This window comes from Diplotaxodon limnothrissa, linkage group LG6, assembly GCF_057381915.1.
Source record: "Diplotaxodon limnothrissa isolate DT_005_m linkage group LG6, D_limnothrissa_male_GT1.1, whole genome shotgun sequence".
NCBI classification, from domain to species: Eukaryota; Metazoa; Chordata; class Actinopteri; order Cichliformes; family Cichlidae; genus Diplotaxodon; species Diplotaxodon limnothrissa.
In genome coordinates, this window is record NC_140601.1 from 18,270,598 (window position 1) to 18,558,955 (window position 288,358).

The 288,358-nt window shown below is 41.7% G+C and overlaps 5 protein-coding genes across 7 annotated transcripts; 4 read left to right on the forward strand and 1 right to left on the reverse strand.

Moving 5' to 3' along the window:
* Positions 1–47,717: 47,717 nt before the first annotated feature.
* On the forward strand, positions 47,718–59,567 carry LOC146630395 (uncharacterized). The gene is made up of 9 exons (XM_085355808.1): positions 47,718–47,745; positions 48,570–48,779; positions 48,928–49,077; positions 49,664–49,705; positions 50,602–50,681; positions 50,970–51,057; positions 51,172–51,282; positions 56,425–56,667; positions 59,506–59,567. The coding sequence occupies exons 1-9, from the start codon at positions 47,718–47,720 to the stop codon at positions 59,565–59,567; spliced, it is 1,014 nt and encodes a 337-aa protein (XP_085211934.1).
* A 19,225-nt stretch (positions 59,568–78,792) lies between these two features.
* frem3 (Fras1 related extracellular matrix 3) lies at positions 78,793–110,039 on the forward strand. The gene is made up of 24 exons (XM_085356892.1): positions 78,793–83,948; positions 84,786–84,875; positions 95,766–95,912; positions 97,381–97,611; positions 97,687–97,812; positions 98,054–98,305; positions 100,688–100,837; positions 100,924–101,133; positions 101,529–101,726; positions 101,840–102,004; positions 102,379–102,561; positions 102,654–102,784; positions 104,647–104,805; positions 104,935–105,238; positions 105,319–105,450; positions 105,549–105,880; positions 106,488–106,680; positions 106,771–106,875; positions 107,187–107,314; positions 107,405–107,539; positions 107,634–107,760; positions 107,855–108,042; positions 108,141–108,287; positions 109,029–110,039. Exons 1-24 carry the CDS (start codon positions 78,932–78,934, stop codon positions 109,584–109,586), a joined length of 9,408 nt encoding a protein of 3,135 aa, XP_085213018.1. The 5' UTR covers positions 78,793–78,931; the 3' UTR covers positions 109,587–110,039.
* A 715-nt stretch (positions 110,040–110,754) lies between these two features.
* smarca5 (SNF2 related chromatin remodeling ATPase 5) lies at positions 110,755–121,018 on the reverse strand. The gene is made up of 24 exons (XM_085356893.1): positions 120,785–121,018; positions 119,679–119,807; positions 119,426–119,592; positions 119,225–119,325; positions 117,183–117,283; positions 116,883–117,062; positions 116,227–116,382; positions 115,994–116,125; positions 115,806–115,874; positions 115,607–115,716; positions 115,261–115,487; positions 114,985–115,106; positions 114,723–114,875; positions 114,478–114,610; positions 114,181–114,329; positions 113,968–114,090; positions 113,760–113,867; positions 112,632–112,745; positions 112,420–112,542; positions 112,176–112,308; positions 111,966–112,084; positions 111,406–111,618; positions 111,171–111,281; positions 110,755–111,062 (listed from the first exon to the last, which is right to left on the reverse strand). The coding sequence occupies exons 1-24, from the start codon at positions 120,854–120,856 to the stop codon at positions 110,997–110,999; spliced, it is 3,111 nt and encodes a 1,036-aa protein (XP_085213019.1). The 5' UTR covers positions 120,857–121,018; the 3' UTR covers positions 110,755–110,996.
* Positions 121,019–123,150: 2,132 nt separating this feature from the next.
* usp38 (ubiquitin specific peptidase 38) lies at positions 123,151–132,205 on the forward strand. Its single transcript, XM_085355809.1, has 11 exons — positions 123,151–123,292; positions 124,473–125,163; positions 127,337–127,472; positions 127,833–127,962; positions 128,100–128,201; positions 128,604–128,762; positions 128,954–129,144; positions 129,233–129,326; positions 129,430–129,536; positions 129,734–131,066; positions 131,680–132,205. Exons 2-11 carry the CDS (start codon positions 124,482–124,484, stop codon positions 131,842–131,844), a joined length of 3,099 nt encoding a protein of 1,032 aa, XP_085211935.1. The 5' UTR covers positions 123,151–123,292; positions 124,473–124,481; the 3' UTR covers positions 131,845–132,205.
* Positions 132,206–140,219: 8,014 nt separating this feature from the next.
* On the forward strand, positions 140,220–196,594 carry gab1 (GRB2-associated binding protein 1). 3 transcript variants are annotated; one of them, XM_085356894.1, is made up of 14 exons: positions 140,220–140,706; positions 140,841–140,996; positions 178,213–178,341; positions 178,769–178,934; positions 183,683–183,884; positions 184,063–184,155; positions 184,599–185,281; positions 186,561–186,655; positions 186,746–187,046; positions 189,181–189,264; positions 192,440–192,533; positions 193,067–193,193; positions 194,626–194,754; positions 194,850–196,594. In XM_085356894.1, exons 2-14 carry the CDS (start codon positions 140,925–140,927, stop codon positions 195,006–195,008), a joined length of 2,334 nt encoding a protein of 777 aa, XP_085213020.1. In that variant the 5' UTR covers positions 140,220–140,706; positions 140,841–140,924; the 3' UTR covers positions 195,009–196,594. The 3 variants fall into 3 exon arrangements, with proteins under 3 accessions (XP_085213020.1, XP_085213021.1, XP_085213022.1); XM_085356895.1 differs by lacking the exon at positions 193,067–193,193 and adding an exon at positions 194,023–194,098; XM_085356896.1 differs by lacking the exon at positions 184,063–184,155.
* The last annotated feature ends 91,764 nt before the right edge of the window (positions 196,595–288,358 follow it).

Here is a 288,358-nt window from a genome sequence, read left to right on the forward strand (position 1 = left end):
CTCCAAAAAGCACCACAACAACAAACACAATTAAGAATTAAAGTTCAGCAACTCAAAAAAGTGATGCCAAACAAACTACTAGTGGTCAAGATCACACCCTGTCACACAATAATGTCAGCAATATTTGCTTGAGGTGATTACTGGAGAAACTGCAGTTTTTGGTGTTTGAGCACTAGCTTCATTTTCATTTTCTACAAAGTTTTAAGTAGCTGGGCTATCAAATCCACTGTCCAAATAAACTTATTTGGGTGTTTCAGTGTCATTTTGGTTTAAGGTCACGCTTGATATACTGGTAAATTTACCAGTATATCAATGTCTGCCCCTCACTTTCCACTTTTGCCAAGTGCTTGCCCATAAGAAGTCATCTGATTGTTGTTTTTTTTTGGATGGCGCTAATGCGTTAATAAGCTAACCACGCTAACGCATTGATGCCGTGCAGCTCCACGCACGGGGCAATATGCGTTAACTCACTAATGGAGATTTGCTGCGTTAATGCAGTTATGGCGTTAACATCATTTTAACGAGATTGCTGACAGCACTAATATCTATATCTATATATATAGATATAGATATAAATATATATATATTAGGGGTGCAACGATACACAAAATTCACGGTTTGGTTCGGTTCAATACTTCGGTGTCACGGTTTGATATTTTTTCGATACACAAAATGTTCATGCCTTTTTAATTTAATTTAAAATTATAAATATATATTTTAACTCAAAAGTAGTTTTTAAATTTAATGTTGCTAAAACAACAAAATAATTAAAAAAAATAAATCTATCTGATTGAGAAATCGCTCATCTTTTGAAAAGAGAGTTTATTACAGAGAAATGGCTCTTTCCAAAATAAAAGCTATACTATACCCTTCTTCTGGGCTATATTCTCAGCAGCATATTAAACATATCAGGTCCCCATAAGGAGAATCATGTGCTAATGGCTGTCTAAATGACTCGGGTAAAGTTTGTAGCATGCGTGCTTGTTGTTTTTGTCTGCTTCCACTTGTCTTTGCACTAGGATGATGTTGGCGTAAATGTGGAGTCATATTCATTGTGTTCCCACTAGTGCTGTCAGCGTTAATCTCGTTAAAATGACATTAACGCCATAACGCGGCAAATCTCTGTTAATGAGTTACCACGGATCACAAGCTAACTGCGCTAACACACTAGTTCCCACCAGTTGAGCATTGCGTGGCACATCCGACATACTGTTTTACTTTTGTCCATGACACGCTTACCATCAGGGTCATGCTTCACATGAAAACCAAGATAGTTCCAAAGGCCAGATCTGAATGAGGGTGGGGGAGGTTCAATTTGCCATGTTGCAACGAGCTTAGCTTCTGTCTTGCTAGCTTGCGCCGCACTCAGTGGTTCTGCGCTCGACAGTGCAGCCTAGGCGGAGTAGTCGAACGCAGATCCGCTGAGCGCTCAACACAGACAGCATCGTCGGAAGAAAAGTTGATAAAATAGATAAAAAAAATTGTATTGTTCGATACATATGCATACCGAACCGAAAGAACTGTATTGAACGGTTCAATATCGATACAAGTATTGTTGCACCCCTAATATATATATATATATATATATATATATATATATATATATATATATATATATATATATATATATATATATATATATATATATATATATATATATATAAACACATTACTACTGAATTATAGATACAGAAGATTTAATACCCAACAGGTTGTTTCATAGTATCTCATGACATGATGATAGTCACCCAAACTTTAGCTTCTTATTCCTGCACTGTTGTCATCTGCTCTACGCTGCTATTTTCTTTCTGCTATTTTCTTGAAAGCATTTTTATAGTAACTTATTTTGATAACTTGATCAATAATCAGTGGCACTGTGAAGATTCAAAATTACTGACTGTAGCATAAAGAAAGGCATGATCTGTTATTGTTGGTGTTGATCCTACATCATCATAATAATGTCGGTACAGGACCCTAGCAACTAACCAGTCAACTTGACTGAGTATTCAGCTAACATTAGCCAAGAAATTAGCTAATACTAAAACTATCAGTAGCAAACCAACAGGAGTAACCTAAATTTGGCTAAAAGCAAATCTAACTCGATATTTGTTTGTTATTCATCAAACATGCACATGGTGAACACAGTCGTAAGGACACCAGTGCTCAACTGAACGGTCAAATGTACAAATATATATGATTGATTTGATATATATGATATATGATTGTGGGATTTGTATAAAAATAAAATCTTTGTTGGGACTCCTGCTGTTTCGCTAAGCTTTCACTTAATCTTTCAGCTGGGTGAGGAAAGCAAAATCGGAATTTATTTAACATAATGCGGCAATCGGCTAATGGCTCTGTCATGAACGTGCATGTTAACGCGCTGAGTGTGATTGAGCAGTTGTGACCCCGGCCTTAGACTTCTCTCAGCGGGGTTCATTCAGACGAATGGGGTCAGCGCCCTGTCTGCCACTGTATGCACCCTCCCATTCCTCAAAGCTTCACACTAACACAATGTAAAGGTTTGAGGTAGGCTCACATGGTCTGTCAGACAGGCTCATATGCTCTGAAACACATTGAGGTCCTCCAATCAGCACGAGAACATAAAATACTCAAACAGTCGCACTCCTTATACCACTAAGCACTCAAAAACATAAACACTGCTTCATTATCCCCATGCTCCCCTCACAGCCATTTAGAAGCGGACAACAAATTAACAAAAGTCAGTGACCATAAACACACGCAACATGTGTGTAGTTTCTTGTGGGAATGATCATTTTGTAAATAATTTGGGAAACAAAGTATAAATCAGGACAGTGTAAAAACCCGAGTTTATCTTCAGCTAATTGCAAAGATACAGAGCTGAACTTTCTGGGTGCAGTCCCCACCGTGCTACATTCCACTTGCTGATAGCAGCATTGGACCACCAAGGATTTTAAGTATACTTACATGACTTGATATGTACAAAGACTCTGATAAAATGCTTCCCTCTGCTGCTTATCCATCCTCTCCTTGTCAGAGAAGCAGAGTTGTGCCAGTAAGACGCCATCTCCTAGATGACTAGTCTTAAAGAAGAGCTTTAAATTCTGTGCATTGCTGGGTCTCAAAGACAGTTTTCAGCTGTTTCTATTCATGTGCCCCAAGATACATTTCAGTTACGTTTTCATTAATTATGGATTAAAAATGAGTGCCAGTTTGCAAAAAGCCCCACCAAATTATCCAAAAACTAAATAACACTACGGCAAAGTACGATTCCTCTGTCTAATTTTGGCAAACCAACCCTTGATAAAGTATATTTGGCACAGGTGTTGTACATAATTGTGCACAGCAGTATTATTTCGCAGATTATGTTCAGCACAAGCAGGTGTTTAGCGCCAGTGCTCGCAGATGAACCATTTGTGGTATAATGTTGTAAATGGCTTTATTTTTACTCACTTTTTGGCAGTGGAATGTAAAAAGAGTAAATGGGGTGACTTGCCAACCTCAGGCCACAACTGGAATCAGTATTCCTTATACACAATGTCTTTGATTATAAGGTTGTTATGAGTCTACAGTCCAAGTCATAGAAACCATGTGGCCTGTTTTTTATTAACATGCTAAATGAACTGAGCATTTATGTTCTTGTGGTGCGCTCGGCCCACCAAAAGAGAAGGAACTCGCCGATGCTGTTGAGATAAACCAGCCAGCCAATTAGGGGATGGATTGATCATAAAACATTCAAACAAATTTCAACACTTGTCTTTTTCTTGGGAATGTGATTTTTTTTTTCTTCCAGTCTTTCACAACCTGTGGCTTGCACGCCGTTTAAGAGACAGAGGCTGCCAAGTATCACCGCGTGCTCCAAATATTTGTGTGGTCATCTGGATAGTACTGTGGAGTCGGATCACATCAGTAATGTTCAAACAACTTGAACCCACTTCATGTTTTACACTGTGCTGTCCAAGTGTTATTGCCTCAGGAGATAAAATGGGAGCAATAATGTAATTAATTTTAATTCAGTTTTATTTATATAGCACCAAATCACAACAACAGTTGCCTGAGGGTGCTTTATTTTGTAAGGTAAAAGCCCTACAGTAATACGGAGAAAACCCAACAATCAGACAACACTCTTCAAGCAAGCACTTGGCGTCAGTGGGAGGGAAAAACTCTCTTTTAACAGGAAATAACCTCTGGCAGAACCAGGCTCAGGGAGGGGTGTCCATCTACTGTGATCGGTTGGGGGTGAGGGGAAGGAGAGCCAGAGATGAGTAATAACCGATGATTAAATGCATAGTGAGTGAAAAAAAGGTGAGTGAAGAAGACACAATCAGTGCATCATGGGAAGCCCTCAGCAGCCCAGGCCTATTGCAGCATAACTAAGGGAGGGTTCATATTCACCGGATCCATCCATAACCATATAGTTTATCCTTTTAATGGACGTCTTTTTATTATCTATTTTCTTCTATTTTAACAAAACACCATCATTCAGTCAATTTGAGTTCCAACTGAGTATAATTGCTTGACAATGAGAAAGTACAGTTATAGTACGTATGTCTCTGGAAATTATGTACAGGTCAGTTTGTGGATCAATACCAAGAGACTGAAATTTTAAGATGTTAGAAAGTCAGTTGTGAGTTGGTTGTGAGTTCACTTAAACTCTATTTTTTTCCTTTTCCATTGGACTAAATATGATCGATATTTACCTGCTACAATTCATCCTTTGTTTGAAAAAAAGCACCTTATTTTAAGTCTACTGTCTTCTGATAGGATGCCTATCATAAACAAAGAAATGTGAGTGAAAAGAAAAGTGTTCTTTTGGCATGTCAGCTATAGCTGACATGCCAAAAGAACACTAGTAAAAAGACTGCTAGTAAAAAGACTGCTAGTAAAACGTACTAGTAAATAATATATAGTAAATAATACTAGTTAATAGTATTAGTAAATAATACATAGTAATAATTTTACTAGTAAATAATACTAGTAAAAAGACTGCAATATATTGCAGTGTTTTTACTGTTGAAACATGGTTTTGTTGTAGCATCTTTATCTTACAATACTGACACTGAAACTACATTCTCTTTTTATTTCTCACAAAAAGCACCATTAGGACAAATTCAGAATACATTTCTGTTTAAGGCACTTTAAACACATTTCAAGCTAATGATTTTACCGTGGTTTGTTGCTTTCATCCCTACTGTTTACTTCTCTTTGTTAGTGTCTAAACCGTTTTTACATTGTGCTTTGGTATGTCCTAGGAAACGATTTTTAGATCCACACACAGAAATATAGATTTTCACCCTTTCTTTTTTCAGCACATGGCCTTTAAATTGTCTCATTTCAGACTTTGTGCTGACAAGCTTCTGCCTATCTAGCCCACCTTGGATCGCTACCACAGCATCATCTGGTGACCAAAATAGTGTCTGGCGGTACTGACATCCGCAGTCATGGTATACAAACATCTGTCGTTTCACAAATAAAGTTATTGTACACTCCTCGTTGAGTCATCACTGCCGAGACCTCCAGTGTAGACGGAAATGTAACTTGAGCGTGTAATACAAACCTGAGCGCATAAAGCACTGAGGAGAATAGCTGCATTTATTGGAAATGGTGTGGTCTCCAAGATCAACTTCTGCACATCCCTAAATCACCATGCCTGCAGCCTCATTAGTAGGCTGCAGAGGAGGGGAAGCCATATTTTAGCAAATGTTTGCATACCCAAGTGTGACAACTTCACCCGTGGCCAAACAGAGAGGTGTCATATGTTTGTAAGTGTCTTTGTTGAATGCTTAGCAACCAGTGGTTCAGACATTTATGACTCTTGTAGATGCATGACGAAATCACTTTCCATCCTAGCACGCAGTCCCAAAATGTACTGGGTCCCCAATGAAGGCCATAAACCAGAATAGCTGTCACAGCAATAAGTTGTTTTATCTAATTAAATACAACATCAGGTACGTACATAAAAAAAATGCATGATTTTATGCTGCAGATATATGCTTAAATCATGGAACGAGTTTCAATTCAAGTCAATTCTGTGGATTTTATGGTCTGTGGATAAAAGTATTCCTAAAACACTGTTGTGATGGCTCTCGGTCAACAGCTTGATAGCCAAAAAAATCAAAAACCATACCTCAATTCAATTTGGCACTTTCAAGGTCATCTCTGAGTGCACATCTGGAATGCTTCCACTGAAATTTAAGGCTTGTTATTTGCTGTCACCTTCTCTGTTTTGCTGACTTGGTGTAATCTACTTTTGAGCCTGACCGTCTCCCTGAGTTCTGTATGCGAAGTTCAAGTTTTTGTTTTGTTTTATGTACTTACTGTACTCTATTGCCATTAAAAGCAAAACACACATCCCCAACCACTGATTTATAGAGTGGACTATAAATACGTGTTTGAAATGCACATTTTCTTGTTCTGTGGTATCAGAATGACAGTTGCTACAATTTGACATCTCAAGCTAACAAAATATCACACAGCGTTTTAAAGCCAAACACTATATCGACACATGGATACATGATGGAGGCAGTTCAGTATACAGATTATGCCAATGATAATTGTTTAGCAGGTTGTTTGGACTGGCTGTGTATCACAGTGTGGAGTCCTAGCTAAATATTTACTGGGTGCCGCGGAGGTTAGAAGGCATACTTGGCCGAGCTCGTGTCTCTGGTTCACGAGCAAACGAGGGTTAAGATCGCCACCAACTAATGTCGTTAGCAAGCCAGTGATGCTCACTCCTGACCCCTTTACCATTTAGGGGGCCCTGGACTGATATGAGTGTTATTGACCCAGAGGCCAAGCGTGGCATGTTTGGGGTCTGCAGAATATATCCCAAGCTTTAACCTATACAACGAAGCCAATTATAGCTGCGAAAGGCCAAACAATACAATCCATCAGTCAGGTTTCTTGGATAAACAGGAGTGGGCGGCCTATGTCGGGGTGTAAACTCCAAATCCCAGAGAAGCTAAGGGTCAGCAGAGTGGATTTGGTTGTCTAATTGGGGGTTGGTTGGACACTGTGTGAGTGTGTGAAAATGAGCAATATAAAGAGAGTGTAAGAGAGTCCATACCATTGTGTGTTTGTATGTCTTACATATGTGTGTGTGTGTGTGTGTGTGTGTGTGTGTGTGTGTGTGTGTGTGTGTGTGTGTGTATGCACCACTGCTCAAACACTATGGGTCCAGAGGCACCAATACACCTAATGAATGTGTGTTTGTTCTTCAGACCCCACACACCTCTGTTTATTTGAACATGGGATAGTGTTCCTGAACTGTTTTATCCTCCTTGTGTTTGCCACTTAACACATGCACCGCAGTGCTGGCCTGTGCGGCTGTGTGCACAACATTTTTTTTTAAAAAGAACAAAAAAAAAAATCAGTCAGTGTGACAATAATGATAGACAAACAAGCATTATCTTGTAGTTTGTGGACACAGAGTTCGTCTTCGTTATTTTTCATCCTTCATTATGCAGCAGGGTTATAATCTAAACAGCTCCAGCGCGCAGACCGTGCCAAAGGCAGCGGGCCAACGGAAGATTGGCGGTCGGTTTAGTGTCAATGATGTGGTGATGTGGGTCAGGGATAGCAGCAGCAGCGGTCATTGCACAGTGGCTAAGAGCCCAGCCAGACCACCGGGGAGGAGGCCTTCACCTCTTTCCTCTGCCATCAATCACTCCCACAGGCATAAGCAAAGATAGATAGGTTTGATTGTCTAATTGGATGTAAGCAAAGATAGATGCAAGCAAACAAAATAAGACACTGATCGTCACATCTCATCATGATTCATTTTTAATTTCACAGAGCCCAGGGAAATACTGTGTAACTAAATGATATATATGCCTCACTCAAGTTCAGCTAGGCAGGGTGAAAAGATGCATAGTGTGGCAAAATGCATATGTCCAATGGACACATTGACAGGAATCATCTGGTAAAGAAAGAAAAGCCCAGCTTAGACCATTTCAGGAAGTTACAAGACCTATAAACATAAGTTTTGTGTATTAACTTTATATTTATGGACAGACTAAACACACTCAAATAAATCCCTGACATATAATTTTACAGTACAAAATTCACATATTGATGTATATTTACCCCTTTTGTTTCACATTACTGTACAGGTGCTCTTTGGACCAAAACTTGCAGCAATGGTGAGTGTGTCTTTGACCTTTGGAGGGTTTTCCAAAGGTGCAAAAACATGAAAAATAAGCATATATGAAAGGTCAATAAATCTTAATTGCTGTGTTCATTTTAATCAGCTTCACACACTCACTCAGTCTCTCTGCACATGTATGGATAATGTTGCACCTCTTTCAGTTCCCACCAGCACTTATTATTCTCTGCTGGTAGTGTTATAGTATTTACTGGGAGCCATTCCTCCTGAGTCTTTCAGTTGCCTGAAACACTCTACTCCAGCGCAAGGCCTTGTTGCCCACCCAAAGAGGTTATAGGGATTCTCGACAGCCCTCTCTCTCCCTAAGTGGGTGGTCCTCTGGGGTATGGCTGAAGCACAGGTGGAGCATTGTAGGGGTACTCACAAAAATAACCCCCCTCACTCCTCACTAACAACCCCTCCCGCCACCTTTTTTTTTTTTTTTGCCACGCCTGCTCTATGGAAAGGTGGACTAAATTTTGCAGAGCCTTTCATTAGATCATTAAGACACTAATGTTGACATATACAAATTTGTGTGTTAGCCATGGTGGGGAAAACTGAGCAAATTAACCGGTTATGTAGATTATAGCAATTTTTCCTCAGCCAGACTTTTTTGATTTCATAATCTGGTGGCTTGGAAAGTCCCATCGTAGCAATGTATATCACTTTCTGATAGAAAAATATGAGCGGTGAACAATGAACTTGTGTGATGTCAATAAATAAATAAAAAAAACAGCCTTCTCTACTAAAATATTCCCATACTCCGGTTTTGTAAATAATTATAGTTCTGCTGAATCTGTTTTATAAAGTTTACATGGTAGGTTCAGTGCACCCTATCTGTTGTTTGAAACCCTGCAAACCACCAGCAAGATGTTGACATATGGCAGCCCTGGTGTAGTGCACCAGGCATGGATTACTTGGGACCATAATAAACAGGAGCATAGGCAAGGCAAGGCAAGTTTATTTGTATAGCACAATTCAACAACAAGGTGATTCAAAGTGCATAAAGAGGGATCTGTGCAGAGGGGGTGCCCTGTGAAGGTTGACTCTCCTCGGACCTCCTTGTCTTCCTATCACTGTGTCTATGTTCAGCCTTTTTGTAATACTTCTACCTACTATGACGGTAGTGAGGTAGGATGTAATCACACTGGCTCTCATCCAATCAACAGGACTGTGTAACTTGGTTGGTAAGAGGCTGCAAGCCACCTGCTCATATTTAATATACATACAGTGCTGTGCAAAAGTCTTGAGCAACCCCTCTTCTTACATTCTTGTAAGTTTTCAAAGTGGTCTTGAACAATGGTTTTCCAGAGTTCCTGAGGGTCTTTCAGAGGTTTTAATTTTTAGTTCAGTCTTTATATCTGACCATTTTATAAGGGTTTTTTTTTGTTGTTTTTTGTTGGTTTTTATTTAACCACCTTACACTGATGTATCAATCATTCGAGCATAAACAAGGCACCTAACTCAAGGGATGAACTAGGAAACAGAAAACTTAGCAAAGAACCAATTTTAAATTATATTTTAAATAGCCTGCCACAAAACACACACTGATTATACTTCTTTTCATCAAATCCATGGGGCTGCATTTAAGCCAGTGGTATTGGAGAGCTTGTCAAAATTGATGGAATTATGAACACAGAAAAATACCATCAGTTTTTAACCCATCGTGTAATACCATGTGGAAGAATGGCAGTAGCTTCATTTTTCAGTGTGACAATGATCCCAAACACACTCCCAATTCAGCAAAATGCAGCATATCACGCAGTTGATACATGAACTTTTATTTGATATATAATAGATATATGTGTGCAGACTTAGAGCAGGTGCTCCCAAAAGCCATACTGCAATGCAAGTGGGCACAAAAAGAGTTGGCTGTGTGCGCCATCCACCTGTACTTTACCATTTATACCGGGTTTAGTAACATACTGATCTGCATGCTCTGTGAACCCCTGCAGAAAGTGTTGTGCAAATAAAAACATAAATGCTTGTTAATGTTTTATTGACCATCTCATTGCGGAAAAGTACTGTAAAGACTGACAACTTTGGCAAAGCATGCAGTAACAGGTATTTCAGACAATGACGGGAATGTTGAAGAATCAGCTAACTCCATGTGAGGCTAAGTATCCATTATCAGAGTTCCTATCCTCTGACGTCTCACATAACTTCCTGGTCAGATCTTTGCGAGGGCCAGATGGTTACATTGGCCACTGGGGATAGCAAGAAGCCCAGAGAGACAGTTTTACAATGTGCAATTACGGGACAGATAAACTGAACGTGCAACAAAGCAAGGCAATTCCAGATCCCTGGCTTCTAGACTTTGATAAGGCAACAAGCTGCATTCCTTGGTCAATTTACTGTCTTCAAAATTGAAATACCAGTACTAATGGACACTCTAACTGTGGCTTGAATGGAAGATTGTTGTCTTAAATGAGACCAGAGCACAGCAGATATACTGTAAAGCATGCTCCACTGATCAAGCACTCAAAGCTTTCTGATTTGTTTTTGGCTTGGTCACATCCCAATTGATGCTAGAGGGGATATAGTTTCTTAACCAATGAGCAGGGCTCCACATATTGCTACACTCTGAGTTCAGCCTGTTTTTTTCCACATTAACATTTCACAGAAAGATCAGGCGCCTGCCCTCTGTGCTTTACCCCGGGGAGTATGAATCCCACACAAACTGACACTGATACAATCTCCAGGTAATGGCTGCCTGACTGCAAGCCAGAGGGAGTCTGAAGATATACTATGTGTGTATGTAAGTGCATGTCTGACATGAGGAGCTACCCAGCACCACTGGTGTGGTCACGAGGCCAAAGTTCACTCAGAAATGTGTGGCCTGGGGTCACGAGGTGCTATGGCCTCCGTTAACGGTGAGGGTAGAGTTTCAACCTCCACCCTCACCCTCACCTCTTTCTCCAGGCTGTTCCAACACTTACATTTCTCACCGTGACACGCATGACGACCCGACCTTTTAGTCAGGTGACAGAAGCTTGATGGAGGTGGATAACAAATCAAGATGACATGGCGTTAGAATACAAAATTACAAGGCAGTAGTTTGGTGGTATAGATTTGTTCATGTGTTTAATTTGCCTTGCAGAAAGTTTTTTTATGTGGTAGGCTGTATGTTGATGTTGCACTGTTGTAAATGTATGGTGCGCATACGCAATGACTAGTGTACATTTGAACAAAAGCCGGTGTTGGCTTCCATACATGTCAGGTTCGACGGTGCCCCGACCGGCGACCTGTGTGTGTGTGTGTGTGTGTGTGTGTGTGTGTGTGTGTGTGTGTGTGTGTGTTTGTTCTCCCGCTCTGTTTTTGTCTCCGTTGTAGTTGTTACGCGGTTGCGTAGCAACGGGAGATGTCCGACCCGGAAGTTCCGCCACTCTGAGTGGTCCCACCTGCAACTGATTCCTCGCCAGCTGCTGCCAATCATCCACCATTGTGACAGAACTATTTAATGGTGTGGCTGAGTGACAGACAGCGCTGGAGTATTCCACCAAGCCGGGTAGTGACTCGAATTCAGCGAGTGTTAGACAAACGTTTGATAGCGGAGGGAGGCTAACCGCATCTGTTTGCCTTTTTTCCAGGCTACGAGTGAGACGGAGATACGAGAGGAGAGACGTCACTGTTTACGAAAGTCGTATGGACACAAGAGGGGAGCACGGAAGGGACTTAGCACTATGGATTACTTTGGATTTGCTTCACTGTAAATAAAGACACTGTTCAATCTTAACGAGCGATCCGCGTCTGGGTTCTCTTACTCATCACTCCCGTAACAGAATACTCCAGCCACTTACATGGACCCAGCGGACGCCGCTCCGGTTCTGCGAGAACTCTCGATTCAAGGTGAGATGTTGGAACGCCATGAAAAAATGATGAAACATGTTGTTGAAGAACAAACTGTGTTACGGCAGCTGGTTGCTGAATTAAAAGGGATTTTGCTAACTCCCCCTGGGGCTGCAGCTGATGCTCCGTCGCCCGGGCCGTCTCTCAGCACAGCCGCGGCTTCTCCTCTGCCTCCTTCCCCTCCCACACTGCAGCGCGAACACCCGCTGCCGGCCCCTGAGAAGTTTAGTGGGGATCTGGATAAGAGCCGCGGGTTCTTAACACAATGTTCGTTCATTTTTAGAGAACAGCCTCGGTCTTATTTCTCAGATGGAGCCAAGGTGGGGTTAATGGTGGAATCAATGACTGGACGCGCTTTACAATGGGCCCAGGCCGTGGTAAGCATGCAACCTGCTATCTCTTATTAAGATTTTTTGTGCAAATTTCGTTGTGTTTTTGACAAAGGCTCCAGCGCCGACAGCGCAGCACATCGCATGTTTTCCCTGAAACAAGGATGGAGGAGTGTAGCGGACTTCTCGATTGACTTCTGGATTTTGGCCGAGGAGACCGGCTGGCAAGAAAATGCACTACGAGGGGCTTTCATAAACGGCCTGAACGAAAATCTAAAACGTGAGTTGGCCTCAAGAGAACTGCCTAAGTCGCTCAGTGCTTTGGTGAATGTGTGCATTCAGTTGGATGAGCATAGGCGTGAGTTTGGACGGCGACCAGCGGGCGGCAGCAAAACCTCGGCAGGGCCCTCTCTCGAGTGGAGACGGGAGTGGGAGGAACAGCCGTTGGAGGAGGAGCAGCCCATGCAGATCGGTCGAGCCAGCTTTAGGTCTGTGGCCCGACGGAGAAGACCTCAGGGGGGTGAGTGTTTCACTTGCGGAAAGAGAGGACACTTTTCTGATAAATGCCCAGAGTCGGGAAAAGACGCTGCTCGTCAGTAGCCGTGGGCATACTGACGGGCGTTACCGCAAACATCTTGCCCCACCTCAGCTGTCCTGCCAAATTGATTTTCCAGTCCTGTATTCACCCATGTAGTGCTTTAATCGATTCGGGGGCCGAACAAAGTTTTATTGACGAAGCCCTGGCCCAGACGTTGGGCATACCTGTTGAACCCTTACCTGAGGTCCTCCAGGTGGCGGCGCTGAATGGTGCCCCCTTGGCCAGTATAACACATCGCACTACTGATTTGACTCTTTCTCTTTCCGGAAACCATGTTGAACAAATCAGCCTGTTTCTGTTCAAGGCTCCTCACACTCCGCTAGTTTTGGGCTACCCCTGGCTCGAACGCCATAACCCGCAGATCGATTGGGAGAACAGCAGGATAACTGGGTGGAGTCCTAAGTGTCATGAACAGTGTTTACGTTCTGCTACAGTTAGCCAGACGTCCACTAGCCCATCTTCACCTGACGCTCCTCCCGATTTGACTGCAGTTCCAGCTGAATATCACGACCTAGCCCAGGTGTTCAGTAAAGAAAAGGCCCAGTCTCTTCCCCCCCATCGTCCGTACGATTGTGGGATAGACTTGCTACCCGGCGCTCCCTTGCCCACAAGCCGTCTATACAGTATTTCGAAATCAGAGCGAGAGGTAATGGAGGGCTACATCACCGACTCGCTGGCGGCCGGGATAATCCGGCAGTCCACCTCTCCTCTCGCGGCAGGTTTCTTCTTCGTTGAGAAGAAAGACAAAACGCTCCGCCCCTGCATTGACTTTCGAGGTCTTAACAAGATAACCATTAAGAACAAATACCCGCTTCCTTTACTCACCTCTGCTTTTGAACTCCTTCAGGGGGCTGCCATCTTTTCTAAACTGGACCTCCGCAGTGCTTATCATCTGGTGAGAATCCGCCAGGGGGATGAGTGGAAGACGGCGTTCAACACGCATCGTGGGCACTTTGAATATTTGGTGATGCCTTTCGGGCTCACGAATGCTCCGGCGGTCTTCCAAGCCATGATAAATGATGTTTTACGGGACTTCATTAATCATTGTGTTTTCGTTTATCTAGACGACATCCTTGTGTTTTCTCGGAACCCAGCTGACCATGTCAAGCACGTGAGAATGGTGTTGCAGCGCCTGTTGGAGAACCGGCTGTTTGTAAAGGCAGAGAAGTGTGAGTTTCACGTGCAGACAGTCTCCTTTTTGGGGTTCATCATCGAGGAGGGACGGCTGCGGGCAGATCCGGCCAAAGTGAGGGCAGTGGTGGAATGGCCTGAACCCAAGAACCGTAAGCAGCTGCAGAAGTTTCTGGGATTTGCCAACTTCTATCGACGGTTTATCCGCAATTTCAGTCAGGTCGCCCTGCCTCTCACCAACCTAACCTCTCCTAAGCAGCCATTCCAGTGGTCTCCCGGCGCTGAACGGGCTTTTGTGAGACTCAAGCACCTCTTTTCCTCAGCTCCGGTGTTGGTACAGGCAGACATCAGTCAACCTTTTTTTGTGGAGGTGGATGCTTCAGACGCAGGTCTGGGGGCAATACTATCCCAACGAGTGAATGCAAAATTACACCCATGTGCCTTTTTCTCACGTCGCTTATCTCCTGCAGAGTGCAATTACGACGTTGGAGACCGGGAGCTCCTCGCCATTAAGTTGGCGCTTGAAGAGTGGCGACATTGGCTCGAAGGCAGCGAGCATCCGGTGGTTATCTGGACAGACCACAAGAACTTGACCTACCTCCAAGCGGCCAAAAGACTGAATGCCCGGCAGGCCAGGTGGGCTCTGTTTTTCACTCGGTTTAACTTGACCATCTCTTACAGACCTGGCTCCCGCAATCTTAAAGCAGATGCTTTATCGCGCCAATTTTCCCCGGATCTCGACCCAGACGAGAAGGAGAGACCCATTCTGCCATCCTCGTGCTTCGTGGGGGCTCTGACCTGGGACATAGAGCGGGTTATTAAGGCTGCCCAGCGGTCGGAACCTGATCCGGGCACTGGGCCCGATGGGAGGATGTTTGTTCCCGCGGCGGTCCGAAGTAAGGTCCTTCACTGGGTCCATACGGCCAAGTTTGCCTGCCACCCGGGTAAAAACCGCACTATCGCCTTTCTGCAACGTTTGTTTTGGTGGCCGACTCTAGGGAAGGACGCTCGGGAGTATGTGGCCGCTTGCCCCGTTTGTGCCCGAAACAAGGTCTCCTGTTCACCCCCTGCTGGCCTCCTTCGTCCATTGCCTGTGCCCAGCCGCCCGTGGTCTCATATTGCACTGGACTTTGTTACCGGTCTTCCCCCCTCCTCGGGTCACACAGTCATCTTGACCGTGATCGATCGCTTCTCAAAGGCTGTTCATTTCGTTGCTCTGCCGAAACTCCCTTCGGCCCTGGATACTGCCAAGATTCTCACGCAGCAGGTGTTCCGTCTCCATGGGGTTCCCCAAGATATCGTGTCCGATCGGGGTCCCCAATTCACGTCGCGAGTGTGGAAGGAGTTTTGTAAGGAACTGGGGGCCCAGGCCAGCTTGTCGTCCGGCTTCCACCCTCAAACCAACGGGCAAGCGGAACGGGCTAATCAAGAGCTCGAAGCGATGCTGCGTTGTGTGGTCTCTTCGAACCAGTCATCATGGAGCGATCAACTGGCGTGGGTCGAATATGCCCATAATGCTAGCACGTCGGCGGCTACTGGGGTTTCCCCGTTTGAGGCCTCCCTGGGGTATCAGCCCCCGCTTCTCTCTGTGTCGGAGGGGGAATTGTCGGTTCCTTCAGTCCAGCACCACCTGCGGCGCTGCCGGCGGGCATGGCGCGCCACCCGGACCGCCCTCTTGAGGACCGCTGAGCAGAACAAGAGACTTGCGGATCGCCGCCGTGCTCCGGCCCCTGCATACCAGGTCGGGCAACAGGTATGGCTGTCTGCGAAATATGTTCCTCTGAGGGTCGAGTCTAGGAAACTGGCTCCACGCTTTATCGGGCCCTTCCCCATCCTGGCCGTGTTGAATCCTGTGACTGTACGTTTGTCTCTTCCCCGTTCCATGAGAATTCACAATGTCTTTCATGTGTCCCAGGTGAGGCCTGTCCGGACCAGCCCTTTGTGCCCGCCCTCCGGGCCCCCGCCACCCGCCCGGATTATCGACGGCTCGCCGGCGTATTCCGTATCGCGGATATTGGATGCCCGGCGCCGCGGTAGGGGCTTTCAGTTTTTGGTGGACTGGGAGGGGTACGGTCCGGAAGAGCGTTCTTGGGTGCCGCGGTCCGCGGTTCTCGATGCTGCTATGGTGAGAGACTTCCGCCGCAGGCACCCTGATAAGTTTGCTGGGTCGCCGGGAGGCTCCCATTAGAGGGGGGGTACTGTCAGGTTCGACGGTGCCCCGACCGGCGACCTGTGTGTGTGTGTGTGTGTGTGTGTGTGTGTGTGTGTGTGTGTGTGTTTGTTCTCCCGCTCTGTTTTTGTCTCCGTTGTAGTTGTTACGCGGTTGCGTAGCAACGGGAGATGTCCGACCCGGAAGTTCCGCCACTCTGAGTGGTCCCACCTGCAACTGATTCCTCGCCAGCTGCTGCCAATCATCCACCATTGTGACAGAACTATTTAATGGTGTGGCTGAGTGACAGACAGCGCTGGAGTATTCCACCAAGCCGGGTAGTGACTCGAATTCAGCGAGTGTTAGACAAACGTTTGATAGCGGAGGGAGGCTAACCGCATCTGTTTGCCTTTTTTCCAGGCTACGAGTGAGACGGAGATACGAGAGGAGAGACGTCACTGTTTACGAAAGTCGTATGGACACAAGAGGGGAGCACGGAAGGGACTTAGCACTATGGATTACTTTGGATTTGCTTCACTGTAAATAAAGACACTGTTCAATCTTAACGAGCGATCCGCGTCTGGGTTCTCTTACTCATCACTCCCGTAACAATACAATTCATAGCCACAGCTGTGTTATGCCTTACCTTTGAGCTCACATTTTTAAATACTTTACATTTGTACTATATTTTTTGGAATCAACTGCAGTTCTCTTAAAATATATATAAAATTGGGTTAAAATAAGTTAAAAATATTACTTACTTGCTAATGCCTCATTATTTATCAGGTATTATCCGTTACGTAATGTTATACTATCGGAAGAATATTACTTTTTATGTTTGGACTAAACTTTCTAAGTAGCATTTTTCTTTCTTTTCCTTGTATAAGATTAAGAATGTGAGACTTTAAATTGTAGAGAAATAACTGTACAATGTATTATACTACTAAAAAACATTTTAAGCACTTGCAAAGTTGCACATTTAACAGTCCTACAAAAATATCATAATTGACTTGAAGTTCTGTTTGTACGTAACTGACAGCTGTAAGACGTACCTGTTTTTTGATCTCATTTTTGGTCTCCACCAACTATATAGGGAAACATCAGGCTCTTTAAGAACTATATGCACTACTATGTTCCCCTGTTAAGTGTGAACCATTAATGTTAACCATTATTTATATACCTACATGATATATAGTCGTGGAAAAGAAAGTACACCCTTATTCCACACAATAAAAAGTTTGCTGGTGTTTGCCAAGTTCTAAAATCCCATAAATACAGCCTCAGATAAACAACAACACATGTTACACCATGTCGTTATTTATTTAACAAAAACTAAGCCAAAACGCATAACCAGTGTGTGGAGGAATTTTGGCCCCTTTTTCTTTACAACATTGCTTCAGTCCATTGAGGTTTGTGGTCATTTGTTTATGCATAGCTCTCATAAGGTCCCACCACAGCATTTCAATCAAGTTGAGGTCTGGACTTTTAATTTTCTGAACCATTGCAACACCTTGATTCCTTTCTTTTCAACCATTCTGTTGTAAAGTTGGGATTAGTGTCCTGTTGCATGAGCCACTTTGGGCCAAGCATTAGTTTTTAGACAGATGAGCTCACATTTCTTTCTTAGTGCGCATGCGCCAACCAGCGTGCAGCCTGTTACAGTCGCTCCTGCTTTTCTCTTAGTTTAGCTTTTTTTTTCTTACGTATTCTTTTTTTTCCTGACTTGTATTTTCCTCCGTTTTCTATCTCTTACTCAATCATGTGGATTGAGAGAGTTTTTGTTCTTCTGGTGGCCGTGGAACTGTTACTTTTATCAAGGAACGGGACCGCGGCACATCTCCTACACGCACGGACTGTTTACTCCAGAGATCAGCTGATCGCCCTGATGCCGGCCGGTTCGCTGGCCAGGCCCGCAGAAGTACCAGCTGAAATTTGGAGGAAAACACATCGGGGATGCAGAGGTCAAGGACAGAAGAGAAGAAAAAAGGTGACGGTGAGACAGCGGAGGCTCGAAGCGAGGAGGAGGTTTAAACCGTGTCTGCCGTCTATCGTGATGGGTAATGTGCGATCGTTGGCAATTAAAATCGACGAGCTCTCAGCACTGGTACGGAGTCAGAGGGAATACCGAGAGTGTAGCCTGATGTGTTTCACCGAATCATGGATGCACCAGGACATTCCCGATGAGAATGCTTCCGTGGAAGGCTTCCACACTGTTCGGGCGGACAGGGACAGCATCGCTAGCGGTAAGCGTAAAGGAGGTGGGCTTGCTGTTTTAGTTAACAACCGGTGGTGTAACCCTGCCAACATAACAATCAAAGAAAGGATTTGTTGCCCGGACACTGAACTGTGTGCTGTTGGACTCAGGCCGTATTATTTACCCAGGGAATTCTCTCACGTCATCTTGGTGGCTGTTTATGTACCCCCCTCTGCTAACCCCACAGCTGCATGTGACACTATCCACTCTGCCATAGCTCGGCTACAGACTCAGCACCCGAGTGCCTTTATTGTGATCTCGGGTGACTTCAACCATGTATCACTGGACAATACACTACCAACATTCAAACAATATGTGGACTGTCCCACCAGGGGAGAGAAAACTTTAGACTTACTGTATGCTAACGTCAAGGATGCATACAGCTCCTCCTCCCTCCCCCCACTTGGTAGGTCAGATCATAACCTGATTCACCTCACCCCCCGCTATGTGCCAATTGTGAGGAGGGAACCTGTGACCACCAGGACTGTCAGGAGGTGGTCAGAGGAGGCCTTAGCAGAACTACAGGGCTGTTTCGAGGTGACCGACTGGGAAACACTCTGTGAGCCTCACGCCGAGGACATCAATGGGCTTACTGAGTGTATCACAGACTACATAACTTTCTGCACCGACTCCATTGTTCCAGCTCAGACTGTTCATTGTTACCCAAATAACAAGCCGTGGGTGACTAAGGACATCAAAGCCCTACTCAACAACAAGAAGAGGGCTTTCAGAGGGGGCAACAAAGAGGAGGTGAGGAAGATCCAGGTGTTACTAAAGGACAAGATCAGAGAGGCTAAGGACAATTACAGGAGGAAGCTGGAGTGGAAACTCCAGCAGAACAGCATGAGAGAGGTGTGGAGGGGCATGAAGACCATCACTGGATTCAGGCCAACCAACAGCAGGGGAGCTGAGGGAGGTGAGAATAGAGCCGACGAGTTGAATCTGTTTTTCAATAGATTCGACACCACAGTGTCTGCTCCCACCCCCACAACCTCACCTGTAGTCAGCCTGGAATCCAGAGCCACACCACTGTGCCAGCCTCTCTCTTCACATGTTGCCTCCTGTGAGATTCCTGACACCCCTCCCCCACCCATCACCTTCACTCAATACCAGGTTGAGATGCAAATGAGGAGACTTCACTCAGGCAAGTCTGCTGGACCAGACGGAGTGAGTCCCCTTGTCCTCAAGACCTGTGCCCCCCAGCTGTGTGGAGTCTTTCATAAACTGTTTATGCTGAGTCTGAGTCTGCAGAGGGTCCCGGTGATGTGGAAGACATCATGCCTCGTCCCTGTACCAAAGACGCCACGTCCCAGTGGCCCCCAGGATTACAGGCCCGTGGCATTGACCTCCCACATCATGAAGACCCTGGAAAGGCTCATCCTGGACCAGCTGCGACCCATAGTAAGACCACACCTGGATCCCCTTCAGTTCGCTTATCAGCCTCGTCTCGGAACTGAGGACGCCATCATCTACCTGCTCAATCGTGTCTACACCCATCTGGACCAGCCGGCGAGCACTGTGAGGGTCATGTTTTTTGACTTTTCCAGTGCTTTCAACACCATCAGGCCGACCCTCCTGGGTGATAAGTTAGCAGCGATGCAGGTGGATGCTTCTCTGGTGTCCTGGATTGTTGATTACCTGACAGGAAGACCACAATATGTACGTCTCCCACAGTGTGTGTCTGACAAGGTGATCAGCAACACAGGGGCACCACAGGGGACTGTCCTCTCCCCCTTCCTCTTCACCCTCTACACCACAGACTTCAGCCACTGCACAGAGACCTGCCATCTTCAGAAGTTTTCTGATGACTCTGCGGTGGTTGGATGCATCAGCAGGGATGATGAGACAGAGTACCGGGCTGTGGTCGACTCCTTTGTCACGTGGTGTGAGCAGAATCATCTGCAGCTCAACGTGGCAAAGACCAAGGAACTGATCGTGGACTTCAGGAAGACCAGGAAACACTTGACCCCTGTTTCAATTCAGGGGGTCAGTGTTGACATTGTGGAGGACTATAAATACCTTGGAGTACACATTGACAATAAACTGGACTGGGCTAAAAACACCACAGCACTTTACAGGAAGGGCCAGAGTCGTCTCTATTTTTTGAGGCGACTGAGGTCCTTCAACATCTGCCAGAAAATGCTGAGGATTTTCTATGAGTCTGTTGTGGCCAGTGCGATCCTCTATGCTGTTGCATGCTGGGGGAGCAGGCTGAGGGTCGCAGATGCCAACAGACTTAATAAACTAATCCGTAAGGCCAGCAATGTTGTGGGGATGGAGCTGGACTCCCTCAAGGTGGTGTCGGAGAGGCGGATGCTGTCCAAGATAAAGACAATGTTGGATAACACCTCCCACCCACTCCATGACATGCTGGTCAGTCACAGGAGCACGTTCAGTGAGAGACTGAGATTACCGAAAAGCACCACTGAACGACACAGGAAATCATTCCTGCCTGTGGCCATCTCCCTGTACAACGCATCCACTTAACACACTGTTTGCTGCTACAACTACACATGTTTCTTTTCCAACTATTTATTTATGAGTGACTTATGTATGTATGTATGTATATATATGTATATATTGTACTATTCTTAGTTAGTGTATTGTCTGTCTTGTCTTAATGTTGGTTTAAAATGGAGCACTGTAACAAAAAATAATTTCCCCCAGGGATCAATAAAGTATTCTGATTCTGATTCTGATTCTGATTTGACTCTAGAATATGTAGGCATAAAGACAAGTTCATGGTTGACTCAGTGACTGGAAGATACGCAAGTCTTTTGGCTGCAAAAAACCCCCAAATCATCACTCCTCCACCACTATGTTTGACAGTTGGTAGTAGGTGCTTTTAGTCATATGTTGTGTTTGATTTTCACCAAACATGGCACTGTGCATTTTGGCCAAACATCTCCACTATGGCATTTTCTTGTCCCTTGGACACTGTTCTCGAAGTCTTTTCATTTGTTCAGATGCAACTTAGCAAACCTAAGCCATGGTGCCAGGTTCTTTGTAAGGCAAGGCAAGGCAAGGCAAGTTTATTTGTATAGCACAATTCAACAACAAGGTGATTCAAAGTGCTTTACAGAGACATTAGAAACAAGAACAAATAAGGGGAGGGAGAAGAAGCGTGGCAATTCTTCAAAATAGGCCATACTTGTTCAGTCTTTTTCTGTTTAATGAATGTTAACATTTGACATGCTAACTGAGACCCGTAGAGTGTGAAATGTAGCTCTTGGGTTTTTTTTTTTGCAGTGGCTGTAAGCATGACACAGTTCTTTGACCTTTTTTCTGGGACTTCCACTCCTGGGAACATTGGCATCTGTCTTGAATGTTTTCCATTTGCTAATAATCTTTCTCTGCAGAATGAAGGAATTCAAATTGTTTGGAAATGACCTTATAAACCTTCTCAAGCTGATGGGTGCCAAAAGCCTCGAAATTACTGCTGATGTCTTCTCTCCTTGGCATTGTTTTAAAACAGTGTTTCATACCCTCCAGCCCAACAAAGTGCAAAAACTTCTGCCTTTACAGAGGTGATCACACTTGCTCATCAAGAGCATTTAATTAACAGCACCAAAGTACTACTTATCCTTTTAATTCCTATGAAAACAGTATTTGTTTTTACTGTAACTGTTTTTTCACAGTGTGTCATGTATTCATCTGAGGTTGTTTACATAATTTTTGAACCTGCTAAGGACTAGATGATGTACTGATACATAAAACCTTGAACTGAAAGAATAGTACTTTCTTTTTCACATTGCTATATAATCATAGAGGCTTTAAATAAATAATATTTCGTCTTTTGTAACTCGAATAAAGACATCCAGCTATGTTTTCTAATGTAAAATTGCAATGGAAATGTAATAGTGAAGTGTCTGCAAACAGAAGCTCCTCTTCCTCTCTGTTTTACTTGCAATTTGTTCTAGTAATTTATGGTATAAATTGGTGCATCCCACAAAAATGCACCCAGACGGTATGTGATCCTCAGACAGGACAGCGTTTCCTCCTTTAGCGGTCACATCTTGTCTGAAGGATCAGTCTGGCAAGCTCATCCATCCCAGACAGACAGGGAGAGAGGATTTCTCTCCTTTATGATGCTCCTGAGCCCAATGCTGAAAAAAGTTTTTCATTTGTATCCTGACTGATGTTGCTAGCAAATGTTGTTGACATCTTTGGCAGTCTGTTTTTCCACCTTGCTGTATTTTACCTTATGCTTTTCTGTTTTACAAGATTTTTCCCCTATTATTTTTTCTGTTAACTTGTACATTCGTTGACATTATTTTTGGTGTAGTGCTCTATCACTTGTTTTTTGTGCCTCTGCTGTATTCGCTCCTCGCCACTTTCTGTCTCGCTTCGTTCTGTCTCTGTTTCACTGCTGGTGTTTTTCAGAAAAATAACAAGGTCTGGGGCTGTGCGTGTGCATGTGTTTTGCACTGGCTGCATAGGCTGGATGCTCTGGCTGCACTGGGCTGGCTTCTTGTGTGGTCCCCCGGCAAACTTTATGATTTATTCAGCTAAAGGCAGAGGAGCACGACCCCCAGTGACCACAGAGAGAGAGCTGCACGTGGGTTTAATGATTTCACCACAAAAATGTCTGCTATGGCTGGGCCTGCATGGAGCTGTGTTAGGGGAGGGGGACTTGGCTGACCGGCCTGAGTCAATACAAATGCTTACCATTACACTTCTGTTTTCAGGGATTACGAGGAAAGGAGAAGACAGACAGAAATCTACATTCAACTGGTATGTTTCGAACTGTTGTCTTACAACAAATGATGGGTTATGTATGCGTGCTGTCGTTCTTTTATCACGCATTCTGCAAGCTTTCTCCATCCCAGCTTCCCCCCCCCCCCATGTCCTGTAGCCAGTGGGAGATTTCACAGGCATTATTGAAATGTGGACACTGAGGATGATGTAACCAAGCTTTCAGGAACAGAGAGAGGGGCAGAAATAATAGATGGGGGTGGGGGGTGGGGGGCAACGTTGGGGTAGGATGGTGGTTGGGGGGAGGTATTTGGCATATTTCTCTTTGCTGGTGTCCAGGTCTGCTGGCTCAAGACACTGACTGCTGAGGGCTTGGATCTGGATGCTACGCTTGGTGCTGCTTCTCTCTGTGTCTGTTTGGCTACAACTCCCCAGAACAAGATGATGTCATTCACAGGGATTTGTGAACATTCTTGATAAAGAGACAAAATCACGGGGGCGAGCCCAACGTTGCCAGAGTGTGAACAGGTCAAAGAACTATACCACTCCTCTTTATGGGTGGGTCGATTTTTATTGCTTATAAACTTCAAATATTATAAATGCGTGAAGCTGGAAAAATAATAATGAGAGCTGAATAAACTACAGTGATGTCTTAATACTATTCGGCTCCTTGAGTTTCATGTCTGTAATGAACACCTGAAGTCCTCAGTGCCCTCAACCATTTTTATGTTCATTAACACTTTTGCTTCTCCATCATATTATTATCCGCAAAAACACTTTGTGATCATTTTTTTTTATCTTCACAGTGTTTCAACTGGATTTCACCAAGGGGAACAAACCATGCACCACAGCTAAGCTGACTCTGATGTTTTCAATCACCAATAGGAGGAGCTCCATCACAAAAGCAATTGCAAGGATCAAACTTGACTGAAATCAGTCAAAATTCAAAGCCAAAAATCAAGGTTTTTGCTGTGAAAAAGATGTTTCTGATCTGGCACAGATCAGCATGAAGATACTGTGGAAAAGTGAGATCAACTGCTTTTTGACATGTGAGGCAAAAACAAGCCAAAAGCAGTTGTGTCAAACCTCTTGTCAAATGTAGTTCCAGTATTCAATTCCCTTTTAGTTTTTCTACCTAGACACTAATTTTTCCTGTCTCGTAGTAAGGAACGCAAAGGTAGCTTGCTCGCTTTTTGGAAAGGTGAGCAATACAATCAAAACCAATTAGCTAAAAGAGGCTAAAAAGGTGAATGACACAAAACATCTGGTGAAAATACCTGTGTTTCTGAAAACACCTATTAGTGCAGTTTTTCAGTTCAATTCACTGAATTTATAGAGCATCAAATAACAGCAGCCTGAAGTCTAAAAATTTAAGGGGGTTCAGACAGCGTACCGTAAAAAAATTCACAGAAACTTGTTCAGTTAGCCCTCAGCAACTCAGCAACCTTCTGATGATCTTCTGGCAACCTCTGATTGCTTAAAAAAATATGTAACCCCCAACCAGTTGAGGAGTGTTTGCTGGAGACTGCTGTATACCTCTTTAGCAGTTTCACATAGCGACATCAAGCAACCACTTGCCAACTGGTTGGGGAATGCATATTTTTCCCAGCTAATCTGTGACTGCCAGGGGTGACTGACTGGTCTCTAGGCCTTTGTGACTCAGCCTTTGGTAATAAGTTTCACAGTGAATGCCTGCAAGCACTTGCCAGCTGGTTGGGAAATGCACATTTTTCCCTAGCAAGCAGAGTACAGTTGCCAGGGCGTCACCAACTGGTCTCCGCACCTATCTGACTGGAGCCTTAGTAGGCTCATTTGGTTGGTTAATAAAAAAAAAAAAGAGAGTGCTTGAATTTATATTTGTAATTGTACTATAAGCTCATAGCGCATTCTGCCACCTGCTGTGTTTCATGGAGTGGTTTATACTTACACAGGTGGCTCAATAAAGGCAGGTGCTGACACACAGCTACAGTGGTTTTTTCTTTGTTTTAAGCTTTCCATGTTGGTGGTGCACCAACGTTAAAGCTTCATTTTAAACCGCTTGACTTTTTTGTTTATACATTCAAACCTCTACTAAGTGCTCCCTGCTATGGACAGAAGCTCTCGCAGGGTAGTATCGCTTACACCACAGCAGGTTCTTGTCTGTGTCTGCAGGACTGTCTCCCAGTTGTCTCTGCGTGAAACAGAGAGTGAAACCATATCAAACTAGTCATCATTACAAGCCCATTCCAAAACCCCAGGAGGGATTACACAACGGTCAGTGCGTAGTGGGTGTGACACAGGCTTCTCCGTCAACCCCAGTGCTCACAGTGAGTAATGAGTCCACCCAGGAGAACCTAAGCACACGCCCAGGGCCCAAGGAAATGTATGTGCTCACCATGTCTGGTATGACAACCCCCCTCCTCGACTAGCCAGGAACAGAAACTCATATCTGCCTCTGTCTTTGATCCCAATAATCCCTCCCACAAAACATATTGTGTGGTTTTTATATGCCGCCCTACATAAGGTAAGAGGCTTATTGCATCTTTTGCCTTTGTGCACATTTGTGCACATAGACAAATGCTTGCTTTGTATGCTTGTCTTCCCTATCTCTCTGTTTTTCTATCGCACACACATTCAGACTATGAGGCCCAGACATAAATCAATATGACTCAAAATGCAAAGAAAACATTGACCCAAAACATACAGCACAGCAATGATGAAGACATTTATTTGCTCAGCGGGGTCTGTGCTGATATGTGAACGAACCATTTTGTTTGCAGAGAAAATGGAGGTGAATCAATTGATGTGCGAGGGGTGTAATTTAATGCCCAGGGGTCTAGTGAGCCAATTATAGTTGAGTGTGGATTTTTTGTGGTATAGCTCCTGGGTTAGCTGCTGAATAGACCTCCATTACTACATGCTGTGGAGAGAACATTTATGGAAGATAGAGAGAAGAGGAGGGAGTTGAACTTTTAATTCACTTCAGTTATAATTGGAAAATCCAGGGGGAAAATGCGGTGCAGATGGCCATCCGGCAATGAGACAGCTCTTGTTCGTCTCGTCTTTTTTTTTCTTCTCTCTGGCTCACCTCTTGTCATCCTGGTTTCCTCCTCCCTCCTTCTTGCTTCCTCCTGCTCCGTGGAAGGATTTGGTAATACCAGTTGGTTCCAAGTGTGACACATCCTCTCGTTCCTCGCTCCTTCTCTCCCTTCTAAACCCCCACCTCGGCTGCCCTGCAACCCTGCCCCTCTTTAAGGAGCGTTTGTTTTGGGCCTTGTCACCGCCATGGTCTGTGTGATTCCAGCCACGATGGTGGCGAACCGTCTCTTGCTAATTACCACACTCCAGATGAGTCACAGAGGGAGAGAAACAGAGAAAAGAGCTATTCCGCTATTTTTGGCCCTTGACATCGGCTCCATAAGAGACTTCCCCCCTCTCTCTGCCCCTCTGATCTCTGGACCTCCTCAACAGATGAAACAAGCACATTGAGGAGGGCCTCAGTCACTGGGCCCGCTCCTCTTCATCGGCCTGGTGTTAACAGCTGCCTGTTTTGGTTTGTGTCATACACACAAACATTCATGCGCAGTGTTTGAGTTTGAAGGCCTCTCTTGGCAGGCCCTCCACGTCCTATGACATATGATAAACGTTATTATGGTCTACTTCACATTATTCTGTACACGCTGCCAGAAGAGATCACTGTGTTTTCTTAGAGCGCGGGTCATTTGGCTATTTAGTGTTTGAACAGCTGTAATGAGCACTCAACATTAATAATTTAACTCCGGAGAAAGAGGCCGGCTTTAGATGAAGTCTTTATTAATGGAAAAAGAATTGAGATGGTAACATTTGCTTAGTTGATACTACATCATGTGGTTGAGGTGATTTTAACACCACAATTTAATCTCTAGCAGATGTGACTTTGAGGGGGGGGGATGAGGAAACTCCGCTGAATGTTTGTCATGTCTACATTAAGCTATTGTTCATTCATTTATTCTTGTGAAAATATCCACATCCACCGCGAACAGTCTGACTGGTGGGAGTGCTTCGTTTCTTAATGTTTATTGGTCGGGAGTAGAAAAACATCCTTAGGGATGGAATGCTTGCTATTACAGATTTCCATTTGTCACTGATGTAAAATAAGCACATTTGTTTCATTTTCACTATGACACATGGGGAGCAGTAAAAACTGTGCTCACACTGCTTTTAAGCCACCGCAGCATGACCCAAATTAGACTATGTGCCACTGTTGTAATGACTAGCTAAGGCCCCAATTTTACCCTTGACAAGACTTAAATAAGGACCCATTTGCTCTGGCATCAGTGGTGTAGGTAGTAAAGCAACAGGTCGGCTGGCCAGACATGTGCTTTCTGCCAGAGCAATCTATCATTACCAGTGTAATAAGGGGAACTGACTTTTTTCTTGTCTTGCAATTGAGAGCAAAATGAATGCTTCCACACAAAGTGATAATCATGAAGGCTTGCCAAAGGGGAGGCTGCCAGAAATTCACCACTGCTTTCTTTTTCTGTGTTTCATCCCAGCGGCTTAGGAGGCCTCATTGTTGGCTGATTGCTGTCTAATTTAGTGCAAACGTCAACATCTGCAAAGTCTTCCGAGGTCACATATTTGCTACTATAGATTTTGATGAGAAGAATAAGATTGTAATTAAAAATTGGTCAACACGACTGTTCTCCGGGGGATTGGGTGGACGGATGGATGGATGAGCTCACCCTGCGAGATAAGGTAAGAAGCTTGCCTCATTGTTAGGAGGTTCAGAGTTCAGTTCTTCCACACATGTTGGTCTGCCTGTTGACCTGTGAATGGACCCAAAATGGAAGGGAAAGGACATATATGAGGTGCAGTGAAAAAGCTCTGCAACTCCACCCATAAAAATCAGAGTCCCTACTTTGGTTTAAGTTTGGCCAACCTCCTCTTGGAAGTGGACTCCTTGGGCACATCTGGACCTCTGAAAATGCTGGTGCTATTTTTTACAAATTTAGTTCAGATGACGTGCAGTTGTGCATCTACACAGGTCTACACAAGCGCAATGGATGTCTTCTACTCTATCTCAATGAAGACCTTACAAACTGAATTTTATTTTGAGGAAGATCAAAGGAAACCTAATCTGATGGAGACAGTCTGCACTGAATGAAGATTGTGTTTGGGTGGTTGAAAAACATTATATTTCAGTGAGTTGTGTTGTGGCCTACAATAGCACAATGACATGGAGCACATTTAATGTTCATCCCCACCCATCTGCCCTTTGTCCAGGTCCAGGTTACAGGGGCAGCAGTCTAAGCAGAAAAGCAGACAAGCTACCTATCTGGCTGAACTCGACTCAACTTGAGTCCACTCTCCTCAGTTTTATGTTGTTTTTCCATTACAATTGAGTACCAACCTTGATGTGTGTGGTGGTTGTTATAGCTACGCGTCCAAAAGTCTTGGATGTCCTTTGTATCCAACACAAACACACCAAAACAATGGAGGACATGGAGACGATGGTATACCTGGTGCTCGGTCCACAGCTTTTTGTGAGACAGGGTTTTTTTGTGTGTTGTGTTTTGTGCAGCCATTTCCCTCATTGCCAGGTTATAAAAATTGCGGTCTTGGTTGTTGTGAAGAAGTTGCTCGCGTGACTCATCAAGTGACGTAATTAACTGCCTAATCGGTGGCATGCAGTGTGTTGACACCACATTTTTGGGTCGACTCAGTTGGCTTGGTTCCCCGACCGAGCAGGTACTAAAATAGTACCTGGTACCAAGTACTACCACCAAATGGAAAACCTTCCAAATTGAATCAAGTCGAGTCGAGCTGAGCCAAGTAGGTACTAGTGGAAAAGAGGCTTAACTGATCACCACCAGAGGTGTTCCCAAGTCAGCCGAGAGAGATAATATCTCTCCACTGTGTCCTTGATTTGCCCCGGGGCCTCGCTCCTGAAGGACATGCCTGGAGTCATCTCGGACACGTCCTTGTCAGATTCACCAAAACGGTATCAGGGGTCTGCAACCTTTCACATCCAAAGAGCCAATTGGACCCGGTTTCCACGCAAACGAAAACACTGGGAGCCGCAAATACTTTTTGACATTTAAAATGAAGATAACACTGTATATATTGTTTTTTACCTTTATGCTTTGTGTGAACAACTAAGGTGTGTTGCTTATGAAATCCTTGAAGTGCTAATGAGAAAATTACATTTTATTTATGTAATTAACACATTTTGAACTCTTAAAGAAATATAACCAAAGGAAAGACACCCAGCTGAACTAAAATGATCCAGCAAACAACAACTGTTGTGAGCCGCCACCCTTATATCGCCTTTGGGCTTTTGGAGCCTTGACCTGACTTTAAAAAATAATTGGAAAAAAAGCACTATGCTGCTAAAAGATGAAAAATAGATATTTGCAAAATTCTGCCTAAATATGTATTTTACCTGTTTAATGTGTGTGGCGGGGTGTGGTCTGCAGCACCGCTGCAGGGGAGGCAATGCACCTGAGCAGCACCCGCAATCAGGCCTCGCCGCCTTTACGTCTGTGCTCTCTATGCTGTTGTGTTGGTATGTGTCGGCTGTATGCGTACAGCAACTGTGTGTGAAAAGTGGTCTATAAAGAGATGCTGAAAAGCGTGTTCATGGAAACATCGTCGGGTCTGCCGTGGTATGTTTACAATGGGACTTCTGCTCCTGAACCTCTGCGCACATCATCTGCAAATTGGGGCTGTACAAAGTCTCTTTCATCTTTACGCAGGACTGTAAGCTGTCAGCTGTGAGGCGTGAGCGGTGTTTGTTTTTAACATAGTTCACAGTGGAGAATAGCTGCTGACATAATGTGGATCCAAAGGTCCATAATTGGCCTACCTGGGGTCGAAAGTCTCGATACATGCATGGCGTTTCGGCGGGTATATCGGCTTCCGCGAGTCTGACGCTTATTTTGAGCGATGAAAAAAATAATAGAATATAATTGTATTTTTGTATTTCAATATGACAATAATCTTCCAATTTAGACATACAAGTTAAAAAAGAACTAACATAAATAAATTACACTTCAGCTAAATACTTCTAATTTATTTTCCCAAACCACGCGGAGCCGCACTATAAGAGCTGCTCCGGAGCCGCAGGTTGCCGACCCCTGCTTTAGGTGTAGATGAGTACCAGCTCTGCTCTGAGTCACCCCCAGATGATGAACTCTGTATCTTATCACTAAGGGAGAGATCAGCCACTCTTCACCTTCTTAAAACTATACAAGCAAATACATTTAATGTCATGTGTGCTTAATATTGCTATTTTTTTTTTTTTTGTATTGTCACCAGTTACATACTCCTCATGATTCCCTCAGCTTGAGCTAGAAAACATTGCGCATTCAAAAGTGCAAGGCCATTTTAAACTTTTTTTTTATTCTTGGAAAAAGCTAGACTACCTTTTCTTTTTTTCTTCTCTTTGTTGTTTAATGTCCTCACCTGCCATTCAAGAGAAAGAAAGCTATTACACTGAGCAGCACTGAATTTGGTTGGCGTTATTCTGGTATGTTTTTCACTTTGAATCTGGGTTTTGGATAGCCGCTGTGTTGAAAATCACTCATTGTTGTGTGGTCTCTCTCTCATTTTCCATTGTGTGGTCAAGAGAATTGAGAGCGCCTCGTATAGTGCTACATCCTGCCCTGTCAACAGAACAGGGGGGCCTCTAACAGTAACCAACAGTCATTCGAAGATGAGGTTTGTGGCTAGTTTCCACCCACAACGCCAAGCTGTCTCTGATTAGACCTGGGATCTAATTTGAGAAGGGGGCTAAGAGTAAGGTTCGGGCGTGGGGGTTTGTGTGGCGTGGCCATCATCTCCAGGAGGACCTCAGCTCGAGGGCTCGTGTGCTTGACTTTCTCTCAAGAAATACACCCTGATGGCATAAAAGATCTCCATCCTCAGTCTGCTCTTTTTTTGAAACCTCCCAGATATGATATTGAGGGCAATACCCTCCACCCAAAACACCCACCCAGCCACACACACACATCACCACATACAAATGCAGGCTCACTTCGACCCTCTGACCCAAGTGCTGTATTTCTGTGCACTGTGTCACCTCCCCAAGTGTGTGTTCTGGCTCCAGTCTGGGTCATGCATTGTCAGGAATGTTGATGAAAAATGACAGACCATTATTACCACACCAAGACTGTCCCCTCCTCTCTACCCCCTCGCCTCACCACTGATAGAGGAATACAGATGATGAAGGTTCATTTTGTCGAATATAGATTAAGTTTTGCATCTTTTTTCTGTTCAGCAGCCATTTCCTCCTGTCTCCTTCATCCTACTCCATTAGGTTTTTATGGACTCGAGTTTCTCTGTAGAGGTCATTGTAGTGTTAATGTTTTGCAGGGAGGGGAACAAAGGGCCGAGCGTGTAAAAGAAGCCCGGGTTCCTGAGGGAGGAGACCAAGCAGCTGCAGGCAGGGGGTGTGAAGGTTTGGGTTACCTGCTTACTGTCTGAATGCACTGACTCTTCTCCTCATGACTCGGGACCACCTGGGTAGCCCGTGCTGCTTCTGGAGAAATCAGATAGCATGCACACAAGCAAAGAGAGAGATAAAAGGGCTCGCACACACAAAAGATAAATGCCGGTCATACACTCTTTGAGTGATGAGTCCATGTATCTCAAGTCTCCACTGACCCATATGCGCTCATCACAACTCCCAGGGTCTCGGGTGGATGTCAAGAGGTGTGGTGGTTGTCAGAAGTGGTTGACCCTGCACCGATTCTCTGATATCTCCCGTCACACGTCGCTGCCCAGGAAGTGCTTTTCTTTCTCTTCAGCCTCCACACACTTCATCATGCTGTTTGACTACAACAAGCCTCTAACCACAGACCTCTGACCAGTGTGTGTGTGTGTGTGTGTGTGTGTGTGTGTGTGTGTGTGTGTGTGTGTGTGTGTGTGTGTGTGCACATTCTCGTGGGCAAACCAGCACTTGGGTGAAATGTAAACTTTAATTTGCACCAGAAATAAGTATATTTCTGCTCATCTGACAGCAGCGTGTTTTAGGTTTTATGCTTACAGTAAGTGAAACAGTGGGTAAAAAAACCACTTATACATAAAACTTACAAATAATAAACACAAAAAAAGCCAAACAGTCCAGACAATCATAGAAGGGAAGAGCCCATAAGGAAGCACACATTTTATTTCATGCCAAACTAATCCATTCATTTTCCATTAAAGTCTCCACTCGTCTTTTAGCATCTGTTATTTAAAGTAGGTAAAACTATATTAAAGGTTAATCAAAGGACAATATGAAGACAATATAATAATGTGGAAGAAGTTATGGGTTGGATGCTGGGATTTTTCAGCTGAATTTGACATTACAGTGATTTCAGCTCCTCGTTATTATATTTTATTATGTTGCTTTTGCAGCTGCGTTTTGTGGAAAAACCCTTCAAAGATAACTGTACAGTACCCTCTCAGAACCATGCAACAGAATGGGGAGAGAAGCAAACAGCTGATGAGCACTGAGCCTCTAAAGACCAAGACCCGAGCACTTGGTGCAGACCAAAACCAGTTAAACAACAGCAACAATAATTAAATATTAAATGAGAAATTTGCCAAGAAATCCACTCTACAGGGCTTATTTAGCATGTTAAAATTCATGACAGTAAAATACAAAACATTGCATTATTAAACAAGTATGCCTCGCTAGGAAGGGTTTCCGGTAGAAAGCCTCTGTTTTTCTTAAAAGGACATGGCAGCACAGCTTAGGTTTGCAAAGTTGAACAAACCACAAGACTTCCAACAAGACCAAGTCGCAATGTTTGGCCTTGGCAAAGCTCCTCAATTGGAGAAAACCAAACACTGCGCTAGCACAAACAGCTCACACCAACTGTGAAGCACGGTGGGGTGATGGAGGGGTGATGATTTGGATTTGTTTTTGCACTCACAGGGTCTGGGCACCTTGCAGTAAGTGAGCTGACCGTAAACTCCACTGTACACCAGAGTCAAATGTGAGGTCATCTGTCTGAAACTGGGTCATGCAGCAGGTCATTGGTCACTGACCTGCTGGGGGGTATTTGCGTATAACTGCATCCCTCCAAACCTCAATAAACTGAAGCACTGCTTTGAAGTAAAATGGAACAAAATTCCTCCACAACAATGTGAGAGACTGATAAAGTCACACAGGAAACAATTACTCCAAGTTACTGTTGCTAAAAGTGGTTGTACAGGCTATTGGATCATTGTTGCTAAACAATAACAGAGTGTAACATGTGTTTAAGAACCTGGTAAGAACTAAACGATTCTTTATTACTCCATTATATCCCGATGTGTAAAACCTTAAACTCTTTTTTTAAAATGTGCATACTATGCAATTGTTTATTAGGAGCCTGCATATTGGTGGTAACCAGGAAAAGTATAGAAATATAAATGGGTTGGAGTGCCACAAAGATGGTATCTATCTATCTATCTATCTATCTATCTATCTATCTATCTATCTATCTATCTATCTATCTATCTATCTATCTATCTATCTATCTATCTATCTATCTATCCTGTAGTGCATTTATAGCACACGTGTACATACGAATTACTTTATTTCAGTCGGCCATAATTTCCAGCCATTAAAAAGAACAAGTAAGCTGAGAATAGGTCCTGTCTTAATATCTGGAAGCATTTAAATATTGTTTTAGCTCAGCAAACACTTCAAAGTGGAAAGAGTGCTGTGGTTGACCACAGGGGAATAAATATGGTTTGTGATCAACTCACTAATTACCTTCTGCAGAGTAAATATGAGTTAGAAAAAAGAAAAAAAAAAGACTTTGCAAGCCACCCTGGTGTAAATGGTAGCTGTTACAGATGAATGTGGTCTTCAGATGCTTTATAGTCTGAAGTGCGTGAGCACTGTTTGTGGATGACTACACTCTAGCGTTCATAATGCAATATCATCACAGCTCTGGCCTCCTCTCCTTGTTGACTAATGTCTCGCTGGACACACTTACATCGATGCAGCTTTTTTTGGTGTTTTACGCCATATCTGCAACCGAGGATCATCACAGCCTCTGTGCATGTGCTGATCTGCACTGACCTTACAAACCTTTGTCCCTCCCACACACTTTAGTCCCATCTGCTGTTAAAGAGCTTCATTTCATGCTATATGACCTGCAAATGCTGTGCTACAGAAAGGAGGTGGTGACATTATGACAGGTTTTGTGGTGGTGCTACGCACACACACACACACACACACACACACACACACACACACACACACACACACACACACACACACACACTGCTGTGCCTGTCTGCCTGCTGTAGACAGTCACAATCTTGAAGTTTCCTGCCAAACCTCTGTTAATGTTTCCCTTGACCACAGTCCAGTTTGGAACATGTGGACTGTGGCTTGACATCCACTTGCGCACAGGATCATGGGTCAGGATCATGATGTGCCTTTCATGCACCTTCCTCTCTCTGCAATGTAATGTAAACAACTTCAAGTGTAGTACAGTGGGCTGCTTCCTGCTGCTATGTGTGTGGCATGCTGCGTACGTCAGCTGATGGGACATAAAGTGAGTCTGTTTGCGCAGTTATAAATACATGGACTGTGGATGGAAGCAGCCAAATTACCAAGTAATTTGGCCTGTTTTGATTTAGCTGTCGAAGTGTGGCGTGGAAACTTTTGCAGAAATTGATTATGACACGAAGCTGACAGTGAATTTTTCTTTGAAAATGGAAGCCAGGACTCAATGTGTGTTGCAACATGTTTTGCCTGCAGATTGATGAAATCAACAAAGCACAAGAGCTATGAGAGGAAAAAAAGCTCGTGTTTTCAGATACAGACGGACTTTAGGCATTCATAGTATGTCATGCTTGCTTGTTTTCTATATTTTATTGCACACAAAACATGCAAAAGACCATTTTAAAAAATCCCAAAACAAACAAACCTCAGTGAGAACGTTTACCTGCCTCTCATTGTTACGCCTTATGTTTCAGACATCAAACCATCAAACACACAACCCTATAATGCTTCACAGGCTGAATACCAAGCTGCAGTGTTTATGAGGGTTTGAACCAAGCAGCCAATGCACAGTCATGGTAAAAAGAAAGCACCCCCCTCTGTCAGTTCTAATGTTTTATACGTCCTTTACCAGGTCTTTGGTGAATGGAACCTGCATTAAGCCAGAATGCAGAGAAAAACTAAGTACACCCTATGATTCAACAGCTTGTAGAGCCACTTTTAACAACAATAACTTGAAGTAATCATCATCATGTATGACTTTATCAGTCTCTCATATCATTGCAGAAGAATTTGTGCCCACTCTTCTGTATCGATACCATACAACAGCTGGGATAAGCTGGAGCCCCCCCACAACGCTGAAGTGGAAGGAAATGGTTGGTTTCACAACATTCCTTCATTTCATTGAGGTTTGTGATCATTTGTTTTTGCACAGTCTGGACTCATTACAACACCTTGATTCTTTTTTTTTTCAGTGATTCTGCTCTAGATTTGCTGCTGTGCTTTTGATCACTTTGCCAAACTTTAGCTGTTGGACACGCGCTGTCTTCTCTGCATCTTTCCCCTTTTCCTTTGGTGGAGTCGGACTCATCCAGAGGAAACATTCCTGTTTACCCTCAACTTTCTCAAGATGTTTGCACATTCCATTCGATTATTTTAGGATACAGAGGTCCTTGTGACTGCAAAACAAACCCAAATCAACACTCCACCATCACTTCTTGATAAATGGTATGAGGTACTTGCATTTGGTTTTCACCAAATGTGGCCAAACATCCCAACTTTGGTATCATCTGTCCAAAGCACATTGTCCCAGAGGTCTTTTGGTTTGTTCAGATGCAGCTTTGCAAACCTATGTTGTCATGAACTGTAACTTGTAACTTGGTGAGACCAAATTCACCTTGGGGTGAATTTGGAAAGATCTTGGCAAGATCGCAGCGTTGTGTTAATGCACACCTGGATGCTTCAGACCAGCAACCTGCTAAAACTTACCCTCTTAATTCCTACGGAAGCAGGGTGTACTTACTTTTTTTCCCCAAAGACAGTTTAATTTCTTACTTGGGTAAGAACGCTGGAAAAAGCCAAACTGTGGGTCACAAAAGACAAACATAAAAAAACCCAATATACATTTTACCTCAATCTTCACTGAGCATGTGCAGTACACATAAGTGTTGTGTCACACTTGCAGCAACGTGCTCTGAAATCTGAGGTTATTTACAGGTTTGATGCAATCCAGGTAAGTAAACATTTTCAGACTAGTGGCCTATGTAAGTAGTCTAGCTGCTGGACTGAGAGCGGCAAAATAAATGCAGATGCTTCAGTCATTTCCTGCATCCCTGTAATTTTAAGAGATACGGGGGAAAAATATGGAAACCTACTCATCCAGTTACCTGCTGCGCTCACAATTTGAGCAGCCAGCATCACTGATTATAGTTTATGCGCAGTGCCGAGACGTCTGCTCCATGAACGCTCTGCGTATGTTTCATGCTCAGTGTAGCCACAGCCTTACAAAGCCGAAGGCGATCTTCTTCCATCTGCATTGAATCCACATTTTTTGCTGCTAAGTCACAGTCATCATAGTGTCATCAGTCTCTCTCATCTATGGTGCAGGATTAGGGACAAAATTAAGCTAAAATTAACCCAGCTGACTAATGTCATTTTTGATGTTGTTTTTAAAGATCTCCTAAAATCTCCTCCATCTGTGAATGTAACATCAAGACAACCTGAAACTGTGTCTGCATTTAGTCTACATTGTTTTTATTTCACTCTCAGCTGTCACTTTCCATGTGAGCAACCTTGTGCAACAACAGGAATTCCCCCTTCCAGAAGAGACTGTCTAATATTCTCTGTATTTAATAAACTCATTGCAGTTTAACTGAAATTACTGTATTCAATTCAAACAGCGAAGCTCAGAGAGGTGTGATGATCAGCAGCATCTCTGATTTGGAGTCAGCAAAGCCTTAAAACTCGCTGAAGTGTATCTGTGGCCAGACAAAGCCAAAGCAAAGAGAGAAAGTGGCAGAGAGCACGGAGCCATGACCCGGAGGTCATTGGCAGTAGATAATCTGGTATGAGAACAACTGATAGCCTGTCAGTAATGATGGGGCCTAATACTGGAGAACAAAAAGGGAGGGGAGCCGCAGAAGAAAGAAAGAAACCTACTGAGAACTCCCCTACGTTTTTTGTCATCTGTGTGCCAAATTAGAGGGAGAGGGAAGAGTGGGGGGGCAAGGAGAGCGAAAGAGAGAGTGCAGATGGACCACACCGACTGACTGGTCGGACTAATGTGGACGTTTTCTCTCCAGGGTCAGATATATACTCTTAATTAGCCAGAGGAATGCGACGCATGAGAGCGGAACAAATACGTTACCGTTTTGGCCGGAATTTCCTTTCTTTCTGCGGCATGTGCTGCTTTAACCTGATTAGGTATGGCACTTATCAGCAGGAGATGAAAGCACACAGAACATCGGTGATGCATTGCTGGACACTCTGCTCTGCTTCCACTTCACCCCCATTTCCAACCCGACCCTCCCCGAGGTCATTACTGGCTGCGCCGTGTGTCATGGAATGAGGGAAACTGGGTCGGTCATTTACTGTAAGGCTGACACCGCGCCCTCGTTGCAGGCTCTTGTTTTGGGAACGGATCAAAAGGAAGTTTCGAGGGTGCGATAAACAAGCGGGGACACTTTCAATAAAAAATCATTTTTACTGAAAGAACTCAAAATCAGATAAACAAGTTTCACAAGGCGGTGACAGGGCCGCGCTTTTGTAAGGAAGCGAGACGATTTCCAGTTCGCTCGTATGCGGGAGATTACAGTTTACTGAACCTGGCAGCAGCGAGTCAGAGCAGATTTCGTGGTTGCACTCCAGCGCACAGAAAAGCTTGTGGCAAGGTTAGGCCTGGCTTCCTGCTAATGATGGATTAGAAGGCTTTAAATGGCAGATGAAGCTAGTTGGTATTGGCAGGCTTGGTGTGGTATAGCTTTAATCTGCCACATTTGTGGTTTTCTTAGGAAACAGGGCAATCCCAAGTTTAGCTGAAGCCAGGGGTATTTTTCCTGCATTCATCATCTTTGAGACCATTTGGCCTGAATTCACTCAGAGCTGTTTGTTGGTGGAATATAAGGGGGGTGGGGGGAGACTCACGCTCCGTGGTGTTAGGTATCTACTCGGAAAGATGGCATCACTTTGATGGCATCAATCTTGCTCCTCGCAAGATTAAAAAAATACATAAACGCAGCACTTTATATTTTTATGCACTTTCTATCACAAAGAAGAAAAGTCCCACCCAACATATTTTTGAGTTGTTGCTTTGTGTAAAAGGATCTCAGCTTATTATGCAACAACGCGCTGAAGAACATGTATCTGTGTTTAAACTGTGTGAATGAATAGTTTCTGCATGAATCTAAAATTTCTGTTTTGTTAACCAAATGTGGTTTTAATCTGCAAACAATTTTCCAACTGACCCTAACAACAACACGAAAAGGTTTTTTTTACTAGTTAATCAGAATTCTTTAAAAAACAAAAAAACAACCCTTATTTAAACAGAACGTTAAGCTTTTGAGCTCTCGCATCACTAGCAGGACGTTGGTGGATGCCGTCACTTGCTCGCTTCTACTTACTTTCTGCACTCTTGGCAGCGTCCCACTTGTGGATAGTTGTCCAACAACTCTGGCAACCACGAGCTGACAGATCAGGTGGTCCTTGTCTTTCGCTCGCTTCCCTCTTTTTATTCAAATTAACGTCAAACCTCAGCTTTTTTTTTTTTGCTTTAGCAGCCAGGTTTCTCTCTTACAACAACAACATTATCGTCTCAACAATTCACTTTGAGGTAAATGTAGTCCTTTTAAAGATAAATGGGAACGTGGCACGAAGGAAAAAGCGGGCACACAGGTTAGAATAAGTTTGACTTAATCTTATTTGATTTTGTTATTTGATTGGTTATAATGTCTAACAACACTGCTTTGTGTTTTGTGGTTTAGAAATTGAAATTATTTTTAGTGCAGACATTAACAGAAAGGGTTACTTTAGTGATAGCATAGGAAACCCACTGACTATCCAAGATGTGCAGAGAACAGGTAATATAATAATGATATAGTGCAAGAATTTTTGATTCTGCATGTTCACATTCAGATATCTGTTTACAAAAACTGCTTCCAGTGTACTCTGCACATATCAGAATAACACAACAAAGATGGCTAATATAAAAAAACTTTTACCGATATGGCATTTTGATAACACCTGACTCAAAGCATGACTTCATTCAAATGAAGCTTCAGATTCTCTTTAATGCTACAGTCACATTTGGAAAAACAGTGGCTGGAGACCCCAGCATGAGTAAAATTATTTGGACCTTGTGCGGTGAACTCACGATTTCGTTATTAGGCCTGTCCGCACTCGCAATCAGCTGCTGTCTTAAAAGTAACTTTGCATCAAGATGGCTATAAAATGGCAATAACATATAGTGAGTCTGCTAGGAGTTTGTAAATGAATGGGATTAGGTTGACAATTACGTACAATCAGTTTGTAATATTCATACAGCGACATGTGATTGGTGTCCAGCAAGTCTAGCAAGAACATCACTGATCTGGTAAAAGAATCATAAACAATGATGTTGTTTCTGCAGGAGGGCAATTCAACTACAACTTGACATAGGTGCTCATCAACCGGTATATAACCAGAACACAGCAAGTTGAGTCGAGTCCACTATTCTAAAGAGACTTGTTTCACTAATTGGTGCTTGATTGCAACATCTTGTCAACCTGAAACACAAGACAATTATTATTAGATCTTCCCCGATCTGTCTGAGAGTGATAACAGGCTCTACTTCTATAGTTTGGAGACCAGCAGTTGGCTTGCAATCGAGAGCGGTAGCTCAGAGTTTCAGGATGTTGCACGCTCCTCTGGGCGATCAGTTGGTCACCGCAGCTACTTGCAAATGTGGAAAATTTCTTCTCTTTCTGTTTTCCTGTTTTTTTCTCCAGTGTGACTTAAACATAAAGGAAGTACTCGAGCTATTTTGTTTATGCGAACATGAGCAAACATGAAAACGTTATTTGCACATTATTAAAACATGGGCACGCCAAGAATGAGAGTTTTTGAATTGTGCGTGTGTGTGTGTGTGTGTGTGTGTGTGTGTGTGTGTGTGGGACACAATTGTGTTAATCTTCATGTTGAGGAAGGAGACGATGGTCTTCCAATTGATGGGCTCCTGAATTCAGGCTAAACATGTATTTTTCAGAAAAACCTCAACACAAACAAAATCAGTCACCAGCTGTCACACAAACCGGCAGCGAAGTGGAACGCCGTGATTATACGTTTTCCTTATCAGAGAGTACGCTTTCTTAACGTTCATGAATATTCCTTTCGTGCTAAATAGGTTTGCAGTCTGTCTCCCTTCTCCTTTTGTATATATCAGAATGTGAATGATGTCAGATTTTACTATTGCTGCCGTGTGCCATATGCGAGCTATCACTTCAGAATGCGAGACCAGCCTTTGCTTGTGGCCAGCAGCACATCTGCTCACCTTCTGTTGTGGGCTTCACTAAAGTGTGTGTGTGTTTGTGTGAAGCACATAATATACACACAAACACACGCGTGCACATGACACAGTCACAGGTGGAGCCTCAGTGTGAGTGCGACAGCGAACATATCTTTACATCTTCCATGAACAAACTCTATCCGAAGTATATTCCCAGCTACTGATCTCCTGTACCACACATCTTGTACCTAAAAGTATAAGCATTACAAGCGCCTCAGAGCTGATGGTTGCACTAATGACCTGGATGGATAATGTGTGTTACGGTAAATGAAAATGAGGTCATACCCCCTCATTTTGATTTCGTACCCCACACAGAGCAAGTTCCCAGCTCCTCCTTGTACTACTACTACTAATGCGATTCTTTATCTTTCTCACACATGCTAACACTAACACACAGGAACACACACATCCTTATGATCTGTATTTGCTCAGGAGTTACTGGAACAGGCCACACTGAAGTCTGGAAACAGAAGGACATCCAGCCTCCAGGTCTCACGGTTCCACTGATTGACCTGATGAAGACCAAAGGCTTCCAATCACAGAGTCAATGTGTGCTGCGTGTCTGTATGAGTAGAGTATGTGTGTGGGCAGGCCCGTCATTGTATGTGTGTGTGTGTCGCCTCCTGACCACACACACGGTTTGGATGAACCATTATCATTTGCACATTAAACTCTTGGAAAACACTCCAGGAATTGGTCCTGGTCCTTCAGCTGGCGTCTTTCTTTAATCTCGCACATGAAGGCCAAAATCAGAAGCGCGTCACGTGTGTTTGTACGTGTGTTTGTATGTGTTTGTACGTGTGTTTGTACGTGTGTTTGTACGTGTGTTTGTATGTGTTTGTACGTGTGTTTGTACGTGTGTTTGTACGTGTGTTTGTACGTGTGTATCAGTGGTGATTTGCGCTTGTTCAAACTCTCTCCCTAGTGTCTAAGACACACAACACGGCCTCAATCTTTCGATCATCACACCAACAAGAGGGAATTAAACCTCCTTTTCACATGGGCTCAACAAACTCACAGAGACCCATCAACAGATCACGCGTCCTGCAGTTGTGCACGTGTGTAAATGCACGCATGCACAAACAAGACCAAAAAAATGAAAGAAATGCAGTCAAAATGCATAAATCAGAAGACCATTTATCTACATATGCAGTACATAAGATATCCTTACGTGAGTCAGTGGGTGAGTAAGAAAAAAATGATGCATGAAGCAATTAATATTCATAAACACCACTTTTTCAACATGAGTAGAAGGGGCCTCTCTAGGAAAGTCTGAGAGAAAGATGACAGAGGAGTAAATGATGGGGCACAAGTGGGGAACAGATCTACGCAATTAAGGCTTAGGCTCTGCAGGAAAACATATTTTTCGAGAATATTAACATTTTATTGACCTTTCAGGCCACACGTAAGCTGAGAATTATTCTGACATATTTCAGATGTCAGAGGTTAAGGGTAGTACAACGTCTGTAGCTTGAATGGATTCACAGTAAGGAGGGATAACTGTGTAGCTAATGGAGGGGGACGATCATATCTGAATATGTTTCTGACACAACAGCAGCACAACTGCTCCTATTCTCTGTAAGGGTGCTGTTCGAAGAACCATGTCCTTCCTCAAGATAAACAGTCATCAGTAAAGGCCACATGCCTGCCACATGGTTAAAAAGACAAATATCACCAGCTGTTGCCAAGGTTGACAAAAAATTCTTCAGTTGCATTAATTAAAAATGCCAAATCAAAGAGTCTATATGAAGAAGAACTCATCACACCTACCCATGACGTGTTCAGTGTGTATAAGTTTATTATTACAAGTCCTGATGTCTAATGAATAACTCAAAATTTATTTTAGTGCTCTGGGTTTTTCATTTACAATCACTGAATTAGGCACACCAGTTCCACTGCGCTTTAACACAAATATCTAATCCAATATCCAATCACATGGCAGCACCTCATTGCCTTTAGATACGCAGACATGGTCAAGCTGACCTGCTGAAGTTCAAACTGAGCATCAAAATGAGGAAGAAAGTTGATTTAAGCGGCGCTGAACATGACATGGTTGTTGGCACTTGATGGACTGGTCTAGAAAAAGCTGATCGGCTGAGATTTTCCCCACAAAACCATCTCAAGGTTTTACACACAATGGTCCAAAAAAGAGAAACCATCCAGCGAATGGCAATTCTCTGGGGCGGAAATGCCTTACTGATGTCAGAGGTCAGGGGAGAATGGCCAGACTGCTTCGAGCTGATAGGAAGGCAACAGTAACTCAAATAACCACTCATCACCACCAAAGCATGCAGAGGAGTGTCTCTGAAGGCACAACACGTCAAACCTTCAAAATCTGTGAGGAATGCTTCCAGCACCTTGTTGAAGCTGTGCCGCCAAGATTTAAGGCAGTTTTAAATGCAAAACTGGTCCAATCCGGTTCTAGCAAGGTGCAAGTAATAAAATGTCTGTTCACTGTGTGTTTTCAAATATTGAAATCCATCAGAAGTTAGACATAGTGCTGGAATGTAGTTTTAAAAGTGAATGGGAATTACTATGTGAGTAGGCATTAGCCTTATATTACAGTTGTCCCTGAATCTACACCACAAGTTCTTTTCACATTCTCAGATGCACTGGAGGCATTCAAACTTTTAAACCAGATGAAATGAATGAAAAGAAGCTAATACATTCATAAATCACAGCACCATGTCAGATCTAAATATAAGAGAATCTTTCAATTGAATTCAGTTGAATTCAGGTTTATTTATATAGCGCAAAACACAATATCAGTCTCCTCAAGGTGCTTTATATTGTAAGCTACCTCCAATAATAGAGAGAAAAACCCAACAATGAGGGGACTCCCTATGAGTAAGCACTTGGCAACAGTGGAAAGGAAAAACGTACGTTTAACAGGAAGAAACATCCAGCGGAAAATGGCTCAGGGAGGGGCAGCCATCTGCTACAATCAAGTGGGGATAAAGGAGGTAGACAGGACAACAGACACTTAAACACATCATTGGTCAGGTCCAGTAGTTACCTGAACTAACCATGCCCGCTCGCGTATCTGACATTAGGTATGGTTTGTTTCTGCCTCCATTCACTAATAAAGGGTTAACTTTTGGAGAGGAAAGAGAATGGCAGAGTGAGGGAAAGATTTAATTTAAAGTCTTTTTTTCCGTTAGCACCTCACAAGCTCTTATACTTATTTAAAACACACACACACAGTGTGAAAATATTAATCAGCCATGGTGGCATTCATATCCTCTGGCTGGCACCGTTTACCCCTTATCTGTATAATCCTATGATGCTGCTTACTAACTGGAAGCCTGTATTAGACCTGCCTGTACCACACACTAACATTTCCACCTCAGCTCTTTTTTCTTTATTACAATATTGCACTAGAACCTTTTTTGGCAGTTACACTGCAATTGTTGCTGGCAGACAACACCTTTTCCTTTCAAATGCCTAATGCCTATTTATATAGGTGTTTCTGATGTTTCACTTCCCCATCAAACAAGGCAACAATGCCAATACTGTAAGCTGCTTTCATTCATCAGCTGAGTGATAAATCCACCCAATAGTGTGTGGGTGGTATGGGCTATGTTCTCTGGGTGGTCATATTTGGGAAACGTGAAGTCCAATAAAGGTGTATAATTTGGAGGGCATTTTTATCCACCCTCTACCAGATGTAAACAAAATGTCCCGAGGTAAGCAGCTGTTGAAACACTAGATGGATACATTTACAGGCATTGTCTTCATATTCCCGGTTGGCGTGGAAGTCTTACATTTAACGAATTCCTCTGGTAACTCTTCACAAACAGAGCTCAGTGCTCCCTGAAAATTTCCATTTGGCAGAAGATTCACTTTGTGGTGCTCGAGCTCAGGAGGTAGCCGAGCTTTTGCCACGATGAATTTGTCTCACGTCTCGTGTGCTCTTGTTGAAATCGCCATGCCGACGGTTTCCTGAGGGTTTCGGCGCTGGTGTAACTGTATGTAACCGGTTAAACGGCTCAGCGAGACCCTTTGAGTGAGATGACTGACAGAGGGCAGCAGGGAAGAAAGAAAGGAGCGAATGAGTGTTCTGGCTTCTTGACCTCTTAGCATAAGAAGTCTTCTAAGTTCAAACTCCAGCGATTACAAGCTGAGCTGGTATTTAAAGTGGGCCTAACCCCTCCCAAACCTACCCCCACCCCCCTCGCCCTCTCCCTCGCTCCATTCACTTCAGGCTCGTGTGACTTGTGTGTGTGTGAGACAATGTCTGCGACTTCAGTATGAGAGTACATGCCACATGAACCTCAGTGTGTGTGTGTGTATGTGTGTGTGTGTGTGTGTGTGTGTTGTCGTTTAGTAGAGTAGGTGGGCAGGGTCAGGGGTTGCTTAGTGGGGTTCTGGAGCCAGTGGGCCTTCTTCATTGTTCAGGCTGGAGCAGCCAAAGGGGGGCAACGAGTATTGATGCTGAAGGTATTGCCTGCTTACGGTAGGGGGTTAGCAATAAGTGTGTGTGTGTGTGTGTGTGTGTGTGTGTGTGTGTGTGTGTGTGTGTGTGTGTGTGTGTGTGTGTGTGTGTGTGTGTGTGTAGACCTTTTGCTGCAAGAGGAACCCACAAGGGGCGGGAAAGGGAAAGTAATTACAGATGATATAGGACCAAAGAGAGGAAATTGATTAAAGAAAATGGGTGACCAGGAAATAAGCAGGGATCTTTTTTTCCCCTTCAATTAAACTGAAATGTCTCAGTGGTCTCTCTCTTTGAGCTTCACATGGTGGAGCTGGACTGTGGGGAACCCAAGCAGAGTGTGTGTGTGTGTCAGGGGAGGCGGGGTGGACTGTGGGGGGATCTCCGTCAGGGGAGGAGGCCTTGCAGAGGTGATGCTGATGGATGCATGTACTTGCAGCATTTTTTGAGGAGAGCAAATATCCTCCATGCGTTACTTTAGTCACCATATTTATGAGAGGAAATTCTTTAAGTTGTCTTTTTTAATATCTATATTGCACAACAACAGTCACCTCAAGTGTATTACAAGGTAATATTAGATGGAGAACCTCCAGTCACACACAAAGGTATGCTACAACTCATAGACAGAAGCTGCTGTCCTTTTTTTTATGTTGTTGGGGGTTTTTTTTTAAGTAAAATATAATTCCATACAAAAAAGGACATCACGTCCTGCATCAAAAACATATAAGAAAACTGCAAAAAAAAGAAAAAGAAAAAAAGAATTGACTTCATGTCCAACCAAACCTTCGGGCCACCGCTCACGCTCTCTTTCTCGTGTACTGTTACTTCTCTGTAACTTGCTTGGCAAATGCGAGTATACAGTATGAATAGTTTTACAAGGCCAAGGGAGAAATAACAGTGAGGGGAGGTGGTGGTGGTGTGTGTGTGTGGTGGTGGGGGGGGGGGGCAAGAAAGAGAAAACAGGTTGTCAGTGTGGTTGAACAGCAAAATAGCATTTTCTCCCTCGGGCTCAGCCTCCACAGATGTTTCATTCAGGCCCCATGGCAGGGCCACTCTAAAAAGTGCTCCAGTCCGACACAATTCAGCCCCTTTGTGCGCTGAAGGAGAGAAGCTCAGCCCACTGTTTACTGCTCATCCACCCCCCCCTCCTCTAACCCCCGTCCTCATGTTAGCAGGCGGAACAATTGGGGAGGGCCTTGCCCAGAGCTGGGGCGGTGTGGCAGGTCAACAGAATGGGCTGTGAATCCTGTGCCTCTGAATCCTCTGGGTGGGTGGTCCAGCTCTCTCCCCTCTCCGTGTCTCTCACACACACATGCCCTCTCCTCTCCTTCTCTCCTCTCCGCGATTAGCTCATCCACTAGGCCGGGACTGATGCTGTTGCCTGGGCTCTGTGATGTGGCGATAGGTGGCCCAGAGAGGAAGCCAGACATGGGTTTTTCTGCAGGATTAGTGGGTCCAGAAGAGACCCGGTCGACGGGAGGGGGAGGGGGGCGCAGCGGCCCACGTGGAGCCTGCCAGTGACTGGGTGGCAGTTAACGCTAATCCTGCTGCTGATTACCGCTGGCATGGGGGGAAATAAACAGTAATAAATGAACCCACAAGGCTGAGCACACATGCGCCTTCGCAACACAAGGCAAGTCAGGCTCACGCACTTGCACAATAGCGCACACATTCAGAAGCAACCAAAAACATGGTGGCATTACAGAAAGAAAAGATTGCTTTCGGTGATGGTATGGGTTGTCATCTGGTTGTATGACGAATGGCAACAAATACAGTCACGAGCTTCCTGGAGCTCGTGGAGATCGAGGCTCGTGGAGATTCAAACGTTAAGTTTTAAGTCACCAACAGTCCGAAAACCTCAAAGACATTAACATAGGACAATGTTAAAGTGCAAAATCAATCTTTCATCTCTCTTAATCAGCAAATAACCCAATCTTCCACTCTCACTATAATCAAAAACATCACTGTCAGACCACTGGACTCTGCTATTACCACAAACATGCCTTTACCCCCTTGACAAACTGCAGGAAAAACCTAACTTTTTTTTTTTATTCATGCATTTTGTATGCCCTTTTACTACATAATTAAGCTTCCATCAGAAAAGATGCACCTTTTTCCTGCATTATCCCCTTAGTCACAGTGACATCTAGTGAGCATAAGCCAGAAGTGACAATAATGAACAATTGGTGAAAAGGCTTATATTTAGAAACACACAGTTTCCCCAGAATAACACATGCAGGTGTTAACTGCTTGGAGAAAATACACCGAAACATAAGTTCCCAGGTCTAAAGAGGTGAATCTGAAGTGAGATGTTCGCTCACAGTCGGCAACAGGTGTCACTCTGCTTTGTTGTTCACAGCTTTAGGTTTATGGGGAACAAACAGAGGTTTGTGGCAGCAGGTCTGCGAAGAGAGTCGCCTCTGAAGCAACAGAGCAACAACGTTTCTTCTCGTCTACGGCGTTTGAGCAACGCCGCTATCTCAAGTAATGTGGTCAGAGTTTTGGTTGATCCTCTTTTTTCTGTACAGGCATGCAATGCTCTGAAGCATTAAGGAAGAACCGCTGCATATGAAAGCACAACCTTTAGACAGGAGGCATATAAATACGGATACTTTATATTTATTTCTGTTTGGCTTTTCCAGCTGCTGCTGCCATCCAACAGACTTACAATGCCATCAAGTTTCTTCTTTATGCTGGGTAAGACTGTTTATATTATATTATATTATATTATATTATACATACAGATATATATATATATATATATATATATATACATATATATATATATATATAAATGTGTGTGTGTGTGTGTGTGTGTGTGTGTGTGTGTGTGTGTGTGTGTGTGTGTGTGTGTGTGTGTGTGTGAATGAGAATGGGGTGTGTCCCTCAATAGAAATTCTTCCATCTGGGTTCAGATCGTAATTTTTACAATGTGAATTTAATAAAATCACATAATCTGACAGAACATTGTTTTCGCAGATTAAATGTGAGAGTGTTGTACGTTGCACTTAAACCACTGTGTGCATAAAAAGGTTCTCAGGCACGCTGCCTTAACACACAGGAAGATTCAGTTCAATAAGGCTGCGTGCGTTTTATATAATGGGAACTAGGTCTTATATCCTGCTGTAGTGCTTTTGTGCACGATTTCACATATGGCTGTAGAAATGTGTAGAAATGAAAGTTTTTGTAACATCTGGGGAGTAATTTCCCAAGTTGTTAATGCATTGTATTAAAGTTATTTTCTTGCTATATATATGTCGTATTTTTTTAAGATTATGAGCTGAAAGTGGACGTTTTATAGGTGTGTATTGTACTACCTGTGAGTTTCATACTGTGTTAAATGATAAGGCACTCTGAAACAGTGGGTCTAATGCGTGTTGGGTAAAAGGAACTGGGGAAAGACAAGAGGAAATGCATAGAAAGGCCAAAAAAGGTATGCTGAAACTGAATTTAATGATAAGGTAATCAGGTTTGATATATTGTTTTGACCTATTAGAACATTATATTTATTTTTTGTGTAGGTTTGGTTGTGGGGACCGCCATAGCAAACAAAACAATACTTGAGACAGATCTTAACACCTCCATCACCAACACCACCAGCACCTTCATCACCAACACCACCACCTTCATTACCAACACCAGCACAATGAACACGACCATCAATTATGATCAAACTACCATCAAGACAAGCAACTCAAGTACTGAAATGAACGTCAGCACTGAATCTTCTGGTGAGAGCTATTATCTGAACTCCTTTTACAATAAAGCCTATACTGTAAAGCAGTTCTTTCAGATATTTTAACCCTTGTAAATGGTCCAAACTTCACAGTTTCTTATTTTTCTTAACATAAAAAAAATGTTTTGATTGTTTTGTTGTAGGAAACAGCGCAACAAGTGTTGCTACTACAGGTAGAGCAAAGCCCAGCAGTCAGACTGTCACTGAAACTAAAAGGACCACAAAACCTCAAACCACACCTGCACCGGGTGGTCCTGTGGCATCTCAAACCACAAAAGGCACATTCCCGAAGAGTAAGCTGGGACTGATTTCTTACATTACCAAAATCAGCATGATTATTCATAGCTCTCTGCATGCCAATAACTGTGTTGATTGTAATAAACCCTTCATCTGCAGATCAAACAGATGAAACAGTTGTTGCAACAATCCAATTGAAAAGGTTCGCACGATTTTGCAGTTCTCCTCATTTCGACAGGATTAGCTCACAGCCTCGTCATGCAACCGTTTTTAGTGGAAAACCTCAGATAAACCCTGGCGTGCTTGCATCAAGGCACGTTTTGCAGCTAAACATCCAGATATTTTCTGCAGGAATAAAACAAGAATGATGGAGGCAAACATAAGTTCCAGAGGCCAGAATTGGCCTAGCAAAGATACGAATTTGGTCCACTGGACATCTTTGTGGCCCTTGATCTTAAATGAGTTTCCCTGAGCTAGAGGAAAGAGTTGCTTGAAATTGCTTGAAACAAAAGTGCAAATGAATATGAATATCCTTAATGTCAACTGTGGGTGTTTTTCGATTGGATTATGGATAGACTAACGTTTTATGACAACTCATTGGCAGGTTTTTTATTTCATACAAGCGTCTTGTATATCTCACAGGTTCCACGTCCAGTCCAAAGACAGCTGGCTCTGACAAAACTGGTGAGTTAAACATACGTCAGCATGTCTGTGCCTCACAGAGGCTAGAACATTTCTGTCAAATCTAGTGTGTAAATCTACAGTCACATGCCACTTCATTAAGTCCACCTGTTCTTCTGCTCATCGATCAAATATCTGCTCAGCCAATCACATGACAGCAACTCAATGCATTTAGGCATGTGCATGAACAAGAGAGCGTCAGAATGGGAAGAAAGTTTTATTTAAGTGACTTTAAATGTCATGTGATTGTTGGGGCAGGATTGAGTATTTGGGACAACTGCTGATCTGGTGGGATTTTCCCCACACAACCATCTCTAGGGTTTACATAGAATGATCTGAAAAACAGAAAATATCTAGTGAGCGGCAGTACTCTGGGAGAAGGAGAGGATAATAGATTGACTGCAGGGAAAAGCAACTCAAACTATCAGTTTGTGCTCGACACAAGGTGTGCAGAAGAGCGTCTCTGAATGCACAACACATTAAATCTTGAAGCAGAAGGGCAACGGCAGCAGGAGGCCCCATCAGGTGCCACTCCTGTTGTATAAGAACAGGAAAGTGAAGTTACAGTTTGCACAACTCAACAAAACTCGAAAACTGAATTTGAAAAATGCTACCTGATCTGTGGCGTTCTGGTGGTAGGGTCAGCAATATGCTGTAAAAGCATGGATCCATCCTGCTTTGTATAAATGTCAGAATGGACCAGAAACTTCTGAGGAATGTTCTCAGCACCCTGTTGAATCTACGCCTCAGAGAATCAAGGCATCACTGATTGCATAGTGTAACTAATGAAGTGTCCTGTGAGTGTAGGTCTTTACTTGGAGGTCTGTGGGTCACAGTGCATAGCCACAGTGTTGGCAGATGTGCTTCACTCTAAACATGAATTGTATTTCCTCCTTCAGGTATCATCATTCTAGTCATTATCATCCTCGTGGTTGTGGCATTTTTACTTGTCTGTTACGTGACAAAGAAAAGAAGAAGAGTAAGTAAAGAAGCTCTACATTCAATACCCAACAAAGAATGGTTTGACTGGGTTTCATACTGTTTGCTAAACATGTAGGTACAGACAGCGATTTATTCATAAAGACTGGGAGTGTGCGGGGAACTGATATCCTTGTTTGGTCCAAAGATTTTTTCAAAATGTGTGGTATCATGGTCATATAACTGCAGCTTTTGTTGCTCAGTTTAAGCCAGGGATCTGTGTTGCATGTAAAGAAAAACATTTAAATAAAGGCACTAATGCGTTCCCCTGTGTTCTGGATCTCCTCAGCGCTACTCAGTTGATTTTTCCTCCAGACAAGATGAAGTCAACATCCCTCTCAGCACCGTGGAGCCTGTTGATACCGCACCTCAAAATGGTCAGTTATTGGCTGGAGACAATGTGTCGCCTTAAATATAACATCGTTCTGTTTTTTGAACCAGGTTCCTCCATCTGAATAAATAAACATTTTTCCTGTCTGAATATTTTTCAGGTCTGAAAACCTTCGAAAGTACAGAAACTACTGCGAAAGAGCCAGAAGAACTGGAGGCAAAGCCAGGAGGCGCAGATGAAGTTAAACCCGAAGCACAGGAGGAGCAGAAAGGTAAGAACAAACCTGTCTGGATCTTTTTCACAATATTTGACTTGTCACAATAGGAAACCCAGATTTTACTCACAACTTCAACAACGGTTTTTTGATATTGTACCAATAATTCACTTTGAATTTTTCACACCAGCGCCTTTCCTGTTATGATGTGTTAAAGAAAATGGTTTCCGCGTGTGTGAAACTCAGATAAACAGCATGTGTTTGGTGGATTAAAAATGGTGTGAGTGTATAACGGTGTTTGCCACTTCCTCTTTCTTAAGATGTGTTAAGAGAACAAAAAGGAAGTCCTGTTCGTGACACCGCTCCTCACACGTTACCGTAGCAACATCCACGGATGCTGTAAATATTGAAATAGTGAAATCTTTATGTGTACATGACTCAGACGTTGACTTAACGGTTAACACGAAACTTAAAATATGAAATGAAGTCAGTTTGTTTAGAGGGAAAATCTGATGCAATACACACCAGTCTGACTCACACAGTTCTCCAGTATTCTGAAATGTGTGTGTGCACAGCTAACAAAGTTTTCTAGTTTAAAAAAAGCTCCCACAACAGATGCCCTGCAGTACTTTAGCCCACCACTTGATGGAAATGGGAGCTAAGTTAAGAAACAAGGAGTATGGTTAGTTTCCCTTTACCCAAGTAGATGCAAGATCTAATAAATAAATAAATCCTGAGGTTGTGGAAAGCTGTATCCCTAAGCCTTTGTGCAGGGAATCATGGAGATGAGCTTTTGCTCTTCTGTGACTTTTATATACAACATTGTTCCCTTTTTGTCATGCACTTGCTCATTAAAATGTTGTTGCTTTAATATTTTCGTTTCCTTGTAAATGAATAAAGTTTGTCCGATCCTAGTATTCTCCTTGTGTGACATTGTGGCGTGTCTCTCTGCCTTCCCCAACAATGTCTTGTCCCAGTTGTTGTGAAAAGGGTCTGCTTTTTGTTTGTTTCCCCCTCTCGTGTGACAGTAAAAATGAAATTTTGCCATCTGCGCTTGATACTAATGTTGTCTAATCTCTGTGACAAGAATCTGTAGCACCTACTAGAAATGTACACTCACTTGCAGACATTTGGGGAACTGCTACTGTTGGTTTTGTGGGCAAAAGAGGTGTCAAGACAGCAAGTTAGTTTCATTGTTTGTTTAAATTTTTTTTTTTATATCTACTATTTTAGGGCTTGAAAAAAATCATTTTAAATTTGAAGAAGGCAAAGTTGATTTTGGGGGGGGGGGGGCAATAGTTGAATTCGGTGTGAGAGGAAACAAGCATATACGCCCTTTTCAGGCTTTGGAAATTGAAGCCTGCTAAACACATGTCATTTCCATATAGGTAGTTTATGACATAGTACTGTGTAAAAAATCTTGTGCCCGTCGTTGCTTCTTCTGTATTTTACTGGAAACAGGTGCAGCAATTTAATGAAAAATCCACAATCATAAATGGAAATACAGCATATGAGGCAAAAAAAAAGACCTCTTGAAAGCTGCCCCACCATATTTGAATTCAGTGGCCAGGAATGACTCCTCGCTTCTTACTAATGGCATTTTATATTTGCGGCTAAAAACCGGCCACATATGTAGTAAGTTGTGCCTCAAACTTTAAACTCAAGATATTAAGCATAATAACTATGGTTTATCATTAGAGGCGAGGTCTTTTGATCCTTTTCCTCCTCACCTAAAATCTCATCTACTGAATTGAAGTCAGGGCTCTAACACAAATGCTAATTAATTACAGATATTATTGCACGTTCTTATTCTCAGTAGATTAGACATGTAATCTTACTGTCTCCAGACAGCTGACAAGTTTGCTATATAAAAACACCAGCTGGCTATAGGCTAACATTATGTCAGTTAATATTAGGCTTGAGTATCCTAAAAATCTCACCTTTCCTCTGATAAACAGTTACATACTCACGTCATATGAAATTTTATTTAATTAGTGGTGGAGTCCAGCAATTTTAGACCCACTTCAAAGGTTTCACTAATGCTGGCAAACAGCAGGTAACACAAGCTAACAACAGCTAACAGAGGCTAACAGTAGCTAAAACAGTAGCACTTACCAACAGCTCAGAATATCCCCAGCAACAATTCAACTCGGTATGGCTGCCATGGTCAAAAGTGAGCTGATTCACATTGCACTCCTTTCACATAGTTTTAGAGTCCTTTTCCAGAGTGAATAAAGTTTCTCACCCAACATTGACAGCTGAGGTAAACAGTAGACCGACAGCCTTCCACAAGTAGGAAAAAACCAAGTTATAATTTTTTTTGTTTGTTTTGTTTTTATCGGAGAACTGTACATGTGCAGCTTTTTCAATTACAAGGTATTCCTCACTTTATACTATATTTTACTCTTAAGGTAAAGGCTTATGGTGAGCTGTATGTGGGGCTGAACAGAAATGAGAAAAAGGCTTGTAAAGATCGGCTAGGCAGAGCTCAAACTGGAAAGGATGTGCAGCAGATTAGGGTGGTTAAGGATAGACATTGAACTCTTATAAAAAGTGAAGAGAGTATGTTGAGAAAGAGTACTTTGAGGAGCTAATAATTAAGGGAAATGAGAGAAAAAGGACGACGGATGGAGGACAGTGAATCAGGAAGTGCAGAGGACTTGCAGAGGAGTGGAAGAGGCAGCTGGTCCAGATGGACGGTATGAAGATACGTTTAACCAGGATGTTTAACACAGTTCTGGAGGGAGAGATCATGCCTGAGGAATGGAGAATGGATGTGCAGAGCTGCGTCACTACAGAAGATAAAACTGAAGAATCATACCATGAAGCTAGTTGTTGAAGCCAAGGTTAAGAAGAGAGGTGATTATCAGTGAGCAGCAGCATGGTTTCATGTCAAGAACGAGCTCTACAGACGTGATGTTTGCTTTGAGAGTGGTGATGAAGAAGTACTGAGAACGTTAGACCTGTTGTTTGCAAATAGATGTGTTGCCCCCTGGTGGCAGTTGAAAAAAAAGCAAAGAGTTGTATTTAGTATTTAGTATTTATTTATTTATTGTCATTGTCAAGAACAATGAAATTGCGTTTGGGGCTTCCATACAACCCAAAAAAAAGAAGAAAATAATAAATACCCCTTAAAACCCAAGTGTACATATTTAACCCAGTGTGACTCCAATGCAATAAGACAATCCTTAGCAATAATGTTCGTAGAAATTCAGACAAAGACCTGAGAAACATGACAAAATACAACAATGCAACCCATTCAATATTATTGTACTGTGAGATATGATATCAGATATGATAGTTATCTATTTAAGAAAGAGGGGGGGGGGGGGCAGGAGGGGGAAGAGAATAAAGATATGATGCACCAATGCAGACCAGTTCATTGCTATTAAGAAGTTGGATATGGTTATTGTCCGTGAGAGGGGGGCAGAGAGTTCAGGAGCCTCACAGCCTGTGGATACAGGCTGTTGGCCAGTCTGGATGTTCTGGCCTGTATAGACCTGTACCTTCTCCCTGAGGGCAGCAGATGGAAAAGGTGGCGCGCAGGGTGATGTTGGTCCCGCAGGATACTGTGCACCCTCCTCAGACAGCGAGTGGGGAAGATATTACTGATCTCTGGCAGACTTGTTCCAATAATTCTGCCAGCTTCTTTCACCACCCGCTGGAGTGCTTGCTGATCGGCCTTGGTGCAGCTGGGGAACCACACTAGAAATCCATACGTCAGAACGCTGCTGATGGCACAGTTGTAGAAGTTCAACATCAGAGATCTGGGAATGTGTGCGCTCCGCAGTCTCCTCAGGTAGTAGAGGCGCTGTTGGGCCTTCCGTACAACTGAGGTGATATGGTTGCCCCAGGACAGGTCCTCGGTCACAGTTACCCCCAAGAATTTAAAACTGCTCACCCTCTCCACCGCCTCACTGCCAATGAAGAGAGGCAGATGGTTGTTATGACCCCTCTTCCGGAAATCTACAATGATCTCCTTGGTCTTTTTGGTGTTTAAGACCAAGTTATTGTCGTGGCACCATGACTCTAGTTGTTGCACCTCTGTCCTATAGTTTGTCTCATCATTGTTGGATATAAGTCCGAGCACTGTAGTGTCATCTGCAAACTTAACAATGAGATTGGACGCGCAGGAGGAAATACAGTCATGGGTGAAGAGAGTGTATAGCAGAGGGCTCAGAACACACCCCTGAGGGGCACCGGTGTTGACCACAAGGGTGGAAGAGGTGTTCTTACCCACTCTGACACTCTGTCTACGGTTAGTGAGGAAGTCCACAATCCAGTTGCACAGAGAGGAGTTAAGTCCCAGTTGGTGGAGTTTGGGACGGAGTTTGTATGGCCGGATGGTATTAAAAGCCGAGCTGTAGTCTACAAAGAGGAGCCGTGCATAGGTGTTCCTGTGTTCCAAGTGCTTCAGTAATGTGTGCAGCACTGTGGCGATCGCATCCTCGGTTGACCGGTTCTCCCTGTATGCAAACTGGTGCGAGTCCAGGGATGGTGGAAAAGCAGCTCTGATGTGTTGCGCATTGGCTTCATGTTTAAAACCCAAACGAAATAGTAGTTAGAGGCTGATTCATGCCAGGAATCCACCTGTGAAGAATAGTTTAGCAAAGGCTCGAATAACGACTGACCAGCCAGCTTAGTCATTCCACAATTACGTCTTGAAGAACAGCCATCTTCCTCTTTCCCTAATTTCTCCTTTCCCTCTCCCTAAGACTGGGTCAGATAATAATGGGGCCGCCCTACTTTCCCACAGCCTCCAACAGCTGCATGGCTGTGGCTCATTAGGAAGTGATCACTAATCAGCTGCATCATTACCAACATGGTGGCCCCCTCAAATGCTTTTGCCCAAGAAATATCATGCCTGAGGACAAACTACTTCAGGCTGTTTAAGTGGAAATGCTGTGATTATGGGGCACCTAAATAATTCAAACAGCGGTTCTGCAATGTCATCTAGATTTAAAGGAAAAAATGAAGAAATGTTTCAAGAATTTCACACAATTAACTTATTGCAAAAGTTTAACATTCTGTCGAAAAGGTATGACACAAATACAGGGGCATTCCAGTATTTTCAAACTCAGTCCGTGTGTTTATTCTACTTATCCACATTGTTTCAGTTTCCATTTATTTTAATCACTGTTTTTTATCTTGAGAACCACAAAAAACAGCTGTGCTTTCTGCTTTTGTTGTCCTTTACAGCTGAGACTGATAAATCTGTTGCTGATCCCAGCACTGAGTCTGCAACTCCAGCTCCTGCTCCCGCTCCAGACAGCTCTGAGGACAAGCCCAAAGCGGATGTAGCTGAGCCTCCTGCACCTGTGGAGTCCACTGTGGAAGTCAAAACTGATGATGAGGCCGCTGTCTCCAACAAGACTTCAGTGGAGTCCCTGAAGGAGACAAATGAGAACAACAGCAACAACGCTGGCTTCATTCAGACGAGAAGTTGGTATTTAGATCATTTGTTCCCTCTAAACATTCATCACAGGTCCTTCACCTTCGGAAATCCTAAAATACAGTTTACAGAAACGCCCGTATAGTACACTGAGTATGATGCAGGCCTTCAAACACTCAGGTCTCATGGATTTGTCTTAACAAATCCCAAACTCGCTCGCGAACTTACTGTTCTGCTATATGGGGTAAACGTTCAGCTCTTCCGTGTTCATATCCGAGTTACAACAAAATGCAACATTTCAACACACTGCCGTCTAACAGAGAAACAACAAAAGCAGAACTTTCGTGCATATTGTGAATTCCTTCCTCTATTTACCCTGAAAATCTAGATTACTGTGAAACATTGGAAGGTAGATTAAGACTTTTTCTTTCAGCCTGACATGTGTACACAGTTCTTAGTCAGTGTAATTGTGTAAAGGATCTTCTCTAAAATGAGTGTGAAAGAATGCCCCTTCTAGTGGTTGGATAGTGTAAGTAATAGGGAATAACAGCATGTGTAGGTGTGATCTTTGCGATCAGCTGAACTCGAATCAAACTGATCTTCTAAAAATTGTCTTTTTGTGATAAATTTATGTAAGCAAAATCACTTAAAGAGTACTGTGACAGACTAGAGGTGTATCCAGGGTGTACCCCACTTCTTACTCTGTGGCATCTGGGATAGGCTCCCCCACTGTCAAAGTAAACCAGGAAACACAGGACAAGCACGGCGACCGAGAACTAACCACGAGACACGGCTGAGAGGGAAGACAGATGACTAAACATAGAAAGAACAAACCCTACACTAGAGATGTGACACACTAAACATGGAAGGCAAAGGGACAAAACCTAAGAACCAGGAATCCCAAAGACACAGACATGACACTGACTGAGAAGACAGGGAACGTGGAACATGGAGCATTGGAGGCGCACAGAAGCAGACACCAAGAGAAAATCATAAATAATGAAATCAATGACTATAAATAACACAAAACACTCTGTCAACAACCATGACACCATTCAAATTTGGCTTAAGTCCATCAAGGTCTTCAGTGTCAACTTAATTATTAATTTATTGGTTGGAAAATGACAAAAAGCCGTGTGTATAGTCAACTTAAATTACTGGAAAAAGATTAAAAATATCAAGTATGATTGATCGGTAAAGAGATAATAATGCTGTATAGAGCTATTTAAAACTATGTTTTTACTGCCATTGTTTGTATTGGCACCATATGGGCATACGGGCAATGATATGGATATGTGGATTTTTAATATCACGTTACTTCGGACCTCTAACCTGTTCTTCAAGGTCAAATAAGGTCAAACTTTCACAAAATGTCTTTAATATCTTCTGGACATCAGGTCTTGTTTGATCACATAATGGCTTAGTGGGGCAGAGAAATATTTTGTACATAACTGTGGAAGTGGACTCTAACCTCCAACCCATCACTGTCAGGTGATGGGTTGTCAGTTTAAGTATTTTTCAGTTTAAATACTGCAGCATTGTCCTGTTTTCATGTGTCATTAAAAACAAATCAACCCAGTTTCAGTATGGTATTAATGCTACTTTCAGTTCAGTGATGAGCACCACCCCCTTGTTTGTGAGCTCTGACTTTATTTTTCTAAAACCTGGTTGCCTGTTTTCTGTTCAATGTAATGAGAGGACGTCCTTTGTGGTGATTTTGGGTAGTAATGTCCTGTTTTCAAAATATTTGCAACCCAATTCCAGTATGATTGAAACTGAATTGATAAAGACAGAAGACCTACAGTTTAATGCATTTTAGCATAGATATTAATAAATTCATAAATCCACAGGATAAAAGAAGAAATCAAACTCTGAGCTGGTGTGTATTTCCCCCCAAACCTTCAGAGCCCTACATTAAACAGTTCTTATTATTACAGACAGTCGGTGCCAGCTTAGACTCCTCAAAAGCTAATATGTCAACTGAGCACTCACCTTCCTGCTCTGATGTCTGGCCCTCCTCCACCTTCTTCTCTGACAGACTGACTCCCCGTCCTGAGTAAAATCCTTTCTGCCTCATCCTGCCCTCTGCTTCCTCATGGTTAAAAATGTGAGCTATAAGTCCCGCTATCCACTACAAAGGACACTGAATACAAGTTTCACTTTGAATGGGGTGCATTTCTGAACTCTTACTAAAGTTAAGATCCTCAAATTGAAGAAATTTGAGTCTAAGCAATAGAAGTATCACTTAACCTTCCTTGTGGCCATAAAATATGGAAGCCCAGGATGTCATATAGGTTGCATAAAAGGTGCTTGGTGTAGCGGTCTCAGTCTCATATCCCCCAACAGAGGACAAAAATTAATAGCGGGGTTTTACGAGGATATGGGGATTCTAAATATCACATTTTACCTCACTTTTACATTTCACATCTGCCTTACTTTTAAGCTGATCCCCAAATTTGTTACACCTTTAAAGAGAGTGTTGCCAGCCAGTTAGACATATACCGTATTATAATGCTACATATTAAGTTCACGTTATTCGTGTCCACTTATTTACTTAATCAATATCTACTCCTACATAATGTTTGTGTAATCAAAGTAAACATCTGTCACGTCGCTCTTATCTGATTTTTGCTGCACTGCAAACTTCTTAAAGCGCATTTAAACAGAAAGGCGAAAACAAAATGAATATGTACTAAATACAGCGTTATTCCCTTAAAAGTAAATGCTCCCCAGAGAGTGAGTTGCCTCTGCAGAGGTGTGCGCTTCTTGTTTTATCCTTGATTTGACTTCTCCTCTAGTTTTGACCGTCAAGCAAGTGGTTTTAGACATGATAGTGTGCATCCACAATGCACCCACAGCTACACCCTATTTCTGTTTCTTTTGAATAGATTTGATCTTCTGGGAAGTTCCTCTCGACTGTCCGGTGGGAGATATTGTGGCAGCCTGGTAACCGTGCTGTTCCTCAGAAACTTGGTAAGACTACATAACACTACAAGACAAATGCTGTGCTGCAGCTGCTCCACCGCTCAGCCAGCTTAGCTGTTAATAAAAGGACAACTCCCGCCACCAGCTGAAAGTCAACCACATACGACCAGCGGGCGTGCAGTGTTACAGCTTCCTGTCCTGAAGTAACTTATTAAAAATAGAAATACCATAACCATAAAATCTAAATTTGTCTAATGTCCAAGTCCTGAAATTGTAAATCATCTTGACAGCCTGACATCCAGCGGCTTATAAATACTCATCATGGGAAACTGCAACCAAAACCGAGCATAAGTGAAACATGAAGTAGTATTACATACACGAGTTAGTTAAGTTGATTGTTGAATCAAAGTCAATTTTGCAAGCTGCTGACTGGATCGCCATCATTTCCACAATTAGGCAATAACAGAGAGACACACCCAAGCCAAACACTTCTATCAAAATGTGTTTCTGCAAACTCTGAGTCATGCTTGACATCACTCCTTTATTCATCTGACGTCTCCCGCTCTGTTTTTCGCTGATGGATGACATCCTTCTCTCACACGAGTAGTAACACGGATCCTCTCGGTCTAATCATCACATGCTTTGGATGTAAGGCCCACATCTGCACCTGCAGTCCACCCTCTCTTCCTATCAGCTCAACAATGCTCCGGGCTGCAGCCAGAGGCCTGAGGAATTCACACTGCTCTTAACAGCTGATGATAAGCTCACATCTGAGAGGCTAACTGCTCGGGAGCTCGGCGTTTTCAGTCACGGATCATTTCCGCTCTCACAGAAACAGCAGCTTCAGAAATGCCGGGAATGTCCATTTCTGCAAAGGCAATCGCTTCTAGTTCTGTCTCTGATACTTGCTCACATGTTTAGTGGGTCTTTAAGATAAGAAAAATGAAGGCAATCAGCATGACTGTGAAATCAGCTATGCATTTACACAATATTACAGTTAACTATTTGATCATTGGCATCCAAACCTCTATTTCAAAACGTTCTTATTGTGCTGTCCGTAGGAAAAGTGCAGGTTTTCCCATTATCAATGATGAATGGGACTGAGACTGCTTTCATTTTGCTAACAGCAGCTGTGATTTTTCTACAGTGTCACGTCAAAGTACATTCTGTGACAAATCTTTTCTTCAGTAGTTGGCAGGCAGCTTTGTTTGTGGATTTAGACTCTGTGGTGGCAATTAGTTTTTCTTTTCCTGTAACTGAAGTTCATTTTTTATATGCCTGGCTATGTTGGACCAATGAAATGCCTCTCTAATTATATTGCTGAAGGCAGGAGTGGGCAATTAATTTTCCTAAGGAGTCACATGAGAAACTGGGACTGTTGTGGAAAGCTGCGTAATAACAATCATAATGTCAATAACAATATTAATAGAAAAATGACATAAAGCATATAACTAGACACATACTAATACTTAATTCAGTTCAATACTGAATTCAGTTCAGCAGTGCAGCCCTCCACAACAGTCCCAGAAAATATACATGCAAGCTCTCTAACTCTGCATAATACACCAAGCATATAAATGCAATCAGTTTGATGCCGTGTGTGTTCATTAGTCTGAGAAGCTTAGCTGGATGTGGTCTAGTGTTCTGAAATCAGCATTATTTTAGGCTTCAGAGTGAGTAATGAGCATGCTTAACAAAGCACTTACTAAAGCGCTTACGGAGTCTAAAACTCACAGAACCACTTTAGCGTGTGCCATCCATAGCACCTTACTTTATTCAAAGTGCAATGGAACAATGTAACTGTCTCTAGAAATATGTAAATTCTGCATAACAGGAAAGCCAAATATGACTATGTTTTATAGACAAAGTTTGCTTTTATAAGTTACCCTGCAGGATTCATTTACAATAAGCATGACATACAACATAAAAACATTGTTTTCTATCTTAGTCATGTCAAGAAGTAATTATTATTCTTTTTAATTCATGGTCCAAATGGATGGCATAGATCAAACAGCTAGCATGTGTTTGTGCAGAGGTGCCAAAGACTGCAGTTCATGGAATGGTCAGTCTTAGAGACACGTTAAAATACCCACCTGTACAGTAGAAGTGTACATGAAAATAATTTTTTAAAAAAACCTTTGGTTACTAATTTTCCCTCTTCTTACTCACCTGTTAAAACTGCCTAATCTGCACACGAGTGACAGGTCGATGTTACCAGCTGCTTGCAAGGCTTGATCTTTAATCCTCTAAGTTTTGAAGTTTGGAGGATTTTTATGCAGTTATGTGCCAAATAATATCACTTGCTGTGTTTTTAGTATCACTAGCAGTCTATATAGTTAGGCACAAAGGTGGCAGACATCAAAAGTTTCTCATCCAGAATGCTCTGTTTTATTTTGTTTTTTCATAAATCCAACAAGTACTCAGCTCTAACCCAGCACGTTTTAAAGGTGTACTTGAAGAGAGATGAAAGGCTTCTAAGAAAGCAACTACATTTTTATACCTAACAAGTTAAGAGTGAGACATGATGCCTCAGATGCCAAAAGACACCCTGTGTGAATCTCTTAGCTGGCCTGGGAATGAGAACAGGCAGTCTGGAGAACCATCAGAAAAAAGAAAAGTGAAGACTGCACTGATCCCCACCTGGTTTGGGAAGTGATGAGCAAGGTGAAGTTTAAAGGCTGGAGGGGAAGATAATAGACATGAGCTGCCAGGTCATAAACTAAACCAGCATAATTAGACCTGAGACTTTGCTGTGTTATTTTCCAGTCAGAGCAAAGCTTTCATGTCTGATGGTTAATGTTGGTGGAAACTGCCGGTACCGCCTGGGAAGAATATTTCACGGTGAGGAAGAGACAGAAGTGAAAGAAGGATAGACTCAGATTTTACTCTTTGAGACAAGCAAAGCTAGTAGTTAGCGGGAAGCAGCAGAGGCACTTACTGGAAAGGTGGTGTAGAAACAGGTCAAAGAGATGAAGAGAGATGAAGATCTGTGGCTGAAGATGGTGGTTTGCCTTTCCTGAGCTTTTGTGTGTGGAACACAAAGTAACACAAACAGTACAAAAGAAAATAAAAATATTAATACAAACTTTTTTCTGTTTTTTTTAGAAGCTGTCTCTATTTTCTTACAATTTTCTTGGGAGACATATAAACATAAATTTGTGGTGGGCTGGATGACAATAGCGCAGTGCTGAACACAGGGTCTTTATCTCAGTAATAACAGTGAAGGAAAGCTTCCTGCTCGTGAGGTTTGATGTGGTTCAATCTGGCAGGTCAGCCGTTACACCTGGGAAGCTTTGCAGAAGGGAGGGACTGCTGGAAAACACCGACAAGCCCTTCACACTGCAGAAACAGTGAAGAAAGAAAGAAACAGCTGGCGGAGGCTGGATCAGCCCCTTTTTCCCTACACGTTGTGCTGCTAAGCACCAAGTTTTTGCTAAAACTTTTCAACTGCAAAGTCACAAGACAGCAATTACACCTGTGTTATTTGCACTGCGTTTGCAGAATGATCCTGTGCATGCAGCTTTGAGAGAATGGTGGAGTGAACGGTTTTACTGCAATGATTTATTATGAGATGAGAGAAGTTTCAGGAGCATTGAGTTTATGCGATTTAAGAAGGCATGTTTAAAGTATCTTGTGGTAAAATACATTCATCGTCTAAATGTCTGTAAGGGTTGATCGTATCTGCATAACATAATGGATTAAAATAGCAGTAAATGAGCATTAGTGGATGGATGGACTGATCACAGAGCAGGGGATTTTCTTTTTGTTTAATTATAGTCTTGCTAAATCATAAGTAAATGGTCATCTATATCAAAGTCTCTCACGATCGCCAAAATATTCTTAAATCAATTACTATATCAGATTTACATTACTGTGCAAAAGTTTTGAATCACTCATTTCTTTATATTTTGCTCGGAAAATGGGAAATAGTCAGAGTGAGTTATTGGAACGTGTGCAAAAATGGATGGAAATACAGTATGTTAAGGCAAAAACAGAGTTTGTACAATTGTAGCAATTTTTATTCTTCAACACAGCCTGAACTCTCTCGGGTGATCTTTCTTCTAATTTCTTTAAGTTGTCTTCAGGAATAGTTCTCCAGGCTTCTTGAAGGACATTCAAAGCTCTTCTTTGGATGTTGGCTGATTTTTGTTCTGTTCTCTGTCGAGATGATCCCACACTCTTTATTCATGTTGAGATGCCGGGTCTGGGGAGGCCAATCCGTGACTGATAAATGTTCCATTGTGTGTTTTTCTATCCAGGTATGCTTTTACTGCATTGGCAGTGTTTGGGATCATTGTCTTGCTGAAAAAGCCACTGCCAGTCAGATGCTTTCAACATGGTATTACATGGTGGATTAAAATCTGATGGCACATTTCTTTGTTCATATTTCCATAAATTTTGAAAGATCCCCAACACCACTGGTTCAAATATAGTCCCAAACAATGGAAGGAGCCAGCATCGTGTTTTACAGATGACTGTAGATACTCACTATTGTACCTCTCTCCTGAGCTCATCCTTACTTACTGAACCAAAAACTTCACATTTGGATTCATCACTCCATCAGATCAGTTGCCACTAATTTTCAGTCTTGTGGGGAGGTTTTTTGGCACAACTCAGCTTTTTCTCCCAGTTCCCCTTCCTTAAGCATTGCTTCCTGACAGCTACCCATCCACTGGGACCATTTGTGATGAGGCTTTAATTAACAATAAATGGATCAACTGAATGATAGCTGTGTCTCTCAGGTCCTGTGTCAGGTCTTTGCTGGATTTTTTTCTTATCTCATAAGTTTGTTCGTTTTGGTCCATGATTTACTAGAATCGCCATTTCTCCTGGAGTATTGCTCAGAATTGAATCAAACTTCCAAACAATGATCACCAACTCACAGTTTTATTTTCAGATCGTCTTCAGAAAATGATAGTTTGCAAGTTAGCGCATCCAATATAGAAACAATCTATAAAATGTGCTTCTAAAGTTAGGAATTGAACTCGTGTTTTTAGGGACATTAAAGGAAATGAGACTGTGCTTTAGTTGAATTCTTTAAAATGCTTGGAAGGAACTGACCTGTAGCAGAGGTCAAGGTCAACAAATCATTGACTAACCATTCCAGGCATACAAGTGACTGACTCTTCCTGATGAAATGTAAAGAGGATAAATCTGTCAGTAGCGTTTGGCCTTTGACCTTTGGAGATGACATTTTCTGTAACACCTTTCAAATCTCTTAGAAAAATGTGCTCTAAACAAAACTGAGTGATGGGACATGTTTTTGTTTAGTGTGCTTGTTTGGAGTGAGCCTCTTTTGAGGTCATAATTTGATTTGGTAAGAAGGCTCAAACACTCGCAGACGAGGTCATCCAGACTTTTTCAACCTGAAATCAGGGCAAAACTTTAAAGCATGACGTTGCAACACTTACAGCAGATTAACACTATGTGCTGTGTTTTTATATGTAGAACTTCATCATCGATCTTTAACAAAACCACAGAGTTTACCCTCTTTCTTTGGCTGCTTGACTTTAGAGGTTCTGGGTTTAAATCCTTCACAAAGGTCATAGGTCACATAGTCCTTATTACAGGGTACACAGTGACTGCAGAAGGATAATGTGGCCTCAGTGTCAGAATGAACTGGCTCACATTCTTTGCCTGTCACTGAACAAGTCTCTGCAGAACTGTGTTCGCAGCAGCCGTTGCGATGAGTCGTCCAACACACATTTAACAATTCGTCTAGTCACTCTACTCTAAGTGGAGCTGTATTTCTCCATCATACACCTATTTTTTACTGCATGATATTAAACTGGAATCCTGCTGAAGAATATACAAAAGCAACAATGAGAGTGAGTGCTCTGTTAAGGTCAGGGCAGCTGCAGACACTACAGCCAAGTAGCTGCTCCTGTTACAGTGGGGCAAAAAAGTATTTAGTCAGCCACCGATTGTGCAAGTTCCCCCACCTAAAATGATGACAGAGGTCAGTAATTTGCACCAGAGGTACACTTCAACTGTGAGAGACAGAATGTGAAAAAAAAATCCATGAATCCACATGGTAGGATTTGTAAAGAATTTATTCGTAAATCAGGGTGGAAAATAAGTATTTGGTCAACAACAAAAATACAACTCAATACTTTGTAACATAACCTTTGTTGGCAATAACAGAGGTCAAACGTTTACTATAGGTCTTTACCAGGTTTGCACACACAGTAGCTGGTATTTTGGCCCATTCCTCCATGCAGATCTTCTCGAGAGCAGTGATGTTTTGGGGCTGTCGCCGAGCAACACGGACTTTCAACTCCCGCCACAGATTTTCTATGGGGTTGAGGTCTGGAGACTGGCTAGGCCACTCCAGGACTTTCAAATGCTTCTTACGGAGCCACTCCTTTGTTGCCCGGGCGGTGTGTTTTGGATCATTGTCATGTTGGAAGACCCAGCCTCGTTTCATCTTCAAAGTTCTCACTGATGGAAGGAGGTTTTGGCTCAAAATCTCACGATACATGGCCCCATTCATTCTGTCCTTAACAAGGATCAGTCGTCCTGTCCCCTTGGCAGAAAAACAGCCCCATAGCATGATGTTTCCACCCCCATGCTTCACAGTAGGTATGGTGTTCTTGGGATGCAACTCAGTATTCTTCTTCCTCCAAACACGACGAGTTGAGTTTATACCAAAACGTTCTACTTTGGTTTCATCTGACCACATGACATTCTCCCAATCCTCTGCTGTATCATCCATGTGCTCTCTGGCAAACTTCAGACGGGCCTGGACATGCACTGGCTTCAGCAGCGGGACACGTCTGGCACTGCGGGATTTGATTCCCTGCCGTTGTAGTGTGTTAATGATGGTGACCTTTGTTACTTTGGTCCCAGCTCTCTGCAGGTCATTCACCAGGTCCCCCCGTGTGGTTCTGGGATCTTTGCTCACCGTTCTCATGATCATTTTGACCCCACGGGATGAGACCTTGCGTGGAGCCCCAGATCGAGGGAGATTATCAGTGGTCTTGTATGTCTTCCATTTTCTGATGATTGCTCCCACAGTTGATTTTTTCACACCAAGCTGCTTGCCTATTGTAGATTCACTCTTCCCAGTCTGGTGCAGGTCTACAATACTTTTCCTGGTGTCCTTCGAAAGCTCTTTGGTCTTGGCCATGGCGGCGTTTGGAGTCTGACTGTTTGAGGCTGTGGACAGGTGTCTTTTATACAGATGATGAGTTCAAACAGGTGCCATTCATACAGGTAACGAGTGGGGGACAGAAAAGCTTCTTACAGAAGACGTTACAGGTCTGTGAGAGCCAGAGATTTTCCATGTTTGAGGTGACCAAATACTTATTTTCCACCCTAATTTACGAATAAATTCTTTACAAATCCTACCATGTGGATTCATGGATTTTTTTTTCACATTCTGTCTCTCACAGTTGAAGTGTACCTCTGGTGCAAATTACTGAGCTCTGTCATCATTTTAGGTGGGGGAACTTGCACAATCGGTGGCTGACTAAATACTTTTTTGCCCCACTGTATACTTTTCCTTGGAGGAGGCATGCATAACTGGTGGGAGTGCAGTCCACAGACAAACAGGCACACAGACGCCAATACAGAGCCTTGCATTGGCCCTTTGACGATGATATTAACATTGCACTGACCCAAGAGAACTTGTGCATACTCCCAGACATAGAAATTAAAAAATACTGGAAACGTCTCATTTGTACTTTACCTTTGGCCTCAATCTTTTTATTTTAAGAGTTGTCAAAGAATGCCTGACCTTGACCTTCGCTATTTACACTTGAAGCATTTTACACAGTGTCACATTTTCTAGATTCTTCTTTTGTGCTTTGAAAGTGGAACCACAAAACATTTAAAGGAACTAATTTAGGAGTTTATGTGTGTACCATGCTGCATTTCACTCAAAGGACAGGACAGTGGGGAAAGCACAGTGAAAACACTTTGTGGAGAAAGCAGAAATAATAGCTTAGAACTACTGTGAATTGACGTATCCTTGGGCAAGATGCTGAACCCTGAGCTGCCTCCAATGCATTCATCAGAGTGGAAGTGAGAGTGTGTATAAGGTAAAAGCGCTGTATGAATGTGTGTGATTGGGTGAATGACACGAGTTACTAGCCCGTCACTAAAAATGTGGTGTCACAGTGGGTCAGTTTTTTGCAGTCTGTATCTGTATTGCCTTTACTCTGCCTGGTTACTAGTTTTTTAGCAATTTGATCAATGGCAGCTGAACGTAGTTCATGAACTTGGCATGATAATTGATTCACAGAATTATTCATGGGAGATTTTGTATATATGTAAAACATATGAGATTGTTAACTTGGATATATATTAAAGAGTTTTGATTCATTTCACACTACTTTCTGTGCTGTATTCAGCTGCTGTACATTACAGCTCAGCCTGCATAGATAAACCCTGTACACTAGTCCCCTGGTATGACCATCCCTGCCCATGTCCTTTTCAATATTAAGGAATGATGAGGATACTATATCACATTGTTCAGCAGTCACTTCTTCAAGCATAGCTGTCATGAATCTTGAATGATGTAAGCATCTTTAGACACAATCAATAGTGTAACTGCTGGGAGGCGGGGACAGTCACACTCAGACATGATACAGTTCAAATTCAGCTAATCTGAAAGTGGCCATGCTAGCCTCTGTCTAAGGCTATAATTAGGTTAAGACCTATATGGTGACTGTTAGCATGTTCACATTGCCGATGTTGACATACCAATGCTCCAAAGGTCACGTTTGCGATATTCATTATCTTAGTTTAGCTTGTTGCCATGGTAACATATATTAACTGATGCAGAAAACAAAGGTGAGGGCATGTATTAAGTTTTCCTGGCATTTACAAACCAAAGCGTTCTACAAATGTTAAACATGACTGATCAAAGTTATTATGGCTAATTTAGACTAGCTGGACTTTCAGGGATTCCAAACCCTGCATTAAATTTCTACAGGTGCAAAGAAGTAGAAGTAGAAACCAACACTGTGAGCCTGTCTGACTGAATGGAGGAAAAATAGAGTGTTATCTGGACCAAATCTGATATCTTCCGATCTGTGGACCAACAAAATTTACTCCAAAACAATGAAGGCAAGAGATGCAACCATTTTCATGTCCAAAACTTAATGTAGCTGACCTACGATTCCCCCAAAAAGCCTACAACATAATGCTTCCTCTCTGGTTGTCCTCTCCGGGCTGGTTTTTAAACATTCCTCTTCGGGCTTAGAGCAGTTGGCAGGGCTGCTGTGATCAGTAGGGCCTGCTGACAGATGGACATTCATCCACCTGCTGGTATCGCCTCCGGCATCAGCTTCACATTCCTCAGGCGGTGTCAAACTGTCAGAAACACACTGTGACTTTATTACATCTCTGTTTCTCATCAGTAACACACGGTTTAAAGTGAACTTGGGTCACATGACAGATCCTAAAAAGTCGAAACTTTGTTTTGCTTTTATGTTGTGAAGTGAGTCAAGCTTTTAGTTCTTCTATATCGAAGCATTCAAATGGAAAAACTAGACTCTTTTAAAATCTGTGCAGACCTGCAGACTATAATCCGCATATTACATTGACAGACACTAATGTTTAATTTATGTTGTTGTGGTTGTGCGCATTTGTGGAGGTATTTGCCTACAGGGAGCCTAAAAAAGGGGCTTTCAACTGCCACAAACATGCTCAGTCTGTAAAAAAACTTACTGCGTGTCGCTTGTGCATCTGTCAAATGCTGACATTTTGAGTGGGCCAGAACAGAAAAGGAAGAAAAGCTGAAAAGAAAACAAAACTCCAACACAGATTAAAAAAATTAAAAAGACAGCATGAAAAGTATGTTATAATCAGTGTTGGGTAAGTTACTTTAAATTAGTAACTTAGTTACATTACTAGTAACTAGTGATCTAGTATCATAAGTAACTCAGTTACTTCAAGTTACTCGTTACTTTCAAAGTAACTAGTTACTAGGGAAAGTAACTTTGGTTTTATTCATAATTTTCTTGTTAATGTGTTGCCTCCATAACTTTGCCAGTCTTTTGACTAGAGACCAGCCCGCCATTATAGGGAAAAATCATAAAGCCTTTGAATGAAAACAAACGCTGTTGTGACAGTGATGTACACTGTTTTGATGGTATACAATCGTTTGTTGTAAGACTCAGATAATTATTTTTTAAAAGCTGGACATTTTAAATGAGAATAAGAGAGAAACGTATTTCCTTGTGCCCCCCTCTCCCTGTTAATGCCCTACCTGGCCCCCTGGCAACACTTTGGTAGACCCGCCCCTGCACAGTTACCAGCTGTCAGCTATGTAAAAAAGGATCCTGGTGTTATTTGTCTCTCAGAAACAGTTCATAACTTCCCTTCAACTCATTCATGTCACCTAAAAGGTAAACCTGTTTCTCCATCACCTGTTCAGCTCTGATGATTCAGTAAGGACATCTCCTGGTTTCATCTTCATGTTTCCCTCTCACCAGATAACCAAACAGATATCATGACCAGCAGCTTTTACAGCTGTGGCTCCTGCAAACATCAGCTGATACTAGAAATTAATATTAAATAAATTCTAACAACAGCTGATCAAGCTTAAACGTGCTGCTGTTGTTTAGCGCGACATCCGCTGTGTTTCTTTTCACCTCAATACGAAACGCGTGATATTTTCTCTGAATACGAGACGATTCCGTTTTTTGGCAACTCTAATAATTAACCTTATGAACAAAATAAAGTTCAACATCATTAACATCATAGCACCCACCCAGCTGTATAGAAACTCCATCATGCTAGCTAGTACGCAGTACGAAAAAGTCAGAATAACGAAAATAAACTCCACCTAAACTTGGGTTATATCTGACACAGATAGACTGCAGGTCATAACTTCTTACCTGAAGTTCAGTTCACACTCGGACCAGCGGCTGCCTCGGGTCTCTCTTCCTTGTGCGTCCCCTTTCTCTCATCCACCTGCTGGCCTCCACCACTTGCTAATGTTACTGAATCTGTGGAAGCTCCGCGATAGCCACCACACGAAGTAACGAGTAACGACCCTATCTAAATCCCAGTAACGACTAACGCGTTCCTGATTTTGGCATAATAACTAGTTACCGTGCTCGTTACCACAATAATAACGTAGTTACTGTAACGCGTTATTAAGTAACGCGTTACAGTCCCAACACTGGTTATAATTCAATCTTCTTCATGACAGGCCACAAGCAAGAGTAGAGACCGGCTATAGTACAGACTTCTGACACCTGCCCCATCTAAGACAGACACTTTCTTTCAACACGCTGCCAACACTCGACTACCACTGAACCATAATTTCACTATAATGGATACACACCACAAACTTGATGTGTAGCGACTACTAGCGGCACTAATTATTGACCAACTGGCAAATATGCTAGCTAGCCAGGAACCCCGCGCCTTTATAGCGCTAGTCAGCAGCAGCTCCTCGTGTCCCCAGGTGTTGTTTAAGTCACTAAAGACGTGTTCAAGAGGGAAAAAAATCATTAAGCTAATCTAAGTAAAACTGTTGGTACCACAACACTAAAAAAGCAAAACATTAACTTCTAGAGGTGAAAAAATGAAGCAAATGCAGTCGTATAGATCCTTAAATGACAACTTGAAACTCAAAAATGAACATGCTTGCAGTCTGGTAAATAAATAAAAATGGTATCTTTGTCTAATTTTTACTGTTTTTATAGCTGAACTTAGGTCACGTTTAAGTTTGGTTTAGGTCACGGGAAGCTTTAAAGGTTGAGGTAGAGTCATTAAGGTTGCACTTGCTTGTTTTTCTGCATGTACATGTGTTTTAAGCATGTATTGTGCTAGCACCCCATCAAATATCACTGAATTACAGCTGCACCCTGCTAATCAAATTAGCTAAAACTGCTAGCCACTTAGCAAACTGTCCAGCTCTACTCTGTCATCCAAAATATGATCATATCTGGCATAAATTCCAAACTGGAGGCTTCAAACCATTGATTCAAAAACCATGTTTGATGTCTGTCTTTTATAAACATATATTTAAATAGTTTCGTAGATGCTAAAAATCTACATTACTAAAAATTTCTGCTGTTTTAAGCTACCTTATGAGAGCAGCTCACCAACTTCAATAGTTCTACCATATGAGATAAATTAGTGTTTCTTATCTTACCGCATCGTATTCCTGTACTGTAGTCATTGAATGTGTGTGTATTCTTCCATGAGTAATGATATTAAGATTACTATTACTTTGACTCGCTGATTATGTTGTCTGGGTGGAGGCACTGCATTAAAAGTAACAGTGTGTTATAAAAGCCACAGAATACACAAAAGATGAAGGTGCTGCAGTTAGTCTGCAAGATGTGAACTGAAACTTTGTCTGAGGCTATTTTTATGAAAGCGTAGTGTAAGTGTCCATAGATCTCTGTGATTATGAACCTCAAAGCCACAGATTGTAATATTTTTTGTCATTATATGAGGTGATGTTGTGATTATTTACAGGTAAACTATAAATCGCCATCATGTTCCTCTGTGAGCACCGTTTCTCTTGGTTCAGGAAAGTTAACCTTAGACTAATCAATCTGTCAGGTCTGAAGCATTTTATCATCCAGGTATTTTTGTGCAAGTCTGTATAAGTCAGTAGTCCTAATAAAAACTTCACAAAAAACACACAACTTAAGGTCATGACACATGGTGTAACCCTTTCAGCTGTTAATTGTGTGGGTGAGGTATCATGAGAGTCAATGAGCAGCAATTATACAAATGGGATTTTGAATGGATGGTTATTATCAGAAGAGAAAAGTAAAGTTGATGTATTTAAATTTGTTTTGTTCGAGTAGTCACGGTTCTTGTTTAAACCAATTTTTTAATTGTTCTTTTGAAGCTTCCGTACATAATTTGAAAATTGATGTATTCAAGTAAAGATTCTGAAAATACCTTTTATAAAAATTAAAAGTCAGCTCATTATTTGGACAAAGATTTGTAAAAACTCTAAAAATGAGCCCTGCAGTGCTGTTGTCACTTGTACCTCCGGGACTTGGTTTGTTTCTGTTTAAACACTTACTAGTTAACCATAAAACAGCAATAGATGTAGAGTTAGCATTATGTCAGTCATCCTTTCCCTCAAACAGATGGTTCTCCATAGGGTTTAAAGGTCATGTCAAAGGCCACATAAACTTGGCCAAAGCAGAAGTTACAAGTGGAAAAAGCAGGTGATTGCAGAACACGTGACTGTGGGAAAGGATGCACTGTTTTCATTGCTCTGTTTCTTTTTTCTCACTCTCTCTCTTTATTTTTTTTGCAGACCAAAGGAAAAAAGAGGCCGTCGGGGAAAAGGATATTTCTATTCAAAGTGTATTCACTGATAACTGTGATACAAGCTTGTTTTTTTTTTTTTTTTTTTGTAGCATATACAGTAATGTGGAAAAGTCTTGAGCCAGCCAATATTTCTTTGTATTTTGCGAGACAAATCGGAAACATTTTTTATTTTTAAACATGTCCAAGTATACGTGGACGTACAATATGTAATCAAATACTGAGTTTGCATAATTCTAGTGAGGTGTGAAGTTAATATTTGGTATGACAACGGAAAGCTTTCTTGTCATTTCTTAAAGTAGCCTTCAGGAATAGTTCTCCAGGCCTCTTGAAGGACATTCAAAGCTCTTCTTTGGATGTTGGCTCGGTACCAAACGACTGCGTTTGGGGACCGCTGGCATAGTGGATAAAAATCTGATGGATGTTTCTCTGAAAATGTCAGGTACTACGACTGGAGTGAAACAACAGCCAATGTCCAAAGAAAAACTTTGAAAGACCTTCAGAAAGCCTGGAGAACTATTGATCAAGACCCTGCTACCAGAACGTCTGGCTTCTTGAAAGCAAAATACTTTTTAAATTGAGGTGTATCTCAAGACTTTTGGACAGTGCTGTAAGCTTTTTCAAAGTTAATTGTTCGCTTTTCGTTGTTTTAGTAATTACTGAACTTGTCTTCTGAATATGTATTGTGGCTTTTATTCATCACTGTTCAGGTCATAACCCCTTCAATAGACTGGCGCTCTGTCCAAGTGTGTACTGCACCTCTTACCCAATGGCTGACAAACACCAATCAAACCATTTTGTTTGGTTTACACTTATTGTTAACCAATCAAAAACAAACAAACAAAAATGTTAATTTAATTTAAAACATTATACATAATCCATTTGAGAGGCACACAAAAGCACTTACTACACGTTTTTGCCATATTGTAAAAAAAAAAAAGTGTTATAAATTTACAAGGTGAGTGTGAAGCAGAGAATATGCATTCAGATTTGCTCACTTAATAAATACACTGGCTGTAAGTGGTAATCATTTCCAAAATGGTTGTTTAAGAATCACCCGTTTCAGGCATTCAGAAATAATGTAAAAGCACTCCTAACTAATGGATCTATTAACTAATCATTTAAGCACAATTTTAAACTAAAACATGCATATTAAGGTTTTCTACATTGGTATTACTGGCCTTGATATAAATAATGTAAATAAATCCATGCATAAGTGTGTGTATATACAATGATTGGCTTGATATGGTCACTGCTACTTCACCAAACAAAGTTATTTGAATCCTGGCTCCAAAACTCTTTACTCATTTTTGGCATGTATTTGTAAAATATGAATAATATGAAAATGACAGAGGCTTGTCAGATCTGATCAAATTGTGCTTTCCTCAGTTTAAGAGGAAGTGCTTTACAGAAGCTCCATTTTGCTGTTTTACGTTCTTCCTATAACAGTGTGAAGCTTCGTGTTGCACCACTTGTTATGACGTGACTTTCGTTTGAATTTCATTTGATTTGTATTAAATAAAAACTTTTTTTCTTTGTCCAGAAGCCTATTTTTCTTCCCCCACCGTTAGCAAATAGTAATTAACATTTGGTGAGGTGTAACACTGTGCTGCACATAGGTTGATACCTGCTTCTCCTTTTAGTGTAGTGAGGTCATGATTAGTACTAATTAAATCTGAACATATTGGCTGAAATGAGAATCATATTTAATGGTGCTGTACAGCAAATTTACATCTACATGAATACGATTACAGACGCGGCCGTGCAATTTAACACACAATAAAGCCTAATTAACTGCCATGTCCATTTTCAGCTCATCGCTAATAGACTGGCCTATATTTATGTTTCCTGTCTAAATTCATGAGGCACATAATATTCTTATAATTTCCATCTACAGCAATGAGCTGCCCAGTGTTTGGGGCCGATCCAGCTGCTATATCCAGCCTGTTTCCATGGGCTTCCGCTCCCCTTTAATGACAAATGACAGCATCAGCCTATATCAATCTGCCCCACAGGATGCTTTAATCCGCCATTAAGCAGATGAAATGTTGCACTGAGCCCGCAGAGCAGCAGTGACGGCAGGAGCGGTTCTAAAATTCGTATGCACGCCCCTCCGGCCTGACCGCAGTCATGGACACCCTGCGTCAAACCACCCAGTGCAGCAAAACACAAACCTCTTCCTCCTCGGAACTGGATCCAAAGGTCTCAGTTATCCCCTATTTATACGCAGTGTATATTTACAACGGGCCGGATGATTAGGATGCTAGCGAGTAGCGCAAGAGCAAAGAGAATGTGGGGGAAATCTTCCTCGGCTATTCTGAGGAGACAAGGGGTTTATCAGGGGTGAGCCACCTCTCTGATGTCAAAGCTTGTTTTCAAAGAATCTGTCAGAGCTCCTTTACCAAGGTGCTTATCACCTCCTGCAGCTGATCCCTAACAGCTTTTTCTTTTATAACTTCTACATAATCAGATAATTTATGTGAGGCTGAGATCTAGACTGCAAAAGACACCAGGGAGAGAGAAAAGAAGAGAGTCGGTTACACTGAATCAGTGCACAAACAGCAAGAGCGTCATTCACAAATCTATGTGTAACCATAGTTTTTAAAACCACCCACGTTGAGATGTTCAGGACTCAACATCCTTGATCTTTCTTTCATCTATGTGAGATGAGAAGGTGGAAGGTTTTCCAACGTCTGTGTTCGTGTGGAGCAGTTAGATCTGCAGCAACAGTGTGATGTGATCAAGTCAGAGTCTGTGCCACGAAGAAATTAGGCAGCTTTGACGGGAAAAGGTGGTTCATGCAGGTAGTAGCTTAATAAAGCCTGGTGAGTGTATGCTTGTATGCCAAGAGATGAGGAGAGAACCACGAGGCACAACCGCAATCTGATTCAGAACTAAATAAAAACCATTGGAGCCAAGAAAACAGCATGCTATGATTTACTCGTGAAAGTGGCTCCTTTGACACTTTCCTCATGTTTAAGTCAGCCATGCTTAATGCTTATAATTATGTTTAGAGGGAAGAACGCAAAAAGGAGACACTTTTAAGTGTAAATCATGGTACGTGACACAAATTTAAAGTCAAGACATGAAAGACAAAATCATTTATTCATATATTTCATGTGAATCCATCCATTACTCCTTTGACTTAAAACCAAAAACGCCCTCCTCACGGTGGTGCTAGAGGGTTAGTCCGCAGAAGAAGATCTATCCTTTTCCCGGGGACCTTGAGCGTCTGCACAAACTTCCAAGGCAATCCTTCCAATAGTTGCTGAAGAGGTGTTTCATTTTGAACCAGCGAGCTAACAATGTGAGCCCTGGAGCGTGACTAAAACGAGGGGGTAAAGTCAACAGTTTGTGCTGAGAGCATGTCAAACTGTGAAACGTGTTTACTAAAGAGCTTTGCATTCCCTGTTCTCTGAACATGATGACGCAGACCAGGAATTGTGGGAAACTGAGGAAAATAATCAGCAAATCCTGGATTTTGCCACCGTTGCTGTTAGGGATAAAAGGACGAGTGCTTTGTTTTCCATTTATCACGATGTCATTAGTGCTGCTGTCATCACAGGCTTCCCCCTGGATGAAGAGATGATCCTGGGCACCAGAGGCTGGCATCACACCAGCTTCATTCTCTGTTTATCTTAGACACTTATTAAAAGCATGTCGTGTCTTTAATGTCTAATTTGGAGAAATGCAAGTTAACCAGTTAACCAGCTCGACAGACACCTTAAGCAGCTGTCATCGGGTGATTTATACACGCCTGTTTCATCAGTCATGCTTCCAGCCCAGCAATCAATATCAGGCTTTTCTAACTATCTGAATGGGAAGTTCTTGTTTTTAAGTCTTCACTTTTTTCCTCACTATGGGAGGAACGTGGAGAGTAACAGAATATAAAAAGCTTACTGTGTTTGTTTCTATAGTTACACCATTTGGTGCATGTCCCATTTTTATTCTTGTCCGGTCAAGCGAGGAGGGCAAGATTTATTTAGAGGATGCAATGAAAAGTGTGATACAGAATGCTGGGATGCTTATGGCATCTCTGCTATTTGACCCACACTTAGAGGAAGGTTGCTGAGTGGTTCACAGCGTTGTCCTAAAAGCTTTACCGCCACCGATAAAGAAGCAGCACTTTCACTGAATAATAATTCTAGCAGCTCTGAAGGTTCATTTTTCACTATATTGAAGCATAAATTGCACTGAAGTGCCCTACCTAGCAACAAATTCTTCCATACAAGCAACTCATTATCAGTCCATAACTGGATAAATTTACTGGTGTGTTAAACTATTTAAAAAGAAGATTTTTCCTAGTACGTAGAAATGTCACAGTCAGCGGTTACAATAAAACGAAACTCAAACATTTCCAGCATTGCAGCTGGAAGGAAAGTGTGAAAATGCTCGAGCGCTGCACATGGATCACTTCGTCAAGTGTCAGGCTCAACTTAAAAGATGACCCATAAAAGGCTACTAGGTATTTTTATCTTAACATGACCTTGTGTAGCATACTGAATACACATTCTCACATTCTCGCTGCATCCAGTGTGAGTGCTCGATGTGTCCACGCTCTGCTTTGTCACTGCAGAAAAAGAACGTCAAATTTTCTTCACCTGCTTATTCTGCTGAAACTTTCTTTTGCGCACTCAGTTTGCCGAACAACAGTGTTCGGTTGCATGAAATATGCAGATGCTGTAATCACAGACGAGGGGACTTTCCCTCATTTGAATCTTATTTAACCTCAAAACACGCAGCCATTGCTTGCAGAGATTCGGTTATTACAAGCGCTTGCTCAGCAACTAAACTTTATGAGAAATGAAGCCAGAGATGTCCCGTGCTATATTTATGCGGCGTATTATATATTTATTTCCATCACAGGTGGCTTAGGTGGCATATTTTCAGCTGTATAATGTTTTTTCTGTGTGTGTGTGTGTGTGTGTGTGTGTGTGTGTGTGTGTGTGTGTGTGTGTGTGTGTGTGTGTGTGTGTGTGTGTGTGAGACCAAACAGTTTCCAACACCTGTTGTGCCAGCTGATGCCAGGTTATTGTCCCCATGTTTGGAACAAATGGCCCCTCCGGAGCCGAAAGTTGCCTGAACTTAGAGGCCCTTAACTCTAGAAGAGAACAGAAATATCTCCACACGTCATCATTCTGCACAGACACGCCTTTGGTTGAGATACTAAACTTTATTCTTCTGATACTCTAAGAATCCTGTTCAGTGTCTGAATCCCTGCTGACTGGCTCATCTTTGATATAATGATAGTTTGTTTGGGCATATTACATTGCCTTCTCTTAGTCCGCCCTCCATGGTAATATAAGGGATTGGTTGATAGGATAGGTTACACCCTTAATAATGAAGTTGCGTGTGATATCACACAGGTCAGTGATCAAACATCAGAAGACACTGTTCATTTTAAAGTAACTAAAAACAAATCGATTAAATAGCTAAAGAATCATTTTATCGCTGGGTAAAGGCTTTATTACTGTTTTTCTACTATTTCTTAGCTTTAACCCTTTTAAAGGGAACATTAACTGGGTTGCATTCTGACACATTTGCATGTTCACACTTGTGTCTAAAAGAAAAAACTTGGAGGAACAAGATATCAAATTATATTCAGTTGATTTTTTAATTAAATGTATTTATAAAATGATGCATCATATGAAAAAACATGGATATCTATCTATAGTACATCACATTTCCTAACCTATACAGTATAGTGTCAGGGGTTTTAACTGTACAGATTCCATATAATCAAATAAGACTTGTTTTTTTGAATAGGATTTTATCCTCCAACCCCCACCCCAACACCCTTTTTTTAGTGAGAGAAGAGGAGAAGGGTAGGTGTTGTTTGGGGCAATCTTGTCCAATGGTCTTTCTTAAATTAGCTTTGGGGGCTGGAGGCTCCCCTCCCTGCACTGACAGAAGGAGGAGCCTGTGCAAGTCACAGACTACTGTTTCATTCACCTGCACAGCCCTGCAGCATTCACCACACTTGGGTCTGTGCAGCCACACAAGAAACACACAGAGGAGATTCCAGCCGGCCCAAAGTTTCTTTTTTTATGCTTTTTTTCTCACTTAAGAAGCATCAGCCTCCTGCTGCTGCTCACTTGTTTTAACTAAATTACAAGGCAACTAGCAGCAGACATGGCTGCTTGTCTGCAAAGTTGCAAACTTTGTAAAAAGAGTTGCCTTCTTTTGGCTTTTTCTCTCAGCTTCTGTTTTGCCTCAGTATGTGCAGGGCCTTTTGATTCAGCTCACCTCTATCACCGCAGGGCCGGACCTAATGAAGATGATATCATTGTTGCTAACAATGGGATCAGAGTGCCTTTTGGGCGGTCCGTGTTTCTGGACCCTGTGAATGACCTGGTAACAGAAGTGCAGCCCGGTGACCGCTGCCAAATCACAGTCCTGGACAATGATCCACTGGCCCAGAAGCCTGGGATGCTAACCCCTAAAAAGTTTCCCTGTTCATTTGGATCTGAAGAAGTGAAATACACGCATTTTGGATCAAGGAGCCCCAGTAAGGATCGTGTGAAGCTGCAGCTTCGTTATGACTCTCACACAGACACAGTCATTGTCCCCTTCATGTTGGAAGTAGAGGTTGTTTTCCAGCAGCTTGAGATCCTCACCAGGAATATGCCCCTTAATGTTGAAAAGCTCAATGGAGAGAGCAATCCTATTGACAAAAAGGGCCTGGAGTTTTCCTATGAGGATGGTGTCACACAGTGTAAGATCAGCACTCTGGTCGGCGCTGGAGGTCTTCCCAGGTATGGCACTCTTTTGAACAACCCTTCCAATGGCCAAATGGTTGACTGTGATGAGTTTGTGAAGCAGGGTATTCGCTACAAGCACACGGCTAAAACCAACTCACCAAACAGAGACTATATTCCAATGATGGTAGAGCTGCAGGATAACGAAGGAAACATGATAATGCAAGAGCATTTCCAAATGATGGTTAGAATCAGAGAAGGTGCAGAGAACACTGCTCCCAAACCCAGCTTTGTAGCTATGATGATGATGGAGGTTGATCAGTTTGTGATGACAGCTATTACAAGTGACATGCTGTCGGCTGAAGATGTCGAATCTCACCCAGATGACTTAATCTTCAACATCACGTCTCCGCTGAACCCTCAGCAGGGTTATATCATCAGCACAGATGATCAGAACCTGCCTATCACCTCCTTCTATCACAGGGACATCAAAGAGCTTAAAATAGCCTATAAGCCACCCTCAGATGACTCAGAACAAGAGAGGATTTTTCAGCTAGAGTTTGAAATTGTAGACACCGATGGTGCAGTGTCAGATCCATTTGCTTTTATGATTGTGGTAAAGCCTATGAATACACTGGCTCCTGTTGCAACCAAAAATACAGGGCAGCTATTGTTTGAAGGGCAATCTCGAGCTCTCTCCAGCTCTCAGAATTTAGAGATTAGCGATGAGGATAACCTGGAAGACGTGAGAATCACAGTCATCGATGGTTTAAAGCACGGAGACCTTACCATGCTCGGCACACGCAGGAAGTTCTTTACACCTGCCGATCTAGACGCTGGCATTGTTGCGTACCAGCATGACGGCAGCGACACCTATAGCGACAACATTATTTTTAGAATGACTGACGGCAGTAATGAAGTGGAATTTTTGTTCCCCATCACCATTGTCCCCACTGATGACGAGCCCCCTATTATTAATGCAAACACTGGCTTGGTGTTGTTCAAGAATGAAATCATGCAGATCTCTCCATTCATCCTAAGTGCAACAGACATCGATTCAGAAGACTCCACTATTAAGTTTGTCATGGAGGCACCATACTCCACCATAGGGCAACTCCTGCTTAGGCAAGCAGAGCTACCGTCTGACCCATCTCTGTGGAAGTTCAGCGAGACAGATGAGATGTTTGAGCAGGTGGTGACTGAGTGGCTTCAGCAGGACATTCTGGATGGAAAGCTGTTCTATCGTCACATCGGGCCCCACAGCACCACCACTGTAACCGATCACTTTGTATTCCGGGTCCAGGACGATAACGATCCTCCCAATCAATCAGGCGAGCACACGTTCACTATCAAAATCCATCCCGTTGATGACCTTGCCCCAGAGCTTTTCCCAGGCACCACCCTTCACATGACAGTGCAGGAATATGAGCTCACATACTTTAGGAAGAAATTCTTGTGTTATACTGATCTTGATTCAGATGACAGAGATTTGAAGTACACCATCACTAAGCCCCCGACTGACACAGATGAGAACAATCCAGCCCTCTTGGGTGAAATTGTACTGACTGACAGCCCTGACACTGTAATTACAGAGTTTACACAAGCCCAGGTTAATCACCACAAAGTAGCTTATAAGCCCCCAGACCAGGAATTGGGCATCACTCCAAAAGTGGCTCAGTTCACATTCACTGTGGAAGACACAGCTGGAAACACAGCAGATGGACTGTTCACCATTTTCCTACAGCCGGTTGACAACAAACCTCCACTTATCACCAACACAGGATTCACTGTTTTGGAAAGAGGTACATATGTCATTACCAGGAAGGAGCTGCACGCCACTGACACGGATACAGATGACGACAATATCATCTTCACGGTGACCCAGATTCCCCAGTATGGGCAGCTGCAGTATTTGGGGATTGATATGTCAAATGGCGAAACATTTGTGCTCGAAGACATCACAACCGGTCGTCTAACTTACATGCACGGAGGAAAAGAATCTCTCACTGATGTCATCAAGCTCTCTGTAAGTGATGGTTTCCATGAGGTACCAATTGCCATCAGGATCACAATCGAGCCAGTTGATGACAAAAGGCCCACGATTATGCTCCCACCCGGCCTGCTCGGAGCCTCCATAGATGTACTGGAGAATGGAGCCACGGAGATTACAAGTAACGTCATTCAGGGCCACGATGAAGATACAGATGACCTCATGCTCACTTTTATTGTTGAAGAACCTCCGAGACTGGGTGAAATCCTGGTTAATGGTGCTCCTGCTGAGAGATTCACTCAGGAGGACATAATTAACGGGGTGGTTGTGTATGCTCACACATCTGGTGAAATAGGGCCGACCAAAGAGCACGACTCCTTCAATCTTACTTTGTCTGACATGTCAGAGCAGTGGGTCGTTGGTGGCAACAAGATCCAAGGTGTGACAGTCCATGTGACAATCCTTCCTGTTGACAGCATCCCACCTGTTGTCAGCGTCGGCGAGCAGTTTATAGTAGTGGAAGGGGAGAAGAACGTCATTACTCTGGAGCAAATTCATGCCGAGGATGTTGACACCAACAGCGAGGATATCTTGTGTACCATCATTGTCCAACCAACTTCTGGTTATGTGGAGAACATCTCACCTGCAGCAGGCTCAGAGAAATCAAGAGCTGGGACGGCCATCACCGCATTCGCCATTAAAGAAATTTCCCTTGGCCACATCTACTATGTCCAAAGCATCCACAAAGGGGTTGAACCTGTGGAAGATCGTTTCACGTTCCGCTGCTCAGATGGTATTAACTTCTCTGAGCGCCACTTCTTCCCCATAGTCATCATTCCAGCCAATGATGAGAAGCCTGAGATTTTTGTCCGTGAGTTTGTGGTAATGGAGGGAATGAGTCTGGTCATTGACACCCCAATTCTGAACGCAGCTGATGCTGACATCCCCAAGAATGAGCTGGACTTTGAGATCATCAAACCACCCAAGCATGGGACAATTGTTCAGCAGCTCAGCACTGGCACCATCCCTGTGGAGAAGTTCAACTTGGAGCAGCTCATAGAGGCATCCAACATTGTCTATGAACATGATGACTCTGAAACCAAGGAAGACAGCTTTGAAATCAGGCTATCTGATGGAAAACACAAAGTGGAAAAAACAGTTCCTATCGTGGTCATTCCTGTTGATGATGAGACACCAAGAATGGCCATTAACGATGGCCTCGATGTGGAGATCGGAGAAACAAAAGTGATTAGCAACAGCGTTTTAAAGGCAACAGATCTTGACTCCGAAGACAAGGAATTAACTTATGTTGTGCGATACGGCCCTGGCCAAGGCTACCTGCAGCGTATCAGCAAATTTGGAGACGTTTTAGGAAATATCACCCTGGGAATGAATTTCACACAAGATGAAATTGACAGACAACTCATTCAGTATGTGCACACAGGCCAGGAAGGAATCCGTGACCTGCTGAAATTTGACGTCACAGATGGTATAAATCCACTTATTGACCGTTACTTTTACATCAGCATTGGAAGCATTGATATGGTTTTTCCAGATGTTGTTAACAAAGGTGTGACTCTCAAAGAAGGTGGAAAAGTAACTCTCACCACTGACCTCCTCAGCACCTCTGACATCAACAGCCCTGATGAATACCTCAGTTTTAGCATCACGAGAGCGCCTAGTAGAGGGCACTTAGAGTGCACTGACCTCCCAGGTGTTCCTATTTCCACCTTCACCCAGTTGCAGCTTGCTGGCAACAAGATCTACTACATCCACACCTCTGATGATGAAATTAAAATGGACAGCTTCGAGTTTGAGGTGACAGACGGCTACAATCCCGTCTTCCGAACCTTCAGAGTGTCCATCACCGATGTGGATAATAAGAAACCTGTCTTAACCATAACGAGGCTACTTGTGGAGGAGGGCGAATCCAAACTCATCACACCTTTTGAACTTACTGCTGAAGACCGGGACACTCCAGACCACCTGCTGCGCTTTATAATCACGCAAGTGCCAGTACACGGTTTGCTGCTTTTCAACAACACCCAGCCAATTACGACTTTTACCAAGCAGGACCTGAACGAGAACCTTATCAGCTATAAGCACGATGGCACTGAGACCAGTGAAGACAGCTTCTCTTTCACTGTCACCGATGGCACTCACACCGACTTTTACGTTTTCCCTAACACTGACTATGAGACACGCAAACCCCAAATGATGACTATTCACATCAATACGGTGGATAACGGTGTCCCCCAGATTTTGGTAAATAAGGCTGCCGCTTCACTGAAAGTCCTCCCAACTGGACACCTGGGCTTTGTGATCACCAGCAAGGTCCTTCGATCAGAGGACCGGGACAGTCCCCAGAAGGTGTTGAAGTACACGGTGTCCGAGGCTCCACTGCACGGCTTCATCATGAATACCGCCGTGGGCAATGACAGCATCAAGACATTCACACAAGGTAAGATGATGTCACATTTTTAAACCTTGTAACAACGTTTTTCAAAGGTAAGATTTACTCATCAGTGTTTTAGAGTTAATATTGGATTAGAGTGGATGTTTTGTGTGGCACAAAGGAAAGAATTGTTCTGAATTCATGATGCCAACAGCTTTGAGTTAGTATAAAGTTGACAGAACACCAGATATTCTCCCAGGATTTATTACAAAGACTTGTTTTTATAGAATTTAATAAGATGCATAGAAGCACAAATCCAAATCCTGAATGTGTAAAACAGAAAGACAGCTTTTTATAACCGGTGAAAAAGCAAAGAATAAAAAATATTCAAATAAATAATATTCAGTTAAAACCAGTTGGCTGCATTCTTATACTAATATAATGATGCTTAACTGGTTACTACAGACCCCATAAAACAATTTTAACCTCCTAGGACCTGGCGTCCACATATGTGGACATCAAATTTTGGGTTGTCTAGACCAAAATACAAAATTTTGCTCTACAAGGGCCTGATTTCCACTTATGAGGACGTTATGCTGCCACTGTTCTGTCAAAATTTTCAAGCTAATGTCCTCATATGTGGATCTCATTTTTCTCAGAAACAAAAATCAGGGAAAAAAGTCACGTAACTCTTTGTTTTTACATTCATCAGGTCCCAATCAGCCCAAATGGTAAAGACAAATTAAAATTGCATGCCCTGAAAGGGTTCAGGTCTTAGGAGATTAAATATATCTCTGTAAACTATATTTTCTGACTTTGTATTTATACAACCTTATAAAAGTGGTTTAGTCGTCACAGTTATCATTTTAGCTAATTGTTTCTCCATATTTTTTATGCAAACAGCTGATATCAATGACATGAAGATCTGTTATGTGCTGTTGGATGGGAGCAACGCCACCAGTGATATCTTCTACTTCATAGTTGAAGACAACGGTAGGACCCCTCTAATATTTAACGTGCAGTGGCTTCAAGCCACTTTGAGTTTGACTTTTAATGGCTGCTTAAAATTTAAACTTCTTGCTCTCTGTCGGTCACCTAAGTGTTTGCATCACAAAGGCTTAAAGCAGTTGGCCATGACTGACACCCAGTACCGAGGCGCCGCCTCTGTTCGCCCCACTGGAAAGGGCAGCAGGTTTAAAGGACAGGGGTCAAAGGGGACTTAAGTCAAACACTGAATGTGGGTTAGTAAAAGTAAAAGACTACCACATGCTCTCAACTGTATTGTTATTGAACAATAGGGTCCTATACTTTGGGGCGCTTCTCTGGGCTTTCAAACGCCACCTTTCATCATCTGCCTGAAGTGACACAGTGAAATGTGCATAGGTATGCTGATATATCTGGTTCCTCTTACAGCAAGTCTCACAAACATCTTCTTTTATCTTTCTAAGTATCCACTATTCAATGACATGACTTGTGAAATAAAATCTGCAGAATATTTTGACATTATGAAGATTTTCAAATTAAAAGATTCTTAAATTTCTTTTTAATAAATAACCAACTTTATCCAAAATATAAGAACTTCATATTTTTTGTTAGCTCAATTTCTTTCTCTCTCTGTTTTTACTCGCTTACTCTGACATAACATTGAAGCACTGAGGCTTTCTGTAACACTGCCTTACTATTAAAACATTATTTATATCCACCCCAAGCATAATGCGACAATCTGACAGCCGACATCGGTTACCCTAAAGAATTCTCTTAAATGAATCGGATATGCATGGTATATGATGGGTCAGGGTATAATAAAATCACTCGTTGCCTTGTCACATTCACCTCTAACAGCATTACATATTTATAGCAAATGCAAAGCGATAAAATGCAGCAGGTGGGTTTTACTATTTTAGCATTGGCTGTAAAATATGAAACAAGATTTAGAAAGGCAATCAATGCTGAAGGGAAAGTTTAGTCTATAATTATGCTGTTTGGAGGGACATGCTCCACCTCCTAACACCACCATCACACCCACTGAGAAAAAGGAGGACGTGAGTTTGTCTGTTTTTAGTTTAGCTTCGCCTTAATGCCTCCGTATTAACTCTTACCCTCAGACTGTGAGTGATATATTTATTTTTAATGAGAATCAGTAGCACTGACATTAATCAACATAGATTAGATAAAAGTGCCTTAATCCTATAATCTTCATTTAGGCCAACATTTTTCCACATGTGGTTTAATAAGATGCCTAAAGCTAAGAATTTCTGTCTTTAAGTGTGGGTTTTACCACAGGAAGGGAACACAAGGGCTTCAATTAGCTCAGCGCTCCCTTTTCTGTTTGCTTACACACTTTATTTAAGCTTCCAGCCAACTCAGCTGAACCAGGTGCAGTGGAGCTTATACTGGGACGTAAAACCAGACTTTGTTTCTACATGACCACGGCTGACACGTGTGGCAGCGCCACATCATCTGTGTGATGAACTGCATCTGTATCACTGCACTTAATGGATACACTTATCAGTAAAATCATCACCATACATATACATAACTACACACACAAATACAAAGACACGTCCAGGAAAAGATCAAAGAGATAATACATGAGAGCGAGTCGAGCCAGCTGGTGGCCCGCTAATGTGAAGTGTTGAAGAGGTGACCCCTGAGGGATGTGGCTTTATCCTGGACATGTAGGGGCATGTGAGTGGAGAGCACAGTGATGGTCAGGCTCTCTGATAACAAATCTCAGTGGATGAGCTGCTTGTGTGAGAATCGATGGTGGGTCAGTAGAGATTAGCACCCAAGATAATCCATTTTTCACTGGCCTCAGGGAACAAGCTTTTGTACTTAAAAAGAAAATCCAAATGCGACTTCATTAACCTAACCTAAGGTTAAATAGAAATCTGTGCTTAAACACCACAAAAACACTATTAAACTTCTTTATAATGAATTCTTATCTAATCAAAGTAGTTCTAGATCCAGACACATCCTTTCAAAATCAGTGGGTTTTAAACCTCCTTTGTAAACTCCAGTAATTCTTAATCCTGAATCGAGTGTAAACATACCACTTCTAAACCTAGTAAGTTTTACACAAATACACACAATCTGAATGTGGCCTCACGCTCCGGAAATACCCCTCAGATGCACTGATATGGGAAGCTCCCTAAGGGTCTTAGCAGCCTTTAAAAGATACCTGCCACTACATGCGCTCCAGTGATGCTTCTTCACGAGCAGGTCAAGAATACACACTCGGATAATTAACATATCCTCATGTGGAACTGAAGCAGTTTGGCATTCCTCTATAAGCCCTGCAGGCTCAAATGTTGCAAGCATACATGTACATATGTAACTGCGAGTCCGTGTATCTGCTGATACAGAAAATTAAGATCTTAATCAAACATAAACCAATGATGTGCAGACCAGTGACATTGTGTGTGTGGGTATGTGTGTGTATGTGTGGCCAGGCAAAGCGGAAGTATGGCTCTTGTAAGAGCACGTGTGTCAGTAAGTTGGGTAAGTTACTTTTAAAAAGTAATTAATTACTAATTACTTAGTCAATATTGTATTTAAACTACTTATCTAATTACTGTGTCAGAAAAGTAACTTAATTACTAAATAAGTAATTTAACTAAATACTTCTTAAAATCCCTATAAACCTTGAGTGGGCAAACAACAGAAATTAAACTTTCTAAATAATAAATACATTTTTTTAAAGACGGAGACTCTACAGTATGCAGCGGTAGCATCTCTTCCACAATGCAGCCTGCAATCACTTTTTTAAGCTCACCTTCAGACGCTTTCTGTGCTGCTGAAGTAAAATCGAGTTTTGCCTGCTTAGCAGGAGCTGCCGCGGTGTTACCCATGGATGATGAACAAGGATCACTCAGAAGTGTTCGTCTATGCTCTCGTGTCAGGCGCTTCAGTAGATTACTCCTGCTATTAACAGCAGCCGATAGTTTTTTCTCCCCAGGACATAGCTTACATATTACTGTAATAATAAGTGATCCGACCAGTTACCATGTAAGTGAAGAGACGGGAATATGTCCATTTCAAAAAACAGCCACTCGCTTCAGCCGAGTCCGACATCTTCCGCTTTAGAATACGACTATAAAGCAAACTGGTGCGAAATGACGTACAGCTGCACTACAGCGATGTTAAAGCGGCAGAGTTTACTTCTACGTTTAGGAGACAAATTATTGAAATTAAATAATGATATTCAGCGAGTTTAATTATTTTACAATGTAACGCAAATACATTGTAAGTAACTGTAATTAAAATACCTAAAAATGAACAGTAATTTGTTACTCTACTTTTTCAGGGGAAAAGTAATTTAATTACAGTAACGCGTTACTTAGTAACGCATTAAACCCAACACTGGTCTTAGTAAGAAGTCAGGAGCAGACACTCGGTTTGATTTCAGGGGTCTCTGTGAGGATCAGTCATTAGCATAGAGTTAGCATAGCAGTCAGTTGTTAGAAAAAAAACCCTCCTCTGTTGCTTAAAGTTTAAATCTACAGTGAAAAACATCTAAATTCTACATTTGATCTGCATTATCCGTACTATATGGTGCATAGTTTGTTTCTTTTTTTAATGTCTTGTGATTCCATTACAGTTTCTGCAGCCTCTGGTTCATTTGAGGTATTCTATACATGTTCATATCTGTATATTCACAAGAAAGCTATTATGTAACATTAAATACTTAAAGGTGTAACGGTTTTTCAAGTCATTGGTTTACTTTTACAGCACCTCACCTTGCTACAAGTTTAACAATAAGAAAGATTTTCTCAAATGCTGATTTGAGCAATAAAAATCTTTTAAAAACACGACAACGTCATCAGTACTGATTGTCCACACCACTGTCCAGCCTCACTGTCACTCTCCTTCTATGCATCTTCTGTGTTGTGGAAAGTTAAATAGGTGCAGAAAGTTGCTTTAAAGTCAGGTGGAGACTGGAGGCATAAAGAAAAATCTTTAATCACAAAATTTTGAATATCTTATAATTATTTGCCAGCAAATCCCGTCTAAAGTAGAAAGAAACCAGTATAATTATCATCTGCTACTGCGGTCATTTTAAAAAACTAATGGCTTCTTACTAAGTACTCAGAATACCAGACTTAACAGATCTGTGATGATGATCTTAGAAACAAACTAGGATTCAACTTGGGCCATCCTCACACCGTTTGCAAGCAGTAACTTGCACTCAAGTGACCAACTCTGGAATTTCTTACAGCCGTTCAAAGAGTGGGATACTGAAGCAGTAAATACCTGCTGTGACACAGCTCACATATATCCCCATCCATCAGGAATGGGTCCAGTGAGCCACGGGCTAAGAAAAGAAACCCTTTTGTGTCAGGCCTGTTAAACCTTGTAAATGTAAAGATTTTGGAGTGTTTTGGAACAATAATTTAAAAACAACAACAACAACAACAACAAAAAAACAAACATTTCATTCTTCTTAATCTTTGGTGCAAGTCAAAGTGCACCCCAAACAGAAGACAAAAACCAAAGACAGAACAAATAGCTTTGCATTAAGATAAGGTTTTTTTTTCTAGTTGCAACAATATAGTCTCCCAGTTCTGCAGGGGGATCATGGGCCCTGGTGAGTTGAGTGTTATGTGATCATTCAGAGCCGGGGAGAGGAATGCACTTCCTATGGGACTCCAGACTCCAGGGCCACAGACAGAGCAGGGCCTAGAAGTGAGGTGGTATCCCAGGCAGACAGGTGTGTACGTGAGAGTGGAGGCTCCAGAGGGATCCCCTTTCAAAGCCTGTGGTCACCCCACTCCCAGCTCTGCAGAAATCTAACCCAATCTCAGATAGCCCGATAACCCACAGATTTCCAGCGTAAGAGTTGCCCGCTCTGGAGGGGGCAGCTCCCCAGAGGGGTGCAATGATATCAAGCCAGAAGAGAAAAGGGGAAACTGAGGAAAAGGAACTTGAAATATTTTTAAAAGGGCAGCATTTTGGTCACATTTCTTCAGTACTGTAAGGGTACCCTGCTGCATGTGGACTGCAGGCTGGCTGACATGGACATGCTAAACCTCTGCTCCCTAACAGTGTTTTGGGATCTTACATGTCACTCGTGTCAACAGTCACCGGGAGATTTACTGGCTAATGGTGCCACTGTCGGGGCCCCCGCGACTTAAAGAAGCTAAGGCCTCTCAGTCCTCCTCCACCGCACCCTGTCCTGTTCTCACTTACCCTCCTTCCCCTTTCCTCTTCTCTAAGAGCCCTTCAGGGTATTACTATTCTTTTTTCTTGTTTCTATCTCACGTTTCCCTCCGGCCCTTTCACTGAGCTCTGCTATTCCCTCACTCTTTGTCTCTATTTCTCTTTTTGTTCTTTATCTTGAGCCTTGATTTATGGCGACTGGTGGACTTCTGGGGTGCAGAGTTATGATGTATAGCTAGAGCGGTTATTCTTATCTGCTCCCACGTGGCAAAGCTGTCACTGAGTTACTCTGTGCCATGTTTTTTTTTTTCAGCCGCACTAGTGACTTTGCTGCAGAGAAGGAAACACTGGTTTGTTGGATTGTTGGTTCACTGTGGTCTGAAGTGAAATGTCTCAACAGCTTTTGAATGGATTAGTTTTGGTACATTCATGACACACCAGGAAGAGTTTGAACTTCCTGGTTTCAGTCGAGGTGCCTCAAAAGATTAATCAGGTGCAGTTTTTCATAATTTTTTGACTCAGTTGTCTTAACCAGAGCCTCCTTATATTTCAGCATTACACCGGTAGCTGATGCTACACCTGATGCTACACCTGATGCTACACCTGATGCTAATTTTTCTGGTGCCTCAAGGGACCATGTATGAACAACAGGGTGGAGGGAAATGATGTTCAATGCAGGGAAGCACTGACTGTATGTGCACGTTGCACCAATACGGGAAGCTGCTGATTAGTGCTAAGCAGCAGACCAATAAAGCGCTAAAAGTGTAGGTCACAAAGCAAGCCACATTATTTATCACATAATTGCGTAAATCAGCTAAATCACTAAAACCCCATATGCAATCAAGGTACGCCGTTCAATGTCATTCAGTCATTGTGATCAGACCGAACAGGCATTTAGTTAAAGAGACTGATTATGTATTAATACAATTTAAGTAGATATGTCCATGTCATCATAATAATGTTGGTCCACGATTAACATTGCAACTGACTAAGTCATGTTGTGTGAGCATTCGGTTAGCATTAGCAAAGAATTTGGTGAATGCTATTAAAAACAATCACTAGCAAACCAAAATGTTAACCAGTGTCCAATTATGGGCACTGAATAAGCCAGTCTACGGGTATTTTTCCGTGCTTTCACACTGGTTTTATTTTTTGTCCCCTGAGGCAGCGTTCCAACATTTTAGCCTGAAATATCCTTCAGTACAGCCTTAATCTAGATTTAGATTGATCAATAGTGTTGTTTTGTTCATTATTTTTGCTTTTGAACTTTTTGCATGATTTGACATCTACATGTCAGTGCTGTCTAAGTTTGCTTGTTTTCGTTTTGTTGTCCCCGCCTACTGGCACACATGGGTCAAAGCTATTTTCAACTTCCTGCAGAGATGTCCTTAATGTCCTGAACAGATGCTGTGATGCAGACACTTCGATTCGTTGATTCATAGCACACACTGAAACTGAACGATTAAAGTCATCATTGCATCTAAGAAACCTAAATTTTAGATGAATCTTACCTGATCTCCTTTTTTGTCTGTTTACCCAGATGTTTGACATCCTCTAGATTTAACAGACCACACTTAAAGCCAGTGATATTAAATGCTGAGCATAGCTGGCAGGAATCTCACCAGTATTCATATGAACTGGATGATTGATGACGAAATGCAATAACGTGACGCTTGTCACTCAATGAGGATATTCTTAGAAGGTTGCTCTTCCTTGCATCATGCTGGTGAGCTTCATATTGACCTTCCTCTCAAGTGATACCTCCAGCCTGACCCACTGTACCACTGCATCTATGTATGGTTCCGGCAGTGCCGCTGTGTAAATATGAGCTGAGGGAGAATGCGCCGTTAAAGGACGCCTTTGCAGAGAAATTGTGAGGCTGCAATGTCCTGTAAATAAGCCATGATGTTGTGCTGAGTCATCCTGTTATTCTGTAACTGCTCTGTGTTTTCTGATGCACATTCTTAGTGCTTGTTAGGAGTTTGTGTCACTCGGCTCGTATAACAGAACACATTTCTTTAGCATTCGTTGCCGTCCAACTGGCATCAATCAAAGTGAAGCTAATTTATTAGATGGCTGCTAACAGGAAGGTTTGGAAATACATGGAGCCTATAAAACATTTCATCCCAGCAGAAATTATAATGATTGTCAGTTTAAAAAGCTAATGGAAATGTGAGCTTAGTGAGTCAGTCGCTGAGTGTATTGGATTTGATAGCCAGACTAATATAGCATGAGCGTCATAACAATTGCAATAAATCAAAAGAATTAATCATAAAGCACAGCAATCTGGCTCCTATGTTTGCAGCTACTTTTTGTGCGGGTCTTTCTATTTTGGGCAAAGCTAAACCATTTTCATTTATTTCTGAAGTGCTATGTGCACGCCTGGCATCCCGACTCTTGGCTTGCTCAGCCTCATGCCAGCGCCGGCCTCAGCGTCTGACAGCACGCACAAAAGAATTCAGAGAAATGTGGAGGCAGGCAGGCAGGGAGGCACGCCATGGCGGCAGATCTGGCCCACCCAGACTGCGGCCTGCTGTCCTTCTCAGTTGTTCATCCCCTTTTTGCGAACAAAGCCGACACAGGGAGGAAGGGGAACACAGAGGGGGAGGAGGTTTGTGGAGTACATCTGTCACTCTGCTACACATAATCTGGGAGTCTGGCGGGAAGGAAGGTTTTGTGAGACAGGGAGGGACAGACTGACAGACTAAGGGAGATCTTCGCTTTGATGTTCTTAGCCAGAAAACAGTAGTGCTGCTTTCTGCTCCTCCTGAGCATATATTATAACAGCAAATCACATTCTTCGTACTGTAGGAGTGAGGTGCAACGGAAAAAGGAAGATGTGAAACAGCCATTTCAAACAGCAGTGACAGCTGTTATTTTGGATAAAAAGATTATTAAAAACAACCGTGGATCACGCTGTGGATAACAAGTAGGCAATGCCAGATGTAACTCTGTGGTGGTGTCTCTTTATGATTGTAAATGCAATCATAAAGAGACACCACTATACGTCCCCAGAGCAGAGCTGTGAAACACACAGCACGACCGTTATTCGGCTGTGTAATGGGGCCTGTTGTTTTAAAAGTACAGGATTTGCATTTATTCACTTCTGCAGGTTATTTACTGTTGGAAAAATGAAAACGTAAAATGTAAAAATGAAGCTAGAATGTTTGTTGCTTATGATGGCAAACACATCATGTCAGCAGCAACATGTGTAGTGTGTTTCAGATAGTAATGTAATAAGATATAAAACATGTTACATTTGTCCCCAGCTTTCCCCATATATGTACAATTATATTTATATCTAGAAACAGTCACAGAGGTGTCGTAAAATGTAACTTTTCAGTGTCATTTGAATACTGTAGAAATATGTCGTTGCAATTTCGATGCTTGTTATTCAACAGCCTGTGAAATATCAGCCCAGCACACTTGGTCTGATTCATAAAAAGCCCTTTGTTTTACTCCTTGTAGTAATGCAGAAACCTAAAGCTGCCTGATTGCTTGGTGCCAAAACAATAGCACTTTTTTGTCTTTGCTGTGTTCATTCAATAAGCCCTGATGAGAGACTCTGAATGAGCTTCTCCTCATATCAGCTCCAAATAGGGCCAACTGCCAGCAAGCACTTTTTTTTCCAGCACAGAAACAATCTGATGATTCAAGTCTTTTTTTCTGTGTGTGACTGTACATCAGGCTGGAATTGGTGCATTTTCCTTCTTGGGTGCTGAGAGCAAATCTGTGTCTTTAAGAGTTTTGCTTGTTTAGCAGGTACTGAGTCGATTCTGCTCAGAACACAACAAAGTCGAATGTTTTCAAAAGCCCGTTATTCTATTAACACTTGAAGAATTTGGGTCAAGCAAAAACAGACATGATACTTGTTTCCTGTATTTTTAGCCATGGCTGCGGGAAACCTGAGCACGAGCCTGGTGCAGAGTGCTCACCAGGCATTGCCGCTCCATTTTCGCAAGAGGATAGCCTGCATTCATGTATCCATCCGTGTACGCTAAACAGAATAAGACTCTTTCTTTAACTTGAACTCAGTTGTCCACACTCTGTTTTCGAGAAAGAAATGAAAAGTGATTATTTATGTTTACTATCCCACATTTTCCAGACATTCATCATTACTCAATCAAACATCAGCTGAATCTGATCATGCTTCTGCCTTTTGGTCCATGTGGATCGTTTCTATTGTGATACAACCTGGCTTGGCTTCAGCGCTGACATGTGGGTTCGAGGAAGCGGCCCCCTTCCCATCCTGAATACCCACACTCAGCTCCCCAGTGTTTTCATTCTCCCCGGTCACATAGCATAAAGACTGCAGCCCCTTTCTTCTTCACTGAAGCAAAAATGAGCTCAATGGTGGTTCAGTGTGAGGACAAGGAGAGGCTCCTTTCTATTGTCCCGTTGTTTGTTTTTGTTCATGCTCCTTTGACTGGTGTAATGTCTAGTTCACATTTGTTTTATTTTTTCTGACACCTGTATCAAACCTTTAAAAAATCTTCCCAAAAACTTCTGCTTCTTCTTATTCAGTCAAGTCCTCTCACTCCTCTAAGCAACTTTTTTACAGAGTTAGGTCAGCGGGGCTGCTCTCAGTGTGACCAGCCGAGCAAAACTAAAGCGAGCCAGTTGTCTCTAACCTCTCTGATCCAGAGAATCCGCTGAGCCTGACCCATTTCAAAAGTCACAGGTCACCAGGCTCGCCTCACTCAAGGATAAAGCATTAAGCTATTTTACCGCCATTGCTAAAAAAAAAAATATTCCAAGTATGCAGCAGAACTTATTCGCTGACATATTTCTGAAGCTGTCTGCATTAAGTCAGTGATAGAAACCAAACTGGCAGTTAGAGGGATTACATGAGTCATGAGATAGTGTGGATTAAAGACGGGATCTATGACTCTGACCTTTTGATATTTCATGTCAAATGTGTTTCACTTTTGGAGGATAGCCTCTTTCACTCAGTATTTACTCAGGCTCATATTGTGCGCATCCACACATTAAATCATCCTTAAAACAGGGGCAAGAAATTAATATTCCCCAAGGGGCCACATGAGAAACTGTTGTGGATGGCCGCACCCATAAGTAGTTCTCCACAACAGTCTCAGTTTCTCATCTGGCCCCTTGGGGAATATTAATTGGCTGCCCCTGGCTTAATGTATGATAAAAAGTCAGAAATTAGTAGAAAGGGGTAATTGTGCTCACTTTTTTTAAAGCCAGAAACATGTAATCATTTGTATATGCTCTTTGAGGTCACTAATAATATCCGACTCATCTCTATGTCCTGGAAATGCCCCACTCCACTTCATTATTTTCACAAGGGAACGCTACAGAGCATGAACAGTGCATGGCAAGTTCAATAAAGATAAAACTCTATGAGTTTTTCAAAAGCAGACAATTTCCATTTTATCTGAGTTCGCAGGCATCCTACTGAGGCCTGAGAATAAGAGAGAGCTGTAGGTAGACGTGGATAAGAATCCATTGAAATAACAAGTAATGCAACTCCTCCTGGTGAAGTGAGCTTTAGAGAAGCCCTGGTATTAAGTTATCATGTTTCCCTTCCTAAATTAAAATATCCCTTTGATTCCTTTTATCCTTGAGCCCAGAGCAGATTGCAGTTTATATGCCTCAGTGAGTCCCGATAGGAACAAACCAGATTATTGTAGTCTCCATCGGAAAGAAGTTTCAAATGAAATGCTAATGCGTTAGGTTCTTTTTCCCCCTGCCTCTCTTTAGGTGGAAATAAACTAAATCCCCAGCCATTCCGACTCAACTGGGCCTGGATCTCTCTGGAGAGGGAATACTATTTGGTGGATGAAGATGCCAAATTCCTGGAGGTGACGCTGAAACGCAGAGGCTACCTGGGAGAAACTTCTTTTGTCAGTAAGTGCTGACAAGTCATTTATTTAGCTTCTAATTAACTGCAGGAAACCTAATTAAATTTGTATGCTTTAGAAATGAGTGAGTTTTTTGTTTGTTTTTACAAACATAATGATTGCTTTTACTATAATCTGCAGACATAAACAGGTTTTTATGTGTTATGCTACTGTCTGCTTCATATTTTGGATGCAAATATTGTATTTTCTACTCCATAACATTTATTTTAAAGCTTCAGTAGCTTATTTTGGAGATACGTTGACTCAAGCTACCAATATATAAGTAATTAATATCAACAGCTGCAATGATCCAATAATATAATGGTAACAATATAATGGTAAATGGACGGGTTAATGCTTTTCTAGTCTGCTTGAGCATTCAAAACACAGCATGTCTCATTCACCCATTCACAAACATAAGAGCGTTTTTGTCTCAGTGCTTTCTATCCAACATTCACGCTCCAACGAACGCATCAGGAGCATGGCTCAGTATCTTGCCCATGGATACTTTGGCATGCAGACTGGAGCAGCCAGAGATCAAACCACCAACCGTCTGAGTAGTAGATGACATGCTCCACCTCCTGACCCACGTCCTCCCCAGTTATATGAAGTGCCATCCTCATAGTTACTTTAGCTTCTTTAAATATACAATAAATACATCATCAGCTACGTAAGCTGGATTATAACTTCCACTTCATTAAAAAGTCCAGATACATTTTTTCCACATGACTAAATTTAAACTCTTTCCTGGAAATGATCCTGAGCATTGTGGGACTCACTCGTTTTTAGAGCCAGCTTCAAGTGGCCCTTCAAGAAAGTGCAGTTTTTGGTACTCCCATAATGGCCTTATTTTTTAGCTCCTAAGGGGCCACTTGCTTGTCACTCATAAAAATATATGATGGATGATGATACCACACGACCCTTTATTAAACTGACATTTTAACAATGAATTATTACCCACTTTTAAAGTCTCTTTAGACTTTCATGTTATTTATGTGTTTTTAAAGGTCAGACCTGCAATAAAGCATGACCATAGCTGCCTTTAGTTAAAATCTCTAAACATTCCTTTTAAGGCTGCAGGGCTTATCCTCAGCTTATCCCTGCAGCCAAACGAAGAAAAACTCCACACTCACGCTGCAGACATGTCCCCAAAGGAGCAAAGCTTTTGTTTTCTTCTTTGACTGCTGCTCCATTTCCTGTCCTGTCTGTGACAGAGGTTCAGTTGAATTCATGTATGACATTTCCTAGTAAGGCTTGCATGCTGGCCACTCACTCGCTGTGCAAAGGAACGTAAAACTCAAACTATCTTTTTCTTATTCTGCGGCGTCAGCAGACAGAATATTCTACCTGTTATTGTTGCATCAGATTGAAATTATCATGTGTACTGTTCAAATATGAAAGCCTGTACTTTGACATAAGCCCCAGGAGGAAGCACTGGGGTAAAATATTGCTGCCACTGGAATGCTTTTCCTCAGGTATTGCCACTAAGGACGGCACAGCAGAGAAGGACAAGGATTTCCGTGGTAAAGCCCAGAAGCAGGTTCAGTTCAACCCAGGCCAGACCACAGCGACCTGGAAAGTGAAAATCTTCACAGACCAGGACTTTGAGACCTCGGAAACATTTGAGATACAGCTGTCAGACCCTGTCATGGCTGTACTGGAGTTTCCTGACGTCGCGACGGTGGAGATTGTGGACCCTGGTGATGGTAAGAATCTGGTTATTTTGAGTTATTTGAACAAAATTGTTGTTCTTGGCCTTCATTTGTTTTCCTTCAAAACAGAATCGACCGTCTACATCCCTCAGTCAGAGTTCAAGATAGAGGAGGATGTTGGAGAGCTGTTGGTGCCAGTGCGACGTTCGGGAGATGCCAGCCAGGAGCTCCTGGTAGTTTGTTACACTCAGCAAGGTGAGATCAATCTGTTTTTATCAAAACACAAATAAATGAAATTTCAGGAGTGGAACCTTTTCTTTCATTACTTTTGACTACTGGTGATATATTAGAGCAAACATTTCTATGTTCATGTGTAGGGCTGATTATTTAATTAGTATTTATTTTGTGTTATTTTTTACTTCCCCCTTTTTAGTCCAATGACTTCCTGCTGTTAGTTTCCCTGCAAACTGATCTTTCTGTTCCCATAATTCCTCAGGAACAGCCACCGGCACCATACCCAGCACAGTCCTTTCCTACTCTGACTACATCACCCGGCCCGAGGACCACACCAGCGTGCTGCGCTTCGATAAGGATGAGCGCGAAAAAGCCTGTCGCGTCATTATCATCGATGACTCCCTTTACGAGGAAGAGGAGAGCTTTAACGTCAGCCTCAGCATGCCCATGGGGGGCCAGGTGGGCGCCAACTTCCCGTCTGCCAAAGTCACCATTTTGGCAGACAGCGATGACGGTGAGTGGGAGCGTTTGATCATTTGAGAAAAATAATGATGAACGTATGCTGAGCTGAGCTCGTTCTTTTTGGACCCGCATCAGACCCGGAGTTGAAGATGAAGAGAGGGATCTCCATCAATCATCTGTTTACAGACAGAAGGAGGGACCTCGTGAAACTATTGCACGTACAGTGTGGAAAATGATTATTTGATCCCCTGCTGAATTTGTAGTTTTACTCAAACACTCACAAATTTTACGCTAGTTTCATTTTAACTCAGAGAGACAGAATATCAAAATCAAAAATCCAGAAGAAAAACACATTACATAAAAGTTATGACCTGATTTGCATGTCATTGAGTGGAATAAGTATTTGACCCTGAGCAAAACACAGCAGTAAGATGCTTCTTGTAGTTGGTCACCAGGTTTGTTGGTGTACGCTGGCATCCTTTGCTGCAGTTAGAGAGCCACAGAGGGCGGCAGGTGTGCTTGATCCTGTTGCTTACAGAGTCTCTTTGCTCTGTGTTTGCATTTGCATGTCTGCTCGCTATTAATCCACCAAAGGTGCGCAGACAGTCTGATCACCACAATCACCAAAGCCTAAAGACCTGGATGCTGCGCCTGCATCAGCGGCTCGACAGTATGGCTGTGTTTATGCTACAGTTATCCACTATACTCAGCCTGTCTGGGCGTCAGATACAAGATAACAGCAGACAGGTGCTGAGTGGGGAAAAGGCGACCTCTGTGAATGTTATGCTACACTGTAGCCCGACAGATCAAAGGACTTTAAATCTCACCGTGCTCCGCGGGCGACCCTCACCGGCATTTAGGAAGGCCCAGGGGGAAACAGAGGGCACCCCTTTGTATGAAGGGACCAAAAGGCAGGTGGTGGAGGGGGGGTGGGGGGAGGCTATTATGCAGGGAATCCAAATGACTGGCATGTTTTCCAGCACTATGTGGTCTGTATCTCTAAGGAGTCTCAACATATTAGCTTGAGAAAGAATCACAACATTCATTAGAGCCTCTTGTACTTTCTTTTCTGAATCATTGATGACAGATTTATTTTCCTTTCTCACATTTACCCCGTCTCTCGCGCCTTTCGCCCGTTTCTCGCACTTGCTTGGAGTTTAATTGATCTTTATATAAATATAACCATTGTGCATTCCCAGACACGTGAAGAGACAAGAGAAGAGTCTTTATTGTAAACTTCTATTGTGATCCTTCTTCTTCTTCTTGGTGGGTCCTGAAGTACCACCGCGCCACAAATCTGCTTCAGTGCCTGTAATGTGTGCGTCTCTGTTAAACAATCAGCCCTGCCTGAGTAAACTTGTGGTTTGGGACCTTGCCAACGACGAGCCTCTATTGTTACTGTTTGTCTGGATCTTCCTCCCACTGATCTTAAGGTTGCCATGTTGGCACTCACTTCACCCTCTCACCCTTATTTTGGTGCTAAATAGAAGCCGGAAGGCGCTGAATGCATCCCAGCAACCATTCCCTCAGCTTCAGTTGTCTCTCGCAGCATACATCGACTTCTAAGTAAACTTTAAGAGCAGATCTGCCGTTTCTCCTCAAGTAGTAATTACTGAGAGGGAAATTATTGAGACATCTGACATTCACTCATAGTGTCCCGAAATGGTTAACAGATACAGTGATAGATTTTTATTGACTTTTGTTACATATCAGCTCTGAAAAGATGAACCTCTATATCTCCACGTCTATCTATAGGTCAGATCTCTAAGAGCGCTGGCCGGACGCAGTGTGTTGAAAACCTGCTTTATACACAAGTGAAGAGAGATGAATGTGTTCCAGCGGTCTGAATTCTTGCCCTCTGTCTTTACAAAGGAGACGGTTGCCTCTCTGTCTCTGCCACCACCCCCCTCCCCTCCTTTACCATGCTTCTTATCAGCTTCTCTGTCATCAGACTCCAGGAACGTCCCTTCGCTTACCCATCATTGCCTGTGCACATACAAGCACACAGCTTATTCATCAGGTGTACCCTCAACCCTTTGGCGTTGAGTTCAGAGAGAGCTGTCGGGATTTAGATAAGTGGGGGAGGAAGGTTGAGGCAGGATAAGATGGATGACAGCTCTCTTCCTGTGCTGAGTAAAAAATGGGGGCATTTTGCTCAGCTATTCACTTCAATCTGTCCCTGAACCTGAACTACAAAACATGTAGTCTAAATATCCTCACAAATTAACTGCCAACATCCAAATGTCTGGGCTTATGCTGTGCCACAAAAAGATCTTTGTTTTAAGAGCCTGTAGAGAAAACACAGATTACTTCCTTCACTTTATGCGGTTTTGGAAACTACTTTGTCAGAATATTTCCATTAAGAAAATACTGACCGCTGATCATGGCTCAATTATTTACTAATTTCCCTTCCTAATATTCCCAACTCTCACAGAGCCTTCACTGTACTTCGGTGAGCCTGAGTATATCGTGGATGAGAGCTCAGGCTATGTCGAGGTAAAGGTTTGGAGGACAGGCACTGACCTGTCCAAAACCGCTACCGTCACCATCCGCTCCAGGAAAAGCGACCCCGTTTCTGCTGAAGGTAAAAATCAGACGTTTGACAGAATCCACAGCACTCAATCGCATTAAATAACACCATCATTTAATGGCTTCTTCTCTGTCTGCCAGCTGGACAGGACTACGTTGGCATTAGCCGCAACCTGGACTTTGCTCCAGGGGTGACAATGCAGACTTTTAGAGTAACCATCCTGGATGACTTGGGCCAGCCGGAACTAGAGGGACCCGAGACCTTTGACCTTGTGTTGCGGATGCCCATGAATGCGGTGCTAGGAGAACCAAGCAAGACGACCATCACCATCAATGATACTGTCACTGACTGTGAGTATCAGGTTTAGAAATCAAACCAAAGTACGGATTTATAAATCTGCACTCATAATCTTTTCAGAAGATATTCTATATTCATATTACTTATAAAAAAGTTCATTATCAGTAAATAAACAATGACTTAATGGCTACTCTGGCGCACTGTTATGTAGCTTTAAGGACAAATAAAGACTTTCTGAATACTTTTCATGTAAGATGTCATATGCTGGCTCTTAACTATTATACATATGTACATTATGAAGCATTTATTAAATGGTTTTACACATAAATTGTAGGACAAAAAATATCAGATCGCTTTAAAAAAATATGGATTCTTCATAGCATGAAACACTATCTTCTTTTAAATTTGTGAAGACTTTCTTGTAATTGATTGCTTGTTGGCTTCTCAGTGCCTAAGGTTCAGTTTAAGGAAGGAAGCTACAAGGTGGATGAGTCTGATGGGGAGGTAACAGCCACAGTGTACCGCAGTGGAGACATCAGCCTCAGATCCACTGCACGCTGTTACACTCGCCAAGGCTCTGCTCAGGTCATGATGGACTATAACGAAAGGCCCAATACTGATGCATCAGTCATCACCTTTCTGCCAGGTGACACCCTCCCTCTGACACCCTCCCACCCAAACTAATCTTTCATGTATCATTTGAGGTGTATTTATACATATATATAATATTTATTCTCTGTACCCTAATTTTCTCCCCAGGTGAGAGTGAAAAGCCATGTGTGGTTACCCTGGTAGACGACTCCATCCATGAGGAGGATGAGGAATTCCGCTTGGTGCTGGGAACTCCTAAGAGCAAGTCTCCTTACGGAGCCTCTATCGGGGAGCAGAAGGAAGCACTGGTCACTATCACAGATGAGAAAGACAGTACGTGTTTTCTGGAACTAAATATATTGCAAATAATAAAACAACATTTGCACAAGTGGGAAAAAATGTATCAAATATCTTGGCTGAGGAAAAAAAAGATACCCCTGGCCCAAGCCAAAGAGTGTGTATTTGTACTAAGTTAGCTAAAACTGATGTAAATAACTACAATAGAATAGCTCAATTATTTTGCTGCGTCTCATAACATCTGCTAACAACAGAACACGAGAATCTCAGTACCTTTGCCTTTTTTAACACTTATTCCCATAAACCACATTGTTATTTGGTAAAATCTGAGTTCAAATCAAAGATGTTCAAAAGAAAAAAAATATGTTCATTTAAATGTTTATAGTACGTGAATACAATTTTTCTTCCAGAGCCGATCATCCGTTTCTCTGAGATCAAGTATAGTGTGCGTGAGCCCCAGGTGAAAGGCGAAGTGGCCACAGTGAAGATTCCTATTCTTCGTTTTGGTGACACTTCAAAGGTTTCAGTAGTGAGGGTGCACACAAAGGATGGGTCTGCAACCTCTGGAGAAGATTATAACCCGATGTCAGAGGGTGAGAACCTGGTTTTAGCAGCTACACAGTGACTAAGTAACTTGCATGCTGCCTCCTGATATGACTGCACACGTCACTGTTTGTGTTTTAAGATGTGGCGTTCAAGGAGGGCGAGAAGGAACACTTTGTGGAGATTGAGGTCCTGTATGACGGTCAGAGAGAGATGAGAGAGGCCTTCACTGTGCACATGAAGCCTGATGACAATATGGTGGCTGAAATACAGGTGAGACGACGGCCACGTGGGATGCACGAGCAGATGCGCATAAACAAATATAAACCCAGAAGAAGGTTGTGTATGTGCGGGGTACAGTACTGCAGATCTACACAGGAGCCCTGTCATGTCAGCCTGTGTTAAAATAAGCAGGCAGCAGCTGGCAATGCTGTCAGCACGCCTGAACCACAGATATATAAAAAGCAGGAATGAGATGCTGAGGGGAATGTCCCAGCAGAGCCAAACAGAAGACAAACCTATAAACAGAATGGCGACATTCTGCCCATATACTCTACAGCAGGCATGTACAGCTCACGTGACAGAAATAGGTGATTACAGTACAATTTGTGTGTTGAAATTACACTGTATCATTTAAAATGACAATGTTTTATTTCGGTGAAATTAAACTAATCTCGAGGGCTGCACGGCAGATATTATAATAGCAATGTTTTGAATTCACAACTAATTTGTTTATCAAGAGTTGATTGATAAACATGTTTAGGAGCAAATCAAAATCCATTGTGGCATAACTATTAATCTCCAGCACCCAGTGTGTTTGCAGTATTACTCAGAGTGTATTTCTTTGTGAACAGTGCATTGAAAAGACAATTTTGTGAAAACAGATGAAAATTTCTTCGGGCTGGCTTCATTCAGATACACTCCTCAGATATTTTAACAAATACACCCGTTCAACTGCTTTCTAACACAAATATCTAATCAGCCAATCACGTGGCAGCAACTCAATGCATTTAGGCATTTAGACATGGTCAAGACAAACTGCTGAAGTTTACACCGACCATCAGAAAAAGGATGAAATTTGATTTAAATGGTTGTTGGTGCCAGATGAGCTGGTCTGAGTATTTCGGAAACTGAAGAGCATCTTAGGTATGCAGAAGACCACACCAGGTGCCACTCCCGTTGGCTAAAAACAGGAAAGTAAGACTACAATTCATATAGACTCTCTTGAATGAGTGTAATGAGGACCCAAATGCAGACACAAAGGCAGACGAAGGGTTAAACAGAAAGCGAGCCCTTCGAGGCGTTGGAACAGATACAAACGAAGATGAAAACCCAAAACATAAACGGGAATCTACACTGGGAATAGCAATAGGGAAACTGGAGCACAGAACAGGGATACACAATGGAGGACATCCAGGGACAGGAATTTAAAAGATACATGATTGGAACATAACAGATGTTCTGACAAGGGAGACTGACACTGTATACACACAGGAGGGTGATTAGTGGTGGAGACACATGGGAACACAGCTGGACTAAATACATCTAATGACAAGGGGAAGTGAAACAGAACTTAATACACACAGGGAAAGACTCACAATAAAACAGAAAACACACACAGAGACACACAAACTTGTACACGAGAGAGAGACATGACAGAGCTGAGAGAGAGGGAGAACGAGAGAGAATGACATGGAGAGGACTTACAGATGAGACCAAGACAACCTAAAAAGGGAACTGACTAAACATGTAACTAATAACTAGAAATACAAATGATTAAACACACATAGGGAAAGTTGCAAAGGACTAGGTGAAGAAGAATCGCAGTATAACTGCATCATTCGATTTGCTAGGTGTACCTAATAAGGTGTCCAGTGACTGTACACCAAATTGTGGTAATGACTAATCACACTGCATTGTTTTGAACCAAAGCATTCAATGAGATAAATATGTTACTTCTAAACTTTTGCCACACTAGATTATGAGTTAGAGTATGTGCTTTTTACACATGCATACACATTAATGATACCCATAATCTAATAGTCTAAATGGCAGCGCTATAGGCTTATTTAAAGTGTTGGGTAGTTGTTTAGGATGACAGCCAGTTGACTCTGCGTTTTCTCTCTGTTTCCCAGATGAACAAGGCCATTGTTTACATTGAGGAGATGGACAGTGTGGCAGATGTTACTTTCCCTGCCATCCCCCAAGTGGTTTCCCTTCTCATGTATGACGACACATCTAAAATGAAAGACAGACCCTACCCACCCAATGGATACCCTGTTGTTTGTGTGACGGTGAGTGAGACGCTGCTTTATTTACTCTAATATAAAATCAAACAAAGCACTTTTTCAGTAGTAATTATTATATAAAACATATTGGTAATGCTGTTTTTAAAAATGTAAGGTTTATCATATTGTTTCTAGGCCTGCAACCCTAAATATCATGACTTTGATAAAACGGGTTCCATCTGTGCCGCGGAGAACATCAACGACACGCTCACTCAGTACCGCTGGCTCATCAGCGCTCCCACCGGATCAGATGGAGTAACCAGCCCCATGAGGGAAGTGGACACTAACACTTTCTTCACCAACACCAAGTCCATCACCTTGGATTCAATCTACTTCCAAGCCGGCTCTAGGGTTCAGTGTGCAGCAAGGGCTTTCAATGCCAACGGAGATGCTGGCCTGGAGCTCGTCAGTTCTATAGTTGTGATCAGCAAAGAGGAGGGTAAGAAGAAGCCAGCAGAGATTTACAGACAAAATACTGGATGTAGAATTATCTGGTTTAGCTGACCCTACCTTTTGCAGGTATGTGTCAGCCTCGTATCCCGGGTACTGTTGGAGCTGAACCTTTCTCTGCAAAGATTCGCTACACGGGTCCAGATGATCCAGACTTTCCCAACCTCATCAAACTGACAGTCCACATGCCTCACATGGACGGTAAGTGGCAAATTTTGTTGCAAATCTCAATATATGCCCTTATATAGCCAATGTGTGTGACAAAAAAAAAAAAAAACAATCTTTTGCCCGTTCATCAGGAATGCTGCCAGTGATCTCCACAAGACCTCTGTCCAACTTTGAGCTTACCCTGAGCCCGGATGGCACACGTGTGGGCAACCATCGCTGCTCCAATTTGCTGGACTTCAATGAGATCCAAACCGGCTACGGCTTCATCACAGACGCAACAAAGAACCCTGAAATAATTGGGGAGACATCGCCCTATCAATACAGCGTTGTCATGCGTTCAGCCAACTCTCTGCGCTTTTACAGGAATCTCAACTTAGAGGCCTGCCTCTGGGAGTTCACCAGCTACTATGACATGTCAGAGCTGCTGAACGACTGTGGAGGATCCATCGGAACCGATGGACAGGTAGGAAAAAAAGTTAAATAAGTGAAGACGGTAAAATGTGTTTTAAAATCACCACATTTTACTCAGTCTGAATATTTTTTTTAAGTTTGTAACATTTACAGGAGGGCCAGGATCCAAGGTTTTCCAGCAGAAAGCTATATAGTAACATTATGAATGAGATATTGTGATTCAACTGGTATTAGCTGAATTGCCTGGTGAGCCTGTCTCTAGCTAGCTTGCTAGCAGTACCCCATAAAGTTGATTGTGTTCATCTGGAGGTCGCGTTATTCATCCAAGTGACCGGCTGACTAGAGGTTTCTCCAACCTTATAAATGATACAGCTGCATGACTGAAGCTCGGGCTGTTAGCTCAGTTTTGTTAGCCAGTGGTGTTAGTTTTGGTCATTATTGCAACTGTAGCATTTGTAAGGTTGGAGAAACCTGCAGCCAGCTGAGATTGAAGAAGTCACTTGGATGAGGGACAAAAAGTGTGTTTCACTGAAAAAGTCCAGATGAGCAGAATCAACTTCCTGGGATTTTCTTACCTGGATGATTAAAGACACTCACTAGCATTAGTTCCCAAAGAAATAGGTATTATTCACGACGGTGCCTTTTCCCTGCCCATTTAGGTGCTGAACCTGGTCCAGTCTTATGTCACCCTGCGTGTTCCTCTCTTTGTGTCTTACGTCTTCCACTCTCCGGTGGCTGTCGGAGGCTGGCAGCACTTTGACCTGCAATCAGAGCTCAAGCTCACCTTTGTGTATGACACAGCTATTCTGTGGCAGGATGGCATTGGCAGCCCACCTGAAGCTGAACTACAAGGTATCTTCATAGCCAACGCTGTTAGTCTTTACTGAGGAAAAATGTAAATTGGTGACGCTCATTGGAAAACGTTCCCCTCTGTACTCGTAGGAGCCATGTACCCCACCAGTATGCGTATAAATGAGGAGGGCCGTCTCGTTGTCAACTTCAAGACCGAGGCACGCTTCAGGGGGCAGTTTGTCATGTCTCATCCAGGTATGCATGTACAGTGTACACACCCTAAACCCATCTTGTGGGGTCATTCTGTACAAGCCGCCTCTGATTACCCTGTGGTCCACATCCTGTCGTTATCTATTTATGGAGTTCCACCTCAGGGGTCTTCCTGTTTGAAAGACCCAGAGGTCATTCAGCAAATGTCAAAATGACCCAACAGCGTTTACTTTTAGGCCGCAAGTAGCACAGGCAGTGTGAAAGGTCACTCTATAAATAAGTAGACACTGTTACTAGCTTAGGTTGGGCAAATTGCATTTGTGAAGATTTATGACTGTATACATGTTTGTTTTCAGGAACCAGCGTGTCATCTATGGTGATATGTGCTGACCACTCTGGGCTGACGTTCACTCTAGCCCTGGTCAGGACTGAGCCTACATACAACCAGCCCATGCAGCAGTGGAGCTTTGTCTCTGATTTTGCTGTGAGTCATTTAACTGTGAAAGCATCCTTCAACTGGTAAAGAAATAGCAAACCAAACAGCCCCATTCCTCAATGTCTGTCCAACCTCTAGGTACGAGACTACTCCGGGACTTATACAGTGAAGCTGGTCCCCTGCATTGCATCACCCAATGGGGAGTTCAGCATCCCTCCTGTCTGCCACCCAAGGGAGCCGCTTACTTTTGATATGGACATTCGCTTCCAGCAGGTTAGAGCTGATCGCTCTTAAAGGCTTTTTCAGTGTGTTGTATTTACACTTTGATGCATTATTTATTGCCTTTTTAATGATCCTTGCTCGGCAGGTGAGTGACCCGGTGGCAGCCGAGTTCAGCCTCAACACACAAATGTTCCTGCTGTCCAAGAAAGAGCTGTGGTTGTCCGATGGCTCCATGGGATTTGGAGAAGGAACCGATGCTGCTTTTTCAGAAGGTACTACACTGCTGCCATCTAGTGGTGTTAAGTAACATCACAGTGGGAAACCATGACCCACAGGGAATGTCACGTCATCTGTACTTCAATTCAGGCTCCATGATTTATGGCCGTGTGATGGTGGATCCAGTCCAGAACCTGGGTGACTCCTTCTCCTGCAGCATTGAGAAAGTCTTCCTCTGCACCGGAATGGATGGTTACGTTCCCAAATACAACCCCACTAACAAAGAGTATGGCTGCCTGGCAGACGCACCCTCTCTACTGCACAGATTCAAGATCCTGGTATGATGCAATAGATCACAAAGTATGATTGGATACTGTGGAAGTGAAAAAAGTAGATGGGGTTTCTGATTTTTCTGTGTGTGTGTGCCGTTCTGCAGGACAAAGCCCAGCCAGAGACTCAAGCTACATCATTTGGTGACGTTTCTTTTAAGGCCACACTGGCGCAGGACACACCAGGAGCTCTGTCTTTGATCAGACAGCCAGGCACTGACGGCTTCACACTGTCTTCCTCTCCACTTTTTCAGGTCTGCATTATTCTCAGATACAATATGTTCATATATGGAGGCCCAAAACTGAAGAAACAAAAAAAACATAAATAAATGAATAATTTAAGTAAATATGGTGAAAAACATAGACATGCTTTTCCATGTTGATCCTTTGAATGACAGCACCCTCATGTTAAAGTAGAAATTGATCAAAATTGATAAAAATCAATAAATACACATAACATAATAATACAAAACTGAATTTTAAGTGGTAATGATAATAAATATGGGAATTAATGCAAAAGCGATGGAATAAACTAGCACGGCCTGCAATATTTTTTCAAATTCTTCTTTTCAAAGTCTTTGTTTCGCATTTATCAAACAAAATTCAATCAAAGACACAAGCTTTGGTTACCATAAAGCTACAAGCAACATATGTTAAATGCGAAGGGTGAAACGAATTTAAATGGAAATATAAATGTTTTTAAAAATATTTTGATATTAATGATCGCTGTATGTGTGACAATGTTTGTGCAAAGTATTGTTGCGACTGGCCCACCCGGTAAGAACGAGGTAGGATACTTACAGACATATGTGCGTACATATGCTACAAATATTATAGTAGGATTAATGGTTGTACATTTAATGATAAAATACTTTATTTATTATTATTATTATTAAATATTTTTTGTTTGTTTTTTAAATTTGGCACTTCTGGTCCTCCGTAGTTGTTTTGCACAGGCCCAGACTTAAAGAGAATTACACATCTTGTGCTTTCAGGTGGCTGCTGGTCGAGAATGGTTCATCCACACCATCTACACTGTCCGCTCCAGAGAAAATGCCAACCGCAACATTGGCAAGCGCAGCGTAGAGTACCTCCATCACAGCATCTTCTCTGTTGAGCAACCCCGCTCCTCCACCCGCCACCGCCGTGCCGCCCCCTCTTTCTCCGCTCCTGCTGTAGCCCAAGACATCGGTATCGAAAATAATCGGGGCACCAACATCCAGCACATCGCCCTGGACCGAAGAGACCGCATTGTGGTCAGCCAGCGCCAGCCTTGGCTCCCTAATCGTGACAGTTTCTTAGAGCGCCCCCTGCTGGAGAGTTCAGGCAGAGAGCCGAGTGATACTTCCACTATACCTTTGCTGGTGGGCGTCGCAGGCCTGATCCTCCTCACCTGCCTCATTGCCACCGTCGTCATTCTCCTGCTCCGGCGCAAGAAGCGTGAAAAGAAGAGCCAGTACCCTCCTTACGCCACCTCCTCTTCTTCAGCCTACAACGGCTACAGTCACAGCCCAGCAGGCATGTGGGGTGGCTCAGACAGCTCAGAGGTGTAAATGTGGGCCCGGCTCCAGTTCAAACATCTGTCCCCTATTAAAGGGACTTTGATAAGTCTCCTCCACCAATGTGCCTTCGATGCCAAACTTGTGTAGCACTGAAAAGAGCCCAGAACAGTCTGTGGACAGCAAAGGATGTCAGTACTCGGGGCCCACAGGCAGTGAATGCACCAGAATAATGAGGCTTGCTGATCTCTGATAATTGTTTGTCTTTAATTTACTGTACGTTCGTGCCTTTATTACAACCTATGCAGGATCATGGATATAAGTAGAAGCCCCTCAAAATATATCTGTTTCATTTAGGTTCCAAGTTGTAAAATATCGCTCTTTATCCAGTGTTTGCAAATGCATGTAATGTAACTCGTGAGTAAATGGCATCCTTGTTTAAATCTCATAAAAGCAAATTATTTTCTATTCAGTCTTTTTTTTTTGTTAATTGCTGTATTTCACCATGTTCATTATGTTTTTTTAGTGGAGAACAAAAAGGACTGAATGTTAGTCAAAACTGAGCTTAATGAATGATGTGATTCTTTTTCCTTCTATAAGAAGCCTGCAATACTACTACTGAGAAGAGTACTACTGTGGTGTCACTGAAAGGGATTGTAAATGTTATTTTAGTCTTTTGAAAATGCAGAAATCCACTTTTTTTTTTACATTTTCTAGATAAATGTGGCTAAAATCAGATGCACACCTATCCGTGTACATATCAATGTAGGACTATGGGTAAAAGGAAAAAAAGTATTACTACACCCTGGTGAAACTTGAAAAAAGAAAAATCTGTCTGGTTTGTTGATCAAGGCCTGAAAACAAGTGCAGTATAAAAACTATACTTTTTCCTTCTACAAGTGACAGCATATTTTAATGTGCCAACTATTAGTAGACTTTTGTGGCTTATTAACTTTGTGAAAATTTTCCAAATACTGGATGTATGTAAACTTAAACTGCCAAACTGAAAAGAAATATTTTATGAACGTGTCATTTATCAGCTTTTTTGTTTGTTTTTTTTAAAAAAAGGGGGGAGATTTATTTGCGATGCTCAAAAAGACATTTTCTACAATATAAGATACAAGAACAGATGTTTTCTTAAAAATAAAAAAGGGTACATATTGTTTGTTTCAAGCAATGGAATGTGGTACAACCAACAGGCATAAATACACATATTTCAATTAAGTACTAGTAAAAAATAAGGACTAGCAAACAAAATCTAACCCAGCACAGCTGCAGTGTTTAGGTAAGTGACAACAAGGCAGGCTTGTAAAGAAACACTTCCTAGAACCTAAAACAACCATATCAGTCCGTCAGGGATTTTACACAGTACATTATCACAGCCTGCAAACAAACACAGACACTAGGACTAATGATAGCTGGCTGCCGTCTTTAATTCTGTTAATGCGGGTTTTTCCAGCAGCTTCACAACTTGAGCTTTTTCCTTCGTCCTCGACCGTCTGGAGTTCCCTCTGACTTTCGTTTCTGCGCCTGGGAGGGAAAAAATGGATTAAAAAAATAATAATAAAAGGATGTTGTCCTTAATAGACAGCTTAAAATAGTTTGAATTGTTTATTATGGGATGAATTTGTAGCTTACCGAGCCGGTCTTTGGGCCCCGTTTCTTCTTTTCCGCCTTCTCCCTCTCCTCCAGCTCCATGTTCTCTCTCTCTATCAGGGTGATCAGGGTGTTGCATCGCCTCTGGAGCTCCTACACGATAAATGGGGGGAGAAAATAAAAATTGCATTTTTAATTATTAAAACAATTTTTAAAAAATGTTTAAATAACAGAAGAAAAAAAACTGAGAAATAAGAGTGAAGTAATCCAAACTCACCATTGCAGTCCTAGATTTGAGGAACCAGTCGAAGCGGAACTGTGGTGAGTTGCGGATGCACTGGCGGAGCTCGTCGTACACGCTCTCCTTATCAAAGCCAAGCTTGTGAAGCATACAGATGAGGAAGCGGTCTTCCTCCTCTGTGTAGTTCTTGCCTTTGTTAGTCCCGTAGGAGATACGGAGCTGATGGAAAGGAGCCTTGTAGCGGCCAATCTAAAGGAGGATTTGAGAAACACATTGAAGGATAAACACAATGCTGAATGAGAAATCTACTCAGCAACTTGCACTACAAAAAGAATCTTTTTTGGGGTTTTTTAGAAAACATACTATATGATACGGGGCCGATGGCGCGATATGGCAGCCTGGCTTCTGTCAGTCTGCCCCAGGGCAGCTGTGGCTACAACTGTAGCTGCCTCCACCACAGTGTGTGTGAATGTGACAGTGAATGAATAGTGGAATGGTAAAGCGCTTTGAGTGTCTAGAAAAGCGCTATATAAATGCAATCCATCATTATTATCATTATTATTATTATTATTATTTCAAAGTTGACTGACTGCTACCTTTGAGTCCAGTGCTTTCTTGATGCTGATCCTCCTCTGAATCCTGGCCTCTCCTCTTTCTATCTGAGCCATGATCTTTTCAATATCCTGCAACTCATTGCAGCGCTCCCAGAATACAGCTGCAGGAAAGGACACGAACATGAAGTCACACAATAAATCAATTTAAATATCTGGGTTTGCTTTCGACAGAAGAAAAAAAAAATCCATTACCAGAATATTCCATGACTTCCTCCGGAGTTTTCCCCTCAACCTCTCTGGCAATGTTCTCAATATCATCTCTCCCCCACTTCTCGTTTGCTTTGATGAATTGGTTGAAGTCACGTTTGTTCCAAATAGTAAATCCCTGCGACAAGCGTACAGTTGATCCGTTAATGCACAATTTAGAGAAATATGCAAACATTTCATTTCCTGTATATCAGCCACTGGCTGCAAGTCAACAAGAAAAATAATCCACCTGTTGCAGAAGGGTTTCCTTCTCTTCCAGTTCCTCCTCTGTGAGGGCCTCGGCCTCATCGATCTTAGCCTGCTCCTCCTTCTGGACCTGAGCAGAGTTTGGTATGTCTGGATTGCGAGGAACCTTAAGAGACAAAGCCACAGATCCAGTTAGAGTCTTCTCAAAAGACAACAAAATTTGGACAAATAGGAATGTGTCTGATCTCTTTGAACCTTATATCCAATGGTCTTTCTGTAGAAGAGAATTTCCTTTTCTAGAAGCTCAAAAAGACGTGGAGGGAAGAACTGGAAGTCCTGCACATTTGGCTGCTTAGGCGGACGAGGAGCCTGGCAAAAAAAAAAAAAAAAAGGCAATCCAAAATAAGTAATAGGGACATGCACAACTAGTCACCTAATCATCGCTATTGTCACTAGTCTGTACCAAACGTATTCATTCAGTCTAACTGATTTACAATTGATACTCAATGCAGTAAATCAGCGGTCCCCAACCCCCGGGCCTCGGACCGGTCCGTGAGTCGTTTGGTACCGGGCCGCGAGAGTTGAGGCTCAGGTGTGAAATGTATAGTTTTCAGGGTTTTATCGGTTTTCAGCGTTATTTTGTTATTATCGTTAACTCTGTTTTCCTTGGTCTTTTCACGTGTGTTATGAATAAATTTTCTTTTTTCGGTACAGGTACTAGTTTTATTTTGTTGTATTTATCCGCGACACCTTAAAGGCCGGTCCATGAAAATATTGTCGGGCATAAACCGGTCCCTGGCGCAAAGGTTGGGGACTGCTGCAGTAAATGGTTGTTTCCTAAATGTTATGCCGCCACCTGCCACCAGTTGGCGCATCACTGCTGAGAAACGCCATTAATCTAGGCCTGATTGTTTTAGTAATAGTATAATTGTTAGTTTTTCGTGTTAGTTCTTTAAAAAGGTGAAAGACTGAGATCACAGATAAAACAATGTTTTGTAATAACATGTTTTCATATCATATTTAACATCAGTTTATTATACGCGTTTTTCTTAGTTGCCTGTTTGGAGAATACAATGCAATGTCCATAATGCACAATGTAAGGTGGCACACAGTTAAGCGACATGATTCATTATTGAAGAATGTGATTAATGGTATCACATGGTTTTCTTTACAAGGCTTTTGACATTGTATATTAAACGGTTAACAAATTTAACTTAATAACTGAATGTTTCTTAGTTTTACACTAGTTCACTGGACTAATTTGAGTTTTTCCTTGTTTAGTCATCAAAGAACTTAGTCAAACCCCCAATAAATAAACATTAAACATCCTGATGCTTTAATAGATTCTGTCTGTATGATGTTTGTACAGTGATGGTTTCCTACCTTTGGTGCTTTGGGCTCACTGACTCGCAGAGCTTCTCTGAAGTAGGCATCCACCGCGTAATTGGCTTTCCTTTCTCTCTTGGGCGGCTCGATCCAGTTTGTAATGACCTGAACGGAAAAATGAAAATCACAAGCTAAGGATTTAAGTCTTTTCCCAAAAGAAAGGCAGTCCCAGATTATAAATACCGATGCTGGGCAACCTATTTACCTTCTTCTTCTCTCTGTAGTCCTCTCCTTCGAAGGTGTACACGCTGGTGTTCTCCGTGTCCATGGTGAAGTTTCTCAAAGAGCTCTCGCCCAGCGATGACATTCTCTCCTTCATCTCCATAGTCTGGTACACAATCATTTCAAAGTGTTTGATTTTTTAAATTCACACAATAACTTTCGATTGATGCTTTTCAGCTAGTGGAACCAGACTCACCTTCCTTTCACCTCTCTCCAGGATGGCATCGATGTCATCATCTGTGATCTCGCTCTCTTTTGAAGCAAACACATGTGTGGCACCGTGGCGGATGATGGAGAGCATCTCATCCTTACCCAGTTTGTTTGCACTCGGATCCACAAGTCTCCCTATTTTCAAAAAATAAATAAAATAAAGTTTAGTTTATTTCGCAATTTCCAACAAGTACCACTATGTGAACTTCATATTTTATTTCTTAGCAGCATGCAGGACACTAAAACAAGTTTAAACAGGCTGACTTTAAGTGAGATGAGTTACCTTGCTGGATGACGATCGAGTCCAGGCGCAGTTTCATCTCGGCCCTCTCCACAATCCTCTCCTCCACTGTGTTTTCAGTGATGAAACGGAAAACTCGGACCTGCTTCTGCTGACCAATCCTGTGAGCTCGGTCCTAAGCAGATGAAAAAAAACAAGCAAACAAAAAAGTCAGGTAATCTGACCGAAACAATCAAGTTCATTGGTTACACTCATGCTCAGGTAGATCATCATATTAGACTACTAACCATGGCCTGAAGATCGACTTGAGGGTTCCAGTCTGAGTCGTAGAGGATGACTACATCTGCTGTTGCCAGGTTAATACCCAGACCTCCAGCCCTGGTGCTCAACATAAAGATGAACTTTGAGCTGTTGGGCTCATTGAAAACATTGATGGAGATCTGTAAATACACAAACACGTGAAAATTAAGTGCTTTTATAGTCACACTCTCAATACCAAACACTCAGGAATTGCTTTTGGTTATGGAAGATGACAAATCCACATCTCACCTGTCTCTCCTCGTGTGGAGTTTGCCCATCCAGGCGACAGTAACCGTAGTTCCTCCACATGCAGTAGTCCTCCAAGATGTCCAGCATCCTGGTCATCTGACTGAAGATGAGCACACGTGAACCTACAAAACAGGGATGTGGAGACGTTAAGAGACGTAATTAAAACAATTTTGCAATTCTACCAGCATTTAAAAATGTATATGCAAACGGGAGCATGAGCCCTCCCGCCAGTAATAAAGAGATAACTAAAATACTGAACAAAAAGAATCCACACACCCTGCTCTTTTAGCTTGGGCAGCAGCTTGTCTAGCACCACCATCTTGCCGCTGTTCACCGCCAGGTGGATGTCTGTTGTGTACGGTGGGCCGGGCTCAGCCCCATCAAACAGGTAAGGATGGTTGCAGCATTTTCTCAGCTGCATGAGAACGTTCAGCAGACGCATCTTGTCCATTTTACCTGCCGAGTTCAGAATGTCGATGTCCTTCATCAGAATCTTTGTGTACCTGACGGGTAGTAGCACACAACAACTTAAGTTCAGCATCCACAAATACAGCAGGGGAAAAACACAAAAACAGCTCAGGTCTTGTTTTATAGCAAGTCCATTTTAACTGGGGATGCTTACCACTCCCGCTGCATCTTACTCAGGCCAACATAAATCTTGATCTCCTTCTTGGGGAGCAGAGTTTTCTCCACGTCTGCTTTGATACGACGAAGCAAGAAAGGACGCAGCACCTACACGCAGGGAGCGCATTAACCCAACTGAAATATAACACACCTTACAACGTACAGCAGCGTGCTGGATAGTCGCATTAAATACATACAGTGTGAAGACGTTCAACCAACTTTTGATCACCCAGGCAGTTATTTGTGTCAAACCAGGAATCAAAGTCCTGAGAAAAAAGAAGAGAAATTAAATTGGCACCTTAATACAGAAACACCTCTTCTCTAAAGCGTTTTCAAGACTTCTTCTATAAACTACTGATTTTGTGGTTTTCTATAGAAATCCTACTTCTGATGAGTTGAAGACATCAGGCAGCAGGAAGTTCAGGAGAGCCCACAGCTCATGGAGGTTGTTTTGCAGGGGTGTTCCAGTCAACAGCAAACGATTGGTGGTCTTAAATTCACGCACAATTTCTGATAACTATGGAGAAGCAAAGAAAACCTTAGCGATCTGACCATCTCACAGTACTAAAGGTTAGGTGGCTGACATGTGTAACTATTTTGTTTCAGCAGCTGTCTGACCTTTGACTTCTCGTTCTTGATCCTGTGAGCCTCATCAATGACCAGGTATCTCCAGTTGAATTTTTTGAACACCGCCTTTTCAATGATGAGCATCTCGTAGGATGTCACGCACACATCCCACTCTCCAGGCAGCAGCACATCTCGGATCAGGGCAGTCTGTCATTGAAGCAGAAAACTGTTTTTACCACCAGAGTTCTACAGATTAATCTCATAAATATGTGTCTACAATACATAAAAAAATAATAATTTTAAACCAGAACAATACATGAGTGTTGTCGGTTACACAATCGTTTCCTGTGTCACAAACAACAAACAATAAATTATTATTCAAAAATAGATGTTATTACCTGTTATTTTAGCAATCTAAATTGCAGTCATAAAAACCAACTACTAAGAGCCTACCTCCCACAACGTATGGCATAAGGACTTTTTAAAGACTGAATTAAGACATTAAACAACAATTAAGGCCTTATTGTTTAGATTGCAGTATTTAACACCTTTTAAAACTTTTTTAAATGCCTGTGGGAGTCAAAAAACAAAAACAAAAAAAACAAAACAATATGGAGTCCACCAAATAGAACTGGTGAAGGACAACCAAAGCATCTGAAAAAATGCTTTGATTTTCACACCATTGATACATTTTTGACACAGCTTACCCGCTCATCTCTGTCTCCGATCAGGCAGACAGCACGAAGGGAAGGCACCCATCTCTTGAACTCATTCATCCAGTTGTAGAGGGTGGACTTGGGAACCAGCACCATGTGAGGACCAGGGATGTTTCTGTAGTGCTTCATATAACCCAGCAGTGCAATAGTTTGGAGAGTCTTACCCAATCCCTGACAATAAGAAAAGAAAACATGAATGAAGAAAAAAAAAAAAAAACAAAACATTATGACACGATAAAAATATCTGTAATTTAACTCCATGAATAAGTAGAAACGTGAAAAAGTGCTGACCATTTCATCAGCGAGGATACCATTGATTCCATTCTCGTACAAAGAAATGAGCCAGTTCAGACCACGGACCTGATAGTCCCTCATCTTCCCTGTTTTCACATCTACATTACAGACAAGAAAACAAAATTCTGTAAGAATTGTTTTAATTTTGTTTTGCCTAATAAAAACTCCCACCACTAGGGGGAGTGCTTCTGCTGCCTCTTATTGGGGCAGTAATAGATCAACAAGTGCAAGTCAAGTGAAATTTGCTTAGGAAGGCTCCTAACTGAGTGAAGTGACACAGATGAGCTGGCTGAATTCTGCTAAGTACAAAGACAATGTGCTTCAGTGCTTCCTTTATTGGCTGTATCAGGATCAGCCACATACAGTGGGGCAAAAAAGTATTTAGTCAGCCACCGATTGTGCAAGTTCCCCCACCTAAAATGATGACAGAGGTCAGTAATTTGCACCAGAGGTACACTTCAACTGTGAGAGACAGAATGTGAAAAAAAAATCCATGAATCCACATGGTAGGATTTGTAAAGAATTTATTCGTAAATCAGGGTGGAAAATAAGTATTTGGTCAATAACAAAAATACAACTCAATACTTTGTAACATAACCTTTGTTGGCAATAACAGAGGTCAAACGTTTACTATAGGTCTTTACCAGGTTTGCACACACTGTAGCTGGTATTTTGGCCCATTCCTCCATGCAGATCTTCTCGAGAGCAGTGATGTTTTGGGGCTGTCGCCGAGCAACACGGACTTTCAACTCCCGCCACAGATTTTCTATGGGGTTGAGGTCTGGAGACTGGCTAGGCCACTCCAGGACTTTCAAATGCTTCTTACGGAGCCACTCCTTTGTTGCCCGGGCGGTGTGTTTTGGATCATTGTCATGTTGGAAGACCCAGCCTCGTTTCATCTTCAAAGTTCTCACTGATGGAAGGAGGTTTTGGCTCAAAATCTCACGATACATGGCCCCATTCATTCTGTCCTTAACACGGATCAGTCGTCCTGTCCCCTTGGCAGAAAAACAGCCCCATAGCATGATGTTTCCACCCCCATGCTTCACAGTAGGTACGGTGTTCTTGGGATGCAACTCAGTATTCTTCGTCCTCCAAACACGACGAGTTGAGTTTATACCAAAAAGTTCTACTTTGGTTTCATCTGACCACATGACATTCTCCCAATCCTCTGCTGTATCATCCATGTGCTCTCTGGCAAACTTCAGACGGGCCTGGACATGCACTGGCTTCAGCAGCGGAACACGTCTGGCACTGCGGGATTTGATTCCCTGCCGTTGTAGTGTGTTACTGATGGTGACCTTTGTTACTTTGGTCCCAGCTCTCTGCAGGTCATTCACCAGGTCCCCCCGTGTGGTTCTGGGATCTTTGCTCACCGTTCTCATGATCATTTTGACCCCACGGGATGAGATCTTGCGTGGAGCCCCAGATCGAGGAAGATTATCAGTGGTCTTGTATGTCTTCCATTTTCAGATGATTGCTCCCACAGTTGATTTTTTCACACCAAGCTGCTTGCCTATTGTAGATTCACTCTTCCCAGTCTGGTGCAGGTCTACAATATTTTTCCTGGTGTCCTTCGAAAGCTCTTTGGTCTTGGCCATGGCAGAGTTTGGAGTCTGACTGTTTGAGGCTGTGGACAGGTGTCTTTTATACAGATGATGAGTTCAAACAGGTGCCATTCATACAGGTAACGAGTGGGGGACAGAAAAGCTTCTTACAGAAGACGTTACAGGTCTGTGAGAGCCAGAGATTTTCCTTGTTTGAGGTGACCAAATACTTATTTTCCACCCTGATTTACAAATAAATTCTTTACAAATCCTACCATGTGAATTCATGGATTTTTTTTTCACATTCTGTCTCTCACAGTTGAAGTGTACCTCTGGTGCAAATTACTGACCTCTGTCATCATTTTAGGTGGGGGAACTTGCACAATCGGTGGCTGACTAAATACTTTTTTGCCCCACTGTATATAACATATTTGTTATTTGCTCATGCTCAGTGTGTGCTTTGAGTCCCCATAAAAACAGGTCTTTACTTACAGGAGGGAGACTCGTCAAAGCGAGTGCACACATTTGTGGTCTTTGTGCTCTCATTAAGAAGCTCTTCATCCTCTTCTTGTTCCGTGCGACGGTGGCGGTTGCTTTTAAAAAAATAATAAAAGACACAACGTTATAAATCACAATGGGAGAAAACTTTCTAAATGGTGGAAAAGAAACTGTTCTGTAGGGATAGATACTCACTCTCCAGCTGAAAGCAAATTCTGTTTCTCGTCCTTCTTGATACGAGGACGTCCCGGTTTCATCTTGAGCGGTGAGGTGGGGGTCTTCTGTGCAGCTGGTTGGATGAAATGAGCAAACAGCTCTGTTTGCTTCAGCAGATACTCAAATCTGTTGGTCCGGTCTGTTTGCTGCATTACACAGAAAGAAAGTCCCATTCATCTTCCGACCCAGGAGTACAGTGGTGAGCCATGTAATGATGGAAGAGAGGACTTACCACTTTCTCCTCATAACCTGGAGTAGAGTCTTTAGTTTTGGAGGAAGATGAGGAGGAGGAGGCATCTTGTCCATCAGCACCTGCATCTGAAGAGGACTCTTTTCCAGCATCTGAAGAGTCAGACTTCTCCTAAGGGAGTGTATGGTGAAAACAAACCAGTCTTAGTGGATGTCGTCCTTATGTTTACAACAACAACAACAACAACTGATAGGAAGAGATGAGCTCACTGGCTCAAAAACAAGCCAAAGGGCAAACCAAAATTTCAAGGTGCATCGGTATTCACATTTGCAGAAAACAGGGCATGTATTGACTGAAATACCGTCAGTTCTTCTTCTAATCATATACTGTCACGGGAAGGTACTTTTGATAGCACATTTGCGTCACAGAATAAATCAGTCTCTTTTACCCCTCTGCTATCAGACGTGCTGAGAAGTACCAGTAAATTTGTGAATTTAAATCTCTATTAAAAGAAGATGAGGTGATAATGATAAGACTTTTTGTGGAGAAAATGCTTCCAATACAAAGCAAGGACGGTGTTTTGGAATTTCAGCTTTCTTTATGTGGGATTTTTATATTGATAGAAGTTTCAAATCATTTTTTGGCCGAGTTGTACGCAGCCAGCGAAGCAGCATCCTTCCCCGGTCACAACAGCCATTGCTACGCGGTCTGCTCCGAAAACAAAGGGGCAGACGGTACAGCTGAGAGGACTGCTTCTGCCCCCCCAATTTGTTTTCACGGGGTTTTCTAAAAGCCGACTCACTGTTATAAGCGTCCCACTGAGTGAACCAGGTCTGAGAGCAAGCATAGAACAAGTAAGGACTTCTGGAGCGATACGAGACAGGCAGCTAGCGGGGCTAAGCTAGTAGAGTGGGCGCTCATGAAAACGGCTGGCCTCGCTGCTGCGCTGGTGGATCTGGCTGTTGTCTTCGGGAGCTAATGGTAGCGCCGCTGCTAGCTAACTGACAAACTGAAAGTTTCACACAGTTGATTTCGAAAAATGCCTGAACAAGAGATGGACCTTTTCAGAGTTATACATTCGTGTGTCGGCTTTGTGAGAAACGAAGTCAGCGTCGAAAGGATATAATTCCCATTTTGAAACATCTTACCTCCGCTCCTCCGGCGTCTTCAACTTCAGCCTGCTCTTCCCGCTGTTCCACGCAGTTTGCGCTTTCGGACATTTTTGTCGATTTTCCTTTTCCGTTCAGGTATATCGTTTGTTATTAGGTGACTTGTGTGATCCCGTTTAAGAGCCGTTGAGAATTTTCGGAACTTCCTCTAGGTAAATAAGGACAATCCTGTTGTTTTTAATGAAAGACACACCGGTTGGTCGCAGGCAGCACGTTCGCGCTAGCAAGATTTTTCTCGCGCACCCGCGTTCACATAGTTACCGGGTCTGAGCGCGCTATCGCGAGATTTTATTATGCTGCCTTCGCAGACTGTCGAAAGTATTTGTTTTTGTTATGGCTCATATGACAGCTTCCAGTCATCTCCAAGGTTACTATAGTTAACTAAATCTAAACTAAAGCCTTTAAAAATTAAACTTAACTAAAACGATTTTTAAACTGCAACAATGTATAGGTTAATATGATTAGTTTTAGTATTTGCTGGTTTAGTAAAACACTTTTATTATAACTTGATGGTTTTGCTGCTTATTGAATCTCTGGATGTCAGCAAGACCGGGACTCACCTTCTTTTAAAAGTTTTCTTTTTTATTGAAATACCTTTACTTATTGTTCTGAATCTAGCATCTGACATATGCCCTCCATGCAATGAATAATTAAAAAGACTAACACAAAAACTATTAAAAACAAAAATAAATAATGCATTTTCAAAAAAATTTTAACCAGACCTGACATATATATGGATACATTGATATGTTCCTTGCACTTCCAAAGTTACATGCTTTAATATTATAACTCATTTCTGAAGCCAATGACACTAGCATCACCCCTCTAGGAAGTTTGATGGGTTTCACTGATTAGAGAAAAGACATAGCCAAGTCAATATTTGTGATTGATAGGGTGAAATATTATAGTAAAGTAATATTTCAGTCCCACTTGTGTTTCCTAAAGTAACACGTTTTCTGGGAGTGGATGATGCAGTCATCTATGTGCTGTAGAGAGCTTACTCCCCATTTATAGAGTAAGAGCTGCACTGTGAGGATAAGCTTCTTTGATTTATCAAGTGCATTTCATACAACTCAGCTGCTGCTGCTGAGGGAAAAGTTACAGGAAATGTCAGCAAACACATCAACCATCTCATTGATTACCGACTGCTTGACAGAGAGACAGAGAGGCTGCGGTATGTAAGACTGGGCAGTGCTCAGTCTGATTTGTTGATGTGCAGTACAGGAGCTCCACAGGAGACTGTGCTGTCTCCACACCTGTTCACTTTGTACACCTCAGACTTTCAGTACAATTCTAGGTCATGGAACCTTTAGAAATCCCCTGACAGTTCTGCAGTGAGTAGATGTATTAGTAATGGGCAGTAGGAACACTAGTGAGCACTATAGTGGATGCCTTTGTGGAGTGGTCTGGGAGCAATCATTTGCTTCTGTATGTGAAAAAGACCAGGGAGGTGTCCCTTGGAAGAAGATGGCTACACAGACATACATGCACTGTACCTGGGTGTCAACATGGACAACAGGCTGAAATGAAAGACCAACACAGAGGCTGGGGATGAGCAGGCTCTATTTACTAATGGAGTCAATGTGTGCACCAAATGATGGAAATTCTATGTTACTCTGCTATGGGAAGCACAGTGTACTCAGGAGTCTGCTGGGAGAATCATTAAGGCTCAGGGACTGTCTGTAAACTGGACACATTGAAGCTGAGGTGGAGAACAAACTGTTAATACCCTTACCGGAAAGGCATTTAATCTATTATTATTATTATTAGTAGTAGTAGTAGTATTAAAAAACGCTAAAAAAAAAAAAACCCAAAAAAACAAAGATGTACAAACAAGATTACATATCCTACTGGGCCGAGAAGAAAATGCCCCTATCTCTTGTTAAATTACACATGCCTAACTCTTCCATTCGTATAACAAACAACATCTCCTTAATTCAGTGTGAAAGTGCAGATGGATGCAAAAATTTGAAAATAAAGTCTTTGATAATCACAATTCCAAGATGCAGATCAATCTGGATGTTAGGTGGAAGCTGGGAGGTTTCCATCTTTTCATGATTTTTTTTTTTAATCGTAGCGTTATCCCAAAAAGGGCAGATGAACGAGTAGTGGTTGAACGCAACACACGAAGTGTACAATAAAAGGATAAAGGTTCTCGAAAATGCTCGCGGAAACGCAGCTTCGTTTAACTGGAAGCGTGTCAAACGGCCAGCAGCGCCATCCGTGGAAACCCACACGACTGACCGTTACACAAATGTAACAAAAGCGGAACAGGCAAAGTTAAGAGAAAAATAGCTTCACCCCAAGGGTCCTACCACCGTCTCTGTCCATAGGAATGACGTCGCTGTACGGTTAATCAGCTGTTTCCGAGCGAGGAAATGGACCAAAATAAATACACATAAAACTGTTTTATCTCTCTGAAGACATTTAGCTCTGACCGACGGCAGAAGCTACTCTGGTCGGACGCTGTTGACATGCTTTATTTGGGTAAGCACACAGGTTGGATTATTTGAGTTACATGATGGCATTTATGCTAAGTCAGTTTGTAGGCTAACGGCAGGCCTCTTCGGCTGTTTCTTTCTTCTTCTTCTAATTTTTTAAAAAATTCTTTTAATTGTATTTTTGTTGGGGGCAGTTTGTTAGTAAAACTGCCGCTATGGAGAGGTCAGCACTGTTTCTCAGGTTTAGTTTTAACGCTCATTCTAGCCGTACTTTAGTTTCTAGACATATAGAAATATCTGCTAACTTTACAACTAGCTTTAGCAAGCTAGTCGGCTATCTGTGTGTATCCCCCACAGCAGCAGCAACACAGAGCGGCAGGAGTCATAGATCATAGGCAAAACACGTGTGAAATAGCACATAGTAATGTAATGTGCAGTCTTCAAGGCAGATGGACAATACATTAAATTTGTTTTATTACGCTGAACTTGAAAAAAAAATGTATAGCAAAGTCGTGCGTTATATTTAGTGACAGATCCACTGAAACCACCTTAAATGCCCCCCTTCCCGTTAAGGTAAATAAGTTCAACTACACCTTTTAATCCGAGAGGTATCTTAACAGCTATATCGATATCTACATCGATATCTTAAAATAAGTGTCTTTCGTTTTTACTACACGATAAAGAAATGCTACGGTAGTAAATGAAAGAAATCTGTCAGCGCCGCTCTTTGGGCGTAAATTTTAAGAAATTTGTAAAATTACGGAAAAAGTCACGGGATGTCATGTAGATCGCGAAAAAGCAACCGTTCTGTCATTTAATTGTTAACTACAGTATTACTTAATTATTTTTGGTGTAAAGTTGTAAAACCTTTAAAAATACAGTTAAATGTCCAAAATGCACGCCTTCAATCCTACTTCCCAGAGCCATCCAGGGGGCCCCATTGGAGTCTGTGCCTGGCCAATTGTAACCTTGCATTTCTAATTTTGTCTCCCAAACTGCTCAACATGAGCGGTGTTGCTGATATTGTGATTTCTAATCTAATAATTTTACTGTTTACACCTTTGCTTTATAGTCATAAGTCAAAATGTTTTCTGTGACGTGTGTGATCACAAACAAAAACTGTGACAGAACAAATGTTCAGTGCACCATTTAGTGTGACTGCAGATGTTTTCTGACTCTTTTTTTTTAATGGTTCACCTAATTACTTTTTCAATTTTCCTCTACAGATCGACATCATGGACAAGATTTTGGAGGGCCTGGTGAGCTCCAATCACTCTGTTCCAGTGAAGAAGGCCATTGTGAAGAAGGTAGTGGAAGCAGCTGAGAGAGAAGTGACAGAGGATCAGTGTCAGGCACTATTCACACTCACCACCCGCCTCATCTTGCTCGGTGAAGATGCCTTCCAGAAGCAAATTGGCTCCCAGGTTCTTGAAGCCTATGCACGCTACCACCGCCCAGAGTTTGAGCGTTTCTTCAGCAAAGACTTCGTCCTCAGTCTGCTCCAGCAGGGCTACGGCCAGCTGGACCGCAAAGACCCCGCCATAGTAGAATACATTCACTGCTGCCTGCGGTTGCTCATCAGCTGCCCATCGGTGCTGGAGATTTTTAGTGTGATCCAGGTGGAGGTTTTAAGGATGGTGTGTGAACGACCTGATCCCGCTTTCTGTGCCCGCCTGAGCACTTTGCTGTCAGACTTTGTGCAGTGCATCCCAAGAGATAAGTCGGGTATTCTGTTCTGCCAGCAGCTGGTGAGGACCATCAGTTCCTTCCACTGCTTTTCTAGCCAAGAGCAGGAACTGAGAGAGTATGTTGGTCAGGTGACGAAAGTTAGCGCGCTGCTACAGAACATCTGGAAGGCTGACCCAGCCACGCTGCTGCCCTCACTCCAGGAGGTCTTTGCTATTATCGCCTCTACAGGTAAGACTCTTTGATTCCATATAAATTGTGCCTTAAAGGAACAAGAAAGTCATTTCATACGTGATTACATTTTTTTAAATGGGTTCAGTTTTGAGACATTTGTTGTTATAGATGCCATTTAAAAAAAAAAAAAAAGAAAGGGAAAAAAAAAAGAAATACTCAACATAAAGAGCAAATTTGGATTTTGTTAATAGTAGCGTTAAGGATGGGCATTTCAAACAGAAATATTATTTGATATTTACATCTCTTCCTCAGAGATTGCCCACAGCTCAAATGCTCTTAAATGACTTTGAATTCAGCTGTTTATATTTTCGACACACATTTGAGTGGGCTTCCCTGGCATACTGCCATCCACCAATTAATGATGCTGTTGGGTAATGCCCGTACTCTTATTCTGAAAGTTCAGTCACAGCAAACACGCTAGTACCAGCCCTTCCTGTCTTCTACCATCTCCTGAGAGGTTCATCAGGCTACTGTTGTGATACCCATCCCCCAGTTTGATAGACTAATGATGTGCTCCTGAATAAGCCTGAATTTCTGAGTTCCCAGTCAAAATTTGAATCTCAAACTCCCCCTTTGATTTGCTTTTGCCACTTGCGAAGTCAGAGTAGTAACCTGCAGTTAACAAACATGGTGGCACTAAATGTAAATAGCAGGAAAATCATAAAACTTTTCATTTGTACTGCCACTGTTATGTATTTGTGACTTACTAAGTAAGCTAAGCACAGACCAGGCTCTAACATGATTGTGCAGTGGTGTTTTAAGGTAGAAAAGAGCAAGACTTTTGCTCTATTGCTATTGATTCCTGAATAGCTTTACATTGCTAAGAAGCCAAACAAATCCTGGTTTGTTTGTTTGTTTGTTTTTTGTTTTAAGTTGTTGTTCTTTCTCGCTCTTTCTGGAACACGCTAATTAGGGAGGGACTTTTGAGTTGCAAGGTATGTGAAGGGCAGTATAACTGTCTTGTCTTGGACTTCAGCTAGTAATGATACTCTTTGATCTGCTCTGGATTTTTTATTGAGAGCTGGAGGGGAACTCCAACCAGAATCTGCAGCTGGTTGAGTGCTGGTTCATTTGCTGCTACACTGTTACCTCATCTAGGCTCCAGAGCAGAATTAGGAGTGCACTTCAGATGGGTGGAGTATGAGCCCATCCAACTGAAGAGAAGCTCAGTGGAGAGACAGCTAATACTTACTGTCATTTATTCTCACAGTCTGTTTAGCGTGATTTATTCTTGTTTTTAAGAAAACGTGTGTGCGCCTCCTTGAAGACGCACACCCACTCTGCTGAAGCTACAGCTCTTAATCATTTCTGGAGTTGGTGGGTACAATGACCTAGCCACACAAAGTATTTGTTTTAGTTTATTTAATAATTTACATCTTACATTGTAAAATCATGGTTAGTCCTAATTTATGCACTGATATCAACTGATTCATTTATTTATTTTTTTGAAGTATGGAAGATCAAAACCATCTCCAACCCTAATAAATAAGAGTGATTTACAAAATGCATGAAAAGTATATTGATTTTTTTTTTTTAAGTCACAGAAATTTTTGTTTTAACTTGCTTATGTGATGATGGTTTTTAAGTTTTTCCAGTTCCCCACTTCCCACTATTCCTTTGTGTATTTGAGATATATGAGACACACACACACACACACACACACACACACACACACACACACACACACACACACACACACACAGTCTTTTTTTTTCTTGGGCAGTTTCACTCTTCTAATAGTTGAGAGAGTTTCAGCTGAAGTCAAAGTTGCAGTAGCTGATGGTAAATGTTATTGATGTTCTGGGTTTGAAGCAGGAAATTGTTTCAAATATTATATGGACAGTATGTGTTTGAGCTCTGTGAGCAGATCCGCTTTGGATTGAAAGGTCCCTCGGCCTCCATTTTATTGATATTGTTCAGGCGAACAGTGCCCCTGGAATGCTTTCCTAATATCCGCAGAGCATCCCCCCTCTTCATAGAGGATGCATAAAGCACCATAGATGATTGTGATCGTGTTTTCATGATGATAAACCTCTACTTTCATATTGTTCAACCTTAGTGTTTGTTTCTTTTTCTATTTTCTCTTACAGACTGTAAGTGTAATTTGTATCCCAACACGTGTCCGCTGGAACACAAAGAAAAACTAACATTATGTATTTGATTATCGCAGACCCTTCCTTTGACCCAGCCATTGCACTGGCCAGCCTGGTCCAGCATATCCCTGTCCAGATGATCACAGTGCTTATCAAGAGCCTCACCACAGACCAGAACGTCAGAGACGCAAACATGACTAAAGCACTCTGCAGGTGAAATTGCACACTGAGCTATTTGAGTTCAAAAGAAGTGCCACAGTATTTAAATACAAGAATAGAATAATCCTTTAATTGTCCCACAAGGGGAAATTTGGTTGTAACAGCAGCCAGAAAGACACATACAAACAAACAGGACACAGAACAGAAACATACACAATTTTTCTTACATATTTACATATGGACAATGGTTACTATAAACAGAGTACTGTACAACTGGAGAAGTACAGTTTTTAGGATGCATGTATAAATGGCTTGAACATTATCTTAACTGAAAATCTGTGGATCTATTTAATAAGAGTGGGTGGGTTTGTTCCAGTCATTTGCTGTTAACATATCCTTTTTCTGTCCATCTAGGATGATTGACTGGTTATCTTGGCCTCTTGCCCAACATGTAGATACCTGGGTCATCGCTCTGCTGAAAGGCCTGGCTGCTGTTCAGAAGTTCACTATCCTCATAGATGTCACTCTGCTTAAAATTGAACTGGTTTGTAATGAGAACTCTTCAATGAGTTTCTAATAGATGGAAATTGTGTGCATTTTACTGAAGCACCTCTATAAATAAACATGTTCGCAACAGATGATTTTTTTTTTTTTTTTTTTTTTTTTAAACTCCACCCATAGGTATTCAGTCGTCTGTGGTACCCCATTGTGCGTCAGGGGGCGCTGGCCGTGCTCTCTCACATGCTGCTGAGTTTCCAGCACTCTCCCGAGGCCTTCCATTTGGTAAGGGGGTCTCTTGTGTCCTCACAGCCCATTTCCCTCTCGTATGGCCACTTTATTGGTTTTCTCATTTTCGTCTCTTCTGGCTTAAATTACTTCAAAGCTGCATAGACGTCTTTTCCCAGAACTCTGGGCTTGGCACCACACTCTCACTAATGATGTGTGAAGCACTTAAATGCAGAGCAATAGCCCTTGAATTGGCCAATTTCATTAGATTCTAAAAACATGAATAGGCTCAAAAATACTCTGCAAATGAGACCTCTGTGGGGTTTCTGATGTGCAACCACCCCATGGCTCACCGCACCACAGATATTTATGATTAATGTTAGCTGTACCTTCTGCTGTTTTCAGCGCTATGGTGTAGTCAACATTTTTCTCTTCTCTTTATTCCCTTCTCTCTCTTAGGTTGTTCCACATGTAGTAGATCTAGTTCAGTCCTTAAGGACAGATGGGCTTCCCACTAGCAAAGCGTTCCTGCTGCAGTTCACTGAGCTCATACACTGCATGATGTACCAGTACTCTGGCTTCCCTGACCTTTATGACAACATACTGGAGGCCATCAAGGTAACCAAGTGGGGAGAACACTTCTTTCTGTAGTTGGATATTTCAACGATAACAAAACACATCAGGTCCATGTTTTATTTATTTGGATCATTATAAATGAAACATGATATGCAATGAGGAGCTTCAGTTAGACTTTCTGTTACTTTTACTTTGCATTTTTACTGTGTTAAAAACGTCTCTTTTCTTTTCAGGATCTACCAAAATCTGCAGAAGAGAAGATCAAACTGGTGTTGAATCAAAGTGCCTGGACGTCTCAGTCCAACTCGTTTGCCTCTGGTCTGCTGAGGCAAGCTAAGTCTGAGACGGGCAAAACAGGCTTAGTCAACTTGGGGAACACCTGCTACATGAACAGCATCATCCAGACCCTTTTTATGGCCACAGAGTGAGTCTTTTAGACATAAAATCTGTAAAAGCAGGTGTTCTTGTTGTGAAATGAAATATGAAACCAACTTTTCTTTCTCTTTCTTCAGTTTCAGGAGGCATGTTTTATCATTGCATCTAAACGGTTCCAACACACTAATGAAAAAGCTTCAGCTTCTCTTTGCTTTCCTCGCACACACTCAGGTTAGTGTTGCCCTGTTAAGTAGCAATTACAAGCATTGTTAGTGGAGAACTACAGCAGCAGATATTAACGTGTTTCATTCATTTGTGTTTATCTGTCCTACAGAGGGCGGCCTATGCTCCCAGAAACTTCTTGGAAGCGTCCCGCCCCCCCTGGTTCAACGTGGGTTCTCAGCAGGACTGTTCAGAGTACCTCAGATTTCTTTTAGACAGGTATTTTAAATTAATAGCTTGTCAATCATTTGCATTACTGAAAGCGGAATGGAATAAATGTTAATGAATATAAAGCATTGTGAGTGCTAACTGTGTATGAATACTGTTTGTAAACTGTGTTTAAACAAAGACATAGCCGTTGCACTAATTTGTTTGATTTTTTTTCAATAAAAAGCTGAGTGTTTTCTGATCCCAAGGTTACACGAGGAGGAGAAAACCCTTCAGGCACTGGATTCAGCTGAACCAAAAGCTGCCTCCCCAGCTGACACGAGCTCCAAAGACCCTGCAACAACGTCTGCTCAGGAAGACAATGAACAGACCATTTTGCCTCTAGCAGAGGCCAAACCTGGAGATGACACAAGAACTTTGATAGAAAAGATGTTTGGAGGGAAGCTAATCACGAGCATTTGCTGTATGCTGTGCAACTGCATCTCTGAGAAAGAAGAACCTTTTACAGACCTCTCTTTGGCCTTTTGTCCAGGTACCACTTTACAGGATGGCCCTCAAACGCAGAGGCAATCAGAAGAGCCCAAAGCTCTCTGTCAGGGATCTGTCAATGGTGGCAGCGAAGCTCCTGAGCCAAGCTCGGCCAAAGCTCCAGCTAGCAATGCCCATTTTGTGCCAGTAACAAATGAGCCTCCTCTCTCCGTGCCTGACCTGGTGAATTATTTTCTGGCTCCGGAAATCCTCGACGGAGACAACGCCTATTTCTGCGAGAAGTGTAGCTCCCTCCAGCGGGCAGAGAAGACCATTAAAGTGGTGTCTGCCCCTGAATACTTGATTCTCACTCTGCTGCGATTTTCATATGACGCCAAATGCCATGTCCGTAGGAAGATTCTTGATAATGTCACCATCCCACCGCTGATCAGACTTCCTGTACATGACCCTTCCGTACCTACACAGTGTTCTTCTTCTACCTCGTCTCCTTTGCAAGTGGATTCTCCTGAGAGCAGCGAGAATCTGGCCAAGAAACTCAAATCATCGCAACACGATGAGGAAGAGGAGAAGGCAAGGATAGATGGAGCAGAGGAGATGAGCAGGGCGATTCAGTCGGTCCCCTATGTCCTCAGCTCGGTCGTAATACATTCTGGTATATCGTCAGAGAGCGGCCACTATTACTCTTATGGTCGTAATATTAATGGAACAGATGGGGCACAGCATCCAGACAACCAGTACAGCATCAAAGAGGATTTAGGGAACGCCCAGGCCGAGTCCAACCTCTACACCTGCTCAGCTCCCTCGCTTCCACGTGAACAAAGCGAAATGCTGCCTAATAGTAGCCAGGAGGCAAAAGGTTGGCTGCTCTTCAATGATAGCAGAGTAACATTCACATCTTTCCAATCAGTGCAAAACATTACTAATCGCTTCCCCAAGGACACCGCTTATGTGCTCATGTACAGGAAACAGGAGCTACCAGGGCAAAGCTTAAATGGGGGACTAATGGCAAATGGAATGAGACTGAGTGCCGAGCCTCCTCTGCAGAAAGAACTACTGGATGCTATTATCAAAGACAACAAGCTCTATTTACAGGTACGTTGGGTTGAACACATGAAATGCACTTCCATATACTGGTGTTCAGTTACCCTTTAAAACTGTCACTGCCTATAAATTCAAGTGTGAAGCGATTAGCTCGTATTAAATCTGTGGTTTAAGAACTCTGAGGGTATTTGGATAGAAATTGTGCTTATTTTGCCTGTTTTACACAAACATGACTTAAAGCCTCATTAACACTAACACTTCTAAGAATCGAGGTTATAAAAGTCAGAGAGTCACCGAGGTGGAAAGAGGTGAAGGGAAAGCAGGCCGTGCTTTTACGGATAACTTGGAGATGTAGTGTGTAGGAGTTTTTTATTTGGACTGCACATCTGAACTGTCCTGTTACAAGATGTGAAGAGTAATTTCACGAGTCATTGAACTGTGCTCCATCGAGTTGACATTCCACCACACTTTTTTTTTTTTCATTACAACTGCAGTAAATCTCCTCTAGGGGGTGCTATAATTACATGCAGCGAAAGCTCTGATGGACTTTCAAGCACACGCAAACTAGCGTTGCTTCTTTGTCACAGCAAAGTTGAGTGCTGTTTAAGCTTAAATATAATCTCGCTTGGAAATAACACTTCTCTCCCCTGCTTGCTGTCGTTAGGAGCAGGAGCTCAGCGCTCGGACCCAGGCTCTTCAGGCCCCATCATCCTCCTGCTCATTCAGGCCCAACGGTTCAGATGACAATAACCCACCGGGGAGCTGCGGCCCATCTGGAGGAGGAGGAGGAGGCGGAGGCTTCAATACTATTAGTAGACTGGTCTTCTGAAAGAGAGAGGCAGGCATAAAAATGCTGCAGGAAATCCAGATGAACTGGTGCTAAGGGAGTTCTGGGCTCATCCCACAGGACGCTGAATCTTCTCACTATGTATAGCAAAGGAGGAGCACTGAAATGATCTAGCAACACACATCAAAACTGGCTCTGATTCTTCATTTGATTTTCTTTAAATCTAAAAGTTTTGGTTAGTCCTCATCTATGATTTTTCTTTATTTATTTTTGTGATTTGAAAACATTGTAATCTCCTGTTAATCCTACAAATGTCAAAACTCGGGGTGGCTATTACTCACTGGTGCAAATATATTTCTGTCTCAAATGAAAGAATTTTGGCAGGATATGATTCAATATTATACAAACGACTTCAGATTAATCTTCTAATAAACAGACAGAAGGCATTCATCTGTTGGAAATACAGATTTGTTTAATTTTTATTTATCATACTTTAAGTTTTTACTTGCAGCTTATTGTGAGCTGTGGTATTTTATTATTGAGGATATTGTGCCTGGGATCTGTACTCTGTTTCATACAAGACATGCAATAAATGTACATATGACTTCAAATAAAAGAACTTCAAATTGATTACAGTATTGACTTGTGTGTATCTATATAGATACACACGTGTATGTGTGTATGTATATGTGTATATATGTATATGTTTTGTTTTTTTTTTGTTTTTTTTTTTCTTTTTGCCTGTCCCGTTTGGCTCTTTTGCCATCAGAATCATTGTCTAAAGGCAAAGAAAGATGCCCAACGGATTTACTTTACCAAATTGACCATCCCAGCCTTGCCGTAATGGTCCATTTGATTCACCTTTTATTGTTTATTTTATTTTCACTTACTGAATACGGGACAGACTTGACTGGGGGAAAGAAGGGGAGAAAGAAAGAGGGAATGAGAAACAGCTGAGAAGAGGGACGGGGGAGAAGGGCAAAAACCAAAAACCAACAGAATGAGCAGAAAAAAAAAAAAGAAATAAAAAATGCATATATCAATCACCTGGATCACCTGCTGAGAAAGAAAAAAGAAAACAAGCAGAAGAGAACAAGAGTAATAGAATAAACAACATCACAATGATATATGGGAATATGACAGTAAATACTAAATATTAAACATTATTGTGCAGCACATAAGATCAACAGAACACAGTGTGCTTTGAGGTAGGAGCCAAAAAGGGTGTAGTTTGTGGGTGTGATCACCCGTGTGTACACCTCTGAGCATGGACGCGCTTGTTTTTTTTGTTTTTTTTAAAGGTTCCTTCATGTAATGATCTGCTAGAGGGTGTGGGGGGGCCACAGCCCCGTCCTCCAGGGCATGAAGCAGGTATGGAGGAGATCAAAACTCCAGACATCCAGAGGCCCCCAGAACACAAGAGACCAAGGAAGACCAACAGAGGGGCAGCCGCGCCACTGTCCCAGAAAGAGCTGAGGAGAGTCCCAGATGAGGGCTCACTCAGCAGCCGCGGAGCAGAAGCCAGGGGGAGTTGCAGTGACGCGCCCGTGAGCTCCGCCGGCAACCAGCCGTGCCTGAGTGACCGAGGCCGGGGGCACCCCACCTCCGAAGTGGCCCGAGTGAGCACCAGGCTCCAGGCCCCGATAAGCGGCCGCCAAGGAGTGAGCCGGTGTGTACCTGGACGCCCATCCCCGGACACAAAGAACCACCAACGCACCGATGTCTGAGGGAGTCCGCCACTGGCAGGGGAAGTGGTGGTAGGGGGAGATAGGCCTCCAAACCTTGGAGGGCCTGAGATGTCCCCAGAGAGGTGGCGCCTGACACCCAACCTGACATATAGACACAGACATACAGGCACACACATATACAAACATCCATTCCCACCCTCATGCTCTCATATGCACTTACTCCACACTCAACCAACGTGGAGACAGACATAAAGAGACGCTGTACACACGATCACACTCCCCAAGCGTACTCTACAAACCGGGTCTAGGTACCCTTGCCCCTGGAGGGGGGAACTGCACCCAGACCCAGGTGGTGTTTCCCTTTTCCCTGCGGTGGGGGGAGGCAGACCGCCCCGACTCCGCAGCAGCAGGGAGGCCCCACACTCCAGACCGCAGTCGGACGGCCAACTCCTCCTCCTAGCCCCCCCACTCCAGCAGGTCGCAGAGAACGGGGGTGAGAGAAGACTCCAATGTATATATATATGTATATATATATGTGTATATATATATGTATATATACATGTATATATATATATGTATATATTGAAACCTGGATCCCCCGTAGCCGGTTACCAAGATTACGTGAAGTACCCTCAGAAGGTCTGCTAGATGATGTTAATGCAGCACTACGGGCAATACCTACAACCACGATTACCGACACTAACAAGCTGATCTACAATACGGCAGCAGTGATCAGTGAGATGCTTGGCTACAAGTTGAACAGCCACAAGGGGCAGTACCCTCCATGGAGAAGGAGGCTAGAGGGCAAGATCAAAGTAGCACGGAGGGAGGTTAGCCAACTAACAGAGTTGCAGAAAGGTGCGACAAATAAGGTGCCTAAGAAATACAGCAAGCTGTCCATACCTGAGGCCTTGGAAACTGCCAAGCAAAGACTCACAGCCTTGGCCAGCCGCTTGAGGAGGTACACCAGAGAGATAGAAGGCAGGAGAATAAACCAGCTGTTCTCCACAGAACCAGCAAAGGTGTACTCTCAGTGGCAAGGGAACAATAAGAGAACAGCACCACCAAGGCTGGAGACGGAGCAATACTGGAAGAGCATATGGGAGAAGGATGCAACCCATAACGGCAATGCTCAGTGGCTAGTGGATCTGAGGGCAGACCACAGCGACCTCCCTGAACAGGGTCCAGTAACCATCACAGTGGCAGATATCCAAGAAAGGGTCTCCAGTATGAAGAGTTGGACAGCACCAGGGCCCGACATGGTTCACGCCTACTGGCTGAAGAAGCTGACTGCACTCCACGAGCGTCTGGCAGCACAAATGAACCAGCTGCTAGTTAACGAGAGACACCCGGAATGGCTAACTGAAGGCCGGACGGTCCTGATCCCCAAGGACCCCAAGAAGGGACCGGTCCCCTCCAACTACCGACCAATAACCTGCCTCAGTACTACATGGAAGCTCCTGTCAGGCATCATATTGGCTAAGATGAACAGGCACATGGGTCAATACATGAGCGGGACACAGAAAGGAATTGGCAAGAATACCAGAGGCGCAAAACACCAGCTACTGGTAGACAGAACAATCAGCCGAGACTGCAAGACCAGACTGACCAACCTGTGCACTGCCTGGATTGATTACAAGAAGGCCTATGACTCAATGCCCCACAGCTGGATACTGGAATGCCTAGAATTGTACAAGATCAATGGGACCCTAAGAGCCTTCATCAGGAACTCAATGGGGATGTGGCGAACAACACTAGAGGCCAACTCCAAGCCCATAGCACAAGTTACCATCAAGTGCGGGATCTACCAAGGAGATGCTCTGTCCCCACTGCTGTTCTGCATAGGCCTGAACCCCCTCAGTGAGATCATTAACAAGACTGGCTACGGATACCGACTACGGAACGGAGCAGTTGTCAGCCACCTCCTGTACATGGATGACATCAAGCTGTATGCCAAGAGTGAACGAGACATCGATTCACTGATCCACACTACCAGGCTATACAGCAATGACATTGGAATGTCGTTTGGACTGGAGAAGTGTAGTCGGATGGTAACAAAGAGAGGGAAGGTAGTCAGAACTGAGGGGATTGAACTACCAGAAGGCAACATTGCAGACATAGAGGACAGTTACAAGTACCTGGGGATCCCGCAGGCAAATGGGAACCATGAAGAGGCCGCTAGAAAGGCTGCAACCACCAAGTACCTGCAGAGGGTCAGGCAAGTCCTGAGGAGTCAGCTGAATGGTAAGAACAAGATCCGGGCCATCAACACATACGCCCTGCCCGTGATCAGGTACCCTGCTGGGGTAATAGGCTGGCCAAAGGAGGAGATAGAAGCCACTGACATAAAGACAAGAAAGCTCCTGACCATGCATGGAGGGTTTCACCCCAAGTCCAGCACCCTGAGGCTGTACGCTAAGCGGAAGGAAGGGGGCCGGGGACTGGTGAGTGTCAGCACCACAGTCCAGGATGAGACAAGGAACATCCAAGAATACATTGGGAAGATGGCCCCAACTGACCGAGTGCTCAGTGAATACCTCAGGCAGCAGAAACCCAAGAAAGAGGAGGGAGACGAGGAACCATCATGGAAGGACAGGCCCCTGCACGGTATGTACCACCGGCAGATAGAGGAGGTGGCTGATATCCAGAAATCCTACCAGTGGCTGGACAAAGCTGGACTGAAAGACAGCACAGAGGCACTAATCATGGCAGCACAAGAACAAGCTCTGAGTACAAGATCCATAGAGGCTGGGGTCTATCACACCAGGCAAGACCCCAGGTGCAGGCTGTGTAAAGATGCCCCAGAGACAATCCAGCACATAACAGCAGGGTGCAAGATGCTAGCAGGCAAGGCATACATGGAACGCCATAACCAAGTGGCCGGCATAGTGTACAGGAACATCTGTGCCGAGTATAACCTAGAAGTCCCGAGGTCAAAATGGGAGATGCCCCCAAGGGTGGTGGAGAATGACCGAGCTAAGATCCTGTGGGACTTCCAGATACAGACGGACAAAATGGTGGTGGCTAACCAACCGGACATAGTGGTGGTAGACAAACAGAAGAAGACGGCCGTAGTGATCGATGTAGCGGTTCCGAATGACAGCAATATCAGGAAGAAGGAACACGAGAAGCTGGAGAAATACCAAGGGCTCAGAGAAGAGCTCGAGAGGATGTGGAGGGTGAAGGTAACGGTGGTCCCCGTGGTAATCGGAGCACTAGGTGCGGTGACTCCCAAGCTAGGCGAGTGGCTCCAGCAGATCCCGGGAATAACATCGGAGATCTCTGTCCAGAAGAGCGCAGTCCTGGGAACAGCTAAGATACTGCGCAGGACCCTCAAGCTCCCAGGCCTCTGGTAGAGGACCCGAGCTTGAAGGATAAACCGCCCGCAGGGGCGTGCTGGGTGTTTTTTTTTTTTTTGTATATATATATATATGTATATATGTATATATATATGTATATATATATGTATATATATGTGTGTGTGTATATATGTGTATATATATGTGTATATATATATATGTGTGTGTGTGTATATATATATATATATATATATATATATATATATATATGAGAGAGAGAGAGAAGTCAATCAAATAATGAAGATGAAGGCATTGATTGTCATTATCTAGAATAACCTAAAGAGCGGGCTCTATTCATTCAAACAAATTTCACTGCAAATATCTGATGGCGTTTTTTTAATGTATTCCGATTTGATCATTCGCAGACACTTTTGTGTTCATGATGACTTGGATGTGCCTTTTGATATTTAATGCAGAATTTTTTAAGAATGGGGTTTCTTTTGATTTACACCGCAATTGTACTGTATTAATATCGATATTGGCTTTATTTCCCCCTCCAAATAACTTTGTTGCTGAATATACCGTGTGGGTTGAGGTACTTAGTTTAGTTAGTCAAAGTGGTATTTTGGCAGAGTTGTGGCTAGATATTGGGGGTGGGGGGGGGGGGGGGGGGGGGGGGGAGTATATAATATTAATCGTCTACATTTCTTTCTTAAAATACTGTGTGGTTGCACTGAGAGTTACCTTCATTTATGCAACACTCTTCTCAGAATCAATAGTATCAGCATTTCCATTGCAAGAAATATACTGACCACTTGGGCATTTAGTTCTGCTGCAAATGTTTGTGGGTGGGTGTGGGTGGTTTTTGTTTTGTTTTTTTAATTGTATACAGGGGCGGATGTAGACAAATTTTCTTAGGGTGGCACGAGAGTGCATGGCATGGAAGTCAAATGGGCTGGCAAAATCAGAGCCTTTTCTTAAAAAACACATATGCAGGTGTTACATATGGTTAAAATGATTCAAATGCAGCAAGTATACACGTTTCATACAAATATAGTATATAACTTAATTATTTTCTTTAGCCTACATAATTAAACATTTCAGTTACATAAAACGTAGGAATTTTGATTCTATGTTCTGTATAGCCTGTATAATAAGTATGATATAAAACTAATAATAATAATGAAATAATCAAATTGTTACATGCTTAAGTTTACACAAAATGTCAGAAATCTGCACCGTCATGAACAAAAATTTTATATATATATATATATATATATATATATATATATATATATATATATATTTAAAACTAGTGTATATTTTTAAGTCCGAACTTTCAACACAAGCTGAAATACACTCAGCATGGCTGCAGCTTGTTGCTATGTCAGCTTTAATGGGTCATGGGATTTGAAGACGCGGCACACAGAAGGTTAATAACACTCACCTTCATTCCATTTCCAGAGTGCAACAACCAACCACCTGTGTGAAATCTGAAATGCCTTTGGTGTTGTTCAAAATGTGCTTTGGGACAAAACAAACAAACAAAAAACAAAACAAACACATATGTGTGTGTGTGTGTTCGGTTTTATTTTTTTAAGTTGAATAAACTAATCAAAGAGCTCTTGTTGCATAATTGGTCAAAACATGTGATGATTCCTCTTTTCCGTGCTTCGATTGCAAAATCGCTTTGTCAAATGGAGTCTACTCAAACCAGTATTGGAAAAGGGAACTGCAGAGTCACATGCCATCACATACTGTTCCCACAGGCAAATTATAGTTGTCTTTTTTTTATGCAGAAACACAAAATCATTAGCAAATGTTTACTTTTTACACATTTTTAATTGATGTGGTAAATACACAGTGGCATGTGAGGCCCAAAGAGCATTTGGAAAATAAAAAATCTCAAGACTCCTTTTTAAGCAAGCAAACCTCCTGTTTGGTGGAATTTTTTTGCTTTTTGTGGATGTATTTTCAATATTCTGTATCCATTCAGTAGCCTGTTACTATGTTAGATAATTTGCAGACAATCTATAGCTCATCTGGAATATACTGACACCATATCTTAGGTCTGTCTTTCTAGGTAATACTGAAAAGCTGGAAACAGGTAACATAATACCCACATGAACCTTTAAATCTTAACTCTGGAGACTCTGGGCCTTTGCTTTTTGATGATGTGCACATATGGCTCTCAAAGAGAATTAATTGGGGTTGCTGTGTTGTGTCTACAGCCTTTAATTGCTCCCTGTTTCTTCATCAGGACTAATGCTGTGGAAACAGGCCATGTGTCAATAGACTGGCAAAGTCATTAATCACAGAATAACAGGGAAACATCCTTTCGGAGAAGCATAACCATACCAATAGGATTCCTCAAATTCCACTCGGATTCCATAGGAAACACGCCTTTGCCAGTAGAAAGGACCAGTTATAGATGGTCTTTTTGGTCCCCCGGGATATTGACATATTTCTAGTGAACCACATCCAGGCTTACAGGAAAAAACATTTTCTAACAGCTTTGGTGCTGGACTGTAGCCTGTGAGGAGATTGCTGGTAGCTTTAGGCTCTGTGGATTTTTAGATTCAAATAAATGGTATGGGAAGTAGATTAAAATTTAGCAGTGACAGAGATGATATAGCTTTGTAAATAAATAGAGACACGGATTCATAGATAAAAACGTTAAAAAACTATCATGTAAATAGACTACTGAGTCTATTTTAACATGATTGTATACAGATTCCTCTCTGGGGACTCCAGCAGCATTGTGGATAGTGTAGTCTAGACATGCAGTGATTTGTTGGGACCCTAGGGGTTGAGGCGGGTCCTTTCATTGTCGCTTTTTTTAAGCTCATTGTCTTCACCAAGAGGTGCATGCTTCTGTATTAACGTTATGCGTCATCTACAAAAAAGCTAAACAACACTGTTATTTTTTTAGGAACGGGACACAGAGAACTGTTTGAACTACATGTCCCATGATGGAAGCTCTACAGCTTTCCCTGCACGCCGCCGCCTCTCCAGTTTGTGCTCTGAAGAACCGCATCAAGCAGTCGGAACAAACATCAACTTCCGACTTTGAATTTCAAAATAACATTCTAGAAATTAAACCACGTTGAGTCGTGCCTCGTATGTGCGAATATTACCATGAAGAAATATTCTGGAGTGTAAAAATGAAAATATATTCTATGTTCTTTATAACAATGTAGCCTTTATCAATTTACAGAACTAGCCATAGTACTACAGTATTGCTTAGATGAGAAAAGGTAGATGTCAACCTGTCAATCAAGACTAAAAATAGCAACTTACACTACTACGTTTCTAAACTAAAGGCAGCTTCAAAGCGTGCTAATATTATTTTGAAAACAAACCAATAACTTCCGGTCCTCTCGCCTATGCGGCTGTTAACTCCATTCAGTAGTGTTCCAGAGGAGGGTGAGTTTAGGGAAAGACGGAGCCACCCTGTCAATCACAATTAAGGAACCATGGGAGTAAACTGGTAGGAAAGCTAGGCGAAACCACCGTGTTTACGGTCGAGCTTGTTTTAATTTGCGTTCAGACGACAACTATGCACCGGTACAGTGTGGGACATGCACACCCGACCTCTCCAGATGGGAATCGCTTCACTTTGACGGGAATTAGCATGAGACGTTAAATATAACAACAACAAAAAAAACTTGCCGACTTTCATTTGTCTGCGCCTGTTTTTTCTTTTCTTTTTTCCTCTTTTTTTTTGCCCCCACAGCCTTCCAGTTTGAACAAAATACAAAAGTCACCGCTGATATTTGTTCAAAAGGCGGTGCCGCCGGGGTTTATGTTTACTCCAAGCTAAGGAGACACGTTTATTTGAGTACAACTCGTGGAAATCTGGTCTGTGCATTTCACAGAACTGCCGTGTCGGCGAGTCCACTTTCGGAGGAGTGACGGTTGGTTATTGCGCCTTTAAAAACACACATACACGCACAGCATTTTTTTAAAACAAACTTTATATTCGAAGTATGTTTTGACTTCACCGTCTTAGCCTCATATTAACTGTTTTATTGTTATTTTCCCCCCCCAGGTACAAGAAGACACTCCCGAAAACAACCAGCGCCAAGCGTCAATCCGGGCTCAAACTCCAGAGAGAGCAAGAAAAGGAGCAGAAATGAGCGGGGGAGAGGTGGTGTGCTCGGGGTGGCTGAGAAAGTCTCCTCCTGAAAAAAAGTTGAGACGTTACGTAAGTGCGCTTTATATCCTCTTTGTTACGTTGTAATAAAGTAACCTGTTAGACCAAAGGGAGGAAAAAAACGTGCATGCTTTTCCCTGGAGGCTCTCCCCGGGTGCAGACGATGTGTAGGCCTCATCTTGTGTGCATTGCAACAATCAGCTTTTGTCTCTCCCCCCCTTACCCTTTTTGTTGGTGAACCTGAAAGTGTGCGTTACTTATATAAAGTAAAGTTACTTAAGCGTGACTTAACAGGCTTTGCTCAAGGGCACGTCAGCGGGGCGCATGGCCGCTGTTTGGGAAGCAAACATGAGACTCTGGCAAGCATTATCTCGGGAGAATTTGATTGTCTTTGACCAGTAACGCAGTGCTTTGATTACCTTTTGAAGTCACGCAGTCAAGAGTATCAAAGGTGGTCGCTGAGAGTTAAATGATTTACAAATCAACTGCAAAATCAGAGCTAGTTGTGGCTGTCATTACATCTACTATATCTGCCATTGTTTACATCCCTGTGTTGTCTTATCTGCAGCTCTGTCAGTCTCTACTCACACCTGCTATTCAGTCTTACATACTTTTAAAACGATATGCAATCAGTTATGACATGCCATTGATTTTTTTTTTCCCCCCACAAGTGTAACTGACAGTTTTATGTTCCTGTTCTCTCTGTTTAATTAGTGTGCTATTGGAAGAACCTCTCATATAAGGCTAAAGCAAATAACTTGATTAGCTGCTTTGTTAGCCATCAAGCCCATTTGATTTCTTTGTGCACGGCATCTTTATTGATACAAGAGCTGTAAGATCAGAGAAGGGATGTTTTTGCAGAAACCAGAAGTTCAAGAGAGCATAAAATATACACTTAGAAGCAGGGTTCATTGAGTGCCTGCATCACATCTATTACAGAATAGTGTTTTATTTGATGACAGAGGTCACCTTGTTGTACAGTACTTTGTGACAACAGTTTCCAGCTGTTTTTTTTTTAAAACCAGGACCCTGTTCATATCTGGAGTTGGCCAGGATTTGATCAGGAATGGACAATCCTTCTCCAAGTGAGATCAGGTGCCTTTACTGACCACTCATAATTAAGTGTACCCCACCCATTGCATATGCATGCTCTGACGCAGCATGAGAAAACATGGGGATAGATGCAGAGAAGACAAGAATCCTGTTCGTGCACAAAAAACAGCTAAAGAATGAGGCAATCAAGAAAAACTGGACTTTCCAATGCTTCCAGTGTTTGTTATCTTTAACTGTCTGCGGATATCTTGCAAAACTGTGTGTGAAAAATTTAGTTTATTGAACAGATTCTGGTGCATAAACTGCAAATAAGCAAGGCAGACATGCAAACTATTTTGTCATGGGTACTCATCCAGGAAACCTCTCAGCTGCGAGGGGGAAAAACCCCTGGTCGGTGCAGCTACGCGTGCTGAATAGTCATCGACGAATGCTTTCTTGTAAAACTAGCATAGATTTTATCAGAAGTTTAATAATTTATGAATGTGCTCGAAGCGAATATTTAACCATTTCCTTTTTTTTTTTTTTTCTTTCAACTAAACCACAGAAATTCAAAGAATGCATACAGTTTGACATCATCAAGTTAAAAATTCATAGGAAAAACCAAAGATTGATGAATGAAATCTGTGTTTTGCTTATTAATGTAGAAGTTTAGAAATTTTGTTTGCAAAGTTTGCATTAAATGGAGGGGTCCAGTTCTGTAAACCTGCATCTTGCCTGTAGCGGCAGGCTTTGGTATCACTGTTGTGTTACCTGCAGTCAGCATCTCGTATGGTCATTACAAAAAAGTCTTTTGTTTAGTTTTTTCAAAGTTGCACTATTTCCCAACAGCCTTGTGCACAACTAATGGCTAATAAATGAATCATGAAGCAACAGCAATATAACTCCTCATATTGATTCCTGACTTACTTTAATCAAACAGAGTCATGGTGCGAGGGAATAATACAATATGGGACGCTTAAAAATATCAATGACTAAAACATGCTATTTCTTTCTTATTTTGAAATGATTTGAAATAACAATAATGTTTGCATCCACAATACAAAAGTTAATATGACCCCAAATGTTAGTTTCTCAGGAGAAAAAAAGAAGTAGGCTACTGGAGGACCTAGTTATTTTCAAATGGTTATGACAACTTGTTGCTCAAGTTGTGTAACTGTTTTAGTGTTTTAAGAACTCTGAGGAAACTCGTGATTTTGTGAGGTAGAAGTTAAGCTGTTTAAAGCTGCGAAATTATAGTTGTTGTTTTTTATATCTGCATAAACTGCATCTTTTTTTCCCTGTTTAATGTTAAGAAAACATTTTTGAGTTAAATGTTGGCCATTGCTTTTATACAAACAAGGAACAAACTGCAAGCTGGTTTCTTTCGTTTTGGGGGGTTTATCAACGCAAATGCCACGTTTTAGTCTTTCTGTCACAGGTAGCGACATAATCCTGTTTGAAAATATATTTCTACACTTTAGATTTCTGTTTGACTTATTGAGGCCATAAGAGTGTAACAGCAGAGTTCAGCTAAATCTTTCGAGAATACAGCTTCAGATTGTGGGTCATGATTCTTCCTCTTCATTGTTCGCTCTTATTAGATTTTCTACGGCTGCTACAGACTGTTCATATCAGAGTTGTTTTTCAGTGACTAATACTCTGATCTAACTTTCAACAATGCCCTCTATAGTAGTGCAGCAATCTAAAATCTAAAAATACTGGGAAACACAGCAGGGTGGTTTGAGCAAGCTCGGTCACATGAAGCTGTGTAATTAGTGGAAGTACTTACAAGTTGTTCAGATTATACTAACTCAAATAAATAGAGAAGTTGATTCTCTCTTGTTTTTCTTTTTCTTTTTTAAATTGAAACAATTCAGCTGGTTATGAAGCATGAGAGCTTTTGTGGGATTAGATGAGACATTCTTGAATTGTTTTACTTCCTTGCTGCTTCTTCTTCCTTTTCTTCTTCTTCTCCTTTTCGGTTACTGCCTTAATGGGTCATCGCAGCAATTCATCACCTTCCCTCTAACCCTATTCGGAGCGTCTTTTGATGTCACACTAGACTTCTGCATGTCCTCCTTCGGGACATCCACAAATCGTCTCTGTGCCTTTCCTCTTTTCCTCCTGCCTGGCAGCTCCATCTTCAACATCCTTTATCTAATATATCCACTATCCTTACTCCTCAGCAAACATCCAAACCATCTCATCCTATCTCTCTTTAACTTTGTCTCCAAACCGCCCAGACTTAGCTGTCCCTCTGATGTACTTCTATCTAATCTTGTTCAGCCCCAACAAAAATGTTAGTGTCTTTTAACTTTGCTGCTTGCAGCTACACCAGCTCTTTTTTTTTTTTTTTCTTTCTTCAGTGCCACTGTCTCCATACCATCACATCCTGTAAAAGTTCCCTTTTAACTCTAGCTGCTATCATTCTGACACAGCATTTAATGTAATCGACACAAAGGTCAGCGTATGTTTTGAGCTGCAATGGTGCAGGCGAACCTGCAGCTCTCCCCGGGGCTTTTGTAGTTTGTTTTTTTTTCCGAAGGTGGATGAGTTTGCTGCTATGTGGGCGGCCCTGACTCTATCTGCAGTTCCCCAAGCCACTTTTTTTTTTTTTTTTAAGGTAATTATTTGGTTTTCAGCTGGACTAGGGCTGTTCGATATAACGATATATATCGGATGATAATATAAAAACTTTTATCGTTTCATTTTACGCTATCGTTTGTTTCGTGGTGTCGCAAAATAAACTGTTTACGGCAATATTTTTTCATCGTTCTGATGGTCACTGTAGTGGCTATATTAATTTCTTAAAGTTCTCTCTTTCTTTTATATTTAATATAACCACACTACGGATGGACAAGCGCCTGTTTTTATGCGTTGTCGTTAGCAACAACTACGGTAACACCATCACGTGTCCGCTTGTTTATGTTCCACATAAACCTTTCACAATAAAGCTCAAGATCCTGTTGAGACTTTTCAAAATGAACTGAATCACGTGAAAGAGCAGATTATTAACGGATGAGAAGTAAAAAAAGAGCCGCCAGGTGCTAAAAAATAAACCTTAGACTCAAACGTTAGAACAGGCTTTTCCCTGCAGCACGCCGTGTAATAAATACTCACAAATGTAACGGTGGCCGTTACAACTTATGTCTAAAAATGTATAGTTTCATGCATCTGTTAAAACACTCGACTCCAGCTACATGACGCGCAGCTGGAAACACTTCCCGCAAGACGAGCTGCCCGAGATTCACAGAATTTACAGAAAATGTTACATTTTTGTGATTTATATCGTTATCGGGACGATAGAATTCTTATATCGGGATATGAGATTTTGGTCATATCGCACAGCCCTAAGTTCGACTGATGTTGGTCTCACTATTTGGCACAATTGAGCAGTCCTAGATTAAATGTGAGTTTGGTGCCACATGCTACATGAGGTTTGCTGGCAAAGTAAGCTAGTGATTACTGACTTTATTTTTTTTGTGGTAAAATCACATTACAGCTACATTGGTGCAAGCATTTTAGTTTGTCAATGTCCTTTGAGAACAGGGACCAGAATAAACTGCTGTCTGTACGCTATTTAGTACCAAACCGATGTGGGCATTTTGTTTTTTGTATCTAAAACTACTCACCTCAGCTTTAAAAAATACAAAATATACCATAGGGTCAGTACAGCCTTGCTCCCTGGGGTTTTCCATTTCATTGGCACTGCATTTTTCCATCCATTTCTCCTTTTTCTCTTTCATTTCTCTTAACTAATGTGCATATTTGTCTCAGTGTCCACTAGTGTAAGCATCCTTAAAGGAACAGCTTTCGAGATGGATGTCTTCAGGACATCTGTTGTGTTGTCACATGGACCCAAGGAGATGCAGAGATCGAGTTACAAGGTTGCTGTCGTCACTGCTCGATAAAATGGTGTATCTCAGTTAATTCTGCCACCACATCATGGAGGTGTAGGTGAAAACGGATAAAGGAAATGAATAAGGATAGTTACTGGTAACATTTTATTGATACCGATGCCATTATTTATTCTAGGTCTGTTTTTACGGATTCTCTCATTGATCGGTGATCAATATTTTGCGTTGGGGAAACATGTAGGTCTACAAAGGTTTTCAGCATCAGTGCTGCTGGTTATCATCAGGGTCTGATGTAGGATGTAGAAACCAGATTTAAACAAACAAAAAAAAAACCAACAGGTATGTACTTCAGGTGTGGAAAAAGCTCCACTGCCGGGGGTTTGACGTCATGCTTTGTTATGTGAAACTGCAAGAAACAAGATGCCAGCACTGATGAAAGCAATTGATAAGCTCTGAGACAGACAATTAATATAAACTGGACAGTTTGGAACCGGTTCTCTGTCGAGAATCTTTAGTTCTCAATCAGCCTCTCTATCTAGAGTTGATAGAGAGATATGTATATAACTGCTTCAAACGGCTGTTTATGCGTGCCATTTTGAAGCCGCCATGTTTCAATTAAACGTCATTGTTCGGCTTGTTCATATTACAGTAATACAATTCCTATTGAAAGGAATCCTTAATTTTAGTTCAAAACATTAATTAAACAGCAGCAGTTTTGAAAATGTATAAAATAACTGTCTCCTTGATTTTTAATAATTTTGCTTAGCTCTTAGTTTCTCAGTTCTTGCCTTCCGGTGCACATAGCTTCATAGACCATTGTAGTCCCTGTAGTTTATTGGCATGCACTTTCTGAAAACAGATTAGGATTTTGCTGAACACTTTGTGCAGCCCTTACAAGGGCCTCAGAGCAAGAGCACAGGGCTGCAGGGTAGACCGGATGAAGGAAAATATTGAACCCTGAAGGTCCTCCTCTGGCTCTAAAGGGAGACTGAGGACCTACTCCGTGCTGGTCTTATGGCCTCTTAGCTGAAAAACAAAAAAGCATTTATAGTGTACATCAAAGTGGCTGTTAGCTTTTGTCTGTGGCTGACTGTAAAAAGTTGTCATTTACACACAGTTAAAGAAAACTGTATGCCACCAGTGTAACAACGTGGTCGAACGAAAACAAAGGCATAGCTCATTTGATTAAGTAGAGGATTCATTAAATCTGCTTAGCAAGTGGAACAGAGAACAAACGCTCACTTTCTGTTAACCCTCCCCCCGCCCCTCCCTACGTGCTTGAAGAAACAAACAAACAAGCTACCCAAACGGGATGCAACAGAGGGGTACTTGTGCAGCATTAGCCTCTTAGGCTAACAAAGAAAAATTACTGGACTGTGTCCTCATCGCAGCAGCACCAGCAGCACAGCTCTCCATTTGGAGCAAGCAGACTACTGTTGTGTGATCTGCCACAGCTTGGAAATGGGTTGAATATGCCATTAATTATTCAATGCCCATTACAAACAAATAAGCATTAATTATTAATATATGTGCTACTACAGTAGTTGTCTCTTTTATCCCTGACACAGACTATCGTCACTGTGTTATACATAGGCGGTGTCATTTTCATCGTAGCCTAACTGTTGGTACAGCAGTTTAAAGGATAAAAAAAAAAAGCTGTGGGAATGAGGGTGGGGGGAAATGTGTAGAATCTGTAATATTCACAACCATTTTCCCCCCAAAGAACTGAAAGCTGTTCTGAGTCCTGTACTGGTGTTTTGGTCTTTTGTTTTAAAACACAATCGAAGTAAACATGAGTGTGGTTGTTCTGCATTTTCTTCTGGGTATTTATAGTCTTAAGCATGAAATCAAGTCATTGCCTCACAAAGAAAAACACAGCCATGAAAACAAAACATTCAGTTGGAGCCAGCCCTTGGGGAAGTTGGCAGCACAGAGCAATTTTTATTTTATTTTTTTTTTGGGGGGGGGGGCATAGTAAATCACTGTCAAACCTGTCACAGCATTACTCAAGTGGTGATGTATACAAAAATATGACACTTTTTATTTTCTTCATTTTTTTTCATCGGTGCTTCATGTGACATCAGTTTTGAGAGTGATGACAACACACATGGTGCATGTCAGTCACCTAAAACATAGTCTGTGTTTTTGATCGTCTCCGTGGGATCTTAACAGCAGCGTTTGGTGCTGTCGATCTTTGTGAGCGCATGCTTCATTGTCGATACAGAAGGTCTCTCATCTCTTATGCAGGCGTTTGTAAGCAGCGTCTGATATTATGTGCATGATGACGAAAAAAATGGGTTTAACGCAACAAACGTGAACTTGAGCTAACCTCGAAATCACGTTCTCATATGTATACTATTATGTCCTGTTATGTAAACTAGACACTTGCATGCATAACCTTTCATGCAAATTCTTGAGCGACGCAGCTGCTTTTCAGAGCACAGTAAACCTTTGTTTATACCAGCACGCCACTGCTTCAAAATGAAGCTGAAGTTTAAGATGATTGTTTACGCGTTACAGACTAAACTTTAGTGTGTGCGCTCCAAAAAGAGTGAGAGGTTACAGTGAGTATGTTGCTTGCAAATTTATTTTAAGCTGAAAGGGGATGGAGGATGTAATCGGTTAGGAGTCATTAAGAAAAAGATTTAAGAAGTTCTGCTTTTGAGTGCACGTCAGCGCATAGTTGGTTAGATTTCAGAAATAAATGTCATTTCTGTATGAGAACAAAGGAAATGTGATCATCATTGTGATCATGTCTGTTTTCGGCTTGTTTTTGATTCATAGGTGGCGCTGTGTGCTGATAATGCTTAGAGTTACCTCCCAAAATCTTAACTTTCACTTGTATTATCATTTGTGTATGCCCCTTTAAACTTAATTTGTTACCTTAGTGCAGAAATGACACCGTTGATTTAATTGGTAGGTCAAGGCTAACATGGAGCATTTTGTAAACAGATGTGTCTCTTTTTGCCTGGCGCAGCTGTTTACTGTGTCGTGTGCCAAGTCCGCAAAGCAACTCGTGGAGTGGCTGCAGAAAAGCGGTTCTCATGCAGGCTTGGATTTGCTGTGCGAAACCTGGGAACAGATTCTGAGTTGTGTTTTCTGCTGTAAAATGATCCTTTTATTCCTTTTTTTTGTCACTGCGCCAAGTCGAAGAGTTTCAAGAGAAGCTATTATTAAATGCAGATGACAGAACCCTCAGAGCTTTGCTGCTGGGCTAATTGCACACGTCATCATGCGTCTTATTTTCTGATGACTGACGGTTGTCTCATATGCAAGGAAGTGACACAGGCCGAGGTTAAAGAAAGCTGAACGTTTTTTTTTATCACAATGCTCATTCCTGGTTTTCGTGTTGCGACTTGCCAGCTAATGACACGAGGCGGTAAAAATAGGACGTGTCATAAGGCTGCTTCTATTTCCAGGGTGTAGTTGTAGTCTTGTGTGGAAATAAAACAGTGCTAGTAGGGAGAACACAGAAGGCCCATAGATGGTTTACAGTAAATCAAACACAAAGGCTGAAGGGGTCCCTCTTCCCACCAGATTGGCGCACGTCATTTGAGGGAACGAAAGCTATCGCGAGTCGGGCCAAATGTCTGATTATTTGCATTTTCTGGATTCTTGCAAAGCGCGCAAACATTCTCCAAGATTAAAGGTGAAGGACCATAAATATGTGTGCAGGAAACGACAGGCGGGCAGGCAATAATTTTATTGTCATTGCGGAGGAGAGCAAAGCTTAAAAAAAAATGAAAGGAATCAAGATGAAAAAGACTGGAGTGCTTCTCAAAGCCCCACCATTAGGCAGCCTCCAGTGAGAGCAGCTCTCTGTTCTCTCCCTCTTTCTTTCCGTTCCCAGTGCTTCTTGGCAGGCTCAGACAGCAGGAATGCGAGGTTGCTCTGTGCTCCTCTTTGCTGGTCTGCAGGGGTGTGAGCGCCTGGTCCCTTGCTGCTGCTGCTGGTGGTGGTGGTGCCGCTGCTGGCTCCTCAGCTGAGGATTGAATGGGCTGGACTACACTACAGTGCACTGCACTGCTCTGCAATGCAATGCGCTGGCTGATTGTTGTTTCTCCAGCACCATGAGGGAAGAGGAGCCGCTCCCTGGCGCCCCAGCAAGGCATGGCTGCTACTTCCTGTGTGTGGTGTGATGGCTACCAGATGGCGAGTGAAGACAGAGGAAGGGTCCCCTGCTCTCTTCTTTTTCTTTCCTTGGCTATTATATTGTTAACTCCTGCATATGTCCTCTGCTGCTCTCTAATATGTTTTATATATATAATATAGCTGCAAATGTTTATGTTAATAACAGATAATGAGAAGATGAATTTGGAACCTAATGTTACCGAGCTGTTTATGTACCTCCGAGTTATACTCACGAAAGACTCCACTGTGACTCACTAGTGATCTGTGACTCACTGAAGAGTTGTATACTTTGAAAAGCCATTCTTGACACACTCTCTTTTAAAAGTCACTGCAGTGTTTTTTTTTTTTTTTTTTGTTTTATTTTCTTGCACCGTAGAAGCACTCACTGCTGGTGTCTTTGGACACACCTGGAGTACGACAGCACATATTTTCATGGTGGTACATTGAATAGGTAAAACAGAAAATAGGAAGAAAATGTAGCCAATGAAAGCGGGGTGCTTTTTGTTTAAAAATGTCAGTAATATCCTAATTAATTGGCTGCCAAATGCTAGATTATTTTGGCATAATGTTACCTTCAGATGTGTCCTTTTTGCAAGCAACAACTAGTTGTAGTTCTGGTGTTTTGAGGTTGTTTTTGGTACTACTACTGCTACTACTTCATACGGAACAGATTATTATTGAATTTGACTGAATTTTAAATCAGCAGTTGACCCATATATGCAGCCTGAGGCCTGTAAATACCATACAGGAAACAGTATCTGCTAATGTGATGTTTATCGTCATGTTAGCTCGACAAAGAGAAGCTTTTGCTGCCACGTCTTGTGATCTAAGCCTTAAAGAAAAAAAAGGCAACTTCCTCTTCTGTTTTTTTTCTTTTCCTTTCACAAATGCCAAAGATAAACAAGAAATTTTCCATTGTGTCAAAACTTGTAGTTGCACATCAGATATTCAAATGGCTTACACAAGTGTTACAAATAGGTCCCAGAGGTTCCCGTGGATAATTGGACATGTGCTGTGCGTTTGCAGAATCTCCGAGCTTGTTCCTAAGACTTTTGTTTTATTCCAGAGTTTGCACTAGATAAGATGCTCTGTACTGCAGCTGTGGTTGACCTGTAGGCTACAGCAGTGAGAGTGAGAGCACAAAAATCATGGTTAACCTTGTTCACATTCAACAATGAATGATTTAGTCTACCGCAGCCTGTGTAAGTAGGAGGATGGAGAAGAAGATAAAACGGTATCAAGTCATAACAACCAATTTTGAGCTGTTTTATTTGTATAATAATTGTATTTAGCTTAAAAAATATGCCCAATACAAAGTCCCCCTGGATGGTGAACTTAGGCACCGCTGGGCTTGCAGTATACTCTGTATTGCTCTTCCTGAATTGAGCCCATGGATGAATTTAATACTTGAATATGTTGGATGGTTTGAGGGTTGCTTTGGAAGGTAGAAGTATGTGTGACTGTATCTGTTCCCATTTAACGCTTCACCTGTTGCACACACATACACAGCTGGCACTCGAGTTATGCAGTGCTGTGTGATCTGACCCTAGCCGCTGTGTCTGCAGCCCCTTAATATAGCCCGCTGCTGTCATGGTACTTTTTTTTTTCTTTGCCCCTCTTCCCTCGCTCTGCGAGCACCAATTTGTGTGCATGTTTGTCCCACTCTTTAGACAGGCTGAGTTAGACATGTGGGTGTTGACAAGTCAGCTTTGAGACTAGATGCGAAATATTCCTACTGACCTGTGTAATTTCCTAACTTACTGTGACTCACAGGCCGCTCTTACAGTGAATCTTATCAACTAATAGTCTCGTTCTTCATTTGGTCTTAAACATCGTATTTAATAAGAAACCAAAACATCAAAAAAAGGGTCTCTTTGGTATTTACTACTGCTGCTGTTTCTTCTACTGTCCATAATTGCGTTAGTTATGATGGTACTACCTAGTATCTTTGCCCTGGCCTCCAGCCAAAGGACGTTGTTAAACCTGTAGTCATGTACACACACACAAACACACCTACACACACACATGCGCGCTGAGAGAGACAGAAAAACTCCTGCTCTTGTAGACGATTCACTCGTAGCCTGATTGGAAGCTGAGAGTCTGGAGGTCCTACCTTTCTTGTTTAGCTGTGTGTAAAGTTTCCTGGGCACACTTCTCTTCCTTTTACTTTTTTTTTTTTTTAAAACAAACTTGTGGAATACCTTGACGTTTTTGCCTCCACTCTAAAACGATGGCATTTGGATAACCCAGTCACATTTGATATTCAAGTTTGGTGTATAAGATAAGTTGTTTTCCTTTGAATATAAGCAACTAATGCTTGTAAGCGTTTGAGGTGAGCGAAAATGAAAGTGTTTAAATCCATAAAACTTGATTTGGTGTTGCATTTCTATTTTAAACAGTGTATTTGAAGTTTAAGGTAACCTTTTATGTTGAATTTTGAGCTTTTAAGTCCCGTGTGAAACAAGCACAGTTTTAGTTTCTATTAGTTTTAAAGGATGATAAAAACGAAACATCTGTGTTCCTTATTTTGCTGTTTCTGTCAGATTCCCATTTGCTTGCACTGCATTGTTTATTTTCGGGGGCTGAAAGCTGAATTGTTTGAGCCCGTCTCGTCAGCGGTTAAGAAACGGTATGCTCATGTGAACAGTCTGCTATGCCAAAAGAATGTGTTGAATTCTAACCATGCGGCTTTGACAAGTGCATGTGACTAGAGCAGGGCGATATGGCCAAAAATATTTATCACGATATATATTTGAAAATTTGCGATAACGATATAACTGATGATATAATTGATGCGAGACAAAATACAACTCCACAACATTACTAGCGCAAAAAGACAACCTTCCATTTATTTTCACTTAAACAAGAAGCTGGTTTTTATGTACATTAAAGCTTTATAAAAATGTAACAGTGCAAATGCAAATTCCTTGAATAAATGTGCAGGTAATCAAAAATGATGAATGTAATGGGTAACCATCTTAAAGTGTCAAGGCTGTGGAGTGGCAAAGTGTGCATACTTTTGACTTTCTGCTTATCTGGGAGGAAAAAGTGAAAAAGTGAAAGCCAACATGCCAAGGAGATATGGCAGGAATATGATAAACTTGTGTTTTAGGGAGTAAAGTGTCCTGAAGTGAGAAGCAGATGTTATCTGTGCTACAGCTTTAGTTCTCATGGCCGAGAATGCTGCCTGCATTCACAAACCACCCTCCCTGTATGAGCAAGGTTATTTCAACACTGAGTCTGGGAATAATTTTCAGCTACCATTCTGATTGGTTATATTTCAGTTGTATTTGGTATCTGTTAGTGACTCAGCAACCATAACCTTTATTAGAGGAACAATTCATCAATTTATTTGGCAATCATGAAAATGATTGGAGGTTATTTTGTCATTTTCAGGCATGATTGTGAAGAACATTTCTGTGGTGTGTCGGCGTGCAGAGTGGGAAAGAAATTAGTTTGAAAAGCTCTGATAATGTTTAAAATAATAACAAAAACCTGGCCTAAAGTGCAATAGATGCACAGTCTGTCTTTCTCATGTCCTGAGCTGTTTTCTTGCTCAGTCGGTAATAGGCATTGATTGCTAACCTGGATTTTGCCCTTTCTACCACAAGCCAATGTTGATGGTCGTTTACCATGGCAGAGAAGCAATAGTATGAATTACAAGAAAGTGAGAAGGATATTAAAGTAATAGTGAAGATGTCTTTTAATGATTTGGTGAATGCATTTCAAATGCGCCTCCATTTTCATTTTGAATTTCACAATGGCATATGTAGGTGATACATGTATCTTGAATTTTTGACTTTGCATTGTTTGTATACAGGCTTTATTTTTTTATTTTACAATTAGTTTATAAAAATGCATTAGGGACAACTATGGGTTTAGCCTTTCCCAATGATACTTCTGCATGTGGACTGGAGGAGTCGGGGATCGATCCACCAACCTTACACTTATCAAATGACCCCACTCTACCACCTGAGCCACAGTTGCCCAGTTGGACTATTTAAGAAAGACTACAATTTTGCATTAAGAACTTTTTTCTTCTCTAAGAAGTAATTAGTATTTCCCCACTGGTTGTGAGTGGTTGCTGGAGATTGAAATAAACTACCAAAACCATGAGTCTCACAGTCCTAGAGACTAGTCAGTGACATCCCCCTGTGTATTCCCCAAATAGCTGGCAAGTGACTGCTTGAGGTTGCTTGCTGTCAATGAGTGCAATTGTTTGAGATTTAGGGCGCTGCACTGAAAACCTCCGTGCAATTACTTTAATCTGCAGCTGATGCTATGATCACCCTGTAGTTTGCGTGGAAGACTGTGGACACTCGACAGCTACTCACTAAACCATCGTCAAACTGTGAATAGTGGGACGCATACTTAAAAAGGAGACCATTTGCTCTCAAAGAAAAAGCTGCGTCTTTTGAAAGATGTTGGTTTTAATATTAAGGTACAACTTTTACTTTGAAGGCAAACGTTCTGTTTCCAGTTTGTGTCTCAAGTTTCAGTGTGGCTTAGTGGTTGGTTAGTGACTGTTTGCACACAAGTTGGTGTCTTCCATGCAAACGCACAACCAAAGCAATTGTACGGTGGTGCAGCTAAGGATAAGAACAGGTTCTCTAAAATAACCGGTTCTTAGTTGAATTCCTTAGAATTGTTTGTCTGCTTGCCTGTGTGTCCCGCTTATCAGTTCTTGTACTTGCGCTACAATCAGCTGATTTCAGTTGTTGGAGGAGGAAATTAGTAGGCACGTTTACAGTGTGGATACGGACATAATTTTTATTTGCATTGCACAAAAGGACAAGAGCGTGATGGTAAAGTGCAAACTGCATCCAGGACAGAAATGGCTGCATCGTGCTGGTAACACAACTTCAGCTCTTTGCAAGTACCTGCACAGACAGCATGCTAACGCTAAGCTAGCCACTGAACCTTATCAGGTAACAAGCAGTAAGGCTGAAGCCTCTGTTTCTACCTGTGTTTTTTTGTTGTTGTTGTTTTTAAAAAAAAAAAAAAAAAAAAAAAAATTGTCCAGTTTCACCTAGTGACAGAAAGCAGCCTTGAGTGATCGCCAACTGGTCAGGGAATACACGTTTTTCCCCCAACAACTGGTCGTTACCAGGTGGTCGGCACCCTGTCTCTAGGTTTGTGTGACTGAAGCTTCAGCTCATTCAGCTGGATGAGCTGATGAGCTTATGCAATGTAGAGGCATCTGTCCGTCTGACCACAAGTCACAAAATCACTACTCCTCTTGGAGCATTGGAGATTTTAGTAAAACAAGATTATTTTGTCCTGACTATTAGGGATTGTTTTTACAAGGGCGATTTATTTGTTTATTTGCCCATGAGTACGCTTGCTAATAATGATGGAGCTAATAGAAGCAGTCAACATAAAAAAAAATAATAGCACTGTTTTAACAGCAGCCTCTTTTATCTGTGATCAAATGCTCATGCAAGTTAGTTGTGTTTGACTCCTTTGCTCGCACTATAGGTCTGCACAGGCACCACACCGCTTTGGTTACATCCTTAGGTTTACCTCTTTCATCCAGTTTAAAGCCAAAGAAATCCAGAATTGGCGACTCTTTTTTTTTTTTTTTTTTTTGGCAATTATTTCATCCATGTTTGGACTCCTTCTGTGTTGTAAACGCGTGAGCCTCCTTCAATTTAATTCTCATTACTTTGTACAATAGAGCCAACCAGTTCTGACTAGAGATGGACCGATCCGATATTACGTATCGGATTGGTCCGATACTGACCTAAATTACTGGATCGGATATTGGAGAAAATTAAAAAATGTAATCCGATCCATTAAATATCACGAAATAACCTCACAAAACTTGCAACACGCCGTAACTCACCTCAGAACGTTAGCACGTCGGAGCAGTATGCATCACGTGATAGAGCGGCTGTGGCATGCGGGACCTATCGGTGGTCTGGATAGCATGTGGAGCTTCGCTAGCAACCCGGCATTTCATCTCCGACAAAGTTATCCCGAGAGAAGTAAAGCAAGTGTGTAAGTCCATCTCTGAATGTTTGTAAAGCATTCCTGCGTTAAGCTTAACAAGCGACTGCCTCTCCTGCTGCTACTTCAATCATGAAACTGCTTAATGATCAGCTGGTCGGCTTTTCTGTCGCGAGTCCGTCTCTCTTGTTTGTTTTTGGCCCACTTTGCACCAGAAAGAGGAAACCAGCGGCTGAACAACAGCAGCACGTTTAAGCTTGATAAGCTGTTGTTAGAATTTATTTAATATTACTTTCTACACCAGGATCTTTTTCTACGTACTGTAGCTGACGCTGGTAACTGTGCAGGGGCGGATCTAGCAAAGTTTAGCCAGGGGGGCCGATAGGGCATTAACAGGGAAAAGGGGACACAAAGACATACTTTTCTTTCTTATTCTCATTTAAAATGTCTAGCTTTTAATAAATAATTATCCAAATCTTACACCCAAAGTTTTAATTTGATGTAAAATGAATAGAAGTCAATTACTGTATATAGTAACTATTAAGTCTAATATATATACCCTAGTAAGCTATAGTACTTTTTCCTTTGGGAAGGTACCATCTGTGCAGTCTGCAATTTTGTTGAAGAAAGATGTTGAATCTATTTAAGCATCATGAGGTGGAGCGTGAGGGGTGGTTCCCTATTTTTTTATTTTTTTATTTTTGTTGTTGCTGGGAGTTGGAACCCTATTAGTTAGGTTGCTTAATATTTATGCTAAGTACTCTTTAAAATACCAGAATAGGGAGGATGGTGTAGGTTTAAGTTTATTAGATTGATCAGTATTGCTGAACTACGAAATATTTTTTTTGCATACAGGTATAACAGAATAGCTTTAGTGTAGTTGTTGTTTTAAACTTGAGTATGAACTTATACAAAATGCAGCAAGATATTTAAAAAAACAGTTTTGTTGATTAAAACACACTATATCGGATTCATATCGGTATCGGCAGATATCCAAATTTATGATATCGGTATCGGACATAAAAAAGTGGTATCGTGCCATCTCTAGTTCTGACAACTTAATTTTCTTTATGTACTTCACACAATTCAGTAACCTGTGAATGGTGATGATTGTGATGAATCAGATGAACCACTGTGTCATTAAAATTCAAGTTTTACCCCCCCCCCCCCCCCCAAAAAAAAAAAAAAATGCTTGAGATCACTGGTCTAAATTAGAATTATCTTTACATGAATAAATATTTTACAACACGGAAAATTTGGAATTTCTGTGAAATCTTAGCTATATTGTGGAAGTGGGAATGTCTCAGGATACTTCATAAGTTAGTCTTACTAATCAGAAACTGTTGACAGCTGTCGGCAAACAGTTGAGATAAATAAATGGAAATAAATGAAAATGGCACTTCAGTCACTTTACTCAGCTGGACATCCTTATATCCGCTCTCAGACACAAGTTTTCCTCGATCTATGACCACGTTCTTGTCAGTCTCATGAATCTTGATCTCTTGGAGTCAGGCCTTGTTGGAGAATCTTCACCATAAGCTGTAAACAGTCATGTTCCCCGAGGATCAAAATATGCAGCATCGTTGTTCTGATTTTTATAGTCCAGTCGGTCAGATTTGTGACCTTGCCAGCTCTGGAGTCAATCTTTTCATGCACTTTTAATTACACTTCGGAGATGTGTTCATAATTGTTAGGATGACTGCATTTTCTATGTGCTGTTTTTTATTCTCCTCGTCCCTGAAGTGAAGGTTGTGGAGCCGGTAATAGGCGGTTATCAGTTCTGCTTATGCATCCAATACACTCCCCTGATTATTCTTCCTTCACATGCGATGTGACCATGATTGTCACTAGTATATCTTAAAGTGTAGCTTACTCTGATTGTACTTTTTAAATACTGTGTAATCTTATAGAGTTGCATTAAACATATGAATTTGTAGGAGGGTCATCCTGTCGCCTCACAGCAAAAAAGTGCGTTTTTGCGTGGAGCTTCCACGTTCTGTCTGTGCTTTGGATTCCCACAGTCCAAAGACATGTTTGTTAGGTTAACTGCTGATTCTAAGTTGTCTCGAGGTGTAGATGTGAATTGGAATGGTTGTCTACCCTTTTGCGTCTAACACAGCCAAGTCTAACACAGGACTAACAGGGTGGATCCTGCCTCTTGTCTGAGTGACAGCTAGGATAGTCTCCTGATAAATTGGGCATCTTTTTGTAACCATCATCAGAAGCAGCAAAAATGTTATAGTTTATGAATAAATCCTCATTGTCCTGCAATTTTTTATATTTTTTCATATAAAAAAAGAGGCAGTCTGTGGTCAGGACTATTGAGGTGAATGGTAAATTGTTTATTAAAGGGTATGGGACACCACTTTGTTTTTAATGGAGACAGCTCTTACAAAGGAGTTAATGCATAATTGCGGTTTAAGTGGTGGATCAAACTCTGGCTTTCTCGCTACAGCATGCATTAGATGGCCATAAAACCTTGAAATGCACAAATGCATGGATTTTTTTTTTCCCCCGTTCCACATTACAGAGCAAGATCTTTATATATAGACTATACGTTTTAGGAAGTTAAACCTTTTGTATAAAAGGTTTAATTTGTAGATAAGTGTCCCATAAGTGAGAATAAGTCAGCAAACATGTAAACGCTTAAAAAAAAAAAAGCCACAATGTTTTGTGTAATAATTTAGTTTGAAAAATTGTTGGCATTGTTGTCTTTGCCGCTTGTAGTGTGTACAAGAAATTCCACACATTCTTTGGTAAAGGCGAACCAGTGTGTGGGAAGCACACAGCCACTGATGCAGCACACAACCTCTCAGGTATGTGTTTACAACATACAAATTTGCTTTCAGCTGAAAGTAAAGTAGTATCATCTGAATGTGACAACAGAGAGCAGAGGTGTGTACCAGTTTCAGGGGACTGGTGAATAAAGGAGGTGTGTCTTTACCTTGGCTGAGAAACAAGCCCGGGCATGCTCATCAGCTCTAAGAACAGGACACCAAACACATTAATGAAAATAAGAATCAACAAGGTGCGCTTCAGATCTGTGAAAGGCAGCTTAGTGAATTATCTTTTGCAGCAGAGTCATTAACTTGTAACTCTGATCTTTATAACACCGAGCTTTTTAAAAAAAATGTTTTTCCTTCTTCTGTAACCTGGTACCACTTTTTTGAAAGCAACACCACTAGCCACACAGAATTACATATCAGACTCCATTTCCTTATCTCTGCGTTCGGCATCTCAAGCCATTTCCTAGTGGACAGACTCTTCCAAGGGAGCGACTAATTAGATCACGTCTAAGGCAACCTCTCACTGGCCACTAAATCTGATTTGGAATAATTTTCATTGGACTGATTGGATTAGACTGCTACATGGATAAGAACTGGGTTAGATGCACACATGCAGTGGAGTAACCCAGTGTCTGTTACCCAGCTTTTCTTTTTTTATACCATTTTTTAAATAGTAATATAAATATCTTTATTTTTTATAGATATCTTGCCGGGGGTTCATTGGTGTATACTTCATTTGAGGGCAAGCATTATTAACATAACAAATAAGCCTAACATTTACACACATACACCCACACAGGCACTCACAGATGCTTTTTAGTCCTGACTGTGGAGAGGTCATTCATCTCACTGTGCAGTGGGGGTGCAGTGGGATCATCATGAGTCTGCAGCACAACCTGCTGTAGTGTGAAACTGAAGACTTGATGTATAAATATACCAGAATATCCACGATATTAATATATAATATCATTGATGTCTCTCTTTGTACTGCAGGAGTGAATAAAAAAAAAAGAAAAAAAAAAGTAGTAGTCATGCTTGGAATGCAAAGTGGGATGGTGCACTTTGTGGCGTGTGGGCACAGCTTGTTGAGTAGTGGCTGATATTTTTGGTTCTACCCACCTATCTTGAGCCAGCCTGTTGTAGGTGTTCTGCAGTGTAGAAATGGTGTGCAGTGGGGGGTTTGCGGTGGGCAGTTGTTGCCAGGGGAGGTGGTGTGTTATTTTCAGTCCATTGTGTCTACTTCCTGTGGGTCAGGGGTTATTGGAGCAGGGTGTTGGAGACTTGACAGAGTGAGAGGAGGGGAGGGAAGTCAGTAGGGTAGGCAGGAAAGTGACCAGACTCACTCGACAACAGTGGCTGGTCAGCGGCTTGGTTACCTTGCTTCTCTTGCACCGTTTTTTTCTTTTTTATCTGAGCTAAGCTTGGACTCGTCAGAACCAGGTAAAGATATATTAATTGCTCTTTAGTAACCAGCCAGCTTCTCATTCAGGATTCTGTTTTGTGTCATTGTAGATTTGCTGCTTTGCTTATTTAACAAACAGCGGTAGCTTTGTAACCCTCTGCAGTAGGTCAGAAATAGAGTCAAGTATTTATCAGACATTTAAATTGAAATTTGTACTTGAGGCAAAGTATGCAGGAAATATAGAAGACAGGAAGTGGGTGGAAGTTTTGACGACTCTTAGGTAGCCTAAATCCCACTTTATGGTTGTGTATTTGGACCAAATGATTGTGACTATCACTGATGGCTACACTTGTACACAAAAATGTGTTGTTACAGCACAATTAATCTTTAAATAAACCATATGTAAACAACTGAGTGTAAATGAACAACCTCAAGTGCCTTGTTGAAAAGTTATGAATGAGTATCACAAAAAAGTGCTCCCAAATGAACACAAGGCATTTTCTTTTTTTTGTTTTGTTTATCACAGACAGGGCCAGGTGTTCAAAATGGCCACAGTTGTGTTGGAAATTCTTTAAACATAAGCGTGAGCTTTGCCTATGCAAAAGGAAATGACCATCATTGACTGCAGCAACTTCCAGCGAGTGCTGTGACAGCTCTTGTGTGAGAAGAAACTGTCTTTAAGAGCAGTATTGAATGCATTAGAGACACTTTAAAGCCACCTGAAATGGCAAGCACCGTTTATTGGGAAGTAAAAATCCATGACCATGGTGCCATACAATTCACCTGCCATGTCTTTAACTCTAAAATGGTTATTAAACACTTATGTTTTTCCTTGTTTGTGCTTTGGTTCTGGCTGCACACAAGGACATTTTGGTTGTTTTGTTTAACAACTAGAGTAATACTATATGTATACTAAATACAATCTCTCACCCACACATTGGTATCAGGTAACACTGGCTGTGCAACGTGAGCAAATCCTTGAATTCTCTTATAAAGTTTTCACAGTGCAGATGTGTTACCGTCTCTGCTTCCTCTACCCGCTGCATAGACGTTAATAGCATTTATAGCACAACGTGCACAGGAATCCCCTCAGTGAGTCATTAGCTTCCAAAGAAGACAGTCATCACTGTCAAATTGCATCATTTGGGCCACGTAGTTTTAATGGAGAAGCCGACACATTACCTGTTGCGGTAACAGGTAAATTTTTAGCCGAGGTTCTAAAGTTAGCACCCGACAAAACAGCCCCCAAACACAGCCACGGTGACAAAAGAAGGCAAAACAGGAAATCTTTTTGCCCGGCTTGTGTGTTGGGAACAGATGACCAGGAAGATAAAAAGCGCTTACAAAGTGGAAACTTCCACAAAGGGATGTTATTTTGCTTTGTGTGTGTTTTTTCTCTCCTTTTTGCTGTTTCACAAAGACTCGTGCTTCCTGGAAAACCTAGCAAGAGGTATTTGGTTTAGGTACGATGAGAAAAAAAAAAGTATATCTATGTATATGTAGTTTCCTACATTATAGGAAACTACTGACACTTCTGTGTTCCTTGAGTCATACTGGGATGTGAGACTGTGTTAATATTTAAACCCGCTCCACTGGAGTTAATGCTTTACCTTGTGAGTACGGTTTAAGTCTGAGCCTGTCTGAAAGTGAGGCCGGGGTGACCCACCATTCTCTCAGCTACTCTTCAGAGCTGCTTATCGGTTCTTCTCCTCCTCGCGCTCTCATCTGTTTCATCTCCCCCACCTTCTCCCTCTCACTTTCTCTCTCTCGGTCTTTCCCTCCTGCTGTCGGAGCACACTCTAATGAATGATATGGGATGATTGCTTGGCTGAGAGTTCCTGTCTCCGCCCTGCGAGGAAGAGTTAGTGCAGAAACGACAGCAAATGCACAGCTGCCTATCCAAGCCAAAGAAGTAACAGGGATACTGTGGTCCTGGGCTGTATGGACACGAGACGAAGGTCACGCAGTTGGTTTAGGGCACATCCTCAACAAAGCTTCAGAGAACAAACTGCCTGCTGTTGCAAACCTGGGTAAGCATTACCGTTTCAATTGTAGATCTTTTTTTTTTTTCTTCACCCTCGAAGTTCAAGGTCACGCCACACTTTAAAAAAATTACCACCTTTTAGTTGTTTCAGATTGTCCTACTGTGTATTTGAAGTTATGGCTAGGTGGTTGTGGTCTTTGCTTTAAGTTGTAGTAGTTTTTGAGGTAATAGAGTTTGAAGAATCATGGTGTTATCCTACTATTAGGTCACCTGTGAAAGCCCATAAATGAAGAACACCTGTTTGCCCTTCAGATGGTCTTTCATCTTTGTGTGCGCTATTTGCAAAGATAGCAGTATGACTACCGGGGTCTGTGTTCTTTGGACCGCTACCGTAGATTGTTGGGGCTGGGGTCAGATGGCGCCTGGCTGGGTGAGAATTTCACAGCTGCACATGAAAGCAAAGTGACCGAAGGATGGTGGATTGAGGGAGGGAATGACTGATTGTGTTGATGGGGAAGGAAGCGAACTGGCATGTTTTGATCCTGCAGTAGATGTTCCTAATGGGTCAGCGCACTGCTGAAGAGCGCACGTTCTGTTTTTACTGTACACAGCAGATGTCTGTTCACCGGTTTATTTCTGGCAAAGTTGGAATGCACAAGTGGTAGCTCCATCATATATGCCCAGTTGCATAAAACAACTGCCATGTCACCATGTTTGTTTGGTCTTAACAGCCTCTACCCAGGCTGGCTGTAGCTGCTGCACAAGTTTCTGCACAGATCCCCATTAACTTGATATTTGGTTGTGCAATAATGAGATATTATCATTTGTAATTAAGCATTTTAAAACAGTTTAAGGACATTCTTATATTGAAATATTGGGCTTCAGAATAATTACATGTCTCCAGCCTGTTCTAGTGTGAAATCTCATGTGCTCAACTTATAAAGCTTTATAAATCTCAGAAAGCCATGAAAATTAGTCAACCATTAGTCTTACCATGTGGAATATATAGCATGATAACATCTTTAATAATCTCCATATTGATATTTGAATATTGCAGATCATTCATTCATTGTTGTTTACATTTAGAAAAACTAAAATATACCAGCTATGCAAGACCTGCACAGTTAAAAAAAATAAAAATTAATCTACATTGTTTAATATAGGCCCTGTATCTTTTGACTTTAATAGATATGCTACTTAGATAGGTTATTGTTTTATGTTTCGGGCCTATCCCCACCAAATGAAGAAATAACAGGAAATTTTGAATGGGCTTTGTTGAGTAATGTTGAATTTTTTGGCACGACATTCGTGACTCGGATGACGTTTCTGATTCCCTGCATTTCGGGCAACATTTTCTGATGAGTCCGTGGTATAGGCTCATATTGCAGTAAAAATATCATTGTTGTCTGTACAGAGCTATGTGCAGCCACAGAATGAGCAAGCACAAAATTCATCAATATTACTGCTTTATACCCATCCAGTTTTGTGTCTGCTGTTCGTCATAAAACTTTGCTGAAATATATTAAAAAATGTCTGAAAATGAACACAGGATTTAAAAATAAATAAATAACACAGAGAACTTTAATGCAAGGTTAGTCATTTGCAGTCAATTAAAAGTGAAAATGTCTGTTTTCTTGTGAATTGTTGGTCTTGAACTTTGGCTCTTCTGAAAGAATTGAGACTTGGGATTCTCACTGTTGTGTTTTTTGACCTGTGTGGGAAGATGGGGTAGTTGCATACAAAGGAACGATGTGATGGTTCTTGTTTTCTCTTGGAGAAGAGAGAAATGAAGAGGTTGACTCTGAGATGGGAGCATGGCTATGCTGTGGTAACGGTTCATAATTGAGAAGTTAAGAACCAGTTGGGATTTTTTTTTTTTTTTGTGGGTGTTTCTAAGATGAACATTTAAAGGTTCAGTGGGACACACACATAAGCTGGTATTGTAGTTACTTCGGTTTGTTTGCCTGGGTGGTCCTATCTTTAGCTCTGTTTTCTATTTCTCTTTGTTAATTTCCTCTCCCGTCTTTGGCCTCTCAGCACTGCAGGTCATTGAATTGTGCATTTCTTATGATATAATTTATTTGGACAATTTAATCTCTCCTGATTGTAATACCTAAAATGACTAGTTAAATACATGATAACTTCAATCACTAGTTAATCATTTTTCCAGTGAAAATGCTAAACACTCTCCAGCGTCTTCCTTTCTGTCATGGCAGCTTGCTTCTTGGAAGTAAATTAAATATCAACCTGTTTCGGGCTGTTGGCTTAACTGAATGCACTTAAATGAAAATATATAAAATATGGTGAGGCTAAAACAACTTTTGTCAGTTAAAGAAAAACATAAACTCGACTCTTCTCGTGTATTTTCAGTTCACACCGGATTAAAATTGGGTCAGACTAGCATGCTTTACAACCAGCTTTTACGCTCACAGACATTAGCTCCATATGACTACGGAAGCAGGAGTATCAGCAGCACACGGCTAATTAACATTACATATCCACTTTACCAAAGAGCGATCAGTCCAATCAAATAAAGAAAAACTGGCTAAACAGATGCTCAGATCAATTTTACCAAAAATCTCAGCCGGCTCTCGTCCCTGCTCATCCCATCACAAAATATATTAATTGTTATTATTTTAACAAACTAGTGTTTCTGGTGCAGTCTAATGAGAGTGACAGCTTTTATCCATCTAATGTATTGCTCGCATACATCGCTAATGCACTGTGCCGTTGCACTTCGCGTAACCTGCGTAACTTGGCTGTAACCCTTTGGATCAGTCACAGTTGTTTAACAGGTGACTCTTAATCTGTTAAGCTACTCATGTACACTCTCACTGTTGTTGCACTGCTTAGAGCTATGTCATTTTAAAGCACAAAAACCACAGCTAAGCATGAGCAAACCTCTCTCACCGTCTGATATCTACAGTAAGGTAATGCTTGTAATAACTCTATATTCATTTTCCTACTGTTGCCTAGCTACCAAGGATGCTTTTACTATTTTTTTTAAGTTGCTTTAATTATCATTCATCTTAATATAATTACACGCAGCCTGTTCCACATAGAAAACACATTGGAGTGAGACATCACCCCTTGTTGTCTCTTGACCTCCAGTCACCAACAAGGTATGTTGGCAGCACTGGGAGAAGCATTTGGGGTCTGCCTTCTACTGCGGTAGTGGTTTTGTGAAGGAGGCGAGTACAGAAAGCTATGCACACTGTGGCATCTCTGACCTCTTTTTATTGAGAGTGCAGATGGGAAACCAAATCATAAAGTCTCCACGGGAAGCAGGGGGGAGGCTCAGATCCAGGGAAGAGGATGCAGTCTTCAGATTCTGCCGCAGAAAAAAAAATGCAAAGACTGCAACGTCCGTAGAATTATGAGTTACGGATAGACATTTAATTAGGAATGGAAATTAAGAAATTAATATTTCACTGCTGTAACCTGGGGGAAGAGCTTTATGTGTGAAATCTATCCCAAAAAACAACATGAATCATTGGAAAACATATTTTCATATATTTATTTAAGCAAGATCCTGGTTAGGAAAAAATGATCCTGAATATCCATCATCACACAGGCGGATAGTCTGGGTAAATGTGCCGTTAAAACTGGCTATAAATCACGTTTTGAAACGTAAAAAAAAAAATATATATATATAAATAAACATTCAAATACAGCATTATACTTTGACTTTAAGGCACACAGTGTGGTGATTGCAGGTAGATGGAACTCTCCAGCAGCACCGTGTCGAACAACTTTTCAGGAGGAAATCGTGCTTTGTGCGCTGCTCAGAAGAGCTGCAGCTACTACAATATTTTTTTCATAACTGTCACCATCAAGTGTCTTTATTTTTTAATTAAATATTCAAGTAGATCTAAAAGATATCCTTCGAGTGCTCCCTTTTTTCCCAACGGGTTGTGACAATGGGTTGATTGGGCACAGATTTTACACCGGATGCTCTTCCTGACGGCAATCTTTCTATTTATCCCGGTTTGCAATCGGCACTGCGACTGCGCTGCCGTGTGACCACAGAGGCAGGGCTTGTGTGTCCTCCCAGTCTTGGGCCGGGAATCTTCCACATGGAAGGTGAACGCGTTAAACACCGAACCATGGAGTCACTTTACATATTTCTTTCTTAATATTTGTGTATATAATCAAATTTACGATGTTGATATTGATGTCCCTGTTGGATAATTATTGATATTTTGTCCTAATTATCACTTAAAGGGTTTCATGCAGACACTGAACATATGCAGTGTGTTGCAGCTGAATAACGATAAACTGTAAAAGTAAAAATAGTTACACCGAGATTTATTTATTTATTTGAATATCAAGTGGAATATGTTGTGGTACTTCCATATTTCTGTACGCGTAGCGCTTACTGCAGCTCTCCTGGTCCCACCCCCACTGATTTAGAAGTGGCAACTATGAAGGTCTGGGACAACCTGATTACACTGAAAAGGAAGTCGGAGGAGGGAGAGGTTACAAACTGCAGACCCTCACACACACTGCACCACATGATAAAGGCAAAAGGCGCAAACAACAACAAAAACAGCGCCACACACGCTTCACCATCAAGAAATACTGCAGAATACTGCTAAGAAACTTTTGTACTACAGATGTGCAGCTTCCAAGGTAGGGGCACTATTTTTAGCCAGTCATGGACAATCTGTACTTCAAGCTCTGGAATTCTGTATTTTTTAAAATCTTTTTTTTTTCTTCAGTCTTGATGATGATATTTGGGCTAGAAGGTTTGCCATACAGCGTAACTGGAATACCTGAAAATCATCTTTTTCCTTCATATAGCAGTGCTGCAGGAAAATGAGTTTTCATTAGTTCATCAAAGCTTATTTGTAATGCGCATTAACAATCCCTGCTCATTTTATGGATCCATGTATGAAATTGAAGTCATGAAGGAAGAAGAGCTTTCTTCGTGCCTTCTTTTACGCATGCAGTCTGTATAAATTAGAATGAAATACAAAGAAAGAGCTGGTTTTAAACATTAATTACATCCTTCTTTGGGCTGTCTTTAAAAACAATTTCTCAAGAAGACATTTAGAGAAAATCTCATCATCTGTAATTCACCAAGATCCAACTTGAATGCTGATTTAATCAGAATTTCCGTCCAAACTTAATGTCCTGTCATTCGGCGCTTGTGCTCTGTCAGGTTTAACTGAAATGGCAGCAGATTTTTCATCAATTAAGATTAAATATTAAGACCGAGGCAAAGATGTATTGGTAGATCCTTTGTTAGAAGCTCAACATTAAAGCTAAGAATGTTTTTTTTTAAATCTTAGTGAAGCAGCCGTGAGACACAAAGAAAGTCTTCTTTAGAATCCAAACTTTTCCTAATCCTAACTTTTCTACTCTCCACTGTCTCTTTGCTATCTGCTAACAGGTGTCATGTTTGAGTGAAATGAATGTTAAGCAAAAATCTTGATAAAGTTGGCAATGCTACTTATTTGATGGCTGAAAAGAATTAAAGAGGCGCCTTTGCGTGTCAGTAATATTAGAAGAAAACACCTATGTACTAGCTCTTTCTGCTCTTTGTGTAGGAAATTGTCTTTTTTTTGTATGGTTTTTATGCTTATGGAGGACTCGCTGTTGCACTGGCCATCTGCTGTGCCAGCTGTTCACTTTGGGTCATTGCATTAGATTGGTCTAACAATACTCCAGCTTGCATGACCATGATTCACCAGCGTAATCACCAGTGTTTACCTGGAAGTCCGACACTGGTCATAACGTTAGCTGGCTATTAGCAACCGCTCACTGACCGTGGACCTCGGTCATGCACAGCTTTCCAGGAGGTCCCCTCTCTTTCCAGCAGGCGGAGGGGCAGATGACGTTGGCTGAACGGCCTCACTTAGCCAAAGGCCATGCACTCTTACTGGTACGTTAGCTGCCCTCTGCAGTGCTCAGGGATGTAAAAATAGCTGTTTAGCAAGAATCTCAGTCATGTCTCACCAACAAAGACTGATTTATACAAGTTGCAGCACCAAGCATAGAGAAGCTTTTGTCCCTCCCCTCCTACTCCTTTTGCAGACCTCGTCACCAAGGCCGTGAGTGCCAAAATCTCTGACGCTCTTGACACTCTTCTCTTAAAACAGCCTTTGTTCAGCAAAGTATAAAGGACGTGATAGCGAGACTCAGGGAAGCAGTGTGGTCTCTAAAAATTTGCGCATTTGTTTACCGCATTTCAGTAAGATCGCAGTGTCATGGAAATGTTTTGTAGTAGTTTGTTTGCCTTTCTGCGTCAGCGATCGCAATTTCATAATAATCAGGCATTTAACCCAAATAGCTGAAAATGTCACAGGGACTCTGTGAAATTCGCTCCTTCAGTTCCCCCCCCCCCCCCCCCCCCAACTCGATTTGAAAATTGATAACTATTAAAATAAAACTGGCCAGCATTTGGCAGCACAGAGGAAACAGTGTTACTGTTTTGGGGTTGCTGTAGTGTGACCTTTCTCTGACTCCACTTAATCACAAGAATTTCCATATTAGTTATGCATATCAACAGTGGAAGAAATACTCGTTCAGATACGCGACATGCTTAAGTGTTTACACAGGAGCGGCTTTAATTGTTTGGGTTGAAGCTAGAATTTGATTAGATCGACATATCCTCTTTTACAGCACTAAGGATTGAATTTCATGTATAATTTTCCTCATGAACACCAAGTAAGATTAGAGCATCTAATACATCTAATTTTTTTTTCCTCACCTCCCTCCAGGCACCCTTAGAATGAGACAACTCTGAAAAGTACACAAATCAATACAGACACACTGGTTACTGCAGTACATTTAATTTCCTGCTGTGGAAAGATTTATCGTGTGAGTGTGAGGCTAATACAAGGATTTTTTTTTTTTTTATATTATATGAAATAACCAATAAGAGATGTGTTTTCTATGTGGTCATAAAAATTGAGTCTGGTGGTGATTTTTGGCAGATAAAAGAGAATCATTTACTTTTTTTTTGTTTGTTTTGTTTTGTTTTTTCTTCATATTATCACCAAAATCTTGACCTTCTCTCTTTCTCCCTCAGCTTCACCTCGTGCGTATCCCGTGCCCCGTCTCTCCTTCAGCTCTAAACCTCACACTGTGGTTTTTTTCTTCTTCTTCTTTTTCTGAACAAACAGAGAAGCTGTCTTAGACGAGATGAGTCAGTGCAGCTGGGGTGCAGGTCATTTACCCGCAGCCCACTCAGATGGGACAGATGGCTCAGCCAGTCGCATGCTGCTTGGTGTTAACTGTGCACCCAGAGCTAAGCTAAAGCTAACGCTGAGTGCAAAGGGTTCAGCTAATCACAGATCTATAGGTAGAAGTGAAAAATGCACAGGTGATGACTCAATAGCTCAAGACGGGAGTTCGGTATAACGATAGAAACTACGTTTACTTGTTTACTTGACTGTAGGTTAGTGAGGTACTGAGTTTTCTTTTTACAGCAAAGGTCATGTGTGAAATCCTGACACAGCACGGCTCAGCTATGGTTACATGTTTGAGGCTGAGGCTTAAAATTGACAGAGGGCCAAAAAAAAAGACCAGGATATAGCTGAATACAAATGTGGCACGGTTTGTGCACAGAACAACCAGGAAGCTGACTTTCAGATTGCATGTGCCACTTTTTTTTTCTTGTTTATTTTACCGTGTCCCTTGTTCTCCAATGTGGTTTGGATCATGACGATGACAAAACAGCCTCACGCCAGGACTGAAAGGTTCAGCTTTGCATTGTGATATTAAGGTTAAAGGATATTTCTGGTGTTTCCTGTAAATGTCGCCGTTGTGACTCTGTGAGTCTTTACTTGACATTCTCTGCCTGTGATTCAGAGATTGGGGGGGATCAAGAATTTATGCAAAACACATGATTTTTAACATCACCTTTTTTCCCCGCCACTTGTCTATTGAGTCTGACCTAAAGTAAACACAGTAAGTAGCCACCCTGGAAGACACTTTACTGCGAACTGTGTTAGAGATTAAATTTAAAGGCAGCGTCTTATAATAACTGTTCTTAGGATGACATATTAATGCTTACTAACATTTGTGCTGTTTTTCAGCACAGCACATTTCCTGAATTCTCACAGTCATAATTTATTTAAAACTAGAGTATTCTCCAGCAGCCCCCCTTTTCCTTCAAAACAGGAAAGTGAATGGGATTTGTTTGCATGCTGTCTGTGCAGATGTTTTGATTGTGTGCAAATGCAGCACTTTTTCTTTTTTTTCTTCTTTTGACTAGTTGGCAGTTGAACTTTAATATTACTAGTTGGAGAGCTGCTAATGCTCTGACCCAAAGTTTCTGATGTTTGGGGTCGACGTCTTTCAATTTGTAGTTTTAGGAGTTTGTTTAATTCACAGCAAGTTAATGAAATGTTAACTGCTCTTTCCCTGTGTTCTGTCTTTGGCTGTTTCGCTGAGTCTTTGCAACACTGTTTTATTTATTTATTTATTTATTTTAATAAATCAGCAGTTTGAGGCTTAGGTACGTTATGAGTCATTTGGACTGAAACTTGTCTTTGGTCTGTTGCTTGACTTTAGTAATGTTACCAATCCTGAGGATTAACATTACCTTTACTTGGATTGCTTTTTGCGCTGGTACTTTCAGTTTCTGGTATTTTATTTGTCTTTTGACACCACATATATTCAAGTTTATTTTTCTGCTGGCAATCCAGATTTACATGCCCTCAGGTTCACAACTTTGGAACCATTAAGTTCACCAGCAGTAGTAGTAGTAAGGTATGTTTTGGTCTTTTTTCCTCTGATTTGAGCGTTTGGCTGCTCTCACTAAAGTAGTGGTAATAAAAGCACTGCTTATTTGTTTCAGTCAGAGGGTGCAGCCCTTCAGCATAGTGTTGTAATCAGTTATTGTAAGTGTCCTTTTGGCCTCCTGACAATTGACTTTGGTACACTGCATTTAATATGCATAGTCACGACTTGTGCTTGCATTACCACTGATCGGCACACATTAAACACTGACAAACTCTCCCTGAAGCAGAAATAACTCTTCACATGTTGTCCAACAGATTTATTAGTGAGACGGCACACCTTACTGTGTCCTGAACAAACGACGTTATGTAACATCCCGACTGCCCATGTGCAACTGTAGATTCACATAGGCCTTCCTCTCTGTCATTTACCATTAGGCATATGGAGGAGTTTAAGTATGCAGCTTAACAGCCTGTGATGAGAGTACATTTGCATTAGCAATTAGGGCACTTAAAGGCCTTTAAAGCTACATTAAGCTATCTAAACCATGAAGCGCAATTAGCCTTTTAAGCGTAGTAAAGCTGGAGTTGCTGGAGCTTGAGTGTTGTTGGCAGGGTGCTTCACTAGCAGCCAGTTTCACAAATTCAGAGTAATAAATTACATCAAATTCTTGTACTCTGAGTACTATTTCAGCATTTAGTCAAGTTTGGCAGCAGCAGCATGGAAAAGCACATAGCTCAGAAGTGTGTATTTATTTAAATCATACTGCATTTGGGAGCTTAGTCTTTAATCAACACACTGTGGTATCATTTTGGTTCAGTCATTTCTTCCTCTGTTATGGACTTTGGCATAACTTGGTAACTAGCAATACTTTCCCCAACTAGCTTATTTCATGTGTTGGCATAGAAGTAAGATACTGAAATGTTACACAAGCAAATGCCAACAAGCTGAAACAGGGGATAGTGTCAGTATTGATACCAATCAATGCCTAAAAGGCATAGTTTGTCTAATTGGCTTCCAGTGCAGTGGGAATGTTTCCAGACTCCTTCAAGTTGTTTCACTTTCCACATCAACAAGCTCAAACTGCCTGTGTTGGGTTAACATACTACAAAATAAAAGACTGACATTTCTGAAAAAACAAAAACAGATGAATAAAGCAAAAGCTACAGTTTGTCGTAGGCTGCAGCCTCCACCATCAGAGGTCTGCAGGTGCAGGCTGGTTTCATATATGCTCTCAAAAGACCAGCATGGAGATACAGGTTGAGAGGAGGAGTCCTGGTCCCTCCACAGACCCATCTAACGAATTCCGATTATAGCTTCCTCTAGGTAAATCACGTAGCTCTCTTTCTGTCATCTTGAGATTACGTGTTTAGGTAGGCGCTGCACAATAAATAAAATCTAGGGTAGGCCTACCCTCTGTTGTGATTGATGCTAGAAGATACAGCTAATTTGCCTTTCACCATTTCTCTCTTTGTGGAATTAAATAGGACTGTAACATTTGCAGATTTCCCCCCACTTTATGCTCTTTCCCCACTTCTCTCCCCCACCCTTGCCTCCGTCATTCTCAGTGATGTTGGGTCAGGAGGGCTCTGACGGCAGCGTGACTCCACTCAGTTGGCATCTCTTTTCAAACTTCCCACCCTCCCTTCCTGTGTCACCATCTTAGTGAGCCCCTCAATGCCCCCTCTGTCTGCTCCTAGTAGGCTCCAGGCCCTGGGTGGGCAAATAGAGGGTCTCTTCCTGTGTCCCATCCCATCCTATCAGAAGGCTTACTTGGAGAAAACGGGTTGAGGGATGAACCACGGCTGGCAGGCACAGCTGCCATACCAAGGGAGCCCTCCCCATCCGGATCCAGCATCGTCCCATGCTGTCCCATTCCCAGCCCTGGAGCCACGAACACTAGACTTCTACAAGCTGAAGCGGGCTCTGTGGGTGAACTTCACAGTTCAGACTAGGACAGTGATTTAGAGAATGCTGGAATAGACATGCGTAGACCATGTAGTCATTAGGCACTGCAAGCAGTCTTAGATCAACTTGGATTTAGCCATGAATTGAACACAGCAGCAGCTACAATGGACTATACAAACCACAAAGCAGGACTAAAGACCCCATCATAGTCTTCATCAGCATCCACAGGAGGTGGGTAATAGTGGGCAGCAATCAATTGGCCTTGCACTCTTGTGTTGTTGTGCTTGTGTTGACCATTTTGTCTGTGTACTGTACATGCACTAACGACAAGGATGTGCAGAATTTTTATATATTTTGTTTCCTTTTTCATCTCATATTTTAATTTAAGGTAACATAACCCATCCTTTCTCAATTACTTTGGGGCTTAAAAGACTTAATTTATCAAAAAAAGGCCCAGTTAAATCTCTGCATCACCAAAAGTTAAAAAACAAACAAAAACTGCACCATGCATTTGAAAGGATGAAAGGCAAGATGATTACTTGTAGCATTGTTCTATTCAATTTATATAAAGGTAAATCCAAAGGAAACTCACGGCTAGTGCCTGACTACACTGTCGCTCCCCATGCACTTTTAAAAAAGGAACACTTTTTAACACACTTAAATCTTAAATCGTTTCAGTCTGGTAGGAGGTAAATGAGAAATGTGATTACGGACCACTGCATGGTTTTTAACTTCTTTGTTGCAGTTCCTGCCAATATATTCCACAGTTCGTTGCACTGATTTGATTTCTACTTCTTTCATGTTGTCTTGTGTGCATAAACATGATTATGCATCCATGCCAGTGACATGAGGTGCGATTTAGGAGCTGTGTGAGGAGCTGGCCGTCAGGGATGCTAAGACCCTGGGTGGTGTTTTCATTTGTGTGTTATTAACTATGTAGGTGTTAATTTTTATTCATATGCCTAGGGCTGGCTGGGCAATGCAGATCTTTGGTTAAAAAAAAAAAACAGTGCGAGTGTGTATAATTGTGCATAAGAAAAACTGTGTGAAATCCCACAGATGGAGGAGAGATGCTCTAGCTACCACACAGCTTGTCCTCCTAGAACCACTTCAGTCTGTGACCATGCTAATGTGGCAGTGCAGAAACACTGCGCACGGATTCATGGCAACACTGACTACTGCTTTTAACTGTGGCTGGCCCATAACACAGTATTGCATGTAGGTTTAAAACTGGCTTTTGTGTTTGCATCTGTTGTTACACTGTAAATACATAGTTTGAAATTATTATATTTTAACAATCTGTCCCAGGACTGAATCATCAATATTTTAACTGATATAATAACTCATTATTACATTTTCAGTACTTTTATTCTCTGGACAGGTGCTTTAACATATGTATTATCATTTATTATAATGAATGACTTCAAGTGTGTTTTTCAAACAGAAGGCACATTTTTGTTAATCAACAACATCTCATGCTGTTGTTGTGTATTCAGTTTGAGTCGTCATTGTGCAGGAATTGCAGATGTTGTCTGCTTGTGTGACATATTTGTCTCTTGTTATTATTATAATTTTTTTTTCATGACGTAAATGATCAGTCCTGTGTATATCTTCACCGGGAGGAGGCCCCAGGGCAGACCCAGGACACGCTGGAGAAATGATATCTCTCGGCTGGCCTGGGAACGCCCTGGTGTTCCCCTGGACAAGCTGGAGGAGGTGGCTGGGGAGAGGGAGGTCTGGGCTTCTCTGCTTAGGCTGCTGCCCCCACGACCCGGTCCTGAATACACGGAAGAAGATGGATGGATGGATGGATGGTGTATATTTTTAAAAAGAACTTTGCTCTGTGGCTGTGAAGCAGTTTTGTGGAGCAGGTTTCACTTGCCCGTGTCTTGAGTGTATACGACTTACTCAGTTGTCAACACTCTCTCCCTGGGCGGGCCTGGCCTCGCTGTAACCCAAGCTCTTGGTCCTTCTGTTCCCTGCAGGGTAACCTGACCCAGGATCGCTTTGTCATATGGAAGAGAGAGAGAGGTTCCTTCTCCACACCCACCATCTCGGTCAAACCAGCACGGGCACATGAGCCTTGTGTTTTTTGTTTGTGTTTTTTTTTTTTCCCTTTCTTTTTTTTCACCACCCAAGCTTTTGTACTTTGATATTTGAAATGTGATATTTAAGTGGGCCTACCTCAAAGGATGTAGGTTTAATAGGTTTAAGCCTCAGTTCGGATTGTGTGGGTGTGTTTGTGATTATATAATGCAGGCCTTTTGAACTAGAGTGTGTGAAACATGGGCTGCATGCATGAGTGCACTATGCAAGTGTGTGATGTGAATGTTCTTTGTTAAACGTTTCAGTCTGATTCTTGTATATCTGTGTGCTTGTAATTGAAAATCCAAGAGCTCTGCAGGTCTGCTTGTTTGCTCATCCTGTTGGTGGAGGGAAAGGTCTGATGCTCTTCATGCCGTCTCAGTGTGGCGCTTGGCCCACTAACAAAGGACACCCTGTGGATGAAAAAACAAGGCCAGAGCATTGTTAATAGGGTCAAAATCTTATTCCAAAATAGCAACAACAAAGCTTTAGTTTGCATTCCTCACACTCTGCTGGTATGCTTCCTTATCTGTTTGATCTCAGTGGTGGTTGTTTGTCTACTAGATCTCGTGTGCCATTTTAAACTCACATGTCAAATATCGCTCAGAGGTTCTGTTGGGTTGGCCGTTTCCATTTGGTGTTGCAAGACATTTGATAAATCTTTGAAAAAAGAAAAGAAAATCCCTTTTTCCTCGGCCCCTGGCTTTAGCAGTAAAAGGAAGTGAAATATTTTTGGACAAATCCTCTGTCCTCTACAAAATCGCCTTTTCTGTCTTGGGCAATTCTCACTAATAATTTCACAGAGAGCTTATTTTGAGCTCTAAAACAAACATTCATTTCAGCTGCCATGACTCAACAAAAGCAAGAGAGCATGACTTCTTTGACTCAGCATTTATGTGTGTCTGTGTGTTTATTGAATGTTGAATGCAGTGACAAAGCAATCCTTCCTTTGGCTTTGTACACCCAAGTGGGCCCCTGACTCTTAGGCTACGTTCACACTGCAAGCAAAAGCGCATCAAATCTGACTTTTTTAAACTTTGCGACCCATATCCGATCATGGTGTGACAGTACGAACAGCACAAATTCGATATTTTCACATCTGACCTGGGTCACTTTTGTATGTGGTACTGAATCTGATACATATCTGATGTTTTAGAAAGCGACTGCTGTTTGAATGGTCATGTCGCATTAAATCCATCTTTTACGTCACTGAGACAAGACAGTTATCAGCGCCAGAGAAGCGCTCGAGAAGACATCGCGAAAGCTTCCTGGCGATCCAGTAAAACTGTTGGGAAGACAACGTTGGAGAAACGTGAACATTTTATTTGTACTGTATAATCTGCAGATTCTGACAGAAATCTGCAACTATCCTTTGAAGCACCGCTCCTCTCTAAAACAGCAATAAGGATAATTATTAGGCCATTTGTAAATAACAAAATAACTTTATACCTTAAAGCAAAATTGGGAAACGTTAAGTCAGAAACAAGTCTTTATATTAAGGGCCATCAGTCAAACCATACTGTCTGGTCTGGATCTAAGCTGAGCGCGTTGTGTGTGACGTCTTCTTTTGCGCATGCGGGCCGCTTTGAGGGTTCACACTAGAACGCGTTTGCTGTCACATTTTATTTGTAGTGTGAACATGTGAACAAGTTCAGAATCTGCAGTAAGAAGAAATATAAAGAAGTAAAACACAAAAGTTTAAAAAAATGGACGGCCCTGCTCCTGCAGCTCTCACCTGTTTGCACTGAAAGGATTCAGCCTCAGATGAGAGCCTTTAACCCGTGTTCTGATTATTATTATGGAACTTTTTTTGTCCAGTTACCCCAAATACTGTTGCTTATCCACCTGAACTTACTATTGGCTTTTCCCATAAGGTGCTCTCATGCATCTAAACCTGTTGTCTTGTTGTCTTGACAAGGGATCCTCTGATACTGGTATCTGATACTGATCCAAACATAGTTTTAAAATAATAAGCTGAAATCCTAATTTGCTAATTCCTCATGTTTGATGTAAACTGCTTACTCACTTAAAAGTAAAATGTAAATAAATAAAATATTTTTATTTTACTTTTTTTTTTCTCTTCACAAACACAAGTTACGTGTGGAGCTGCCAAAGAGCCGGAGTGAAATATTATTTAACTGAGTTTAGGACAACATGCTAAGTTACTAAAATAAAAGCTTCGCAACAAACCAACATGTTGGGAGTGAAAGTGGGCGAGAGAGAAAGAAAGCATAGTCGTATTCTGATCTTTTCAGTCATGCCGCTTCACTTTGACGATACTTTGAAAATGTTTTTAATTAACTGCAAACATACAAATAAGAGCTGTCGGTGTACCAGGTGTGGAATACCTCCTAACTGCTGCTGCTATGCTTACCTTAGGTAATCTGATCCAGGCTTTTGGGGTCAGTTTCGGAGCAACACCCTGTATCCGTCCTAGTCTTAGTGATTCTGGTGTGAATGAGCACCCTTGGAGTTTGAATGCATGCTGTCATACTAAAGCACGGGTTAAACTTCCTGTGCCTGATAATGCTGTACTTTGCTCCACTTGGGTATGAATGGCACTGAGTTTTGTCATCGATGAGTGAACGTGAGGCTCCGAGTGGACAGGTGCACACACACAAACAGAGAAAGTCCAGGATGAATGACCCAATCAAAATGTTTGCTGCCACAAGTGTAACAACTCTTGCACGTATTCCAAATATTACAGTTATTATGGCTCGAAGAATAATGTTATAAAAGGCAACCTAGCAGTGAATCACAGTAACTGTCACTTTAACATAGTGATGAAGCTGGCAGTCTTACATATCCTATATCTGAAGAGCTAATCATGATTACAGATGAACTGTACGTGGAATTAGTGGCACAAAGGAATGTTTTCATCACAATTTATTACTGATGCATTAGATTATGGTAAATAGCCTCCCATGGTCCCATTCCATTGTTTCATTAATGTCCTTAATATATTCAAGGATTATATTGCTAGATTGCTTGCTCAACCCTTTATTTACAGTGCTGAGCTCTCGTCTGCTTATGTCTCCCCCCCTCCCTGTGTCTGAGTTTGAACTCTTTTGTCTGCTATGTGATGTCTTTTTCTCACAGACAATAAATTGGATTTGAAAGAGAGGACCCAATTGCCCGTTTCTTATTATAGATTTGGTTGTTCACTGCAGCCAGGGTGCTAGACCAAACTATGTGGCTTTTGTTCTGGTTATCCCAGACACATATTTCTGGTTGCGGGCCTCTTCCCTCTGGCTCACTGTTCTTTTAGCAAGGGCAGTGCAGCTGGTGGAGAATGCACACAAAGACACAAGCTATGATAGGACACAGTGGCTAAACTGAAAAAAGTACAGCATTTGGCCAGCCTGTGGTCATCTGGGAATGGAGAAGCCATTGTGAGAACACACATGTAACCTTTGGCCTCATTTCTGTGCTCACCCTGCAGGCATGGAAGAAGCGGTGGTTTGTTCTTCGCAGCGGCCGTCTGACAGGCGACCCAGACGTGTTGGAGTACTACAAGAATGACCATGCCAAGAAGCCCATTCGTGTGATTGACCTCAACTTATGTGAACAGGTATGCTCCCCTTTTACTTCTGCCCTGTAGTTTTATTGCACAAGTTATATAAATTATTACCATCTTGAATAGATCCAGGTTTGCATGATGTCACTTTGATGTATTTGGATGAATATTTGCATAATATCCAAGATGAATTTAATTGTCCTTAAAAATCTGTGTAAAATAATGAAAATGCCCTGTACGTGACTGCGGTGTACAAATGTTTTAGCATAATAGTTTAAGTGCTGGGTTCTAGCGCTCAAATTTCATTTGTTGCTTAGAGAGCAGTTACCTTTTAGATTATTTTTGCAAATTCTCTTAATTAAGAATGATCACTTTAATACATTTTCCCTTTTTTTCGTTTCTTTGGTTAGCTCTATTAGTGATCAGTCTTTCCTTGGCTGATGCCACATTAAGCTAAGCCGTGTCGGTTGCTCTCCCTCAGGTGGACGCCGGTCTGACCTTCAGCAAGAAAGATTTGGAGAACAGCTACATATTCGACATCAAAACCTTTGACCGCATCTTTTATCTGGTGGCTGACACCGAAGACGAGATGAATAAGTGGGTCCGCCACATCTGCGACATTTGTGGTTTTAACCCCACCGATGACGGTAATTACAATTAGCCACACATCACTCTGTTTGGGCACTATTGGCACTGATGTTTTGCTTCACTGTCGAGGTTACACAGTGATATTTATGTTTATATATACTTATATTCTGTGTCTTTCGAGTAGAAAGTTTACTTTGAACTGTTGATATTTGAAATAGGGTGATTTTGTTACATTTGTGGCACAGGCTGTGATTTATTTAAGAACATCAGTAGATCAGAAATAATTACCTGGTTATGTTTCACCATAATACACAAAATCTCGGTTTGCATGTTTGTGTGTTTCTTTTTCCACAAACTTCCCCTAGACCAGGGGTGTCAAACTCAAATACACAGTGGGCCAAAATTCAAAACTGGAACAAAGTCGCGGGCTAACGTTAATATTTATTGAAAAAAAAAATCTTCCTCTAGATATAAGAATGAATCTTTTCTTATGGACTCAAACAAGTTTTGCTGAAAAACTGAATATGGAACAAGCAAAGCTTAATACTAAACAATATATATATTAGCTGTATAATACCAGTAGGCCAGCTCTAATAGTAATTTGGTATGGCTTCGCGGGCCAAATATAATTAGTCTGCGGGCCAAATCTGGCCCGCGGGCCAGAGTTTGACACCTATGCCCTAGACCATCAGGAATTGAGCCACCAAAAGTGGTGCACAGGCACATGTTAGGCTCTCTTATCTGCATCGGATATTTTCACATCATCATGTTGGTTTGCAGCCACCTAGCACCGGGCTAAAGCAACCCATTTTTAGCGTTAATGCACCTGCAACACCTTAGAAAAGCATCCTAATCTCATTATTACCACAGAATGCATAATGTAACTAGAAGTAGTAACTAGTAACTAGAAGCGTAGTAGCTGTGGACAGCAATGAATAATTTTTAGCATATGAACAACACCTGCCATCTCTCTCTCTTTTTTTTCTTTTCTTTTTTTCCTCTTCCTTAAGTGAGATTCAGTATATCATGGCAACAGCATGAACAGGCAAAACGATCCTATAGCATGGCCATGTAAGTTTCTCCAGGTAAGAACCGCAGCTTTAAGCGATCCAAGGATTCCCCTGTTAGAAGATGACTACAGGAAATCACTATTTGTCCACGCTGGTGTCTCTCAACAAAGCGCTTGGACATGGTGAAGATGCCATGGAGCATCAGGGGATTCTTTTTAGCCATGACACCAGTTTATCACCACAGCTGAGCAATACAGGATAAAAGTAGAGGATAAATGATTTACATTTGATGGGTCTCTTTTGGATATCACTGTTGTACCTCACAGATGTCAGGATCTTTCTTTCTGAAGGAACTAAGGGAACCAGTTAAATGTGTCAAGAGGTCTCTATTCAGCATAGTTCTCAGCCAAGGTCTAATGATCCATGTGTTGAACTTTGTGCAGTATTGAGGCTCACGTTACTCTTTTTTTCCCCCCAGTACTGGATAATAAAAGCATTGTACGCCTGTCACTCTCACTGGCCTTCTTTCGTTCGTTTCCTCTTATCTGGTTTTAATTTCCTCTCCCTTGAACACTCCTCTTTTCCTCTCTTGTCGCTCTGTCTTTGAGACTAATTGTCTAAATGTCTTCTATAGTTTCTTGACCTCATCAGCGAAGCAATGAGCATTTTTAGTGTGGTGAGAACTGGCACAGACGTTGCACATGTTCACTGTTTCACATGCTACACTAGGGCTGGGCTATATCATACCGTTCACGGTAATACCGTGTAATTTTGGGCAACGATAGGAAAATGAAATATCGCGATAGAATATGGGTAAAACACGCATGCGCAGTGCCTATGTTTACATACGCACATGGCGGCGACGCAGAATGATAAGAGCGAAAGCGGATCGTTGAATGAAACGGATGAACCAGAATTGGTTTGCAAAAATGCTGCAACTTCAGTGGTGTGGAACTGGTTTGGCTTTCGTCCGTCAGATACACAACAAAGCACTATTTTTGGTAGAGCATGCTAGCGGGCCGTCGTTATTACCCTGTTTTTTGGAAAATAACACTTAAAATCAATCCTTTGATTTTTCTGAAAATCGACAGTGCCCCTTATAATCCCGTGTGCCTTATGTATGAATTCCGGTTGTGTTTACTGACCTCGAAACGATTTTATGTACACGGCACTCGAAAATCTGTCAAATGTTTTAGTACGACTTTGCTAAACTACGAACCCGCACCGCTTGATGGATTGTCAGAGCATTACGGCTACCGTAGGCAGGAGTCTCGCGGACTGATACGTACTGTGCTTCAACATAATATTACCGTATTGTGTGTATAACCTCTGAATCCGAGATATATCTGATGTTTTAGAAAGCGACTGCTGTTTGAATGGTTATGTCGCATTAAATCCATCTTTTACGTCACTGACACAAGACAGACGCCAATTATCAACAAAGTTTTGTGGATGTTATGCTGAGGATATGTCGGCCAATTTCCACTAGAAATGCCTTTTGGTTAAACTGTCAGCAAGGAATTTGCACTGTTACATTTTTATATAACTTTAATGCGCATAAAAAAACAGCTGCTTGTTTAAGTGAAAATATATTGATGGGGTTTTTTGCACTAATAAAGTTGTGGAGATGTAAAGTATTTTGTCTAGTGTCAATTATATCGTCAGTTATATCGGTATCGCAAATTTTCAAATGTATATCCATCCATTCGCTTCCGCTTCTCCTTTTCAGGGTCGCGGGGGGCGCTGGAGCCTATCTCAACTTTGATAGGGCGAGAGGCGGGGTACACCCTGGACAGGTCGCCAGTCTTTTGCAGGGCCAACACACGGGGACAGACAACCATTTGCGCTCACATTCACTCGCACATTCACACCTAATGGCAATTTGGATTTTCCAGTTAACCTATCCCCACAATGTATATCGTGATAAATATTTTTGGTCATATCACCCTGCTCTATGCTACACAACTCTGATTCTTGTTGGAGACGAAGGTGCTTTTCAAACCTGGCAACTGAGTCACTGATACTCCTCCAAGGTCATTCTCTCCAAAGTGTGACTATGCCTCCAGCTCTGTTAAATAGCTAGTGTTGCAGGGTAACCATGATAACAACACTGATGGCACCTTTTCTGTAGATGTCAGAGCTGGCTTTGAAAACCCCGATGTACGAACTCATAGTAAGACGGTTAAAGGAGAGCCTGGGTGTAAAAACGGATATCTTTTGCAGATACCCTTCACTGCTCAGTACAAAAGAATGTCCCTGGCTCTCTGTTTTGTGCTTGCTTGCACTTCTCTGCATGTGAGACAGAACTCTCACTCCTGTGTCGCGTGTGGGTGTGGCCACAGTAGAGTGCTTCATAGCTGGGCAGGGAACATTAGTAGGGCTAGGGGAATGAAGGCTCTCAGAGCGAGTGTAGGAGGTATAGATTAGTACACGCAGAGGGGATTTTCCCTTTTCCTGTATGAATCAGCACTTAAAGCTTCAACAAACAAATGTAAAAAAAAAAGACAAGGACATAGCGGAGGAGATGAGAGGAGCAAATGATGCACGTAAAAGAGAGAAACTGACTTTTAAAAGAAGAGAACTCGGGGACCTTGCATGAGATAAAACCACATCAGTTATAGAAGAGTGTGGGAGGAGAGCTGTGAAAAAGGAGAAAAAAGTAGAGAAATGTGGAACGAAAACACATATACGCATCAGCTATCTTGGCTCTGAGTGCAGTAGAACAATCAGCTTGAGCAGCAGGTTTGTTTAGTAGCTCATCATGTGGGAAAGCAGAGAGACCTTTAAAAATGATGTCTGAGGAGTAGCTTGTTGGAAGGCAAAAAACAGAAAGTAGTCTGTCGACACAAAGCTTTTATTCGGGTGACATGTTATACATGAAATGATGTAGGCTAACGCAGAGTCGTGATATCGGTGACATCCATCTGCTTTAATTTGACATGAGTTGTTTGTGCCAGTGTTCCTGGCCTCATGCTGGGCAGCGTGCTGCATTTGGATTTATTTCCTGTGGGATTTCTCCCCAAGAAGGAAGTGAGGTAATTGTAGTAGCTTGTTGGGTCAGTCAGTAACAGTGTTTTAGCTGCAGGCTAACGACCTTAATTTGAGGTTTGGTTTGATATGCACAGTAGAGGGACGCACATCTGTTCGTCAGAATGTGCGTATATACATCAGCTGCTCAAGTTCACACATACAGGCGCAAAGTTGACGTAGTGTCAGCGTGAATGGAAACAATTGAGCGTTACATTGGAATTGGGTTGCTAGGAAACAGCTTGGGTCCAAGTTTACTTTGCTAGAGTTGACATTGGCACATACAGTTTACTTTTTACTTTGTGCTTAATACCATCTCTGGCCTCTCTTTCATTTTCAGTGGGTTTCACAGGGCCACAGTAGGTGCAGCTCCTTGCTCTTCATCAGTGACTGCCAATGCATGTGGAGTCAAAGTTGAATAAACAGCTGGAAATGTAGCAGAAATGCTAATATGCTCTGCTGGTGTTGCACTTAAAACTGTGAAGCAGGCATTTACTGACATCTGCTGAGCCACATGTGACAGGTCTTATTGGCATTATTTGTGGCTATTTTTTTAGTTGTGTGATCAGTGTAAGAAATTAATCTTAGTCATTCATAAAATTTTCCCTTTGCTGCTTAGACATTAATTCACTGGCAGTGGCCTGAAACCTCTGTGGTCAGTTATGGAGACAGCTTTACTGTATTTCATTCTTTAGTTCTGTGTACTACTCACTAAATAACATTAAGTTTTGACAGGAGTTATCCTCAGCTTTCATTTCTTTGTCCTCCAGATGCAGCAAAAGCTGCTCACCAGTCCGCCATGGGACTGGTGGTGGAAAACGCTCCACACCCAGGTCCAGGAGTGTTTACCAATGTGCCGGCCCCTTACCAGCCAGTCAGTGTGCGACACCTGGACTCACAGTCCAGTTCAGAGGAGCCCCAGGATTACCTGTGGCTTGCTAACTGTGAGAGCAAAAAGCCTGAACCCAGCAGGTGAGATCGTGTCCGAATATGCTTCTTTTATAGGTTCAAGTCTCCATATTCTCTATGTTGGAGTGTCGCATGGTGAGCTAAGCATTTTTCAGTGTGGTTTCCAAGCCATTTATTCTTTTTGTATACTTTCAACTGTACTGCCACTCCTGTCCTTGTCTCTGCCGTATGCTGTGTGTAGCTCAGTGGAGCATCACTCTCTCTTGGAGAGGGACCAGGAGTATTTGCTCCTGGAGGAGTGTGAGAGCAAGACTGTTCCTCCACAGGCTAGCCTGTGAGTGGCCAGCCAATCCAGCTGGAACTGCCTGCTTGTGTGGAGTGTTGCACACGCATAAAATACAGATCTCCAAACACTTGTGAATGTTGTAAATGTAAATGACGGTTATTAAATCTAGGTTGCATTTGTTTAGCAAAAGGCCTTCCTTCTAAACAGAAAAAGACGTGGGTGTTTTGCCTAACAGTGTAATAATTGTGTTATTTCCTGCATGGTTACAAACAGTTACCAAGAACCTCAGTCTTCCACTTTATCCACAAAAGCGTGCTGACATGGCAAGAGTTGGAAAAGTTTAATGATAAAAGCTGTCTGGATATGACTTAGTTACTAACATAGCCTTTGTATACTAGTGTTTTTGGCTTGGTGTGACTGTGTGATCTGCAAATCAACGTATTTTACTTTTTGTATTAATTATCTGGTGTTTATGTGTATTGTGTTATCAGAGCTCATGCTGAGTGCTCCAAGTCTACCTCTTCAGAGACAGACCTGAATGACAACCTTCCATCTCACCGCACGCCTACATCCTCCACTTCCTCGGCTAAACACACCTCACACAATGGCTTCTTCCCACCGCACCAGACTCCTGTGTCCGCCCCTTCCATCTATGACTCGCCTCCATCACGCGGTGCCTCCCTCTCAACTGACAGTGGCTTTTATCATCTTCCTCGCAGCTACTCCCAGGACACTGTGCTGCTCCCCAAGTCAGCCTCCTCCCCTCCGGCTCATCCAGACGGCGCGGATGCCTCTGACCTTTATGTCTTCAACACGCCGACACGGAAGCCCTCAGTAGAGACACAGATGCGCAACATTTCTATCAGTTACGACATCCCGCCCACACCCGGTGCAAACAGCACCTACCAAGTGCCCCGCACAGTATCGAACACAGGGGTAGGAGGCTCAGAAAGCGGGGGAGATGTAGTGCCCCCTCCCAGACCACCCAAGCCTTCCCTCAGTTCCAGCTCAGGACTCCCGCCACCTCCTGCTGAGCGCTCACCTACAGACACCTATAGTGTGCCTCGATCAGCCTCAGAGACAGATGGAAACTACTGTGTGCCCACAAGCGCTGGGAGTAAGGCTTTACGCAGCAACACTATTGGCACTGTGGACTGTTCACGCCTCCGCAAAGGTTTGTATTGTAGAGGTTTATTTGTTTGTGGTGCCCTTTTCACTTTATTTTAATTTCAAAACCTATTCTCACCTTTACCTTTTCGACAATACGGCACATATATGTGGTAGGCAGGATATTCTATTATTTAATCTTATGAAGATTTGTTGCACCAAAATCTAACAAAAGCAGATAAAAATGTTCTGAGTTTCCTTTTTAATAACAGTTCTTTAATCCATGGCCAACATCCTTTTTACAGAGCCTTAAAATAGTCTGGCAAGAGAAGAGAAACTCATGGTGTCGATTCTTCTTGCTTCTCCCTCTTGTGGTGACAATCGGAATTGCAAAATAGGTCTTGCTTCATTTCTGTGAAGGTTCTCAGTCATCGAGGTCATCGTAGTCAAAGTCCTTTGACTACGTCTTGCTTTGTTTTAGATGAGCAGTGGTTATTCCCCCAATAAATTTGGGGCATTTGTGAATTTTTTCCCTTTTATGCTTTGTGTCTTGGTGACAGAGCAGATTATTGTGCCTAGGGCAGGGCTGCACTGTTATGGAAAAAAACTAATTTTTTTAAATTCGAGCAAATATTATAATTTTTTATAATTTATTTACTTAAGAAACCTCATAAAAGAGTTTTTTTTTTTTACACAGGATGTCCTTATTTAGAAAGAACTCCATGGAAAAACAAATAACTGAGTAACAAAAACAAGGTGAACGTGCTGTTCACCTACCACACCACGCCGGTCTCAGGAGCACCGGTCTTTGCTGGCCTGCAGCCTCTGCTGTGAGATGGCTTCGACACAGATTGAGCCAGTTGCAGCAAACTCGAGCAACTTGGGAGACTTGCATGGTAGCCACAGGGGGAGTGATGGAGAGCCAAAACAGTCTCATGTCTCCTTGTAATGTTCACCCCTCCTTTTTACTCTTCCCCGGAAGAGACTCTCATTTGTCTTCAAAGCTTTTTCTCGCGCTGTTGTGGTTCTTGTGGTCATAAGTGGAATGCATTAGCAACTGCATGAGTACCTGATGACAATAAAATAAAAAATAAAAAAATACAGTAATTACATGCTGCAAAGTAGAGTGCTTACATGGTGCCTTTGAGCTTTGTCTCACAGACTAAATCTGCAAAGTCATGAAAACACTTAACACACAATAGAGGACAACTGTTATGTGGGAATTGTCCTGTAGCATAAATGGGCCTGAAAGAAGGCTAATAATGTACAGTGCACATCATTTGCTGCTCTCTGTGTAGAAGGGCTGTTTATAAACTGCATTGTAATCATGGTTTTGCTTTTTGTAGACTTTGGATCCCAGGACTGCTATGACATTCCTAGATCATTCCCTTCTGACAAAAGCTGCTCGTTTGACTTCAATGAAAGCTTCAACACCTATTTTGTGAGTATTTCAAGTGTAACTGCTGGATAATCGTTCTGTGGCTTTAGGGAGAAATGTGTATGTTAATCGGTTTTCCCTTGTCACCCTCAGAAAAGCAAAGGAATGATGCCAGTGGGTAGCCATTCTACAGAAGAGGTCGACCAAAACTACGTGCCTATGAGTGCCAACTCACCGTCACATCATCACTCGGGCAGTTTGCCAGAGCCAATGCACGAAACCAACTACGTCCCCATGACCCCAGGTACTATGGAGTTCTCATCCCTGGGAAAACAGGTTCCTCCACCTGCCCACATGGGATTTCGCTCAAGCCCGAAGACCCCTCCCCGCAGGCCGTTGCTTAGTGAGTGCCAGCCCCCACCTGTGGACCGAAATCTCAAACCCGATCGCAAAGGTGAGCAGACAGTAGGTGTGCTTGCATGCATAGCTGTGACTTCATAAGTGATGTGTGTGAGTGTGTGCGTGTGTGTGTGGAGTTCTTGCTTCAGGGGTGTGTGTGAGTTTGTTGCTGCTGTGAGCTTAGTTTAGTATGCTCAGCGTTCACTAATGCACCAACTGTACGTGCTTTGTCTCACACTCTGCTGCTATTCCCACAGTGGATGGCTCATGGTCATAAAGCCATCTGCACAAAATTTCATTCTCAGAGCGGTGTCATTTTTCATCCTGCTTTAGTTGTTGTCATAATTAATGTGGAAAAATGTTTCTCTCATTTTGTCTTCTTTGGTCTGTCTGGTGTATTAAATACCACCGTCTCCCTCTGCGCCCGTCCTTGACCAGCTTATTTCACCTCTTGATGAATTAGTTTATTTCCCTACATTTGATTACATCCAACACAGTTAGTTCCTTGTCAAAACCGCGTTTGCCTCCAGCTCCCGTGAGGCTCTGTTAGCCATTTCGGAGGGGTCTGCTGTCTGTGCCACGGAGTCATTGAGGCCTTAATTGGTCACCTCCATCCCGTTTGTTCCCAGCATCTGAATGGAGCCTTTTGATTGGGGACCTCATAGACTGAAAGAGAGTTGAAGAATGATGGGAAATAATCACAGAGGCACATCAAAAGCCGGTACTGTTACTGTCACTGTCGAAAACGGAGCAGTTTTCTGGAGTTTTACATTTCCAGATTGGGAATTCTCCCTTTCACGTGGCCCTTGAGTCAGTCAGCTCCAAGTTTGGCTTTGGTCATTGCTGAACTGCTGTGTCTAAATAAAAAAAATCATATCAAGTAGCTGCTTTTCAAGCAACCGCTTTGAAGTGATTATTATTTCTCACACACACACACACACACACACACACACACACACACACACACACACACACACAGAGTCCTAATCCTCACTGCTAATAAAACTTGGTTTTACACTTTTGAATATCTTTGGCAGCAGACGAATAAAAATGCTAATTGTAAATGTTTGTAGTCTAGTTTGAGTTTTGTATTATTGCTTAAGCCCAAATCTTTTTGCTTTTTTTTTTGTTTTTTTTAAAGTATTGTTTTATCTCATTCACTTTTTATTTTTTTAGCTAATATTAAAATTCTCATTAAAATATATTTATCCAGTGTTCAATCCCATTGCTCCTGGCATAAATTTACTCTACTTGGATTGCAGGTTTTAGATATTTGGATCTGTGCACAGCTGCTTCTTGTGTTAGAAAATGCCACATAGACATGAATAAGAATATAAACTCGTATTTTTTAACTGATATCCTTAAATGGTATTATATTAATGTTAGTGATGTTGCTTTTTAGGAGCATCATTATGTGCTGATTGTCTTTTGGACCTTAGCTTTTTAAAGTAGAGACCATTGGTGTATTCATTGTTATGCATGGGTAGGATGTCGCATCACCTTTAAACAGCTCTGTGATGTTTTTCATTTCTATATTTAAAATGAGCCATCCACTTCTTCCATTTTCTAGACTAATCTGAATCTCTGCAACCTCTGTTCATCTTCCGTGCACTTTTCTCTCCGCTTTGGATGTCTGAGCCGTATGTTGCAAACACTTTGACTAGTGTATTCAAAGCAAACGGCATCTTATTTCCACTATACGTGGATCCATTAAAATTAATTATCTTTGTCTGCAATCGCAGCGCATTTCTGACAGCACTGCAGAAAAATGTTGTGATCAGTGTGCAAAGGAGCAGTGCGTGTCGTCCTCAAGTTGCTCTGTTCTGCAGATTGGTCCGAGCTCTCGTCAACATGACATGATTTCTCAGTGTTCTCTCAGCGCTTATACACAGCTCGTCGTGCATGCACAGCTGTGATGTCAGTCTTTGTGTGGGAAGTCGTGGTGCATGGAGTGAGGTGCATGTTGGGCAGTATGGGTCTTCTGTTGTCATGACAATCATCCTCTTGAAGTGTGCTGTGCAAAAAAAAAAAAAAGGTAAATTGGTGTACGTGAGGTTGCAGTTTTGCTCTTCTTCATCAAAGTCTCGTCTCTTTCGCTTTGCATGGCAGAGCAGTTGTTACAGTAGGGCTGAACTGTTATGATCACCAAAAAGATGTTGTAATCAGCAAAGTCTTCTTTCACCAATCAGGTCACAGTCCTAAAATAATAAGAGCGGGTTTAGAGCGAACTGACTCTCAAACCGTAGGTGAATTCCCAAGTCGACGACGCAAGGGTAGGTACACCACACTGAACTGCTGTGCATCTGAATACTTTTCATTCTGTGACCTTTTCACACTCTACTTCATCTTGATTCTCTGCATGCTGTAAGTAAATGTACTGTGGGGATTTTTACAATTTTTGTTCTTCAGGGGGGTGTGTGTGTGTGTGTGTGTGTGTGTGTGTGTGTGTGTGTGTGTGTGTTCTAAAAATATGAAGTGTATGAAGTGTCGGAGGTGTTGCATTAATCCAGTCTAATCATTTTAAATCCCAGCAGGGGATGGATGAGTGTGTACCTCACGCATGGTGGATTACACTTGTTACATCTTCGAAGCTCATTAAGAGTCATAACACGCCTTTCAAAATAAACCATTTCTACCATCTTAACCTAAATATTTCCTCACTTTCAATGTGATGTTTTTTTCTTCCGTGGAGCCAAATGACTCACTAACGTTTCTCTGCTCAAACATTTGTGTCTGTGTTTTTGTTTGCAGTTCAACACATTTTACTTTCATAGCACATTGGGATGTAACAGCCAGAACACACTTATTGTCAGAGAAGCATTCACACAGGGCTTTGGAAAAGAGTAGACTTCTCTTCAGGAGGAAATTGAACAACGATATTATCTAATAAAAGCGATATCGCTAGCTTCCGTACATACAGATGATGTTTGGGGAAAATCCCAAAGCTCTTGACCATCTGCAGTGAAGGGATCATGCAACTCTTATGTACTGTGCAGGGCATTATGCACAGGTTTAGTGCACGTGTAACTTTGACTCTTCTTGCACAGTTTCTGTCCTGAAGTGTTGTCTTATAGGAGGACAGCATCTTACCGTTAGGGCATGAGGGGACTGATACAATCACCAAGTAATTCTGAGTCCATTTTAATGTCTATGGGAGGCTCAGGCTGGCTTCAGACAGCACTCCCTGTAAACACCGTCAAGACACCAAATGAGAAAAAAAAAAAAAGAAGTTCATCTCATCAGAAGACTTCCAGAAACTCTGAGAACCAGTGCTATAGTGCAAGGTTGCCCACTACCATAATAAGACACTTTATATAGTTTTTTCCTCACGTTTCTCACCCACTGCCTGCTTAAAGCATTTAGTCCAGTCCCTTTATAAGAAGCTTTGGGAAATCATCCATCCCTGGCTAACATCTAAACAGAGTTGCACATTGGGCACTTATCACAATACAAGCAGCACATGGCTCATCGTTCTCAGGTTTACATCTGAAATATTCCAACACCGTTTCGTAAAAGCAAAAAATAAGTTCTGGTTTGGTTAAGGATAGTTTTGAGTGCAATCACATGAAGAAATATGAATGAGATGTTAAATAACACTAACTTATATTTGTGTTATTGAGCATTTTACAATCAAACTTTTAATTTTTAACATTTTTAATTCTAATGTTGGTTTGATTAGATTTGAATATGGTTTTGTCATTTAAAAGTGCATTTTAATACACACACAGATCTCCAAAATATAAACATTTATGCTGCTCTTGACCTCTGTCAGTCTTTATGTACAGGGTGGGCCATTTATATGGATACACCGTAATAACATGGGAATGGTTGGTGATATTAAAGTCCTGTTTGTGGCACATTAGTATATGTGAGGGGGCAAACTCCTCAAGATGGGTGGTGACCATGGTGGCCAATTAGAAGTCGGCCATCTTGGATACAACTTTTGTTTTTTCAATAGGAAGAGGGCCATGTGACACATCAAACTTATTGGTAATGCCACAAGAAAAACAATGGTGTGCTTGGTTTCAACGTAACGTTATTCTTTAATGAGTTATTTACAAGTTTCTGACCACTTATAAAATGTGTTCAATGTGGTGCCCATTGTGTTGGATTGTCAATGCAACCCTCTTCTCCCACTCTTCACACACTGATAGCAACACAGCAGGAGAAATGCCAGCACAGGCATCCAGTATCTGTAGTTTCAGGTGCTGCACATCTCGTATCTTCACACCATAGACAATTGCCTTCAGATGACCCCAAAGATAAAAGTCTAAGGGGGTCAGATCGAGAGACCTTGGGGGCCATTCAACTGGCCCACGACGACCAATCCACTTTCCAGGAAACTGCTCATCTAGGAATACTCGGCCCTGGCACCCATAATGTGGTGGTGCACATTCTTGCTGGAAAAACTCAGGGAACGTGCCAGCTTCAGTGCACAAAGAGGGAAACACATCATCATGTAGCAATTTCAAATATCCAGTGGCCTTGATGTTTCCATTGATGAAGAATGGACCCACTATCGTTGTACCCCATATACCACACCAAACCATCACTTTTGTTGTCCAACAGTCTTGGAGGGATCCATCCAATGTGGGTTAGTGTCAGACCAATAGTGGTGGTTTTGTTTGTTAACTTCAGCATTCACATAAAAGTTTGCCTCATCACTGAACAAAATCTTCTGCATGAACTGAGGGTCCTGTTCCAATTTTTGTTTTGCCAATTCTGCAAATTCTGTGCGCCGATCTGGGTCATCCTCGTTGAGATGCTGCAGTAGCTGGAGTTTGTAAGGGTGCCATTTGTGAGTAGCTAATATCTGCCGAAGGGATGATCGGCTAGTGCCACTCTTCAGTGACATGCGGTGAGTGCTACGCTGTGGGCTCTTGCTGAATGAAGCTAGGACAGCCACTGATGTTTCTTCATTAGTGACAGTTTTCTTGCGTCCACATTTTGGCAAATCCAACACTGAACCAGTTTGCTAACTGTAGCATGGGAGATGGGTGGTCTCGTAGATGTCTTGCATTGAAATCTGCTGCATTGACCCGGTTACTGCGTTCACCAGATAACACAATTTCGATCCGCTCCTCACATGTTAACCTCTTCAACATGTCAATGGCTGCGAACAAAGAGAAACTTGTAAATAACTCATGAAAGAATAAAGTTACGTTGAAACCAAGCACACCATTGTTTTTCTTGTGACATTACCAATAAGTTTGATGTGTCACATGGCCCTCTTCCTATTGAAAAAACAAAAGTTGTATCCAAGATGGCCGACTTCTAAATGGCCACCATGGTCACCACCCATCTTGAGGAGTTTGCCCCCTCACACAGGACTTTAATATCACCAACCATTCCCATTTTATTACGGTGTATCCATATAAATGGCCCACCCTGTACAGTTTAAGGATGCTTTTCGAGCAGTGGCTGACTGCTGTGTGTTCCTTCCTGCAGTAAAACCTGCTCCACTAGAGATCAAACCAGTGCCAGAATGGGATGAGCCAAGCACACCTGTACGCTCACCAGTGACACGGTCGTTCGCTCGAGAGTAAGTACCTAAGACGTTCCTCAGCTTTTCTATAGTTCAGTGTTTGGCTAACAAATAAGGGCATGTTCACACAGCTCTTTGCAGCAAGATCATTGTCCCAGAAGACACACCGTCCCTCGCTCCCTGTTAAGAACCTTAAACATACTGCATGTGTATAGCAGCTAATGTTAAGTCTGGATTGTCCTGTTTTTTTTACTCTCTGCCACAACATGCAGTGAAAGTATATTTTTCTTTTGGTGTGAACGTGCCCTTTTGTAATAGATCCAGTTAACTAAAGATGTAGGCACTAATACTTCATGCTTTACTGTAGTCACTCTGTGACCAAAGTAGCACTGCTCATAAAACAGGATTCTGTATTATACTGAAGGAAGTCTGTTGGCTTATCTGAGACGAGGTAATTTGTGTGCTTTCGTGCTGTAGGGACTCTTCTGGCTGCAGTGGGTTTGGGCTGTTATGTCTATATTATATTTTGTGCTCACCAGAGACTGCAATTTCTGGGAAGTCAGTGTGTAAACATTGTGAATGCTGCTTAGTCCTTCTAGGTTTCCAATGCCAACGAGACCCCCGTCAGTGCATAGCACGGCCTCCAGCACTGACTCCGAGGACTCTACTGAACCGAATTACGTAGCCATGAACCCTAATATGTCCACAGATGAAGCAGTATGTAACACACAACTATACTCTGATACAGAGATTACTTTTCTCCTTTCTTTTTCTATTCACAGATAATCAAAGCTGATAATCTGATAAATGTCTTCTTTTTTTGTGGTGTCTGCAATCAGTTTCATCTCGTTTAAATTAAATCTGCAAACACACAAATAAACACAGCAGAAGCTTTAGTTTAAGGCAGACAGTTTGGAGGATCATACACCATGCAACTTGCAATTTTGAGCTGTAATTGCTTACTGAAACTATTAAGAAATCCCATTTCCAGTGCTCTTCTCCCTAAGCCACACATTAGTGCGGACAAATTACTGGCTGCTGCAGATGGACTCCTCGCCACTTCAACCCGTTTCTTTGCAGTTCTGCTTTTGCCCTGCTGCTCTGCTTTCTTTATGCTCCTTCTTTCTCTTCATTTACTTTTCAGGTGTTGTCTTAAATCGGAATATTGGCTATTAAGAAATGAAGTTAACGTGTCTCATTTAAAATTGACTGCTCTTTCTGAAGAATGATACTATTATATGAGCTGACTTTTCTACCTATGGGGATACTTTCTCTTACACTTTGGGTAATCGATTCACAGTTTTCCTTTTTTTTCTCCTTTCTTTTTTTTGCTGTTAATTTTTTTTTTTACTTTCTTCCAACGTTTGCTTTGCTATCGTCTGCTGACCTCCTGAACTTTTATCAGTCTTTTTTAATTTCTTGCTTTCTCCCTAGTTTCTCATTTCTCTACCATCGTCATCCTTATTCCTGCATTTTGTTCTTAACCACCTGCTGTTTTCTCCTCCTTTTTTCTTTCATCCTTTGCAACTTTCTTCTTACTGTGTAGAGAGGAGTCCTTCTACTGCACAGTCCCCATCACCCCTGTAAAGAGGGAGGTGGAGGAACTTGACACCATAGAGGAGGTGAGCAGGGTTGCCAGGTTAGACGTGCATAGCCCGCCCTGTCATTTTTGGGTGCTATTGTGAGATGAGAAAGTACGAAGACTTTGCTGTGCAAAAACCACCTACAAGCTGTGGCTTGAATATAAAGGTTGCAGTGAATTTTCAGACGTTATCTACCATCACTTTCCTTACAGTTAGAATTTCTTAGTTTTGTGTCACCATCCTAATTCGAATTAATCTCTCCATCGTACCTGTATTTCATAATTAACACTAATTACAGGCCCAAGTTGTTGTCACTATGCCTAAAGTAGAAATTTTCTTTGTTTTAAAGGTTTGAAACTATTATTAGTAATGGGACAAATTACGTGAAAAGATGGTCACTGATTGAATATGTTCATTCCTCTACAATTGCAGTAGAGGAACCCATTTGCATGAATATTTTAGACATTGTGACAACACATTGGTGCATTTGAGTATGAGCTGTGTTTCTCTGTGACTCTGCTATCAATTAAAAAATAAAAAATAAATCCCTTTTCTGACTTACGCAGATCACGAAGCTCGCTCCGCCCATGAATGCTGACGGTGGGAGTAGCCCTGTGGTAAAACCAAAGGGAGACAAGCAGGTAGAATACCTGGACTTGGATCTCGATTCCGGCAAGTCTACCCCACCTAGGAAGGTAGGAATTTACCAGCGCCCATACTCCAAACCACACGTTCTAAATTAGAGGAAATTTATGGCCAAACTTTTAAGACTGACCTCATCTCTCCTCAGATGAAAAGCAACGGAACTGGCATCACAGCATCAGACGAGCGTGTCGACTATGTAGTTGTGGACCAGCAACGAACACAGGCCCTTAAGAGCACCCGGGAGGCCTGGAGCGATGGCCGCCAATTGACAGAGACAGACACCCCTTCCAAAGGACCCAAGTGACCCTGTTGTCCCAACAACACAACCCCACCACCCAACCCACTCTAAACTACCAAAACGCCACAGCTTCCACACTAATGCTGGTTCTGGTTTTCGCTTTGGAACGATCCAGCTGTCTCGTTCCAACCTAACAAGATCCCTAGTGTGTAAGAGCCAGTGGAGCGTCATAGCCACTCAACGTTGTTTAGTTTACACTGCTGTCGGGCTTAAAGGAGCGCTGTGTGTACAGCTGTAGAAAGGGGCGTGGTCCAGGAATAAGCTGTATGCAGTTTGAGAGCATGAGGAAAGACTGGACTTGTTTGCAGGATTTGACCTGAGCAGACTCACCAACTTTGAACATTCACTGCCTTCTTTCTGGATTAGTTATGTCGTCGTTCACCTTTCAGCGGCCTGTGGGCTGATCCAGAGTTAACATTTCCTAAAAATTGTAATGCTGTTTGATGTCGTTTTGAAGTGCAAGTGAGAACACTTTATAACATGATCACAGCTCTGTCAGCGCGACACTAAACGTTAGCATAGCACGTTAACGGTGTTGTGTTTTTGTTTTACGTTTTTGTTTTCCTGCTGTTTGAGCAGGGTGAAGTTACTATGGACACTGTTAGCAGCTCAGGAAACTGACCCCGAACTGTGTCTAAGGCGAACTTCAAACTGGAAAGCCAGTACGACAAAATTTCAGAGAAGCATTACTTTAGATTTTTCTTCCACTTGCGTAGGCACCTGTACTAAAATTCAAGCTTCGGATTCACTTGAGGTTTTTAATCCACTGAACATGATTCAATTTCCATTTATTCAGTAAGTGGAGATGCTTCGATCTGTTGTAATGGAAGTGCAAAGACTGTACAATAGTGTTATGTATATAAACAGGAAAAGTGTCCTTTATTTGTATGGAATATCCAGCATGTTTGACTCTAAGGTATATGGATTCTGCAGGGTAGAATCCCGTACCTGACTCGATGGTATCAGCACTTGTGATAAATGAATGAATTACTGTGAGTTTTTAAAAGAACGTGACAGGTTTTCTCTAAGTTATGCAAAGGTATCAAAGCGAGAGAGAGAGAGAAAGAGAGAGAGAAAAATCAGGTACTCTTTATGAATGCATATTAATGCAACTTTCCATTTCTAATTTATTTCTCGAGTTATTGTATCAGGTCTTGTCCATTTTTCTCTTTTTTTTTTTTTTTAGCTCGGTATTGATTGATATGGAGGAACATTTGCTAAAGTCTGCTAAAATGCTTCGTTTGACAAGCGGTCAATTAGCTTCACAGGTTCATTTCTCCTTTCTCTTCCTCATTTCTCTCTCCACTTAGGTTTAATTTATTTTAAATTGAACTGGCATACAGTTTTGGGAAATTGACTGCCTCGTGCAGTCAACTTGATGCATATTTTAGAGACTGAAAGTCTTTGCCTACATACATCCCTGCTTTACTTGACTTGACTGTCGGCTCTCCCGCAGAAATCCCAAGCATGTGCTACCACGTGATTTAAAAAACAAAAACAAAAAAACAACTCATAGCTGTACATATTTTGCCATCAATTAGATTTAACATGTATCGTTTGAAAGATGTGCCTACTAAGTCATCTTCCTCCTACTTCACTCTTTCCTTTATTGCAGTCTCTTCGTGAAATGGACTGCAAAGCTGATAATGCTTTATCTTTTTTAATGAATCTCAAGAGAAATGTACATTTTAAAAGTGGACTAAATAAAATCCAGCCTCAAACCCATCTACAAGTTTCTTTTTATGTTCTTTGCACTTCTTTCTGTAATTTTTCCAGTCGTAGAATAATTAAAGAAATCATTTCTTTTACACTTAACCTGGGACCTACATATATTCTCCAGCTATGCCCTCCAAGTATGTTTAATCATTGGGATTTCTGATAAGGAAATAACATCAAGGCAGTCCTCGGTCATCTGAAACGGACACATCTCAAAACTGTCAAAACATTTTCTATCCAGTTGTGACAGTTGAAGACTTTTGAACTACTTTAAAACATAAGTAAAGCTAATCGTACATGGCAGCTGTAAAACATTTGGACTAATAAAAATTACATTCAGAGCAGAGCACTACAACTTCCTTAATTCTTTGTGGCATAAATCCAACAAAGTGCTAGAATCACTCCTCAGTGATTTTTGTGACATCATCACACAGTTCCTGCACGTCCATGATGTCAATCTCCCGTTCCACCACGAGGTGCTCTACTGGATTGACATCTGATGACTGTGGAGGCCGTTTGAGTACAGAGAGCTCGCTGTCGTCTTCAAGAACCAGTTGTGACGCTTCTTGTGACCAACAAGGCGTTTCCGAGAACTGCAGCTCACTGGGTATTGTCTCCTTTTCAGACCATTCTCTTTAAACCAAAAACATGGTTGTGTGGGGAAAATCTGTCTGACACCAACATCTGTGGCATCCTTAAATGACCTAAACTATATATAGATATAATAATTGTATGACAGAGTCAAGTTTCATATCACTTGTGCATCTTTGATTTGTGGACTGCTAAAACATTTAAACCACAACTGAGAGATTCTGTTTATTCATGGCAAACCTTGGTTTAAAACTCATAAAGATGTTTAACTAAGACAGGGAACCGGCATCCTAATTGTAATCCAGGTTTTATAATCTGCTTTAAAGGATAATTAAGTCCATTTGCACTCTCGTTCTTACTATTCTCACTTTTCACTGCAGTGTTTTTAAGCCACAGAGCTTTGACAGTATTATAAGATATAGCCTCAAATCAAGTTCTTACACAAGCTCCTACAAAGGGAGCGGTACGTAATTCTTAGCAAGAGTCACTGCTCAACCAAAATTTAAGGAATACCCCTGTTTTTATTTTATCTGTGCTGACCACTAGATGGAGCTGTTGTTTGAAAGACTACATGGCGGCTCTTCTTTGCCTTCATGCCTTTCCCTCAGTCCACACCCCTCCAGTGCAGTCTCTTCCCCTGATCTCCTGTTTGAGGCTCTGCAGTGCTGTGGCAGCCAAAATTACATAAACAGCTGCTTCACCGTGAGCTTCACAGGCTGTGCTGCTGCTCCCCTGTGCTCCTACAGAGGCCCCCAACAGACCCCATGTAATAACAATGATCATTTTAAATATACACTACAGTGTATATACAGAGCAAATTCAATGTTGTTTACCCAAAATGTTCTGCCTACTGAGGTGCATCTTTAGCAGGATTTCAAAAACATAAAAATAAACCTTTTTACCTTGTCATTTATTGTAGTAACCAAGATTTGAAGCACTACATTTCCACTAAACTGTGTGCAGCAGCTACAATCCTTAAAATGAATAAAAAGAGGGGTGATTAGGCTTTGAAATGTAGGCTCTCATAAAAGGTCCAGAGACAATCACAGATTCCTGTTGATTTCAGGTATTGTTCCCTCCTTTTTCTTTTATTTGTGGAATAAATGTGGGTAGCAACAGCGCCTTGAATTAAGGCAGCTTACTAAATCAACAAGAGCGATGTGATCATAAATTACAAAAAAAAAAAGCAAACAGCTCGTTTGCATCAGAGCAGGTGTGCGTGAGCGTCCATGCATTTGGAGTTTAAAGTGTTATCCGTGCGAGATCAGCCCCATGTTAACTTTGATACTGATGTATGTACCTGTTTTCTCCCTCTACTTAATAAGACATGTACCAGCTCTGACAACTACTTCTGTTGGCTAATTGTTTAGATTTATAGATTCAGTGCAGGGCTCCAGTTTATTAAAATCCAGCATATGGGCTGATTGGCATCACGGTCACGCCTAATCCCATAAATCTGTAGTAGACATTGTGAAATAGAATTCATCGTATAGAAATCTGTCCTTCATGATCCGTTTTAATCACTGTGCAAATAACCCAATTAAAGCAAATGTCACTGTCACGTTGGCATATATTATAAATGTTTGTAAGACATGCAGCAGATTGTCTAATGTTGCCATCAGGTAGCGTCACACACGGTGGAATTTTTTTCTTCCCATCCTGAATTTCCACGTCACGCTGTCAGATGCGGCTCGTGGGATGACGGGTTAGCGTATAACATTTGACAGGTTTCTGGCTCATTTTCTCTTTAATGATTGCTACTTTTTCAGTGCTCGTGTGAGTGGTTGGCTCGCATGCTTGATGAGTGAGAACTAGATTACCGATAATGTCATCATCTAGGCTCAAGTTTATTTTCACCTCATGCTCGGTCGCAGGGACCTGGGAAAAAACCCCACACCCTCCGAGATTCCCCACAAGCACACAAATTACCTATTTAAAAGCTGTAATTTGTTGCTTTGTCACTTCTTCTCCTTCTGAACCAACCATTGCACACGTGCAGGTAATAAGGCTGCTCTCCCGGTCTGTGGTAATGAATGAAATCCCAGGCAGCAAATCCCCCCCAAAACAACAACTTAGATCTCGTTAAACAAACACAGGAGTGATTGAATCTGAGAGCGCATCGAGGATTTTTATCCTTTATCCAGCTAAAAGCTTCAAGCTGTTTCTCTGTGAGAAAAGCATCTTAATCACTTTGTGTGGGTGATAGTGACGGAATGTTTAACATTAAAATACAACTTGAGCCCGAGCGTTTGTTTGCACGTACACCTCTACCTACCTACACCGCTGTGGCTTTGTGATAGTGCAGCCTGGGGAGCCTCTATGCAGCATCTTTGGCTCTCTGTGTGAGTAATGGGGCAAGGAAAGAGTCTCTGGCTTCTTAACGGGGCCCAAAGAATAATTATGAGGCGAGCTGAGAGGCTGCTCCCAGGCAGCGGGGAGCTCTGTGAGCTTTATTGGGTCGGGCCTGTTGACTTGGACCTCTGCCTGAACTGATGTGAGCAGTCTCTGAGGTGGCCTGAGGTGCCGCCTCGTGGGGCTTGTTACAGAGGTACGCAGGGACAGCTGCGGTGTGTTTTTGGTCTAAACGTGGGTGAGAGCGATGGCAGAGTAACACGATCATTTCCAGACCAATCCGGGGAACTGTGTAGTTGCTTGTGAACATGCCGTAAGGGTGGAGATTTTAATGAGAAAGTGCGGTGATGCTCTTGTCAACAAAAACCAAACAACTCGCGTGGCTAATTAACACCATTAGTATGAGTGAAAAGTCAGCACTCGAGACTTCAGTAGATTATGCAGATGCAGGTCATATTAATGGGGAACACACTGCAAGCCTTGAAAATAAACATTCCTCTAGAGACATGTTTAACCTAGTAGCTGTTATTGGGCTGCAGTGCAATTAACTGATGGCACAGTGGCAGCTGCACATGTCCTCTGCTGGTTAATCATGGAGCTAGAGAGCAGCCATTACCAGAACTGTGCAAGGAATGCAGGAGAGACACAGATGCTATAGATCACGAGGTATTGTGCAAATGTCTTGAGCCACTATTTATTTCTTTATATGTTGCTTGGAAAATGGGAAATTGGTATGACCAACTTTATTCTTCAATACAGCCTGAACTCTTTTAGGCTTACTTTCTTCTTAATTCTTTAAGTAGTCTTCAGGAATAGTTCTCCAGGCTTCTTGAAGGACATTCAAAGCTCTTCTTTGGATGTTGGCTGTCTTTCGTTCTGTTTTCTCAAGATGATCCCACACCCCTTCCATTATGTTGAAGTCCCAGCTCTGGGGACGCTGATCCATGACTTATGGTGTTCCATTACATGTTTTTCTGTCCAGGTATGCTTTTACTGCATTGTCTTGCTGAAAAATGAAGCAACTGCCAATCACATGCTTAGCAGATAGTATGTGATGGTGGATCAAAATCTGTTGGTACTTTTTCGTGTTCATAACTCCATCCTGAAGTTTGGATTAATCACTTTACAAGACCTGCTGCCACTGATTTTCAGTGAGGTTCTTGTTATTTTGGCAAAACTCAGCCTTTTCTCTCTCTTTCCAGTCCTTAAGAGTGGCTTCTTGACAGCCACCCTTCCACTGAGAACATTTCTGATGAGGCTTCAGTGAACAGTAGATCAATTTAAGGGCTATGTCTCAGCTCCTGTGTCAGATCTTTGCTGTTTTTCTATTTCTTAAGATCATGACTTTCAAATACTGTTCATCAGCTGCAGATTTTTAAGCCTGCCACGTTTGTCCTCCACTTGTCCAGTTTCCCACTGCACACTATGCTGACATGTGCCAAGATTCCAGCTAATAGCTCCTTGGGAATCACATTGTTGGTAAAAAAAAAAAAAAAAAAAAAAGAGAGAAAGAAATACAATGCTATGCTTGTCGAACTGTGTTATCTTTAGTATTCTTCATAGACTCAACTAAAGAAATTTGAACACATGATGTGTTTTAGTGAAAGGATGCTAGTAAGAAAGTGCTGGGAGACAATTTAAAATCAGTTCTTTCCTAAGTTGCCTGTTATGCATATACTAGACAGCACAGGTTCACCCCTTGAGTAAGGAGCCTTTTTTATGTTAGAATGATTCAGAAGTCACTCTGAAAATGGTGATGCAGGACATCAGACACACTGCACCAACTACACATGCATCCTTCTTGCAGACAATAATTGGAGCTAAAAAAGCAGAATAACGGGGACAACTGCTCATACATGGCATCCACAGCGGTTTCTGCCCACAAGCTGATAAAGTCATGGCCTGCAACTTACAATTACACAAATGTCGTAAGCTATTATACTGCATTAGATTTAACCAGTCTGCAATTTACTAGTCTGTATTCCATGACCAGTAATTGTATTGGCCTTATACTGGCTCACACAGCTGGATCAGGTCTGTGTTACAATGTGTCAATCTTCTCAATTTAATTCCCACATTAAATATGTAACTGAATGGCAGCTGCAATTCAATAAATAAGGCAAATAACATGGTGTTACCCTGACACCCCAGTACAACTTTCATGTTATAGTGAGCGTAGCTTATTTGACTCATCAACAAGATCAATTTACTGAATGGATGAGGCTAAGGAGATTCATCCAGCTGCTAACTGTCTTCTCCCCAAAGCATCCCCTGCTACCTTTTCATAAGCACCCCTGCTGGCCCACCCCAGGAATACCTATGAAAACGCTTTGGTTCACAGCAGCTTCCTTATTATTGTAACAGCTCTTAGTTGCTGGATAGTTTTTAAACTAGAAGTATGCTTTCATACTGAGGAAATTTTAATTCCTCCATTTACAGACAGCAGGTTAAAGACTTCGATTAAGGATCTGATGTAGGTGCTCATTATCTGAAGTTTTAAATCGCTGAGAAGAGGCTACTGTCATTTTAAGGATTTTAAGGCTTTACTCAACAGGATATATGCTTTCTTTAATGCTTGCAGAAGCAATAAGAAGTAAAAATTCAATCAAAACACCACTTATAAATGCAATCTGAAAAGACTGAATCAACCATTAATTTTATCTCAACCTAATCATGACGCCCTGGGGTTTTGTGAAGCACGGCTGGATAAAAGACGAGCTCAAAGGCAGGTGCCCTCTGCTCCAGCTGGTCTACTGTGGAGGAGGAAAAAGGTTTTTGTCGCAGGTTGTGGCTCTGTGGGGGCCCCGCAGATCAGAGAGCAGGAGCCTCCAAGCCTACCCTACCTCTGCGGCTACAGGAACAAAGCCTTTGCTGCAGGCAGGGGGAGTCTTTCGTCGTCCTTGTTTACATTTCTTGGAACCAGCGATGAGGTGTCCTCATGCCTTTGAAGGAGCTCCGAAAATCCAGGACTCGTGCACCACCCTCACCATCCCCAACTGCACATCTTCCCAGTCCGTCATTTGTAGTGAGAAGCATGACAATTCATGATTTGTTTTGAAATGCATGCCTAAGTATTATGACCACATGATAGTCTGTCGGTCTGTCCCACATATTGAGACAATGTCCCACATTTTGACTGGCTCAGCAGGATGTGCGCTTTTCTAAAGTCAACCTCATGTGAAGAAAACAGGGAAGGCTTTTTGCTCTATTCAAGTGGAGGTTATCCTTTCTAATGCTGTAGCCAACAAGGAAAGAAGTCACCAGGAAGTTACAGGCTTTGCAGATTTTGGTGAACATGATGGAAACTACCGCAAAGAAAACAAAGTCGCACTTTATCCTGAGAAATGCAGGTTTTGTCTCCTTGCATAGAATTATTCACACGAATGAAAATATAGCGTGAATTTGAAGGGATGATAAAATTGCTAGATATTACTCAAAAAAACGTACGATGACCTATGAATGCATCTCTGCTGAACTCCAAGCAGACAGCTGAAATAACAGTGACATAAAAGAGAATACAGGAGCGTATGAAGACGATCACATGAGACCATAAGAACAAACTTCAGCTTCCCCTCATCCTTATTGTATTTACTTATCCATAGTGCAGGAAAAGTTGCTTTCAAAGATCATTCATTTGACCTTAACGTGCTAAATGTAAATCTGGTAACCTGCACAGTTTATTATATTTTATTTTTAAGTTGGATATGAAAATATCTTATACTTAAAAATACTTATACTTCTCATACTACCTCCCAGCATTGCTAACATGTCTAAGAGAACATAGTAACTGCCCACAGTTATAGTGCATTATAAATCAAACCTTCAATATGTGATTCGAATGCAGTATTACGATTTTTATGCACTTTCCTCATTTTCAGAGCTTCAAAATTAATGGGACAGCTGACTCACATCCAGTTTTAATTTCAGGTGAGGCCTGCTCGCTTTGTTATCAAACGTAGCGTGTTGAATTTGTATTTTATATCTTTTCCACTGTCATTTTAAAGTAGTTTTGAATATGAGACGTTAGTGCAAGTGAGGGAGGTGATTATAAAGCTCAGAGAGACAACAAAAGCTTTACAAGTGGCCAAAACAACAACCTGCTAAATAATGAATGCACTGACCAGCTCAGCAACACCAAACAGTTAGAAAGACCACAGAAGACAACTGAAGTTCACGATGACACAATTATTTCCACAGTTCACAACGTCTGACCAAGTCAAGAACACTCTCAAGGCAGCAGCTGTATCACTGTCAAAGTCAGCAATTAAGTCTTGGGTAGACGTCATAATGAAGACAGTTCTGCAAATAAAACTTTCCACTTAATAGAGTCAAAAGATTCATTATTATTCATTATCCACCGTTGATAAGCTTTTTTTTTGTGTGTGTGTGTGTGTCTACATTTTGTTAGATTTTTTTGCTTTACAAAGTTAGGAAATTAATGCTGAGCTCAAACCTGATGTTGCAAATAAATGACTGATTCCCAGTCTCTGGTATCAGATTGTGGTGGCTCTGTGTTGGCCGTTACCCAAAACCATCATATCTGTGCTGGTATTGCGAACAAAAGCAAAAAAAACCCAAACAAAACCAAATGTTGGATCAGCGCATCCCTCTTAGTAACAGTAGGCATGTTCTCAACATGGTTTTCATTTCTTTTGGCAAATTTTACACCGTTGGCAGTTTGTTTACTTCACTTTCTACTCTGCCAGTATTTCTGTGTGACTGTTGGGTGAACTCAACTCCAGCTTACCTGTCTCCCAGAATGAAAATCCCGAATCTTGGATGTACTTTTAATTAAATGCATCTCATTACAGTGCTTCCTGGCAGGCCTGTATTTAGCCATCTATAGCTCTGCTTATCACACGTGTCATACTCCCTCATCTTCCAGTCCTGGCAGCCGATCCGTCTTTCCCCTTACCCTCAGCCCGCTCCCTCCACATCTATGTGTCCACTTTTCTTTCTCTCAGTGTCTCCCCAGCTTTTCCTCTTTTGTCTCCGATTCAAACCTCTAATCACATTATGGCTCGAGCCAATGCTGGAGTGAATCTAAAACAAGCCACAACATACCATCAGTGCTCGCCGAGCCCAGCTACACTACTCTTTTGTGTTATGCCCAGACAAAATCAATTTCTTCTCCTTGTCCAACTCTTAAGTCAGCCATCCAGCAATATCCTCTTGACACTTCCTTTCCAAAAGCACCATTGTAGAATTTATAGAGGCGGATAGGTGCTATAAAAAAACACCAGCGGTTTAACAAAATAAAGAGCAAGACAGACTGAAACCTACATAAAAAAAAAAAAGAAAGTTTAGTAGAGGTTATTTTTTTTGTACATCTGCCTTCAGCTTGGTGCTGCAGCCTCGTTAGTGCGTATAAAGATTGCACTGCACATATAGAAGGAAGCATGTTTTCTATTTATGTCCTCTTTATTTCTCCAGATCAAAGCAGCCCTCTCCTCCCCTGTCGAGTTCCAATCACTCAGCAACAACTTGGCCTCACCTGCCTACCCGTGCCCCGTCTTTGGCATTATACTCTGGATCCTACTTCCTGGTCAGAGGCCAGAAGATTAAAAAAAAAGAAAAATTGAGTGATTTTCTTCGCTTTTGTTTTTTCTAACGCTCTCTTTTTTTCTCCTTGCTCTCTCACTCTCGCCAAAGCTGGCTCTAATCAGATTTAGCAAAGGCTTGAGGATTGGAGATTTTGTGTTTGTCTGCAATGTCATCAGCACAGATGTGGAGCGGTAAGGCTATTACAGTATTGGAAAGAGTGATAATTGTATTTAGGGAGCAGTATTCGATGGGGAGTCATAGTTTTGCGTGTGATTTGTGTTTCACTTCATTTATTGCACATTGGCAGTGCTCCATTAACTAAGCTGATGATTATTATATTAGCAAGGATATAACTGCACATTTCTATTTTCCACATACTAACTTTGCGCTGCATAATGAGGTACTATTAATTTTTAATAGCTTAAGGAGTTTGCCTGAAGACGATGCTAAATTTATCCCTTCTGATAATGTACTGTTGTGCTGAGGCTAACAACCCTCCCTCCAGCACCACAGGACTGACTGTTGCCCAACAGTTGAGTGATTTATGAAAAAGATTTTGTTACCATTCCCCTCCAACTCCCGTAAAAGGGTATTCAGCTCTGCATACCAAAATATCAATCTTTGATTACACAGATGACTGATGATGGCATTTTTTATTTATTTATTTTTTTGCCTGCAGAGGACTTGCTGTTGGAGTTGCATTGACTCAAATATAGATCGGCTCCCTGAGTCTGGTCTTGGAAATATCTGGTCATGTTTCTGTCTCTGTCTTCACTCTTTGTTTTGTGGTGTGTCAGCTGTTCATCTGCGGGGTGGTTGTCTTACACAGCATCTTGGAGCTCGCCAGTCTGACAGGGTGTCAGCGGGGTTTGTTTCCCACAATTGTCAGGAAATATCTAAGTTGGGGGGATATATTAAGTGAAAAGCCGTTTCCGAAATATATTTTAACTCGAAGCATCATAAAACCTTGTTGTGAATGACACTCCAACCTTGATGTGCCCTAACTCTTTTTATTTTTTGGGAAACATAATGCGATCCATCACCGCTGAGGACACTGTTATGTCTTAATACCTTTTATCCTACTTATGCAGGTAATATCAGTTATTGTGAGAAGGCTGTAAGAAGCTTAGCTCCTTGAAAGATGTGATCTGTAATGGGCTGGATGCTGTGCTGTGTGGCAGCATCCCACCACTTTTTTATTTCATACATTGAACCATCAGTGCTGTGATTAGGTAACAGCATTTTGTATCATAGCAGGTCCTGTTGAAAAGCGGGCGCCTTATCAGATATGTGTCGCCCGGAGTGTTTTTAACAGGGCTGTGCTGGTGAGGGACACTGAGACAGGCCTGCTGAAAACAGCTATCCATCTGTGTAATAGGCCTTGTCAAAAGTTTACCGAGAATCAGCAATTCACTTTGAGACCATCCTGCATTTGCCATGGAAGGCGACTCTGATAAGCTGTAAAAGCCCATTGAAGCAGTGAGCAGGCTTTGATGCCGTGTGATATCTTGGCAGTTGCTGTCCTCTTCTCATTCACCTTCCATTGTAAAGCCTTTAAATCCTTCACTGTGCACTGTTTGTGTGGCATCAGTGCACATTCTTCTTTGTAAGCGCCTTATTTGATATTTACAAGTCAGAGATGCAGTAATAGCTTAATTATTAGCTCGCCTCTGCTCACAGTCGAAATAAATTGCTACCTCATTGAGCAGCTTCACGTATCCAGTTTCAGTCATTATTTTGCCCCCCATAAGAGTATTATTATTATAATCAGATATTGATCTTGTTCACAGCTGAGTTGCCAAGATATTCACAGAATTTCAGCTTTCTCTTGCATTTATACTAGCACCAACATAATCCACTGTTTTATTAAGAGTAACACTTAAGATCAATTTTGGAGTAGATTCGATTTCCTCCTGTAGATCCAGACCCTTTGTATATAAAACAAACACTCCTTTATACACTTGAACATCACCTTAGCTAACGTATTAGTTAGATAGTAGATAGACTACTATCTGAGCCCTACTGTACAGTCAAGAGGACATCCTGGGCTTTATAGCTTTCTTTTCTTTTCATGGTCAATGCAATGTCCACAAGGAAGCTAAAAATCAAATTATTTCTTTAATATGACATTCTTAAATTAATCTTATTATGATTTTACAGTTTTAACCCTTTTAAAAACAAAAGTTTCATTCAGTGTCCTTCGTAGTGGATGGCAGGACTTGCTAACTCCCTTTTTCAACCAGTGGCTCCACTTCAGAAAGCAGAGGGCCGAATGAGGCAAAAAGGATTTTACTCCAAATTGTAGAAGGGGAGTCAGACTTTATCTGTCAGGGGATGAGGTGGAGGAAGGACAGACGCGAGAGCTCAGAGGAGGACATACCAGCTTTCGACTGTCCATTATGGGTAAAAAAAAAAGGTGTAACCTAGGGTTAGGCATTACAGTGTGCAGAGGGAGAAATAAGGGCCTTTTCAAATAATTGCAATTTTGGTTGAAAGAGTTTTTGACATGAAACACGAAAGCGGGCAACATTAAAACATTAATTAGGCAACCGTGTTTTTGAAAATGTCAAAGCATACGGACCACAGGGAGGTGCTCGTCTCTGAAGACGTGCTTAAAACTGAAACTTTTTTCAGTACATTTGTGTACACGGCATGACTCGGATACACGGGGATCCAGATGTACTGGGTGCTTAATTCAATAAGCTGAGAGAGATACTTCAATACTAGGCAGTCTATCAACGAAACAAATGATCTTGATCTTGTCTCTGGTAAGGGGAGAAGGATAATGCCCTCTGGAATATGCAGAATTGTCCAAGGTGGCGTCAGACTTATTGCTATCAGGGGATTATGTGGAGGGCGGCCAGACATTAGAGGAGCAGGAAGGTGAAAGCTCAGAGGAGGCTAGACCAGCTTTTGATGAGCCTGAGCTGGGACAAAATGACCGTCCATTATGGATAAGAAGAAATGTGTAATGTAGCACTCTGAAGGTTTTTCATTACATCGTGTAAGGTAGGCCTCTTTAGTACACAGCAGAAAGTTTGATAATTATTTACTCAGTTGATTTATTTAGTTAATATTTGCTAAAAGTGCATTAAGCTGGATCTCTTCTTTCTTCTTTTATTCACTTTCAACCCTACGGAAACAAGGCTAAGAGAGTTTTTAACATGAAACACAAAACAGGACCTTGCTGATCACAAACACCAGGACTGGTTACATTAAATTTCAACCAGGTTGAAGTCTGGACTGATTGTTGCAGCAGGCTATTGCAGCACCTTGATTATTTTAGTTTTTCAGGCTTTCTGTTGCAGATTTACTGTTTGAGATCATGGTGCTGTTGCATGACACGCTTTTGGCCACGCTTTAGCTGTAGGACAGATGGCCTCTTGAGTCACTGTATGAGATCCATGTGTTGATATGCTGTGTTTGGTTTTCTCCTAATTGGTACTGTACATTATGGGCAAGCATGTAAACTTTGGTCTTGTCTGTCCAAAGGACATTGTTCCAGACGTCTCATGGTTTGGTCAAATGCTGCTTTGCAAGGCTGGGCTGTGCTGACATGTTTATTTTAGAGAGATAAGACTTTCTCCTGCTAACCCTTCTAAACAAGCCATGCAACAAGCCAGTCTTTTTCTAATTTTACTGTTATGAATTTTAACGTTTAATCTTAACATTAGCATGCTAACTGAGAGCTGTAGAGTCTGAGATGTACCTCTTGGGTTCTAGTAGTTTCTCTGAACATTGCACGCTCTGACCTTGGGGTGACTTTGCCAGAATGTCCACTTTTGGCAAATTGTGGCTTTTTTTTAAACACACACCTGAACGCACCAGACTAGCATCTGACAAAATTTCTGCTTTTTGTTACGTTTCGGTGTGTCAGTGTTTTGTTTTTGCGTGACTGTCATGTGTTTCCTGTTTTACTTTGAAGGTCTGTTGTTATCTTAGTGTGTTCAGTTTACATTTTCCCTGTCTCGTCAGTTCTAATTTGCCCCAGCTGTGTTTCCCTCCTGTGGTCCATTCCCTAATTGCTCCTTCTATGTATTTAAACCCTGTGTTTCAGTGTGTCATGGTCGCGATCTCCCCCGTGTTGTAAATAGTTTGGTGTTTTGTTATAAATAAATAGTCTGTTGTAAATACTTTCGTGATGGGATATTTTCGTTTTGGGATTTTTGTGGAAGCTCGTATTAGTTTTTTTCTCGTGTGTTTTCCTTATTTTTATTTTTCTGCGTTGCACCCCGGTTGCCTAGGCCGGGGTGTAACATATGGGGGCTCGTCCAATCGCTGGTGGGTCCGAGGGCCGGTCCGGCCTTCATCCGCCTTCGCTGGAGGATCCGAGGGACCGCTCCAGCCTTCGTTTGTCTTCGCTGGTGGGTCCGAGGGAGGGACCGCTTCAGCCGTCTGCCTTTGCTGGAGGGTCCGGGGCACCGCTTCAGTCTTCGTTTGTCTTCGCTGGAGGGTCCGAGGCACCGCTCCAGCCTTCGTCTGTCTTCGCTGGAGGGTCCGGGGGACCGCTCCAGCCTTCGTCGTCTGCTGGAGGGTCCGTGGGACCGCTCCAGCCTCCACCAGCCTTCATCCGGTTTTGATCAAACATTTCACTTGGGGTTACATGTTTGATTTTTGGGTAGGGGGAAATGTTACGTTTCGGTGTGTCAGTGTTTTGTTTTTGCGTGACTGTCATGTGTTTCCTGTTTTACTTTGAAGGTCTGTTGTTATCTTAGTGTGTTCAGTTTACATTTTCCCTGTCTCGTCAGTTCTAATTTGCCCCAGCTGTGTTTCCCTCCTGTGGTCCATTCCCTAATTGCTCCTTCTATGTATTTAAACCCTGTGTTTCAGTGTGTCATGGTCGCGATCTCCCCCGTGTTGTAAATAGTTTGGTGTTTTGTTATAAATAAATAGTCTGTTGTAAATACTTTCGTGATGGGATATTTTCGTTTTGGGATTTTTGTGGAAGCTCGTATTAGTTTTTTTCTCGTGTGTTTTCCTTATTTTTATTTTTCTGCGTTGCACCCCGGTTGCCTAGGCCGGGGTGTAACAGAGGTGCTCACACACTGATGAGCACTAAATCAAGTATATTTGATTAGAGCACCTGGCTGCTACCTGCCTTCCTAATAATCCTGTGGGAGCAGTAACGGTGTACTTGGTACTTCTGAAAATGACATATTTTCCTTCATGATGCTGCTGCTGTAGCGGCCGCCTTTGAATTCTTGAAAATTGTCTCACACGCGTCTATTTATAAAACGCCTCAAAATGTATTAAGCTGTCATAAATTCAGCTCAGATTGGTCAAAAAATTTTTTTCATGCCTCTTTATGGGTGTGTTGTGTTTGGAACAAGCTGAACTCTGATCTTTACAAGTTCACTGCTAGTTCATATGAAGCAATAAATAATTTAGCTAACGTGGACTAATATCAGCTGTGCTGCTACTAATCTTTCAGACTGTTTTACCAGCAGAGAAGTTTATGTCTGACATCTTGGACAGTCTTCAGTTTGTAAGGCAATGGAAACTGGAAAATGCAAGTTTAATGGCTTGAATAGAGATGATTGTTCTTGGTAATTGGAGCTTGTGCCTGGAAATGCTCGAGAAGCAAACAGCCCCGTGCGTGAAAGCAAATTTCAGAGTTGTGACATCGTGATTTGTTTTATGACAACAGTGATATTTTTGTTTAAAAAAAACCATATTTTTAAATCAAACCAAATGCTTTAATTTGACCCTTTTTGTTTTGACACAGCATTAATTGGTTTATTTGGACAAAGTAGCTTTTCACTTACGATGCGCATTCACAAGTTTTATACAAAGTTCAATTCAGAATGGTGCCTTTTGAAAACTAGTGGCTATTCCAACAGGCTCGAATACTGAACATTGGTTAGAGGAATCCTTTTACTTTTGGAGTTTGGACTCTTTTCTCGATCAAATTTCTTGTAATATGTCTTGTTATGATGAACTTGGCTTACATTTCGATTCGATTCATAACATTATATAGTGTGTTTTTGCTGCTAGAGCTGTTACTGGCTTTATTTCAAGAGTTTACTAAGTAATCCACATGCAGGTAATAAAGATGTGTAGGTAAGGTGAAGAGATTGAGTAGCACTGAGGTGACTCCACAGTGCAGTGTGCACCTGACAGTACAGTTGTGCGCACTGCTAAAATTTAAGACATGAATGCTAAATGAAACTAACAACACAGTAAAAATTCTACATCCAACATAGTATTAGATTCATTTATTAAAATCTTTGGATATACTGACCATGAGTGTTAGTACCACACAACTCCTCTGTACTCCATGATGTCAAGTATCAAGTAGAATTTAATTTGACATTTAGGCTGACTTTTATCTTTTACAGTTCAAATACACACACACACACACATACATATACATATACATATACATAGATAGAGAGAGAGATATAGATATATATTAGGGGTTCAGTTCAATACTTTGATGTCACGGTTCGATATTTTTTCGATACATTACCAATAAGTTTGATGTGTCACATGGCCCTCTTCCTATTGAAAAAACAAAAGTTGTATCCAAGATGGCCGACTTCATGCTTAATTAGCGCGGCTATTTTAAGGTCACTCTACCTGCTAGCGACAAGACCAATAGCCTACCTAGCATGAACACGTTGGGGCTATGATGTTAATTTAAACTCATTACTTTGAAATATCTCAGACTGGACACCTCAGTTTGCATGTTAAACGTTAAAGTTCATGACTGTACAATTAGAAAGACGCTGAACAAGAATGGCTTCTTTGGAAGGTTGTCAGGAGAAAGTCTATTTTCTTTCATAAGATGCACAACATAGCTTAAGTTTACAAAGTTGCGTTTGGTGAAATCACAAGATGTCTCATGCCAACACCCCATACCAACTTTCAAGGACAGAGGTGAATTCGTTTTGTTTTGCAGCCACAGGATCTGGACACCTTGCAGTCATTAAGATGACCATAAACTCATCGATATACAAAAATATCCTAGAGTCAAATATGAGGCCATCGCTCTGATAATTAAAGTTTGGCCCAAACTGGATCAAGCAACAGATCAATGATCCAAAACACAGCAGCAAATTTACAACAGAATGGCTGAAAAATTAAAGAGCCCAGGTGCTGCAAATGCCCAATGAAAGTCCAGATGTCAGCAACAGGGGAAGCTTTATGTTAACATATTATCAAAATGCACATATGAATATGAAATGTGACCTTTATAGAGACAGCTGGCACCATACTCAATAGAAAATGTGAAATGGCTAATGCAGCCTTGTTAGGCTAAAATTAACTTTCTGAGTGCTAGTTATTATCTGAGTCCTAGTTATTGTCAATCTTAGTTAGTCAAAATATAAAACTATCAAAAATACAATTTAATTATAATTCTATTCAAATTCATTATTTTATTATCATCATTTCTTTGTGTTGTTATTGAATTTCAGTAAGTAAAAATTATATAAAATTTAACGTCTCTTTTACATCCCCAACATAACTAATGCATATTAACAAAATAAGCTTTTTGTAAATATTGTCATATAACCTTAAATTGTTTAAAAGAAAACAAACTTTTTCTTGTACATTTCGAGAGTGCAGCACTCAGAAAGTTAATTGTTAAGGTCATAACATGAGCGGTTGTGTGGTGAATGTACATTCACAGTAAAATGCATTAAAAAAACAAACTGTAATTGACTCTATTGATTTTTCTAACCTTGACAAAGTAAGAAAAAACACTTTTGTATGTTGTATTCAAGCTAAGTTTAAAATGTCTTCTTTTACTTCACACTTTCCAGCTTTTCAGCACAGATAAGCAAACAGAGCTAATACACTGTGGCTTTCAGTTGGATCTATTGTTGAGAAATACAGGCCTGAGTTAATAGGTGCATTGGATCTCCTGCTGTGCACTTTGAACTGTCAACTAGAGAGTGCAGGTCAGAGCACGGTGAAATTAAAGCACTACATGTGTGATAGGGGCTTAATGGTCTGATGATAAATGGTCCTTCAGCTGCAGTACGGATCTTGGTGGCATATTTTACAGATAATAAAGAGGTTTGACCTTAAACCCTCTGCAAAGTCTCTATGCTGATTGGATATGCCACACTTTGACACAATAAATTACAATATATGAACTGACTCAATAGTTTTTCTTTCAAAAGAGCTTTGCAACCTAAGATATTTCTCCACAAAAAAGGGCCAGGTATAAAAGCAATTATTATGTTTTCATCAACATGAGCACCCAAATGGAAGATACAAGGTACTAACAGGAAGATGAATACAACAAAGGGAACGCATTTTGTGGATCCAGAATAAAACACAAAAGCTCTTGACGGTGTTCCAAACATTTAAAGGAAGTAAAAAGAAGATGTGGAGAAAAGGCAAGCTGAAGACTGAGGGTTGGAGAGGACTATAAATACACTAATAGACTAACAGAATATAAGCACAAGTAATTAGGTCTGGATTAAAGAACTCACTAGAGGTGACACAAGAGTAGCCCACAGTCAAAAAAGGAGACGGATAAGTAAATACAGAAGACACAGCGAAAATTAAAAAGAACAACACCAAAAAAAAAGAGGGGGAGATATTTGACATAGTGTGAGATACTAACATGGTGCTCACATATTAATGTCCTTTAAAGACCACAGTGTTGGGAAGTAACAGAATACATGTGCCGGCGTTACATAATTAAAATACCAAATATGAGTAACTGTATTCTGTTACAGTTACCATTTAAAAAGGTGATAATTAGAATACAGTTACTTTGTTGAAATAAATTACACAGCGGTCTTTTCCTTTTTCACATGTTAGGCTATCCTCTCTATCCCCTCTCTAATTTTTGCAATTCCACGCATTGCCAGAAACGCAATTTGTTATTTTTCTCCCATGACAGAACTGAAACAAAGAACATTTCATGTCCTGTTAACAGGGTATAAAAAAAAATTCAGACTAGATTAGATTTCAATGAATCTATTTTATTTTTTTCTTCCTCTTGAATATCATGTTAAGAAAAGGTACACAGAAGCTGAAAGTTAAAGAGTTTCACACCCACTTGAACCGTTACCTTTAATATGCTCAAAAATACCTGTGAAAGCGTCACAATATGAACAAGTCTCTCGTGGTCAACATGCATTCACACGCAATGTTTAATGAAGCCCAAGGGTCATTTCTGAGGTTCCTGCTTGAAAATGACATGCCCAAAACGAATAGAGTATTTTTCTGCGATTATAAACTCTGTGTAAACAATTTTGGTATCAAAGTAAAGCTATTTCATCAGAGGTGTAAATATTACAGCAGATGTTATTGTGTCAAAGTAACTGAGGATGGAACACAGAGAAATAAGAATATTTTTTCCTCAACTACCTTGAAAATATGCTGCGGGAGACAATAAACTCCAGAAAATTATTAATTAACATATGGACATTATTTGTGCACCAGAGCAAAGTTACAGCTGTTTTAGTGAAAGAGCATTTGGCACATGTTGGCAGAACCTGTGAGAGGTGACATTTCTTAGGTGTTGAACAGCCCAATAGAATCATGGTAACGCCGTTGGGATTTAAGAGGTTAAAAAAATCTCACAAAGAATTCACCATACCGTAATAAAACTCATATGGTAAAACATTCATGCATCACATGCTTTTATTCAAAGCTGATAGATGCAAAAAGTGGCCTTGGAATTTGAAATGTGCACAACAGTAACAACAGTAGCTGCATATACATATATGTTTTGTACCTGTATCACGACAACAGAACGACATCAGTGCGGGTAATTTCACAGTATGGAGTACGGAGTTTGGTCAATCCTGTTATATGAATGGTGTGATGGAGAAATAGGTTGTATATAAGAGACCAAAATAGCTGCCTGTTCAAACAGTGTAGCAGTGTGGAAGTGCCTTAAGCTCACATTCTCTTAAGTGCCCAGCAAGCAGGTCACTCAACACCTTTCCTGATTTGATCGTGGCTTAATTACTAGCTTCAAGTTGTATTTAATAGAACATGAAGTTGATTTTGTAAATGTGCTTTCCTTTATAGTCACAAAGAAGGGAAAATCAGGGAATGCCCATTAGCTAACGATGTGTGATTGACAAGTTTCATTACCTAGTGAGCCTGCATCAGTCTTAATTGGTAAAATTGACTTTATGACTTCTGCCTCAGCTTCATCATTTAGGCGTTACCTCTGGAATGCCTGTTATTGCTGATCCCTCAAGATTTGACGGATTGAAAATCCTTGGAGGCATTTAAAGAAAACAATGACAACACAGGAGGCAAATATTAGGTAGTCAGAAGCTTTTGCACAAAGACAGATGTCAGACGTTTGCAAGAATCTCTGAAAGCCTTTATTGAAGGCAATCAAGGTCAAAAGATGCTATTATTATGCTTGGTTGTAAATGAGTTTATTTGCGTGTGTGCAGGCCAATTTGCATGGGCATTTCATCCAGGCTTGCATCCAGCCATTTGAAGTCCAGAAAAAAAGCCGAAAGGGCCACATTATACATTTATAGTGTGCAAATAAATTACATCATACAATACTGGCTGCACTCTGAAGTTATAGGCTCTCACAACAAAAGCAGTTTAACACTTGGCCAATATGAATAGCAGTGAAGCATAAAGACAGGAATATGTTTAGGGATACATTTTATGTGTCCCAGAGTTGGCACGCTGAGATGCCTTTTAAAAACTGGAGTCTGTCCAGTTGTCAGTGACAATGACGCTGATTTATATGAGCAGAGGGGAGAGAAGCAGGACACGGGATATGTTTCTCTCGAAAGCTTTCCATTTGGTAAATGATGCTCAAGGGTTCGCTTTTCTCTGTTGACATGAGCTCAAAGCACAGTGGCATCTGCGGTAATGCGGAGTGGATAATACAACGCATAACATATAATTGTGCAATTCTTCTAAATCAGCCAATATAATAATTATTTATAAAATTAAATCATTATTAAGATATAAAAGCAGGGATTGACAAGGAGGCTGTCACTAGATTTAAGAGAGTTGAGGGATACAGTATTGTTCTCCTCAGCTCAGCACCTCTGTTTAATGCTGTATCAACTTTGGTTAAATGTAGTGTTGCAGGAGTTTAGTTTTAGAAAAATGGGTTTGCATTAACATTTAAATGTTATTTACTCCTTATTCAGATGTCTCAGGAAAAGTGTATTTTGTCCTTTTTTCTTAATTGTGTTTTATGATTTTCATTTGCTGCAGAGGCAAATTCTCCAGTAACAAGAAGCTAGCCTCCATTGTTTTGTTTCAAACGTAACCTTTTTTTTTTAAAAAAAAAAAGACTGTTCCCAAAGCGCAAAAAGACAAACTTTGCAAAGTCTAATTGCATTTTAAACCATGTTAGAGTTTGGTGCGATTCACTTAATGTATGCTGCTATAGTAATCATTTCTAATAGGGGCAAAGGGGAAAGTGAAAAGATTAACCATAAATTGTTAACACTCGCTTAGAGCAAAGTCAATATTTCAGTTGTGTTTTTTTCCATATACTATATGTAATTTTTTGTTTGTTTTAGCTCAAAGCCATGGTGTCTTTTGAGAATAGTTTCTCCTCCCACAGCAAGGATAGTTAGATCATTTTCCCGAGGTCGCACATGAGAAATTGTGATTGTTGTCAAGGGCAACACCAATAAGGTGAATTCAGTTCTACTCTATACTAATTCTAATTCTTTAAGCATAGTGGTGTGGCCCCTTTGGAGAATTAATTGGCCACCCTTGTGTTGGTTGGTGTCCTTGCACACAATGATCACCTAATGTGTCTTCACCCAAACAGTGCTCCAGCTCAAAGCCACATTTGTCATTTTACTCTACATCCTGAAAGCATTCACAGCGCTTCACTTGTTCCACATTTTGTCATGTTACAGCGTTATTCCAAAATGGATTCAATTACATTTTCATCTTACAGTTCTACACACAAAACTCCATAATGACAAAGAGAAAAAAGTCTTGAAGTTCTTGCAAATTTATTAAACAGAACAGAACACAACTTATTGGGAAAAAAAAAAGTGTGTGGTGTACAGCGCTCATTATGCCCTTTTATATGATATGTTACTGAATGTGGTTGAAGTAAATGTGGTTTGTGGTGTATAACTGTGTAAACTGCTGATGTTTCCCCCTGGTTTTATCTTTACTGACATCTTAGCAAAAAATAATTTCTGATTTAGAAAAAAAATCAACAAAAATGAGCTGCCTATTAAAAGAACCCACCACTTTCCATTATCAGGCTTTTTTAAACGTCTGCATGCATTTAGAGTATAACAAGCAGCTGAGTGACACTAAAATGCTCACAGCTGTTTCCCAATGCCTGGTTAATGCTATTTTTCTCCTTGCTGCCAAACATCTGTAAATCATGCAGACTCCAGCAGCATCTAATAACCCTGAAATTTTGCTTGTGGAAATTAATAGAGTAATAGAGGCGAGGGCAAAATGCCATGAGAAATGCCCGTGTGATGCTGACAAAAAACAACACTCTTGTTCACATCATATAAGAAGGTAATCTTGCAGAGGATAGACAGTCCTGTACCTCTGCTGAAACTGGCTGCTGTGATGGAATGGTACCCTTATTAGAAAAGCTCCAACTATTACCAAAGACGCCCAAATGCTTGGCCTTCACCTACGTTACCCAGCAAATAAGACAGCAAAGGCAGCTGCAGCTTCTACTGCTGAAAAGTGGAAAACTGACCGGCTTAGTGTTGAAGGCGTGAATAAGATGACTCCTCTTATGTGAAGCACGCAAGAGTCACCCACCTATGGCTAACCTTGGTCAGCTAAAAGCAAACCAATGAAGTGATAAAGTATGCTGTTGGTAATAACACTAAATCTACAGACTTTACAGTTTTTTGTCTGGCATCTTTAGCTAAAAGTGTATTAAGAGCAATAAATGTTAATTAGCTAACATTTATGTAGTCTTGCATAGCCAGTGTTGTCTCCACACTTGTTTTAATGCAGTGGCAGTGCTGGGAAATCTCAGTGTTAAGCCTCCAGTATGGTTCTGTGTTTGAGTCTATAATTTTATCTCATCTTGAACATCAGAGGGATGATTAAAGCAGGAAAAAAATGTAACTGTATTTGTCCCCAGAACTACTTTTCTGAGCATGTTGTATCCATTACATTCTAATATGATCTAGGCTCATTTTGCATTAAACAATAAGTCAATTGAAAAAAGATTTCCTGCAGTGCTTTTACATATTATAAACATACAAGTAGTAATCAAAACTGGTCTTTATCTTTTAACCCTTTAATCTTGTGGGGCTCGCACACAAGAATTTCACTCGCATGTGCTGTGCCAGTGTGCCTGCACATGTGATGTGACAATAAAAGTGATTTGATTTGATTTGATTTGATTTGATCAGTTTGGTTTGCAGGTAAGATCAAAATAAATCCCTCAAATTGTTTTTCATACTGCAGTATTACCACCCTGTGAGTCCAGTATCCTTTGGGCCCTTTTCAGGAATTTTCCTTGTCAGACAAATATCGAAGATGGACTCGGATGCTGTCGGACGTGACTAAGGCTTTGTCACGACACCTTTCTACCTACAAATCGTATGCTGTTGCAGCTTTTGTCTGCCAATATTATAGACTCTATACCATAGTTAGTATTACAAAAGACACAAGGAAATGTATTTAAACACACATATATAATTATGATACAACTGAAAAAATAACGAAGCACAGCTGAGAAATATTTTACATTTTTATATTTTTGTATTTGATCGTATAGCCTAGAAACTCATTAAAGCTCACAAGTTAATGTATTGATTAGCTTGATCAATTCTTTTCTGTTTTGAATTTTAAAATCTGTGAATAACAATGATAACCATGATTTTCATTTTAATCTTTATTAAATGGATGAAAGTCTAGATTTAAGAAAAGCTGTTTGATGGAAAAAACAAAACAATTTAGGTCAGTGTTTAGGTTAATTTAGCTGTGTAGTGGCCAATATCAAAAAGCTCTCAAGAATACATATATACATACACATGTTCCCCTCTTACAGTGGCAACAAAAATGCTGCACACAGATTCTATTAACCTACTCACACATATGCAGTTTTATTTCCTTTAGTCTGCTGATGTAAATTGGGTCAGGTAGCCTTAACTAAAGCTCACATGGCATGCAGCTCAGGGCTGAGTCACCACTGACATGCTTTGTGCAGAGGAGACTTTCTAGGCATAGGCAAACCCAGATATGTGCAGTTTTACAATTGCTATCCGATTTAGAGCCCTGCTTTTTAAGTCTAATGCTTCCAAATGGCTGTCCAACTGAGATGAACTGCTCCTTCTAGATGAGATAAAGCACAGTGAGTGTTCCCCAGTAAGATGGATGGGCACATTTGCATGCTGGGCTGTCACTTCCACCACTGCAAGACCTCCGTCTTCCTTAATTTCTTTTAGTCTTTTCTCCATCCTTTGCCTTTTTCTGAAAGGAAGCTGTACATAAATTACTAGTAGTTAGAGAAATGCCGTGATGTCTAATGTATTATCCACAGTTTATTGACAGTGGTTCTTTAATTTTTTTTCACTTTTCACTAAATGGCAAGTGGAGTGGTAAGAGGGTAAGTAGCCAGTTCAAATAAAACAATGGATTGTGGTTAATGAGCAGGTCACGGTATTAGGTTTTCCAGGCAGTTAAGCCAGAGGTTTGTTCAGACAGAAATTGAATATGTTGTATCATGTTCAGTGTTGCAGTAATTACTAGAAATGAGAATCGAGATTATCAGCGTACAAACAGAACTAGTATTAATGACCAACATTATTAGTGACACATGAATTTCGGAGGATTTTACTGGACAACTACAATTATGAGCATTGTGTGATTTGCCCGGGTGGATCGGATACATTTCAGAAAACTGACTTTCACTTTCAGGTCTTGCAGTCGATGCCATAAAACACTGCCAGCGACACTGGATCCTAATTAGTTTCAACTTTTCCTTAAGCCAATGAGCACTGCTGTTTCAGAGCAAAAACTACAATGAACTAAATAAAAAAATGAAACAGATTGACAGCGTCAGGAGACACACCACTTGCATAATTGTTGACGTCAGAATTTCCTACAAAGGTATGTTGTACAGCTCCTTCTTTCAAATTGTTCAATTGCAGCCATGCACCAGCACTGCTATTTGCCATCTACTGGAGATATGAGTTGCGCCTCTGAAGAAGTGACTACCCTCTCCCAACACGGCCGTACGACATCATTCACAAATTAGAACCTACAGTCCATCAAGTTGTAAAGCATGCTACAAAGCTGAGTGATTTTCACATATTTATCAACTCAAGCTTAAAAGTTTGCTGCTGATCTCGGTAAATATAACAGAGTTGCCTTCTTTCCCAGTTTGGAGATTTGTAAATACGGGTAAAAAAAAAAAGGGCACCACACTGCAGATGAAAGCAGAAAAAAAATTGTCATCAAAGCAGATTGCTTTCTAAGGGATATCATAGAGTATAACGCATCAATAACTTTGTGCTGAACACTGGGGGTGGGGGTCAAAATTTCTGTCTGAGTAAATAAATAAATCTGGGTAAATTCCCAGATGATTGAACATGCAACTACTTTGCTGGTAATAACTGAAATGAGTAAAGAAAATCAACAGCTTATTTATGCATGATAATTCATAATATTATTGGGGGGTTATATTGGTTGGGTCTGATTATTGGGGGGGGGGGGGGATTATGCCCCTGGTGTAATCAACAGCACATTTTGAGATTGCTTCATATTAAATATCAAAGTAAGAAACAGACAATCCTTCAAAAAATTTTTAAACACAGCATATGATAAAAGGAAGGTGTTAAACTCGATGAAGGAAGACTTTTGGATTTTTCTAGCTATATGAGACGATTAATCACGTTCCTTGTAAATGTTGCTGAAATGTGAAATAACTATACGACATTGCAAAAACATTGTCGGATTAGTTTGCAATTTAGCTAACCTCAGCACTGTTTGCATCAATGGTCTTGGTTTTTTCCAAGCTAGCATTTACATCCTTGTGCTTTCGGTTGCTTGGCTAAGTTCAAATGTTTTTCTAATGCAACTTTTTATTTTTAAAAATCAAAGTACTGAACCATGCTGCTGGTTCCCTCTTGGCTATCTACAACATCCATTACCAGACAGAGTTTAGGCAGCCATCCTTGGATAGTGGCTAGCAATGATGTAGCATAAATAAAATAAGAACAATATGTTTCATTTTGGTACCCTCCACAATATGCTACCTAACACAAATATGAAAGAGGTTTAGATTTCCTGCAAAGAATAGCTGCTCCGGTGGGTGAGGTTGGGAAAAATTATGAGAAAATGGGTTATAACAACACTGTTACTGCATTTTTTTTAACCTTGAGGGGAAAATTGATGATGGAATTGGAGTATTACTTTTTGCCCTCACAAAAAACTAAAGTTGCATGAAATTGTTAGAGATAAAATGATGTCTTAACTTTCAACATGCATGAACATCTGTGGGTTGCCAGCCTCTTCTGTTTGTTCTCCACATGCTTTGGCTCTTTTGAGGCGAGCTGCTGGAGTCTAACTGTAAGTATTGTGTTGTAATGAAAAGTTAACAATGTCCCATGAGTTCTCCGCTCACACTGACAATGACTGACAGTTTCTGTTGATCACACACTTCAATCCCATTGGAGAGTACTACCTATTCCAGCTCATGAATACAAGAGGCCTCAGTGCAAAAAAAAAAAAAAAAACCTCACAAGAACTAGTTCTCTGGTTCCTAGACCCTCAAGTGCATCTTGGAGGAATATTTTAAAATAGCTCAGACATGAAGAGGAAATATGCTTTAGAGGGTATTTAAATATTCAGTGTCATTCCGTGTCTACAGTGCAAAAACATTTTTCTGAGACTATAGTCTGTTGGCTTCACAGAAGATCAGATAATAAATGAATTTGGAGCCATATAATGGTAAGTTAAGACAATGCGAAGCATATTATGAGCTGGTTTTGCGGCATGCTGTGCAGGTACTGTTACACCTCCACAGATAGATAGTGAATGGAAAATGTAGAGTGATTAGCTTCATACTGAAAGACCTGCAAAACCTCTCATTATTCATTCTTCCACCTGTCAAAGTGAAGTATTACTGTCTCTTCCAGTCTTGACATGCTCTTACCAAATCCACAAGGGGCCTTTCGTTAAACTGCTGTTCCCTTCACTGTGATGTTAAATGGCTCATTAGTAAGGCTAAGGTGTCATGTACTGAAGGACAAATGTATTAGCTCTGCAGCTTTACCTGTGCTGTCATATACATAAAGTAAGGAGTGGAGATTAGTGCTGTCTGTGTAGCTCTTAAAGCAAGTTGGCTCGCAAACCTCGAAGTGATGAACTGAGATTTTAATTCTCTTTTGGCATTAATTTAATAATTGCATTTGACAGTGATGTCACATGCTTCTTACTGGATGCCGTTATGAGCTCGCAGTGCTTTGATCCCAGAATAAACAGCCAGTGTTCATCCCCACTCAAAGCTTTCGCAGCTTTGAAACTTCAGGCACTTTTAGTGCAGAGCCAGGTAGTTCGGAACATCTTTTTGCTCTAATAAATGAAATCATCGCCTAAAAACTGCAATTTGTATTTACTCAAGATATCTTTGTCTTTGTGGGGCGATCGTGGCTCAAGAGTTGGCAATTCGCCTTGTAATTGGAAGGTTGCCGGTTCGAGCCCCGGCTTGGACAGTCTCGGTCGTTGTGTCCTTGGGCAAGACACTTCACCCGCTGCCTACTGGTGGTGGTCAGAGGGCCCGGTGGCGCCAGTGTCCGGCAGCCTTGCCTCTGTCAGTGCGCCCCAGGGTGGCTGTGGCTATAATGTAGCTCGCCATCACCAGTGTGTGAATGTGTGAATGGGTGGATGACAGGTTGTGTAAAGCGCTTTGGGGTCCTTAGGGACTAGAAAAGCACTATACATACATAAAAATACATATAAATACAGGCCATTTAGTACTAAAAATTGTTCGATGAGCTGAAACATGTAAATGTAACAAATATGCCCCACAAAAAATCAAGAAACGGGCAATTGTTTTTTCACAGCAATGTACAAATGCATATAGAATAGAATAGCTTTTTATTGTCACTGCTACAAGAACAATGAAAGGCAGTTTGGCATTTCTCCATGTGTGAAGTACACAATAGCGTAAGTGTTTACACAATAACAGACAAATTTACATTTACACAAGAAAGATATGTACAAGTTATACATACACCTGCATACATACATGCACATACATACATATATGTATATATACATATATGCATCCGTACGTACACACACACACACACACACACACACACACACACACATTCCCACTTACACGCTTACATCTATATACATACACATACATGTTATAATAAATAAGGTTATAATAAATACAGTTTAAAGAGGTAGGGGTGTTGGTTGCATTGAAGTATAATAGAAATACAATTTATAAATAAGGTGTAATGTCCATGAGTGTTGGCAGTGCAGTTATTCTCCAATCAGGGTGGAGGTAGGGCATGTTTGACAGCCTGTGGGTAAAAACTTCTGTTGAGTCTGTTTGTCTTTGACCTGATGGACCTGTAACGTTTACCAGAGGGAAGGGGGGAAAAAAGTGAGTGTCCAGGGTGCGAGGGGTCTTTGATGATGATGCTGGCTTTCTGCTGAAGTCTGCCAGTATAGATGTTTTTGAGGGGGGTTATTGAAGTGCTGATATATGAGGCACATGTGCAAAAAATGTTATTTAACAACGTTATTTAACAACTTTAAGGAAAGAAACTTTGCAGAACACAAAATAAGGTTATTTCATTAAATCAGACCAGAGAAAATCTAATGTATAATATATGTATCTGGTAAATAATGCATAATGGATTATAATGAAAAATAATGGGTAATACACATTTTCTTGGTATTTGTGCTATTTTATGGAACTCTTTATCATCATAGCTTTGTCCCTTACCTTCATGCCAACCATTAAATGGCACGCTAAAAGATGAAATCGTGTAGATATGACACACAAAATGTGACAGAGCAGGGTTGTTGTTGATAAACATTACTTGGATATATTCTTCCAAATTGGCTGTTGCATGTGAGTGTGAGATTGTGTGGATACATGTTTATTTTTAAGACTACAAAACTGGAAATCTGTCCCGGACTTAAACCTCTTTTCACCCTCATGTCAGCCAGGATAGACTCCAGTTCGTCTCTACCCAACTTCACTGCAACATCGTGGTTCTCATGTCCAGAAGACAGGATGACTGATCCATCACTAACCACTAAAATCCAGAGTCAGTGGTGTTCACAAATTCCACGAAAGCCAAACCTAAATGTCTCACTGACGATCTGCAATGTTTCTGATGTTTTGAACATAGTCAGAACATGAAACGTCTGCATTATACATGAACTATTTTCGTTGATTCTGTAACTTGATGGTTTTGGGACAGGGTCATTTTCATTGGAACTCTACCCTTCTCAGCTTAATTAGATCTTCCATGGGCTTAAGCTCCCGCTGATAAAGGTCGCTTTACCACCTGGCTTTAGCTCAGGAGGTAGAGCGGGTGATCCAGTAATCGGAAGGTTGGTGGTCCAATCGTCGGTTGCTCCAGTTTGTAACAGTTTGGCAAGATATTGCTCTCTGATGTGTCACATCAGAGTGTGAATGTTAGATAGAAAAAAAATGCTTGTATGAATGGGTGAATGAGTGATGAGCAGAAAAAAAGCTATATAAGAACCAGTCCAGTCCATTTACTGAGGCACACAAGCTATGCTACTATGCAGCAACTGGAATATTACATATACATTAGACTTTTATTGTTAGGTGAGAAAACACGAGGTCTGAAAATGTTTTGTATGCTTAACTATGGTTCCTTGTAAGCCATTTGTAGGTTATGCATGATACAATCATACAACTTTCATGACATTGTGTCATTCATTTTGTTGTGAATATTGATTCATTTTACAGCCATGAAAAGTGACTCCTGCTGTCGGATCAGCTGCAGTAAGAACAAGAAAGCAGAATAGGCCTTGCCCGTAGAGTTAATATACTTGCGCTATCAGTTTTATAAACAGCAAAGTGTGGAAATGATTTATCATTGAAATTCTGTCAGGTACAGCACTATCACCGGATGGATCTGCAATGCAAAACACTTTCATTGGCATGTTTGTCTTTGAAAATGGGAATTTGTTGCAAAACTTTGCGCCGCATCCTTTCTCTCACTTCTAATTCCCCATCCCATTATTTCTTTCCCTCAGCCTCTTTCTCAGTCGCGCGTTCTTCGTCTATGTCCATGCCCGTGTTTTTCATCCCGTCCTTCTTTGCTATCAGTTCAGAGGAAGAAACAGATTGTCTACTCGCTCCCATAATCAATTTGTGTCAGTGTACCAGGTTTCTCTCTGAAAGTGCCAGTGCTGGGAGAACGCTTGGTATTCACAAAAAGAAATAACAGGCCACCATAAATTCTGTGGAAAGGCGCTGTCTGTTTCACTTATGTTTAGGGAGATCACCACCAGATAACGCTTGATAACATCTTCTGTACCGGTACCAGTGGCCCCGTGGGACTCCCCTTCTCTCACATCTCAGTTTTCAAGTGCCTTGGTTGTCAAGAGTAAACAACCACTTTCAATTACTAGGAGGCTGTTTGAAGCTGTTTGTTTAAAAAAAAAAAATCCCAAAAACCCAACAGAAAATCCCAGGAAAAAACAGTGTCTTTTTATTTATTTATCTTTCATTACTAGTTGAGTTTCTTTTGATAATTTGCATTTTTCACCTGGGGTTCAGTGAGCATTTCCTTCTACACTATGAACTGTCATCACAACGTCCCATGATAGTCTGTCAGACTTTAACAAACTACCACCAGCTGCAAAATTTCTGAGCTTTTCTAAATAAAGCAGTTTTTCATTTTTACCCCAAGGCAGAAAACTGCATTTAGGTAGATGCATAGCTGTACATTCAGTTATTCATTGAAATTCATGAGGTGAGGGGTAAAAAGAAACAAGCCTAATTTTTCATAAGCATATTCACAAGCATGAGGCCATTTGTAAAACCTGTTCAGATGAATACACATGAAATAAATGTTAACTCTCCTGACAGGCTATTAATAAAAGACCCCGGTGTTTGATTTAGAGGCAAGGAGAAGGTATGTAGCAGAGGAGTTAGGGATATTATAAGTGCTGTATCTTAACTTAGCTGATGTCTTTTAGGACCCTTGACTCCCTCGGGCTTGATCCTCTGATTGGGACTTCTCCTTATCCAGAGTGATACATGCCAGACAAATTTTCCAGCCAGTGTCGGATTGGTGAAACAACACTGTCTGGTGATATTCAGATTTATTCTGGCCATTGTGGCTGGTTGGGGACTAAACTAGATTATCTCAGTCACACAGGCCTAGAGACCAGCGGGCGACCATCCACAAGTAAAATGCGGATTCCCTAACTGGTTGGCTAATGGTTGCCAGAGATTTCTGGCTTTTGCCAGGCGAAATCAATCAAAAAGAAAAGTGTTGAACCTAAAAACCTTGCGATTGCTTTAATCACCAGAAGATTGCTGCAGTCACCTGTACTTTGCATGGAAGTTACTAACTACATGCAAAGCACAGGTGAAGAATGGAAGAGGTTTGCCTTCAAAGTAAACGTTGGCTCTAACTGCTTAAAGCAACACATTTCAAAATCTGCAACTTTAATGTCAAATGCAGATGTTCTCCGTGCCCGGTTTCCATTATTCTTTTCACAGTTTCCTGCCACTTACCGAGTATTTGTTGAGTGTTTGCGTCTTCCATCCAACCAAGTAATCTATCAAGGTGATCAAAGGAATCACAAGGAGGTTTTAAGCACAACATCATACACATCTGTACAACCGCTATCTCTGAGTGACAGCAAGCAGTCTCCCACAAACACTCACCAACTGGCCAGAGAATATACATTTTAACCTAGCCACCGGTGATTACCAGAGTGTCACTGACTGTTGTTGTGAGGCAGCTGGTGGCTTGAAACCCTCTTTTTGTTTTTGTCAATATTTTCCTTGTTTTGAAGCTTAAGGTGAAATTACTGGGATGGCTCCTTTCTTATGCTCCCCTCCGTAAACCTCCAGTGCTACTCGCCAGCTCTCTGTAATCTTCAAAGGAAGAACGTGCCCGCTCACCTGCCTGCTCTCGACTCACCTTCTCAGCCAACTTGCCAGTTGCCTCCTCACTCCTCCCACGGCACTGCTCACTGCTTATTCAAGTAAAACTGTTAACCCATACTCTTATGTTCCCGATCTTCCTTTTGGACTTACTCTCTTGCCTCCTCTCTAACAGAGTTCCCGTGTACCAGCTCATATTGCCACTGAATTCCTCCACCAACTGCCTTCAAACGATTAAATCCCCCAACTGTTCTCCAGGCTTTCATGATTGGGGCTTTAGCAGTTGGATTCACAGTGACTGTCAGCAACCGCCAACAACTTGCCAGGCCGTTGCCAACTAGTCTCTTGGCCTGTGTGAGTAGGGCTTTAACTGTGAGAGTAAAAACAAGTGTCCGGATTCTCACCATCGTGGGATCTGATTTAACCACATGATGGTGAGAATCTGGACACTCTGAAGTGAGTTCAGTTTCTTGGATTGCTTTCATGGTTCAGTTGCACTTTTTGTCAAACAGCCATTTTGATTCATCCAGCTGGAAAAGCTATGCTGCAAACAATATTAACACTAATTTTTGTGTTATTTAAGTATTCCAGCAAGCCGTGACATTGAACCAGCATGCACAATAACAGGAAGCTGAAAGAGATGCAATGAAGAGAATTCAGCAGTCATTTTTGCTTTGATGTGCCAAAGTATCTTCAGTAAAAGAAAAAAAAAGTCTAAGAGGGAAAGTAAGGTGACCGATCACATGGTTTTTCTTTTATTCAGGTCCATTTTTGACTTCAGTAGTGATGCCAAGGACATGACATGGCAGTACAGCGTGTCCACGGCCATTGCTCTCTTCATCCAACACTCAGAGACATATTTTGTGTTTGGTCATGTGCCAGGATGTAGTGCGATATTCATATATTAATAGTGTGGAGGTGGAAACTAGTCGAACCAAAGGCTGATTTTTCAGCGGTGGACAAAGTTCACACATACTTTGGGCGAGCACTTACTCATTCAGTGTGCAGCCTTCATAAAGCTATTTCCAGAAAATTGTTTTTCATATTTATTTACAAAAATGTCCTAATTTCTCTTCTTGAACTGATTTTCAACTCTGGGTGATAGAACTGACTGAATGCTCAAAGCATAAGTAGGAAATATAATAAATAAAAAAATAAATGATCTATTGAACAGAGCCCGTGGTGGTGGATGCAATCAGCAGGTCTGAAACACAGGCTACTGAGGCAGTGTTGACGCTCAGAGCTGTTAGTTTACTAAGCAGGAAAAGGGGCTGATGTTTAACTCTTGCTGCCCCCAAACCCTGCTCCGTGCAACCTGCTGTGTCCACTGTTTCCCCACCGAGCTAAAAAAACACAGAGCTGCCTGTCTGCTGGTCAGCTGGCTCGTAGTGCAGGCCAGTATATGAGATTAGGAGATCAAGGGAGCACAAGTCTTTCTTCAATGTGCCTGTAAGCCTCAGTAAAGTGTGTATACCTGAGTGACATGCGAGTACTAGGTCACTGCAAACGTGTTCGGTAGTTTGCCACGAGGACCACGAGGGCAAATGAAACATGTTCTGGAATTAAAACCAAATCCATACTTAATGAGATCTATGCAGCAACTGATGTGATAATGATCCTTATTTTATCGTGTTATTTCAGAGTAAACATCATTTAAACAGCAAACACTAAAATTAATCTTTAACATTGCTGTATATAGCTCAAAGGAACAAGCGATTGTGGTGAAGTAATGTTTTGTACCGCATTTCAATTCAGTGAGAGGTGGGAGGCAACTAAGAATTTGGTTGGGGGTGGTGGTGGTGGGGTAAAGATAAGTTCAAAGCCATATGGAATGTGCATAGCAATGCATTACACTGTCATGGTGGGGATAGAGATTGCAGGCCCATTCTCACCAGGGGAAATGGTCCAATTATTAGATAATGTTCAGAACAAGTCATGGATTAAGGCTTTGCAAGAGTCAGGATGCTCTTCAAATGAAGATGGTTTGATTAGCATGCACTCAGCCTTTCCCGCTGCCACATGAAGTTTGAGGCTGAATGAAGCATTTCATCTCTCTTCTAACCATTGTTTGCAAATCCTTTGCAAGAAATACGCTGTCAAAATCAGCATTACTCTATCTCCTCGAAGTTCAGTGCCAAGAGTCTCACTGTGCATGTGAACAAATACTGTTTCTATGACGGGACTATAGTAACAGTATTTGTTCATGCTAATGAAATTTGTATTTAGAATACCAGCATTGCACACCGGCCAAATGTGTCTCAATTTTTTGTAGGTATGATTATAGTTATATCGGTTAATTAGTTCAACTGGTCCAAAATATACCAAGATGGACCTATTTTACTTTCTGTTGATATATTTTATCCTTGAGACTCTACTACAGTAGCTTTACATGCTTTATGCTTCCAAATAAACCTTTCTATTCTGCTACTTAAGTCTTGGTGCAGTACTTCTGATCAACCACTGTCTGAAACAAGCTGTTGCAGCTGCTATAATACAACTTTTTTTCTGATTGGCTGTTTTCATTTTTAATTAAAGTTTTAATTGGCATGCCGTGTGGGTTATGCAGATACCAAAACCTTTTCCAAACGATGACCACTTAAAGACATCATACAGAGCAGACTGATGCCTGATTAATGGCAGCTCAAAGGGATTATTTGACATATGCTGACCACTTTATCAAACTCTTTGACTGATTGATCAGCTGTTACATAGAGCAGAACAGCCTATACCAACAATATTTATGATTTCTGAAAATAGAGCTACATCAGCTGGTTATTCCAGCACAAAAACGAATGAGGAATAGCAGTAACAAGCCTCAAATCCTCAGCTATGACGCTGAGTCCCACTGTGAGATAATTTTTGGGTTTTAACAAGAGTGGAGGCTTCACATCTGTCTTGGTCTGAGCGTAGCTGCTGGTACTGACAGACGCTGAAGTCGTCACAGCTGTTGCTGGATGTGCCTGCTGTTGCAAAATATATTGAAATATATCAGTTCACTCTCAAAGCCTCAAGAATTTCACAGCAAGTTGGCAGAACAGTTTTACTGTTTATACACAGCATCCTAAGTAGAGCCTGACAGATATTTGGTGATGACCAATCCAACATTTTTGGTGGATATATTCTTTCAGACAAACAAAACACAAACAGAGTTCTCTGGCATTTGCTATGTATTTATTTACCTACTTATGTACGCCGACTGTGTTTTTGGCCTACCAAACAGGATTTGCCAACATGGAAGTTGCAGAACGCCCTCTGGTGGGCCAACTATGCAGCATCAACAATCAGAGTATAATTGAAGGGTGTCTCTCCCATTCGTTACTATCTGAAAGGTTTCACTGGACTTACTAAACTCAACTAAAACTTCAAACTGCAATTATTTGGGACCATCACTTTAAAAGTTCAAAATATTATTCTCCTTAATTTAAGACTATTCATGTGGAACTTCATATAAATTATATGTTTTTATTCATAAGTACTGAATAAGAATTGAGCCACTAAACTGAGCTTGTTCCTCTCACAAAAAAAAAGTGTACTCTAATGGTGCTTAATGCCACCATTCTCAAAGCCGCATTAATAATTAATCAGTGCATCCAAACGTTATTGGAAGACTCATTGTGTCACGGTCCTGGGTCGGGTCGACCCAGTATTTTGAGTTTCTTATGTTTTGGTTTATTTTGCATTATGGATTAGTTATTCTCTGGTGATACTGTTTTGATTACAATTATATTCTGATTCTTTAGTTATCTGATGATGATGTTGATGATGATTATTTCTGGTTTAGGTTTTGTTATCTTGCCCTTATGTTTGGTTTAGGTTGCCTGTGCTTAGTCTTCTCTGCCCGTATGTCCCTCTGTTTGTCCATGACATCATTATGCCTGTTTACGAGTCTGTCTCTGTCTGGCGTGTGCTTCCTGTTTTATTTTGTAGGTCTGTGCCCTTTGTCAGTGCGTTCAGCTTTGTGCTCTCCCTGTCTCGTCAGTGTAATCAACGTCAGCCGTGTCTCCCAGCTGTTTCCTCTTTGCTCCGTTCACCTCTTGTATTTAGTGTCTGTGTCTTCCCCTACTCGGTGTCGCATCGTTAACGTCTGTTCACCCTCACTTGCTGCGTGTTTAGGATTTCCAGTCCTCCTGCATCTCTTTTTAGAGTTTTGTTTGCTTTTGTGAGTTTTATTTTATCTTGATGTTCTGCTCCAGCAATAAAGCTGCATTTTCTGTTTAAACCTCGTGTCCTGAGAATCCTGCATTTTGGGTCCACCACTCCTGCCTGCCTGCCACACAGCCGACCATGACACATTGTTTGTGAGCTGAGACCCACACATCCACTCTACTTGTAAAGAATGACCCACGGCTGCACCTGTGTGCTACAATTGTTTATTACTTATAGCAAAAACTAAATTTTCTTGGGGCTATTTAATATGTTTGGATTTAATATTTCATTTTGTGCTGTATACGTGTGGTAACTTGCACTGAATTTCTGAATAGGTAACAGTTGAAGCATCACAATCAGTAGGAGCAGGGAATGGAGTAAATTTTACTCTGATCGCAACGTATTCTTATTTAGGCTTCATGCATCCATATGGCATTTCCATGGCATGTGACTCGAGCAATGGAAAGACGTGCTCCTTCTTAGTTTCTCTGATTATTGATTATTTTATGTAGCTCAAATCCGAGCATGGTCGTTGTCATAGTAAAACCAGCATTGCAACACTGGAGAGAAACAGCTTGAGATTGCTGCTGGTTAACATGTAGTTTTAATGAGCCACGAGTCAGTCTCCATTTCATTCTTGTTCAGTTGTCGGGCAACAAAACACAAAAAAATGTAAATCAGAACACTTTTAATAGGAATGGCGGCATCAAAGAGAGTCACCAAAAGTAAGAAAGAAAACACCTACAGCATGCAGGCTAAATCATGTCATTGTTCATTTTGTTTTAACAAGTGTTAAACCCCATACATGCGCAATTGCTCCTTTTGATTACACAGAGTGTCATCAAGTATAATTCTGTCTTTATTTTTCCCCCTTTTTGTACGCAAGTCAAAACTGTTCCAATAGAAATGGATGAACTAAACTAATCACATCCTTACTGCCACTATAGGAGCTGAGAGGGTAAGTAGCAGCCATGTACTGCTAATCAAGTGCAGCTGATTAACTGATCATTAGCAAGTGTGAGAGTCTCAATACAAGCAGAAGTTTTGGCAGTTTGCCTGTCTCGAGCGTTCAGCTGTATGTTAATACAATACCACAGTCTTCCCAGGAAATTCACCTCAAGGTCAGACTGTGCTCAGAACGAAACCCCAAGCACTACATCTCAGACTCCACTGACCTCAGTTGGCATGTTAAATATTAAAGTTCATGACAGAACAATTAGGAAAAGGCTGAACAAGTATGACTTGTTTTAAACGGATACCAGGCTTGTTCTTCAGCCACAGGATCTTGGCACCTTGCACTCATCGAGTCGACCATGAACTTTTCTGTATACTAAAGGATTATAGGGTGATGTGGGAGGCTATCTGTTTGAAATTAGGTCATGGAACAGGTCAATGATCCCATCGGCGTAACTTTGTGCTGAACATTGGGGCGGTCAAGAGCTCTGTTTAAATAAATAAATAAATCTGGGTAAATTCCCAGATGATTAAACATGCAACTATTTTGCTGGTAATACCTGAAATGAGTAAAGAAAATCAAGTCTATTTATGCAAGATAATTCGTAATTTTATTTGGAGGGTTATATTGGTTGGGTCTGATTATTGGGGGGGGGGGTCATAACCAGTGTTGGGACTAATAATAATAAGTAACGTAGTTACTGTAACGCGTTACTTAATAACGCGTTACAGTAACTACGTTATTATTGTGGTAACGAGCACGGTAACTAGTTATTATGCCAAAATCAGAAACGCGTTACTCGTTACTGGGATTTAGATAGGGTCGTTATTCGTTACTTCGTGTGGTGGCTATCGCAGAGCTTTGTGACCAGGAGATATTTTATTTTGTATTCTTATGATCACAGTTATAATCAGAAGTATCAATCATTAATCATTTACCATTGTTGAACCAGTTGACAGAATAATCTTTGAACCACATCTATGTTAACATTAATCTACACAGATTATCAGTACTTTAATCAGTCTATTGTTGTTCTGTACTATTCATGTTATTTGCTTAAAGCTGTTTCACAGTTCTGTAACCACTCAGAAGCCTGTGGGTCCTGCTGGACCCTGCCTTAGTTCTATGTTCAGTTCTGCACGTACACAGGCCTTTAAAGTACATGCATGCTCTTATATAACACATGCATGTGTACACACACACTTAGTAAGAATAGGAGGGTCGTCTGAGGACAGTTTTCTGATAGATATACTTTCACAAAAGGCACGAATGTAATACACACTTGTTTTTCTCTAAAAACTAGCAGTTGATGTCCATATTAGGTAAACTCTCTGAACAGGCCCAAACTGTTATCATTTCCAGTAAGGTCTGACTGTGTGACGTCATCACGGTATTATAAGGATGAAAAGCCTCCGCCCGGCGGAGATTGTTGATGCAAGACTGTTTTCCCCGCACTTCTACACAGAAGTGTGTAAATAAAATCACTATTTTTGACACCTACACGGACTCGGCTGTTTTTCCTTCTTACCCAAACTGAACCAGACGTAACAGCTTCCACAGATTCAATGACAATAGCAAGTGGTGGAGGGCAGCAGGTAAGGGGAGGCAAGAGAAGAGACCCGTAGCGGCCGCCGGTCTGAGTGTCAGGTGAACTGAACTTCAGGTAAGAAGTTGTGACCTGCAGTCAGTGTTGGGTGTAAAGTGTTACTGTAATTAAATTACTTTTCCACTGGAAAAGTAGAGTAACTAATTACTGTTCATTTTTAGGTATTTTAATTACAGTTACTTACAATGTACTTGCGTTACATTGTAAAATATTTAAACTCGCTGAATATCATTGTTTAATTTCAATAATTTATCTTCTAAACGTAGAAGTAAACTGCCGCTTTAACATCGCTGTAGTGCAGGTGCACGTCATTTCGCGCCAGTTTGCTGCATAGTCGTATTCTATGTAGTAACTAGTTACTTTGAAAGTAACGAGTAACTTGAAGTAACTGAGTTACTTTTGATAGAAGTAACTAGTAATGTAACTAAGTTACTAATTTAAAGTAACTTACCCAACACTGGTCATAACCCCCAACCCCCCTTGGAAATTACGCCCCCTGAATGATCCTAAGCCCAAAAAATTCTCAACAATCATGTGAATTACTAAAAATGTCAAACAGAAAAGGATTACTGCAGCTATTGATATAATCTCCCATCACATCCTCCTCCATAGATTTTGCGCAACTACAGTGTTTTGAAAAAATTGTGTGCCCCTGTGTGCTAATTTAAATATTAGACAAAGATAACACAAGTAAACACAAAATGCAGTTTCTAAATTAACGTATTTATTTTTAAGGGGAAAAAAACCTTTATGGCCGTTTGTGAAAAAGTGATCCCCAAGATATTTGGAAAATAGTCTGTTGACTGACAAGATGAAAGTTGAATGTTTTGGAAGGTGTGTGTCCCATTACATTTGGCTTAAAACTAACTCAGCGTTTCAGAAATGGACATCATAACAACAGGTAAAATATGGTGTTGGTAGTGTGATGGTCTGGGACTGCTGTGCTGCCTTGGTACCTGGAGGTTTGCTGGGATAAATGGAACCATGAATTCTGCCATCTACCAAAACATCCTGAAGGAGAATATCTGGCCATCTGTTCTTGACCTCAAGCTGAAAAACACTTGGGTTCTGCAGCAGGACAGTGAACCAAAACACACCAGCAAATCCACTTTGAATGGCTTAAGAAAAACAAAAAGAAGTCTCTGGAATGGTCTAGTCAAAGTCCTGACCTGAATCCGATTGAGATGCTGTGGCATGGCCTTAAAAAGGCCGTTCATTCTCGAAAACCCTCCACAATTCTGCAAAGATGAGTGGGCCAAAATTCCTCCACAGCGCTGTAAAAGACTCATTGGCAGTTATTGCAAACACTATCCATACTCACAGATAGCAATCCATTTCGGTTAATTACGGTGTGCCCAGGGCACCGTCTTGGCCATTTTCAGCTTTTTTTTGGTCTATTCAATCTACTCGCCCCACTACTATGAGCCTTTAGTTGCTCTGCTCCAAGACTTTTGAATGTTCTTCCACCAGATCACAAGACCAGAAATTCTATTTCTATTTTTAAATCATGTCTAAATACCCATCTGCTCAGAACTGCATACCCTTCATTATAACATGGTCTTAGTCTATTGCTACTTTGATCTTGACTGTTCGGCTATATCTGTCTTGCAAGTTTTTCCTCCTGTGGCTAGGCATTCAGTATTGTCACACTCCCATAAAATGCCATTTTACTAAATGAGATATATTAACCTATGAGGAAACATACTCCTCATCAGCTCTCTCTTAAAAACAAAAAAGAGTGATTAACACATCTTCTTTAATAGTGCTTTTTGGAGGGGCTGCTTTCAATTTGGCTTTCATTCAATTGCTCTCTTGAAAGACAATCTTTTATATCTTTAAGCAGTAAATGGTGACTATAATGAAAATGACATTAACAATTCTTAAAAAGAAAATGTTTTAGGCTCATGATGAGGGATCACATTGTGCATTACACTGGAATATAATGTTAAAATAGAAAGAGTGTCGCCTCTCTGCCTATACTGTAAAACTTAGTGCACTATAGACATCTGCATCCAACAATGGTCCAGATTTTTATTTTGTTTAATATTGATATATTTTTGGTAAATAATAACACATGTTGACCCTGTCAATAAGATCTGAGTCTCGTACCACACTTTATGACAGATTCCACTGTTTACTTGGGATTTTGTCTGCATCAAAGTGATGGTGCTGTTAAGGTCTTCTTCCTCATTACTACAGCCACACCATCTAACTTTACTAAAATGTGACTAAAAGTTCTCCAGATGATGAATTATTCACATCTTAGCAACCTTTGTTAGTTACATTTTTATTTTACACAGTAAGTTAAATATTGATTTAAGTCAAATTGTTGCTTCAGGAAAAAGAAAAGAAAAGTTTCTGGATTTGTAATATAAATTCATATCGAGGGTTAGCAAATTCAGCACAAGGTCAGACGAGGTTGTGCAATGCTCAGATAAACTGCAAAAAATCAAGGAGCTACAGCTAAGACTCTACAGGCCTCAGTTGGTATGTTAAATATTAAAGTTTAAGATTAAACAAGTATGGTTTGTTTGGAAGGACTGGCAGAAGAAAGCATCTTCTCTCTAAAAAGAATATGACAAAGCTTAAGTGTGAGTCTGGCCAAACTACAAGACTTCTTGAACTATGTATTTTGGACAAGACAAGACTGAAGTGAAGATATCTGAACATAATGCACAGCAGTACGTTCGATGAAAATCAAACACAGCATATCAACACAAACACCTCATACGGGCTGTCATACGGGTGGTAGAGGGGTGGTAATTTTTGCTTGATTAACAGCCATGGGACCTGTTATTGAGTCATGAGTGAACTGTGAATGGCTTTGTATACTAAAGGATTTTATAGTCAAACGTGAGGCCATCTGCCCAACAGCTAAAGCTTGGTGCAAACTGGGTCATGCAACAGGGCAATAAGTACAACAGAGAGTTGACCACAGAATGGCTGAAAAAGAAAAGAATCAATATTTTGCGGTGGCCCAAGTCCAGACTTCAACTTGTTTGAAATGCTCTGGTGGGACCTTAGGAGAGCTGGGCATTACCAAATGCATGGAAACCTCAGTGAACTGAAGCAAAGTGGTAAAGAAGAATGGGCCAAAATTCCTCCAAAATCATATGAGAGATGATAAAGTTATGGACAAAAGGATTAATTCAAGTTATTGTTGCCAAAGATGGTTCTACAAGCTACTGATTAACGGGTTGTCCTCAGTTTTTCACAGGACAAAAGCTTGCTTTTACACATAATTTTATGTATAGAAAAAAATGCTCTCATAGTCTGAGTCAGCCATCTAAATATACAAAGAGTGAATCTACAAGAGTGATGTGATTTGTCTTGACTGCTGCAGTGCTTGTCGCATCAAGCCTAGTCCCTCCAAAGCCCTTTAATAAATAGAAAATGAGATATGACAAAGCAGTATCTAGATATTCAGAAAATTCACTATTGACTGTCTTAACATCTGTCACAGTTATACATGTTATCAAATGCCAGATGACAGATAAGCCTGGGCTTCGGATTTGATTATGATCAGATATACTGCATGTATGAAGTGCAATCTTCAGCTTTTTTTTTTGAAAAAAATCCATTCATTATAGTCATTTTATTTCAGTAAACCAACCAAACCTGTAAGCAAACGTGATGAAGCAATGCCTTTAATAGAGGTGACAGCCAGCAGCATGTCAGCATATTATAATGGCACCTTGAAGAACAACCATGCTTTATGAACAAAAAACAGATGCAGGCAAAAGCGCTCCAAACCCATAAACAGTGCAATTATTAAAGCACTTTCTCGAGCAAAAACACAAACACTAAGAGGTGTCTGTCAATATAGAGACACTGCTCATATTAAATCAGACACACAGGGGGACACAGATGTGACAGTGGAAATGGATTGAAAGCGAAGTGATATTAAGGACAGAAAAACAGAAAAATCTGGTCAAATGAGTTCCCGATTGCCATGGGAGAGTAATGGTATGAAACAGCTCTTCTCTTTGACTTTTGAAAGGAGCAGACACGCATGGGTGTCTCAAGAGACCAATAAATGGTGCAGTAAATAGAAACCGCAAGCAGATCAAAGAAACGGTATTCACATCAACCTAAAAAATCCAAAACAAACTCCCAAACACCTGAGCACATATGGGAGGGAAAAAAAGACAGAGAAAAAGACACATTTCCCTCAGGAGAGGGAATATGAAAGCGATACACCCCGTTTTAAAAGAGGTACAACCCATTTGAAAATGGCTGGGCATGCATCCACTGGCATATTAAGTAAAACTAGATAATGCAAAAACTACTAAAAGTACTTTGCTAAACCATCACAAACAAATGCAATGTTTGTCAGCTTGTTCAGAAAATAGAATAAAGCTAAAACCATCACCTCACTGCAGTGACTCGATTTTACAGACCAGCCACTAACTAAAGAGGCACCTGAGAGTCACAGTGCAGGGCACAATAAGCCAGGTTAACAGTGCAGCCGGCAGGAGTCTGTGCACGGAGCAGCAGAGAAGGAGGGAAAAACGACAAGAGAGACAGCAGATTGTTGCTAAATTAGGTCCTCAACAGTTCTCCAATCTCCAGTGGCTAAATGCACCTGTATATGTGACTTTGTGTGACTTGTGAGAAGTTAGTGTCGTCTGATGTGTGAGAGAAGTAGCAACGGCTGCCAAAGCCAGAGAAGAGTGAATCCTTTAGTCGCTTAACTTTAGTCAGCCCTGAAGTGAGCAGATAAGCTCAGAGTGCAGAATATGGTAGTAGTTACTGATAAGTATGAGAGCTCTCCTCTACCACTGCTCATATTTTCAGTAATATTCCAAAGAAAACCTCTAATATTTTCAAATTATTTTCTAAAGTGGAAGTCTTCTGACCGTGTAAGTACATCAGATCACAACGTTCAGCCCAACAGCTGCAGGTTGAGTGGTATTCAGGTGGTACTCAACTACACACACCAGTGTATGCACACCCTGCTACACAATTCCCAACATTAACAAGATTCCCAACAGGGGATTAGGAGGTAGAGTAGGTCAACTACTAATCAGATGGTTGATAGCTCAATCCCCAGGGCCCAGTCCACATCGTGACATGTTCTTGGGCAAGATGTATCTGTGTGTGTCTCAAAGGCACAGAATAAAAGTGCTGCTAAATATGTGTGTGCAAATGGGTGATTGTTTTCTGTAGTGCTTTGAGTCCTCAATGTAGAAAAGCAGTAGCCTAAGTACCAGTCCATTTTCCATTTTGCCCAAATTAGGTAAGTGATCGCTTTTTGATATGGTCGGCAACACAGCATGTTGTGTTATATCCACCACTGAATTGATAAAACGTGTCTTTAAATATCGACCGAGTAGATGATAAAGCTTTTTGATATAACAACATGACTTAACCCTGTTTCACATCATGGCTCTAGCGTGCTGTTCAGCTGTAGCAATAAATGGAAACTGTCCCTCTTTTATCAGCGTTTATTTGAACAGCTTGTGACGGTTTAAATAAAATGTTTACTACTTGGAGAATATTCGAACTGACTCTGGATAAGTTCATACTCTTCTAATGGAATAATAAACACAAGTCCTATTACTAGACGCCTGGTTTGTCTCTGCAATAATGCGTTGTTGCGTAGAAACACTTTGCAATGAGAATGAAAGGCAGAATTTATAATTGCTTTTCTTTCAATAAACACAAGGCGTTTTTCTTTTTTTTTTTCATTTAGAGAAAGCACAAGATGTTGCTTAAATTATTAACTCAGGAGCTGAAGCTTCAGCAAAGCAAAAGCTTGATGTCAGCGTGCTGGAATTTTCTTAGATGTGTCACGTCAGGCAAATTTCCTAACGCATGATTATTTCCTGGTGCATGGCTGTACATCACTGTACCTTTTTAGCACATTCATCATTACTATGAAAAAGTAATCATTGCTGGCCACATGCATCCTGTTTTGCCACATTTGTTGTGATGATTATTCATTAAAATCAAAACTTCAAAGATTCCCTAAAAGCTGCAGAAGACTGTAGTGATATTTCCGCCTCGATTCTTCCAATGTACTGATACACACTGAGTGGGACGTATTAGGGAGAAGTTGAACATTTTGTCTTCAGAGGTGATGTGTTAGCAGCAGAAAAGAGCAAGAATTTGAGTTAATTTGACAAACTGTGACAAAATTGTGACGACTGGTCAGAGCATCTCCTAAACAGCAGATCTTGTGAGGTGTTCCCAGTCTGCAGTGGTCAGTATCTATCAAAAGTGGTCCAAGGAAAGAACAGCGGTGAACCAGTGAAGGTGGGCATGGGCGCCCACGGCTGGCCCGTGTGGTCTGATCCAATGGACAAACTACTGTAGCTCAAGTTGTAAAAGTTGATGCTGGTTCTGATAGAAACATGTCAGAATACACAGTGGCGGTCATGGTAAACCAGATTTAAAGGAAATCTTTTGCATTCGGCCCAGAGACTCGTCTTCAGGCCCACAGACTGGTTAAACGGGCTAAAGATGTTATTTTGAGGATAAATCTCTGCAGATTAACATACACAGTCCTCAGTTGTTGTTTTTTTTTTAAAAAAAAAGAAAGATCCTGAATGTTTTGTCCAAATATTCAGAGCACCACAAGTATATGATGTACTGCTCATATGTTTTTCCATCCATTTAGCTGTGTTAGAGTATGTAAGGACAATGATGGTGCGTTGCTGAGACCAGGAAGCTCTCTGTAATTAGTAAAACACAGATAAAAATGCTGAATCTTAAAGGAATGGACTTTAAATTCGACATCCTTTGGGGCTTGTTAGTTCCACACTTCTGACCAGTTTGGGTAGAGCCAGTACTCTGTATCCATCTGTAGTGTTTTCAAGGAGGCAAATGAAATGAATGCAATTATAGCTGATTTTAAGCTATTTATAATGGCTCATAGCTTGTTCCCAGTGGCTGCATCGTTCATTATTTTTGAACACTCCAAAAGTCCTTAAAATATAGAGCAGCAGCTCACAGATATATATATATATATATATTTATATGTGTAGAGCAGCACATGGTTGATAGAAAGATGTTTGAACTATGAGTGCAGGATGTGTCTGATACAGGAGACAGCTCATAACACGCTGACATGTTGCTGTCTTATCACAACATGCCGTAAAAACAGCAGCCAGGCAGGAGGGGTCTACCACTGGCTACTTTTAAAACGTCAGCCACACCATAGCAGGGCTGTGCACACAACAGACAACATTCGGGGCTCTTGGAAGACTTTATTTGACTTTGTTTAATTGTTTTTGATTGCTGTACTTTTGTTTGTTTTTGTTTTTACAAGAAATTAACATGTAAAATGTTAATGTGTAAAGCAGTAAAGTCAGGCTCAGTGGGTTCAATGAATATCTGGTCCTCAATAAGAATGGAGAATTTAAAAATCTGTATTTCTATTGTGAAAAACATTTTACATAATCTTAGCATCGTCCTCTATCACACCGACCCTCTGCATGTCCTCGAGTCTTCCTTTTTCCCCTCCTGCCTCGCAGCTCCCTCTACAACAACCTTTGTTGAACATATCCACTAACCCTCCCCTGCATTATCCAGACCGTCTCAACCTTACTTCTCTGTCTTTGTCTCCAAACAGCTCAACCTCAGCCCAGCAAAGTTTCATTCCAATAATACATGTGACTGATTTTCATTGACAAACCTGCTCTTCAGTGAGGTTCTTTGTTTTGTTTTAGTGTCCTTGTCCTGATCTCTCGAGTCTACTGTACTGCACGGCCTAAACTTTCTAAATTTTGTTGTTTTGTATTCTGTGTGTGTGACTTTGCCTGCAATTACAGAATAGAGTTTCCAACCAGGGGGAAAGGTGAGTAGAAGTGCAGTCATCTGCCACTGAAGTGACCTTTCAAGTTGATGTGTGGATTCACATTTAGAAGCTGCGCTCTCGTCTTTCGGATGCCTGCGTCATTGATCTGGCTTGAAGAAGACAGCTCAGCAGGCTATTTTTAGCATCTTACACCACGAAAAAATAGCGGACACAATATCTGCCACATTCGTTACTGAGAATATGTGCATTTGTCCTCCCATTAAAAATAAGCATCAACATTCACGTAGAATAACAGGGAAAGGTCTTTTTAATGCAAAAATATCCACGTGAGTTTAATATATTAATGTATATATTTTACATATTTATCCTCTAAACACACACACACACACACACACACACACACACACACACACACACACACACACACACACACACACACACACACACACACACACACACACACACACACACACACACCTCTGGATAGCTTTTCAACATCCAGTGAGCTGTAAAGCAGGTGACATTGTTTGAGTTTATTTGCTGCTTTGGTAACTAAACTTACTGAAATGCTGCTTGAGTAACATAACAGAAGTCCAACATGATTCATAAAAATGCATCTTATAAACATCAGAAATGGTTTAACTCATTAGCAAGCAAACTTAAGGAGGCTGCTTACCCAAATAAAAGATGCAAACGAGAATAGAAGACTGGATGGTTCCTGTGTATGAGCTGACTCAGCAGGGATGATATTAAATCAGAAAAGTTGACTTTCGAGAGAATAAATATTTGGAAAGCAAGACAGAATTCCTTAGAGGCTGACTGCATTTTGTTTATTTATTGCATTATACAGTATTATATTTATTTGTTTCTGCCTTTACATAAAGAGAGACATTTCCCCAATAATCTGAAAATGAAGTGACTGACACTGCTTCCATTTTCAATCTTCAATTTGCTCCTGCATTCAGTTGTCCAATTCTATTTAGTCACCATCAAAAAATTTTATTTCAAAATTACTTACTTTGTCATTTGTGACCTTCGAATGTCTCACAGAATAAAATATATATAAATAAAGCGATAACATTTTATATCACAAAAAGCCAAACGTCAACTGTGGACATGTGTGTATCCGAGATGCTTCAGTAATGTGGGAAAAAATTAGCCTGTCCTGTCTCCTTTGATCTCTGTGACCTTTGTGTTCTTTCTACTTTCATAAAAGTCATTGTTCGAATGCACAGATGCACTCTTCCCACAGATCCGTTAACTAAATAAACAAATAACTGAACAATATATTCAGCTGTGAGCCAGTTGAGTCTCTTGTCCTGCGGTGTTAGTGTTGGACAGTCATAGACTGCGACTGATCAATGGCTGATCAATCATCGGACGTTATGGCACTTTTTTTTGCAATGAAGTGAGTTTGGTGAATTGGCACACGCACTAATAACAGCTCTTGGTTAGAGTGGCTCTCCTGCTCATAGCTCGTCTTCTGGAGGCCAGAACAGGGACTATCACCACCAACAGCTGCAGTCCAGGATGATGGAGATTAATGTCACTGGTGAACCAGCTTAATGACATCAGGGATCGCCACAACTGCAACTGGAAAGTATGGAAAAATGTAAAGGCATCATCTGGTTAGCTATGAGTGAACTTTCACAGCAGATTTTATTATATCACCTATTACTGTATGTTTTAGAAATATACTGCTAACAAGATATGCTGTAAGATCAGATACTTTATTGTTCCCAAGGAAACTAGACTAGAAACAGTCAAGCAAGGACATGGATCCTATAAAAATAAAAAGTACAAAAAAAAAGGGCAGACATCAACAGGTTCACACTGAGCACATGTGACGGATGCAAACTAGTCACTGTGGTGAACATTATGCTTTCTGCACCATCATCAGTGAAGAGAGTGCCAGTGGCAGACTTGCCAGTTCTGGCTTCGTGGTGCTGGCTTGGGAACACGGGTCCCACTAAAGGATGCTGAACCCTCACGCCACCCTCACGGAGTCTTAATGTGATAATTTTGAAAGCTTTGTAGGACTCTGGCAGCGCCCATCCTGTTCGTCCTCACACAAAGGAACAAATACTGTTCATGCATGCTCTCTATTCCTGTAATTGCCGTGGTCTGGTATGTGCTGCGACACATATAGTAGCAAACCTTGTAATGCTGCTTACGGATGCGCCATCCTGGAGTAGTTGGACCCTGAATGGCCTGCGGGTACCTTCTCATGGCGCTCACAGTGACAAGAACACTAAAAAACTGCAAAACAAGACAAAAAATAAGTCTGGAGGAAAAAGGAGATATGGTCTGTGGCCACCACCCGTAAACCCTCGCACCAAAGCAGGTGAAGCTGATTCACAATGCTTTATCCTTCCTAACCGAACAGAATGATATCCGCGAAGTTCACTTTACTGTGTGTTAGACTGCGATGACCAAGTGCTCCCCTAATTTTCTTTGAGCAGCGTATATTTACTATACTTAATACAAACAGTCTGCCTGATTAAAGTGTGATGTTCTTAAGTGTTTGGACTGTGATTGTTTTCATTCCTCATTCCTGTTATCTTCTGTTAATGCTTCGTGGCTCCATATCTGCGTGTACCCTAAAGTTAGGAACTGTATAAACCTCTGCAGAGAATCACTGCCGCTATGAGGACTTGTCGTTCGGCACATTTTTTTTTTTTTTTTTTTGGCCTGTCCCGTTTGGCTCTTTTGCCATCAGAATTATTGTCTAAAGGCAAAGAAAGATGCACAACGGATTTACTTTACCAAACTGACCATCCCAGCCTTGCCGTAATGGTCCATTTGATTCACCTTTTATTGTTTATTTTATTTTCATTTACTGAATACGGGACAGACTTGACTGGGGGAAAGAAGGGGAGAAAGAAAGAGGGAAAGAGAAACAGCTGAGAAGAGGGACGGGGGAGAAGGGCAAAAACCAACAGAATGAGCAGAGAAAAAAAAATGCATATATCAATCACCTGGGTCACCTGCTGAGAAAGAAAAAAGAAAGCAAGCAGAAGAGAACAAGAGTAATAGAATAAACAACATCACAATGATATATGGGAATATGACAGTAAATACTAAATGTTAAACATTATTGTGCAGCACATAAGATCAACAGAACACAGTGTGCTTTGAGGTAGGAGCCAAAAAGGGTGTAGTTTGTGGGTCGTTCGGCACCTTGACGTCAAAAAGTAATTTATCCCATGTCTGTGCTGTGCTGAAACCACGCATGTAAAGTTAGTGAGCTGTCATACTGTCCCATTAAATATCTGGCACTTCACCTGTAACTTATGATTTGTAGAGATTTCACAGACATGCACATAAGACACAAACACATTTCTGTCTCATACACTTTCATTTAATTGCTTTTCTTATGTTTTCTTTTTAGCTGCAGAGCTCTGAATACTAGAAGTCCAGTCTAATGTTTGTAGTACTGTGGATTTTATTGTAAGGTAATATATAAAAATACAAAACAAATGTGACCAGATAAATGTTTCAAACTGAGCATTTAAATATTTCATTTTGCTTCACCGTGTAAGGTTTTAAGAGGGTGGGCTGCCAAAGATTGAAGTGAACTGATGTTTTTTTTTACTCTTTATTTAGCAAGCTAAAGTTCAGTCCAGAGCAAAAGCCCATATTACTTGCTGTCTGTGCTCACAGCCATATACTTTGCTCTCTTGTTTCTGTGATAGTCTCAGAAACTCGCTCATTTTGATGTGGGCTCTTGAAATGTGAAAGAGAAATGCAAGCCATCAGCTGTACATTACAGTTGCCGCCCACGCAGCATCAGTTTGGGGCTGACAAAAAGGCTCGCTGGGTTAAAAAAAAATTGAAGGAGATAATTTTAGCATCAGTGTCTTCAGCCCTAGATGCAGTATCTGTAAAAGATCATGTGGGAATGAAAAAGAGAGGACAGTATGCATGAATGACTGAAACGCTATGCTTGTTTATTGGAGGGTTATAGCTACAGTACTGTGCAAAAGTCTTTAGCCGCCCCTCAATTTTATATATTTTATGTTGGCTGCTTTTTCCCTCATTTTCATGCCAGTCCTTGTACCTATCGGTCATGGACTGGCCTCCCCAGGCCTCTATGTTACTGAAGCAATGTGGGATCATCTTTACAGAAAACAGAACAATTTTTTTTTTCACATAACCAAAGACAACCAGGAATCAGTAGCTGATGATAGAATCTGTCTTTGTAACATCTAGGTGAAAGCTCAGTGGAAAGGTGTTTACTGGAACTTTATTTGAACTGGAATTGAGTCCTATTCACTTTATATTGGTAGATCTTTTCAATGTGCAGTACATTCAGACATAGGAAACCTCAGTAAAAGTTGCTCATGCAAAGGTGCCCTAAAACAGCTGGATTTTGGGATGTGGAGGCAGATTAGGAACTCTCGTGGACACTGAAAATGGTGCACTAAAATTATTATTATATTTCCAAAAATATGCTGATTGCCTTGTCATTCATAGTAAAGGAGGCCCAACCAAGTACCAAATGTATAAATGAACATGGTTTTCAAATGTGCTGTAATATATATATATATATATATATATATATATATATATATATATATATATATATATATATATATATACACATGACATATTCTAATAATTTCAGATCTTACATGTTGAATTTTCATGCGCTATGAGCCATAATCATCATAAAATAAAATGAAATGAGCCCTGAAATATTTCACTTCACATCCAATGAATATAAAACATGTGAAAGCCTTTCTTTTTAAATTAAATCATAAAAAGAAATACACCTTTTGAGATGCACTAGTACAGTTGCTATACAGGGAGTGCAGAATTATTAGGCAAATGAGTATCCACATCATCCTCTTCATGCATGTTGTCTTACTCCAAGCTGTATAGGCTCGAAAGCCTACTACCAATTAAGCATATTAGGTGATGTGCATCTCTGTAATGAGAAGGGGTGTGGTCTAATGACATCAACACCCTATATCAGGTGTGCATAATTATGAGGCAACGTCCTTTCCTTTGGCAAAATGGGTCAAAAGAAGGACTTGACAGGCTCAGAAAAGTCAAAAATAGTGAGATATCTTGCAGAGGGATGCAGCAGTCTCAAAATTGCAAAGCTTCTGAAGCATGATCATCGAACAACCTCTAAGGTTTTCTGGACTGATGAAATGAGAGTGAGTCTTGATGGGCCAGATGGATGGGCCCGTGGCTGGATTGGTAAAGGGCAGAGAGCTCCACTCCGACTCAGACGCCAGCAAGGTGGAGGTGGAGTACTGGTTTGGGCTGGTATCATCAAAGATGAGCTTGTGGGGCCTTTTCGGGTTGAGGATGGAGTCAAGCTCAACTCCCAGTCCTCCTGCCAGTTTCTGGAAGACACCTTCTTCAAGCAGTGGTACAGGAAGAAGTCTGCATCCTTCAAGAAAAACATGATTTCCATGCAGGACAATGCTCCATCACACGCGTCCAAGTACTCCACAGCGTGGCTGGCAAGAAAGGGTATAAAAGAAGAAAAACGAATGACATGGCCACCTTGTTCACCTGATCTGAACCCCATTGAGAACCTGTGGTCCTTCATCAAATGTGAGATTTACAAGGAGGGAAAACAGTACACCTCTCTGAACAGTGTCTGGGAGGCTGTGGTTGCTGTTGCACGCAATGTTGATGGTGAACAGATCAAAACACTGACAGAATCCATGGATGGCAGGCTTTTGAGGGTCCTTGCAAAGAAAGGTGGCTATATTGGTCGCTGATTTGTTTTTGTTTTGTTTTTGAATGTCAGAAATGTATATTTGTGAATGTGGAGATGTTATATTGGTTTCACTGGTGAAAATAAATAATTGAAATGGGTATATATTTGTTTTTTGTTAAGTTGCCTAATAATTATGCACAGTAATAGTCACCTGCACACACAGATATCCCCCTAAAATAGCTAAAACTAAAAACAAACTACAAACTACTTCCACAAACATTCAGCTTTGATATTAATGAGTTTTTTGGGTTCATTGAGAACATGGTTGTTGTTCAATAATAAAATTATTCCTCAAAAATACAACTTGCCTAATAATTCTGCACTCCCTGTATGTAAATGCAAATCCTCAAAGGTCAAGTTAGGCTCTCAGTAGTTCTTATTGTTTTTCTTTGTACTAACTTTGTTTTTCTTCAGCTTCCTTTTCGGCTCTTATTTCAGGAGCAAATATGAAGGTTAGACTGCAGCATGTGTCACCTGATGCCATGTCCTCAGCTCTCAGGCTGTCTCGCTTTCCCTCTCTTTCTTTTCATGTCACTCTCTCTTTTTCTGATGTCTGGGGCATAAAACGCCTACATAGACTTGCCCACCTGTCATCACAAACAGGCATCTGAAACATGTTATTCCAGCAGCTCCCATATTTCACTTTCAAAGCCAGGATTAATTAATTTTTTCCCCTGGTACTGCTGCGAGCCACCTCTCTGCTCCCATCACTGCTCCACCAGACCCTTCACCAGGCCTTTTGTTGTTCAGCTGCTGACTCTCTGTTTCCCTCTGCAGCCTCGGGCACATACGTAGGAGACCTGTTTCCAGGGGAATGTGACAGAATTTGTTGCAGTTGCCTCAGTCCATCCCAGACTCTGTCCTCACCTCGATGCATGGCGCCCAATGGGCTTTTACCCTCTTTTTCAACTCACTAGGTGGTCTCCAGCGCTGACATGTCTAAGTCAGTGGAAATCATTCTTCAAGGGCTGAGAGAGCCCTTAGAGATGATTCAGTTTTCTTTCATGAGAAATCCTCCTGTAAGTGTCAAAGACAGTCAGTCAGAGAGTAAAGGAGAGCAAAGGTTCGGAGCACTCAGAGCTTTCACCTTCAAAGAAAAAAAAAGTTGGAGAGTTCTTGGTGCTTCGCTTCATTGAAAGTACACTGACCACCCTCACATGAAAGCAGGGCCCGAGATGACCTGTGTTAAGATTGTTCCCCAAAATTTCAGCATTAGAAGTAGATCCTCTTCAGCTTCAAAACCATGGGATTTGTTTTGTTACATTTCATTTCATTTATTTGTTTCACACATGGTTCAACAGTATTTCATTTCCTACATATAAATCCTCTTTCCCATTTATATAACACTGCACCCATGAGTGAAAAGGAGCAGGAAGAAGAATAAATTCTTATTAGCACCTGCCTATCTGAATTCCAAATAATCTTACAAGAGGGTGCCAACAACCCAAAAAAGCACTCTAACATTTATCAATATGTAACAATGCAAAACAAAACAAATCAGTACAATCAACAATAGACAGCACTACTGGATGGCAAAGAAAAAATGTCCCTTCCACATTTAGCCCAAATTACTTTCGTGTTCTTCATATTGATTTATCGTTTTAAGCATGTAACACAATTTAAAACGGTGCGTATTTGTACAACTCTTGAGATATTCTTGAAGAGAATTCCATGTTCTTATACCTCTAACTGTCGGACACATTTGTCTTTGTGTGGTCCTACTGATGCTTAAAATAAGACTTCCTTCTACTGTCCCCACTTCCTGAACACAATACAAACAAACGTTGTAACTTAAGAGGTAATGTATTCATTTCCATCACAACTCTGATCTAAGAAGAGGACTGCAGGTTTGTGGACTTTTTGTTCAATGTCATTCTCATAAAGATAAAATCAGTCTTAATTATTCAAGCTAAAGCACTGCTCCAGATTATTTTCAGTACTCCAGACTTCAGCTTTGATCATAAGAGATCTGAAGTTAAGTCAGTTTGCCAACTCATCGCAGTCACAAGCTGCTCTGCTATGTTGCAGACTGGTGATTATCCTGCAGACTTCTCCACGTCTCAGGTTGCCACAAGCTCTTTATTTAGTCTGGGAGTGATGACAGAGTATATGGAGCAGGTAGAGATTTGATTTTAGCTCGTCAGGTAAACACAATTTGTCAGAAAGAAAAACATAATGTTTGTTCTTAGTCTGCTGATGTGGATTTTAACTCTGAATGACTGAGTTATTTTCGTTATCCAGACTGGGTCTCAGAATCTGTGTGGCAACATAGCAATGGGACTTTTAACTTGTTTAACGATAACCAAAATTCTACCAAAACTCACAGTCACGTTGAAGAAATTTAAGCTGAGCTCTTTTTATGCAAAATAAAATTTTCCTCCCAAAAAACTAAAACTCCAAACTCTCCAAAAACTTAAGAAGTGAAGAGGATGAGAAGCAGGACTGGATGAGAGGCAGAGAGAGCAGAATGATCTCTCTGGACTTACTCTGTGGTGTTGTTAAGATTATTTGGACTGTTCTGAACTCCTCACTCAGATACTCTGCTTAAATAAATAATCTTAACTGTAGGTTTAATTCTATTGAGAATAAGCACCATTTTTTCTTTGAGCATGGCCAAATAATAGAAAATCAAATAAACTCTAAAGTAGATTAAAAAGTAAACCACACTAAAATGTACATGGAAAGTTAAAAACAGAGTTTGAACAATTCTAACAAGCTTCAACGTCAATATTTGGTTTGACCACCTTTATTCTTCAACACAGCCCAATCACTTTTAGGCTAATTTTCTTCTAATTTATTTAAGTAGTCTTCAGGAATAGTTCTCCAGGCTTCTTGAAGGACATTCAAACTCTTCTTTGGATGTTAGCTGCCTTTTGTTCTGTGCTCTGTAAAGAAGAGTCCCACACTGCTTCAGTAATGTTGAAGTTCCGGCTCCAGGGAGGCCAATCCATGACTGATAGTTGCTTTTTTATCTAAGTACACTTTTACCTTGTTGACAGTGTGTTCAGGATCATTGTCATGCTAAAAAAAACTGCAGCAAATCAGAAGCTTTCCAGTTGGTATTACAATGTGCATCAAAACCAGCTCCAGCTGACATTTCTGAGTTCATAATTTCATCAGTGCTGATAAGATCCCCAACACCACTGAATGAAATGCCACAAACATGACAGAGCCTCCACCGTGTTTTGAAGATGGCTCTACACACTCACTGTTGTACCTCTCTCCTGATCTTCTCTGTACTTACTGATGACAATTTGAAACTAAAATTTAAATCTGGATTCATCAATTAACAGTTCTAGCCATTTCTGATGCAGCATCAGTAAACAGTAGATGGATCAACTTAAGGGCCAGATACATCTCTTGGGTCCAGGGTCAAGCCTTTCACACGGGACTATTCATCTGCTGCAGATAGTTAAAAGAAGTGGCCTGCCACAAAAAATCCTCAATTTTTTTAAGGGCTACAATTCAAAGCAGGAAATGCCAAGTTTTGACTAATAGTTCTTTGGGAATCACCTTGTTGGTGCAAAAATTTCATTTTATGCCTTTCAAACCGTTTTAAGTTTGGAATTTTTCAGAGATTCAAATAGAGAAATGAGAACAAATGATGTGTTTTCTGCTACAGTGCCTAAAGATACAATTTAAAATTGGTTCTTTGCTAAGTTGTTTGTTATGTGTAGACACATCACTGAACCATTCTTTGAGTTAGGTGTGTTTTTTTATGCTTGAGTGACTTATAGTTTATCCATTATCCAAAGAGAAACTTTGAAAGACCTTCAGAATGCCTGGTGAACTGTTGCTCAAGACCACTCGACAAGAAAGTCTGGCTTGGAAGCAAAATATCAAGAAATGAGGCGTGCTAAAGAGATGAGTACTGCGTATATATAGATGTGTAGCTATCATACTTTCAAGATGGAATACTGATTTAATAATTAAACCAATAGTAATTAAAATATTGTCATATCTTCATGACAATGTGTTGTTTAAAGCTTAAACCATTGTTGGTTATGATTTAATAGAGGTAAGGGTTTAATTTTAGCACATGGTGAACAAACTTATTAGGATTAAAGACACCATATTAACCTCCTTATGTTTTGGACATAACAACAGACGAGGGTGTCATGTTCATGAAGTGTCCAGCCTTACACATGGTAATAGTCTCCAAAAGAAGTTTTCTTGGTTCATTTTGTGTCTTGCAATAAAATCTCAGTCTCATTATTCAACTTTCTTATTGTGGGTGTTCTGCAATCCTTCCAAGTTCTGTCATAATTCAACAAGACACTTAGCTTTCTGAGCAGAGGCAGAGATTCTGCTTCTGCATGGCTAATGTCCAGGCCCTGCTCCAGAAAGCAGGCTTAACAATTACTCTAACCCTGAACTTTCAGATGGTGTGAGTTTTCAGAGTTAGTTGAGAAAAAAAAAACCCTCTAATTATGCTCACCCCGAGTTAAGTGTGTGCAAGGGTAGGGAAAGAAATCCACTGTCAATGGAGCTCTGATACCAGGATTCACCATAGTAACGGGTAAATAAAGAGCTGAGCCTCTATTTCAACCCAGTGAAGCTGAAATATGAACAGTATGTGTCAGTGCAGACAAAATTCAGCACTATACTACTGTCCATTCAGTCAGCATTTATTGTATTTAACTCTAATTTTCCATAATATCTAAAGCTGGAGTCTTAAAGTCATTTCGTTGCTCTCATCCTCATTTAAATATTCACATCATCTCCAACCTGATGCCAGTTATGACGTCAGCGTGGCTCATCGTTCATTGACCAGGGTTTTGTCTGTCTAAAGCAGGGGTCTCCAACTCCAGGCCTCGAGGGTCGGTGTCCTGCAGGTTTTAGATGTGTCCTAACCCAACACAGCTGATTCAAATGGCTAAACAACCTCCTCAACATGTCCTGAAGTTCTCCAGAGACCTGGTAACGAACTAATCATGTGACTCAGGTGTGTTGACCCACAGTTATATCTAAAACCTGCAGGACACCGGCCCTCGAGGCCTGGAGTTGGAGACCCCTGGTCTAAAGCCTCATCCAGGTTTGCTGGTATCTAAACTGATACAGTAACACTGTGAATAAAATAATTGCAACTAAATTAATATATGTGGATTAATACTTACAGATCAGCAGGGCTCTATAAAAGCACACAACCTTCAACTCCAGATTATTTCCAACAAAACACCAGTATTTCTCACTGTACCTTCTTATCATTTAATGATCTCATCAAAATCAGCCAATCAATTCTGCTAGTAATTTGTATCTAAGTAAAAGTTTAATTTTTAGGATGCGGTTTAAACAGTGTCCTCCAGGAAGGCTGGTTAATTAATTCCATAATTAGTTGCCAACAGGTCTGGTTCATTGGTGGCAAAAGGAGGATCTGCAGAATGTCAATAATATAACTATATATAATGCATATAACTATATATAATAATATAATGTTATTGTTAGTTCTTTATGCAAACATGCATTTTTATTTCCATTATCTTAACAAGTCATTCCACGCCATCCATACAGAAATCATTTCTCTCTTCTGTTTTTCACCCGTTAAGCACATTGATCACCTCACTCCTTTCTTCCACTTGTGTCGATGGAGCAATAATTCCCATAACATAATGTTTATAAAACCTACAGCTCAGCTTATACAACACTGCAAAGACCACTGAAGTCCGAAGAAGAACACACTGCAAACACCACACTACACACAAATACATACCACAGTTAACCTAATGTGTGCAGTCTCCTTGCAGTAAAGCAAAGGTCTTTTAGGAAAGTCCATATAGACCCAGGTTTGGGCTGTTTCTAACTTGGTTGACCATCTGTATATGAATTATGCATTATACAGTCTGAAAGCACTGTTTGAGTAAAAACTAATCAGGAGACTGTGGATCAGTTAAACCACCTGCAGCGCTATATTATTTATAACAGTTCAAGCTGTCATTGGTTGAAAAGAGAGGTGTTTGTGTTGTTTGTAGCAGCGACTGTTCATACATTGATCTAATGGGAGTCATTCCTGATTATTGAGCACTTTTTTTTACTTGTATCATTTTCCACAAAATCCCTTCTATCCTTTAAAATCCCCAACACTGCAAGCAAGCAACTCTGTAAGTGAATTTAATACACACAGAGACAAAGGTCACAAGTGCTTTACCAAAGCTACTGTGCAGCATAGAGAAAGGAAAGCAAAGGAAAAACAAAGCAACACAAAAATTACAGCTGAGAAAAACAGATTTTAAAAGCAATGCAGTAAAGCAGGTGAGGGTTTGAACGTCAAGAGAAAAGAAAATCCAATCCCTGACCAATGTTCAGGGATTACCTGCCTTGTTTAAGTATTTGATTGGACAATTCATAAACATTGACACATTTAACATCGCAGCACAGATAGTGTTGTCTTGAAGATGAAGAACAGCTCTTTAGCTAGCTCTTGAATGAGGATGGCGTCTTCAAGTGTTGCTGAAACAGTAAAATTAAATTCAGTTGTTTATTTAAAGCAACATCAATTTCTGAAGCTGTCGGTTAAAGAAAAGAAAAGAATTAAAGCGCTTGGACCCAGCTGTCAAGAATTAAACATTCAGCAGCAATCCACTGATCATACACACAGACATCTCCAGCGCACTACATCAAGGTTTAGGAAATATTAAAGCCAGTGTGTTGATTTTAGATTTGTGTTATTTTTTCCTGACCTTTAAGATGCTTTACATTGTTTGATCCTTCCACTGCTTTGAACACTAAGTTTGGTTCATAAATCCCCAAGCTCACTTACACACAAACATATGCCAATAGCCCAGCGAGCATCTTGCTATGGGAGTGCAGCAAAAAACTGTTACCGGCGAGTTTCTCTCAGCACAGATACAGCTTCTCAAGTTCACACATTTCTTTATTTACAACCACACGCATGTAATTCACTGGCACCCGTCGCCCCGCTGTTCTGGCTGGCTCAGGGTGCGCTCTCTCTCTCAGCTCTCACTCCGGCTTCTTGCCAACAGACGTGTCACTGACACTGCGTCTTTCTCTGCGTGTGTGTGTGTGTGTGTGTGTGTGCATGTCTCCTGCATGTGAAATAGCGAGAATCTCATTAACCAGTGCATGACAGGTGTGCCAATTAGTGATAGGCGGATCAATCCAGATATAGATGGTAGTGACACCAACACTGTTAAAGCTATGAAAATGACACTATAGGAAACTGTAGCTCTGTATACTTTGTTTCTATCCTCTGAATTGTGTTAATGTTTTCTTTCTTTAAATAAAAAATATACCTCTTACATTTATACGCCAGGTCTCCAATAAACACAGTTTGAAAATACATGAAAAGCTGAAAGCTGTGCTTTGTTGTGTTATGCTAATTATTGTGAACAATAAAAATCTCAGTGATTCAGTGCTCATTAGAATCTACTCATCATGACACACTGCTCTCCTTTAGATTAGCTACCTTTACCAGTTAAAAGTATCCGAATCGGTATTGGCAGTACTGTATTTGCAGCATCACACGACATTAATGCCAATCACCTCATCCGTCACTGCTCCTTGAACTCCCTCAGCAAAGAGCACGACCCAGTGCAACAGGGATCATACCCCAGCAGATGCTAGTGGTAACATAAAAAAGGACACTGTCACACCGGATTGGAACAGTTAATAACACACTTGCATATTTGATCTTTTTTGATTGTTACTCTGAATCTGCTGGATGAAAAAAAGGGAAGTTTAAAGACACAGCAGCCACACACACACTCCATCAGTCGGTCCTCTCTGGGTTTAAACAGTGTCTGTAAATCAGCTTCATTCGTGTCACATTCACTTGTAATGTTTCACTTTTCACATCTGTGATGTTTCTGGACAAAAGGTGTAGCAGCAGCTTGTGCTGTTCGTTAAACACGACCTCACGCCGTAGCTTGGTTTGCATTTCAACTGATATAAAGGCTCAAAAGTAACACACACGTTAGGATTTCAGTGAAAGGTAATTTTCCCATTATCTCTCTGTTCCTACCTCTTTGGTTCCTTTTATTTTTTATTACCATCGTGCCAACTTTAACACACGACAGACTGCCTTATTTGTGCTTAAATTTCTTGTGTGATAAGGGAAACTTTTAGATTAGAATCCTCGTATCCTTGGGATGTTTTCATGCAGTGTGGCTTAATTAGTGCCATCTTTTTGTGCATGTTATCATGATACATCATGTCCTGATATTGAGTTACATGTGAAGATATTTTCTTTTCTATTAATCGTAGTATAAGAAAATTGTTAAGGAAATAACAGAGGAGTGTAGTTTTAAAGCACCATTGCGTTTCACCAGCGTGCGCCGTAATCTAGTGGATAAAACCTCATATTATGTTATCTGAATTTGGTGTGTGCAGTCTGCCGTCCACATCTAAACGAAGCAGCTGGTGACTTGCAAACAATCACGTAAAAACATGTGGCCAGCAATGTGCCATGAAAAACTAGCCAGCCACTTCATGAAGGCAAAAAAGGATCAGTGAACCTGGAAACTCACCCACTGGGTGAAAACCCATTATTCTTAGTCTGCAGTGCAATATTTCCTTATTACCATGCAGCATTCATATCTTCCACAAGTGCTCTCACAGTAATGGTTTTGCAAATCTTGCCAATATTGTTTTCCATCTGCCATCGATTGAAGTGCAATATGAGACGATACACTGGGCATTTCTTTTGCAATATACACCCATATTTAGCATGCTGTGCATATTTTATGTAGTGGTGAAAGAAAGTGTGGGCTTATTCCTAGTCTCGTCTACTCTCTGTGTAATTATCAATTACAACTTTATTTCCCAGTGGAACAATAAGTCACTGTGTGCGGTGGAAAACGTTGATCCAGCTGCTGTGCATTAGCGAAACATTGTCTGTGTACCGTTGCTACGGTGAGACAATGACAGGGAGAAATAAGGAGCTTATGTGTTATACTGTATATCAAGTTAAATGTTCACGCTCAGCGAACAATCGACGTATGTGATACAGTGTGAAGCACATAATCCGCCCTCCTCGGGGAATAGCCGTGACTGTAAAGTCTGCATTGTGCGAATTCAAACCTTGTTGAGATCCTTGACTGAACTGATCTTTGAAAATAGTGGTGCTTAATCAGATGACATGATTTGTACTTTTACCCTGGCCGCACTGCACTTCCTGCCTTTTTGTCATCACTGTGAGACTCAAATCTTTTAAAGGAGTGACTGAGATCCCTGTCAGTGGTTTGAATTGGTACCTGAAACACAAATAAAGCTCAAACATCTCATTTCGTTTTCAGTGTAAATGTCCAACTCGCTGTCAGCTGTTTTGCTGTTTTAGAGTGCAGTGAGCATGTACTTGATGTGGAAAAAACAAGCAAAAAACATAACACCAAATTTTTAGGTTCAATGGGTTTCTTTATGTAATTTAGTCTTTTTTGCCAAAAAGTTGCTCTTCATCTGCTGGCACATCATCGTTTTGCATGAGCACAAGTTACATTATTTTCTCTTGTTGCCTCTTTCAGCAGTTTCAAATGATGGTGTGAATTCATTAGTTAGTGCTTATCTCCAGGCTAACATGTTTGTATAAACAAATAGAACCAAACCCTGTAGTGGTAGCGCTTTAGAGTTTGGATTCCTGCTTTAAGTATAGCACCACAGGCACCCAGATTTCTGCTAGCACATAAAGAAACACAGATAAGCCTGTTTATTATTAGAAAACTGCACTCCCCAGTGAAAGCAGCAAAAGCTTTAGCCCCTGACTCATTTTGTTGCTTTCTCTCAGTGGTGACTCATGTAAGCTCACTTAGACGTGCTGGTGTAATTCCCTAGTGACACTTTTAAAAGTGCCTTTTATTTAATTAAAGGTGGATTTCCAGCATAATATTTAAAGTAATGTCTGCTTTTTCTTTACATTGTGAGGAGAAAAAGAAATTAACTTCTATTCCAGCTCTTTCACCGTATACCTTTGTCAGAAAGACAGTAGAGCAAACCTGAGAAAAACAACATGAAAATGAGCCTGACAATCGCAGAAGTGCTCATTAACCCACAGCTATAGATATGAAAAAGTATAAAAACTCACTATTTTTGCTTTAGCACAGCTGATGAGCAGCACTAGAAGGAGTATGTTTTAATAGAGATAGATAGTAGAGAAAGAGAGAACACCTCACCTTGGTGAGCCTACACTGCAATAGGTCTAGGCTGCTAGGGGATTCCCATGATGCAGTGAGTGTTTCTTCTTCAGTCACCTTTCTTACTCACTATATGTTTATACACCTCTCTGCATTTAACCATTACTTTTTATTAATATCTCCCTCAGCATGTCTTTGTCCTGTCTTTATCCATTAACTGGCAACTGGTCACGGCAGATGGGCGCTCCTCGCCTGGTTCTGCTGTTTCTTCCTGTTACAATGGAGTTTCTCCTTCCCACTGTTGCCAAAGTGCTGTATAGGAGGTAATATGATTTTTGGTGTTTTCTCTCTTTTCTTTGTATTATTCTAGGGTCTACCTTACAATATAAAGCATATAAATTGAATTGAATTGAATTGATGAGACTTACAGCAGCTGGGAGGATCAGGAGTGTTGCCATATATAAACTCCTCTCAGCTAATGTTTACAATTACAGCGGTAGCAAATTAGAGATTGGTGGCCAGTTTGCATATCAAACAGCGCTGAGGAGGTGCTGGTGTGCTGGGAAGTGTTTATTCAGCAAACAGCAGTTTAATTGGGAAAATAATTTTCCAGCTGCTGCAGATATGGGACAGAGCGTGTCTGTGCTATTCTGTATGTGTGCATTTACAGTACTTCGTGTGAGGCTTATGAATAATTAAAACCAGCCAATGGGAAATAATAGCCCTAGCTTTTTTCACTGGCCTCCATCATGATAAGATCACCAGCCACACACTGTCTTTAATAGACCTGTCAGGATTCACTGAATGTGTCAGCTGCCATTCTGTGCCCGACGTCTAATTGATCCTCAGAGAGATTGTGCGCAGAGAGAACTTCTCATAAAGTGTGGGAACCCACAAGCATTGGCAAAATGTTTGAGACTCAGCTATAAGTCCACATGCTATACAGAAAGAAAAGCTTAAACTGGGGCAGTCTTGATTCCTGATTAATGTAACAGTAAGCAGTGGAATAAATAAGAAGCGGTGATTTGAATCTTCCTGATTTCTTTGATTTTTGCACATTTGTCACACGTACATGTTTCTTTAGATTCGTAGATAGTTAAATCTAGTTCATTCATAATTCATGTTAATTCATGAATGAAAATCCTGATACAGCAAAGAAGCCCCAGACCATCCCACTACAACCACCATCTTTAACTGTTGGTTGATGTTCTTCTTATGTAATGCTGTGTTAGTTTCACTCTAAATGTAGCAGGACTCAAACCTTCCAAAGAGTTACTCTTTTGTCTCTTCCAGAATAAAAGTCCACAGAATATTTTTCCACAAGTCTCGGGGATCATCCAGATGTTTTATTTGCAAATTTGTCCTTTTTGGTCAGCAGTGGTTTTGTCCTTGAACACCATGGATGTTTGCCCAGCTTCTTTCATTTTGAATCATGAACTTTGACCTTAACCGAGACAAGTGAAGCCTGCAGTTCTTTAGATGATGTTCTTGGTTCTTTTGTGACCTGGATGAATTGTCAGCCCTTTTGGAGTAATTTTGGTGGTGTATGTACAGTTACACTTCTGGGAAAATTTACCACTAATCCAAGTTTCTCCATTTGTGGTTAATGCCTGTCACCGTGGTTCACTGGAGTCCCAAAGCCTTAGAAATGTGTCTTCAACTCTTTCCAGTCCTTTAAGGTCACTTCCTTTTGGATCATTGTGCTCCTGTTGCATGCTACTAAAAGTCCTGCTCTGACCATGTGCATATAAGGACTAATGTGATGCAAGGTACATGCTCCTGTCATGGTACTGGGATCTTGATTTAATATTCCTTGATGATTGTTATTCCTGTTTTTGGTTATAGTTTGTTTGTGTTTCGTGATCTTAGTTCTTCCTCCTTTTGTATTTTTCTTAGCCTGTGTTTAGTCTCTGTCCCCATGTTTTCTATTTACATGACCTGGTTCCACATCTCATGTCTAGTCTCCCTTGTCTGTATATGTTCCCTCTGTTACATATCTCTGTCACGGTTGTTAAAGAGTGGACTCAGGCGCGGAGCTCAGAAATAATGACAGTGCATTTATTTACAGTGCAGCAAGGTGACAACAGTTCAAATGTGCAACAATGGTGATAGTGCGTCCCTCCTTCCGTGTAAGCCCGTGCGTGGTAGTGAGTGCCCGTCTCTCCTCCAAGTGCTTCCTTAGTGTCCGTAAATCCTCCGTCAATCCCTGGGTGAACACACACACACACGACAGCAGAATGAGTACGAAGATCAGACAGCACTTCAATAACGTTAGCGACTCGAAAACACTACCAGGCTTAGTGCAATACTCCAGCGCTGTCTGTCGCTCAGCCACACCATTAAGTAGCCCTGCTGAAGATGGTAGTTGATTGGCAGCAGCTGGTGGATTGACTGCAGGTGCGGCAGCTCCGGGCGACAGCACTTCCGGGTCGGAGGTAGCCTGTTGCTAGGTTACCTCCTAACACATCACAGCGGAGCCGGAGGGGAAGACAGGGCGGTAGGAGAGACACATACACACGCACACAGATATACACACACTGGCAGATCGACCGGTCAGGGCGCCGTCAGATCCTGACAGTATCCCCCCTCTAATGGGAGCCACCCGGCGACCTACCAAACTTGTCAGGGTGCCGGCGGCGGAATTCTCTCACCATGGCGTCATCGAGAATTGCAGACCGCGGCACCCAGGAACGCTCTTCCAGACCATACCCGTCCCAATCCACCAAAAACTGAAAGCCCCTACCGCGGCGCCGGGCATCCATAATGCGGGTGATGGAGTACGCCGGGGCGCCGTCGATAATCCGGGCGGGTGGCGGGGGCCCGGGAGGCGGGCACAGCGGGCTAGTCCGAACAGGCCTCACCTGCGAGACATGAAAAACATTGTGAGTTCGCATGTTACGAGGCAGGCTCAACCGAACCGTCACTGGATTCAACACAGTTTGGACAGGAAATGGGCCAATGAACATTCTTGGGCACTGGCCACTCAACCACCGCCTTGACCTTAGCTGGGTCCGCACGCAGCCGCCCCTGTTCCACCACAAAGCCCAGGAAAGACACAGTTGGAACATGGAACTCACATTTCTCAGCCTTCACAAACAGGCGATTCTCCAATAAGCGCTGCAGTACGAGCCTCACATGCTCCACATGTTCTGCTGGGCTCCGGGAAAACACAAGGATGTCGTCTAGGTAGACAAAAACACAGTGGTTAAGGAGATCATGCAGCACATCATTAATCATAGCCTGGAAAACAGCAGGGGCATTGGTGAGCCCAAAAGGCATCACCAGGTACTCGAAATGTCCAAGGTGAGTGTTGAACGCTGTTTTCCATTCATCCCCTTCACGAATCCGCACCAGGTGGTAAGCATTGCGGAGGTCCAATTTGGAAAAAACCGTGGCGCCCTGGAGGAGCTCAAAGGCGGATGCCAGCAAGGGCAAGGGGTACTTGTTCTTGATCGTGATCTTATTCAAACCCCGGAAATCGATACATGGCCGGAGCGACTTGTCCTTCTTCGCCACAAAGAAAAATCCCGCGCCCAAAGGGGAAATGGAGGGTCGAATGATGCCGGCCGCCAAGGAGTCATTAATGTACCGTTCCATCAACTCCCGCTCGGGCTTGGAGATGTTATAAAGCCGACTGGTGGGCAAGGGAGCGCCGGGAATCAAATCAATGCCACAGTCGTACGGGCGATGGGGCGGAAGCGAGGAGGCTTTGTCTTTGCTAAAAACCTGGGCCAGGTCATGATACTCAGGCGGAACACCAGACAAATCAGGAGGCGCAACAGGCTCCGCGGAGCCAGCGACCGTCGCACCAAAAGTCGCGGAGCGCAAGCACAAAGCGTGACTCTGACCGCTCCACCCCGAAATACGGCCCGTGGCCCAGTCGATCTGCGGATTATGTTGTTGCAGCCAGGGATAGCCCAACACAAGGGGAGCATCAGGAGATTTAAAAAGAAACAAACTGAGCTGCTCCGAGTGATTGCCAGAGAGGGTGAGTGTGATGGTTCGAGTGCGGTGAGTGACCGTAGTCAGAGGGCTGCCGTCAAGAGCCGAAACCTGGAGAGGTTCAGGGAGAGGAACAATGGGTACGACTAATTTATGAGCTAGTGATTCATCCAAAAAAACTCTGCTCAGCTCCAGAGTCAATCAGCGCGCTACACGGGTGAGTAAGGGAATGAAAAATCAGCTTGGCCGGACAACTGAGATGGGGAACAGAGTTAGCCGTAGCACCCGCCAGTATCCCCACAGCTACTGGCGGGCGGAGTCTTTTACTCGCTTCGGACAGGTATCAGCCCAGTGTCCCCTTTTCCCACACACGAAGCACTCACCCGTGCACTGTCTTCTCCTCCGATGCGAAGCACCGAACCGAGCCCGGCCCAGCTGCATCGGCTGTTCCTCATCCTCCGCTGGGTCTTCTTCTTCCTCTCGCCAGTGAGAAGGAAGCAACCCGGTAGGCGCATCGGCGCCCCCTGCCAGCCGTCGTCCTTCACCTGCCTGTCTAACAAACTCTCTCATATGATTATCCAGTTGAATGCACATATTAATCAAAGCGCTAAGGGGTTTAGGTAGCTCTTTCGTAGCTAACTCACGTTTGAGTTCTTCGTTTAGGCAGTTCAGGAAGGCTCCCCGGAGTGCGTTTTCTGCCCAGCCCGTCTCCTCGGCCAGGATCCAAAAGTCAATGGAGAAATCCGCGACACTCTTACGTCCCTGCTTTAGGGTAAACAAACGATTAGCAGCGCCATCTACATCCGTTCCTTTATCAAACACACAGCGGAACTTGGTCAGAAAATCCTGGTAGGAGATATTCGGTTGAACATTTAAAACGGCTTGTGCCCATTGCAGCGCCCGGCCAGTCATCAATTCCACCATAAGCGTGATCTTCACACAATCTGAGCCGTAAGCCTGTGTCTGTTGTCTGAAAATCAATGAACACTGCATCAGAAAGCCTCGACTCTTTGTTATATCTCCATCAAACACTCCGGAACCGGTAATGTATGTTCTCGCCTAGGTGGAGGTGGTGGAGGCGAAGGGGGTAGTGGGCAAGCTGCAGCCACACTTACTGATGGAGTGGGTTGTGGATTTTTAGCTGAGGTGCCGGGCGCGGTGAGTAACATACATTGAATGTTTGCAAGCACCTGTCGCATCGCTGTTTGTTCCGTCATGATGTGTTTCATCATGCTCTCATGGCGGTCCAAAACTTCGCCCTGAACAGAGAGCTCTTGCTGAACTGGGTTTGAGTCCGCTGAGTTCATGGCTGGCTGGAGTATTCTGTCACGGTTGTTGAAGAGTGGACTCAGGCGCGGAGCTCAGAAATAATGACAGTGCATTTATTTACAGTGCAGCAAGGTGACAACAGTTCAAATGTGCAACAATGGTGATAGTGCGTCCCTCCTTCCGTGTAAGCCCGTGCGTGGTAGTGAGTGCCCGTCTCTCCTCCAAGTGCTTCCTTAGTGTCCGTAAATCCTCCGTCAATCCCTGGGTGAACACACACACACGACAGCAGAATGAGTACGAAGATCAGACAGCACTTCAATAACGTTAGCGACTCGAAAACACTACCAGGCTTCTTTAAGTTGCTTGAAGACGTTTCACCTCTCATCCGAGAAGCTTCTTCAGTTCTAAGGTCAAATGGTGGAGAGTCCCAGATATAAACCTAGTGGGAGTGACCCCCCACAGAGGGACAAAAGGACCCCCTGATGATCCTCTAATCGCCTGAGCCAAGGTGTGAAACTGGGTGTGGGTCCCAATCAGCCAGAGTTTCGGGTGTGTTCATTGTGAAACCTGGCCCCACCTTATCATGCGAATTCCTGAGGTCAGATGGCCCAGGATGTGAGTGGGCGTTAAGGCGTCTGGGAAGGGATCTCAAAACTGGATTATAGATGGATTATAGATTATCAGGGGATCCTTTTGTCCCTCTGTGGGGGGGATACTCCCACTAGGTTTATATCTGGGACTCTCCACCATTTGACCTTAGAACTGAAGAAGCTTCTCGGATGAGAGGTGAAACGTCTTCAAGTAACTTAAAGAAGTCCAGACGCTTTTCTTTGCAAGCTCCTTTGACAACGATGACCTGGATGACTGAGAACCTTCACAGACATACTACCAGGCTTAGTGCAATACTCCAGCGCTGTCTGTCGCTCAGCCACACCATTAAGTAGCCCTGCTGAAGATGGTAGTTGATTGGCAGCAGCTGGTGGATTGACTGCAGGTGCGGCAGCTCCGGGCGACAGCACTTCCGGGTCGGAGGTAGCCTGTTGCTAGGTTACCTCCTAACACATCACAGCGGAGCCGGAGGGGAAGACAGGGCGATAGGAGAGACACATACACACGCACACAGATATACACACACTGGCAGGTCGACCGGTCATGGCGCCGTCAGATCCTGACAATCTCAGTGTGAAGCCTGTATCTCTGAGTCTGTCTTTGCATCGTGTTTCCTGTTTTACTTTGACAATCTGTGTCCTATGTCAGTGTATCATGCTTTGCTTCCTGTGCCTCGATTAGCCCCAGCTGTGCGTCCCTCCTGATTTCCATTCCCTCGTTACTCCCTGGTGAATTTAAGCCCTGTGTTTTTCTCTGTTAGTTGTTGTGTTGTACCGTCACTGTGCTATTTTTCCTCCCTTTGGCAGCATTATGAAGTTTTTAGTTACTGGTTTGTTTTTCTAGTTTATGGTTAGTATTTAGTTTCTTTAGTCCAGTTTAGTTTCTGGTTTTCATGTTTTAGGTTTTAGTTTGTTTTTTGTGAAGTTTATTTCTTCTAAAAGTTTTTTCAGCAACAAAAGCTGCCGCTTTAACTTTCATTCTGCATACGATTCCTGCATTTGCGTCCAACCTCCTGCCTGCCAAAGCACACACCATGACATCTCCAAAAGTTGCAGGGTGCCAAATCTGGTAATTAGGGCTGTGGTTACTATTTTCATAGTGGGCTGTCTGTCCAACAGCTTAAACCTGGCCTAAACTAGGTCACGCAACAGGACAATGATCCCAAACAGAGCAGCAAATCTACAACAGAATAATAACAGAATCAATGTGCTACAGTAGTTCATCAAAGTCTAACATAAAGGTTGTGCTATGATGACATAAAATTTGATGTTAGCTCTCTGAGTGAGCTTCATGATGAAATTAGGATCTGGTCATCTGTAGGTAGCAGCACTAATGGGGGAATTCTATTGATTAGAGTTATGTACTGTCCTTGATGTTTATTGCTGATTGTTTGTGTGTGAGAGAAAGAGACAGGAAGAGAGAGTTACTCTGAGAGAAATTGGGAAAGACATCAAGCCCCAGAGAGCTTGAAAAGGGCGGAAAGAGCTACATTATCTAACTCTATTTACAGACTCATTATATGGTGCTTTTACCGACTCGGATAGAAACAGCTGTATAGTTCACCAAATTCACTGTCCAGTCTAACAAAACTTACAGGTGCTTCCCCTCCACTGGCTATTCCCTTCCTATTATTTCTCACCTTGGATCTGCCTGTGGTGGAGGAGTCATTAGGAAGTGAGCAGACTCACTTTGTCAAGGGAACCGTACAGTCCCTTGGCCTTCAGGCTGAGTCAGGCTGAGCAGGACCTTTTATAGTGTTGCTTTCACAGAAAAGCAAGTGAAGAGTGAAGAGTTGAGACACGAAAAGGATACCAGTAATGGGAGACAACGGTAATGAGAAAAGAAATGCAAAAGATATAGAGTGCATCTCTTGGGTTGTTGTTTTGTTGTTTAACTTAACAACAGATAAGCGTTGCCTACTGGAAACTAATTATCACTCTTATTTTAACTTACATCCATCAGTCAACTTTAAACAAACAAGCTTTACTTTACTGCACACTTCTAATAAATCATCTATTATAGATATTTTTTTATATCACAATATGCCATTTTTACATTTACTTTGAGTCGCAACTCAAGCTGTCTTTGGTCTACAGTATATGAATGCTAATCATTTGTAAGCGACAGCTACCGGTGAATGCATCATAGGAACTGCATGGGGCAGTGCAAAAACATATTCTTCAGCCCTAAAGGGAAAGTTTCAGCAACACATACAGTAGAATGACTAGTTACCTCTGTATCAGTGCCAGTTGTCAGAGCAATCAAGCACCCAGCTGGGCTATTATTTGGTGCCACCGAGGTGGTTTCAAAAGTAATAGGATTTCTTGCCCTCCAGAAACAGAGTGGTCCTTCAGTGTGTGTTTGACCAAGAAGAATGGAGAGGCAGAGGGAAAGCAAGTGCAGGACAGAGTGGGGATTTCTCTTGATTGAAAACAAACTCATTGTTTCCCCTTAGGCAGAAACACAGTTTTACTTCCAAAATAGTTTTTTATTGATTTTTTTTCCCCCTTCTCTTTGTCATGTCAACCTTATTTTGTCCAGTTGACATTCTTTGTTATGTTGATAAGAAGTGTAAGAATAGCAAGGGTCAGAGCGTAAGAGGTGCTGTCATGTCTTTGTATCATTTCGCTTGTTTGTTTGTTTGTTTTTTAATAAGCAAGAACTCCCTAACAGTGTTTCATCCTAGGTGTCCATTAACCAAAACATTAAAAAAACAGAAAACGCATTCACACTCCTCACAGGTGGATCCACGTGTTCTCGGCTTACATAAGTCAGGTAAATTGCATAGTCAAGCTTTGGGGAAATGCAATTTGTTAATACCGTACTGTATGATAAAAGCCAGGCTAACTGACAGCAACTGAAAAATTACAGCACAACTGAAGGCCCGCTCTGTCACAAAGCACCAGTTAGGCATGTAATAGAAAAAAGTGTGGACATCAGAGTGGGTGATGTGGTGATGAATGCGACCTGCACAGAGAGAGTGAAATTGAAGCTTTTTCGGCACAGCACTTGCTACCGGGGATTTCTCTCATAGTTACAAACCCTACTGCATTTCTGCAAATTTACATCAACACTTTAGAGAGAAGAAGAGGACAAACACAGCATAGTGTAGCGTAACAAACAGAATATTGGAGCATAAGACACTGTAATGCAGTTAAAGACGTTTGGGTTTGAATGGGGGGGGGGGGGGGGGGGGTCTTTTCCTTTTTTCTTTAATGTCTAACATTATGATTTGTTGTTGATGGAAAATAAATCAGCAGTCTGAACATTCTTATTCTTTGATTAAAATATATCCTGATGCATCTCATCTCATGATTAGTTTCCAGGTTACTTCCAAGCTTTCGTTGTGCAATATGTTATAAGCTAAATCCTCAGTCAGTGTTTTTTTTTTAGCCAGTAGCGTGAGGTTGCTGGATGGTGTGTTGTAGCCTGGAAAATTATAGAGTACTGGCCAGGGCTGCCCCCAGAATGGCTCGTGGATTTTCATGTGTGGTGCTCAGTGAATAGGAATGATTGACTGCTGGTGAAATGTACCAGTAGGTGTAAGGACCACATCACATTGTCCCCAGGGTTATGGAACTCACTCTCTGTGAAGCAGCTCACTGGTCCCGAACTCTAAATCTAAAAGTCAGAATCTCCCTTGTATCGACAGCAGCCGGTTGAATTGGAAAGACACTTAGTGAAGAAGCCCACTGGGAGGTATGCTGGGGAATATATCCATGACATGCTGGAGGGGTCTTTATTGTGCTGGTCAAGGAGCTTCATGGATTTCTAAGCCTCAGAGAGAACAGGGGGTAAGCAGAGCTGCCCAGAGATGGTATTACTCTTGCTTCAAGGATTGCAAACATGTCCATCAAAAGCAGAAATGCTCCGAATCAGACAAGCCGGTAAGCTTATTGGCCAGCCTTTGCTTAGCCTACCTACACTTTTCACATCTCAAATACCATGAAAGGCTCAGTCCTCATTCTCTGTCTGTTTCTATTCAATGAACTGAGATTTCAGCACTTGCCATCTGGCTTGCAATTAACAAATCAAAGGAACCTAAAGATTAAAAAAAAAAAGAGTGCTTTATCTGCATCCAGTGCTGTGGAAACAGAGAAGCTGGAGAGAAAAAAAGGCGCACTACAGTAAAACTAATCTACAGAAAAATGCTGTTTGATCAAATAAAGAAACAAAGAGAAGATTCTTCAACCTGCTTTGTAGAAGAATGACAGTAAATGTGATATGGAATTAAAACAATGCAAAAAAGTTCCATTTGTTCACATGTCGCACATAAAACAAAAAAAAGCAATCAGAGACTAGAAGTCTTTGTGTGCAAGAGAAGTGCAACGTATGTCATAATTAGTTTTGTTTTTAAAAGTGCATCTGCCTTCCAATAATTAGAGTCCAGGTTGAAGTTTTGCACCAAATGATATTCCTCAGTTAGCCATGCAACAGCTTCTCTGAACATATGTTTATAAAGAGCGATAGTATTTTCATATGATTTATTCATAATTATGTTGTCAGCGCTGATCAGTGCTGCACATGCTCTGCCAGTGGTGGTTGTCCACTTGATTTGGCTGATTTCACCTAAAAGCGTCCATTAAATGGACTGAACACACAAAGTGGTTGGGTTGTCTGACTTTTTGTTGGAGTGGCTGTAGCTCAGGAGGCCAAGCAGGTAATATACCAATTGAGAGGCTGGTGGTCAATAGCTGCTCCGAACTACATACGAAAGTATCCTTGGGCAATATACTGAACTTTAAGTTTCTCTCTGATGTGATCATTGGTGTGTGAACGTTAAATAGAAAGCAAAGAAGTGCTTGGATAGAAATGGGTGAATAAGGCACATGTATAAAGTACTTGGACCAACCCATTTATATCTGTATGTTTTTTTTTTTCTTCCTTCGTGTTCCCCTCCCTACAACTCAACTGGTCTTTGCACTTGCACATGGAAGTGGTGTCTTCCTGTTTGAAAGGCACCCCCCTTCCAGCACACATACTGTGACCTCATCTGTGTTGAGAGGATTGTTGGTTTTCACTGCAATGTTCTAGACTCTACATTATATGAGCTGAACTGAAGTACATTTCAAAGTTTCACTCTTTGAATTCAAAATGGAATTAGGTGGTTTAACTTGTTCCCATCGTAAAAGAAGAATTTATGTATTTATAATTTATTCAGATTAACTGATGAATTAATATAATTCTTTGCAGCTCTAATCATCTTTAAGGTCAAATGTATTCCCAGTCCCAAATCTGAACTGCATAATGAAACAAACAGATAATATAGGTAATATAGCTGGCAAGTTTCAGATCTTTTTATTGACTTTGTCTCCACACTCATGGATATATAAGGATAAGCCCACCAGTACTGAGCATTGCTCTATTGACAGACTTTTAAATTTTCCGCTTGAATGCATGGTAGGTATAACAGTGCAGGCTTCAGGAGATGAAGGCGTGAAAGAAGACAGGACAAAGACAAATCACTGATGCTTTTTATTGAATCTGTATGTCAGGTCATTCCTATCTTTCTAGCTTGTTGTGGTCTTTTTTAAAGATTCACTCAGGTTTATAACAGGAGCCAGACTCTCACACTTGAGATCCCATAAGATAAGGATAGTGATTAATTGCCATTTCTCCATTTTTCTCACCATCATTACATGTGAAATGCTGCAAAATCCCAGGTGTAAGCATTCACATCATGGTTGTCCATGGGAACATCAACATACCACGGTCTCTGTGGTGTTGCAATTGTAACAGCTCCTGCAAATCCCCTCATGCTTCAGCGGTTTCATGCTCCATGAGCAAACCCACATGAACAAAAACAAGCACCTTTTGCAGCTCGGTTTTATTTTTCCGAGTCCACTCTACTAAACTCTTGGATTCATAGCCTGCCCGTCCTTTGAAAAACAATAACGAATAAGTGGATTGTGAAATTTGATGACTTGCTCTTGTAATGCCATGTGTCCTAAACTGTAATGAGTTTTCCTCTCCATAGACCATATTTTCTCTGGTGGTGTGTCAATTTACATTCATTATAATCATCACAGTCTCCAGTGAGCTTCCCGTTTCACCCCAGTCATTTCTAAGCAGAGCTAGCAGTAGACAGAACAGGCATTACTCACAGGAAATTCACAGTTTCATTTGTATAGTGTGTTGCAGGCTGATAACAAGCTTTTGTTGGGAGGCTATTGGCATACACTAAAGTAAGCTTAATGAAACTAATGAGAATGTCTCATGGGACATCAGAAATGTAGCTGTAACAGTTTTTAAAGCTCATTAGTAAAGCATTTAAATGTAATTCATTACACAGAACGGCATGTTTTAGGGTTGGACTGTCACACATTTGCATAATGTAATATTAAAAGAGAGTAAGCATTTAATAGATTGTGTGAGCTGAACCCTCCTCCTCTTTCTTTACACAGTATGAGAGTGTATGTCTCTGTAATTGTGCACAAGATTTTCCTTTAATTAAGGAGTCGCTTTTGCTCATTAACTGCAGTTGTTTTCATTATTGGCAGACAAAGAATTAGTGTTTATGATGATAACTTTGTCAGAGTGTGTGGAGGGTAGAGGTTAGGGCTGAAATGCAGGAGGCTAAAGGCTGAATAAAATTTGCTTTAATAGCTGTTTTCAATATTTCTGCACATATTAAGTCCAGAAAGTTACACAAACATATTTCACGAGTATAAAAATATGTCCCAGTAAACAAAAAAAAAGGTGAGCAAACCAAGACAGGGAGCTAAATAAGACACTTTGACAAAGGAAGGGAAGGACTACACAACCAGTCTTACAGCAGCTCATGATTTAGTCATGATCTTTAATGTACTGATGTGTGTTTCTGGATGACAATTTGAATTTTTGATCTTCCACAACTGGAGTTTTCCAACATTATTTTCATCAGTCCACTCTCATATGTACCAATTGATGCGCATCAACACAACATGAATGTTTTTCACTTTTATAAAAGTAAGAAAAGTCTGCATTAGGTGGTTGGAGCCAGTTCGCCATTCACACCAGTAACCCAGCTTTGAATCATACACATCACAGATTTTTACACATCATTTGCATCATTTTCAATCATCCATCCATCCATCTATCCATCCACGTTTGGTTCGAGGGGGCAACAGACAGAGCGTAGAAGCCCAGACTTCTCTCACCCCAGCCACTTCTTCCAGCTCATCCCGAGAGACATAATCTCTCCAGTGATTCCTGGATCTGCTTCGGGCTTCCTCCTGGTACACACCCAGAATACCTTATCTAGGAGGCGTCCAGCAGGCATCCTGGACTGGCTCCTTTTGATGTGGAGGAGTAGAAATCTCCTCTACTCTGATTCTCTCTCGAATGACCGAATCCTCACACTATCTCTAAGGAAAGTCTCAGCCAATCTTCGAAAGAAACTCATTTCTGCCGCTTTCACAACCTCATTCTTTCTGTCACTACTCAGAGCTCATGACCATAGGAGAGTGTAGGAACGCTGATTGGCCAGTAAATCGACAGCTTTACTTTTAATACACATTTCAATACACTTTACCACAACAGATCTTAGAGCACCCGCCCCAATCCATCTGCCAATCTTGTGTTATGCTTTCCACTTACTTGTGAACAAGACCCAGGGATACTTAAACTCCTCCACCTGAGGCACTAACTGTTTTAACTGTATTAATTAGTAGCTAGGATAGGCTCCAGCACCCCACGACCCTCAACTGGATATTCAGAAGAGGATGGATGGATGGATGGATGGATGGATGGAAAAAAAATGTTAAAGAGACACTGGTGATGCTACAATAACAAAAAGAGGGTAAAAAAATCACTAATTTTACAAAAAAAACAACAACCGAGAACTTGTCACTGTAATTGTTGTTAGAAGAACCGGAAGTGAAAAATATCATATGAACTGAAGCCTAAGCATAAAAGACCCCAAGTGGAAACAAAACAAACCCCAGAACTCATGTATGAACTAATAATTAAATACTCAAGAACAGCACATATGCTTACATATTAACCACATTCTGTGACAGGACATGTAGAAACCCAGACATGCACCTACTGTCAGCTTACCCTCCATCTGCATGATTTTAGAGAAGATACTGTATGCTTATGAGGTTTCACTCTACCGCTGGACAGATTGAATACGACATGGTCACTGCACCATCAGGCTGGCGAGAGCACTGTTCATTATTATTTTTCAAACCCTTGGCCCAATTGAAAAAACATTGGATTAGGTCCATTGCACAGTTTACATTATCCTACATCACGGCTCCCCCAGGGGGCTATTGAGGAGGTGACGAGAATGAAACCACATGCTGTTAAATCTGTCTGAACTGAAGACAAAGAAATTCTCTTTGATCGTGTCTGTACCAGAGGGATGTTTGGAAATTATCCTTAGTGGGATGACATCAGACTAAATCAGAGGTTCAAATACTTCAAGGAGAGGGCACCTTGACACCTTAAATGTGGATGTCTTAAGGGTTCCTTTCTTTTTCAAATCTGCTTTTGTTCCTGACAGGAAGTTGGCAGGAAGTTGGTGGACATGCCAAGATGGCACATCAAAAAGGAGCCATCAGTCTTTCTGAGCCAGTAATATAATGTTGAAATGTACCTAAAAGTAAGACTAACATCAAAGAAGAAAAAAACAAGAGGGAAGCTCTCAGTCACACAGACCTAGAGACTGGCCTGCGACCCCATCGAACTAAAGCTCGTTAGAGAAAAACGTTTATATCTTAACCAGTTGGCGAGTGGTTCCTGGAGGTTTCTGGCAATCACAAGGTGAACCTGGTTGGAAGGAGGTATATGGGCCTACACTGAAAACCTCTTGTGTTTTGCTTTACTGTGACTAGATTGCTTCCCTGTAGTTTCTGTGGAAGACACCAAATTGCATTGGTAATTCACAGTTTTCACTTATAATTTGAGGTTTCAAAAGATTATTCTATCTTTGTCAACAAACACACTTTTGGAGTTTGTCACCTGATTTGTTAAAAGAGTCACAAATCACGTCTATTCCTTGTCCCATATGTATCTTTTTTAAAACAATTTCACAAATATCAAAAACAAAGCAGCATAATTCAGTAATGTGAGGTTACAAGTTTTGTAGTAAGCATTCTGTATTTGTATATTTCATGTCAACTTGTTCAGAGGAAACATTTTAAACTAATCGTTTGGCTCAGCAGGTGTCATTGCGCTGAATGTTGAAATCCAATACATCTGTCTTGGAGACAGAAGCTTTGATAGATTGAACCCTCTGGCTGGAAGAGATGAAATCCAGATTCCATGTAAGGAACTATCATCCTCCCACAATCGACAAAGCCTACAACCATGCTTTAACATCTTCAGGTTCTGAACTGCCTTTTACCACTGAGTTTAACCACTGTCAGAAATGTAAGTAAAATCACAAAAATACCTCTCCTTTGTGTTAGCCAGGACTATATGTAATAGAATAGCCTTTATTGTCATTGTACAGAGTACAACGAAATTGGAGTGCCACTCCCTTGGTGCAAGTTTCAATAATAAATATAAATGTAAAATATAAAAAGTACAAAAAAAACAATCGTAAGTACTCAGACAATAGTATGTACAATATATACAGGATAGCAGCATTAATATAATGACAGTATGAATAGCAGCATAATATAATGACAGTGACGGTATGGAATAGGTTCAATTGTTTTTGTGCTTATTTACTACGGTGGTAGCTCTGGGAAAGAAGCTATCCCTGAATCTGTTTGTCCTGGTTTTATGTGACCTGTACCGTCGGCCTGACGGTAATAGTTCAAACAGTTGGTTGCTGGGGTGAGAGTGGTCCTTGATGATATTGCCAGCTCTGCTGAGGTACCGAGAGTTTGCAGTGACCTCCAGGCTGGGCAGAGAGCAGCCAGTGATCTTCTGGGCTGTGTTGATGACCCTCTGCAGTACTTTCCTGTCCGCAGCTGAGCACCTTGCATACCATGTTGTTATGCCGTACGTTAGGATGCTCTCTATGGTGGCTCTGTAAAATGTCACCAGCAGCCTCTCCTCCAGGTTGTTCCTCCTGAGCACTCTCAGAAAGTGGAGACGCTGCTGGGCCTTTTTAACCACCGCCGTGGTATTTGCAGTCCAGGAGAGGTCATCAGAGATCTGCACGCCCAGAAACCTCATGGAGTGTACCCTCTCTGCACAGTTCCCGTGAATGTAAAGTGGGGCCGGGTCTGCTCTGCCCTTCCTGAAGTCCAAGATAAGTTCTTTAGTTTTCGTGGTGTTCAGTTGGAGGTTGTTAACTGAACACCACTCAGTCAGTCTGTTGACCTCATCTCTGTAGTCCGACTCATCCCCCCTTGAGATGAGTCCAACCACTGTGGTGTCATCCACGAACTTTATGATGGTGTTTGAGAGATGGGTAGGGGAGCAGTCGGATGTGTAGAGCGTAAACAGGAGGGGACTCAAAACACATCCTTGTGGAGACCCGGTGCTGAGTGTGATGGTGCTGGACCGGTGGGGGCCGAGTCTGACAGACTGTGGTCTATTTGTCAGGAAGTCCTTGATCCAGAGGCAGATGGGGGTGGAGAGTCCCAGGTGAGACAGTATCTGGACCAGGATCTCCGGGATGATATGATTGAATGCTGAGCTGAAGTCCAGAAAGAGCATTTAATAACCTTGTACATACACTCAACAAAAATATAAACGCAACACCTTTGTTACTGCTCCCATTCCCCATGGGATGGACGTAGAGACCTAAAATTCATTCCAGATACACAATATAACCATCCCTCCCAAACAGTGGTCACAAATCAGTCCAAATGTGTGGTAGTGGGCACATCTGCTATATTGAGATAATCCATCCCACCTCACAGGTGTGCCACATCAGGATGCTGATCTGACATCATGAGTAGTGCACAGGTGTACCTCAGACTGCCCACAACAAAAGGCCACCCTGGAATGTGCAGTTTTTTGCGCTATTGGGGGTCTGGGGACCCAGAACCGGTCAGTATCTGGTGTGACCACCATTTGCCTCATGCAGTGCAACACATCATCGCATGGAGTCTATCAGATTGTCAATTGTGGCCTGTGGAATGTTGGTCCGCTCCACTTCAATGGCTGTGCGAGGTTGTTGGATATTCGTGGGAACTGGTACACGCTGTCGTATACGCCGGTCAAGCACATCCCGAACATGCTCAATGGGTGACATGTCCGGTGAGTATGCTGGCCATGCAAGAACTGGGACATTCTCAGCTGCCATCTGCCCTGAACAATGTGAACCATGATTCATCCGTGAAGCGCACACCTCTCCAACGTGCCAGACGCCATTGAATGTGAGCATTTGCCCACACAAGTCTGTTACGGCGACGAGCTGGAGTCAGGTCAAGACCCCAATGAGGACGACGGGCATGCAGTTGAGCGTCCCTGAGACGGTTTCTGACAGTTTGTGCAGAAATTGTTTGGTTGTGCAAACCAATTGTTCCAGCAGCTGTCTGGGTGGCTGGTCTCAGACGATCTTGGAGGTGAACCTGCTGGATGTGGAGGTCCTGGGCTGGTGTGGTTACACGAGGTCTGCGGTTGTGAGGCCGGTTGGATGTGCTGCCATATTCTCTGAAACGCCTGTGGAGACGGCTTATGGTTGAGAAATGAACATTCAATGCACGGGCGACAGATCTGGTTGACATTCCTGCTGTCAGCATGCCAATTGCACACTCCCTCATTGCTTGTGGCATCTGTGGCATTTTGCTGTGAGACAAAACTGCACATTCCAGGGTGGCCTTTTGTTGTGGGCAGTCTGAGGTACACCTGTGCACTACTCATGATGTCAGATCAGCATCCTGATGTGGCACACCTGTGAGGTGGGATGGATTATCTCAATATAGCAGATGTGCCCACTACCACACATTTGGACTGATTTGTGACCACTGTTTGGGAGGGATGGTTATATTGTGTATCTGGAATGAATTTTAGGTCTCTACGTCCATCCCATGGGGAATGGGAGCAAAAACAAAAGTGTTGCGTTTATATTTTTGTTCAGTGTAGCTTGTACATGCCTGACATACCTGGCTTAAGATATCCTCCTGAGAACCGAGGAAAAGAGAATCTTCCCATTAAACTTTTTTCTATTTTCTTCCTCTTTGGAGGTAATAAAAGCCCCCCAAACACATGAGATATCAATGGAAAGCCCAGGATGTCCTCTACATCTGGGCTTAGTAGGGTAGCTCAAATACATCATACACAAATGTCCATTACAGAGAACATAAATGAATACGTTGATTCTCAGAGGATGTGGAAAATGCAGTCAGTGTAACTTAAATTGAATTTCAACACAGAACAACCAATTGCACGGGGAACATGAAGGATGCCAACACCAAACATGGCTCCCCAAACTCTTAATTTCATTGGACTTGAAAAGTGTAACTCTTCCATCCAGATGGGGCAGTCTCTCAAAGCTTCCTTCTCAGAGAGAGATATATTGGAGCCTAACACTCAATGACACCTGAAAGTTTAGTTTAAAATGATTCTTCTGAACAAATGTATATAAAATATAGCAACTATGCAGTGCTTACTCTGTAAAAAAAAAACTGTAATCTCTGTCAGTATTGTAGTACTTTTTAAAAAAGAGTAGAAGATGAATGATATCAGGAAATGCCATGTGACTCATTACACCAATAATCTGGTAAACTGCTGTATATAAATGATACGATCAAATTTTTTATGACATTTTTTGTGTCATCAACTACCATAAAAAGGGCCATAAAAGAAGTGCAATGCTTTTTTTTTTCTTTTTTTTTTAAATTTTATCATTACTGGTCCAGAGCAAACTGCTGAAACTTCTGCTTTCATAGAGGTGAACATACTTGATGATGATTGCTTTATCAAGCACATTTGATTAGCAGCACCTGGCTGCTACTTAAAGTCTTAATTTCTATGGAAGCAGTAGTATTGTGATTACTGTGTCACAGGACTGTGAAAACTTTGTTTCACATGACTTTGTATGATTTGGGTTTAGCACCATAGATGAATATAGGGGAAAGAACATCATCATCATTCAATTTAGTCGTGGCATCATATGCTCTCAAAAGTACAGATTTACTGGAGTTTACCGTGTATATGTGTGGTTTTAAAGTAAAACAAATGTATAGAGCAAGTCTAAGCTGAGATGAATGTGTGATAGATTTTCTTGGTAGAAGGTTTCTCTGCAAATTGCTACAAAATTACCTAAAGTGATTCTCTTCTATCTCTATCCTATCCTAAACATCTGTATCCTGGTGTTTCTCCTGACTATAAGGGACAAAATTATGTGACTCTAATGTTAGTAAACAAACCTCAGCCCAACTGAACATGGGCTGTTTTTTTAGCACAAGTTAAACTGCATCACCGCTGTGATCAAAAAACCAAATGAGCGAATATCTTCTTTGTTTTGTTTTTTCTCTGCGTTTGCACTTGTCAACATGTAATGTTAATGGGATCCAAGGGAGCTAAATTGAACAGCTGTGATGAGCAATCTCCATACCTTTATGGCCAGATATAGTAAATAGTCTTGTTCTTGCGTTGTGCGCGATTATGATTATTAACTGTTTTTTGTTTGTTTGCACCGTCTATGTTAAATATTTGGACATCAGCCATGTTGCACAGGGACATTTTATTTGGCCTCTGTGTGTTCACCAGGTCTAGTAATGCTGGAGCCGTTCAATGTATCAAATCCTTCCTCTGGCGTTCTGGAGCCATTTTCAGGAACTCTTATAGCAATGAAAACCAGAAGGAGAATTTCTTTTACTCTCCTCAGCATGATCTGTTATAGTTTCTGTAATGGGTCAGTGGAAACTTTCGGTCATAAACACAGATGCTGTTCCCTAAAAGTAGCTTAGGGCAACAACAATAACTCTTGAGAGGTTTTGGTAAAGCACAGAACATGGACAACAGGAATGTAGTTGACATAAATATGTCCATGGGGGAGGGCAAAGTGTCGATAACATTTACAATAAATGGCTTGGTCTGTATTTGTATAGCGCTTTACTAGTCCCTAAGGACCCCAAAGCGCTTTACACAACCAGTCATGCACCCATTCACGCACACATTCACACACTGGTGATGGTAAGCTACATTGTAGCCACAGCCACCCTGGGGCGCACTGACAGAGGCGAGGCTGCCGGACACTGGCATTATTTACAATAATAGCTGTTCTTAGAGGTGCCAGTGGAAAAACTGCTAGTGCGTATGCATTATTGTCTTCATTTTGCCGGGGTTACATCAACAACCTATTCATCATCCAAGTCCTTAGATATGCAGTCTTGAAATATTGATTTGTTGTTGTTGTTTTTTTCACTTACAAGAGGAAGAAAAGAGGACTCATAGGTTACTGACAGTAAAGACAAACAGAGGTAAACAAACAGACTGTGCAACATATGCTGAAGCCTTATGTGCGGTGAGAATCTCTGAAGATGTGTTGCTACAATTTTAAATAAGAAAAAAGATTCAGACCTTGAAGAAACCATGTATATAAACTGATGTTATGTGGGAGTGAAGAAAAGCAGCTTTCCTTAAAATTAAATATATAAATCTGAGCACACAGAGATCCGCAGACCCTGGCCATAGTCATGGACCAAGCTTATTTTTTTTTATATCTGTTTCTTTCTCTCTGTCTTACCCTCCCTTTTTTTCTCTTTCCATCTCTTCACGCTCAGATGGCAAAATGGGCTGTGACTACTCATAACCAGACATCTTCTCAGCGTCTTCTTGACTGTTAACTTCCCCTTGCCCTTGTGCAGACCTCTCTGCTCGCGCCTCTTGGGTTATTTTCCTTCCTGAGCCATTAACAAGTCTTTTGATTATTAATTCGAGAAAACTTTTAAACCGTTTGTCATTTGTGTACGAGTTGTGGTTCATTCACTGTCACGTTTGATGAATTATTCCTAAGTTTGGATTTATTTGTTCCCACATTTTGGTCATTTTATTTGTGCTTTCTGATAAATTTATGCGCGTGCTTTGATGAATTTGCATGGAGAATTTGCAAAAGAGAAGTGCACAATAGATCAGTCTTTCACCCCAAAGCTACACTACAAATTATTACAGAGGCACAAACGGGGAGCAACACTTCTCCTAATAAGATGAAGTACCCTAAAAACATGATTTGTGGACTATGATATTCTTGTCAGGTTTTTTAAAAACATTTTTCATGGGTCATGCAAAAAAACGTGTTATTGCAATGAAAAACTTTCTCCCTCCTCTATATTTCTATGCCCCAGTTGAAAGTCTCCAACATTGTTACATTGCATCTGTTGTCTTTCTTATATTGATGTTGTGTGCTTAATTTATAAATCAGGAAGTCCCAAAACACAGAGATTGAGCTATTATGCAGATGGGGGGAAGAAAAGTCACACAACTTATCAATAAATCCACAGCGCCTGGAGCACATTGGACAATCCGCAGTGCTACCTGTTAAAACTAAACAAAATTTTGGGGGAAAAACACACTGTCATCCTGAGGAAAACATTAGCTATTAATATTTAATAATTGGGGCATTCACAGTAATCACTGAGAATCAGAAGTGGGATGGGTAGAACTGCTGTTTATCTTTGGCAGCATACACTCTGCCCCCTCCTCCCTCTTGTTCTCTTCCTTTCTCTCTTTCTCATTGACTGCTCCTCCACCCAGAGTCAGCTGTGGCAAAGGCCGGGCACAAAAAGTCAAAAGGGTGCAGATATAAACTTTTATCTTTTAATTAAGGTTACACATCAACAAAAACAGCCTTTTAATTACAATAAACACACAGCCCTCCTAACTGTCAGTCACAAACACAGCAACATAATGAAATCGATACGGAGCTCGACGCGTAACCAGTGCTTGATAATGTGCCCCCACCCCCCGGATTAAAAAGGTCTTTATGTGCACACAGGACACACACCTGAGGCATTTTCTGCATAGAGAATGGGCAGTTTACGATGCACAGATGTGTCTATAAGAGTTTATTTATTAGATTGACCCGTAATTATTGTAAACAATAAATAAAAGAGTGGCTGTAACAGCAATGAATGGTATCTGATGCATGCAGAATAGCATGTTGTGTGGTCACTGAAATAAAAATGTACCTCTATATTTTTTTTCTTTAATCTGGTACTCTGGTGCTAAACGTAGCTAAAATGAAGGAGATGATCGTTGACTTCCGGAAGCCTTGGCTCGAGCACATTCCTCTCAGCATCAGCGGCCGCCCAGTGGAGATGTCAGGGTTCCTGGGTCGGTGACCCAGTATTTTCAGTTCACGTTCACTGTTTATCTTCTGCCTGTTCCACTTCCTGTTTTATTGTGTTAGCCTTGGTCCATGTGCATTATGTTCCGTCCTCTTCCCGTTTATCATTAGTTCATTATGTTCAGCTGTGTACTCACCAGGTTCTAATCTCTCATCACTCAGCCTGTGTATTTATGTCCCTCAGTTCAACCAGTCCAATGTCGTGTCATTGATGTTATTGTGATGTTGTCTCTCCGTCTGTATGTTCCGTTAGTCAGTCAGTGCTTCAGTCAGTCGTCCAGCCAGCCATTTTCTCCCTTTGTTCTGTTCATCCACTCCTTATAATAAATCGTCACCTACCTGCGAGTCCTGCGTTTGGGTTCCTTCTTCCTCGCCTCCACCCAACCGCTGACAGAATGACACGACCCGTGCCACGAAGACACGTTTGGAACCCAGCGGACTCGGACCTCTACGAGCGGCAGGAGGTAGCGCTCTCCTTGTGGGCGGAAAAGCTCAAGGAGAGACAGCGGCTCTTCGCGGAGCGAGAGCACGTCTTCGAGGGCACTCGCTTGGCTCTGGGCGGGCCTCGGAGACGCCGCGTTCCCCCACCTGCTACCTCACCTGTACCGGAGCATTTGCCGTGGAGAGTGGACGTTCCACGCCGCGCTTCGGCCACTCCCTCTCTCGCCACTCCGCTCCTCGCTCCCACACCCGCCGCCTCATCCGCCGGACCTCCACCATCGCCGCGGCACAACGGCTACGCCTCCCACCTCGGCTCAACGGAGGCTACCGCGCCAGAGGCTCTGCTGTTTTCCCCGGCCGCTTCCGCTTCCCAGAGAAAGCGGCGCACACGCCGCCATAGAACGGACTACTTTCAGCCACTCCCGATGGTGAGCTCCAGTGACTGTTTTTCGCACTCACCATCTGATTATTCACTTAAAACGCACAATAAACCCATCTCTCATTCATGGGATGTTTCCCTCCTGGAGGATTCTGTGGACTGGGAAGATTTGTTCTGCTCTGCTCCCCCAAAGACTGTAAATAGTGGTGGCAGAAAAATCAGAACAATCTCCAATAAACCTGCCAGTAGGGCTGCCACGATTAGTCGACTAGTCACGATTATGTCGACTATTAAAATCGTCGACGACTAATTTAATAGTCGACGCATCGTTTGAAGCTTTGTAAGATCACAAAGGACGCAGGAATGAGTAGTAGGATTTAAGAGTGTAATAACGGACTGAAACAGAAGATGGCAGCACTGCATGTACAAGGATGCCAGCTGCCATTAAACCCCGAAGAAGAAGAAGCTGTGTCCCAGAATTCATAGCGCAGCCCAGCGCAGTTTCCAACAATGGCGGCAGCTAGTTAGTTTTAACTTTACTCTTATTATTCTTTCTGGGTCACAAAATAAACCTTTAACATATTTTCAGGTGAGAATGTAGCTGTGTAAACCTCAAATATCTGCTCAGTTTATCAAGACACCACGTATTTTCAAAAGCGCTCCGATGTTTTCGGAGACGTCTGTTACCCACTAGCTCGTTAGCTAGGCGGGGGCAAGGCTAACTAGAGCCGTGAGAACACCGGACTCCCGGCAAATCGTTTTCAAACCCACCGCCGTCTTTCGCTAGTCAGGTTAAATGTATGTATGTATGATAACTTAAAAATGTTATTGTTTGGCTTTCTTTAGTATTTTATTTGTTCCTGAGTAAATCGGTTTGGCTGAGATTAAAGTTATAGTTTTTGCACAGCTAAAACTGTCAAGCAGACAGCTGATTATCAGAAGCTGGAGAATATACTCCGGTGTCCTGTTATATTTTAGAAAGCAAGGAGTTTATTAAACTTCACTGAAACAATCTGCAAATTTCATTAAAAATTAATAAACTACCATCTTGTCTTTATTTTTAGTTAGCACAAACACTTCAAGCTGTAAGCTAATGATAGTTATATAAGACCAGATGCTGCTGGTGCAATAAGCTGTACGCTGTACCTCCAATGGATGATGATCTGATTAGTCGACTAATTGCAAAAATAATCGGTGACTAGTCGACTATCAAAATAATCGTTTGTGGCAGCCCTACCTGCCAGTAACACACACCGTCACCATTTCCACACCCAGTATTCAGCCATTTCCCACCAGCACAGGGGCCCAGTCTACGCCCACACCAGTGCCAGCTCCCAGGAGGAGGGCAGCTGCGACCCGGTCCAGCCACCTTCCGTGCCCGTCCCAGCGCCCAGGTTGAGGGCAACCAGAACCCAGCTTGACCTCCCTGGAGGCTTGGAGGAGCTAACCGGTCCACCTGCTACTTCACCACTTCATCCACCTCCTGACCCAGCCTTTCACGCCCTCGCACTATCCCTAGTTAGATTAGCTGAACTGTCCCCTGCCCAGGCACCAGCCTTACGAGCCCAAGCCGTAATTTTATCTCCGTCACTAGCTCAATCTGTAGCTCAGCCAGCAGCCACGCCTGCCTCTGTTCCTCCCTTAGCATCTCCACTCCAGTCAGTTCCCTCACCTGCTGTTCAGCTTTCCCTCCAGTCAGTTCCCTCACCTGCTGTTCAGCTTTCCCTCCAGTCAGTTCCCTCACCTGCTGTTCAGCTTTCCCTCCAGTCAGTTCCCTCACCTGCTGTTCAGCTTTCCCTCCAGTCAGTTCCCTCACCTGCTGTTCAGCTTTCCCTCCAGTCAGTTCCCTCACCTGCTGTTCAGCTTTCCCTCCAGTCAGTTCCCTCACCTGCTGTTCAGCTTTCCCTCCAGTCAGTTCCCTCACCTGCTGTTCAGCTTTCCCTCCAGTCAGTTCCCTCACCTGCTGTTCAGCTTTCCCTCCAGTCAGTTCCCTCACCTGCTGTTCAGCTTTCCCTCCAGTCAGTTCCCTCACCTGCTGTTCAGCTTTCCCTCCTGTCCTCCCGTCACCTCCTGTAGCTCAGTCCCCTCCTGTCCTCCAGTCACCTCCTGTAGCTCAGTCCCCTCCTGTCCTCCAGTCACCTCCTGTAGCTCAGTCCCCTCCTGTCCTCCAGTCACCTCCTGTAGCTCAGTCCCCTCCTGTCCTCCAGTCACCTCCTGTAGCTCAGTCCCCTCCTGTCCTCCAGTCACCTCCTGTAGCTCAGTCCCCTCCTGTCCTCCAGTCACCTCCTGTAGCTCAGTCCCCTCCTGTCCTCCAGTCTCCCCCTGTTTCCCAGTCGCCGGTCTACCATCCTGTTCAGTTCCCGGACCTGCAGCCACAGCACCCAGAGCCAGCTGTGAGCCTTCCTGCTTCTCAGCCAGGGGTTCCCGCACCCGCTGGCCCGGCCGCGCGGTCGGCCCCCTGAACTGTCTCGTCTCGGCCACGGGCCGCGGGGGCGCCCACCTGAACTGTCTCGTCTCGGCCACGGGCCGCGGGGGCGCCCACCTGAACTGTCTCGGTGTGGACTCCGTCCCTCCGTCCTGGGCCCCCTCCGCCCGCCCTGTTCTGGTTTTTTTTTCTTTCTCTTTTGGCCGTCGGGTGCCGGCCTTTGGAGGGGGGGTACTGTCAGGGTTCCTGGGTCGGTGACCCAGTATTTTCAGTTCACGTTCACTGTTTATCTTCTGCCTGTTCCACTTCCTGTTTTATTGTGTTAGCCTTGGTCCATGTGCATTATGTTCCGTCCTCTTCCCGTTTATCATTAGTTCATTATGTTCAGCTGTGTACTCACCAGGTTCTAATCTCTCATCACTCAGCCTGTGTATTTATGTCCCTCAGTTCAACCAGTCCAATGTCGTGTCATTGATGTTATTGTGATGTTGTCTCTCCGTCTGTATGTTCCGTTAGTCAGTCAGTGCTTCAGTCAGTCGTCCAGCCAGCCATTTTCTCCCTTTGTTCTGTTCATCCACTCCTTATAATAAATCGTCACCTACCTGCGAGTCCTGCGTTTGGGTTCCTTCTTCCTCGCCTCCACCCAACCGCTGACAGGAGAGAGCTGAAGAAGTCAGGTTCCTAGGTGTGCAGACCTCGAAGGACCTGAGCTGGCACAAGAACATCTCAGTGATCACAAATCGGGCCCAGCAGAGACTTCAGTTCCTGCGGAGGCTCTGTCCCCTCCAGCATCCTTAGGACTTTTTACAGAGGCATGTTTGAAAGTGTTTGACATACTGAATATCAACTCGATAATCCAGCTGCAGTGTGATAGACAAAAAAAGCACTGCAGAGGATAGGTAGAGCAGCTGGGAGTGCCATCGCAGTTTCCCTCTCCTCGGTCCAAGACCTCCTCCAGAACCGCTGCAGGAGCAGAGCACTGAACATCATTAAGGACCACTCACACCCTCTCCACAAAAACGGTTTTGCAGTATAAAAGGCAGCACCTCCAGACTGATCAACAGCTTCCTCCCACAGGAAGATTTGTACTGTTGACTACAGTACAGTACCCAGGGGTCTAGGTAGTGTTTTAGTTTACGTTTTAATTATCTATCATTCTTACACAGTTATTATCTATTTTTCATATTTTTTAAGTGACTGTTAAGGCGGTTGGGTCAAGCTCCTGATGCTCTCTGTGCAGATTAATTGCAGTGCTTTTACAATCTGTCTGTATTTATAAACTAGACAAGTTATTTGCAACCTTTTTGAGAGTGAATGCAGCCAGTTCAAGTCAGACAAAAATTGTTTAGAGATGGGTTGCCTCCGACCAGATGACCTCTGCAATCGCCAAGCGATGAAAATTGGTCAACAAGAGATTTGAGGGTGTTGCACAGTTAATCTCCCGGAGACACTGGCCAGTTTTTGGTTTATAAATAACCACGAAGGGAGCTACACCAAAGTTTGCCAAAATTCTTCATCCTTTTCTTTTTTTAAATTTATCTGCTTGTTTCTTTGTTCCCATTCGGTTCGAGTTCACATACATGCTTCCAACCGTCAAAATTACTTCTCTGTTATTCACTGTAGTCACATACATACTTATCAGGAGCACGAATGGTTGCCAGCCAACACAGAGCCATCAGTATGCACGGCAATGCACACAGCAATAACTGTGGATGCAAGCCACATGTTTTATAGATGTCAAGGACTACCTGCCAAATTGTCCCAGTGGTGCTCTATTCCGGTTATGTTGCACTCTTTACCTAATAATACTAAAGCATTTCTTACACGGGACAGTGGAAGTCCCAGTATTGTCGTAAAATTTGGTGTAGGTGTTCTTTCACAATCTAATTTAATCTAAGGTGCCAGAGAGTCACTTGCTGTGATTCTGCACCTCTGGCAAAAGAACTTTAGTGTCCTCTGGAGAGAAGCCGTTGTAATGGATCAACTCAGGACTCATATCACAAAATTGTTTCATCATGTCGCAAACAACTTTTTGTTACTGCAGGGTGACTTGATGTGTCAAGAGAACATTTGTGTCAGCAAACACATGTAAACCGCTTTATTATGAACAGGACAAGTAATGGGCCCTGTTTCCCCTTCATCTGAACACAACACAACACAAAATGAGATTGCTCTGCTTCACCTTAATCGTCATCCACCTCTTAGAGAACAAGGAAGTGCTTGAAGCCAAAGAATAGCTTTATTGCTTCAAAATTAATCTGTAATAAAAGCTTTAGTTCTTGTGTTGGTGTATTCAGATGTGCTCTAGTGGTGTGGTCTTTGAGTGATTTGTGTGGAAGTCCCAGGAGCTGTACGTTCATATTCTCTTCTGCGCCTGCAGAGATGAGTCTCTGCATAAGCGGGTCTAGACAAACGTGTCTTAAAAGCAGCTTCCTCGGCAACTGTGACTATTGAGAGCAGTGGGGCATGTAACGGTGTTCTATAAGCAAACATATGAAATTAAAATTGCACCTAAAAATCAGCATCATATTTTTTTATGGTACAGATTCAACTAGGAGCTGGAAACATTCCTCAAATATTTTGGTCCATGTTGACATGATAGTGTCATACAGTCAATGTTGGGAAGGTTACTTTTAAAATGTATTCCACTACAGATTACAGAATACATGCTCCAAAATGTATTTTGTAACATATTCCGTTATGTTACTCAATGAGAGTAATGTATTCTGAATACTTTGGATTACTTAACAAACTCGCCATACCAATACCAACTAGATGTTAAAATCTTAATATAAATGAGTAACAGTAGGTGGACATTAGGTAAGGCTGCACTTTTTGCAGCGATCTCGTATAGAAAACTATTCCGTGCATATATAAAACAGGTCCGCGGTTCCGAACCGTAGTAAAGGGACCTCTGACTAATACGTTGGGTTCCGTGTTGGGCTCGTAGCCAAAAACTAGCTTTACTTTGTTGTCTGTGTCAACTTTGCTAGCGAGAGACAGAGAGAGGAGTTGAAAGGCTGCTCCAACGGAACTTATTGTTTCGGAGGAAAACACGAACACCAACTTTTCACCATTTTTGTTTGGGTGAGTTTTTAAATTTAGGGCATTTTTGGCCTCTACTTGTTTTACATCGACGCACACACACGAAAGCACAGGCATGCACAGTGTCCCATAGCCATACTCTCCATCACTCAGAGTTATGGTAGCTACACGGTGCCTTCCGGAGCAGTCACAGACTCATCCCCATAGACCTGTCGTACATGGTTCAGTGCCTCATTTTCAATTGTTCTTCAGACCCTCATAAATCACCCTTGAAAGTGTGTGTCTCGTCTCTCCGTGCACTTGAGTGTGTGTGTGTCCATGTTGTTATTGTTGCCAGCTGTTCACACATTAGCAATGTAACTTGGTTACCTTGACCCTCAAACATGCACCTGCCATGTTCCTCATCATTTACACCTTTGAGCATACTAAACCATACAAGTGCTGAATTATTTAACATTTTTAAGCACTTATTTGCTTATGTTTTCTCTTCATGGTGAATTTGTACCAACTTGTCTTTGCTCCTGTTTTCCATAGATTTCCAGGCTCATACATTTTCTGCTTGCCCACACTGTTGGCACTCCTTATATTTTCATGTCACCATGACTTACAGAGCAGCTCAGCTCTCTTCCTTCTCTTAGTATAACCAATTGTTTGTTTAATGTCTTTCAAATCCTGCCATTTTATTTTCAATTTATAACACTCACCAATGTTGCAGTGATGAGACCACGTGTTACACTGCAATCTGACATTCCCATTTTCAATAAAGTCCAGATCTGTGAGGACAAGCAGATCATAGAAAAGCAGATCATAGAATAATGAATAATTATGTCTTCCATCTATCTCTGAAAAAGTATAAATTCAAGTCCTGGCCTAGATGCATCTCAGCTCCAAACTTTAGCTCCAGGTCATTATTTCATAAAACATTCCTTCTTCCTTCTTCATTAAACTGCTGAAAGTATTCACTCCGCCATCTAAATCACTGGATTCAGGTGTTCCAATCACTTTCATGGTCACAAGTGTATGAAATCAAGCATGCAGGCATGCAGACTGCTTCTAGAAACATTTCTGAGAATGAATTCCAGCGTGGTACCATGACAGGATGCCACCTGTGCAACAAGTCCAGTTGTGACGTTTGCGCGCTACTAAATATTCCACAGTTTGTGATATTTTAACAAATTGGAAGCGATTGGGAACAACACCAACTCCGCCACAAAGTGGCAGGCCATGTAAAATCCCAGAGGGTCAGCAGATGCTGAGGTGCATAATGCACAGAGGTCACCAACTTTCTGCAGAGACAATCTCTACGGACCTCCAAACTTCATGTGGCTTTCAGATTAGCTCAGGAACAGCGTGTAGAGAGCTTTGTGGAATGGCTGAGCAGCTGCATCCAAGCCTTACATCACCAAGCGCAATGTTAAGCGTCGGATGCAGGGTTAGGGTTAACCACTGGACTCTTCATGAGCAGTGGAGAAATGTTCTCTGGAGCGAGTAATCATGTTTCTCTGTCTGGAAAATGATGGATGAGTCTGGTTTTGGTGGTTTCCAGGACAACGGTACTTGTCTGACTGCATTGTGCCAAGTGTAAAGTTTGGTGGAGGGAGATTATGGTATGGATATTTTTACAGGAGTTGGACTTGGCCCCTTATTTCTAGTGGAAAGAACTATTAATCCGACTGCATAAGTGGACATTTTGCACAATTTCATGCTTCCAGAATCTGGAAGTTTTGGAGGAAATTTTGAAATTTTATATCTTTAGGCATATTTATTTGGAGTTTTTCCCCCATTGCTTTTGAAAACAACAACAAGGAAAAAAAGGCATTTCAATAATTTCTGCTATTTCTGTTTTGCCTTCTCTCTAATATATATATTTCATCTTCTTTAAATCATGCTTTTTATTTGTTTTTGTTTCTAATGTCTCTGTAAAGCACTTTGAATCACCTTGTTGTTGAATTGTGCTATACAAATAAACTTGCCTTGCCTTGCCTTCTTTTAAGGAAAAACACTACTATGTACCTCCTTAAAAATATGAATATGACTTTGATCTGACATGTGGTGAAAGTGTTCTGCATTGGTGAGTTTGTGGCTTTTCTTGTCTGTTTCTATTGCTGTGTCCGTTGAATCATCATGTATTTGCCTCACTGGGTTGTAGCATTCCCAATTAAAACTGGGAAATGTGATGCTTGTGGTGTAAATGGCCAGCCAGCTCAATTATTATACTGGTTTTGCTTTTTTTGTAAACAAACATTTTCTTGGCTGTTGCAGCTGAGAATATTCTTTGTAAATTCAGTTAACCTTTGCTAACTACCTGCAGGCTTTTAGTGATGACTCGATTTAGCACATTAGCTATGCCCCAACAGTGTGCGATTAGTTAAAATAAAATCACGATATTTCTCATAAAACGGGTGTCAAAGCAGTGTCAGACTGTATAAACAACAAACTCACTACATCGGTGCTGCAGATTGAGTGCTCACCTACGAGATGTGCAGCTCTTCACCAGCCACATGTGCGATGCCAGTCTGACAAACTGGCACCATCA

Excerpts from the sequence above, each read along its gene's own strand:
- usp38 (XM_085355809.1), top strand. The coding sequence starts at position 124,482 with ATGGACAAGATTTTGGAGGGCCTGGTGAGCTCCAATCACTCTGTTCCA. Across the intron at positions 127,963-128,099 it reads CTCTGCTTAAAATTGAACTG|GTATTCAGTCGTCTGTGGTA; the intron begins GTTTGTAATGAG and ends CTCCACCCATAG. Across the intron at positions 128,763-128,953 it reads ACATACTGGAGGCCATCAAG|GATCTACCAAAATCTGCAGA; the intron begins GTAACCAAGTGG and ends TTTTCTTTTCAG.
- smarca5 (XM_085356893.1), bottom strand. The coding sequence starts at position 120,856 with ATGTCCGAAAGCGCAAACTGCGTGGAACAGCGGGAAGAGCAGGCTGAA. Across the intron at positions 119,808-120,784 it reads AAGACGCCGGAGGAGCGGAG|GAGAAGTCTGACTCTTCAGA; the intron begins GTAAGATGTTTC and ends ACACTCCCTTAG. Across the intron at positions 119,593-119,678 it reads CAGGTTATGAGGAGAAAGTG|CAAACAGACCGGACCAACAG; the intron begins GTAAGTCCTCTC and ends TGTGTAATGCAG.
- LOC146630395 (XM_085355808.1), top strand. The coding sequence starts at position 47,718 with ATGCCATCAAGTTTCTTCTTTATGCTGG. Across the intron at positions 49,706-50,601 it reads AGCTGGCTCTGACAAAACTG|GTATCATCATTCTAGTCATT; the intron begins GTGAGTTAAACA and ends TTCCTCCTTCAG. Across the intron at positions 50,682-50,969 it reads TGACAAAGAAAAGAAGAAGA|CGCTACTCAGTTGATTTTTC; the intron begins GTAAGTAAAGAA and ends GGATCTCCTCAG.
- frem3 (XM_085356892.1), top strand. The coding sequence starts at position 78,932 with ATGGCTGCTTGTCTGCAAAGTTGCAAACTTTGTAAAAAGAGTTGCCTT. Across the intron at positions 84,876-95,765 it reads CTTCATAGTTGAAGACAACG|GTGGAAATAAACTAAATCCC; the intron begins GTAGGACCCCTC and ends GCCTCTCTTTAG. Across the intron at positions 98,306-100,687 it reads TTTGGCAGACAGCGATGACG|AGCCTTCACTGTACTTCGGT; the intron begins GTGAGTGGGAGC and ends CAACTCTCACAG.
- gab1 (XM_085356894.1), top strand. The coding sequence starts at position 140,925 with ATGAGCGGGGGAGAGGTGGTGTGCTCGGGGTGGCTGAGAAAGTCTCCT. Across the intron at positions 185,282-186,560 it reads CTGTTCACGCCTCCGCAAAG|ACTTTGGATCCCAGGACTGC; the intron begins GTTTGTATTGTA and ends TGCTTTTTGTAG. Across the intron at positions 194,755-194,849 it reads AGTCTACCCCACCTAGGAAG|ATGAAAAGCAACGGAACTGG; the intron begins GTAGGAATTTAC and ends ATCTCTCCTCAG.